This window comes from Hemicordylus capensis, chromosome 13 (assembly GCF_027244095.1).
Source record: "Hemicordylus capensis ecotype Gifberg chromosome 13, rHemCap1.1.pri, whole genome shotgun sequence".
NCBI classification, from domain to species: domain Eukaryota; kingdom Metazoa; phylum Chordata; class Lepidosauria; order Squamata; family Cordylidae; genus Hemicordylus; species Hemicordylus capensis.
In genome coordinates, this window is record NC_069669.1 from 620,573 (window position 1) to 861,145 (window position 240,573).

General features: G+C 54.3%; 3 protein-coding genes across 7 annotated transcripts; all 3 read right to left on the reverse strand.

Annotated features, from left to right (window-relative positions):
• Positions 1 to 4,169: 4,169 nt before the first annotated feature.
• On the reverse strand, positions 4,170 to 37,600 carry RBBP6 (RB binding protein 6, ubiquitin ligase). 3 transcript variants are annotated; one of them, XM_053276015.1, is made up of 18 exons: positions 37,435 to 37,600; positions 30,604 to 30,703; positions 26,167 to 26,205; positions 25,783 to 25,819; positions 20,550 to 20,594; positions 18,108 to 18,196; positions 17,881 to 17,977; positions 16,885 to 17,024; positions 16,581 to 16,753; positions 15,521 to 15,624; positions 14,885 to 15,201; positions 12,473 to 12,572; positions 12,311 to 12,389; positions 12,163 to 12,220; positions 10,886 to 11,257; positions 10,393 to 10,494; positions 7,535 to 9,289; positions 4,170 to 6,277 (listed from the first exon to the last, which is right to left on the reverse strand). In XM_053276015.1, the coding sequence occupies exons 1-18, from the start codon at positions 37,598 to 37,600 to the stop codon at positions 4,645 to 4,647; spliced, it is 5,406 nt and encodes a 1,801-aa protein (XP_053131990.1). In that variant the 3' UTR covers positions 4,170 to 4,644. The 3 variants fall into 3 exon arrangements, with proteins under 3 accessions (XP_053131990.1, XP_053131991.1, XP_053131992.1); XM_053276016.1 differs by lacking the exon at positions 26,167 to 26,205; XM_053276017.1 differs by lacking the exon at positions 10,886 to 11,257.
• A 19,601-nt stretch (positions 37,601 to 57,201) lies between these two features.
• CACNG3 (calcium voltage-gated channel auxiliary subunit gamma 3) lies at positions 57,202 to 86,479 on the reverse strand. 2 transcript variants are annotated; one of them, XM_053276768.1, is made up of 4 exons: positions 86,269 to 86,479; positions 60,443 to 60,526; positions 59,356 to 59,490; positions 57,202 to 58,691 (listed from the first exon to the last, which is right to left on the reverse strand). In XM_053276768.1, exons 1-4 carry the CDS (start codon positions 86,477 to 86,479, stop codon positions 58,177 to 58,179), a joined length of 945 nt encoding a protein of 314 aa, XP_053132743.1. In that variant the 3' UTR covers positions 57,202 to 58,176. The 2 variants fall into 2 exon arrangements, with proteins under 2 accessions (XP_053132743.1, XP_053132741.1); XM_053276766.1 differs by having other exon boundaries at positions 59,356 to 59,496.
• Positions 86,480 to 113,713: 27,234 nt separating this feature from the next.
• PRKCB (protein kinase C beta) lies at positions 113,714 to 239,835 on the reverse strand. Of its 2 annotated transcripts, XM_053276101.1 has the most exons (18): positions 239,717 to 239,835; positions 239,192 to 239,430; positions 237,358 to 237,389; positions 190,439 to 190,521; positions 176,105 to 176,216; positions 174,665 to 174,793; positions 164,406 to 164,562; positions 163,016 to 163,150; positions 158,901 to 158,997; positions 154,670 to 154,816; positions 151,476 to 151,649; positions 147,895 to 147,986; positions 147,596 to 147,658; positions 145,788 to 145,926; positions 140,240 to 140,320; positions 139,094 to 139,201; positions 132,847 to 132,987; positions 121,550 to 124,048 (listed from the first exon to the last, which is right to left on the reverse strand). In XM_053276101.1, the coding sequence occupies exons 2-18, from the start codon at positions 239,401 to 239,403 to the stop codon at positions 123,890 to 123,892; spliced, it is 2,061 nt and encodes a 686-aa protein (XP_053132076.1). In that variant the 5' UTR covers positions 239,404 to 239,430; positions 239,717 to 239,835; the 3' UTR covers positions 121,550 to 123,889. The 2 variants fall into 2 exon arrangements, with proteins under 2 accessions (XP_053132077.1, XP_053132076.1); XM_053276102.1 differs by lacking the exons at positions 121,550 to 124,048; positions 239,717 to 239,835 and adding an exon at positions 113,714 to 116,325 and having other exon boundaries at positions 239,192 to 239,710.
• Positions 239,836 to 240,573: the final 738 nt, after the last annotated feature.

Sequence of the window (240,573 nt, forward strand, 5' to 3'; positions counted from 1 at the left end):
AAGGCAGGAAACCTGATCGGCTCTAACAGCAGCTCCTGCACAGGAGGAGCAGCTGCCTGGTTCCGCGCCAGGCCGCTGGGGACGGGCTGTTCCGCACGGCCTTTCTGGCTGCGGATGACCTCCAACGTCTCCCCCGGCCTCTCTGCCCGGCCTCCTCCTCTTCACTGGAGATTCAAACCTGGGACCCTCTGCATGCAAAGCCCCTTCTCAAAGGAAGCCGTGGCTGTGTGAGGCATCAGTGGGGGGGGGGGGGGAGCTGGGAACTGGCCGGCTGCCTGTCAGCAAAGATGGGAGGGGTGCACCAAGCCCCCTCCCTCAGCCTCTTTTTCAGTCTTGTTGAAAAGCAGCGCATTAATCTCCATTGTATCTCTCCCCCCTCCCCTCAAAAAACACATTAACGGGCATGGTTTTTGCAGAGGAGCCCAGGAGAGGGTTGACTGCTGCCACTTTGAGGCAGACACTGAGCAAGGCAGGCTGGAAGGAAGAGAGAATCTACAACCGCCCCCCAGCCCAGAACGCACCAGAGCGGGCCATGACTGATTACGTGGAGTCCGGCGATGTGGGTTCCTGAAGCTGTCTGGCCTTTTTAAAAACCTGCGAGTTTTTGTTCTTCTGAGTGGCTGTTTGCCCCTTTGGGGGGACGGAAAAGTGGCTTATACATTTTGATGTAAGCATAAAAACCTTGCCTTGTCCAGCAGCTGCTGGGAAGCCAAACAATCCAACAGAGAGAGAGAGACTGGCCCTGACTTGACTGCAGGAGTGGCTGCCACGCAGCACCTTGCGGGTGACTCTGCTGCGTTGGGGTGTGGTGGTCTCTCTGCAGAGCCCTGAAGTCGTGTGGGCAAGGCGGCCCCCCCCACGTGAAGCTGGTGGTGGAAGGGAGTGGGTGTCTTTTCCAAGGCTCCCAAGCCAGCAGCAGTCTGGGAGCTCCTCACTGGCTGTGAAGAGATATGCCGGAGTCTGGGGAGGCAGCGGCCTCTTCTGGCTCCCGCTCAGCACCTTTTGCACGGAAAAGCGGGGGCCGGGGGCGGTAGTGGTGGGACGCTGCCCAGCGGGTTGCTGCATGCTCCAAGAGGAGGCGTGCTGGGCAACCCACAGGTAAGGACTGGGAAGATGCGCCTGCTTGGGGACTGAAAGCCTCGTGGTCAGTGGGGCCCCCAGTGGGTCAGGAAGAGGAGGCGGCTGCTTCCGACGGGCTCTGCTTGCTGGCCCCAGGAGGAGGAGCCAGATGTGTGCAGCTGCTGGATGCCGGCACAGTCCCAGGCAGCCCCCCCCCCGCTGGATCTCCAAGGGCTCCTGGGCTGGCGGCAGCAGGCACAGGGGCATCTGCCTAGCCGCGGAGACCTACCAGCTGGCGCCTTGGCCCGCACGGCAGCTTCCCTCCCTCTTCTCAGTCTCCTCCTGGGAGACTTGCCTGAGCTTTGCCCGCAGCCAAGGATGCCGGCACGCAGCTTCCCAGGCACTTTGCTACTATGTCCTTGAGACACAGACAGACAGTTGCCCGCTGGGCAAAATGCCACCGGCTGGCTCCCTGGAGACGGGGAAGTGGCACGCGGCAGCGGAGAGAGAAGAAGAACATGGCACGGCGACCAGCCACTATTCAGTGCACCCGCTGTGTGTCTCTGGAAAAGAGCGCGGGGCGGGGGGGGAGCGGCTTGAGCAGGGCGGGGGGGCACCCTGGCCGGGCTCCACAGTTCATGCTGGCAGTGGAGCTCAAGCTCCCCACAGAGCTATGCACACAGATCCAGAAAATGTGACCATGGGGCTTGGCTACTGGGAGCCAGAAGGCGGCGGCGGCGGCAGCGATTATGGGGACTGGGCCCGGGAGAGGAGCTGCTGCCCGACCCCCTGCTGCCATCAGCCCCCGCCCCACTCAGCCCATGCAGTCCAGACCCCCGAGAGCAAGCAAGCACTCTACAGCCCAGCTGCCTGCAAGGCTAACTGCTGAAGAGGCTCGTGCAGATGAGCCAAGCCCCCCCCCCACTGCAAAGGAAGGCAAAGACCACCTCCCCACTGAACTAACTGGTCAGGATGGTCCTCCACGAGCAGAGCTGGGCCACAAAGGAAGCCCCCCCTGGCCGGCTGGCTTGCCTGGAGCGGCCTCTTTCTGCAGCTCGCTGCTGCTGCTGCTGCCCAGCCTCCCTTCGGCTCTGTGCAGCTGCATCTCCTGGCTGGACCTTGCTCAGAAAGGCCAGGCCAGGCCAGGCCACACGCAGGCACAGGGGGTCTGGCTGCCAGCAGCTCCTCCCTGCAAAAGGGAGAGAGGGACAGCGGAGAAGGCCACTGGGGGCAGCTGAAGTTAGGGCCGGCGGCAGTGGCCGCACTGGGTCCCCAGCAGCCTGGTGGGATTCTGGCTAATGGATGAGGCACCCCCTTGCTGCAGAAGAAAAGCGCAGGCCGGAGAGCATTGCAGGCAGACAAGAAGGGGCCGGTGCAGCATATGGAAGCAACAGGCCGTTTGGTGGCCATCCTCTGGTCTTCGATACTTGGGGTCCAGCAGAGCAATCCAGCAAGGCCAGGCTGACATCGGGGCCCCTGAAGCCCGGCAGCTAAAGAGAACGTGTACCATGTGTGGGGCTGCATGAGGACAGGTCTTGCCGTGCCCTTCCTGTCCTGCAACCTGGGAGTTGCTGAGGCACACCACCGGCAGTTAGGATCCTGGCCTCGATGGAGCGTGGGTCTGATCCTGCAAGGCCATTCTTCCATTACAGCTTTATTGCTGGTGGATGCTTTCTGGGTGAACTCTCAAACACACAGTCCAGCTGCATCTTGCATTATTTATTTGTGCTGCACCCAGAAGTGGCCAGCATGCCTGCCTGCAGCTAGACCTTGGGCCAGAGCTCACCATCGAGCGACAGCGGGCATGTCTGAGCGCCCTCAGCAATCCAGAGAGCAGCTCCCCTGGCACCTGGACATCAGCCACGAGCCTCATCTCTGCACTCCAGAGACCCACCAGGACTCCAGTGCCTCGCCCTTGAGACCCAATCACTGCCTCCTCTCTCCAGCTCCATGACGAACTGTTCCAAGGCATGGAGGGCAGCTAGACGATCTGTTTCTGTTGCGACTTCGGCCCACATTTATCCTGTCTATGCAAGAGAGTTGATTGGTACAAGCTCTTAGTGACCACGTAAGATTCTCACTAGCACAATCTCACCCACACTACCAGCCTACACTCAAGAATATCTGCCACCTGTAGCCGTGGTGGGTTGGCTTGTTGCTGGCGGCCTGACTGGGGGACTGGAGCCCACACTCAGGTCTGAAACCACTTCTATTTCGATGGAGGCATGGATTTCCTGCATCTAGTAGTTAAGCGTACTTTCTGTGTCAATTTCTGACTGGCCAGCAAGCACAGGATGCACCTCTTGTCCCCGCTCTGAAACATGGAGTCTGCTCAGCAGAGAACCTGAGCTTCATCAGCACAGTATGGGTGGTGGCGAGGGGAAGCAACAAGTGTATCTTCGTCTCCAAGACTGCCAGGTACAGAACTATTCATGGCAGGTCTGTTTGGACTTGAAACCTCACACGTTCAAAATACAGCACAATTTCAAGATTTCACTTGATAGGTTTGAAGCATTACAAATTTGGCTTTGAAATTCAGTTTTGTAGGCTTTTAAATATTCAGGTTCTAACTCCCGGAGATGAATTCCAATGCAAGAAGACTTGCCAAATCCAAACCGTACACTACTTCTGTAAGTCTTAAATCCAACTGCACCCACAGGCAGAGAAAACTGCACCCACAAGAAGAAAAAAACCCTTCCTCCCAAATTGCACTCTCAAATAGCTGCTAGCCAAACCACGCCCCCCCCCCGGACAGATCCAACGTGGGCCAAGAATTCAATTCCAGCAGCTCTTGGCCCCCCAAATGGGTCCCCTCCAGAGTTCTGAGGATCACTGCTTTCACACACAGCATCCTGGGAGGAAGCAGTGACCTGTTTGCCTCTGAGATGTGAACACTCAAGTGTGCCTAGAAAGGTTTATGTCCACCCTCTCCAAAAACTGGGAGAGCCCACTCAGCTTTTCAGTAGCCACATTTAAAGAGAAGAATGCCCTCCTGTTTAACATGGTACATACTCAACCAATACTGCCTGTTTATTCCTCTGAAGCCCATTGCTCAGCACTCAGGGTGCCTTTTCCCTTCCCTGCTTTCATTAAAGCTAGTGTTGCAAATCTACCACATTGATTAAAGTTTATTGAAAATTTTTTTTATTATTGTAATCCAAAAGTAACAGAGCAGGGCTGCAATGCATTCTTTAAGTCCACTGGCTGATATTTTAGAACCGATACCAGCCATTTTCTCTTCTTTTTCGTGACAGGCAATTAAAAAAATTTAAATGTGAAAATTTTCACAGTACAGTAAACTCCACCCAAACTAATTTAATGGTGGTTAAAAATAAGATGCCCCAGCAAAATAAAATAAAATAAAATATTTAAAAAAGGACCCTCCACCCCGCTCCCTCCCTCCCCCATATTACATGGTCACAACTCACAAGTCTGTACAAAATGTTCACTTTATAAAGCTCTGATGTAAAAATCCAGTCAAGCAGCAATCGGGTAAGTGCAGCACAGGGCCTGGCGGGGCCTTATTTACAAGGCTCTCCTCGAGTACATTGGAACCAGAGTTCAGAAGGGCGACGCCAGTCCAGCCTAGACAGTCACAGCCTTGGCTTTTTGGTCCTCTCCTTTCTCCTTCTCCCGCTCCTTGTCTTTGCTCTTCTTCGACTTCTTCTTCTTGTGTTTGTGTTTTTGGCTCCGCTCCACTTCCGACTCCGTTGCGGCGGCGTGCTTCTTATGCTTCTTGTGTTTTTTGTGCTTCTTGTGCTTCTTCTTGTCCTTCTTCTTCTTCTTCTTCTTGCTGTCCTGGCTGTCTGCGGAGCTGGCGCTGCTGCTGCGGCTGCGGCCCTGGCTCTCCGAGGGGCTGGGGCTGAGGCTGGGGCTGCTCTGGCTCTGGCTCCGGCCAGGCTGGGCAGCAGACGGTGCTGCTGCAGCAGCCGCCGCCGCCACCACCACGGCAGTCTCCTTCGGCTTGTCAGCGGCCTTCTCCTTCTCCTTCCCCTCCCGGGCAGCTCTCCCTGAGGGGGAATCCTCCTCTTTTGCAGAGACGTTGCTGTCACTGTCACTTTCATTGTAGTCGGGGACAAAAGCAGCCTCATCTGTTTCTCGGGTCGGGTCAGAGGCGAGCCGGGAAGAGTGGCTGGGCTGAGGCTTTGGTTTGGCAGCGCCCCTGTCGTTCGGGACAGGCCCTTGTTCTCTGGCCTCTGGCGAGCAGTGCCTGTGCAAGGGCTTGCTCCCCGCCGGCACCCTCTCTTTGCCGCTCTTCGTCTCCGACGAGGGGCGCTTCTCTCTCTCTTTGCCGGAGCCTCTCTCCTGGGACTTGTGGTGTTCCGCGGAGGAATGCCGGGATTCGTAGGCCGCTTTGTGCTCACTCTGCCGCCGGTCTCTCGGAGGGCTGTAGCTGCTCCACCGGGAGTCCCCGGCTTCCCTTCTGGGTAGGTCCGCCCGCTCCTCTCGGGGCTTATTCTTCTGCCCAGAGGCAGCAGATTCCCGGCTCCGAGAAGGCGAGAGCTTCTTCCGGGCAAGTTCGCTCCTTTCGTCTCTTCGCTTGGAGCCTGAGTGGTCTCTGCTGCTGTCGTGGTCGGACTTTTTGTCCCTGTTTGGAGTGAAGTCCTTGGCAGAAGAACTGTGTGCCGAGTCGTGCTTTTCGGAAGACCGGCTCTCCTTGCACGAGGAGTGCGGAGGGCCGCTCTTCAGGCTGCTTTGCTCGGCACTGCGCTCCGAGCGCTCCTTCTCCAGCGGGGCTCCACTCCTCCTCTTCTCAGAGGAGTCTCTGTCGGAGGCAGCGTGATCCCGGTCTTTGGCTTTCCCTTTCTCATTGGACGTTGTGGCTTTGGAGCTTCTGGAGTCTGGCTGTGAACTCTCACGCCCAGATTCTTTTGTGGCTCTCTGGCTTTTCTCTAAAGGCTCGGGATCCTTCTCGTTGTGTTTAATGGGGTTAGATGGCTTTGTGCTGACGTTCTTGACAACGCTCGCAGGCTTCCCAATGGCGGAAGGAACCTGCCCAGATTTATTCTCTTCCTCCCCGGCCTTGTCTTCCTCCTCCTCGGAATCAAAGTCATCTTTGTCCCACTTGGACTGAGGGACCTGGACCATAATGATGACATCTTCAGGAGGAGCCGTGATGATGTCGTTGTTGTACTCCTCCATCGTCTTAATGACGGTTCGCTTTGTGTCTAGCTTGTCTTCCGACTTTCGCACGGGGCTGCCTCCAGCGGAACTTGTGCTAAGGAAGCAGAAGGAAAGAACAGCCTAGTCAGGAGGAAGAGAGGCAGAGTTGACACAGAAAGCCTTTGACTTGCTTCTCAGTTTGTTTCTGCAGAGCTAAATACCACTTTGTGACTTTTTTAAAAAGGGCATTTGTCAGATAGCCCCCAACAGCAACGAGCTGATGTAATATTCAGGGCTTCGTGTGAGGGCTGTTTGGAACCTCTCCCCTCATGGAAGATGCATCTTAGAGTCACAACGGCATTTTGCCACCACAGAAAAGCAAACCACAATCAGGCCTGAATTCCTCCATCTCCATCTCACACTGTACAACTATCCTGGAAAGCTTTATGTTCAGAATGCTGCCTTTCTAACAACCTGCATCTATTTGAAATATTTAACAGTGCTTTTCTTGCCAGTTCGAAGTGGTTTAGAAAAATAACCTAAAACTAGTAACAAACAATACAAAATAAGGAACAAAAATACAACAATCGTAGGTTATGCTGCCACTGGGGAAGAAAAGAACAGTTCAAAGACTGGATGACAGCGGGAAGCTTTCCTTCTCTGAACACTCAGCAGAGGAAGCACTCCTAACTGACCCCTTCAGGGAGGAGGTTCCATGGACTTAGAGCTAGAACGGAGATGGCGTGCCTCAAAGCCATTCCCATCCTCACCTGCCTGAAAGCTGCCTGACTAGGTTTCAACTGGCACACAGACTTATATGGGGAGAGGTCGTCTTGAGGACACAGGTGTCCTAGGAACATGGCCAGGCCCCCCCATGCTAAAACCAGCCCCTTGAATGGGGTCCAGAAGCAAGCTGGTAAAGCCCAGGTAAATGGCCGCTTCCCCTTGATGGAAAAATCCCGGCATTAGATTTACAAGGAACCAAGAGGCCATGTAACCCACCTCCCGGCCCCATGGCAAGAAACTCTGACCACTAGGCTCCACAATTCACAGGACAAGCCGAGTCACAGCAGGGGGGCTTGGGGAGCAAAGGGCTTCAGGTGACTTCAGCAACTGAGCTAAGCCTCATGCTGGAGAGGACAGCGAGAGGCCACAGCTCAACTGAGAAGGAGAGGAGAGCAGATCTAGATCATCAAGACCGACCCCTGCAGGACACAAGTCTCGGGCTCCAGTTCAGCTGGAAGCAGCTGTGCCTTTTCTGCCTCCAGAGGATTTACCACAGACCAAACTGGAGCCTGTTACAAAATGCACGTTTGTGGGCTGAACAGGACCGGGAGATGAACGGAAACTGATCATTCACCAAAAGGGGTACCTGGTATAATCCACCAGCATCGAGCCAGACCCATCCGCTGCAGCCACTTTTCTCCTCAGCTTTCCTTTGGTCTTTTCTTGCTTCACTTTGCTATTAGCTGGCTCAGGTTTCTCAGCAAGAGTGTCTTTAACGGGAGGGATGTTTTCGGTGCCGACAATCTTTTTGCCAGTTTCTCGGTTCAGCTTGATCTTTTTTGCCGGAGCCACTGGCGAAACCGTCTTCTCCTTCTCAGGAGTCTTCTCAGCTTTTTCTCCCTCTGGCTCAGTTTTCCCCTTTGGAGACGGTTTCAGCTCTGTCACTTCCTGCTTGGAAGTTTTCTGTGACGTGGTGTCATGATCCTTCTCCGCTTTTTCCTCGGCTTTCCTTTTCCTTTTTTCCGGCTTTGCATCCACAGGTTTGTTTTTGTCCACGGGCTTCTTCGACCGGTCCTCTTTGCTCGATGGCTTCTCCTGCTTGACCTCCTTGGGGTGCTCCTTCTTGGCTTTCTCCTCCTTGACTGACCGGGTGTCGGGATGCTCTTTGGTAGCTCGTGGGTGAACTTTCCGTGGGGTGCTAACGGGCTTCTCCTCTTTTTGAGAGGACGACGAGGACTTGGCAGGATCAGCCTTGGGCAGCTCCTCCTTGACTTTCTTCGTGGGAGGAGGCTCTGCCCGGTCGGCCTCGGCCTTCTCACGGTCGGCCTCAGCCTTCTCTTGGGGCGCTTTTGCGGGCTTTGCTGGCACGTCTTTCTTGGGAGCAGCAGTGCCTTCCACTTTCCTCTTCCCCTTTTCGGCTTTTGCCTTCGGCTTTTCTTTCCTCTCCTTGTCAGAAACAGGTTTGAAGGCAACCGAATCAGCTTCCATGGGCTCATCCCGGACAGGAGTGGCATCGTCCCTGCTTGGGGGCATGAAGAGTGGGTCGGGCTTGGGGTCTTCCCCAGCAGGAGGGTCTCTTGGCTTCCGCGAGCCTTCCAACGGGTCTGCACTTGGGAAGCTTTCGCCTTCTTCTCCCTTCCGTTTCTTCCGGTGCTTCTTATGTTTACTTCCTTTCCCATCTCCTGGTGGGTTTTCAATCTCCTTCTCTTTCAGTTTCGACATGTCTTTCATACTGTGGCCCTCTCGACCTGGCATCTTTTCAGAGTAGCTGCTCCCTACATTTCGGTTCCGATGGCCCAGGCCTCCAGGGTAATCATCTCTACGACCCCGAATATATGGGGAATTCTCTCGCCGAGGTCCAGGAGGACCGAATCGCTCTGGGGAGAAGTTCTCTCGGTTAATCAGAGGTCTTGGTTGGGTTCCAGCCGCATAGCCCTTGTAGAATTTCTCGTACCATTCTCTGTAGGTCTCCCACTCACGGTATCTCTCCTTTTCAAACGGATCTCTCATGTCCACAGTTCTGCCATAGTAGGCTTTCATGTCATAAGGCGGGACTTCTCGAAACCGACCAAAGTACTCCCTTTCCCCTTCCCCTTGAGGAACGGGGCGCTTACTTGGAGACTGGCCTCTGTAGACTGGCGATCTGGATCGAGAATGGTATCTTCTGTAGGGGGGTGACCTTGACCTTGACCGATGATATCCATGGGACCGGGACCTGGACCGGTAATTCCGACTTTTCCCCCTGCCCCTCCGTGGGTAGGGGGGTGACCTTGAGTAGGAGCGGGAATGGGAGCGGCTGAAAGACCTGGAGTATGAGCGAGAGCGAGATGAGCCAGATCTCGACTTTGAGTATGTATAGGAACTTCTTGAATACGATGAGGCGCTATATGGTGATTTGGACCTGAAGAAACAGTTTTTAAAAGTGAGGTGTGCAACTGCAGCCTCTTTGCTATTATGCAAATTATGTGAGAAGACAGAGACATGCAGAGGTGCCTCAGCATTCTTGGCCAATCAAACCATGATAAAAGGGCACAATCCAGAGCTTCTTTGGGCCTGCCTGAGGGTCTGTGTTGACTTCCTCCTCATGCTTCCCAAATATGCTGTATAACTATTTGCTTTTGGAACCCCCCCAATGTCAACTAGCGATTTAGCAAGTAACAATGATAATGGGAAAAACTCCTCAAGTTCTGCACAACTAGCTCCAGGGAACCAGCAGTTCTTTGGACTGTGATCGGACGTTAGGTTTGGTTTTAGAACTCTATATACCTGCTATGTAGAGAAAGTTGGCTAGCTTTCTGTGAATGTATTGCTTCTATCTTAGATTAGCCAATAACTATTCAGCCCCTCAACAAAGCAACATAATACTGCTTTCCTTAAAGAGTTTTGACCAATGAACCTAGATGATCTCATTCCTCAGAATACAGGAAAACACAAATGGAGTCCCACTGCTTGCAATCTGCTCCAAGATGGAGCTATTAGGCAGTGCCTAGGAAAGTTGGCATCTTCTATTAAGTCAGACCATAGAGGTCCATTTAGCCCGATGCCTTCTACTTCAGAGCAGCTCATCCTCATGAGCCAGAGGGTGTCAGAAGGAGGCACAGCTGCCTCTGCTTCCTGGCAGATCGGGTTGCTTGGCCCTACCTCTTCACACAGCTCTACTTGATGAATGGCCAGCCGGCAGGCAGCGTAGCTCTCAGACTGGGCGGAAGAGAGCGGAGCAACCAAGCTGCTGGAAGGGAGAGGCAGCCATACCTCCTTTGGCGCCCCCCTGGCTTGTGAAGACAAGCCGCTACTGCCTCCACTCCGGGTGGCAACTGCTCTCAGATACTTAGGTGCAGACGGTTTCCCCCCCATCCTTGCTACCAGAGGGTAGAAAAACACACACAAACAAATGAAATGCCAAGGACTCCGCTTGGGGGCTTCCAGAGGCAAACCACAAGCTCTGTCATGCAACTGCAGCCCCTCCTTTCTGCTCGTTTACAGACCCAGCATGGAAACACTTACCGGGAATAGGAACGCCTGCGCTCCTTCTGGATTTTTTTATATTCCATCAGTTCCTTAGCAAAATCATTTGTAAACTCATCAAGCTTGGACTTTTTCTTCTCTCTGTAAAAAATAAGAGAATTTCCATGATGTGGTGCAACTGGACATGGTCACAGAAGGCATTAAGAGAACCACACCAAACAAGGACATGGCATGCAAATGAGAAACTAACGTGCTACTATGCAAGCAAAAAGTGCCCCAAACAACAGCATCCAAACCCCCCAAAGCAGCAGTGTCTCTTAGGGATGTTTCGCAGTATTCTGTTAGAATTACAGTTTTCTGGGTTTTTAGATTTGATGGGTTATTCTTGTACTGGTAGTGGAAACCAACATTTGAAATCTCACGTTATATGTCATTTTTGCTTACGGCAGATGCATTTTTAGTTGCAGTCCAAAAGTCTACTGAAAGAGAAGAATGAAATATAACGGAACTTCATTCAGAGCCAAATACTTACTCCTCTTTAAGTCTCCGTTGTTCTCTGTAAAACTCCTCCCTAGATAGAGGAGGTGCTTGTGTCGTTGGGATGGCATTTGAGTGAGCCGTTGGTACTGGTGATGGTACCCAAGGTGTTGATATGTTTGCTGGAGCCGGGGGGTATCCCGGAGGGGGGACAGTGTAACCAGCAGGTGGAGGCTGACCCGGTGGAAACTGAGGAGGAAACTGTGGTGGAGGCACCCCCGGAGGAAGAGGAAGTGCGTGGGGAGGAGGAGGCGGAGGATACAGGGGAGGTGGAGGCACGGGCACAAAGACGGGTGTTGAGGCTGGCAGTGTTGGGGCCTGAGTCCTTTGTGTGCGGTCACTATGCGGGCGTCCTCGGTTTGAACTTCTAAAGAAACCCAAAAACACGGTGTCACTGAGTGCTCCACTTGCCCCTAGTTCGCAAGAGAGGAGAGTGAAACGGACCTGGCACCCCATCCTCAGCCTCAAGGCTCTTGCAGCCTAAATGGTCCCTTTGCTGCCCCTCGGCTCTGACAGATGCTCCCTCAGCTGTACCTGCAGGTTCCCCATCAGAACCCTCCCCATCAGACTCCAGACCCTGGCTTATAGCGCTTCTCCTTCTGCAAGCCTTTCAAAACCATTAGCTAATCTTCCACACGGCTGCTGATCAAAAGGACAAAGCGACTGGACTCTGAGCCTCAACTGCTTTTTCAGATTCATTGGCTTTGGAGTTTTAAAGATACCTGGCTCATGGGGCCAGTTACAAGAATGCCAGTCTCTGGTACCGATAGATACGCAAGGATTTGACTCTGCCTACGACTGGCATCTTAGAGTTTTGGTGCTGCCCCCAGAACATTCAATTCTGTAAGCCAGGGTTCAGAAATCTGTCTCCAGCCCTGCTCCTGACCGCAGGCTGCAAACAAATCAGGGCAACAGCTTCCTGACTGTTTTCGCCCAGTGACAAGATCAAGGTGGTGTTCACCTCCTGACCAGACTTCCACAATACATTTCACCTGATGCTTCCTTTAAATAAAAATGCAAACCTCCCTCTGCGTATGCAAACCACTGTTTAACACAGGGCTGCTCAACTTTGGCCCTCCTGAAGATGTTGGCCTACAATCCCCATAATCCCTGGCTATTGGCCACTGTGGCTGGGGATTATGGGTGTTATAGTCCAAAAACAGCTGAGGGGGTGGTTAAGTTGAGCAGGCCCAGTTTAACACAATGCTAGTCACATTCCAAATTTACTGGCTTAAGAATAAGAAAAGCAATGTGTTCTGGAGATATACTTACGGCTCCCAGCCCAACCGGTTGCCTGCAGACCGCATAGGGTTGCTTCTCATTGGCTGACCTAGGCGGAGAGAAAAAGGTTGCTTTCAGTCTGGATACAGGTGCCATTTTATAGACGCTCCCCAAGCAGGACCAAAGTAGTAAAACTTACCCATGGTGGGTATTGAGTGCCCGTGAGAGCCCAGCTGCCCTGGCAAGGCCGGCTGCCCGAGGACAGGAACCTGGTAGCCCTTCAGGGAGGAAAAGGGGGAGAGTCAGATGCTGCTGCCCTTGTGAAAGGTGCACATGAGACTGATCCCCAAACAAAGCTTACCTTCTCCTCCATCACAGTATTAATTGATAGCGAGGAAGGCGGCTTGGGGTGGTCTGAAGCAGCCACAATAGCAGCAGCCGGCCCCATCCCATCACTCTCACTGGAGGGAAACAGGCAGATTCAAGGTTAGCAATGGCTAGGAAAGGAACTGGAAGCACAAAGAGCCCATGATTCCCTTTTAGGAGAGAGCCATGTTTAGAAGAGGTTTTTTTTTTTAAATTTAAAAAAATACCAAAGGACAGAAAAGGAAGCAGAGAAGAACAATTTCCATGATTGAATAGCAGGAGCATTTTCCCTGTGAGGAACAGAGTAGGAGGCGAAAGAGAATTCCTTATTTATTTTTACAATTATATCCCGATCTTCCTCCAAGAAAGAGCTCACCTCTTGCCTGTGGGCTTCTCAGAGGCATCTGGTGGGCAACTTTGTGAAAATGGATGCTGGTATAGATAGGCCTTGGGCCTGATCCAGCAGGGCTCTTCTTATGTTCTTAAGGAGCTCAGGGAGGTATACATGGCTATGTTTATCCTCACATCATCCTGTGAGGTAGGTTAGGTTGGGAGATGAGTGACTAGCCCAGTCACCCAGTGAGTTCCATGGCTGAGTGGGGATTTGAAACTGGGTCTCCCCCATGCCAATCCACACATTCTAACCACTACACCATCCTCGTATTTGTAAGAAGTGTTAGGCTGTAGCCTACAATTCCTGTACCACCATTAATTCACCATGTGCAGACAGGGCTTGGCACATACCCACAGCTGCCAGAACTGCTGTCCCTCCAACACCAGTGGAACTGGCACAGATCTTCCAGAAAGGTGCAGAATATCAGGAGGGAGATCCACTGATCCACTCTGCTTTGAAACACGCATGACTGGCTTATACCACTTGCAAGAGCCACAAACAGTTTTGCTGAATTTCAGCCTGAATCAGGGGCTCCATTCAGATAACCCTGCAAACCACAAACTCTCACACTCCATCCCCTCCTGTCTTCTCTCTCCATTTTCTGCATAGTGCTAAAAAGTGTTTGCTGAGATGTCCGAACTGACAAAACTTGGTTAGCACTTGCCCTCCAAACCAGAACCCAGGGTGGACTGATTTAAATCAAGATTTAATCATGATTTAACACACCAAGAAATAAGATCATTCTAAATCAAGTTTCCCATTTTGAAAGTTATGTATGTATTTCCTGAGCTAGCATGCATTCTATTGCTTTAACAATTAGAGCATATACTGGTTTGCAATTCAATAGAGCTTGCACGTAATCTAACAGCATGATTCAAAAGCTTTGGCAATGCAGCACACATGCCTTTTGTACGGCCGAATTATGTCTGCTTACAGACAATGCCTGTAGAAATGCAAGGATGTCAAGCAAGATCACTTCCGCAAAGGCTAAACCTTCACTGATACCTGTCACTAAGTCTGATACCTGTCCCAGTGAAAGAAGTGGCACTTTTGAGTAAATGTGAGTGAGACTGAGCTGTGACCAGAACTTTTCGAGGAGAGAGATGGATGTTCTTGGGCAAACTCATGTTTCTCCATGCAATGGGAAATGACTATCCATGCTGTTAGGTTGGCGGAATCATAAATATTCCAAACTGTGTACAGATCAAACCTGTATGCATTACAGACCACAAGTAGCTGGACGTAAAATACAAGTACAAGATCAACCGTATGGGCTCCAGTGGATTAACTCACTCAGGGAGATACGGGATGACAGTGCTGGATTTCCAGTGCCTGCAATGACTAGTCCTTGGCCCCCAGTATCAAGCTTCAATGGAGGAATTACACAATGACCCAAGACATTTCCCCCAGCTCTTTCTTCACAAAGAAAAGCAACTTCTCAAATTCAGTTTTAAGAGACTGTGTGTTTGCATTAAATTCAGACAGCATCTCCAACCATGTTGTTTTTGACAGAAAAATATACTTAGTTGAAACTAATTTAAATTGAATTAAAACACTCACACACAAAAAAACCCATTAAAAATACATGTGCCAGAAACTCACCCCACCTCCCTCAATCATGGTTTGCAGCATTAGCCAAACTAAGCCAGAGCCTGCTGTGAACTATTTACTTGCCACTGGTTTAACCAGACAAGACCGTCTAAAGACCAGAGGGAGCGTGAGCCAGGACAGCTTTCTTGTGTTTACCTGGCACCAAAGGATGAACTTCTCAGACACACACCAGGATAAAATGGCTATTTAAAAACCCAGCTACGAAGCTCTTGGTGGCCCTTGAGCTACTCACTCTGCCCTTAATTCCCGATAGGAAGAACAGGATACAAGTCTACCAGATAAATTAATCCTTGGAGATTGTGTAACTCAGCTGCTGTTAACAAGTACGGGTGTGCACGGACCATTTGTGGTGGTTCGGTCCAAATTTGGACGGAACTGCTGCTCCACAAACTGGCGACTTACCGGAAAGGTCCTTCGGGCTTGTCAGGGTGATGTGCCATGGACAGGGGTGCAGAGACCTCGCCTGAGCAGCTGGCAGCGGACGACTGGCTTCCTGGCACCGTGGCTGATGCAGACATCGACTGGCCAGGAGGCAAGGTGAGGGATGCAGCCGCATGAGCAGGAGCAGACACTGCTGGCATCATGAGGGGATCCTGCTGCCTGGACCCCGTTGGCCTTGGTACGGAAGGCATATTCCGCTGGACGGCCTGCCTGGGAGGCTGAGCCTGTTTGCGAAGCCTCTTGGTGTAGCCAGTTTCATTTTTGAAATTGTTTACAGCCTGTGGTTGTAAAACCAGCAAGAAGGAGAAAGGGGTCAGAGGCCCAGGCACACTGCCATGCTTTGGGAGCAAACCCTAACCTGGTTATAACTGGGACAAGCTGATGGGTGCAGGGGCTGGAGACATCCCCAAAGGCACTGAAGCCTGAACACCCAGCCACTCTGGTTGTGGCTTGCAGTTCCGTGGCAGGGGGTGAGGGCAGTGGCAGGGCACAGAGGAGCTCACCTCCTAATTGCCCCTTTCCAGGCCAGCAAAGTGGTACACTCAGAAAGACAGGAAAGACACGTGGAACATAACAGAGAGGCAGAGCTCAAATTACCTGGCGCAAAAACTTGTTGGCAATTAAAGCATCAGGAGAAACATCTGTCTGGTGACAAGTTGGGCAGGTATGCTCCTCCGACTCTAGCAGTGATGTTCTGATACCTGTGGATAATGGAAGTGTGCCCTGTAAAACTTAGAGCATGTCCTTGAACTCTGAAAATTGGCGTCATATTAATTGTTATTATTATTATTATCTTAAGTAGTACAGCTATTGAGAGGTCTATCAGCAGTCAATGCCCTCAAGGTCTCCAAGTCCATTTAGTGAGAGATGTGCAACCTGGGGCTTTTCCAGTCCCTCACGCCCGCTGAAGCATCTAGGTGCCCTCCAGAACACCCGGGGCAAGGGGAACAGACTGGTAACTATGAGCAGGCACTTCCCTTAAATTCCAGCCTAAGACACTAGCATGGGCCACCCTAAAAAGATGCTCTTGCTTGGTGAAGTGCTTCGCTTCAGGACTTGGGAGGACCAGGCAAAGCAAGAATTCAAGGCAGGAGACAAAAATCCCGAGAAGCAGAAGCTTAAAACAATACTTTTTTAAAAATCCAATGAATTTAAGGCAAGAAAGGGACACATTTTGTATATCAAAAGGTAGAGAAAACAGTTTTGGGGTTCAACATCCAGTTTGGTCATTGCCTTTGAAATCGGCACTGAAGTTGTGCAGGAGGAAGCTAGCACACAACAGGAGGCAAGTAAAATTCAACCATGCAGGCAGGGCAGCACGTCATAGGAACATAGGTAGCTGCCATATACGGAGTCAGACCATTGGTCTATCTAGCTCAGTATTGTCTTCACAGACTGGCAGTGGCTTCTCCAAGGTTGCAGGCAGGAATCTCTTTCAGTTTTATCTTGGAACTTGAAACCTTCTGCTCTTCCCAGAGCAGCTCCATCCCTAAGGGGAATATCCTACAGTGTGCACACTTCTAGTCTCCCTTTCACATGCAACCAGGGTGGACCCTGCTTAGCTAAGGGGACAAGTCATGCTTGCTACCACAAGACCAGCTCTCCTCTTCTAGAGGAGCCCACAACGCATGCTTGAGGGTCAGAACACAATACTCACATTCATCACAGTAGCTGTTTCCACAGCAGGGAATGACGACAGCATCAGTCATGATATCTTTGCAGATCAGACACAACAGCTCGTCTGGAATAGGGTCATCTTCTTCTGAGGAGGAAGATGGCTCCTCTGGCAGGAAAGGGGGCTTCTCCTTCTTCCCTATGGCATAAGCCTCGCTGAAAGAGAGCAACCGTTCCAATGCATCTCATATTGTCTTCGAGCAGAATACAATAGGTCGAGCAGAAACTGCCCCCCCGCCAGAACATGGAAGATAATGGTACATTATGTAGTCATGTACTCGACTTACGCATCTATTGTTGGGATGGCATATTTCCCGGTGTTGGTGAGCATGGCACCCTTGGTGTTGGGGTCCTGCACCTCCATCATGAAGCTTCGGGGAATTCCTGTGCTCTTTTTAATCCTGGGAACAGACTCAAAGCTTTTGTCCTATGGAGGGAAGACACACAAATATCACAATTATCTCCATTGGCTAGGCAAAATAATGTTACAACTACTCTCCTGGAGCACTCCCCACCTACCGTTAGCCAAGTTTCTTTTGCAAGTTCAAAAGACTGCAAATTTCGGGGCCCATTTGGAGCACCCAACATTGCTCATGCACCTGGCTAGACTGACTGAGATTAGTTGTGAAGCTACAAAGGAATGCCAGCCAGCCATTTCTCATTTTACTTTGACAACAAATATTTATACACCACTTTTCAATAAAGTGGTTCTCAAAGCTTTTTTATTCTATGGAATAGTTTGTACTCTGTTTTACACTTGTTACTTTAAATTGTGTACACCACCTAGAGATACACATATCAGGTGGTATATAAATATGATAAATAAATCTTTAAAATGTGGTTTAGAGATCTAAGTTGGAAAGCACTATTTAGATGGTAACTGGAGAGACCAACAGTGAGCCAGCAATTTAAAAACACTTTTCATGGTCAGTAGCGCCCTATATTAAACATACGATATTAAACAAGTAACCCTCCTTCACGCCAACTTTCTTCCCAAGAATAAAAACCAGTGGTAGACAGAAAACAAATGCTGCCAAGTGGCTCCATTTATCTCTGTGCCAAATAAAACCACTTTGACTCAGAAGAGGAGACACCCCAAGTATTTAAGAACTTAACGGAAACCTGGCCAGAAACAATCCAAGGATGACTCCACTTAGCAAGATATCCCCTCTGGCCAACACAATAAGCCAAGGAACAGAATTCCCATTTCCTTGCCATAAGCTAGACACACAAATGGCTTGAACAGAAACAAAACAATGCCACAGTTCCACTGCAGCCCTTACCGCATTGGTTGGACACTGCTTTATATAATGGCCGGGTTTTAGGCAACGAAAGCAAGTATAGGTTGGAGGAGGTGGACCCAAGGGTTTCTTCATGTAACTAGAAAGGTGTAAGAAGAGAAGTGTGTGTGTTTGTAGATGGTTTTAAAGAATATGAAAGTACAGCTGAAAATTGTTCCAAAGTTAGCCATTTTTTGGTTGTTTTGATGGGTGACATGAAGGTGACTTACTTGATTGGATCATACTCGTGGCCAGACTGTGACATCATAGCTTTAATTTTATCTTCTTCGGAAGCATTGGCTTCAGCCAGATTGGCGGTCTGTTCAATAGGCAATCATGTGACACACACATTAGAAACACAGTTAAGTCCATCCAGTCAAAGACAAACACCACTCATCCAATCCTGTAAAGAGCAGCACAAAGCTAACTGAAGTTGCCTCAAAAAACCAGCTCTTTAATATAAGCTTGTCCTGAAGATGTTCCAGGGAGTCCTTATGCCATTACATGATGTTTGTGTGCCTGTCAACCTAAGTTGAAGAGGGGAAAAATAAGCCCTCCTTTCCTGGAGCATTCTAAACCTTAGGCTCTGTTTGTACCTTACATAAAAAGACTTGTGTAACTGCTCCAGTTTCCTGCAATATGTTTAAGTGATTCTGGAGTTAAGTGTTTTAGAAGATGCCCTCGGCAGTACCTTCTGGTTAAAAAGCCACTGAATTTTAAATTCTGTGCAGAAGTTAAGCTGTTCACTATTGTTTCCATTTGCAATATAGTGAGATGTATTATTTATGCTTCAAATATCAAAAGGACAACTGTCATCCTGAAAACTGAAGGTTCAGCAGCTCTGCTAGGTCATATTTTAAAATACCTAGGAAACTAGTTCCCCGGTTCCCTTTCAGGCATCTTTAAAAGGAAAATGCAGGAGGGAAACTGAATGTAACCAGAAACCTGCAACGTGACTCAGAAAAAGGATGGATTTTGCCCAACTGAATTCTGAGGCAGTGCAAAATGTTTTGAACCAGGAACTTTCAAGATGACAGTCCCTTTAAATGCAAGTCATAAGTGTGAACATCCCATGTGGTGCTAGCGATTTCAAAAATTGTTCAATTTTCAAGATGTTGGAGATGTTCAAGATGGCTCATTATACGTGTATGTAGATACAAGCAGGGTCTAAGGGACTGGTTACTAATTACTCAGATGTTCAAGCGCCTGACATTCAGATCAGCCACACATACTTTTTATACATTCATCCACAAAAGCAACCAGCTAGTTTCAACAGTTTATTAAACAGTTGATTAAAATACATAACTTTTCTTAACAATCCAGATTAACAACTATGAAATCTTGCACATTTTACAGAAGGCTATTTTACAAATACTTCGCTAATTTGTTTGAACCCAAACAGTTTTACAGAACACATCCAAGAGCACAAAACATTAGTAGGAATAGACCAAAATTCAAATATGGCATTTAATACACAATAAGAACAGAAAACTGTTAAGCACATTTCCTCCATGCAAAGACAGTCTGCACTGAAGAGGTTAAAGTAAGTAACAGTTTTGAGCTGCTTTATATTATGAAATATTCTGCATTTGCCAGAAATACTTCAGTTCTTCCTGAAACTTAAAAAATGTACATTCCCCCCCCCCCCCCCACATCTCAGAAAAATAAGCTTGACATGAGATTACAAAACCGTGGACAAATTTAAGGACAGCACTAATGGAAACCAAACCTCTATGTATCTTGTTTGACTAACATTTCATATTTGCAAATGGACATCAAATTCCAAACTTGTATGGAGAAACTGGGTTTTTCTTGGGGAATATTTTTACTCCAACCTTTATTTAGAAACACAAATGAAGGATTAAACAATGGTTTCTAATTATTTGAACTGTAAAGTGTAGCTATGTGCTCAGATGCCGAGTGTTATCACTAGTGCTTTCCCAGACCAAGTTACATATTCTTGAGCAGAAAAGGCAAGCAATTTCATAGCAAAACATGGCAGATACAACAGTTTCAGAAGGTCACATTTGCCAATATGCCACACATACACATTGGTATATTCCTATAAACAGTTAGATACATTTACACAGTCTGCGTTCAAACAAATTAGTTGCATACCTCTTGCCCACTACATGTACTACAAGTATACAACTTAGCAAAACTGTTTTAGGCAAATTATTGCTCTATCACTGACTTTGAGTGCAGAATCCAAAAATAATCATGTAAAGCGTCCATGTGATAGGGAAATACTTCTATTTTGGCTGTTGCACATAGAAATTCTAGGAGTCCATAAATAGCCAAAATATTAAAATTCTTCTTTAAAAGTGGGTTATTTTTCCAATGCAAAATTAATGGAACGTATGAAAGAAACGATAAAAGAGCTCCAGTAGTGCTTCTTCGTTGTGTCTTGAAGATGAATAAAACTGCAACATTATGTTGAGGCTGATAAGGTACTCCCCTTCTATCTTCCCATACTGGGAACTACTCTTTACAGGATAGTTAGCAATAAATATACACACATTTCCAATGCTTAGGCTCAGTAATTTTCACTAAAATGTTTTGCACCAACGACAGAAGTTAATCAGATATAGATCACAGCATAAAAACATTTAAAATACCAAGCAAGCAACAATTCATTTGGCTATATTTGGCAAGAATATATGTATATATACCTTTGTAAGCTGGGCCAGAGAAATAGATGCAGAAGAGTCATCAATCTGTTCATAAAAAATTAAACACACATTCAAGTTCCACAATCAAAATGCAGCAAAATATTTAGCCTCTACTGTGGTTTAAGACTCTAGCCTGGACTCGTGCCCCGCAGAGAGGCGCCCTGCAAGAGACAGCAACCTTTGGCCAGAGCGCAGCATTGCTTGTACAGTTTGTGCAGTCAGACAGACATAATACTCAGGCCTATAGGAGGAGATCTCAAGGACCAAATTAACTCAGTGGAATCAACTTTTCAGGACAGATGTCCAGTGGTTAAGCACTACCAAGTCTACATTCCCAACCTGCCCCCATGTTAAAGGAAATAGCTTATTCAAATATCTCCATTCTTTATGTCTAGCGTGCTGCTGTAGAAACAGATTTCACAAAATATTTACACAACACAAAGGAAAACGGCTTTTTCACAGCCAAATATTTTTCTTCAGTTTACAACAGATGTTTTAAAAATTTGGCAGATTCTACGCTTTGGAAAACAGTTAACGCTACACTCAAATGAAAAACCATTAAAGCAATGGGATATTGATTAAACACTGACAGCAAGAACAGAATACTAGAAAAAGTTGATACCAGACTTCAGAGCAGCACTTGGGCATTTTTTCAGATCTGCATTTGTAAAGGGAACCAACCAATGAAATCAAGACACACAGATATTTAAGACTTTTCTCATAGCCACCTAAACTCAAGTCATATCTAAACCAGAACTGAAAAGACACTGTGTCTTGCTAAGGGCCAGCACAATGTGCTTAGGAGCCCAAGGGCCTGGGATATTTTCCAGCCCTGAGCGAGGTAATAACCGATGTCACCGAGTTCAGGAGTGAGGTCCTGTCATGGTAAGACATCAAATTGCATTTCTGTGACAAATCTAGGGTTGCTGATTCGGAGAGGTACAGGACTTTCAGAAAGCTAGACTTCCTAGGATTTCTTTGGGGATGCCAGGAGCATTCATCTATGCAGTCCAGGGTTAATGCTTCTTACGTCCATTGGGACATCTTCTGCCTCCACATCGAGCCTTGCACAGCACAGGCAGACAGACCCTAACCGCAAGGACTACTAGCCCTCCTGGTGACACAGAAGGATAGAACTCCCATCCCTTGGCTCTGAAGCAAACCCACCAATGAAAGAAGGCATGGCTCCTCATAGTCACAGTGTCTGCACTGATGGGGCAAGAAGACTGACACCACGTGAGCCATATGCTGAGATGCTGGTGGCAGGAAGCAACTAGGTTCTTCAGGCCACAAGTATGTGGTGGTGCCTACACAGAATCTCACAATGAGAGCCAACACCACATGAGAAGATGGAAGCACTCTTATGGTTCTTTTGTGACTGCAACAACCTGGCCTCTGAAAGCCCAGGGGTGCTGCAGAGATGAAGGGGCAGGCAGCTTCTTAACAGGGCTATCTTTCCAAAGGAGACTGTAACCCTGCAATGCCAGAGGTTGCTCCTTTTTATGTGGCAAGAGGCAGGAAGGTAAACAGAGGGGGGGGGGGAGGCCTTCACAGCTCCTTTCCCCACTTTCATTTTTAAAAACCTCACTGAACAGAGAGTACAACCAAAGACCTAATTTCCCCCAACAGGATGAGATGGGACATTGTATCCTGCTCACTAGACAACCACACTTGAAGGCTCTGATGGTTCCCTGCCAGCTAATCTCTAGCCTCTGCTTGGCTTTAAGAAGCATCTACTTCCTGCTGAGATTCCTGCTGGACCCCCATCTCAGACTTTCTCATTACAGATGCTAGAATCACCTCTGCCTTTGTAAAGCGACAAGTCACCAATGTGCATGCCACAGCCATATCTGCGCCCTACAGCGAACCTTGGAGCTCCACAAAGTGTGAGAACTATTTTGGTGCCCAAGTCATTTCAGGTACCCAGCCTGTACATGCCCCTAGACACCAGCATTAATTGTGCCTAGAATCTGCTCAAGAGATCTTGATCGTGGGCACAAGCCTTATGTCAAGGATTCAGATTTCCATCGATAAAGCAGAGGGACATGTTCTTGCATCTGCAATAGCACCTGCACAAAAGTAGCATCCAACGCTAAACACACACCGTCCACAGAGACTTCGTAGTGGAAACTAGTTTCTGCTAGCCCAAGAAAGGGGATAGCAGAAAAAGGGAAGGAGTGGCAGGGAAGGAAAGAAAAGATGCAACAGGAATCCAGGATTGGCCAAGGGCACACCTACAACCAAATAATTTAACACCGCAGCACTTGGGAAACCCATTCAGACTCTGTTTCTGTCCCTGAACTATTATCTCTCTTCCATCTCACATCTTGCAACAAGGATCTGTTGAAGTTTAGTAACGTATTCCACACAGAAGACTCTCTGTGTGCTTGAACAAGAGAAGAGGAAAGGACACCAGACTGGGAGTGGGGGCAAGATAAGCCCAGCTCAGGGAGCCACAAAGCTGGGCGTGGCTCAACAGCAGCCACACTTTGCACCCGGCACCAACCTCTCTCCTCCCCTGCCCTAGAGTGCTTGGGTGAGATGAGGAGCAATGGTGTGTATCATGCTGTGCTGGCAGCATGAGTCACCCTTCCCACCTCTCTTTTATACAAGAGAGGAGAGGGGGAAGCTGAGTTCTGGAGCAGAGGGAAGCTGTCATCTGCTCCAAAGTTCAGTGCAATGCAAGAGACTTCCTGTGTTCTTGGTTGCCTGTTTGAGAACAGCCAACTTTCTCAGGTGGCCAGGGACATATGCCCCAACCAGTGGATCTGTGGCAGCCTAGACAAGCCCCACAAATATCTGTATTAGGTCCAGGAGACCCACACCAAAATAAATTGCTTGCTGGACACACAAGACGGAGGTGATGGTATCTCCAATCACAGCAGCACTAATGTCTTTAAACTACAGAAACTTAATTCAGATGCCAAACCCTAACCTCAGGCTTTGGACCTTGAATTACAGATTGCACGAGAGCACTGAAGTCTCTCCTGCTCACCACCAAGGTTCCCTTTAATTTTTTTCCAATCTATGCATGGAATGAGTTTTGTTCTGGGCAGCAGTATCAAGGCCAGGTGTGCACATGTGCATTGAGAATGTGGCATTCCTGATTCAGCCCGAGTAGGATCTAAAACTGAGCAGACACTGAAGAAAAAAAGACCTTGTGTACATGTACACACCTTAGAGGGAACACTACTCACAACCCAGACAAAACTCTCTGTTGCAGTGTGAGGCTTCTACAGAATACAGAGCTGGGAAGACCAAGCTCAGATACAGTTGTTTTCTAGTTCTAACCTGACAACACACTGGGGTGAATTAGCAAAATACAGGGAAGATTTTACTTTGCTCAGTGAACAACTTCTAACAAATTGGCCCATCCTAGCTTTAAAGCAGACTTGAAATAGTCACATCCCAAATGATCTAATATGTGCCTCCAGATGATCAACATGGAAGCTTTACAATAGCCCCCCCACCCCAGAGCACAAATCATTATTTTAGATGTGTGTGGACAAGCAAACCAGTAAATATCTGCAGGCTAGTCCCTTTTGTGGACTCATTTGCAAGCCTGCTTTAATATGTACTTTTAAAAACCAGTTGGTGCATCTACAACAGCGACTCAGATGTATAATAGACATGCCAGGGAACACACAATTCTAAATTAATGTTAAAACTTTATTTATGAACATGTAATCTGTGTTTATATACACAAGCTAGCAAATAAAAAAATAGGAAAATATTCACAAAGAGTAACTACTATGGTTATCGGGTCACTATAAATCAGAGGCAGTTTGGAACATGCATGACTAATGGCCAAATGCAGCCGATGGCCAGATTCAGATGTAACATAAAACCACAGTCTCTGTAGCTAAACTATGGTTAGTCTGGTCAGCTGAACAGTCAAACCAGAATTTGCTTGAGGCTGACAACAGAGTTCCAACATGAGGCTGCTAACCACACTTCACTTTGACTGTTTCTGTTCCATCCGAATCCAGACAGTAGTTTTTTTAAAAGCCATACTGAAAAGTTAACATTTTTACTTATTGATCACAACTTCACTGATAACTTCTCTGGTCACCAAAACATGTTACCCTATGAGACCCCATATTTCCACTCTAGCAAAACATAAACCAACACACTTTAAAAGGAAGCATAAGATGCTAAGTTGTAATACTGGTCACTAATTCAGATTACTTTGCAAAATTCTAAGTTAAATAAAATCATTCTAAGCAGAATATTAAAATATAGAGCAAATGTATTACTGGCTAAAACTGGTGAACTGAAATGGAAGGGAAAAAATGCTGCCCGTGTGACTATACATAAACAGGGAAGTGCATAGACAGGTCCCAACAAAAGAGGCTATCCAGTGGCAAACACAATTAAGAGATTAAGGGGAGAAGGAGAAAAAAAAGGGAGTTATCCTCAACCGGGTTCGTTTCTCAAAAGGCTGGTGCAACAAGCAGCTTGTTTTATCAAAACGTGTGTCATGTAGTTGGACTATATGACTAATTTAAATTTTGTGTTTGCTCGCAGAAAAAAATGGAAGCAAGTGCAAGACTTTTGGATATAGCTGTTCATTCTAGGAGAAGTTTTTCTGCTCATGAAAAGCAGTTTATGATCTAGGAGGTGTTCTGCTCATGGAAACCACGCAAATACATTTACGTATTCCAGTGTACAAGGAGGATTCATTTAGCCCTTAAAGTTTCAATGTGTTAGAAGATTCAAATTTTAATAATGTGGTTTTTGATAATGTTTTAAAAAACCATTAAGTACTAAAGCTAAGTGATACAATGTGATAGTGGCAAAAAAAAGGATACACTCCAAACATTTTTATTTCAACAAAAAGCACACAACAACCTATACAAACATACAGCTACTAACTAGAGACACACAGATGTAGAACAAGGTAATCATGTCTATTAGTGCAAACCTTAACTTACATGATCTGCAAATGATCATACATTATCTGTACAACACCAAGTCATACAGGAAATAATCTAGCATTCAATATGCAATACAGTATGTCACTTGGCACAAGTGTCAATGTTCACATTAAAACAGTCTGCATTGCTCATTTTACTATATGGAATCAGAATACATTGTATTTACAATATAAATGGTTTTCTGTAGGAAATTAATGTAAATTAATATTTAGAAAGATCAGTTATTGAAACATTACTGTTTAATTTTAAAACAGAATGTGTAGAAGAAAAAAGTGTGAGATTGTGTTTTTACATACTGCTTTTGAAGTTCCACTCACTGGATCAGCTCGACTTCTAAAAAGGGAAAACAGAGGTTGTCAGAAAAAACCCCAGCAACTACATATAGCACAATACAGAAAAAGCCACCACCAACAACGCATAAATATAAATATAGTATATGAATTCCCCAGAAATAGTTGCACCTGAAGAACTAAGGGAACCAGGGTGCTCATTCCTGCAGAGGCATCATGTTAAACTTCTGCAACTTGCAGCAATCAGTTTAAGGAGGCTGAACATGCACATGTTTACACACAATGGCCAAATTCCCAACACCGTGAACAAGCTGACCAGCTTAGCCAGGTAAGAATCCTACAGTCTAGGTTACATTGACCGAAAGTGGTGGTAGTAGTTCAAAACATCACCTGAGAGAAGTTTCTATGGTTCTGTATAACTTATGAGTTCTGCGATAAAGAAAAAAGGTCTTATTTACTCATGTTTATTTTAAACAAGTTGTGAACATTTAGAATTTTGTATCCTATATAAAATTGCTGGTCTATTGCACATGGGAGAATCTCATATCTCGGTGCTGAGTATGACAAACTTGCCAATAATGGGGGTGGTGGTAGAGGGCAGCATCTTGCAAAGTGAAAGATCCTGATTGGAGGTCCGGGTTAGGGGTGTACAAGTACTTACAATGCCATCAATCTGAATTCGGAGATCAACTGCAATAGATAAACCAGCCCTGTAAGCCCCAAGAGTCTGCCCCTCTGAAAGAAAAAGTTAACTCGCTTGCTTCAGGATGCTTTCCCTTGTTGGTGGCTTGCCTGGTTTGTCTTTAGAAGCTGCGTTTTCGCAGACAGCATGAGCTTCAATTGCTCCTGAAGCACTAATAATGTTGCCTGCAGCTGGCACCCCCCCCCCCCCCATTATGCTAGGAAGTTATGCTTCAATGAGGCACAGGACTCATTCTGGTGCATTCTAGAGACAGAGAGAAGACATCCAGCTGGAGCTGGCTGCCAACAGGATTATCAGTGCTTCAGGCATGGTGGAAGTCGCCACTACCTGCATAGGCGCAGCAGGAAAAGAAAGAAAGTTAAGGAAACCAGCCCTGCCACCGCTGCTTGCCCTGCCAAATTCTGGGGCATCAATGCCCTCCAGGCAAGAGTGTAAAGACAAGACTGACAAACAGCAGTTTCTTAAAAGCAACTTTAAAATTGCTTTAATTATCCCCAGCACCTGATATGTACACCAAAATAAAGAACTGCAGTTGACCAAGATCTCCTTCACTGAGCATGGAAGTTATTATTTATGGTCTCCAATAAAAGAATGCCCAAGATGATGTACAATCAAAACATGAATGTGAACCCCAGGACAAGTTCAAAACATTTAATTGCACTAGATGCCTTCCATATTTGCATTTTTTAAAATCTTGAATTTTCTGACATTTTATGATAAATCACTTTAGGGGCCGATGCTAAATCATAGTCTCTGCTTATTGCGGGGGAGCCCAACCAGCGGTCCCTCTAACAGGGATTCCCAGATGTTGTTGATTACTACTCCCATAATCCCCAAGCAAATGTCACTGCAGCTGGGGATTCTGGGAGTTGTAGTCAATAACATCTGGGATTCCCTGTTAGAGGGAACACTGAACCCAACAATAGTCTGGGTTCAGCCCTCCTTCAGCTGGACTACAACTCCCATCCAGGCCCAGAGGCCATATGAGAGGATCTATAGTCCAACATTTGCAGGAGGGCCAAAGTGTTGCAGTCCTGATTTATATTAAAATATTAAGCCAATGTTGCCCAACCTTCTTCCATTCTGAAGTGCACTTGCAATAAATTAAAAAAAAGGAGCACACGGCACCAGCACAAAGACTGCTACACAATATTGATCTTTGCTCCCTTCCTCCCCTTCATTCTTATTTTTAGCCATCCCACATGAAACTTGTCCCATAATGCACTGAGAAGGACATGCTCCTTTGAATGCACAAGCAAGCAAGTCAACTCCAAAAGCAAGGAGTTTAAACTCTCCGCTTTAGGACTGAACGCAGAGTAAGCTGGTGAGATGCAATGGCTGGTGTCTTGGGTTGCAACACACCATACAAAGCAAATTCTTGCTCTATTCATTGAATCTCTGCTGTCTGTAGCAGTACAGAAAAGAGGCCACAGGCTCATAAAGGCTGAGCCACAGATGGGGGTGGCACAGCACACACTGGCAAGCAGGTCCACTGTTATGGAAACACACTGATCAGGGAGTTGTGCTCTGGGCCATGTATATGTGTATACACACATGCGCGCATGGACCAGAACACGAACTACAAGAGAAACCCACTCCTTGGGATCTTTGCCAACTAGGATGGAATAATGCTTCTGCAGGGTGGAGTTTGAGGAGACTGTTCAGTCTTATCCCACACGGGTACAATGCCTTCACTGTAAAGATGGCAGAAGTGAATGCAGACCACCTCCACACTCACTTGGCTTTAGAGCAGCAAAGCAATCATTGTACCCAGAGCAAAATCGCCTCTAGTGCTACCATGGCACTTGTGGACAACAACCACTTGCAAGTGTGTGATCTAGTAAGTGACCAAGCACTCAAGACTTAGGGCACTCCCACCCCCAACAAATTACACTACCAGTGCTGGCGGCTGACTTGCTCTGAACTCCCACTGTAACCAATAAGGAAAGGGCCTGGACCAGAGTCCCCCTGGAAGAGGGAAAGAGCTTAAAGAATAACCCTAAGGGGCACAACCCACCAAACTCCTGCCCTGCCCAAGCTCCTCTGCTCTTGACTAATGTCAATGGCTTAATTTCGACAGCCCACCAGGAATCCATCCTATGTTCAACACCCAGTCAAGAGTAGTAACCCAGCCTCATAATTCACAGACAAAACCAGATTTTCATAGTCTATAACCAAGCCCATGAACTTATCTCTCCATCCTATCTCTGCACTTAGTAGAAATTGACTTTCTCCACTTCAGGTCACTGTGGTTAGACAGTTCTGGTTTATGTACATTTCTACATTGCCTAGTTCCAAGAAGGCTAACAGAGGTAAGAATGTATGATTGGGGCATACAAAATATCTATTAGAAGAACAAACAAGTGTGTTAAAAAGCGACCACTTTACAGATTACGCCTGATCTCAAAAAGCCAACTGAAACAGAGAGGAGTTATGATGTTTTCTACATATGTTCAAGGTTGAACCTAGTGATCAGCTGACTTTGGGGATCAGTTCTTACACAGACACACTCCGAATTTTAGTCCAAGTTGGAGCTGCTTGCCAAATTCCAGGATCATAGGAACACAAGTATTATCAAGCCAATGGAGAGGGGGGGAAAGAAAGTGGATTACTTAAAGCAAACCAGCTAGAAAACAGCACATAAATGACAGAAACAGGAAATCTGGATTAATTCTATTATTCATTTGCAAGAGGACTTGAAGGAAGAACCAGGCAGTGTCATCTGCAAGATGCATTCCAGAAACAGAGTAGTCTTCTTGATGCCTGTATTGTCCCAACAGATTTATCCAGATGCACCACACCCACTAGATGCACTAATGGCCAGGACCCGGAGGCTTCTAGTCCATTCCTGCTCGAGTGCAGCTTGATCAGGACTAGGGATGTGCATGAATCGCAATTTGAACAGCGATTCACAGCACAGCCCGGGAACCTTTTTAAAGGGAGGAGAGCAGTTCCAGACCTGCTCCTCTGCCTCTCACTGCAGCTTCCTACCTCAACGGCACACACCCAAGCTACCATCGCGCACCGGTGGTGCTCCCCCACCCCCATGCACAGGCAGCTGGTGTGTGTGTGTGTGTGTGTGCGCGCGCACCACTGAAACAGGAAACTGTGGTGGAGAAGCAGATATGGAACTGCTCTCCTCCTTTTTAAAGGTGCCCCGACTGTGCTGCAAACTGCTGTTCGAATTGCGAGTCGTGCACATCCCTAATCAGGACCAGAATGGAAAGTCTGTAGCTTACATCAGCCACGATCATGATATGGGTAAAAAGGAGTTTACACAATCACATCGTTGCACTATAGTCAGGGCTCAGGAAATCCACTAGTCTACTTGTCCATGACAAGTAGAAAATTATGCCCAATGAGTTTGCCTTTGCTCTTTTTCTTTGAAGGAACACTCTCCTTCAAGTGCTGCATCTTTTTAATCGCCTTCCTAAATGGCTCGGTATTGGCTGCAGGAGTGGCCGTTTCAGCAGGGGAAGCAGGTCCCTCACACTTGGGCAAAAAAGAGCGTGAAACTGTCAAGGGAGCGAAGGGCTTCAGGAGAAGATCCTTGCCCTTAGAGTTGAACGCTGGTCCCTTGGAGAGGGAGCCCACCAGCATAACGCCAACTTGAGACATCTCCATAAGTGGAGCAGCGAGAGATAACAATGAACTCAAAATCCACACACCCCTTTTAAAGGCTCAGCCGACTCCCTTGCCTCCTGGCACACAGAGAAACAAAAAGAAGTAAAAGAAAACCTGCAAGAGGAAGAAAGGAAAAACAAATAGAAGAGAAATTCTTTCCAAGTGCTGCCAGTCTGGAGCAAGACAGGACCAGAACTGGGGCAGGATTGACAGCTCCGTGGTCTACGGGAACCAGCCTGCTCAATTTTGACTGGCCCTGCCTTGGAGCATGCAGTGACTGACAACCCAGTGTTAAGGGGACGGCCTCCCTATATCGAAGAAATATTTCTGTCTAACCGGTGAAGAGAACCAACATTCTTTGACCCCTGACTGGAGTTTAAGTGCCTTGAAAATAAAGCTACTATTTCAGTACACATTCTAATGTTAAAATTACAAGGAGAACTTGTAAAATATATACTTTACTAAGTTAGAGGGAGATAACGGAAAAACGAGACACTTACATGACATAGGTTTTGCTTGTACATTTTACTCCACCAATAGGAATTCTTCGGACAATAACTGAAGAGTTCTTCGGAATCAGGGCATTATCATCTGTGTACTCTGGAGGGGGAGAGAAGAAACCTGGTAAGAATCCACATTAGAAAGGGAGCTGACACCGAATTTTCTTCAATGCTTAATAAAAGCCACTAAATTTTGCATTTTCTTCATTTATACAGCTGTGTGAGGCTGTTTACATACAATTAGGAGGATAAGTCATATCTCAGGCTACTTCCATAATGTTCACACATTTCTATAATATTTGCTAATGAACATCAAAATTACTAACACACCATATTACACATAACCTGCATAAAACATGAAGCACAGAATGAGAGCAGACAATTATTTAACATCTTAGGGATTTGGGAATCAGAAAACTGATCTCCCAAGTAAAGGCCAAATTACACATTACCTTAAGTTCACCGATGGGCTTAAAACATGAAGTGGTCCTTTTAAGCTTCCAAACAGCTCCCTGGGGTGGGGGCTCGATCCAGCCTGATAGTAGCGAACACTTCCCTTCCCCATCATTTTTGTGCAGATCACCACCTACCTGAAGCGGATCCTTGGGGAAAAAGTTGCTTTGGGATGGGGAAGATTTTCAGCATAAAAATGGCAGAGGGGTGTTAAGCCCTCATGCCATGGTCCCAGGCCAAATCACACCCACCACTGTTCCCTCTAAGGCATGCACACACACATTTTTTTGATGTCTGCTCACTTAATTTAATATCCCACTCAGGTTTAATCAGGAGGGTCCCACTATGGATGCATGTGCACAAACACTACCTTAATACTAACCAGAAAAAACTCATTCTGCACACAGATGAAAAAGATTAGAGTCAGTGAACCCTGACACCCACCCCAGTTCTTTGACCACTTCCTGCCATAAGATATTCTGTTGATGTTGGGTTTAAGGCAGTGGCAGGCAACCTGTTGCACTATTACACCCATCATCCCCAACCACCAGGGTAGATTGATTTGAAATCAAGAAAAAAAAATCAATTTAGACCTTTGATTTGAATCAAGCTTACCCACTGATACTTCAGTGGAGAGCTGCTCTTATGGTAGCAAGCATGGACTTGTTCCCTTAGCTAAGCAGGGTCCACCCTGGTTGAATATGAATGGGAGACTAGAATAGCACTGGAAGATATTCCCCTTAGTAGGGGATGGAGGCGCTCTGGGAAGAGAAGGTTCCAGGTTCCCTCCCTGGCAGCATCTCCAGATAGGGCTGAGAGAGACTCCTGCCTGCAACCTTGGAGAAGCCACTGCCAGTCTGTGAAGACAATACGGAACTAGATAGACCAATGGTCTGACTCAGTATATGGCAGCTTCCTATGTTCCTATATATGTTTTAAGCAGTGAAAATCTGATCAATAAAACATATTACTACTCAGAGAACTTACAACGTCTAGGAGGGTAAACCTCACATAATTGTTAAATGTTTTGTTTACTACTAATTTAGGAAAATAGTATAGAAAATTTGGTTTTCAATGCAATGGATAGCTTTACTCATGCCCTGTGCCCAGCATCTCTCTGTTGCACTGCTCACACCTGATACATTTTCCTTCTTACCCAGGGAAGGCATTTCTTCCCAAATCTTCTCAGATAGAGTGTCTTCTATAGGGCAGATTTTATTTGAATCAAATTGATTCAAATCATGATTTAAATGATTTCTCAGGAAGACTCCAGTGATTAAAACGTGATTTAAACCACTGGTCAGGAATATGCTATTTAATCATCATTTTCTAGTAAAATGAATTATTGTGGTCCGATATTATTTTATTATTTATTATTATTTATTCAATTTCTATACCACCCTTCCAAAAATGGCTCAGGGCAGTTTACACAGAGAAATAATAAATAAATAAATAAATAAGATGGATGCCTGTCCCCAAAGGGCTCACAATCTAAAAGAAACATGTAAGATATAAATTTAATACATATTCATCACTACTCAGAGACAAGGGTAGGTTTCATTTTTAGATGGCAGATACATGCTATACATTATAAAGCAATTACTCTGAATTTTTTTCCAGATTAGTTTCAATTTTAAAAATGGCATGATGATTTGGTCATCTTAGTACCAAAGCAGATTTGCCCTTGAATGTTCAAGCATGCTCCCCTTCAATATCTTCCAAGCAGGACACCTCTTGTTATACTGTTCCATTTGAGCAAGCAGGCCTCGCATTTCTTTGTTGCACCGTTGCATGCATGCCTGTTTCCCCACAGGCAGCGTTCCCTCTAACCGGGATTCTCAGGTGTTATTCACTACAACTCCGAGCATCCCCAGCTGCAATGGCCTTTGGCTGGGGATTATGGGAATTGCAGTCAAAATATCTGGGAATCCCTGTTAGAGGGAACACTGCCCACAGGTACAGGGACTTCATTAACATATTCCCCAAAGGAAGGTGGGAGAGACTTATGGCCTGTTGCCATGATAGGTGTTTCCCAATAATAAGTTTCCCCAGGTCTGCGTGAATACTATCTGCTCACTTTTTATCTCATTTTCTATGCTTCTTCCTTGTCCCTTACATTTCTATCCCAACCTCTTCTCCTTGCTCAGATCTACTCCATTCCCCACAAATCCTCAATTCATTGACCTTCTTTGCCTTTGTACTTTTAGAGAAAGGTAGGAGCTTGACTGTGTGTGCACATGCACGGACACCACCTGCTGAATAGGACGGATCAGGTCTGTTCTCTCTCATTTCCATATACTTTTTAACAAGTATGTTCATAAAATATAATCAGAAGTTATGATTATAACTCATGATTAAATATTTAACCTAGGTTAATTTTTAACATTGTTTTAAGAAAATTTTAATATCTGATTTTAAATTTTTAAAAAATCATTTAAAAACAAACAGATTTTTATGTACCCTGTCTCCTATGCCCAGAAGCTATGATGGCAGTTTTTTGGTAGCAAGGTGCAAGGCAATACAGGAAGCTGTGCACTGAATAATACCTTTACAAAATATATACCCCCACACCCCCTGCACTGCTACTCTATTTCTCTTTTCCTAAATTGTGTTTCTGCCTGAACTCCTAGGCCTTGGCCCAGCCACAGCACAACACTGCCCACTCCCAATCTTCATAAGAGCATAACAGCAGCCCTCCTGGATCAGGCCCAAGGCCCATCTAGTCCAGTATCGTGTTTCGCACAGTGGCCCACCAGATGCCGCTGGAAGCCACAGGCAGGAGTTGAGGGCATGCATTCATCCTGTCTTTGCTCATGAAAAACAGCTGTAGACACAGAAACTGAAAGCCCAGGCACTTCCAAAAGCAAGAGATGATGTGGTGGGTAACTCAGAGTGAGTGAGTGAGACAGAGAGAATCAGCAATCCATTTCTAGGAAACTGTAAGAGGAGGTGTAGCATTTTGTGATGAGATTTAATTTTAACCTTTATTGTTTACCTGAGAACTGGGAACTTGGTATTTTATTTACTTGGCTGGGGACAGTGTTCCCTCTAATAGGGACTCCCAGATTTTGTTGACTACAACTCCCAGAATCCCCAGTGAAAGGCCACTGCAGGTGTGGATGCTGGCAGTTGTAGTAAACATCTGGGAATCCCTGTTAGAGGGAACAGTGGCTGGGGATTATGGAGGCTGTAGTGCCCGATGTCGGCTAGTCCTAACAGTGCATAACATTCATTGCAGAACACGGTTTTCAGCACACAGTGACAGGAGCAAAGTTATTAGAATGGAAAATGTTCTACAAGTCATATTTAGAGCAAAGATATTTTATGGACAGAGCAGTCCCACATTTTGCACTTCATATGCATGAAGGTTATGCATATTCTGACGAACTCTGGTTTTGTAGCCAGAAATGGACCAAACTTTGGTCCATAAAGAGTGTCAAGGAAAGCAGATAGGGCAGAAAGGGAGTCAAGATTATTTTTGATTGCAATTTCACCAGTTCCCAATGTGCCATCTACAACTTTCACCTCCATTAGCCATAACCACACAACAAAAAGGTTTTTTCTCATGTGCGGTTTTGAAGAATGCATTGGGTGCATTTGCATATAGACAAGTTTGAGCTTTAAACACATGGAAGCTGAACAGTAAACAGCCAATGTAAGAGTTTAACGTTTTAATTTGTGTTTTATTGCAAACTGCGCAGAGACATGAGTCTGGGGCGGTATGTAAATATGCTAAATAAATAATAAATCAAACCCCGCCCCCTGTAATACTTGATCTTTCCTAAGTGGGCGCTTCAAAAAGCAGGCAACCCATAGTTGGAAAGTTGAAATCCAAGATACACCTTGCTGCGCTTCTTGTCGCACAATGTAATCACTTGTCCCAATTCCTGGAGAGCTTATAAATGTCAACTCCAAATAGCTGCCTGAATGGCTGAACTACAGAACTTTTAAATGCATTACAGAAAAATAATTATAGCCCAGCATGCAATCCTGTCAAGAAAATGCTTGGGTGGGGGTCCAAATTAACACATCACACCATTTCCATCATGCTATCCCAAATTGCATTTGTTCATTTTCTGTCCTCCTAGAACTGTTTATTCACTTCTCAAAAATTAATGGCAAATTTGCATAGCTGTACCCATACAAGAAGCTGAGGATGGGGACCTTGAAAGGGACTGAAAAATATCAAGTTCTCCCAGGAACATGGGAATGCTCTAGGATGCCTCAGCAGACAAAGTAATGCAACTCCACTGCCTAATAATCATTAATCCAATTGTCTAATCTCAGAGCTGAGCAAATCTAACCTACATTTAAGCTGCATTCTCTAGGTTGAGAGCCTGCCATTTTAAGTGCGTATTTACCTTAAGATTGAACCATCTGCCAGTAGTATGGTTTGGCATTTTTGAAACCCATTACCCTTCTAATGCCATTTTAACATCTTCCACCAGGTTTTTTCCTACAAGGCAAGGACTGTGAAATCAAGACCCACACATAGAATAATCTCAAGGGACATGCCTTAGTCACACAAGTCAAGTGGTTTCCTCTATACACAAGTCTGTTGTGTTTATGAGGCTTCTGGAGCAGTTTGCTTGCTCAGATTTCTGGTAGTGAACACCAAGATTTTTAAAATGCACCTATCCTCAGCAGCACCAAACTGCCTACAAAGCATTTCTATCGTGGAGTCATATCCAGAGCAGCAAAATCAGAATTAAATAGTAATCTACCCAAGAAAGTTCTACTCATGCAGAAATTCAGTAAGACAAACAGACATTAGCCATGACATTTTTAACTAGTTCCCATTTATATCTAGTTTCCACAAAAATTTTTGTCTACTCTAGATACAGACAGGTATGTTATGAGAGGTAAATCTGAGTGTAGAAGCAGAGACTGATTTTTATATTACTGGATTTATTTGATTAATCTGAAAGTGAGTTTTTCCTCATTTTCCTTCCCGTGAGTTACTGAGATTTAAGTTTTTAATGTAAATTTTGTAGAATTTACATTCATGGCTCTTTATGTGAATACATGTTTAACGTTGTCTTTTAAATGTATATGACATTAATAGTAATAATCATAAATTTGGCATGCATGATGTGACATCACTCCATGTGCCATGTCATCAGGCAATGAGGTTCTACACACAGTGAGAGAGAAACAGGGCTACCAACACCTAGTAGCCATTACATAATTGCTCCAGCAGTATATAAAAGCTTTGAAGGGCCAGGCATTGGGAGTGAACAGCTTGGGATGGCTCATGCTATAACTACTCTGTTTCCTGTGCACATCCTCCAACACATCTGTTATGGAGTATTGCTACACCAAAGAATGCAGGGCTAACCATTGAGCTGAGCCTGTTGAGCAAATCTTACTTTAGAGCCAGAATGCTGTGAAGGTCCCTGCTGATGGATTGAGCCACCTTATGCAACTATCCTCAGCCACACGACCCTTCTCCCCAACAAGAATTTTGTGTGTGTTCCAATTCACTCACTATGTTTTTCTCACACCAGGCCTAAAAGATATATTTTTTCTAAACACCAACCACATTCTCAGAGATGCAGAATGAGACCTTTTTTAGGTGGCAACCCAGAACGGTGATGAGAAAGGATTGAGTGCATTGATGACAGCAGCATTAGTTTTAATTTTGCCACTGCAAAGATCTGTAACGTGTATGGGTCCTGTCTTGTCTTAACCACTGTTTCCCTATTATCTGCCAAGCCCCTCTCTCTACCTCGGACTTTCCCACCAAGGAAATACTATTTTCCACTGTTCCCTCTCACAGGGATTCCCAGATGTTGTTGACTACAACTCCCAGCATCCCCAGCTGCAAGGGCCTTTGGCTGGGGATTCTGGGAGTTGTAGTCAACAACATCTGGGAATCCCTGTGAGAGGGAACTCTGCTATGGGCCTGCTTTGCACGGCTGTGGTAAAACCGACGGAAACAGGGAAGTGCTTTGAGCGAACCGGTGGCTCCTCCCGGCCACCGCCATCCGCGGGCCCTCTCTTCCGCCGACAGGGCTCTGGCATGCACCAGGGCCGGCGTGGCCAGGCGGAGGCAGCTCTCAGCTGTGGCTGGCCGGCCACTCTGCCCCTGAGCTAGGCGGGCTCCAGCTCTGACCTGGGAGGAGGCCTCGGCCCGCGTCAGAGCCGCCGCGCATCGGCCCGGGAAAGACGCTCCCCGGCCTGCTTCCCGTCAGGGCGGGCAATGCTGAGCCAGGGGGCGCAGCTCCCCCCACATCCCCGAGCGGGGCCCCGGACGCGGCTGGCTCCGACTCCCGCCATGCCCCGCGGCGAGGGCCTCCGGCGGCCCCGGGGATGCGCGGGGAGCGGGAGTGGCGGCTCCGGCCCTGCGGCGGCCCCCCCGCCCCGGGCGCCACTTGCCTTCCTTGGTCTGGGCGTTGGTGATCTGGAGGTCGCAGTCGGCGGCCTTGAGCTTCTCGCGGCCCATGATCTGGCGCTTGAGGTCGCAGAGCGAGATGTGGAGCCCGTCGAAGGTGACCGTGTCATAGTTGAGCTTGGAGGAGAACTTGTAGTGCACGCAGGACATGGCGGGCGGGCCCGGCGGGCAGCAGCAGCAGCAGCCGGCAGGGGGGGCGCCGCAGAGGCGGCGGGAGGGGCCCGGGGGGGGAGGGAGGGGCGGCGGCGGCTCCGGCTCCTCCTCCTCAGAGGAAGAAGGCCGAGGAGGAAGGCCCTCCGCGACCCGCCATGGCCCGCCGGCAGCGACAACGGCACAACAGAGGCGGCGGCGGCGGCGGCTCCTCTTCCCGTCAGGCCTCGCGCCCGGCCTCCGACATGATGGCGGCGGCGGCTCCTCTTCCGGCTCCCCTCAGGCCCGGCTCTGGCCTGCTCTTCCTCCTCTGGATGGCGGCGCGGCTCCGGCTCGCTCTCTCCCCTCCTTCGGCCCTGCCTGCCTGCCTGCCTGCCTGCCTGCCTGCCTGCGCTCCCGGGCGGCGTCGAGGCGGAGCGCGGCGGCTTCGCCTCAGCCCCCCACACGAAGACAGCGAGGCTGCGCGACACAGCCAGCCAGCCGCACTGCGCATGCGTCACAGTGCGCCGCCTTCGGCCTCACGTGACCCAGCGCATTATGACAAAGGGGAGGGGGCGGGGCCAGCGCTCGCGGCGGGGGGGGGCGGAGGCCCACGTGACCTGGCAGTCTGGCATGGCGCCCCTCCCCCCGTCCCCGCTGGAGGGAGGAGCCGCGGGGCGGGGCCAGAAGTCGCAGAAGCGGCCTTGGCCGTCCTGGAGGCGCGTTCCCGTCGCCTGGGCAGCCCTTCATCAGCACAGAGGCTCCTGGCCGCAGTACTCCTAGATGGGGGCGGGGGGGGGGCAGCTCTGTGCGTCTAGTAAGTATACAAGGTTTACTCACATTTAACAAGAAAAGCTCAGGTGAGTCAGGAAAGTTTGCATTTAAAGTTTGTTGCATCTTAGAGTGATCCCCCCCCCGAATTGTTGTGCTTTGCCACAAGTCCACCTCTCCTGATGACAGAACGTGCCCGCATGATGCTTACATTCCCAGCAATCTCGCGGGTAATTACTGTCCATCTTTCTAATGGTCGTGGGAGTAATGTGCCAGTGAAATACATTTTGTACCAGTTTTCTCTTAAAGTTCTATTTGCTGTAAATTTAATATTCACTTTCCATTGATGTTCCCATTGTTGAATATCGATTGTCCTGTTTAAATTTTGTATCCGTTTAATCATGCAGTCTGTTTCCGAATCATATTTCAACAGCAACTTGTATATCAGTCCCAATAAATGATCAGCATTTTTGGTTATTAATACTTCCAATTCCGTTAAATCTCTGCGCTTACCATCTTGTCTTTGTATTTCTTTCTGCAGTATAGAACTAATTTGTAAATACTGAAACCATAAAGGTTCCTTGGACGATTCTAAAGTAAAAGTTTGAATAGATTTAAGTTTTGCTTTCCCAGTAATTAAATTTTGCATACTATATGCCTTCTCTCTCCAAGGATCAAACTTATTGGATTTTTCTTCTTTATGGAAAAAAATATTTAAAATAGATGTCAAAGGTGATAGATCCAGACTGATCCTTTTCTTATACTTATCCCAGACACTTAACAGACTGTTTCTAATTGTGTGGGATTTTATGTCCTGATTGTTTCTTTTTATGTTAGTCCATAAAAACTTATGTAGCCCCTCCAAAAGTACTGGAACATAGGAACATAGGAAGCTGCCATATACTGAGTCAGACCATTGGTCTATCTAGCTCAGTATTGTCTTCACAGACTGGCAGCGGCTTCTCCAAGGTTGCAAGCAGGAATCTCTCTCAGCCCTATCTAAGCTAGGGAGGAAACTTGAAATCTTCCCAGAGCAGCTTCACCCCCTGAGGGGAATATCTTGCAGTGCTCACACATCAAGTCTCCCATTCATATGCAACCAGGGCAGACCCTGCTTAGCTATGGGGACAAGTCATGCTTGCTACCACAAGACCAGCTCTCCTCCCTCCATCTCCATAATCGGACCGTATGGTTCTCCTATCCAATTTGAGATCCCTGTCAAACAGCTGGCATGGTAGTATAGTTTCAAGTTAGAGACAGCCAATCCTCCCCGTTCTTTTGTATCTTGCATAATCCTAAACTTGATTCTTGGCTTCTTGTAAACCGAAATAAAGGAATTTATATGCCTGTGCCACGTATTCAGCGTCTTATCTTCAATCTTAACCGGAATAATTTGAAATTAAAAATTCATTCTTGGTAAGGTATTCATTTTGACTGATGCTATCGTTCCCAGCCAAGAAAGATTTCATTTTTTTCCAGCTATTTAAGTCTGCTAAAATAAGATTCCACACTGGCAGATAATTGTTCTTGAACAGATCTTTACTGTTCCCTGTTAAATAAATCCCCAAGTATTTTGCTGTCGTCTGAAACCCAGTCTTATCTTTCAAATACAAAAATTTTGTAGCCAGCAGGTTCCATGTGATGATCTGTGTTTTATTTTTGTTAATCTTATACCCCGAGATCCTGCTGTATTGGTTTATATGTTCCATTATTGCATCTAGAGAGTCCTTTGGTTAAGTAATTGTGAGAACCACATCATCTGCATACCATTTATTTTATGCTCTTGGTGCCTCTTCTTTCTTATACTTCCACAAATATAAGAGGCATTCTCTTTAAATAAAATCTGAATGTGCAGGGAGCATCCTGGAAGAAGTGGGGCAGTGCGGGCCCCCTGAGCAACAGCACTGATGCATACACTTCCTTTCCCCCCATTTTCCTTCATTGCTTCCAATATTTGAATATGGCTGCCAACTTTTTTTACCAGCCCCTGCTCCTGTGCCTTTCACAGTTGCTGCAATACCAGACGCCAGGGGATTATCCTTCTTATCCCCATGCTACTGTGAGAAGCCCCACCTGCCAATGTTCTCTCTAATTTATTTGTTCTCTGTGCAAAATGAGTTTGGTTCTGGGTGGCAGTTTTGAGGCAGTGTGTGTGCACCATGTGCATTCAGAGTGGAGCCTTCCTGGAGTCTGAAACCGGAGCCATCTAGAATTAGCTGAGTGGATATCAAAACGTGTGAGTGCACGCACACGTGCACGCCTTAGAAGGAGTACTGCCAATTTCTGCAGAGCAAGTTATTGGCGAAAGGACCGGAGCAGGTAGGAACTGTCTGTCTCTCTCTTCCGCTGAACAGTTCTACAGGTTTGATTCAAACAGAGATAGACAAATCTCACTTGCCCTGTGTGTGCTTTGTTTTACTTGGCTTTTTGGGGTTCCCAGTGGTCCTCCTGACTGCATGCCTTTCACTGCTGAATTCCAGAGGGGGCTTTTATTCCCACTGAACGGAGTCCCCCTCTTGCTCACAGAGCGGAGCGTTCCCATCGGGGGCCCCTCGCAGCTCTGCTTCTCCACTGCAGTTCAGTCCCTCATTCTCAGGGGTCTCCCACACCCATCCGATGTTGGACACGTCCCTGTCAGGGGAAGCGGGAGGAAGCGTTTTGTGGCCAGGGAGGGCGGAATCCAGGGTAACTGGAGCACTCTGTTTTCAAAAGAGATGTTTTATTGGTTTTAGTCCAGCAATCGTGGTGGCCATAGACATTTTTTAACCTGAAGCAAAAGTCGCACACACGCTCGTGCATGGCTTCCGAAGGGGTAGCAGCTGTTGGGATCTGTTGCAGGGATACAGCAAAGAGTTGGGTGGCATCTGCCATTGTAAACAAGTTGTTCTGGTAAGAACTAATCTGCCTACTTTCCTTTCACTATCCCTTCAGCCAGACTAGATTTGGTCCAGATCAGTTAGGCAGTTCACATGTTAGCCCACTTGTGCCTCAAACGTTCATGTGTCCACCATTGGGGTGGATGACATCACAAACGATGACACTGAGGTGTCCCTGTGTGACACTCACTACAACTGTGCCCAGTTTGGCTCAAATCGATTAGGGTTAAACGGTCCATAAGTTAGCCCACTTGTGTCTTAAATGCTCACATGTCCGCTCTCTAGAATTGAGGTGGACAATATCAAACGTTTATGCGTCTGCCATCTTGAATTGAGGTGGATGGCATCATCACAAACTACGCGGTTGAGGTGTCCCTAAGGCTGTACCCAGTTTGCTTCATATTGGTCCAGTCATCGCAAAGTTGATGGGCAGGACACACACACACACACACACAGTGCTTGCTGGGTGATCTCATAAGCTTACTTTCCTTAAGGAAAGGAGGCTGAAAATGTGCAAAAACCTTTGCTCTTCAGAGAGCCTTTTAGAGCCGTCAACCTGAGCACGGCCATGCTTTATGCTTTGGGTTAGGCTGGTGGCCTCCTTACTGCTGCTGTTGAATTGGTTGAACACCTGATGAAACTGCCTTGCAAGGAGTCAGAAATCCACCCCCCCCCGCCTAGCTCAGTGCTGTCTACTCCAGGCAGGGCTCCCAAGCCTGGTTCCCAAATGCTTTTGGCAACAACCCCCACCACTCACTCCCAGCCACAATGGCTGGGGATGATGGGAACTGTAGTCCCCCAACATTTAGGGATGCAAGCTTGGGGGAGTTTGCTAGGGGGCTGAACCTGGAACCTTGTACGTGCAAAGCCTCTGCTCTGCCACTGAGCGAAATTGTGTGTGTGCACGTGCGCACACACACTCACACACCACCCCTGACTGGTGACTGCCTTGGTTTCCATGTATGTTGTATTGCAGGATTTTCACGGCTGATTGTGTTGGATGAGTTATTCATTTCTGTAAACCACTGTGACGTTGTGGAGGGAGTGACATCCCAAAATATTTTCAAGCAGATCAAGGCACAAGAGGCACAAGTCAGTGAGCACCTGGCACAGGCAAGGTCACAGGGGGGTCCCCGAAGACTTGCTTGCTCCTGGCCCTCTGGAAATGTCTCAGTCCGGCACTCCCAGCAGAACGGGTGCAAGTGGCTTGTCCTCACTCTCGGCCTGCTGCTCCTCTCTCCCCCATGACCCTCCCGAGGGTCGAGGAGGGAGAGAGGGGCTGCCGGGACACAGAGGCAGCCGTGCCTCCTTTGCACACACACACACCCCGCCCCCCACTCGTTAGGACGAGCCTCTAATTGAGTCTGGATGGTGTGGGAAAGGCCTTGGTGCATTTCCCAGGCTGGCCAGGGGTGGGGGATAGAGAGCCATGCAAAATGCTGCCACTTTTCGGCTGCACAGGTATGCAGAAGGCACACAGGACCGATGGTCTGCCAATGGAGCCCTGCCTTGACCCTGCGCACGGATGCCTTTGAGCCCCCACCGGGCAAAGCCCGCCTCATACTTCCGGGCAAGATGCAGCCAAGAGGCTTGTGCTGCCTCAGACCAACTCAGTGGTTTCCGAGCTCCCCCAGCGTCGGCTCACCTTTCTGATATGGACCTAGACGGCTGCCTTGAACAGAATCAGACCGCACACTGGTCCGCCTAGGCAAGAGCTGTCTGCTGTGACTGGCAGCAGCCTCGCTCCAAGGTCTCGGGCAGAGAGAGGCCTGGCGTACTGCCTGCTGCTCCTTGAGCTCCGTTTAGCTGGAGAGGCTGCCAGGAAATAGAAGCTGGGGGCATCTTCTGCACCCCAAACATGCTCTTGCCTGCACAGAAATGGTGCCAGTGACGGCGACTCCTCTCTGGCCAGTGGCAGCACCCACCCAGGCCTCCTCCTCTGTGCGTCTGTCGTCCCCGGCCAGCTGGCAGCTGGAGGAGAGCTCTCTCTGCGGGGGGGGGGCCTCCCTGCAGCTGCTCCGTCCCTGGCCTTTCCCTTGTCACAGGGTTCTTCCCCGGAGGGGAGGGCTGCAAACTCCCAGGGGTCTGCTTGTTCCTCTGGCTTGTGGAGGGGGCTGGAGAGTCCTTCCCCTGCTTGGAAGAGAGCTGCCTTTTCCAAATGCGCACACAAGCATGCAAGGAGACCATGAGGCTGGAAGCAAGGCCGGGGGTGGGCAGCGGGTCCCAGACCCTGTTCAGACCAGACCTTCCGCTTTGTGTTTCTGATGTGCTGCTCAGGGGATGGAGCCGCTCTGGGAAGAGCATCCAGGTTCCCAGTCCCCTCCCCGGCAGCATCTCTAAGGACGTGCAGAGAGAGACTCCTGCCTGCAACCTGGGAGGAGCCGCTGCCAGTCTGGGTAGGCAATCCTGAGCTAGATGGGCCAAGGGTCTGACTCGCTATATGGCAGCTGCCTGTGTTCCTGATGTGTCTGTCATAACATTTGATCTCACTGGCACAATGGAAACGCCTTGTCGAGAAAGGCTGCTTCCAAAGAGAAATGGAACTTGGTTTGCCTTGAGGTCCAGCTACTTCTCCGGCCCCGAGTGAGCAGACCCCTCCTCTGGTCTCCTTGCCAGGACCCACTTCTGCGGGAGAAAGCAGCTTCTTGAAGCACAGCCAGGGGCGGGTAGAGTCTTGACCCCCAGTGGCACCAGGCTGCCGATGCCAGGCCAAGAGGCAGGAGAGAGGGAGGCCAAGCAGGGCTGGATTAGCACTTGGCAGAAGCGAGGGCAGCCTTGCCTTCTCCTGAGCTGCTGCTGCTGCCGCCGCCACCTTCCTCCGCCCGGGGTCCTCCTGGCCAGCACCCGTTGAATCCTCTTGCAGAGTCGAGTGGCAGCCAAGGCAGGTGCTTGGGCTTCCCAGGAGGAGATGCATCCTCCAGGCTCACCACTCGGGGGTTGTGGCGTGGGGGGTGGGGGTAGGGGGGGGTCTCCTCTCCTGGGAGAGGAGCAGTCGGGGCAGAGCAGCCAGAGTGGATCTCGGCAAGCAGCCGCCTCAGATCATATCAGGCTGCTCAAGTTATTTCATGGTATTCAAGCAGCAGCGGCTCATCCTCACAAGTCGGCGGCGGTGGCCGGGGGGGGGGGCGCCAAAAGAGGCGGCTTGGGTGGATCCTGTCTCCCTCACCACTCACCCCACCCACCCGAGAGCTGGGCGGCCTGCAGGTGGAGCTGCGTGGTTGGCCTTGCAGCTCTGCCTGTTGAATGGCCAGCCTGCAGGCAGTGTGGGGGGGGGGGAGAGGAGCCCCCCAAGCCTGCGCTGGGAAGCAGAGGCAGCTGCGCCTCCCGCTGCAGCTCCTTAGGAGGAGGACCAGCCGCTTCTGCCTTTTTTTGCCGCACTGTGACCTGGAGCTCCTCTTCTGCTTCTCTCCGTCAATTCGCATCCTCTAATAGGATTTTTAAAAGTTATTGACAGATGCACTTCAAAGCCAAGTGTGACCACGGCCCAGCCCTCCCCAACGTGGAGGAGATGGGGCGGTTATTCTCTCCACCTGGAATGCGGCTGGCTCCGCGTCAGACGCAGGCCTGGCTGCTGGAGACTGCCGCTCATTAAAACCACGGCCCAAGGCAGAAGCAGGACTAAGGCCGCCTGCCCGCCCGCCCGCCCGCCAGAGCTCCTTCACTGCTCCCGCCGTGTAGAGGCCGGCTCGGCGTGGCCTCGGGGCGGCTTTGTGCTGCGTCTGCCTTGGAGGGGCGATTCAGCAGAGAGAGCCAGCTGCGTTGGACAGAGTGTTGGGCGTAAACCGGGGGCTGGTTTCATGAGGACATAAGGGCAGCCCTGCTGGATCAGGCCCAAGGCTTTTCCCACAGGGAAGAAGAAGCCCACAGGCGAGAGATGGAGGCATGCCCCCTCTCCTGCCCTTGCTCTCCTTGCAGCTGGCATCCAGAGGCCTCCTGCCTCTGAGCCTGGTGCCAGTCTGTAGCTATCAAGACTAGTAGCCACTGATAGGCCTGTCCTCCATGAATTTGTCTAAGCCCTGCTTAAAGCCTTCCAAGCTAGTGGCTGTCACCATGTCCTGCGGCAGAGAGTTCCATAGGTTAATTATGCAACGTGTGAAAAAATACTTCCCTTTTTCGGTCCTCAGTTTCCTGGCAATCAGTTTCGTGGGATGGCAGAGGGAGAAAAAATATCTCTCTCCGCACCATGCATAGTTTTATAGACCTCTATCATGTCTCCCCTTCGCCACTTTTTTTCTAAACCAAAATGTCCCAGATGTTGTAGCCTTGCCTCCTAAGGAAAGTGCTCCAGGCCCCTGGTTCAAACCAACACTTGGCCACAAAGCTTACAGGGTAACCTTAGGCCGATCTCTCCCCCACCCACCACCCACCACAGGCTCACTGCAAGAATAATATGGGTCTGCCTCGACCCATGTTGCTCTGAGCTCCCTGGAGGAAGGGTGGCTTCAGATGGGATGGAATGATGATGAATCCAGCACAGCAGGGCTTCTCCAGATGTTGCTGGACTACAACTCCCATCACTCCCCGCCTTTGACCATTGTGGCTGAGGATGAGAGGAGCTGTCGTTCAACAACATCTGGGGACTCTGAGACCCGCTGCTTTGCAGAATGGCATCCCGTCCCCGCCAAAGAGTGGGTGGTGTGCCTGTCTCAGTTGGGCTCACTGCCCCTGCTATTTTTCAGGTAGAAGGCACACTGAGGGTTCCACAAACCTGGGCACCAATGGGGGCTTCCTCCCAGAGTAAATAGCAAGCACAGGGGCCTGATCCAAACCCAGACCCCCTGCAGATGCAAACCAGCCACATTTCAGCCACCAAGCTGCTGACCTTTGACTGGGCAGATCTTCTAAGATCACCCAGGTTCTGCTCAAAATGCCAGTCTTGCTTGGTGGCGCTGAGCCCTCCCCTGACCCAGCAGCAAGGAGAAGCCAGGCCCTCCTCCAAGCTCTTCTGGGCTTCAGGAGAAGCACTGGCTACTTGGTGCCCGTCTCTGGCGAGCACAGTCCGGTGAGCGGCAGGCAGGCGTTGTTGGCCCAGCTCTGCACGGGGAAGCAGTGTGGTGGGGAGAAGTCACACACAGGCAATTAACTTTCCTGAATGAAAAAGGGGGAGATGGGCGGGGAGAGCGCTCCAAGCTCATTTCCTCAGCTGCTGCAAGGGAGATATGGGAGAGGAGGGAGGATGGATGGATGGATGGATAAATGGGCTCCTCCTCAAGCAGGAGATGAGGAAGAGGGAATCCACTGGTTTGACAAGGCATAGCACTCCACACCTCTTTTCGACTCCAAGGCCCAGTCCCCAAACATGCAACGTACTAAAGAACAGACCACTTCTGGGCATGTGCAGAGTGCCTCTCCCTCATCCAGTAAAGGCAGCTGTCTCCCAAAAGAGAGTGCACTGCAAGTCCACTGCCCCTGCTGAGCGGCCCCTTCCTTGGTTCCGTCCACCCTAAGCTCTTCCGACCTGTTCAGCCTCCGCTCAACCCTGCTGAAGCCCCTTCAGCCACATCTTCTCTCCTGTGCTCTTCACCTGCCTGAAAGTGATGGCATATCTTTAGTCCGGCTAGCCATCAGGCAGGTCTGGGCACCATGCCAAACGACCGCTTCTTTGAACTAAGGTTTAATTAGCAAACCTGGATTGGTGCTGCAGGTGATCACCCAAACTTGGCTTGTTTCACCCCATTGTGGCTTGTTTGGGCCCCACGCCTCCTCCTTGGCCTTCCATGAGCCAGACTAGCCTCTCTCTCTGCAGGTGGGTGCAGCGCTACTGAAACAAACCAAGATTAAACCACATTTGTGGGTTCAGACTCCTGCAAGATCAAGGTTAGGAGAAACCAAATAACTTCAGATCTTGGGTTTGGATTGTGGTTTGATTGCCTAAAGTAAGCTGGGGTGGTTGCTGTCCTGTTCCAGGCAGAAGTTCTCTTGGTTCCAGCAGGGGAAGGGGGCCGGTTCAGGGTAGGAAACTGACCAAGGAACAGCACCAAGGCCAGCTCCCAGGGCAGGAGCAGCACTGTGCTACCTTTCCTATCAAGACATCAGGCAGCATATAATTTAACTGCATCACGCAAAATAAAAGCAACCTGGCAGCAAAACACTAACCAGCTACTGGCATCTGGAGACCAGGTGGGGATCCATCCTTACAGGCGAGAAGGTCTGCCTTATACCACGCCTGAGTCCCAATAGCTCTTCATTTCTAAAATTAAGATGGAAAAGTGCTGGAAACAGCAGGACACTCAAGGGACAGCAATTGCCTGTCTCTTTCGGGCTGCATTGCAAGCGTCCCCCACCCCCCCGGATTCACACCTGGCTAGGTAGGTTTCTCACTTCCCTGAAACACATTCCGCACCCCTCTGTTTTGTTTCTGGCTGGGGGGAAAGAGAGAGCCACCGACAGCTCCTCAGGGCCTAGCATCATCCCGCCCCCCCGCCCCGGACCCCCGCAGCTAAAAGCTCACCCAGAGCTGCAGTCTCCCTTCTCATGCTTTTGACCTCTTGTGAAGCCTCCCTCCCTCCCTCCTCTGGGATGGCTGACGTTTCGGCTCACATGGCCCAGACTGCAGAGGAAGCCGGGAACGCAGGGCGCCCCTTGGGCCGAGAGGGCCCTGAGCCTCTGGAGGGAGCCCTCCGAGGCCGGGCAAAACGGGCCGCTTGCTCCCTTTGCCCAGCCCTGACTTGCCTCAGCTGATCTCCAGTTCTTCACCTCTTCTAGCTGCTATTCCCATGAAAGCTTAACACTTATGTAACTTGTACTTTGTCTACCACCGGACGATACCTTGGAAAACTTGAAGCTTCATCACCAATTTTGTAATTGCAGCCGTATTTACATAACGTTAAGTATAAGCAGACGAAAAGCCCGTCAAGTTCTAATCCAAGAATTCTCAACCTTGGGTCCCCAGACGTAGTAGCTGGACTTCAATCCCCATCATCGCGATGATGATGGAAGATGTAGTCCAACAACATCTGGGGACCCAGATTTGCCCCAACTGGAAGCCCACGAGCAGGACTTGTAGGCCAGTCGCCTCCCTGTTGGCCCCCATTTGGCATTCAGAGGTAGACTGACTCTGTTTGGAGAGGTTCCATTTAGCTGCCCTGGCAAAGACCCCGGGCAACGTTAGCCTAGAATGCAAGCCATGAGCTGTTAGGATTTTGGACATCGTGGCTGCTGATACAGGCAGAAAGAGTCGCTTGGAGTCTCAGTTGGGACACCATCATCAAAGTGCCCCCAAAGTCTGGTTAGCAGACTTTCATGTATTTATTTATTTTGTACATGGTTATTCCGCTCCATATATAAATTTCTGGGGTGGGTGGGTTACAATTTCAAAGCATAAACACAATACTGACACAACAATGCCATTTTGCACTCAAGTGTTGAATGGGTTGTGGGGCTTCAGAATGAATCCACGTCCTGGCCTAGGACTCAATCCATAAGTGGCTTGTCCTAATGAGCCGGGGCGGGGGGGAGGGTAGGCGCCAAAGGAGGCACAGCTGCCTCTCCTCCCTTCCTGGAGCTCCGTTTGCTCCTCTCTCTCCTGCCCTGTGCATGGCCAGCCTGCTGGCACTGTGGCTCCTGTTGAGGCTGGGGTGGGGTGGGAGGGAGAGGAGCAAGTGGAGCTCTGGGAAGCAGAGGCAGCTGCACCTCCTTTGGCTCCCGCCGGCCTGTTCGTAGGCTGCACGGCTGCTGACCTCATCGGAGCCTTTCTTCCTCCCAGATGCAGGTGCGAGGGAGCCCCAGGAGGAGGGCCAAGGAGTGCTGTTGAAGCACCCTGCAGAGCTCATGCTTGGTTTGTGGGGGGGGGGAGGCGGGGGGGGGAAGGGGCCTTCCTAAAAATACAGCTGAAATGACAAATTAATTTTTGTCTCGATGAGAACACAGAGCGAGCGACTGCTAGGAGCTGGTAGGACAAAGCCGGTGATTAAAAGATAATAAGTGCTTTCGTGTTTATAAGTTATGCGCTCAGTCCTGGAGAGGCATATTTTTAGGCTTCCAAGAACCGAACCCACCAAGCCAAAGGCAGCCACCGCCGCCGCCTGCCAGATGCTCAGCAGTCCCCCTCCCCTCGCTGGGGTGGGCAGGCTCCGGCGGCAGCAAAAGCAGGGGGGGGCGGAGCTCCAGCCAGGCTCCCATTCTGGCGGAGGGGGGGGGGCTGGATTCAGACAAGAGATGCAGCTCTCCCCCCCCTCGCCCCGGGCCTCTTCTGCCTTGAGCCACCACTGGGCAAGTCCCAGCAAGAGCCACCTGCTCATCTGCCTCCCCCACCCCGAGGAGAGGCGGCCTCTCTTTTCTCCCTCTGGGGAGGTCTTCTCCAGAGTGGTCTTCTGCAGGCTTCAGATCACCACCCGCCCAGTCTCCAAGCAGAGGGCGGCAGCGGAATCGGTGGCATCTCCTCCTCCTCCTCCTCTCTTGCGCACCTGCCAGGGAAGGTCTGCTGCAGCCCCAGCCGCAGCACGTGGCCACGGAGGGCCCATGCAGGAGTGCAGCTGCAGCCAGAGCCTCCATTGCCTGCCCTGTGCTGGGACGAAGGGCCGAGCGGTAGTCGATACACCCAGCAAGGCAGGGGATGGACAGTCCATTGGACCCAGCACAGAGCAGGCAGAGAGGGGGGTCGTGGGCTCAGGCAGGCAGGCACCCCGGCAAGGAAACAAACAAGGGCGTTAGGAGCATGCTCTTCCAGTGTGCATCAGTGGCGTGTGGGAGGGTATGAGCATCTTGGCCTCAGAGCAGCTGGCTTTGCAGGATGAGTGCAGGGATGTGGGCAGCATAGGCCGGGCGGGCAGGCTTCCCCCTCTGGACGGATGCCCTCCTGGTGGGGCATCGCCTTCTGCGCCACGAGGCTGCGTGCCTCCCTCCGGCTGCCTCGCGGCTTCGTATTTTAGTGGGGTCCCTGCTTAGCCTGGTGCTCGCCTTCCCATGCAGGCACGCCCTCCTCCTGGGCAGCAGAGATGGCTCCAGCTGGGATGAGAAGTGATAAATTCCAAGAAGAAGAGGACAGAGCTCGGGTTGCCTGCAGGCAATATCCCAGAAAGCAGGTGGGATCCTGCAGAGGGCAGGGCGAACCCCACCCTCATCCATTTTCCAAAGGAAGGCAGAACAGCCGGTTGGCAAGGATTGCGGAATGCACTCCGGCAGTTAAGAAGTAAAGGCTGGGTTCACACAGTCACCAGGGTCCACCCCTGCTTTAAAAGTCTCTGTGACCAGTGGAGCGGATTCTGAGAACCCAGAATTTCAGGGCAACCCTGGTCGAGCTGCTCTGGTTCACCAGGCTTTAACCAGGATGGCTAACCAGGACCCAACCAGCCTCGAGTTTTCGTTGCTTGTGTGGATCCACCCCCCCCCGCCACTATTTTGCTCCTGCCTCCAGCTGCTGGACTTCAAGGTTCTGGGTGGGGGGACTAAATTGTTCCCACCAGCCTGAGGTCTGCCCTGCCGTGCTGGAAAGAGTCCCTCCAATGGCTGTATGAAGGCTGTTCGCAGATCCGTTTTGAGTCCCTACCCACCGAATCCCCACCACCTGAGGTGCATCCAGTGGATCTGTGCCATTTCAGAACCTTGTGAATGCTGCCGGGCGGGATAGAGTCCTCCCGGTACCAAATGTCAGCCTAGAAGCCGGGCCGGTTCAGTCTGTGCAGTGCTTGAAGCCGCACCTTAAATTGCAAATGAGACACCACCGCCCCCCCCCCGCCCACCGCAATTTGTATGCAGCAACATCCTGAGCCACTCACACAGCAGATTGTCTTGGAAACTAAGGCCGGTTTTATGAACTTGGGTTTCAAAAGGAGGATTTAGGAGCCGGCTGAAGAAGACAGACGTTTCCTGCCATTTGAAACAGACAATCAGGCCCCTGAGCAGCTGCAGCTTGAAGTGGGGTATTTTTTGGCAGCAACATCAAAATTAAGAAACTCTCCCTTTGAGGCGAAATTGTGCATTCATCTCCCTGCTTTTGAGAGAGAAAAAATGATTTGCAATTTAACTTTCCTCTAACGAGCTCCTGCGATTATGCGGATTCCATAATGGCTGGTTTGGCTGGAACAGATTGTTGGTGCAACCGGTTTACAAAACATTCTCCCATGCAAGCCCCACTTCCCCCCACCCCCACCCCTGTTTTAAATAGCAACAGCTGCGCAGCCTGATAATTATTGCATTTTGTCACAATAAACTTACCAACTTGCTGCTCTTCCCGCTGCAGTTTCCCAAGAGATCTGGCTGGATTAGGGGGTTGTTGTTGTTGTTGCTTAACCCCCTCCCTGCCATGCAAACTTGAATTATGTTCTGGAGAGGAAGAAACCCCCAGACGGAAATGCTCTGCAGGTTGTGCGGTTCCAGAGGGGAACCTCATGCCTGACACGGGAAGCAGCGACTGGGATGGAAAAGCCACTGCCAAGTGTTGGCAGTTCATAAGGCAATCACACAGGAGCGGGCGGGGCCCCCCAGGAGGCACAGGTGCCTCTCTTCCCTGGATGGCTCCTCTTCCTCCCATCCCGCTCTGCCCCAGCAGGGCTAAGTAGTGCTGCGCTGCCTGCAAGCTGGCTATTTGTCAGGTAGAACTGCGCAGTTAAGGGGTTAACTTCGCGGATTGCTCTTCTCTCTCCCACCCTGCCTGAGAGCCACACTGCTTGCAAGCTGGCCATTCATCAGGGGGAGCTGCCTGGAACCATGCAGCTCTACCTGACGAGTGGCCAGCCTGCAGGCAGCCTAGCTCTCCGGCGGGGTGGGAGGGAGAGAGAGGGGAGCCACCCGAGTTGCCTCCTTGGCGCCCCGCTGGCTGACCAGCCTCTGCTGGCTTCAGGTGGGTCTGGGCGCGGCGGGGCTTCTGTTCCTCCAGCTCACAGCCCCTCCAAGGAGGGTCCAGGTGTCATGTTAGTGGAGGCCAACATTGCTTGGTCCCCTTAGGGCGATGGGCAGCAGAGGGCTCCAGGCCTGTCCACTCCTCACCCGGGTGGAAGCAAGAGGAAAGGTCACAGATGGGGGGGGCAGTGCACATTTTGCTGACTGTCTGCCAGAATGCAACAGCAGCCGACCAATTCAAATGGCCGCAGCTCTGGGAACCAGGGTTGCCTCAGCAACAGCGACCAATTTGGATGCTGTTGGACAGATTAAAAAGGTCAAAGGCCCTTCAGCTCAACAGGCAAACACTGCTCTGACTGCTAAATAGGTAGCGACTGCAGTCTGTTGTGCTGGGACGAGCAAGGCTGATACGTCCGTCGGCAGGCGAGAGGTGCGTGCGGTGCAGCTGGACTTGGGAGCTTATGGCTGGGGTGGGGGTTCAGCCCCGGCCATTCTCTCTCGCTGGCCTGTAAACCCGCCCACCAATTGGCTGAACTCTGTGATGTCATGGAATGGGATCTTCAACTCATTGAAAGTCAAGTGCGATGGTTGGTTGGTTTACGTCCTGGAATGCCACTGAATTGGATCGGCAACATTTCTTTGTGGGGGCTTTTTTATTCCGCCTTTTTGTACTCTCCAGTTGATTAGTGCCTGAAAAGGTTTGGTCAGTTTGGCCACAGAGGAAGGGAAAAACAACAACACAAGAAAAATTTAAGCTACACAGACACATCCCCTGATGGGCTAAATAAGGGGCAACTCAGGGGCAATTCAGCACCTACCTGTCAGCTGTGCTGAACAGGGAAGCCATGAAATGGGCAGAACTTGTGAACAGGAAGCTTTTAATTAAAGGCTAGAAATTCCTGAGAAAAGGGTGGTGTGGAAGTTGTCCTTGTTCACTCAAAACTGGAGTGAAATTGGGAGAAATTGATCCAGCACTTAAGGCAAGAAGTGCTGGGGCTGAACTGGTGTGGGCATAATGCTGTCTGAGCTGGAACTTCACGTTGCTCCTCCATGTATGGGACCTGGTTGTGGTTGCGCAGGTGTGGCTGAGATCTCCTAGCAGGCCCCATCTAGCTCCTGTCAGCCCCTGCATTGGCACCAGCATCGGACTCCAGGCCTCCCCACTTAGGAAGCCCTCTGCAAGTGACCGTGTCCAGAACATCAAATGGTGCAAACGAGGAGTTTGTCAAGCAATATTTGCATCCGGAGAATCTGCTTGGGCAGCGCCCCCCCGCCGCCCGCCGCCCGCCGCCGGCTCAATTCTTTCCCAGCTTTGGGCAGCTTGCTCCACTGGGCCCACACGCCGTCTTGCCGTGGCTGGCAGGCTGCGTCTTCACTCCAAGCTGTTACTCCCACTCAGAGATGCCAGTGCCACACCACTTCATGCGGCATGCGCCGGGGAGAAATGCCTCCAAAGGGTTCCGCTATGAGCTGGCGTCCACCCCCACCATTGATCCATGGGCATGGCTCCTCCACAAAGCAGCTGGTGCTCTTGGGGAATCAAGCAGCAGCATCCCACTGCCAGCCACGTCAACACCCCCCTCCACCAGGCCCTCATTCCTGGCTCTGCCTCAGCGGCAAGTCTTTGGTTCTTCTCAACACCAAGCAGTAGGGGCTGGTCCTGACGAGCAGCGGGCGGGGGCGCCTAAGGAGGCGCTGCTGCCTCTGCTTCCCGGCAGCAGCAGCAGCAGCACGGATCCCACTCCGATCCTGCCCCTCCAATCCGTGCTGCCTGCAGCAGGCTGGCCATTCGCCAGGTAGAGCTGCGTAACCTCAGCAGGATGGGGAAGAGAGGAGCTAACGGAGCTCTGTGAAGGAGAGGCAGCCATGCCTCCTTTTCCTACCGCCCCACGGCTCATCGGGATGAGCTGCTCCTGGCCTTCCTGAAGGCATGAAACCTTTTGGGAAGTTCACAAAGAAAAGAATGCAAAACAGAAGAACCCCAAGTAAAAACTCTCAGTTCAAATACCTAAATAGCTTTGCTCATAAAGGGAAGGGAAGGGAAGGGAAGGGAAGTCAGTGTTGACTCCTGGCGACCACAGAGTCATGTGGTTTTCTTGGTAGGGTACAGGAGGGGGTTGACCATTGCCATCTCCTGCCCAGTGTGAGATGATGCCTTTCAGCGCTTCCCTAGATTGCTGCCGCCCGATAGAGGTGTTTCCCATAGTCTGGGAAACACACCAGCGGAGATTCGAACCAACAGCGTCCTGCTCTCTAGGCAGGTTGCTTCCCCGCTGTGCTCATAAGATACCTCAATTTAATCAAATATTTTGAAAATATCTCTTCATTAATATTGAAATACTGATCTCAGCTACTAGAAGTCTTATCAAAGGTTCACACGTCAAAAACATACATAAAAAGTATACATAAATATATAAACAAAGTCTCTAAAAAAGTCCAGAGATCATATTTTGGGTGTGCCCCAGTCCGTGCAATTGAAATCCACAGATGGAACTGGAGTCCTTCTGTGGATTGCAATGGCATGGGTTGGGAGAGTTTTTACTTGGGTGTGGGGGAGGTTCTTCTTTTTTGCTTCCATCAGGTGAACCAAGGAGACAGTTGGTTTTTGCTTATTTTATGGTTCACAGTCAGGAACGCGAACCTGCCTCTAGCAAAATTGCTGCATTTAATATTGATAAGTTTTGCATTTTAAATATTTCTCAAGGACATAGAAGACGGCTGGGGATGGGTGCTCTCAGCATGTGCACAGCCAGAAGAAATTCCAGGGACTCCAGGTATTACTCTGGTCATTTTACTTCCATCCTTCAGACAGCCTTGAACAAAAAAGTTAGCTCTTTGTTTTAGTATTTCCAGCTTTCTGAGCAGCCCTTCCCTGCAAAAGCTTCTTCCGGAATGGCACGAAACTCTCCCCTACTCTGTTCCCACCCCCGTGTGAAGCATCACCTCATGCCCAGAGAAGAGGAACCACATTGGAAGTAGGACCCCATGTTTTTTGGCCAGCCCGGGTAGCCACCCCCCGACTAGTGGTTGCCACCAGGACCTTGTCCCTGGGAGTGGGGCTGGCTCCTGCCCACCCTACCTTGGGGGCCCCTGCTTCTAAAGGGGAGCCCTGAGCCTCACCCAGGTTTGTCCCGGCCCTGACTCTGCAGCTCTGGGACTCAGCACTTGTTGCTGCGGCCAGGGATGGCGGACGGTTCCCGAGGCCACGCTGGGCTTCCAAGGCACTTGGGGCGTTGCTGAAGCACAGCACCAGCACCCCTTGCCCCCTCTCCAGCTCCAAGGTCAGGAGGAAGGGGCATCATGGGGCACTGGCTGTGGGGAGTGGAAATGTGGAGCCCAGTGAGTTTGGGCGGGGGGGGGGAGCTGGGAACCACCTTGCAAACCCAGACCGTGGAGACCCTCATGCCGTGGGTCTCTCTGTTTCTTCACTTTGGGGTGCAGCGCTAACTCAGCCGCAGCAGGGGAGGCTCCGGGTACTGCCCCAAACTTCCCGGCTCCTTCCAGCAACTCAGAACTCCGGCCCATCTAGTCCAGTGTGGCCTCCTCCAACTGGCAGCAGCTTGCCAGGGTCTCAGGCAGGAATCACACCCTTTCAGGTGGGGGTTCAGGGAACGGGCCCTGGGACTTTTGGCGTGCAGGGCATGTGCTCCATCAAGGGCCCGAGGCCATCGCTGCCAGCCGGTTTCTGCCTCAGCCACAGAACTGGACCTGCCCTCTGGGTTAACCGATGCTGCAGATGCCAGCTGAACATGTGATTAACAAAGTTGTGGCCTGAAATTCACACACACACACACACCCCAGTGCCATCTTATCCCTTACCCTGGGTGCAACACTGTGGCACATCTCCTAAGCAACCCTGGAAGAGATGCAACCTCCAACCTTTTCTGTGACGCTGGGGAATTTGCTTCCCAAGCCCATTCAAGGCACTGGCTTGAATCTCGAAACTCCCTGCACCCAGCAGTGGCTCGTCCTAAGGAGCCAGGGGGGTGTCAAAGGAGGCACAGCTGCCTCTGCTTGCTGGCTGCGGCTCGGGGGGCTGCTTCTTCTCCTGCCCCACCCAAGAGCTGCACTGCCTGCAGGCTGGCCATTTGTCAGGCGTGGTTAACCGTGCAGCTCTACCTGATGAATGGCCAGCCTGCAGGCGGCACAGGAGGGAGAGGAGTCGCCCGAGCTGCTTCCGGGAAGCAGAGGCAGTTGTGCCTCCTCGGCTGCCTGCTGGTTCATTAGGGCCAGTCACTACTGCCTACCATGGTTCCAAATTGTAATTCCATAATTCCATATCTATTCCACACACTGTGAAACAGCTCATTTCAGTTCCACAGTGAAACTTTTGCTTTGTTTTTGTAATTAGCATAAGTCTCCCACCCGATGATTAATGGCCCAGCTCCAGGCATGTTTACTCAGAATGGAGTCCCATTCTTTCGAAGTGTGCTGAGAACTGTAGCCCTTTTTGGTGGGGGTTCTAGTAAAATCCACCCTTTGAAAAGACCGGCTGATTCTGTAGCCATATTTGGAGAAGACTGGACCGGTCCGCTGGCCACGTCTTCGTTGGCCAGCCGACAAGTGCCACCACCAAGCCCTTGAAGAGAGTCGGTGGAAGGACCTCGGGGAGGCAGTTCGGCTCTGCGCTGCCTCCTCCTCCAAGCGGGGGGGGGGAGGGGGGCGTAGCTCGGGGCAGAGCTTCTGCTCTGGATGCAGATGGAGGGTCCCAGAGTCCGTCCCTGGTGGCAGCATCTCCAGGTCGGGCTGGGAATGACTCCTGCCTGCAGCAACCTTGAAGAAGCCGCTGTGAGTCCGTGTAAACAGTACCGGGCTAGATGGACCACTGGTCCCACTCGGTAGGTGGAAGCTTCCTCGTATGGTACCACCGACAAAGACTGGCCCTACTAGCAAACACCTTTTCATCGTTGTAGGCTCCTGGGAGACCCAGGGGAGCATGGCAGTGGGGGCCAGGCATGTTGGGGGTCCCGAGTTTTGCCTGGGCTGGAGACTCTCCCCCCGCCATAGTGATCAGCTGGCAGAAACCCCCACCCTGCCAGACAAAGAGATCAGGCAGCGGGCTGGGTTTTTTGAGAAGCCACAGGTGGGCATGTGCTGCCAACCGGGGGGTGGGGGCTGCCCTCCGGGGTCAGCCAGTGTGTGCTGTTCCTGCCCACGGCCTTCCCTTCGCAACAAAGGGCCACACAGCCACCACCATTCCTCTGGATGTGTTTTATTGGTATATTGGTTTTCCTTCAGCCACCCACACGTTCCAGGTCTCTCCCATTTGTGCAGGCTGTACCTTGAGTGCTGCACCTGACAGGCCAGGTGCAGATGGGATCCAGCACTGCCGTCTTCTTCGCGCTTCCAGACACTGACCTCGCCCCACGTGGCTTCGTTGCAGGGCCGTGGCTGATCCAAGCCGCGAGCGTCCGCCCTTTTGCCACAGACGTGAGAGCTGAATATGCCAGGAAACCCAGCGCCCTTCCGCAAGCCACCCGGAGGGCGAAGGGCCGTCCCTTCTGGTCCTGTGGGAGGAAACGGGATCCCAAGCTATGTAACGCATGCACACAATACAGAGAGCCCCCGCAAGCCCAGCAGCCTCAGAACGCCTGGGACAGAAGAAGGGACGAGCATCTCCGTTGCCTCATCAGCTCTCCGGCTCACTGCTTCGTGCTGGCAGATGTCCCACGGATGTTGCTTCTGGGTGCACACACAGCCCACGGTGGGGACAGCCAGCCGGGGTGGGCGCAGTGCCAGTGCTGCTTCCACCTCCCTGCAGGGGCTGGGGCCTGCGAGCCATCAGCATCTGGACCGCCCACTGGGTGCCCCTTCTTCCCCCAGGCATGGGGGCGAAGCTCAGTGTCCCTTCTTGGGCAGAGAACGAGAGACGCGGGATCCGGGGAGACCCGAACACAGTCACAGCCGAGCCGTTGGGCCACTTCGTGAATGGCAGCGCAGGACTCAGGAAACCAGGGCGCCCGTCACGGGGTATCTTCTTCAAGGACAAAGTTTCACAGGTTACACCATCGTCACTGGAGGCGGGGGCGGGGCGGGGCAGGGGCGGGGTGGGGGGGCGCGGGGGGTCACATCATGCAGTCTCTACAAGAAAGACACCTCTGTACACTGCCTGCCAGGCAGGGCCACTCTCCTTCCGCCAGAGCCCTTGGCCAGCCAGAGCGGCCTCTGGCCTCACACGGGGGTGGTCCGTCGGTTGGCGGGGTTGTTGTGCAGTGACTCCTTGAATTCCTTGGGGAGGGAGTTGTGGATCTGTAGAAACCCGTGATCCCTCTCTGAGTTGAGGAGCGTCCCGAGGGTCACCTTGGAAGGATCCCTGGAGAGGGTGAACATGGAAATGTCGGTGGAAGGGATGGTGTTGAAGCCCTTGCCGAGGGGGGACAAGTCCCGGGACCGGGGCTCCGTCGAGCGGGAGCTGGATCTCCGCCGGAAGCGGTAGCGGTAGGTGGGCAGGCGGGCAAAGGCGGACTTCTTCAGCAGGGCCACCGAGTGCGACCTGGCTCGGATCTGGCGGTGCCTCTCGATGTACATGTGGACCGCGACGACTCCCACCATTTCGGCGATGATGAAGGACAGGGCCCCGAAGTAGAAGGACCACCCGTAGGAGTAGCTCTTCTTGGAGTCGCTCTGCCCGGGGTCGCCGGCGTTGGCCGAGATGTACACTATAATCCCAATGATGTTGCTCAGTCCTGGAGGGGAGGAAGGGAAGGAGGTTACCGCGGGGGGCACCCCACTCTGCTCCCAGGGCGTTCCGGCAGCACGCAAGGCCCTCTCCCCCCTTGAGGGAGGCACAGGGGTGGCTTTTCCTAAGGACTCATCAGCGGGGGGCGGGGGGCGCAGCTCCCCCTCCCTCCCAGAGCTCTGTTTCCTCCTCTCTCTCCCACCCCACCCACTGCCTGCTGCCTGGCCATTCATCAGGTAGAGCTGTATGCAACCACACAGCTCTACCTGAAGAATGGCCAGCCAGGCAGCATAACTCTTGTTAATAACGGAGCAGGCTGGGATGGGAAAGGGAGGAGCAAGCGGGGCTCCAGGAAGGAGAGGCAGCCGGGCCTCCTGGGGCGCTACTCTAGCTGGTTGGGATGAGCTGCCCTCTTGCACCCTCAGGCGGAACGTCTTCAGGTTAGGCGCCCTGTGGTTTTAGGATGGTTTTAGGGCTGTCCTTGACGTTTTTAAAATTCCGCTGTGAACTGCTGTGAGCAGCCTCCTATAGAAAAGCCGGTGGCTCATTCTTGGAAGGAAGCAAAAGAAATGAAGCAGGCGGGTTTCAGACCGATTTCACACTTCTCCCAAATGGTGCACAGGCACAGCCTTGGTCCGGGCCACTGAGAAGCCGGGCCAGTTGGCGCTCACCTGCCGACACAAAAAAGATCCCTGCGCTGAGAATGACGTTGAGTTTGCTCTTGTAGAACTCGCTGGCTGCCACACAGAGGCCCCCAAAGAAGAGAAGGCCCACGCTCAGGATGGGGAAGATGCTGGATGCCCTCACTGCACCTGGAGAAGGAGGAGGAGGAGGAGGAGGAGGAGGAGGAAGAGGAGGAGGAGGAGGAGGAGGAGGAGGAAGAAGAGGAGGAAGAAGAGGAGGAAGAGGAGGTGGCAAAGCCCAGTCAAACAGCACTCAGCGGACCCGGAAACAGTGCCTGCTATGCACAGTCACGGCTTGTCCACATGAGCCGGCGGGGTGCCCAAGGAAGCAGAACTGCCTCTGCTTCCCCTGCCTGAGAGCTGTGCTGCCTGCAGGCTGGCCATTCGCCAGGGAGAGCTGTGCAGTTCTGCTTGATGAATGGCCGGCCTGCAGGCGGCGTGGCTCTTGGGCAGGGCAGGAGAGAGAGCGGCCGCCTGATCTGCCTCCTTGGGCGCTCCTCTGGCTCCTCTGGACCAGCCGCTCTGGCTTAGGCAGCCTCCTCCTGTTTGCATGCCGGAGGGACCACTGCATGCAAGCCACCGAGCAAGATGGGAACTGCCGGAGGGCCCTTAAGACCTGACCCACAGTTCCAAAGGGCCGGGAATAAGGCAGGAGAAGCCTCCGACCCAACCATTTCAGGTGCTGGCAGCTGCACGCCCTACTGGCCAGGAGGAGAATTCCACAAGCCAGGTAGGAGGAGGGGGAGATGCTCACCTGCTCAGGTGGGAGGCAGTGGGGCAGCCCAGAACCTGTATCCAGCTCCAGAGTGCGGGTGGAGGGGACATGGCCTCCCTGACGACGACGAGTGAACTTACTGTGTTGCCAAGTGGCCTGGATGCTCAGAGCAGATCCAGAGGGCCCTGCTGGTCAACAGGACCCCCCGCCCCCCCCGTACTCTGACCAGCAGCAGGCCCTCCTAGATTGGGCTCGTCATTCTCCTTTCTGTTCCCCACAGGGGTCTTCCCTCCAGCACACGTTTACTCTCCCCCCACCCCCCAGCACAGAACTGCAGGCCCCCAGGAGTTGTGAACTTACGCAGGAGGTATTCAGCGGCATCCTGGTCATAATCGACATCCTCAGGGAAATGGTTGATTTGCTTACAGACTCCTCGCCAGGACCCTGAGGAACCAAGAACACAGAGGCAGGGGAAGAATGTGGACCCTGAGACCTCCCGTGAGCAGAGGAAGAAGAGGCAGAGGAAAGCAACCCTTCGCCCTCCTCATGGCAAGGACTTAAGAACAGCCCCGCTGCTGGATCAGACCCCAAGAAGCCTCCCTAGTCCAGCATCCCGTTTCCCACAGTGGCCCACCGGTGACTTCTAAATGTGTCAGCAGGGCAGTGGCGGTAGTGAAGAAGCGAAGCCCCCCCCCCCCCCGCGAACACACGTTTAAAAATAATAAACTTTGTGGCCTCCAGCCACCAGGGGACATGCTTGCAAGGAAGCCACTGCTCTTGGGTGGGGCAGAATGGGAGAAGATTCCCCTGAGCTGCTGCTGGGAAGCAGAGGCAGCTGTGCCTCTTCTGGTGCCCCCCTGGCTTGTTAGGGGAAACCACGTCTGTCTGTCTTGTGATGCCCGCCCCACTGAACTGGGTGGATGCACCTTTGGGTGCCTGTGAGGAGGTGGCTCGAATTCCATGGTTCTTCCATGCAAAGAGCTCCTCACGGCTGCAGCTGGACTGGCAGGGACCCAAGATCTAGCACTGCCCTTTCCTCACAGCCCACTTGAGGGTCCGCCTCTGACTCTGCAACTAAAAACGTGTTAATTTATTGAGAGAAGTCAATACCGGCCATTCAGCTCAAAGCAGAGCCCCAGGAGGGCTCACAATGACCCCTAAGGGAAGAATGGGATGGCTTAAATGATAACCCAGCACTCAAAGCCACCCGAAAAGGAAAGGAGCGCAAGCCAGGCCGGCTTCTTGGAAGCAGGAGCTCCCCAAGGGGGCATCACCCCTTTCCTCGGGTACCACCAGCCTCACCCCAGAAGACCCCCCCCCCGAGAAGGGCTGGTTAGGGTTGATGATGATTAGGGTTAGGCCCTGGATGATGACCTCAGAAGGCAGGCAGGCAGGCAGGCTCAAGGCTGTCTTTCCTCAGTGGCTCAAGAGTAAATTGCCTGAATGTCGCAGAAATAATCAAATTAAGCAGAAACTCCCATCCATAATTCATATTTTGTTGCTGCGAAAGCACCGCTGAAGCACTTTAATGCTCTCCTTCTTCCCCCTGAAGCATTTCAGGAGAGTACGAGAAGCAGCAAAGATATTTATTTATTTCTACCATTTATGAATTGCCTCTCCACGAAGCGCTTGAGGTGATTTACAACACCGCCAAAACACTCACTAAAGATGGGTTTTTAAAAACAAAAATCATTAAAACCGTGCAACAATAAAGCCGTCACCGTCCACGTTGAAAACCTCGTTGTCAGCCGTAATGAAAGATGACATGGCTGGAGCTGCAATTTCACCTGCAGGGCTGGCGGGAGAGGGAGGCCCCTTCGTGAGCCTGAAGGAGCTGGCCAAGGGGGACTGGCGGAAGATCCGGGCGGGATTCAGCCTGCTCTGGTGGCCCTTGGGTTGGGGGGCCCTGGGCAAGAGCGTCACTGGGGGCCCCTTGAAGAGATGCATGGAAGTCAGGCCATTTAAAACCAACCAACCTGACTTCACTCTATACATGAAGCAGCAACGCAAGTATGGGTAACCTGTAAGAAAGAAAGCCTAAGCACTTTCTGTGAAGGGTAGTTAAAGCCCATGTGGTTATTAACGCTTCATCCATGACGCAATGTACAAGATTCGGGGGTGGCCCTCAACGGTGGGGCCCGGGGAGCTCGGGTGGCCCACCTGAGAGCGATGCTGCTTGCAGGCTGGCCATTCGTCAGGTAGAGCTGCACCGTGCACGGATGAACGGCCAGCCTGCAAGCAGTGCGGCTCTCCTTAGCGCTAGGGCGGGATGGGGAGAGTCAGAGGAGCCACCCCGAGAGCTGCTGCCGGGAAAGAGAGGGACCTGCACCTGCCTCCCCCCCCAACTCCGCTGCTGCCTGAGAGAGACACCATGCAGAGAGGAGTGTGCATGAAGGCGGAGCACGGGGGGGGGGCGCCTGGCACGGGGGGGGCGCCTGAGCTGTCAGGGGCACGGAGCCTCCCCCAGCTCTGCTGCCCACAGAAGCAGCAGCAGCCCTGGGATGCAGAGAGCAGCAGCGTCTCCCGCTCCCCCAAGACTGGCCTGGCTCAGCAGCCTGCCTTCTGGATCCAGCTCAGTTCCCTTGAATTCACATTGCTCACTCCTGGCCAGATCCCTCCTCCTGGCCTCGATTCTTCTGCCGCCTCTTTAACTCTTCCTGGCCCACCACAAACCTCCTCCTCCTCCACCCCCCCCCCAGGGATTGTGATAGAGCTCCTTCAGCCCCGCCCTGCCTGGGGCCTGGGGGGAGGCCCTGGTCTGGGGGAGCCTTACGTGTCAGGGTTGCCCACCATCCCTGGGGTCCCGGAAGTGGTGGTCAGTGGTGGTGGGGTCCTGCTTGGGGCAGAGGCAGAGCCGAGAGCGGCGGTGGCCAAGGCCATATCCCTGGATGCACCCGGGAGGGGTGTTGTTCCACAGGGAGCCGGCCCTTTGGGGTGGCGGCAGCCCATCTCGTCCAGCCTCCTGTTTCGCACCGGGGCCCACCAGATGCCGCTGGAAGCAATCAGTATGGACTAAGCCTGGGTGTCCCTCCCTGGCAGAACTGGGGGGGCATCGGGGAAACCTCAGTTGTCATTGCAACATCTGCCCGATCCCACCAGGTGCTCCAGGCCAGTCTCCATTTCATCGGAAACCTCGCAGTCTGTGATCCCCCATCGCAAACGCTGTCTCTTCAGCACGCAATCCTGGCGACACATCTAGGCAGAAGTCATCTGGCAGACGGCAGAAACGTGCAGCTTCTCTCTTGCCCCCAGCTTGTGCTCCTGCTGGGGGCGGGAGCGGTCAGCCACTGGGCAGCCTGCAGGTGGGGGAGGCGTCCCAGAGGGCCCAGGGAGAGGAGGGCCGCTGTGCTGAGCCACAGAGGCATGGGGCGGCGGGGGGTGGGGGGAGAAGGGGCCAAGCCCCAGTGCTGCCTTGAGGGCAGGGATGCCCTTCCTCCAGACGGACCCCAAGGCCACGCCTGTGGGAGAAGCTCACACCTTTCCTTCAAGAAGCTTCGAGGAACTGGTGTCAACTCCTTGCTGCTGCCGCCCACCTGGGGCTCCTCTCCTACGAGGGCATAAAATTAGCAGGGAACACTTGTTGCCAGCTCTGCCTGCTCTCTGGGGGTGGGGCTGGGGCTGGGGGGGAGCCCCTCTCTCTGGTGGCGGCACTTCCATCCTCTTCCTCTCCCCCTCCAGCCCTGGGGGCCGAGAGGCAGCCTGGCTCTTGCACTCTGCCCACCAGCCGGAAGGGTCTGAACCACTCGAAGGAGCCACGCCGGGCCCCCTTCCCAAAGGCAGGCAGGCAGGCCCCCCCCCCACTTTTGCCCTCCTACACCGAGCAGAGAGAAGACAGTCGAATCAGTCAAGTTCCTCCCACCCGCAGCGGAGCTTCAGCGAGAGAAGCGACTCCGTTCCCTAACGGGTGAGTTGCTTAGAAACCTGGGTGGTGGGTGCTCTTTTCGGCAAAGCAGGCGCCGGAGAGAGAGAGAAGCCAGGAGAGCTGCTGCCAAAAGAGGCCCCTCCTTGCCGAACCCGCCTCAGCCCTGTTCTTGGAGGACGTGACAGGACCCAGGCATTCTGCCGAGAGCCTGGCCGTCCCCACGGCCGCCCATCTCTGGGCCCGAGACTGCAGGCACCCGGTCCGAGCTGTGGTGGTTTCTCACGCCCAGGAGGGCCTGGCTCTCCCGGGTCTCCGTCAAGGAGGCCTCTCCCTTCCCTCTCGTCTGAGGGGCTGTGGGTCTAGCTCGGGGCCTCCCATGGGTGGTCCTGGGGCTCAAGGAGAAGGAGGCTGCTGCGACGAAACCATCGCCCCACCCTTGCAGGCAGTGGTGGCTCCTCCTCACGAGGGCGCCAAGGGAGGCACAGCGGCCTCTGCTTCCTGGCAGCAGTTCGGGGGTCTCTTCTCTGTCCCCCCCACCCCGCCCAAGAGGGATGGCCAGCCTGCGGGCCGTGCGGCGGGAGAGAGAGGAGCCACCCCAGCCGCAGCCGGGAAGCAGAGGCCGCCGCGCCTCCATGGGCCACGCCACCCCCCAGCGGGTGAGGAGGAGCCGCGTCCAGCCGTCTGCGGAGGAGAAGGCTCCGGCCTCCGAGCGGCAGTCCTGAGGGCGGCCTCTCCTCCCCGCCACTGCCCAAGCGCTCCTGCTCCGCCGGCTGCCTCCCCCTCTGGGTTGAAAAAGTCATAACAATAAGCCGACGGGGCTCCGCAGCCTCCTCCTCCTCCTCCTCCTCCAGGCATCGCTCTCCTCTCCCCAGCTCTGCGCTGGGAACTGGGCATCCGCCCGAAGCGGCTCTCCCCAGCCCACTACGGCCCGCTCCTCGGCTTGCCTGCCTCTGAAGGCGCCCAAGGAGACGGGCACAGTCCACCTAATGGGAACGGCGACAGAGGACTGCAAATATTTATATGCCGCTTTCCAACAGAGGTTTCCAAAGCGGTTGACACAGAGAGCTAATAAACAAACAAATAAGGCCTGAGCAATACACCTGCACACAGAGTGACTAGCCGTTCTTCTGCTTAAAGGCCTGCAGTGGACAGCCAAGTTTCCCGGCCTGTGCTCAAGTTCCAACAGGGCAGTGGCCTCTCCGGGCAGCTGGGCCCCAAGTGATGGTGCCAGTGCAGAGAAGGTCCCGCAAGCCGTGCCCAGCACAGGGCCTCCACTGCAGACCTCCTGTGGGTGGCGATGTGGGTGCACGAGCAGAGAAGCTCTCCGAAGCCTCCGACCCCAAAACCGCAACTGTGGCTTGGGCTTGGTGGCAGCTGCTAGGCAGGAGCGGAGCTTTCGTGAGGCACGGTGAGGCGGGAACCTCAGGGGGCAAAGGACTGGGGCCCCAGCCAAGGAAGTATGCGGAGGACTGCAGCCTTTCTTGGGCTGCTCTTTGGCAACCAACTGGACTTCCCGGGGATCTACAGAGTTGGCCCTATCTTCGGCCCATCCGTGCCCATAGAGACCCCCCCCCCGGGGCACCCTCCTGGGCACAGCCGATGGTCATGTCTGAGGATGACCAGCCCCTTTCACTCACTGGAGGGGATTCTTCTCTCCACAGCACCATCCGTGCAGGCAGCCCCGAGCAGAGCAGGTGGGCTTTGGTCCTGAAGAGTTGGCCCTCTCAGCACAAAGGGGGCAAGGGGAGGCGGAGGAGGCGGCGGCAGGGGCTGAGCCGGATCCTGCCACACACCCTGGAGAGCAAAGCCACCTCCTCGCGAGGGGTCCTTTGAAGCCCACCTCCAACTCTGTGTGTGATGGGTGGGGGTGGGGGCATGGGGGGCAGGGGGGGACCCACATCCCTGCCCGTTACTAAGTTCCACACCAGCGCCAATCTATTTTATCCTCTGACATTTATCTCGGATTTTTTTTTTAAAAAAACCTCCAATCTATTCATTAAAACCCTAAGACAGTTCCCATGGCAACCATCCAGTCATGTGACTCCCAGAAATATGCTCCGACTTTGGGGGAAACACCAGAAAATCGTGTTTGAGCCGAGAGAAAAGGATCTGGACCATTCCCGCTGACTTGGCGGGCAAGCCCCTCCATGGATCCCCATGGAGGGGCTTCGCCACCCCACCCCACCCCACCCCACCCTGGGCAGTGGCTAGCAGGCCTCTTCCTCCATCCCTCCCCACTGCCTTTCCTGGTCCTCTTGCAGAAGATGGGGGGTCAGCAACAGGCCCACGCGGAGACCTTGGCTGAGGTTGCACCCAGGGGTGGGAGGGGAGGCTCTGTTGCCTCCCCTTCCCAGAGCTCCATGCGCCCCTTTCTCTTTCAACGCCCCCCCCCCGGTGTTGATGACATCCCTGCTGCCTGCAGGATGGAGAGGCAGCTGTGCCTCCCTTCCCCCCCCCGCCCGCCCGGTCCTTAGGACGAGCCACTGCTGGATCCACTGTAGCCCCTTTCATCAACACTGGCCACATGCAGAAGGGGACAGGCGTGCTGAGAAGCCCCCACTCGAAGGCATCCTGCTGTTTCCCCAGGAGTCCTCCTCTCTCTGGCAGGATTTCTCTTCTGTCAGCCGCAAACGGAGCAAGCCCTTGACCTCTGAAGGACCCCCCCTGCTCCTGAGAGTCCACACATCAGTCCCAGGCGCACCCCTGCAGCCTTAGAGGACAATTCAGACTCCATGAGAGAGAGAGAGGCACATCGGCAGCTGCCATCGACTGAGTCAGGCCCTTGGTCCATCTAGCTCAGGACTGTCTACGCAGACTGGCAGCAGCTTCTCCAAGGTTGCAGGTGGCAGGAGTCTCTCAACTGCTTTGTATATAATTGTGCTTTGGCAACGTACTGTATGCTTTGGTAGTTTGTTGGTCCAATAAAAAAATCTTGCCCTATTTAAAAATAAAATTAAATCTTGTCTTATCTTGGAGATGCTGCTGCCAGGGAGGGAACTTGGGACCTTCTGCTCTTCCCAGAGCAGCTCCATACCCTGAGGGGAAGGTCTTACAGGGCTCACACTTCTAGTCTCCCTTTCATATGCAACCAGGGTGGACCCTGCTTAGCTAAGGGGACAAGTCCTGCTGGCTACCACCAGACCAGCTCTCTGTGTAGGCTGGCAGGAGTGGCTCATCCTGAGGAGCTGAGTTGACTCTCCTTCCCAGAGCTCTGAGAGCCTCTCGCTGCCTCTGGATGTATGGATCTGTTCACATCAATTCCACCCGAGACCAGTGAAATTGAGACAGACTATGTGGACGGGTCAATGTTTAGAATATCCCACCCTGAAATTTATGGTTGTGGTGCTATCTCGAAGCAACCACCCTCCCTCTGCCTTTCATTGCTGGAGATATCTCTCTCTCTCTCTCTCTCTCTCTCTCTCTCTCTCTCTCTCTCTCTCTCTCTCTCTCTCACACACACACACACACACACACACACACACACACACACACACACACACACACACCTCTACCCTCCATTTCTCTCCCCCCACACGTGTGGAATTCAGAGCGCATGTCCCTTGGATCTGCCAGTCAGCTCCTCTGTGGCAATTACGGTTTTGCTCCAGTGCACACATGCACCTTTTTCTTGGTCTCCTCTATTTCTGGTTTTTGCAGTGCCGTTGCTTCAAAGCAGTAGCATCTTGACAGGGATGCCGTCCCCCAGCCCCAGGGGCAGAGCAAGATGGGGCCACATTTGGGACGGCATAAGGCAATCCCGTTGGTAATGGGGGAAGAGGACAAGGCAGCAGTTGACCACGCAACTCTACCTGATGGATGGCCAGCCTGCAGGCAGTGCAGGAGAGAGAGGAGCCACCCGGGCTGTTTCTGGGAAGCAGAGGCAGCTGCGCCTTCTTTGACACTGCCTCCCCCACCCCCCCGCTCCTGAGGACCAGCTGCTACTGTTGGTAAGAAAGAGAGCAGAAGCACATCCCTTTGAAACCGCTCACGTTCTGTGGAAAGCGGAATTCTGCCATTGGCGTTAAGTCTTTGTGCAGATGACAACGCGTTCTGCAGGGCTTCGTGTGGATTCTGCTAATCATGGAGAAGGCAGAGGAACTCTCTGAGAGCCTGAAGTCCTCCTACTTGGGGGATGTTGTTCAGGCCTGCCGTGCCACTGCCCTAGCTTTTGAGAATGGTGCCCAGAGGGGTCTTTCTCTTGGCAAACAGCAGCCACTCTGTGTGTGTTGTGGTGTGTGGTGTTGTGGTGTGTGTGTGTGTGCGATGATCCAGAAGGGGTAGCGTTAGGGCTCTCCTGCTGCCTGCCGTGGTCCAGTTCTTCAGCTTGGCTGCTCTTTTGACAAGAAAGGTCAGACCCCTCAGCACCCATGTCAGGCAAGGCCAGCTCCAGCTTTTGGGGGCCCTGAGCCACCTGTCTTCACTGGGGCCCCTCTTCCTACCTGGAAGGGGAAGGGGGAAACGCAAAGGTGGTCTCAGGGGTCAGCAGGGGGCTCTTGGGAGCCCACCCCAAAGAGAAGCCCCCTCTTTTTCACATGTGCCCCTTCGCTGTAGGGATCTTGCCACTTCTCTTTCCTGCCGTCAACCTCTGACAGGTTTCCTCCAGCATCTGCAGCTCCTGAATCCTCAGCCAATGGCAGGAGAGGTGAGCTCTGGCCGCCCCAGGGAAAAGCTGCAAAAAGCCTCCTCCCCATATGGTTGGTTGCTGGGTGGGGGTGGGGGGCAGGGGTGCAACTGGGCATTCCCAGGGAGCAGAGGTGCATCTAGGTGATTTGGGAGCCTGGCGCTCAAGGCCTTGGGAGACACCCCCCCCCCAACGAAGCGTCATCATGCTGGACAAGGCAGCCACAACACTCGGGACAGACTAAAGAGGATTGGGGGGGGGGCCCGGAGGCTGTGGAGGCCCTGGACTTTGGCCCGAAGCCCAGAGGTAAGAGCGCCTCTGCCAGGGAGAAGGGTCGGTCCTGCCCCCCTCAGCTCAACTCCTGGTGCAGCAGCCTCCCCTCTCCAGCTTGCCTGTGCCCCATGGCGGGCTGGAGTGAGGACTGGCTGCCAGTGGCAGTGGAGGGGCAGGGGGGGCTTCTGCAGGAGGCAGGAGACCCCTGGCTCAGTCTCCAGCCTCTTCCTCTGTGCTGGAAAGACCTTTCTCCTGCTGCTGCCAGTCAGAGATGACAATTCCGAGCCAGACGAGTCAATAGCCGGACTCTGTATGGGGTAGCCGCCATGCATGTTCAAAGCAGGACAGCCAGCCCTGGATTCAGCTGGTGCAGCTGTGCAGAAGCTCTGGAGTGCGGGGAGCCCCCGCCCTCGTCTCTTGCACCAAGGGAGGCCTTGTGTGGCTCCACAGGCTGATGGGTTCATGGCGGCAAAAGAACGTCTTGTGGATTGGAGCCCATGGCTGCTGCTCTGCTGAGGCCGCGAAGCCACCCCAGGGATGTGACACTGGCCGTCAAGAGCTCTCGCTGTGATCAGATGAATTGGCTCGCAGATAACGGAGAGACACGGACGGCGGGGGGGAGCACCCGAAACCCTCCTTAGCATGCTTAATAATCCAGCCCTGAGAATGCCACGGTGCTCCTTAGCTTTTAGAGGAGTTTCCCAGCCCCCGGGAGGGGAAAAACCCCCAACCCTGGATAAAAAGCACAATGTGAATAAATATGTCATTTTGGAGATCCCCCAAATCCTTTTTGTCTTTAAACTGAGTGACACCGTCAGCTGGTGAGCTGAGCTGAGGTCTAAGGTGGCATCTGTACCTGAAACAACCACATATTCTCCCCCGCCTATCCTGTGCCTCCATTTCCCACTCTGCACTCTCTCCTTTGTCAGCATATGGATTTGTAAGCCCCTCAGGGCAGGGACCTGTCCATCTGTGCTTTGTAAAGCTGTGCGCATGCTCCAAATGTCCACCAAGAGAGGCAGAAGCATAACGTTCCCCTTGTTGATTTGGGGCTGGCCAGACACAGCAGAGGGTTGCCCCAGCCTGCCTCTCTGACCTCCAGGCTGTTGGGCAGCAAGCGTGTCGGAGGGAATGCTTTCTGCCCTGATATGCTCTCAAAGGAAGAAGCAAAGGGCGGGGGGGGGGGGGAGGTGAGAGGGAGAGCCTCCATTGCAGCTATGAATCAGGCTCCCATTCTGGAACCTGTGGGAGAATGACAACCTACACAAGGTCGTTGAGAACAATCAGAAAACAAGCTGGGATGCGGAGATTCAAACAAGAGAGAGCAAGAGACGGACCATTTCCAGCACTGGGTCTCAAGGTCTTTGGCTTCATTCCTTTTCACATGCAAGCAGCTGGGCCCACAAATCTAACTGCTCTCTGCAATGCGCCCCCGCCCCCCAGCTCTTCCACCCAGATCTCTCCCTCCAGTTCTTGTCTTTCAGCATCTGAATTTGAGTTAATGGGAAAAGTTATCTTAGGGAGCGCCTTCTTCTGCATGATCCCCACCACACATTAAGGTCATCTGAGGAGGTCTGTCTCCAGTTACCACCGGTGCGTCTGGTGGCAACTCAGAGGCAGGCCTTCTCTGTAGCTGCTCCTGGGCTGTGGAATGTGCTTCCGGCAGAAATCCGCAATTTGAGTTCATTATTGGCCTCCGGGAGAGCCTTAAAACCTATCTGTTTGGCCTGGCTTCCAGGGTTTTTAAATTGCTCTGTTTTAAATTGTTTTAAATGTTTGCCCTGGTTTTCCAGGGTTTTTGTTTGAATGTTTGATTGGTTTTATTCTGTTTTTATAGTTTTGATTTTAATTGTTAACTGGTTTTAATTGTTTTTATTCTGTTGTAAACTGCCCTGAGCCATTTTTGGAAGGGCGGTATAGAAATTGAATGAATGAATGAATAGATGAATGAATGAATGAATGAATAAAAAGTTGCACTGGGAAAGGTGAGGTCATGCATCGGGGATGGAGGCTCCTCATCTGAACAGCAGCCACTGAAACAACGCTTGAGTGTGTTCAAAGCACTGTACATACAAGGTGAAGCCAGCCTTGCAACGATCTTGTAAGGTAGGTCACCAGTCAAACTCTGTCCAGTGTTGAAATCAAATCATTGGGGGCCAAAGTTCTGGGAAGATTTTCACACGGGGCTTTTAAATCCCTTTAACTCGCATCTCCTCCAGAATGGAGGGGGCGCGTTCACATATTGGCCAGATTACCTCGAAGTCCCTGTGAGTTATTGGGGAGCAGTTCACTCGCAATTCGGGTTCTTCACTGTGCGTTAGAGTGCAACCTGACATATATCCGGGGACCGGGGTAAAAAAAATCCACTTTTTGCATTGTTTTTTTTGGGGGGGGGGGACAACTTTGGGTCCGCAGTAAAGCCTCCCAGTAAATTTGTGGTAAAGACTGTTGTGTGTCAAAGTCCCAGCTGAGTATTCAGAGAATATTTAAGCAGTCAGAGAGTTTGGGGGCTCTGGGAAAATATTCAACTGAAAATGACATAAAGGAGAAGTTGGGGAGTGCAGATTCTGTCTGAGGATAGCTTTTGGGTCCCTCCGCCAGCTTCATGCTCCGACTGGCATGATTCTGCCTGTAACTAGTCTAAGCTGATCTCACACACTGTTGCCTCCTGTGATGAAGCTCCTGTGCTTATATCCCTCCCCCCACCCCCTGCCTGTCACAAGACTGGAATTTGGATTTTGAGCTGCAAAATCTCACAGGCAAGTTTGACAACTGAGAGTTGCCAGTCTAGGAGAGGAGAGCTGGTCTGCTGGTAGCAAGCATGACTTGTCCCCTTAGCTAAGCAGGGTCCACCCTGGTTGCATATGAATGGGAGACTAGAAGTGTGTGACTCAGTATATGGCAGCTTCCTAGGTTCTTTAGCTTCCTGCTTATAGCACTCAGCATCCTGCCAGTTGCCTGGGAGTTGTGGGAAGGAGGCACCCGCTGGTCTCTGCCATTGGCCATTTTGGTCCTTGGCCAAATAGCCCTTGGAGGCCACACCCCCTCCCCCGCCCAGGAAAAGCATCTGGCCAAGGGAAGGATCAGGCCAGTCTCCTTTTGGTCAAAGGAGGAGCAGCCATTCTGCAGGGAGTTCGCTTTCCCACTCCCTGCTCTGCCCCAGATGCCAACAGCCTGGAGACTGCTGCAGACCTGGAGGGAAGCCCCCTCCGGCTTCTGCCACTGGCCAGAGGAGGGATGATGCACACATCAGAGGAGTCCCATCAGTGAGGCACGAGGGGAGGTTGCATGTTGGACGGTCCTAAGAAGCTTGGCATTGCCTTCTGTTTTGTATTTTAGAGGAGGCAATGTCTAACATATTCAGAAGAGAAAAGTAATAGATGCATTCTTCTGGAATGAGAAAGGGAGGAGATATGGTCTTGGAATAAATAACTGGATGGATTTACTGTAACGCAGTGATGGGTTGTTTCTATTAGGTTTGGCTAGGATGGAACTGCGTCCTGCTGGAAAAGGACACTTAGAAATGCTGGGTGTTGGCCGGCTGAGGACTTGAAGGGTTGTCGGTAATACAAATATAGATATGCATTTGAGGATATGATTTGTATGTTCATAAAATAAGGAAAACATTGTCGCCATAAACTGAAATCAGCCACCGCGAGGATCATTCCATCCAAGGGCAGTTCTACAATAAATAGGTGGAATATCCCCATCGGTGCCTCTGCCATGATCAACCCACAGTTGTCAGCAGCTCCTCCATGAGCAGCCTCAAGAGAGTTGACAAATGGACTTTAATACTATACTTGAAGAGCAGAAAAGCAAACCTTGTCAGCATTTCAAGCACCCAGACACTTAACAGAGATCAGCCGGGAAACTCACTCACGTCATCCAGCGCCACGACCAGATTCTGGACCCCAAGGGTAACTGGCCGCGGAAATCCAGAGTCGAGGTCTAGCGATCTGGAGACCAACGTGCAGCATTCAAAATGGAAGAATCTCAGGCAACATTTCTAGGACAGCAGCCGCTGTGTGGAAAGAGACGCACTCTGGTGCACCCAGTAGCAGTTCGTCCTCATGGGCCTGGGGGGCATCAGAGGAGGTGCAGCTGCCTCTGCTTCCCGGGAGCAGCTTGGGTGCCTCCCTTCTCTCCTGCCCTGCCTGAGAGCTGTGCTGTCTGCTCTCTGCACCTGATGAATGGCCAGCCTGCAGGCAGCGCGGCTCTCGGGCGGGGTGGGAGAGAGCGAGCATCCACTCAACCTGCCTCCTTGGGAGCCCCCTTGGCTCATTAGGACCAGCCACTACCGTGTGTTTCCCATCAGTTCCGAGTGAAACTCTTTCCCAAGGGGAAATGATGAGAAGCCGGGCAATTGGGAAAGGGCCGTCACGCCCTCTCCCCGCCAGAAACACACACTGGTGGGACATTTCCAAGAGCAGCAGCCAGGATCGAAACAGATGCCACACCATCAGCAGGAAAGCAGGAGCAGCTGTGCAGGAAAAGACAAGGCACACTTTTCATTCCCCACACATTTTCCGAGAAACTCTTTTTCAAAGGAAATCAACTTTACACACACACACACACACACACACACACACACACACACACACACACAGCTGTTAGCTCGGCTCAGTGTCTCAGTGCTGATGGCCAAGAAATACCTTCATGCTTCTGAAATGGTCTGTTTCAGCTACTCTCTCCTTTGAACATAAGAACAGCCCTGCTGGATCAGGCCCAAGGAAGCCCATCTAGTCCAGCATCCTGTTTCCCACAGTGGCCCACCAGATGCCACTGGAAGCCACAGGTAGGAGTTGAAAGGGGCCTGCCCTCTCTCCTGTGGTTACTCCCCTGCAACTGGGACTCAGAGGCATCCTGCCTCTGAGGCTGGAGGTAGCCTACAGCCCTCCGACTAGTAGCCAATGATAGACCTCTCCTCCATGAAGTCATCCAAACTCCTCTTAAAGCCACCCAGGTGGTTGGCTGTCCCCACATCTTGTGGCAGAGAATTCCACAAGTTGATGATGCATTGTGTGGAAAAGTACCTCCTTTTGCTGGTCCTAAACTTCCTGGCAATCGATTTCATGGGATGACTCTGCGCCACTTTTAATGTTGGTTTTAAATGATTTTAATGTTGAAACGATTTTAATGTTGAAATGATTTTAATGTTGAAATGATTTTAATTGTTTAATTGATTTAATGTTTTAAATGATTTTAATTGTAAACCACCCAGAGACACAAGTTTTGGGCAGTATAAAAATATGTCAATCAATCAATCAGTCAATCAATCAAACAAACAAACAACAGATGGATGAATAAATAGTAAGACAGTGAAACGAATCTGTTAAATGTATAACCTCAGGATCAAGAGCTATTTCAGTACTTGGTGTTGTTACATTGACACAGGATGCAGGGGCTGGCACAACTCCACAACACTATGCACAAGAGGGAACACAATGTTTGTGCAGATGCACAAGAGTGCTGTTGCGTGAGCACAAAAATCGCACAACTCTCTGTCATTTTTGTGCCTGCAACAACACTCTTGCACAACTGTGCAAATGTTACATTCCGCCATATGTGTAAGGTCATGCAGCATGTCAGAAGAAAGGGTGTGTGTGTGTGTGTGTGTGTAAGCTCAAGTGTGCCCTCGAGTCGATTTCAACTCCTGGTGCCCACAGAGCCCCGTGGTTGTCTTGGGTAGAATACCTTGGGAGGGGTTGACCATGGCCTCCTCCCATACAGCATGAGACGATGATGCCTTTCAGCACCTTCCTATATCGCTGCTGCCCGATAGAGGTGTTTCCTATAGCCTGGGCAACATACCAGCAGGGATTCAAACTGGCAACCTCTGGCTTGCTAGTCAAGTCATTTCCTGCTGCACCATGAGGTGGCTCTGTGTGCGAGTGTGTGTGTGTGTGTGTGTGTGTGTGTAGGGGATGTCAAATGAACATTCTGCCCCTTAAAAAGGCTCTGCTGGCAACAGACACTTCACCCATCCATCTTTCTGGCGGCCTTGCTGTCCCAGGAAGGGGTCTAAGCCCCACCTCCCTCCCACTGCTGGCCAAATACACCACACAGCTATCAACGTATATTTGGCCTTAAAAAAGAAAAGTAGTGCTGAGTGAGCAAAGGAAGTGTGGCTATCCAGGCGATAGGTGAGAAATAGCCCTGCCTTTGACCCCTTTTGGACCACTCTGGTTTGTGTGTGCATGCAGGACTCCTTGCCCCCGCCCCCCAAGGCAGTATCCTCTCCCTCCAGACTAAATGGGTCCAGCACAAGGTATTCCTTTCCGATACCTGGAGTATTCATTGCCTGCTGCAACGCTGTTCCCAGGGCAGCGAAAACAAATCTTTCCCCAAAGGAGCCCAACAAGGAACGAGGAGGGGCCGCTTTCTGTAACCGCCCCCCCCCCCCGCCCGCCCCTGAGAGGAGGCGAGATGCTTGAGGCTCCTGCGAGGCTCGGAGGCTGCCAAGAGGCACTTCAGGAAGTCCAGAGATGTGCTGCAAGGACCGTACAGGCAGCCCAGGAGGGAGGAGGACATTTGCAGTCTAGCTGCAGAGAGAGCTGTGACGCCAAGACGGAGGAGAGCAAGAGAGGGGGGGGAGCGCCCTGAGCCACCAGGCGTGCCTGGAGGGGGTGGGGGTGCGGTGAACGTGCCACCCCCCCTCGTGAAATGTGCCCCCACCTTCCCGGAAGTTGCCCACACTCCTTGCAAAGGGTGCGGAAGCATCCAGCAGGGCCAGCCAGTGGCTGCAGACGGAGGAAGCCCCCCCCCCGGTGGCCCCAGCTCCACAGCACCAGCCAAGGCCTGCTCAGGAGCCCAGCTGGGGCAGGAGGAGGAAGGGGCGCCTGCCCAGAGCTGGGCCTGAAGGGGCGTCTCTCCTCGAGGTGCATCCGCAGCACTGCTGGACTGTCCATGGGAGGAGGTCCGTCGGAGGACTCCCATCTGAGCAGGCCCCTTTCCTCCCGCCTCACCGAATTGGGCACTCTCTCTTCTGTACTCTGTCTTTTGAATTTGGTCTCAAAATACTTTCTGTAGAAAGTATTTATTCAGTTAAAAAATGCCCCCAAGCCCCCTTCCAGAGACCAAATGACCCGCTTCCTGGTGAGGAGGGAAGCTAAAGCAGGAAGTTCCCCACATGCCCAGAAGGGCTTAGGTGTGTGTGTGGGGGGAGGAAGAGCAGGGACCTCCATGGCCTGGTGTGAAGGCTTGTGTGCGGGTGTGTTGATCTGGAAAGTGTCCCTGCTTCTCTGCCCTGCCTTGGCATCCGGGCTTCCTCTCCTTCCTTTCCTCCACCTGAGCACAGACAAGCGATACTTTTGTTTCCCACCAAACTTCCACAAACAGACTTTGAAGAACTGAATCTTTTCAAGTGCAAAAGGCTGCAAACTTCAAATATTTAAACTATTAAGGAGCTGTGGCAGGAGCGAGGAGGAGAGGGGAGATGACGGGAGTTTGACAACTATTTGAAGTTCAATGCTTCTCAGGTGTGCCAGGCAGAAGGATCTTGGCCAGCCACGGGCCGCGAGGAGGTGGATGCTGTGCTCTGTAGAGATAGAGCATCATCTTCAGCAAGTATATTCCCTTCTCTCCTCCCCACGTTAACCCCTCTTCTCTACATGCAAAAGGGACTCCACGTGGCGGGGAGCTACCCACTCAGTGATGTGTGCAGTGGATTTTAATATGCAACAGACCCACATTACACTGAAGCATTTAGGGACCCTCAAGGTGCTATACAATGCAACATTTAAAAACAATCTGTTGAAAAAATGTACGCATCTAGAAAAGTCCAAGACAGCCATAAGAGGCCACTAAGAACAGCCAAGAGAACATTTCTAGGAGCAGGACGTCAAATCCATTCTGGCCAAAAGCTTCCTGGAAAAGCAAAGGTTCTGCTGCCAGATGGGCCTCCACGAGGAGGGCACGCCAGAGCCCAGGTTCCAGGTTCAGGTAGAGGTGTGTGTGTGTGGGGGGGCAGCACACTAGCCAAGAAGGCCTTCCTTGCCATCTGGAGGGCAGGTGCACACAAAGTGATCTCAGAGACATCCTGGACTCTGGTATCGTAGCAGCTCATCCTAGCAAGCCAGGGGGAGGCCAGAGGAGGCGCAACTGCTTCTGCTTCCTGGAGCTGCGTTTGCTCCTCTCTCTCCCACCCGGCTCCACCCGGCTGTTCAGGAGGAGGAAGGGAGCAGCTCTTCGCCCTCTGCAGCCCTCCTCGGGAGCAGGAAGCCCGAGCCCAGGAGCGAGGCCGTCCTGCCAGTTACCAGTTTGCCGGAGAAGCTGGGAAGAGGGAGGCTGCTCTCCAATGCCCCGTCCTGCTCTCTGCCCCTGCGAGCAGCCAGCCTGCTCTCCGGATCCCAGCCTGCCCCCAGGACCTTGACGGTCGCAAGCCAAGGCAAGCAAAGTGCTTTGCCCCACCCCCACCCCCCCTCTGCCCTCAGCTCCGCTTGCAGGACTGGCACAAGCTGCCACTTCTCATCCACATCCAAGTTGCTCCTATTAAATAAGAATAAACTTGGCAACGGTTTCCCCTCATAAAATCTAGGACAGTAGGTTACGCGAGATGCTTGCTCTTGAATGAGTGGCTGCAGTGCGAGAAGAAGCATCCTCATGGACGGTGCCGGGGTTCCTTGTGCCTCTCAGGTGGGACCAGAGACACCCATGGGGGTGGCCATGCACACGTGACCTTGGAAGGGTCAGATCGCCTGAAAGGAAGTCTGGAGGGACTGCCTTAAAAAATATATATTTTTTTAAAGGAATGAGTCTGGAGCTCAACCCAGCCTCAGTCATACTTTACATGGGGGAAACCCTGAACCCCCGCCCTGAACCCCGAGATGTTGGAGAGCACGGTGGCTTATCATCAAGAAATAAAGTGCACCCTGCAAAGGCTCAGAGACACTCTGTTTATTCTTGACACTTCTGTCCTGCCTTTCTAAAAAAACCCCACAACTTAACACATCAAAGAAAAGCATAACTTTAAAAAAAAATCATTTAAGGAACACAGCCCAAACTAGCAGTACATTATAACAACAACCGAACCATCAAAATAGATGCAGGGCTCAGCAGTGGCTCTTCTTCAGAGTCCCTGCACAGATGAGCCCGGGGGCTGGAGACCAGAGAGCCCCGTGTCCCAGGCCTCAGGACAACACGCAGGGGACTGAACCCCCAAGAAGAAGCCGAGTGTCCAGATCCCCAAGTGTCTTGCCCTGCGGCCATTCTGGCTATCATGCAGCCATGAAATCATTTCCTGAGCGAATAGCAAGCTTGTCAGGGCTGTCAGGGTAGGGTGGGATCTTTGTATGCTCTGGCTTCTTTCTTGTTCTCTCTCCAGGCCGTTACACAGGCCACTGCAAATCGGATTCAGTTCTCGAACCAGCCTTGCTGCAAATTCAAGGGAAACCCTTACATAAGAACACAAGAACAGCCCTGCTGGATCAGGCCCAAGGCAGCCCATCTAGTCCAGCATCCTGTTTCGCACAGTGGCCCACCAGATGCCGCTGGAAGCCTACAGGCAGGAGTTGAAGGCATGCCCTCTCTCCTGCTGTTACTCCGAGACATCCTGCCTCTGAGGCTGGAGGTGGCCTATAGCCCTCCGACTAGTAGCCGTTGATGGACCTCTCCTCCATGAAGTTATCCAAACCCCTCTTAAAGCCTTCCAGATTGTTGTCTGTCACCACATCTTGTGGCAGAGAGTTCCACAAGTTGATTATGCATTATGTGAAAAAAAAACCTTCCTTTTGCTGGTCCTAAATTTTACGGCAATCAATTTCATGGGATGACCCCTGGTTCTAGTGTGATGTGAGAGGGAGAAGAATTTCTCTCTATCCACTTTCTCCACTCTGTGCATGATTTTATAGACCTCTATCCTGTCTCCCCACAGTCGTCTTTTTTCTAAACTAAATAGCCCCAGGTGTTGTAGCCTTGCCTCATAAGGAAGGTGCTCTAGGCCCCTGGTCCTCTTGGTCACCCTCTTCTGCCTCTTTCCCAGTTCTCCAATCTCCTTCTTTAGGCATGGTGACCAGAATTGTATGCAGTACTTCAGGTGTGGCTGCACCATAGTTTTATATAAGGGCATTATAATATTAGCACTTTTATTTTCAATCCCCTTTTCCTAATTATCCCTAGTGTGGAACTGGCCTTTTTCACAGCCGCCACACAATGAGCTGCCCACTACAAAACTAAGATGAGAGGAGAGCTGGTCTTGTGGTAGCAAGCATGACTTGTCCCCTTAGCAAAGCAAGGTCTACCCTGGTTGCATATGAAAGGGAGACTAGAAGTGTGAGTGCTGGAAGAGATTCCCCTCAGGGGATGGAGCCGCTCTGGGAAGAGCATCCAGGTTCCAGGTTCCCTCCCTGGCAGCATCTCCGAGGCTGAGGGAGACTCCTGTCTGCCACCTTGGAGAATCTGCTGCCAGTCTGTGAAGACAATACTGAGCTAGAGAGACCAAGGGTCTGACTCAGTATATGGCAGCTTCCTAGGTTCCCATCAGCATATATGTGAAGTTGGGATTTTTTGCCCCAGTATACCTCACTTTACACTTGCCAACACTGAACCACATTTGCCTTACATAATGATCTTTCCAAGGCGGTTTTGTAGTATGTGGGGTGGGGTGGGGGGCAGGCTAGGAAGGCAGGCCTTCTGTGGCTGGTGATGCCATGGTGGCCTAATTTGCATTGTGCTTCTCTGAGCTGGGCAGAAGTCCCGGCTCTCCGAATCTTGGCCAAAAGAGGAAAGGCATCTTGGACTCTCTTGGTCAGAGCCCTTTGGTGACCCCAGCTTGCTCTACATGGCCAGGAGTCCTCTTGATGTTGATGTCCATCTGGAGACTGACTGATCCAATCTGCTTACTGCCGCTGTGCTCAGGCAAACGCAAGACTAAAGTAGCTGGGATCCTACGCGCTCCCGGCAGCAAAGCGGAGAGCCCCAGAATAGCTCAGAGACAACTTAGCAACGTGGACAGTGTCCCTGGCAACTCTTGTCAACACCCACCCGTCACGATGCTGCACACCGATGCTAGCCCCATGTTAGCCCTGCGTGGAAAGCACCCACCGGCATGTGCTGACTTTGCAAGGGCCTTGTTGGTGTCACCCTGCCCGGCTCACCCCCCAGCCGAGGGCGCCAGACGGCCGCCCGGAAGAGACCACAGTGCCTCCCCCACTGAAGCGACACCATCGCTGCGCTGGGGGGCATCTGGAGAGTCCCACACCAGGGCTTGTATGTGCTCTTGTGGCTGTAGGGGGAGGGGTGGGGCTAGTTGAGGGGACTGGTCATGGCCCAAGGCCAGCATCCCAAATGATGCAACCATACAAGACAATAGGAGAAAACAGTACAGAGACATCTATCTGTCTATCTATCTATCTATCTATCTATCTATCTATCTATCTATCTATCTATCTATCTATCTATCTATTCACCCGCTGCTAACTGAGCCCAGGCACCTTTTGAAAGTGGTGATCCTCTTGATTGAGCAGGGGGAGAGCAACGGGCCCTCTCCATCCCCAGCACAGCATCCCTCCAGTGGCTGTTGCTGGCGTCTACCTTGTGTTTCTTTTTTAGATTGTGAGCCCTTTGGCGACAGGGAGCCGTCTTATTTATGTATTATTTCTCTATGTAAACCGCTTTGAGAATTTGTTGAAGAGTGGTATATAAATATTTATCGTCGTCATAGTAGTAGTAGTATGTAAATACATATAAAATAATCTAAACAACTTAAACTCTAAGAATGCAACTGATCCAAGCGAATTAAATGATTTAACCAGCATATTTCTAGTAATGCAAGTCATAGCACAACATTTTGCAGCCTTAAATATTATATCATCATCAACATCTGAAAGAAAGAGGGAAACATAAAAATCATCAATCTTGCCTGGCATTCCAACAAAATCAGAGCAATAAACACAGAACGGATGTCTCTGTTGCACAGACAATACAAAAGGACACTTCCCACCATATCTACTGCACCCGTATGGGATGGGGTTGAGGCACACAGGCAATCTTCTGGTTGGGCCTCTCTACTGATTTCAATGGGTGTCTTCCGACTTACTCATTCATTCATTTATTTAATACATTTCTATGCTGCCCAAAATGCAAGTTCTCTGCTCCCTCTTCCATTCCTGACATCACGATGTGATGGCATCATTGCAAGAGTTGGGGTGGGGAGGGAACAGGCTGCAGAAGAGCACAGGATTCCTCCTTAGCCAGGCCCCTCCCCACTCCCACGCCCCCTCCCCCTCCCTTGCACGGTGGGTGGTGGTCAGTAAGTGTGCGTGAAGCCCCCCCACCCCCTTGGCCAACAGGCCGGGCCATTGCTAAACTGGCACGAAGCCAACATCCACACCATGCTGCTTCTCTTTGGGCTTCACTGGAGCAGGTAGAATTCTTCCCTGCCTGTCTAATTGGCATTTTATAGCAAACCGAGAGATGAGAACTCGAATTTAAAAATTCAGAGGGACTTTTCAAGCTAAGAGGGAATCAAAGGTGGTTTGAATGGCCAAGGGAGACTCAGCCTGCCTAGAAGGAGAAATGGCCTCACCGCTCATCATTGTGTTGGGATTTCAAACGCTGCAGTGAAGGCTCAGAGCTCCCTTGCCTTCTCAGGGACTCCAGGCATACAGCCTCCTCTTGACCCATGGCTGAGTTCTGTCAATATGCATGAGCAAAGGAAGAAGATGCTGGCGCGGCTCAGGCGGGCCCAGCAGGATGGCTCCGTCACCCAAGAAGGGAGCAGAGAGTTAAAAAACTAGATTCAATGTGAACTAGATATTCAGCGTATTCATAATGGGGATGTGAGTGCACGATCTATTGTGAAGTGTGTTTGTGTGTGTATATCAGGAGGGGCCCGTTTTAAAATCTTGTCTCTGGGCCCACTCCAACCTTGCTAGGCCCCTGATCATTTGGCTTGCCCTCTTCTGCCCCCTTTCTGGTCCTACAATATCCTTCTTAAGATACGGTGACCTCTCTGGTTGCCCCTTGGCCATTCCCTTGGCAAAGACCTTCTGCCTGAGGACAATTGTAAACTGCCCTGAGCCATTTTGGAAGGGCAGTATGAAAATCAAATAAATAAATAATAAATGTTAACGGCTTGCAATGGTTTGTTTGGATGGGTGATAGGAGGAAAGGAACCATTTCCAGTGCTAAGTTTGCTTTTTTTAAAATTTCCTCTACAAGGACAAAGAGGTGGGGCAAGGGTATGGGTGAAATAATCTGTGAATCTGAGCATGTACAGAGTGCCCTTTCCCACCATAACCACCACACCCTGGAGGGCCTCCGTCCCTTGGGCTCCAGCGTGTACAGCACTGTGTATTAGGCTCAGCCCATCCATAATACTGCTTAGTAACTCTTGGGTGCCTGCGAGCGTCCGAAGCCCTTCCCATGAATCATCTTGTAGCCCTCACAAGGACACAGCAAGTAAGACTCATCACCTCCACATTGCAATGGGCAGCAGCAGCTTGTCCTGACCGGGGGTGGGCACTCAAGGAGGCACAGCTGCCTCTGCTTCCTGGAGCAACATTTGCTCCCCCCTCCCCCTGTATGCTGCCAGCAGGCGTGAGGAGGCCTTCGGAGGTGCTGCAAGGGACAGCTCTGCTTTCAGCTGCAAGCTGGGGGCGTGATGCCCACGGGAAACACCTCTGGTGCTCCCTGCAGGTAAAAATGTTGCATGAGAGAGAGAGAGTGCCAGAACCTTTTCTCCTTGATGTGCTACATTTCTACTCGCAGAGAGTTTTTGTTACTTAGGAGACCCTTAACAAGCGGTTCTCCACGGACTGCAGCCAGCCACTTTGAAGCACCCTTTTTCATGGCAGCTGGTAACGAACTGGAGTGTCGGGCTGCCAAGTCACCAGGAAACAATGGCCAAGGACTGTGCTTGGGCCTTTAACCTCACTTGGATAGACAGGAGTCAGCCGTGAAGCTTCCCAAGTCTAGAAATCCCCCTGATCTCCTGCTAAAAGCAGAGGGGTGGGCCAGTCCGAAGGCACGGAGGCCACTGCCCCAGAGGGTTCAGGGGCATAAACGTGGCTGCATCTTTGGAGGGCCCCTGATGCTTGCTTTCTGCAGAATGAGAGGCAGAGACTTGGATATGGGCTCCTGGGACAAGGCTGTAGCCTCCAAGCTCCGCTTGCAGATGTCTGTGGGGCATGTCCCAAGGTCCCTCTTGGTGGCAAAGTGCTAGGTGAGGAAGACCTTCTGGTTGATCCAAGCAGGCAACCTGCACGCCCTTCCTACGGTGCCTGAGAAGCAAGCAGACCCTGCCAGCTTGGCCTCCCCCTCCCTGCCTCATTCAGTGTTATCGGCCAGATCCAGGCAGGGGCTGAGCCCCAAGGTGACAAAGCTCTGCCTGGCACACCTTAAGGTGCTGCCTTTTGCTTTCTGTCCTCAGCACCTACCCACCCATAGGCCTAAATAGCCAAGGCCCAGCATAATTCAGCAGCGCCATGATGACCTCCAAAATCCACCAAGGGCACAGAGAGGGGCTTTTCCCTCCCGCTGAGAAACCACAACCCCGGAGCAGCAAAGGAATCCTGCCGAGAGCATGCCTTGGGAGAGCCCGAGAGCCTCAGGACCACCTCGCCATTCAGAAACCAAACTCTGCACCACATCCTCCAGCCATTCCAGGAGCTCCCTGGAGTTCCCCCACACCTGTTGGAGTCCGGACGCCTTTTGCCCAGTCCCAAGAACGTCATAACCCACACTGGGTGCTGACCTCACAGTGCGAAGCAGCCTCCCCCCACCCCGCCCCCAGGCTGCACAGACTCATCTCAGTGACCCTTACGACAACAGCAACTCTGTAAGGCAGACCTCTCTGATGATCCCTGTACTGACGTGGGGTGGAGAGACCAAGGGGGACGACCTGCCCTGACCCTGCTGTGAGAGCAGAGGCCCAGTTACAGCTCACATGACACCATCTCTGGACATTTTCGCAGCGTGGACCATGAACTCCTTGGCGTCAGTCGCGAGGGCCTCAGGGCTAACCAGCCACTACACACACCCTGGGTGAGGCGGCGGCGGAGGAAAGGAGCACACCCCACCCCCAGGTTTCCCAGCCCTTCCGCAGACCCCTCCTCTTATTCCACTGCAAGAGAAGAAACCTTGCCGTTGCTCAACAGAGCCAGCCCGTTCCTCAAACACAAGGTAGCCAATGAATCTCTGGGCAGCCAGGAGCTGCTAGGCGTCTGTCCCTCCAGCGGCAACCGAAGAGCAACGGAGCTGCAGCAGTCCATAGAAAGTTGTCGCCCACCTGTCTGCCCGAGCCTCCCTGAAGCCCTCCAGCCCAAGCCACAGTTATGCCTCGCCATGATTGTCTGTCTCAAGCAAAATGAGACCCCAGTCAGTAATACACCTAGGACTGCCGTGTGGGCAACAGTGACATCATTAGGCATGCTCGGGAGATCTACAGATGCCAGATATCCAGCCCTGGAGGTGGCGGGTCGGAGAGTCAAGAGCTGCTCTCCGCTTTTCCTCTCCAGAGCATCTGGATGCAACACACATTCATTCGGCTTAGCTGGGCCCCCTTCTGAGGAGAGGAGAGAGACCAACGGATGTTTTCAGCATGATTATCTGCTGAGTTCTTTGCTGTGGACACATCTGGCTGGAGAAGATTGCTCCTGCCTGCACCTCAAAAGCTTGCTTCCGGCAATTTGGACATCTGTTGGCCCCATAAAAGGCATGACCTTATTTTTGTCTCCTGGGGCTGGAGTGGGGAAGCATCCTGGATCCAGCTCTTAGGACTCTGCAGTCCACTTCCCATGAGTGCTTCTACCTGGCGGCCTTCCCTCTCATATGTTGCCTTAGTCTGGCCACCTATGACCTTCCGACTGAGCCATTTTGCATGGACATCAGGTGCTCACCCCCATCACTGGGCCTCATCTCCCCATGCCCACCTGGAGCAAAGATCACTTGGAAAAGGTGAACTGAAGTTTCACGGGCAGGAGAAGAGGAAGCCGACTACAGCTAGAGATGAGCTGGATTGGGCTGCTCTTTGGGGGGGCAGCATGCAAGGGAGAAGGCACTGACAGGAGGGGATGAGCGCATCGCTCCAGCACATTGTTTCATGCTGCATTTCCCAAAGAGTGGGATCTTTGCATTCACCCACCTACACAAGATGGGGGGGGTGGATTTTAAAGACCAGTGGGCAGAGACATGGAGTGCCATCCTGGTGACTCACGGGAGCTTAAGAGGGAGATTATATATAATATCAGCACGATGGCTTCAGTGGCTCCAAAGAGGAGCAGGGAGGGCTCTGTCTTTGCAAGCTGGAGCGCCATCCCCTTACAAGAATGCAGCCCCCAACCTCCCTGTCCGTGACTTGAAAGAGGAATGGGATTCTCACCATTTTAAGATCAATTGGCTTATTTCTGAACCTGCATCCATGCAAGTCTAACTATTCACACTTGCGTAGGGGGAGGAGAAACGAGAGTGAAGCTCTTAGGGGTGTGTGTGTGTGTGTGTGTGTGTGTGTGGTTTAAATCAGTTTCTCTGGTAACATACAGATTCAGAGAGATGTTCTGAAAATAGAAGCATGCAATGCCTATGTGGAGGTGGGGGGGGCACCTGGGAAGGAAGGAAGGAAAAAGAATATGAAGAAGCTCCTGCCATATTGTAAATGCCCTCCCCCATAGCACCCCCCCCAGTGCCTCACCATGATCTTAATGAAGGTGACATTCAGTATCCTTGGGGTGGGGGACCCTAGATGAATGTGGAAGCGGAGTAGACCATCAGCACCCTTTGCATGCGGATATGATTTGCCTTCCCCGGCAAAGCTTCTTCAAGACTCCCCCCACCCGCCATCACCACAGCCAAGAGTTAAGGCAAAGCACACGGAGAAGAACTCTGCGGATCCAACTCCTAGCCTGTCCTTTGCTCCGGGAATCAATTTCACAAGTACCAACATCTTTCTTTCTTTCTTTTTTTTTAAAGGCACACACACAGCAACAGGTGGACCTGGCCTGTGGAGTCTAGTCTCCTCTTGTAGTTAAAGCAAATGTGATGATAATACTTTGGAGGGGAAAACCCCCATCAAGCATGAAAGAGTCAAGGGGGCAGGGGAGGCACCCCCCTCCCTCCCCTCCCCCCCAGCTTGCCTGTCTGGTGTGGAGCCTAAGGAGGACTCCTTCTAGGGATGGGGGGGGCACTGACCTGGAGGGTTCTTCTCACCCCCCACCATGGGCACGAAGGTGCTTAGCCCCAAGTAGGAGCTCAGAGCCGAGTCCGAAGCTCACAGTGCAGAAGTGCTGAGACGAAGGGGGGGGGGTCAGTGGGAGGGGCTGTGGGGGGAGGTCTCTCTGCCCCTCTCCGACAAACTTTCCCCAGGAAAGCAACCCGGCTTTCTCCTGCTCTGCCTCTGCTACATACAGGCCAGGCTGCGCCCCCCCGCCCGCGCACAGACTTGCCCCAGAAGGAAGAGGCTACTCGGGAGGAGGGCTGGGGGCGGGGGTTCGGTACCTTCCAGGCAGCAGGTTCTCCACAGGCCCGAGTGGGTCATGACCTCCTCGTTCTTCCTGCTGGTGTCGTTGTCGCTCGTGGACTTAGTCCTGCACACCCCCCTGGAGTACAGCCAATAGTCCGTGCCCACCGCGATGGTCATGAGGCTGAACGCTGCGAAGGCTCCCAGGGTGGTGATCAGCATCTGGATTCCTCGGTCACACATCCTCATAGTGATTCATGGCACCGCGGGCATCGAGCCAGAGGGAAGGCGAGGCGAGGACGTGCTGCTGCTGCTGCTGCCGCTGGAGGCATGGAGGGAAGGGGCGGCGGGCTACTCGAGCCCCGCTCTGCCCAGGAGGAGGGAGGGCGCTGGCCGGCTCCTCAGGCGCTCTCCGCCCCTGCCGGGGACCCCGGCCGCCGCGCCTCTCTCGGAGGGGCCATGCGGCTGCTGCTGCAACCCGGCGGCCAGGCGCCTGACGCTCATCCCCGAGCCCCGAGCAGGCTGCGCGCGGAAGACGTGCCGCTCCGCCCTGGCCGCTCAGCCGCGGAGAGCGAGCGGCCGCCTGTCACCGCCGCAGCCGCCCTGGCGACGCCGAGGCCAGGAGGACTCCCGAGACGAGCTGCCGGAGCGCAACGCCGCCTGTGCGTGTGTGCTGCGAGAGCCAGCCAGCCAGGAGAGGCAGCGGCAGCGGCGGGAGCGGCAGGAGGCGGGGGCTGCGGAGAGAGCGCCGCCGTCCTCAGCCGCCGAGTCGGGAGACGCCGCCGAGCGAGCAGCAGCGCGAGAAGCGGATTCCCGGGGCGGCGGTGGCGGCGTCGGGGCCCGCAGCAGGGAAGGCCGCTCGCGGGTGCCCCCCGGGGCTGAACCGCCCTGCCTGCGCCCGGTGCGGAGGGGAAAGCTCTGCGCAGGCGAGGATGGAGACGGCGCGGCGGGCTGGAGAGGGCCGCTCCCTTCCCGCCGCCCTGACGCGGACAGCGCCCGGCCCGCGCTCGCCGGCCCGGGGCGGTGGTGCTGAAGCGGACAGCTCCCCGCGAACTCCGCGTGCTGACGCGGACAGCTCCCCGCGAGGCTAGACTTCGGCGCCCGCCGATGCCAGGAGGCGTCTCCTCCCACGGGCCTTTGCCTGGGTCCGGCGGGGGTTCTGGCGGGACCTTTTGGCGGGGGAGGAGGAGGAGGAGGAGGAGGAGGAGGAGGAGGGGGCTTGCATCCCATCAGGAAAGGAGGCGCTGCTGCCCCCCGGCTTGCGGCGTCGCCTCCCGACTCCTGCTGGCCAGCAGCCGCCGCTCGCCACAGCTGCCCATCTCCCTGCTGCCGAAAGCTGGAAGCAGGCGGCGCAGAGACCCAGCAGCTGCCTGAGAGGGAGAGCTGAGCCCAGGAGAAGAAGGTGTGCAAGAGATGCTGCCGCGGATCACATGGGAAGTGGGGAGGGCTGGCTTCCGACGGCCCTCCCTCTCGGCACACCCAGGCACCCAGCACCTCAGTGATGAGACAATCTCGCTTAGACAGTGCCCACTCCCTCGCTCACTTGCTGGCACAAACTGCTCTCACAGACTCTCCACAAGCACACCACCACCACCACCACCACCACCACTAAGCCCAGCTGCTCTCGTGTGAGCCCCTCCCCATTGCTCTGCTGTCTTAGCTACCAAGCTATGCAAGCAGCCTGGATTTCTGGGTCCCCCAAGGCCGGAGATAGGGCGGCTTTCAGGCCCCAGGGATGCCAAGTGTCAGGCAGCTGGGCAGCAGTCCCTGGGGGCTCAGGTCCAAGGCCAGGACCGGGAGAGTCAGGAGGGAACCAGAAGTCACACCAGGCAGGCAGGCAGGCAGGCAGGCAGGCACCAGGAGGACGCAGGAGCACCCTGGAAACCAAGCCCAGCATCAGTCAAAACCAGAGGGCTGGAACAGGAGCCAGGAGCCAGAAACGGGTGCAAGGTCAAGCCACGCCAACACTCAGGAGACAGAGGGTCAAGCCAGAGGGTGGAAGAAGCCAGGGGGCACCCCCAGCAGGCAGGAGAGGCAGCAAGAGAGACACAGCAGAGCAAGGGAAGCTGGAGAACCTCTTATGCACCCTGCTGCATGGAAAGGCCAGTGAGTGGCCCCTGGGCAGGACTTCAGTGACCTAGGGACCTGCTGTCATCTAGTAGGCTGCTGGGGGGAGCATAAGACCCCCAGTAGTGACTCGTGGCTACCCAAGTTGAGGCATATTTGGAGGAGGTCCTGTCCAGGGACGACGAGTGAGGATGTGGGGGGAGCATAGCCGGATCAAAGGGGCAGGGGAGCCAAGGACAGGGAACTGGTGATCAGCCAGTGGAGGAGTCTGGAGAATTGGGACCCAGGTTCTGGGCACAGTCAAAGAGCTCCAAGTTTGCCAGAGGCCTGTGTCTGGAGCTGATCAGAGGCTGGCACTAAAGAGAGGCAGGGCCCTCTAGGTGGCCTCAGGTGAGGTTATTGTTATTATTTATTTTTACATTTATATCCCGTTCTTCCTCCAAGGAGCCCAGAGCAGCGCACTAGATACTTAAGTTTCTCCTCACAACAACCCTGTGAAGTAGGTTAGGCTGAGAGAGAGAAGTGACTGGCCCAGGCAGAGTCACCCAGCAAGTCTCATGGCTGAATGGGGATTTGAACTCGGGTCTCCCCGGTCCTAGTCCAGCACTCTAGCCACTACACCACACTGGCCCTCTTGTTGCATTTTGGAATGGAGAAATGCCAGAAAAATCTGTCCCTGACAGGTTTCCCTCATCATCAGCAGCTGCTGTGCAAATCGGCACCTGGCAAGACACACACACACACACACACACACGTACTCAGTTTTTAAAGTGAAACATGTCAGGGCTGCTCCATATCATGCCCCCTGGCCTGGAACGGCTTCTTCTTGAGTGTGTGTGTGTGTGTGTCCATTAAGAACAAAGGGCTCCCTCGGCCATGTCCAGCAGGACTATTCATTCCTCCTTCGCAGCGCATGAATGAGCACCCGGAACCGGAGAGCGGGAGTGGGTCCCTGCTGGGTCTGCTGCTCTTCTCAGGGGCGCTCCGTGCCATCAGCCACGATACCCTTCTCGGTCACCTTGCTGGGATGAGGACCAGGGACTCCTCCGCCCTGACTTGCAGGCATTTCAACCCTCCCCGGAGGACAGGTCCCAGAAGACAGTGCTGGGGGGGCTCCTGCTCATAGCTGTGGCCTCCGAATTAAAGAATGCTGCAAGGTTCAGTCCTGACCCCCCCACCCCGCCCCATGCGGCTCAAGATCTACATGCTGGGATCTGCCAGGGGCGGAGGGGAGGCTTTGGGAAAGGAGGGAGGGAGGGACTCCGTGCCAACCATCAAGACTGCCACTCTGTGTCCACCTGTTCCAATTTGCCAGATGAATGGTGGCATTATGGCTACTGGCCAATCTTCCCTTTGTTACACAGATTGCTGGTTAACAGTCCAGAAGAGTTTGCTGATTGCTCCTCAGTGGGAACTAATGGCGAGGAGAGGGTCTCCCAAGAAGGTCTTTGCATTTTTAAATGAGATACCTCCCATAAGCTCTGATGGGTCACACACCCCAGCAAAAAGAAAGGGGCAGATGGTGGGGGGGGAGGGAGAGGGAGAGAGAGTGAGAACGAGAGCAAGAGTGGGGGGGGAGAGGGAGAGGGGGAGAGAGGGCGCACAGTTTGCAGTGTTGGAAGAAGCATAGAGCATTCTGTGAGTTGATTGAAGACACCTTGGGGGACCTGATGTGAGATCATCTGGGGGGTGCGGAGCAGCTCCGTTGTAGAGCATCTGCTTTGCATGCAGAAGGTTCCCAGTCCCCTCCCTGGCAGCATCTCCAAGATCGGGCTGAGAGAAATTCCTGCCTGCAACCTTGGAGAAGCTGCTGCCAGTCTGTGTAGGCAATACTGAGCTAGATGGACCGGTGGTCTGACTCCGTATGAGGCAGCTCCCTATGTCCCTATGTACATGGGACAGAATGAGAACAGGTCTGCCTCGGTTAGGCTGTTTAGTAAGAGTGCCTGCGAAAGAGTGCAAAGAGGAAACAAGAGGATGTTTTTAGTGGATGTATAGGGGCAGTTCTGCCTCTCCCGTCTAAATGCAAGCAAATCCAGGGAAGTGTGTGTGTGTGTGTGTGTACATAAGGCCCAAGGGATTGAAGGGAGATGTTGGCAGAGCTTGGGAACTGGTTTCATGTGCATCCCACTCCAGTTGGGCCATCTGTTGACAAGCAACCCCTCCCCTCCACCACACCCGACAAACACACACTGTATGGAGTCCAGCCCGTTGTGTGCTTCATGGACAACCAAGCAACTGTGCAAGCATCCGTTGCATTCTATCAACTCTTGGATCCTGCTGAATGCAAGTGACTTCCCCACCCCCCTCCTTTCCGGAATCTGCATCTCATTTGTGTGCATTGGCCAGATGCTTTCTCCTTGGAGGAGGTCATAGTAAGAGGACAACATTCACCAAGAAGGAAAATGGTTCTTGGAAAGACCAAGAAATGCAGCTGGGCGGGATGAGAGGCTGAGATCAAGGCAGCCTCCTGACTGCCCCTTCTGAGGGGGTCTTCTCGGAACCAGGCACACAAGGGCCTTGCCTTTCTCTTCCGTCCCTCCTCCTTGGCTCCCCCAGCTGAGTCATATGGCCTCCCCCAGACAATATCGCAAAGCTCCAGCCCTTCCTCCAGGTTCCTTTGGCTTGAGCTATGACTCTGGCTTAGGCTCCGGCTGCTTCCTTCTCTTCTGGTCACATTGGCCCAAGTCCCTTCTCAGATCCCCCACTGGCTTCCCTTCCCATTCCATCAGTAGAGGAACCAGGCTCTGGCTCCTGGCCGTTCACATCACTCCTCCCAACCCACGCCACCCTAGCATTAAAGAAAGCTGTACTGCCTGCAGTGCAGGCTGACCATTCATCTGGTAGAGCTCTATGTGCATGCAGGCAGTAAGGCCCTCTCATAAGAACATCCCTGTTGGATCGGGCCCAAGGAGGCCCATCTAGTCCAGTGTCCTGTTTCACGCCCACCAGATGTCACTGGAAGCCAACAGGCAGGAGTTGAAGGGAGGAGTGATGTGAACGGCCAGGAGCCAGAGGCAACTGTGCCCCCTTTGGCACCCCCCCCCCCCACGGCTCTTTAGAACAAGCCTCTACTGATGGAATGGGAAGGGAAGCCAGTGGGGGGATCTGAGAAGGGACTTGGATAGAATTTCTCTCTCTCCACTTTCTCCATGCATGATTTGATAGACCTCTATCATGTCTCTCCGCAGTCGTCTTTTTCCAAACTAAATAGTCCCAGGATTGTAGCCTTGCCTCAGATGGAAGGTGTTCCAGGCCCTTTGTTTGCCTCTTCCACACTCCCTCCCTCCCCTGTTTCTTCTTTCTCCTCCACTGCCAAGATTTAGACTGTAAGCTCCTCAGGGCAGAGAGCTGCATCGTTCTTGCTCTCCGGGGGGCGACTCCTGAAAAATGAGCAGTTGCTTGGATTTCCCTCCTCCTCCTGAGCAACAACTGATGCCACTTTCAGGGGCCCCCTTGACTGCGAGGAGTTGCAGCACCTGAGCAGGGTAAGTGGCAGCCTCTCCCCAGCCGCGGCTGATCCTGCGGCTGCCTGTGCATTTCTTAAACTTCCCTTCACTGCCAACTGGATAGGATTATGACTCACGTAACCTTTTGAAGTGCATCTCTGCCAAAACCAGCTCTAGAATTAAAGGTTTATTTTAAACTCGTGTGTGATAGGGAAGCAAATTATTGACCAGGACATGGCCTGGGTGGTGAAAACACACAGACACGCAGACCAGCAGTCGGGCTCTCCAGCTCCGTTGGCCTCGTGGCAACCCAGTGAGTCTCTAGCATCCCTCTTTGAAAGGTCCCCCATGATGAAGCCCAGCAGCAGCAGCAGCAGCAGCAGCAGCTGGGCTTAGCTGGGAATTCAGGCTTGAGATGGATGAGTCCTGCCCTCCCATTCTGGGCAGCAGCTCCTTTCAGGGCAGTGTGTGTGTGTGTGTGTGGTGGCTTCCCCCAAGGCCTCCTTCTTTGAATCAGCCTACTGGGGAGGGGGGAGCACCAGAACACAAAGCCGCTTATACAAAAAAACAGACCAGCACCCAATAAGCGGCATCCCACCCCCAAGGCAGGAGGGCTAACCCTAACCCTAACCCTAACCCTAACCCTAACCGGCAAAGCCGCCCCAGGACCCCTCCCAGAAGCCCAACGTTCAGCCACAAGAAGAGCCACCCAGGCCTCGGCTTTGCATCTGGAGAAGCACCGGGGTGGGGTGGGGGGCGGGCAAGAGAAAGCCTGCAATGGGAGGGAGGGAGGGAGCTCAGCCCCCCCCCCGCGCAGCATTGGGGCACACGCCCAGCCCCTGTGTGAGGGAGGGAGGCTCAGCTATAAGGGGAGGGGGCTGCCAGCACCAGCCCTCCCCGCGGAGAGGAGCCCCTGCCGCCGCCGCCGCCGCCACCTCCCTCCCTCCCAGCGGCATCTTCTGCTGGCAAAGGCTTGCCGCAGCCTCCGCCAGCCCCGCTGCTGCTCCCCCGCGGGTGTGTTTTGCCTCCTCGGAGGCAAGCGGCGAGGGGCTAAACGGACGGGAGTGTCCTGCCGAGGAGCCGCCGCCGGAGCCTCCCGAGGGCGAGGAGAAGGTTTGGGAAGGTCACTCGCCAGCTCGCCTCCGCCTCGGGGCCGGCCTTGCTGGCGTCTTGTTTGCGCGCGGACTAATGAGTGAGGGGAGCGGGGAGGGCAGGGCAGGCTGGCTGGCTGCAGCTGGCAGGAGCCCTGCGCCTCCGCCCCCCCCCTGCCCGAAGGGCCTTTGGCCGGATCACTCGCGCCCCTCCTGGGCCCTCCCAGCTGCCCCCTCCCCTGTCTGCGCGGGGGGCCCCTCTCAGCCCGAGAGAGGCCGCCACCTTCTCCCCCAGGCCTGGAAGCTGAGATCCCATCTCTGCCTTGCACCTGCTGAGGACGGAGGCCTGCTGGCCCGGCCTGGGGCCTCACTCTGCATGGAGAAAACGCAGCGGATGCCCCTTCCCCATAGGATGGCAGCACCAGGGGCATACTGGGGGGGGGGGCACATATGAACAGCCCTGCTGCTGGATCAGGCCCAAGGAGGCCCATCTAGTCCAGCATCCTGTTTCGCACACTGGCCCACCAGATGCCGCTGGAAGCCACAGGCAGGAGTTGAGGGCATGCCATCGATCCTGCTGTTACTCCGAGACATCCTGCCTCTGAGGCTGGAGGTGGCCTATAGCCCTCCGACTAGTAGCCGTTGATGGACCTCTCCTCCATGAAGTTATCCAAACCCCTCTTAAAGCCTTCCAGATTGTTGTCTGTCACCACATCTTGTGGCAGAGAGTTCCACAAGTTGATTATGCATTATGTGAAAAAAAAACCTTCCTTTTGCTGGTCCTAAATTTTACGGCAATCAATTTCATGGGATGACCCCTGGTTCTAGTGTGATGTGAGAGGGAGAAGAATTTCTCTCTATCCACTTTCTCCACTCTGTGCATGATTTTATAGACCTCTATCCTGTCTCCCCACAGTCGTCTTTTTTCTAAACTAAATAGCCCCAGGTGTTGTAGCCTTGCCTCATAAGGAAGGTGCTCTAGGCCCCTGGTCCTCTTGGTCACCCTCTTCTGCCTCTTTCCCAGTTCTCCAATCTCCTTCTTTAGGCATGGTGACCAGAATTGTATGCAGTACTTCAGGTGTGGCTGCACCATAGTTTTATATAAGGGCATTATAATATTAGCACTTTTATTTTCAATCCCCTTTTCCTAATTATCCCTAGTGTGGAACTGGCCTTTTTCACAGCCGCCACACAATGAGCTGCCCACTACAAAACTAAGATGAGAGGAGAGCTGGTCTTGTGGTAGCAAGCATGACTTGTCCCCTTAGCAAAGCAAGGTCTACCCTGGTTGCATATGAAAGGGAGTCTAGAAGTGTGAGTGCTGGAAGAGATTCCCCTCAGAGGATGGAGCCACTCTGGGAAGAGCATCCAGGTTCCAGGTTCCCTCCCTGGCAGCATCTCCAAGAGAGGGCTGAGAGGGATTCCTGCCTGCCACCTTGGAGAAGCTGCTGCCAGTCTGTGAAGACGATACTGAGCTAGATAGACCAAGGGTCTGACTCAGTATATGGCAGCTTCCTCGGTTCCCATCAGCATATATGTGAAGTTGGGATTTTTTGCCCCAGTATACCTCACTTTACACTTGCCAACACTGAACCACATTTGCCTTACATAATGATCTTTCCAAGGCGGTTTTGTAGTATGTGGGGTGGGGTGGGGGGCAGGCTAGGAAGGCAGGCCTTCTGTGGCTGGTGATGCCATGGTGGCCTAATTTGCATTGTGCTTCTCTGAGCTGGGCAGAAGTCCCGGCTCTCCGAATCTTGGCCAAAAGAGGAAAGGCATCTTGGACTCTCTTGGTCAGAGCCCTTTGGTGACCCCAGCTTGCTCTACATGGCCAGGAGTCCTCTTGATGTTGATGTCCATCTGGAGACTGACTGATCCAATCTGCTTACTGCCGCTGTGCTCAGGCAAACGCAAGACTAAAGTAGCTGGGATCCTACGCGCTCCCGGCAGCAAAGCGGAGAGCCCCAGAATAGCTCAGAGACAACTTAGCAACGTGGACAGTGTCCCTGGCAACTCTTGTCAACACCCACCCGTCACGATGCTGCACACCGATGCTAGCCCCATGTTAGCCCTGCGTGGAAAGCACCCACCGGCATGTGCTGACTTTGCAAGGGCCTTGTTGGTGTCACCCTGCCCGGCTCACCCCCCAGCCGAGGGCGCCAGACGGCCGCCCGGAAGAGACCACAGTGCCTCCCCCACTGAAGCGACACCATCGCTGCGCTGGGGGGCATCTGGAGAGTCCCACACCAGGGCTTGTATGTGCTCTTGTGGCTGTAGGGGGAGGGGTGGGGCTAGTTGAGGGGACTGGTCATGGCCCAAGGCCAGCATCCCAAATGATGCAACCATACAAGACAATAGGAGAAAACAGTACAGAGACATCTATCTGTCTATCTATCTATCTATCTATCTATCTATCTATCTATCTATCTATCTATCTATCTATCTATCTATCTATTCACCCGCTGCTAACTGAGCCCAGGCACCTTTTGAAAGTGGTGATCCTCTTGATTGAGCAGGGGGAGAGCAACGGGCCCTCTCCATCCCCAGCACAGCATCCCTCCAGTGGCTGTTGCTGGCGTCTACCTTGTGTTTCTTTTTTAGATTGTGAGCCCTTTGGCGACAGGGAGCCGTCTTATTTATGTATTATTTCTCTATGTAAACCGCTTTGAGAATTTGTTGAAGAGTGGTATATAAATATTTATCGTCGTCATAGTAGTAGTAGTATGTAAATACATATAAAATAATCTAAACAACTTAAACTCTAAGAATGCAACTGATCCAAGCGAATTAAATGATTTAACCAGCATATTTCTAGTAATGCAAGTCATAGCACAACATTTTGCAGCCTTAAATATTATATCATCATCAACATCTGAAAGAAAGAGGGAAACATAAAAATCATCAATCTTGCCTGGCATTCCAACAAAATCAGAGCAATAAACACAGAACGGATGTCTCTGTTGCACAGACAATACAAAAGGACACTTCCCACCATATCTACTGCACCCGTATGGGATGGGGTTGAGGCACACAGGCAATCTTCTGGTTGGGCCTCTCTACTGATTTCAATGGGTGTCTTCCGACTTACTCATTCATTCATTTATTTAATACATTTCTATGCTGCCCAAAATGCAAGTTCTCTGCTCCCTCTTCCATTCCTGACATCACGATGTGATGGCATCATTGCAAGAGTTGGGGTGGGGAGGGAACAGGCTGCAGAAGAGCACAGGATTCCTCCTTAGCCAGGCCCCTCCCCACTCCCACGCCCCCTCCCCCTCCCTTGCACGGTGGGTGGTGGTCAGTAAGTGTGCGTGAAGCCCCCCCACCCCCTTGGCCAACAGGCCGGGCCATTGCTAAACTGGCACGAAGCCAACATCCACACCATGCTGCTTCTCTTTGGGCTTCACTGGAGCAGGTAGAATTCTTCCCTGCCTGTCTAATTGGCATTTTATAGCAAACCGAGAGATGAGAACTCGAATTTAAAAATTCAGAGGGACTTTTCAAGCTAAGAGGGAATCAAAGGTGGTTTGAATGGCCAAGGGAGACTCAGCCTGCCTAGAAGGAGAAATGGCCTCACCGCTCATCATTGTGTTGGGATTTCAAACGCTGCAGTGAAGGCTCAGAGCTCCCTTGCCTTCTCAGGGACTCCAGGCATACAGCCTCCTCTTGACCCATGGCTGAGTTCTGTCAATATGCATGAGCAAAGGAAGAAGATGCTGGCGCGGCTCAGGCGGGCCCAGCAGGATGGCTCCGTCACCCAAGAAGGGAGCAGAGAGTTAAAAAACTAGATTCAATGTGAACTAGATATTCAGCGTATTCATAATGGGGATGTGAGTGCACGATCTATTGTGAAGTGTGTTTGTGTGTGTATATCAGGAGGGGCCCGTTTTAAAATCTTGTCTCTGGGCCCACTCCAACCTTGCTAGGCCCCTGATCATTTGGCTTGCCCTCTTCTGCCCCCTTTCTGGTCCTACAATATCCTTCTTAAGATACGGTGACCTCTCTGGTTGCCCCTTGGCCATTCCCTTGGCAAAGACCTTCTGCCTGAGGACAATTGTAAACTGCCCTGAGCCATTTTGGAAGGGCAGTATGAAAATCAAATAAATAAATAATAAATGTTAACGGCTTGCAATGGTTTGTTTGGATGGGTGATAGGAGGAAAGGAACCATTTCCAGTGCTAAGTTTGCTTTTTTTAAAATTTCCTCTACAAGGACAAAGAGGTGGGGCAAGGGTATGGGTGAAATAATCTGTGAATCTGAGCATGTACAGAGTGCCCTTTCCCACCATAACCACCACACCCTGGAGGGCCTCCGTCCCTTGGGCTCCAGCGTGTACAGCACTGTGTATTAGGCTCAGCCCATCCATAATACTGCTTAGTAACTCTTGGGTGCCTGCGAGCGTCCGAAGCCCTTCCCATGAATCATCTTGTAGCCCTCACAAGGACACAGCAAGTAAGACTCATCACCTCCACATTGCAATGGGCAGCAGCAGCTTGTCCTGACCGGGGGTGGGCACTCAAGGAGGCACAGCTGCCTCTGCTTCCTGGAGCAACATTTGCTCCCCCCTCCCCCTGTATGCTGCCAGCAGGCGTGAGGAGGCCTTCGGAGGTGCTGCAAGGGACAGCTCTGCTTTCAGCTGCAAGCTGGGGGCGTGATGCCCACGGGAAACACCTCTGGTGCTCCCTGCAGGTAAAAATGTTGCATGAGAGAGAGAGAGTGCCAGAACCTTTTCTCCTTGATGTGCTACATTTCTACTCGCAGAGAGTTTTTGTTACTTAGGAGACCCTTAACAAGCGGTTCTCCACGGACTGCAGCCAGCCACTTTGAAGCACCCTTTTTCATGGCAGCTGGTAACGAACTGGAGTGTCGGGCTGCCAAGTCACCAGGAAACAATGGCCAAGGACTGTGCTTGGGCCTTTAACCTCACTTGGATAGACAGGAGTCAGCCGTGAAGCTTCCCAAGTCTAGAAATCCCCCTGATCTCCTGCTAAAAGCAGAGGGGTGGGCCAGTCCGAAGGCACGGAGGCCACTGCCCCAGAGGGTTCAGGGGCATAAACGTGGCTGCATCTTTGGAGGGCCCCTGATGCTTGCTTTCTGCAGAATGAGAGGCAGAGACTTGGATATGGGCTCCTGGGACAAGGCTGTAGCCTCCAAGCTCCGCTTGCAGATGTCTGTGGGGCATGTCCCAAGGTCCCTCTTGGTGGCAAAGTGCTAGGTGAGGAAGACCTTCTGGTTGATCCAAGCAGGCAACCTGCACGCCCTTCCTACGGTGCCTGAGAAGCAAGCAGACCCTGCCAGCTTGGCCTCCCCCTCCCTGCCTCATTCAGTGTTATCGGCCAGATCCAGGCAGGGGCTGAGCCCCAAGGTGACAAAGCTCTGCCTGGCACACCTTAAGGTGCTGCCTTTTGCTTTCTGTCCTCAGCACCTACCCACCCATAGGCCTAAATAGCCAAGGCCCAGCATAATTCAGCAGCGCCATGATGACCTCCAAAATCCACCAAGGGCACAGAGAGGGGCTTTTCCCTCCCGCTGAGAAACCACAACCCCGGAGCAGCAAAGGAATCCTGCCGAGAGCATGCCTTGGGAGAGCCCGAGAGCCTCAGGACCACCTCGCCATTCAGAAACCAAACTCTGCACCACATCCTCCAGCCATTCCAGGAGCTCCCTGGAGTTCCCCCACACCTGTTGGAGTCCGGACGCCTTTTGCCCAGTCCCAAGAACGTCATAACCCACACTGGGTGCTGACCTCACAGTGCGAAGCAGCCTCCCCCCACCCCGCCCCCAGGCTGCACAGACTCATCTCAGTGACCCTTACGACAACAGCAACTCTGTAAGGCAGACCTCTCTGATGATCCCTGTACTGACGTGGGGTGGAGAGACCAAGGGGGACGACCTGCCCTGACCCTGCTGTGAGAGCAGAGGCCCAGTTACAGCTCACATGACACCATCTCTGGACATTTTCGCAGCGTGGACCATGAACTCCTTGGCGTCAGTCGCGAGGGCCTCAGGGCTAACCAGCCACTACACACACCCTGGGTGAGGCGGCGGCGGAGGAAAGGAGCACACCCCACCCCCAGGTTTCCCAGCCCTTCCGCAGACCCCTCCTCTTATTCCACTGCAAGAGAAGAAACCTTGCCGTTGCTCAACAGAGCCAGCCCGTTCCTCAAACACAAGGTAGCCAATGAATCTCTGGGCAGCCAGGAGCTGCTAGGCGTCTGTCCCTCCAGCGGCAACCGAAGAGCAACGGAGCTGCAGCAGTCCATAGAAAGTTGTCGCCCACCTGTCTGCCCGAGCCTCCCTGAAGCCCTCCAGCCCAAGCCACAGTTATGCCTCGCCATGATTGTCTGTCTCAAGCAAAATGAGACCCCAGTCAGTAATACACCTAGGACTGCCGTGTGGGCAACAGTGACATCATTAGGCATGCTCGGGAGATCTACAGATGCCAGATATCCAGCCCTGGAGGTGGCGGGTCGGAGAGTCAAGAGCTGCTCTCCGCTTTTCCTCTCCAGAGCATCTGGATGCAACACACATTCATTCGGCTTAGCTGGGCCCCCTTCTGAGGAGAGGAGAGAGACCAACGGATGTTTTCAGCATGATTATCTGCTGAGTTCTTTGCTGTGGACACATCTGGCTGGAGAAGATTGCTCCTGCCTGCACCTCAAAAGCTTGCTTCCGGCAATTTGGACATCTGTTGGCCCCATAAAAGGCATGACCTTATTTTTGTCTCCTGGGGCTGGAGTGGGGAAGCATCCTGGATCCAGCTCTTAGGACTCTGCAGTCCACTTCCCATGAGTGCTTCTACCTGGCGGCCTTCCCTCTCATATGTTGCCTTAGTCTGGCCACCTATGACCTTCCGACTGAGCCATTTTGCATGGACATCAGGTGCTCACCCCCATCACTGGGCCTCATCTCCCCATGCCCACCTGGAGCAAAGATCACTTGGAAAAGGTGAACTGAAGTTTCACGGGCAGGAGAAGAGGAAGCCGACTACAGCTAGAGATGAGCTGGATTGGGCTGCTCTTTGGGGGGGCAGCATGCAAGGGAGAAGGCACTGACAGGAGGGGATGAGCGCATCGCTCCAGCACATTGTTTCATGCTGCATTTCCCAAAGAGTGGGATCTTTGCATTCACCCACCTACACAAGATGGGGGGGGTGGATTTTAAAGACCAGTGGGCAGAGACATGGAGTGCCATCCTGGTGACTCACGGGAGCTTAAGAGGGAGATTATATATAATATCAGCACGATGGCTTCAGTGGCTCCAAAGAGGAGCAGGGAGGGCTCTGTCTTTGCAAGCTGGAGCGCCATCCCCTTACAAGAATGCAGCCCCCAACCTCCCTGTCCGTGACTTGAAAGAGGAATGGGATTCTCACCATTTTAAGATCAATTGGCTTATTTCTGAACCTGCATCCATGCAAGTCTAACTATTCACACTTGCGTAGGGGGAGGAGAAACGAGAGTGAAGCTCTTAGGGGTGTGTGTGTGTGTGTGTGTGTGTGTGTGGTTTAAATCAGTTTCTCTGGTAACATACAGATTCAGAGAGATGTTCTGAAAATAGAAGCATGCAATGCCTATGTGGAGGTGGGGGGGGCACCTGGGAAGGAAGGAAGGAAAAAGAATATGAAGAAGCTCCTGCCATATTGTAAATGCCCTCCCCCATAGCACCCCCCCCAGTGCCTCACCATGATCTTAATGAAGGTGACATTCAGTATCCTTGGGGTGGGGGACCCTAGATGAATGTGGAAGCGGAGTAGACCATCAGCACCCTTTGCATGCGGATATGATTTGCCTTCCCCGGCAAAGCTTCTTCAAGACTCCCCCCACCCGCCATCACCACAGCCAAGAGTTAAGGCAAAGCACACGGAGAAGAACTCTGCGGATCCAACTCCTAGCCTGTCCTTTGCTCCGGGAATCAATTTCACAAGTACCAACATCTTTCTTTCTTTCTTTTTTTTTAAAGGCACACACACAGCAACAGGTGGACCTGGCCTGTGGAGTCTAGTCTCCTCTTGTAGTTAAAGCAAATGTGATGATAATACTTTGGAGGGGAAAACCCCCATCAAGCATGAAAGAGTCAAGGGGGCAGGGGAGGCACCCCCCTCCCTCCCCTCCCCCCCAGCTTGCCTGTCTGGTGTGGAGCCTAAGGAGGACTCCTTCTAGGGATGGGGGGGGCACTGACCTGGAGGGTTCTTCTCACCCCCCACCATGGGCACGAAGGTGCTTAGCCCCAAGTAGGAGCTCAGAGCCGAGTCCGAAGCTCACAGTGCAGAAGTGCTGAGACGAAGGGGGGGGGGTCAGTGGGAGGGGCTGTGGGGGGAGGTCTCTCTGCCCCTCTCCGACAAACTTTCCCCAGGAAAGCAACCCGGCTTTCTCCTGCTCTGCCTCTGCTACATACAGGCCAGGCTGCGCCCCCCCGCCCGCGCACAGACTTGCCCCAGAAGGAAGAGGCTACTCGGGAGGAGGGCTGGGGGCGGGGGTTCGGTACCTTCCAGGCAGCAGGTTCTCCACAGGCCCGAGTGGGTCATGACCTCCTCGTTCTTCCTGCTGGTGTCGTTGTCGCTCGTGGACTTAGTCCTGCACACCCCCCTGGAGTACAGCCAATAGTCCGTGCCCACCGCGATGGTCATGAGGCTGAACGCTGCGAAGGCTCCCAGGGTGGTGATCAGCATCTGGATTCCTCGGTCACACATCCTCATAGTGATTCATGGCACCGCGGGCATCGAGCCAGAGGGAAGGCGAGGCGAGGACGTGCTGCTGCTGCTGCTGCCGCTGGAGGCATGGAGGGAAGGGGCGGCGGGCTACTCGAGCCCCGCTCTGCCCAGGAGGAGGGAGGGCGCTGGCCGGCTCCTCAGGCGCTCTCCGCCCCTGCCGGGGACCCCGGCCGCCGCGCCTCTCTCGGAGGGGCCATGCGGCTGCTGCTGCAACCCGGCGGCCAGGCGCCTGACGCTCATCCCCGAGCCCCGAGCAGGCTGCGCGCGGAAGACGTGCCGCTCCGCCCTGGCCGCTCAGCCGCGGAGAGCGAGCGGCCGCCTGTCACCGCCGCAGCCGCCCTGGCGACGCCGAGGCCAGGAGGACTCCCGAGACGAGCTGCCGGAGCGCAACGCCGCCTGTGCGTGTGTGCTGCGAGAGCCAGCCAGCCAGGAGAGGCAGCGGCAGCGGCGGGAGCGGCAGGAGGCGGGGGCTGCGGAGAGAGCGCCGCCGTCCTCAGCCGCCGAGTCGGGAGACGCCGCCGAGCGAGCAGCAGCGCGAGAAGCGGATTCCCGGGGCGGCGGTGGCGGCGTCGGGGCCCGCAGCAGGGAAGGCCGCTCGCGGGTGCCCCCCGGGGCTGAACCGCCCTGCCTGCGCCCGGTGCGGAGGGGAAAGCTCTGCGCAGGCGAGGATGGAGACGGCGCGGCGGGCTGGAGAGGGCCGCTCCCTTCCCGCCGCCCTGACGCGGACAGCGCCCGGCCCGCGCTCGCCGGCCCGGGGCGGTGGTGCTGAAGCGGACAGCTCCCCGCGAACTCCGCGTGCTGACGCGGACAGCTCCCCGCGAGGCTAGACTTCGGCGCCCGCCGATGCCAGGAGGCGTCTCCTCCCACGGGCCTTTGCCTGGGTCCGGCGGGGGTTCTGGCGGGACCTTTTGGCGGGGGAGGAGGAGGAGGAGGAGGAGGAGGAGGAGGAGGGGGCTTGCATCCCATCAGGAAAGGAGGCGCTGCTGCCCCCCGGCTTGCGGCGTCGCCTCCCGACTCCTGCTGGCCAGCAGCCGCCGCTCGCCACAGCTGCCCATCTCCCTGCTGCCGAAAGCTGGAAGCAGGCGGCGCAGAGACCCAGCAGCTGCCTGAGAGGGAGAGCTGAGCCCAGGAGAAGAAGGTGTGCAAGAGATGCTGCCGCGGATCACATGGGAAGTGGGGAGGGCTGGCTTCCGACGGCCCTCCCTCTCGGCACACCCAGGCACCCAGCACCTCAGTGATGAGACAATCTCGCTTAGACAGTGCCCACTCCCTCGCTCACTTGCTGGCACAAACTGCTCTCACAGACTCTCCACAAGCACACCACCACCACCACCACCACCACCACTAAGCCCAGCTGCTCTCGTGTGAGCCCCTCCCCATTGCTCTGCTGTCTTAGCTACCAAGCTATGCAAGCAGCCTGGATTTCTGGGTCCCCCAAGGCCGGAGATAGGGCGGCTTTCAGGCCCCAGGGATGCCAAGTGTCAGGCAGCTGGGCAGCAGTCCCTGGGGGCTCAGGTCCAAGGCCAGGACCGGGAGAGTCAGGAGGGAACCAGAAGTCACACCAGGCAGGCAGGCAGGCAGGCAGGCAGGCACCAGGAGGACGCAGGAGCACCCTGGAAACCAAGCCCAGCATCAGTCAAAACCAGAGGGCTGGAACAGGAGCCAGGAGCCAGAAACGGGTGCAAGGTCAAGCCACGCCAACACTCAGGAGACAGAGGGTCAAGCCAGAGGGTGGAAGAAGCCAGGGGGCACCCCCAGCAGGCAGGAGAGGCAGCAAGAGAGACACAGCAGAGCAAGGGAAGCTGGAGAACCTCTTATGCACCCTGCTGCATGGAAAGGCCAGTGAGTGGCCCCTGGGCAGGACTTCAGTGACCTAGGGACCTGCTGTCATCTAGTAGGCTGCTGGGGGGAGCATAAGACCCCCAGTAGTGACTCGTGGCTACCCAAGTTGAGGCATATTTGGAGGAGGTCCTGTCCAGGGACGACGAGTGAGGATGTGGGGGGAGCATAGCCGGATCAAAGGGGCAGGGGAGCCAAGGACAGGGAACTGGTGATCAGCCAGTGGAGGAGTCTGGAGAATTGGGACCCAGGTTCTGGGCACAGTCAAAGAGCTCCAAGTTTGCCAGAGGCCTGTGTCTGGAGCTGATCAGAGGCTGGCACTAAAGAGAGGCAGGGCCCTCTAGGTGGCCTCAGGTGAGGTTATTGTTATTATTTATTTTTACATTTATATCCCGTTCTTCCTCCAAGGAGCCCAGAGCAGCGCACTAGATACTTAAGTTTCTCCTCACAACAACCCTGTGAAGTAGGTTAGGCTGAGAGAGAGAAGTGACTGGCCCAGGCAGAGTCACCCAGCAAGTCTCATGGCTGAATGGGGATTTGAACTCGGGTCTCCCCGGTCCTAGTCCAGCACTCTAGCCACTACACCACACTGGCCCTCTTGTTGCATTTTGGAATGGAGAAATGCCAGAAAAATCTGTCCCTGACAGGTTTCCCTCATCATCAGCAGCTGCTGTGCAAATCGGCACCTGGCAAGACACACACACACACACACACACACGTACTCAGTTTTTAAAGTGAAACATGTCAGGGCTGCTCCATATCATGCCCCCTGGCCTGGAACGGCTTCTTCTTGAGTGTGTGTGTGTGTGTGTCCATTAAGAACAAAGGGCTCCCTCGGCCATGTCCAGCAGGACTATTCATTCCTCCTTCGCAGCGCATGAATGAGCACCCGGAACCGGAGAGCGGGAGTGGGTCCCTGCTGGGTCTGCTGCTCTTCTCAGGGGCGCTCCGTGCCATCAGCCACGATACCCTTCTCGGTCACCTTGCTGGGATGAGGACCAGGGACTCCTCCGCCCTGACTTGCAGGCATTTCAACCCTCCCCGGAGGACAGGTCCCAGAAGACAGTGCTGGGGGGGCTCCTGCTCATAGCTGTGGCCTCCGAATTAAAGAATGCTGCAAGGTTCAGTCCTGACCCCCCCACCCCGCCCCATGCGGCTCAAGATCTACATGCTGGGATCTGCCAGGGGCGGAGGGGAGGCTTTGGGAAAGGAGGGAGGGAGGGACTCCGTGCCAACCATCAAGACTGCCACTCTGTGTCCACCTGTTCCAATTTGCCAGATGAATGGTGGCATTATGGCTACTGGCCAATCTTCCCTTTGTTACACAGATTGCTGGTTAACAGTCCAGAAGAGTTTGCTGATTGCTCCTCAGTGGGAACTAATGGCGAGGAGAGGGTCTCCCAAGAAGGTCTTTGCATTTTTAAATGAGATACCTCCCATAAGCTCTGATGGGTCACACACCCCAGCAAAAAGAAAGGGGCAGATGGTGGGGGGGGAGGGAGAGGGAGAGAGAGTGAGAACGAGAGCAAGAGTGGGGGGGGAGAGGGAGAGGGGGAGAGAGGGCGCACAGTTTGCAGTGTTGGAAGAAGCATAGAGCATTCTGTGAGTTGATTGAAGACACCTTGGGGGACCTGATGTGAGATCATCTGGGGGGTGCGGAGCAGCTCCGTTGTAGAGCATCTGCTTTGCATGCAGAAGGTTCCCAGTCCCCTCCCTGGCAGCATCTCCAAGATCGGGCTGAGAGAAATTCCTGCCTGCAACCTTGGAGAAGCTGCTGCCAGTCTGTGTAGGCAATACTGAGCTAGATGGACCGGTGGTCTGACTCCGTATGAGGCAGCTCCCTATGTCCCTATGTACATGGGACAGAATGAGAACAGGTCTGCCTCGGTTAGGCTGTTTAGTAAGAGTGCCTGCGAAAGAGTGCAAAGAGGAAACAAGAGGATGTTTTTAGTGGATGTATAGGGGCAGTTCTGCCTCTCCCGTCTAAATGCAAGCAAATCCAGGGAAGTGTGTGTGTGTGTGTGTGTACATAAGGCCCAAGGGATTGAAGGGAGATGTTGGCAGAGCTTGGGAACTGGTTTCATGTGCATCCCACTCCAGTTGGGCCATCTGTTGACAAGCAACCCCTCCCCTCCACCACACCCGACAAACACACACTGTATGGAGTCCAGCCCGTTGTGTGCTTCATGGACAACCAAGCAACTGTGCAAGCATCCGTTGCATTCTATCAACTCTTGGATCCTGCTGAATGCAAGTGACTTCCCCACCCCCCTCCTTTCCGGAATCTGCATCTCATTTGTGTGCATTGGCCAGATGCTTTCTCCTTGGAGGAGGTCATAGTAAGAGGACAACATTCACCAAGAAGGAAAATGGTTCTTGGAAAGACCAAGAAATGCAGCTGGGCGGGATGAGAGGCTGAGATCAAGGCAGCCTCCTGACTGCCCCTTCTGAGGGGGTCTTCTCGGAACCAGGCACACAAGGGCCTTGCCTTTCTCTTCCGTCCCTCCTCCTTGGCTCCCCCAGCTGAGTCATATGGCCTCCCCCAGACAATATCGCAAAGCTCCAGCCCTTCCTCCAGGTTCCTTTGGCTTGAGCTATGACTCTGGCTTAGGCTCCGGCTGCTTCCTTCTCTTCTGGTCACATTGGCCCAAGTCCCTTCTCAGATCCCCCACTGGCTTCCCTTCCCATTCCATCAGTAGAGGAACCAGGCTCTGGCTCCTGGCCGTTCACATCACTCCTCCCAACCCACGCCACCCTAGCATTAAAGAAAGCTGTACTGCCTGCAGTGCAGGCTGACCATTCATCTGGTAGAGCTCTATGTGCATGCAGGCAGTAAGGCCCTCTCATAAGAACATCCCTGTTGGATCGGGCCCAAGGAGGCCCATCTAGTCCAGTGTCCTGTTTCACGCCCACCAGATGTCACTGGAAGCCAACAGGCAGGAGTTGAAGGGAGGAGTGATGTGAACGGCCAGGAGCCAGAGGCAACTGTGCCCCCTTTGGCACCCCCCCCCCCCACGGCTCTTTAGAACAAGCCTCTACTGATGGAATGGGAAGGGAAGCCAGTGGGGGGATCTGAGAAGGGACTTGGATAGAATTTCTCTCTCTCCACTTTCTCCATGCATGATTTGATAGACCTCTATCATGTCTCTCCGCAGTCGTCTTTTTCCAAACTAAATAGTCCCAGGATTGTAGCCTTGCCTCAGATGGAAGGTGTTCCAGGCCCTTTGTTTGCCTCTTCCACACTCCCTCCCTCCCCTGTTTCTTCTTTCTCCTCCACTGCCAAGATTTAGACTGTAAGCTCCTCAGGGCAGAGAGCTGCATCGTTCTTGCTCTCCGGGGGGCGACTCCTGAAAAATGAGCAGTTGCTTGGATTTCCCTCCTCCTCCTGAGCAACAACTGATGCCACTTTCAGGGGCCCCCTTGACTGCGAGGAGTTGCAGCACCTGAGCAGGGTAAGTGGCAGCCTCTCCCCAGCCGCGGCTGATCCTGCGGCTGCCTGTGCATTTCTTAAACTTCCCTTCACTGCCAACTGGATAGGATTATGACTCACGTAACCTTTTGAAGTGCATCTCTGCCAAAACCAGCTCTAGAATTAAAGGTTTATTTTAAACTCGTGTGTGATAGGGAAGCAAATTATTGACCAGGACATGGCCTGGGTGGTGAAAACACACAGACACGCAGACCAGCAGTCGGGCTCTCCAGCTCCGTTGGCCTCGTGGCAACCCAGTGAGTCTCTAGCATCCCTCTTTGAAAGGTCCCCCATGATGAAGCCCAGCAGCAGCAGCAGCAGCAGCAGCAGCTGGGCTTAGCTGGGAATTCAGGCTTGAGATGGATGAGTCCTGCCCTCCCATTCTGGGCAGCAGCTCCTTTCAGGGCAGTGTGTGTGTGTGTGTGTGGTGGCTTCCCCCAAGGCCTCCTTCTTTGAATCAGCCTACTGGGGAGGGGGGAGCACCAGAACACAAAGCCGCTTATACAAAAAAACAGACCAGCACCCAATAAGCGGCATCCCACCCCCAAGGCAGGAGGGCTAACCCTAACCCTAACCCTAACCCTAACCCTAACCGGCAAAGCCGCCCCAGGACCCCTCCCAGAAGCCCAACGTTCAGCCACAAGAAGAGCCACCCAGGCCTCGGCTTTGCATCTGGAGAAGCACCGGGGTGGGGTGGGGGGCGGGCAAGAGAAAGCCTGCAATGGGAGGGAGGGAGGGAGCTCAGCCCCCCCCCCGCGCAGCATTGGGGCACACGCCCAGCCCCTGTGTGAGGGAGGGAGGCTCAGCTATAAGGGGAGGGGGCTGCCAGCACCAGCCCTCCCCGCGGAGAGGAGCCCCTGCCGCCGCCGCCGCCGCCACCTCCCTCCCTCCCAGCGGCATCTTCTGCTGGCAAAGGCTTGCCGCAGCCTCCGCCAGCCCCGCTGCTGCTCCCCCGCGGGTGTGTTTTGCCTCCTCGGAGGCAAGCGGCGAGGGGCTAAACGGACGGGAGTGTCCTGCCGAGGAGCCGCCGCCGGAGCCTCCCGAGGGCGAGGAGAAGGTTTGGGAAGGTCACTCGCCAGCTCGCCTCCGCCTCGGGGCCGGCCTTGCTGGCGTCTTGTTTGCGCGCGGACTAATGAGTGAGGGGAGCGGGGAGGGCAGGGCAGGCTGGCTGGCTGCAGCTGGCAGGAGCCCTGCGCCTCCGCCCCCCCCCTGCCCGAAGGGCCTTTGGCCGGATCACTCGCGCCCCTCCTGGGCCCTCCCAGCTGCCCCCTCCCCTGTCTGCGCGGGGGGCCCCTCTCAGCCCGAGAGAGGCCGCCACCTTCTCCCCCAGGCCTGGAAGCTGAGATCCCATCTCTGCCTTGCACCTGCTGAGGACGGAGGCCTGCTGGCCCGGCCTGGGGCCTCACTCTGCATGGAGAAAACGCAGCGGATGCCCCTTCCCCATAGGATGGCAGCACCAGGGGCATACTGGGGGGGGGGCACATATGAACAGCCCTGCTGCTGGATCAGGCCCAAGGAGGCCCATCTAGTCCAGCATCCTGTTTCGCACACTGGCCCACCAGATGCCGCTGGAAGCCACAGGCAGGAGTTGAGGGCATGCCATCGATCCTGCTGTTACTCCTCTGCAACTGGTACTCAGAGGCATCCTGCCTTGGAGGCTGGAGGTGGCCTGTATCCCTCCGACTAGTAGCCATTGGTAGACCTCTCCTCCATGAAGTTATCCAAAACCCTCTTAAAGCCATCCAGATTGTTGGCTGGCACCACATCTTGTGGCAGAGGATTCCACAAGTTAATTATGCGTTCTGTGAAAAAATACTTCCGTTTGCTGCTCCTAGATTTCCTGGCAATCAATTTCATGGGATGACCCCTGGTTCTAGAGTTATGTCAGAGGGAGAATAATTTCTATCCACCTTCTCCACTCCATGCATGATTTTATAGACCTCTATCATCTCTCCCCGCAGTCATTTCCCCGCCCCAAATGAAATAGCCCCAGGTGTTGTAGCCTTGCCTCATCAGGAAGGTGCTCCAGGCCCCTGATCATCGGGGTTGCCCTCTTCTGCACCTTTCCCAGTTCTACAATACACGCCCCCCCCCCTTTAAACACAGTAGGGGCAGAGGGCATGTCTGGGTAGGCAAACTGTTGGGCCCCACAGGTTTGATTTCTGAGGCAGAATTGAGTGGGGGGGCCATTTCTCCAAGGAGGCACTTGCTCCCCCCTGGAGCCCCCCCCCGGAGCCCCCCCCCCATAGAGCAAAAGAAGTTGCTGTTGCCACTCCCAGAGCCGGGTTTGAATGCAGCCTCCTTCCTTCTGGCATTTTATACGGCACGTTCTGGGTCCTGCTGTTGTCTTTTCATCTGGTCCTCCTTATGGAGCTCCGCTGGCGTTCTAGGGCAAGGTGGGCTGTGCATTTTAAAAAACAAGCACAACATGATGACGTGGCCTCCAGGTGTGTCAGGTCTGCACCAGAGGGATTCCCCGCCTGGCATCTCCCCAGGACGCTGCTGCTCCCACCACCGGCCCCGGCCGCCACCCGGACTGAAGGCCACGACGCCCATTGCTGGGAGCTGCAAGGCAGGGCACTCCTGGCTGCCGGTGCCAACTGGCCGTGACTCCCCAGAGCTCAGGCAGAGAAAGCTCCTGCTCCCTGAGGTCTTGTGCATGGACCCGGCCCCTCAGATAGGGGCCCGCCACCAGACCAAGGGCCAACCCAGCTGGGGATGCTGTGGCACTTACTTTCCCTGGGGAGGGAGTTGGACTAGCAGGACACGGATGTTCCCCCCAACTCAAACATCCTCGGAGTCTCCGAGTTCTCCTCCTGCAACCCCCACCAGCTGTCAATATAAACCAAGGTGTTGGGGGCCCTCTGCAGCAACCTGCCCCAGAGGCGCTCTGCCCCCTGGACTTCTGGGCCCAAGTCCAGGGCCTCCACACCCCCTGGCCCTGGGCCCCCCAAATCCTCTTTATTCTGTCCTGGGGTATGCCTTTGGCCCACCTTGTGCCGAGTCACTGGGTGCCAGCATGGGGAATGAAAAATGGGGTGTGTGTATATGTTAAGTTGCAGTTGAAATGTTTCTGATCATGCATGTTTGCATAAATATACCTATTTTATATCCTTACATGCTTGTGAGTTTGGTTGCTGTTTGTGCCCTCAAGAACCCACATGTTCAAAATACTGTGTGTGTGTCACAGTGTGTGTGTGGGGGGAGGGGGGCATGATGCTTACTTAACTTGTAGTGGGGGGGGGCAAAGGCCTTTAGGTCTGGACTCCAAAATTACCTAGGTGCACCTCTGACTTGCCCCTTCCTTTCTGCACCCCCTTTATATATATAGATAAACCTGCCTTAGACAGAGTCAGGCCATCATCGGGGCCAGCATTGCCTCTGTCAGCAGCTGCTGCTCAGCGTCCCAGGAAGGAAGGCCTCAGGTGCACCCTCCAGTCAGAGGATCTCAGGAGGCACCTGTCTTTCCAGCACCTGCTACCTGAGATCCTTTGAATGGGGAGTGGACCCAGGTCCCAGTCTGCAAGCAAAGCAGGTGTTCTGCCACGGAGTGATCGCTCTCCCCGCTTCCCGCTCGCCCGCCTGCATGGCATGACACTGTTGTTCCCTGTTTCATTCCCACGCAAGCGGATACCTCCGTAAGGCTGCTTGGGAGCTCACGGCAGAGAGGAGCTGGCTTCAGGACTCGTTAGCTTCACCACTGAAACCGCTGAGTCATGTGTCAGAATGGTTTTGTCATCCCTTGCCATAATTAAGGGACGTGTCACAAAAGCCAAACCTGTCAGCAGCGGAAGTTCCAGTGGGCAGATGGTTCTGAGGGCGGTGGTCTTAGGGGCTGAAGGCTGCTGCTGCTGCTGCGTCCAGTTCCAGGCACCGGCACACGGACCGAACCTGCTCCCACACCTTCACTCGACTGCGGGCCTTGCACGCTTCTGGGATGGCCAAGCTTCCAGCTCACGTCGCTTGCAATCATGTCACTGCCCTGAGCACCACCTTGGCCAAAGTGGACATCGCTGGTGAGTCACCTCAGCCTGGCCACACTCTGCTAGGGAGGGTGTGGGCAGAACTGGAGAATGTTGAGCGGGGTGGGAAGTTCCTGGGAAGCAAAGGGATCCTTCACCCCATGTCGCCAAAGGCCAAACTGGCTCTTGGGTGAGGTGGAATTGTATGGCAGCGAGATTATAAAGTGTGTTGTCAAGTCGATTTCAACTCCTGGCGCCCACAGAGCCCCCTGTGGTTTTCTTTTGGTAGAATACGGGGGGGGAGGGGTTTGACCATGGCCTCCTCCTGTGCAGTACGAAATGATGGCCTTTCAGCATCTTCTTATATAGTTACTGCTCGATATAGTACCAGCGGGGATTCGAACCGGCAACCTTCTGCTTGTTAGTCAGGCATTTCCCGGCTGCGCCACTTAAGGTGACCCTAGCAAGATTATACTGGTGTGAAATGAGTGAGGCCATACAAAGGAGAGGTGAGAAGGACTTAGGCACCAATCAACAGAAAATGCTTGCATATCTGATCTCATCCTGACCCACGTACATAGGAAGGTGCCATATACAGAGTCAGAGGCTTGGTCCATCTAGTCTACACAAACTTGTAGCATCCCACCAAGGTTGCAGGCAGGAGTCTCTCTCAGCCCCATCTAGAAATGCCCGGGAGGGAACTTGGAACCTTCTGCATGCAAGTAGGCAGGTGTCCTTCTCAGAGTGGCCATATTCCCTAAGGGGAATATCTCACAGTGTTCACACATGTGGTCTCCCATTCAGATGCATACCAGGGCAGACCCTGCTTAGCAAAGGGGACAGGTCATGCTAGCCGCCTCTGAATACCAGTGGCAGGGGAGCAACAGCAGGATAGAGGGCATGCCCTCAGCTCTTGCCTTTGGGCTTTGCAGAGGCATCTGATGGGCCACTGTATGAAACAGGATGCTAGACTAGATAGACCCTCTTGGACCTGATCCAGCAGGTCTGTTCTTATGTTCTTAAGACCGGCTCTCCTCCCTAAATGGAGGAGCAAAATCAAAAGAGGCCTGCAGGGCCTGCAATGAAGACACGTCCCTTTGAAATGGGGCTGTGTGATGGGTCAGGATGCAAAATGGGTTCCTGGCCAAGAAAATAGATTTTGTGTTGCTCTGAGACGTTGCTTTCCTTGCCAACGGGGTGGACCCCTTCCTGCTTCCTTTGCTTCCCTGACTTCAGCAGAAGAGGGGAGCCTCTCCCAAGTTCACAGCTGATTGGCTCATTTCTCCCAGGAAGCACCTCAGGCAGGTGTTGCAAGAAAAGCAGCAAGATTGGTTTACTAATGGGCTGAGGGGGCAATCCAGAATCGATCTGGAGAGAGAGGGGGAGGGAGGGAGGGAGAAAGGTTGTCTAGCAAAATAGCTGCCGATCTTCATGGGTGGTTAGCGTGTCATTCAGTGGCTGCCGTGGCCCCCTTTACCTGATGATTGAGGTTTCAGTCGATACCATAGGCACTGCAGTGTGATGACAAGGCTGGTGGCTGTTGGGGATGAGGGGCCCCATATATCTGGGGACCCCTGCCCCCCCCAGCTTTGGGAGCTGTGTGTGCCCCTGATTTTTGGTCACGTGCAAGTAAAAAGCAAGGTAGGAAGTGTGCTAAGCGCCAGCTGGGGAGGCTGAGCGTGCCCTGCCCAGATCCCATCCCCAGCTTTAGAAAGAAGTGGGAGGGGAAACTGCCCTGCCCGTTAGCAGATGAGGACCACACTCCCTGCCCCACCTCTGCCTTGCTTTTCACTCACACACTATGGGGAACTGGGAGCCTCCACAGCTCCCAAGGCGGCGGGGGGGGGGAGGCTTGTCCTCCCCACTTAACTGCCATGTGAACAAGCCTTTTGTCTCGCAAAAGCGGCTGCACAGAATGGCTCTAGAAAAAGCAGGGAACTGATGCCTTCTGTGATGACACAGCAGCTCAGATAATGGCAAAGTGAGGCTCCTGGACATGAGGCAGGCAGAAGCTCCACCACGGAGATCTTAGCCACATGAGGCTGTTGGTATCATATTTTTCCGAATCCAAGATGAGGTTTCTCTCCCCCAGTTCTTCCTTGTTGAATATGGTGGGTGGTGGGGGGGAAGGGCCATCTTGAATTCAGAGTCTTCTTTCCTTTGAGTAAATGCAGGTATAACCTATATTTAACCTCTGCCTTTGAAAGCATCATCTCCGCCTTCTATTTGGGTAAATATGGTATATAGGAAAATAAGAAGTGCGAGTGGATACCCAAGTCCCACCAAGGCAAATGCTGCAGGAATGGATAGCTGGATAAATCCAAATGCATGAAAGGCCATTTCAAACGATGGGAGGGTTCTGCTTCCCAAGAGGGGTTGGTGGCTGGCAGACCCAACTCAGGGCCATGATCCTATGAAGCTCAGTTTTATCCAGCTCAGGAGAGCACAAGGCTTGGCAGAATGGAAACCAGGATGCCCTCAGAGCTGTCACCTGAGCTCTGTGTGCGCGTGTGTGTGCGCGCGTGCTACTGAAGCCTTCTGGGCACAGTCCAGGAAATGAGAGCCCAACCCTGATGCAAAAGGCCAGGTTTGCACTGGCCACTCTCTGAACTGAATCCTGGGTCCCTATGCCACCACCAGACCTGCACTGGTGTTCAAAGCTGGTCTCAAGAAACTTGGTGCAGTCAAGGAGGATCTGTGCAGCCCTTGATCCTCTTCTAGTCCAGCAACCTGGTTGAAAAGGAGGCTGATTGCCACTGACCAGGGGGCTGAACCACAGAGGAGCCTTGAAGGGGCATCTCCAAGGCCAGGAAGCCGGCTCTGGGCTTCAGAGGGTGGACATTTGCATGTGAAAGCAAGCACAGACAGGAAAGAGTCACTTGGCTGCACAGCCGTCTTAACTCCATAGCAATATATTTGAAAGAAAGGTACATGCTTGGAAACTCAATGACGTGTCCACAGAAGGGTTTAAGGCGGCCTTGGGCAGAAACACTGGAGTCATAGAAAATAACATCATGTCACTGAAATGACAGCAGAACCTACCCCAATCTTAGCCCAATGCAAAACTTCTCATAATAGCAACTCTCTTTTCAGCTGGTACAATTTGCAGTTTTATTTCTCTCCTTCTACAGCACTTGCTCAGGAGTACAGAAGAAGAGGAGGAAAGCAGACCTGTCCGTGCCAGTCCTGATGGGGAGACCCTGTCTGGTCCAGGGTTGGCCTTCAGCTGTTGTTGGACCACAACTCCCATCCTCCCTAGCCACAACAAATTGTGGCTGAGGATGATGGGTGTTGTAGTCCAACAGCTCAGAGTGCTTCAGCTTGGCCAACTCTGGTCTAGCCTGAAGAGCAAGGAAGTGGGTCAGAGACCTCAAAGAAGCCGGCATTCGCTTCTTTCCATCTTCTATATGGAGGTGTGGGGGAGTCTCACTCGTGAATCGGACGCTTCCCTCCAGGACGGATCGCTTGAAAAGATGCCCTGGAAACCAAGGGCTGAATTGTATGCTCTGTGAAGAAGTGTGGCGTTCATGATAGCAGATGTGCTTGTTGTTGTTGTTGTTTTAAATCAGAGTTATGGTGTGTGTGTGTGTGTGAGAGAGAGAGAGAGAGAGAGGGAGAGGGAGGCTTCAACAGCATGCCCCTGCCCCCAGTTGCAAACCAGCTGCCCCCCCACCCCCTGGGCCCCAAGGGGGGGAAACAGCAGCCAAGGGCGGTCTCTGATACAGATCAGGGCTATAGCAGGGACAAAGGATCAGGGCCCCATCCCACATGCTGATGTGCTAACCGACACCTGTCCCCCAGCGCTTATTTAGAAAAAAGCACACCCGTCCTAATCTCCTGTCCTTTGTACCTATCTGCCTGCCTGTCTTTCTGTCTGCCTGTCTATTTGTCTATCGATCCATCCATCTATCCATCTGATTTTAGATCCCTTTGCAGATTGGAAGCCCAGTCCAGAAAAACAGCTGGCAAGTGTAATCGGGGACACTCCGTGCTTGCACACAGGCTGCAACTCATGAAGAACCCACCCCCACCCCCAGCACCTCCTGCCCCCAACCCTAACCGGCTTCATCCCCAATGAAAGTCCATCTCTCCTGGCTCTGCTCTCCCAGTCGGCACCCTCTCTCTTCCAGCCATGAGGAGGATGCTGAAACTGTTGATTAAAAATACCAGCAGAATTTTTAAAATAACATTCTGTGTTCTTAAAAAAATTATACACATGGTTTTGTATTACTAATTGAGAAAAGAGCAAGGCCTGGAAACAGGAAGCCAAAATGCTGGGAGAAATCAATCACATTAATATCCAGATCATAACAGAGGAGAAGTCCCACCCATCAGAAGCAAGCCTCTCCAGGATTTCCTTCCTCTTGTGGGCACAGCTGCCATTTCTAAACCATACACCAATCTCACCTGGGCGGCTGTGCCTTGGCTGAATGCTAGCAGTTCCTCCAGAACCTATCACTTCCAAGAGTTTGTTTAAAAAATGGAATTCCTCAAACAGCACCATTAAAACTGCAAACTGTCCCAGTGATTTAAAAATGCTGCCTCATTATTATTATTGTTATTATCTCTTGCTTTGCTTACAAAAATTTGCTTCAAATTACAAGAACTGGAACAGAAACCCCTTACTGAAGTCCTCTGCCTGTATACGGATGATTGTTCTAAAATGCGTTCACAGTAAACTAGAGGGGAAGACAGATTCACTGCAGATTTCAAGAGAGGCGAGTCTAGGAAGCAATTCTTCACACCAACGGGTTGACTTGGTCTAGTCCAGACTTGAACAGAGAAAGAATGTTCTTTTAAGACAAGATCACAGTCGTTGAGAAGCTGCGGCACAACCGTTGAGAATATCGACCATGCTTAGCATTCCAAGAAGACAAGAAACATCTGCATCTCCGTTTCAGAGAAATTTGAAAATTACAAAGACTGTAGTCAATTTGGCATTTTGAGACAATACTCGGACATGTTTCAAAACTCTATTGGGAGCCACTGGTTGGTTGGAGGGTCTAGCAATGCTACCTCTTGGCTGATGACTCCAAGAACAAACTCAATACATATATGTGTGTGAATGAATATATATATATATATATATATATATATATATATATATATATATATATATATATATATATCGCACACACACACACACACACACAACGGATGTATGGATCAAGCTAGCCATTTGTACACACACAGGAACAACCACCTAAGACAAGAGGGCACCTCTTTTCCTATGAGGGCATGTGGATGTATGAATAGATGCACCATTAACCCCGGAAGACTAGTGTCAAGACTATATACAAGGCAATCTGGAGTTCAGACCTGTAAAGACAAAGGCGGGAACATTTGCCATGTTGCCTAGACATGAATGACAAACTCAGGGTTAGTGTAGGAGAATCCCGCAAACTCATTCTGGTCCAAGTTCATGATGAAGAGTTTGTCTGTGGGTGTGAGTTCCACTGGCTGCCTCGTGAACTCTTTATCGAAGTTGGAAGTATCACGTTTGTCTTTCTGTTGGACGGAAAGCACAAAATTAAACACAGAAGGGATAAGCCAATGAAATCCCAGCCAGGCAGCTGCTTGAATCACACCAGCCTCAAAAGCCTCCAAGTAGCCAACATCATGCCCACAGACTGCCATGAATCCCTGGGATAGAGTGGACTCTCCCTCCCTCCCCCACCCCACAAGACATGGACCCCTCAGCATCCTAGCCAAGAGTCATGATCCAGGTGCACACACCACAGTGCAACCACCGAGGGGTTCTCTCAGTGCCTTGTTCAGCAGCAGCAGCAGTCACTGCTGGACCCTGAAAAGATCTTTTACAGCCCACCCCCGGAGTTAGTGCTTTTCACAGCCCAAGCCGCTGCAATTTTATTGATGCCCAGTTCAAACATTACATTGTATGTGTGCATACAGGTGTCTGCAGACATGTATGAGACCCCTATAGACATGCATAACAACCATTGTATTGCATTATTTATATTATTAAAAGATAATGCGTTAATAAAACCAAAAGAGTTTGGCACCCTGAGAACCACTGAAAGCCAAGCTCAAGCTAATGTCTGTGTGCAGACAAACTTTCTGTCTGGCTCAAGGCCTAAGAGGTTTCTGACTTTCCAAAGTTCTTGGGCAGGAGCTGGCATTAAAGGAGACACATTCAGGTAGTGGCAGCATTTATCCCGGGAGTATATTTGCGGGACAGCAAAGTGACAGAGAGCAGCACAGAGGAAGGACATGTGTCCACCTGGAATGCTACTGAATGCCCGGAGAAAGCTGCTACCTAGAGGGGTCAGAAAGGTTACAAACCAAAAGTCTCTTGCATCTAGTACCGTTAATGTTGCAAATCAGATCAAGACATAAATGTGGAGTATCATGCAAGAGCTTCACCAAGACACAGATTTGTAATACAAAGTTAGGAAATGCCTCTGGGCAAACATCTCCTAAAGCACCACCAAGAGGGTGGGATGGAAATGCCTTCTGCCAAGGCAGGCCACAGGTGCACGTAGCCCAGGGCTGTCTCTTCTGGCCAGCTCTCAAGCAGAAAGTGGGCTATCCTGTCACCTGCTAGTCTCTCTGGCCTCCTTGTAGCTGGAGGTGCCAGGGCTCCGTCTTCGGGCGAAGCATTGCTCTACCCCAGAGCTATGGTTCCCCCTGGAAGGTTCAGAACACCTCCTTGGAGCGGAGGCAAATGGCACCATCTGCATTCCAAAGGGGCTTTGGGCAGAGCTTGTTGGACACAGAAGGGCTCTTGTGTGGCTCCCTTTCACTGCAGTGGGATGGGGGCAGGAGAAAGGCCTGGTGCCTTGACTGCCGGCTAAGCTTCAGTGTGCCAAGCAGCACAGGGGATTTCACCTCACTGAGACAGCAAACCGGTCTCTCCTGGGAAAGGTATGGAGTTTCACCTTTTGGAGGGGGCGGGGGAGAGGCTTCCTTCCAATTCAAGACGTGCAACAAATGTCAGGCCTCCAGCTAAGGAGGGTCCAAACCGCTGTTTCTATGGGAGGCTGACGATCTCCAAAGGAGGCTCAGCTGCCTCTGCTTCCCAGCAGCAGCAGCTCGGGGTGGGGTCCTCTCCCACTTCCTGCCCCACCCAAGAGCTCTGCTGCCTGCAGGTGGTTAACTGTGCTGCTCTATCTGATGAATGGCCAGCCTGCAGGCCGTGCAGCCAGGAGAGGAGCCACCTGGGCTGCTACCAGGAAGCCACCTGGGCAGCTTTGGCACACGCACACACACACACGCTTGCCTAGTGTGGAGGAGAGCAGAAGCTGGGAAGGGTGGGGGTGGAAGCAGAGCTTCACGCGCGCCTGCCAAGAGCCTCCTGCCTCCCATCTCCGTCTCCATGATGATGGATGCCTCCTCCTCCTCCTCCTCCTCCGACAGCTCCATGGTGCCTTGGAGTGAGGATGCAGCCGGTCTGCTTGCTGTGCGTGGGGAGGCCAGAGAGCCGCTCAGCCGCCAGGCCCCCCTCCCAGGCAGCACAGCCCCACCTGCCTCTTTACGGAGGAGAGGCTACCAGGAGGCCACCCCTGAAGTCGTGGGCAGAGAGGGGGCCTCGAGGATCCGCAGCGGGCCCTTGGGAGGGCCTTTGGCAGCCACTCTGCGACACCCACTCTGGAGGCTGACCTTGCTGCTGGCCTCCCCAGACGTCCAGTGTGGCCCAGAAGATGGAGGGCTGGCTTGGATCTGGGAGACTCCCCTCCACCCAGTGCAGGTCCGAGAAGCTGGTGGTGAGCTCTCCAGCTTCCCTATCCCAGCAGATGCCTGACTCGGGGAGAAGCAAGGAGGGCATCCCACGAGAGAAGCTCCACGAGCGCATGCAGCCAACGGCCACGGCTGCAGGAGGTAAAAGCGCCCTTTGTTTCCGGATGAGGCCCACCGGAGGCCTCCTTCACACACCAAGGGCAAGGTCTCTTCTCCGACAGCACTTGCCTTCTGCCGTCCTTACGATGATTTAAAGCCATTTAATATCTGCAGCTCCTTCAAAACCATCGACGTGCCTCCATGGACTAATCTAACCAGCTAATCGACGCCATGCGGCTGTGCAATTATCTCCCTTTGCTTGTTGAGCAGCGAGCAGGGACATTTGGGCCACCAGCAGACGCCACGGCAGAGACAGGACGCTCTTCCCACGGACACCTGCGTGGAGGGTGGCTTCTCAGCCAGGCTGGCCGGCTTGGGGTCTTCTAGGCCCCCTCCCCTGCCTTGTTCTCTCACAGCAGCAGCTGCTTCTGTACGACATGGTAGCGTGCTCCGTATTTTGCCTAGCTTTTCCTGCCTGCATTTGCCTTTATCATAAGCTGCTGTGTGCTTCTTTTACTTGGGGAAGGCCAGGTGGACACGAGGAATCTAACACAGCTATGCAGCAATCAGTAGCAGCTCACCCGGAGGAGCTGGGGCACGCCAAAGGAGACCCAGCCGCCTCGGTTTCCCAAGGAGGGTCTGGGCGGCTCCCCGCTCCCCCATGCTGCCTGCCTGCAGGCTGGCCATTCATCCGGCAGAGCTGCATGGTGAAGCGCACAGCTCTCCCTGACACACAGCCAGCCTGCAGGCAGCGCAGCTCTGGGAGGGGGCGGGGAGGGGGGGCACCTGAGCTGTTGCTGGGAAGCAGAGGCCGCTGCGCCTCCTCGGTGCTCCCCTGGCTCTCAAGGAAGAGCTGCTGCTGGCAACAACTGAAGACCCCTCCTGGGCAACTGGGCCGCCCTTAAGAAACAGGCAAAGCCAGGGGGACAAGCTATATCCAAACCCCAAAAGCCAGCTGTGGGTCCCAAACAGTGGTCCCTCTATCAGGGATCCCCAGATGTCGGTGACTACAACTCCCAGCTGCAATAGCCCTTGCTTGGGGATTCTGGGAGTTGTAGTCCACAACATCTGGGAATCCCTCTTGGAGGGAACCCTGCCTGGCCCCAAACTTCAGGCTGCAACGAAAAGGATGCCAAGAGACTGCTCAGGGAACCCAGTGGCCCAGGGACTGCTCCTGAAGGAAGGGAGGGGGGGGCTCCTGGGCCACCCCTCTCCATGAATGGCCCTGAGGAGGCCGCCTCCTGCATAGGGTCCCCCCCACCCCACTCCGCACCCTCTTCCCATTCATCCTACAGAAGCAGGCCTCCAAACGAACTCTTTTCCGGAATCTGGAGGCGCCGCCGTGAGATTAATTGCGCCGAAGCGTCTCTCTCCCTCACAAAAGCTGCCAATTGCTCCCAGTGCCAGATGCCCCCAGAGGGAAGCCGTGGGTTGCTGGTGACTCACGCACCCAGTGGCCACATGCTGCCTGACGCAGAGGCGCTTGGGGGGGTGGGCAGCCAAAGAAGCCTCTCCCAGAAAACCCCGCGGAGGGCTTGGAAGAGCCCACCGAGAAAGGCTGCTTGCTTTGCTTTGCTGCAGGAGGAGGAGGAGGAGGAGGAGGAGGAGGCAGCCACTCAGTGGCGACAGGCCCCTGGACTGGGTAAATGGGCCCCCCAGCTGCCTGCTCTCGTCCTCTGCACATTCCTGAAGATTTGGCGGCAGAAGGATGTGCCTCCGTCTTCTGCTGCTGGATGCCTCCGTCTTGGTTCAGACACTTACAGAGCAGGAATGTGGAATCCATCGGTTCCACAAAGGACAATGCTTATTGGACCACCCAGATTTCCACAGCTTGCCTAACTAGTGTTGACTGTGAAGCCCATTGTGTGAATCCAGTCCAGTTGACTGTCAACTCAGAATTGCTGCACAGGTCAACGCGGGTTGGGGGCGCGGGAGTGAGGAGAGAAGGTCCACCTGGATCCATCCCAAAGTGGTCAAAACGTTATGATGATGTGGGCTGATGTACCCCAAGGGCAGGGATTGCAGCCAGGTAGGTTCCACACATCGCTTGTAGCGTGCCTGTTTCGCATACAGCACCTTTGGGTCAATTCGGTTCTCTAAGAAGCTGCTCATGAGTCCAGAGCCCTAAAGGAATCTCTGCCTTTCAGGTTTCCAGCCCATTTCATTAGGGACTGATTGTGCAAGAAGAAGAAGGTGGCTTTGCTCATTAAGTAGTTGGTTGGTCCTTCCACTCAGAGCTTCCCAGAAACTTGGCTGAAATTTTCCACAAGTGTGAAATTCAGCAACATTTCTGGTTCTGAAACCTGGATCTGAAAGCTGAAATTTCAGTTTGGGGGCTTTTCAGATATTATACTTGAAATCTGGTGTCGCCATGCATTTCTATACAAAATAATCTTAAGGTCTTGTTGATACATTTTCAAATTCACCAAGTTCAGGATTTCACTTGCCAGGTTCAATAGATTAGAGCCTGCATTTCTACAACAATTACACATTTAAGAGAATTCATACATAGCAATGTCTTCAGATTTGAACTATATAAAACTTTGCAAGCACATCTGAGTTGAGATTTTGGCTTGAGAATTAACTCCCCCCTCCAAATTATTTCCTTCAGTCATCCCCGAACCAGCAGCAGCTCAGCTGAACAAGCAGTACTTTGGGTTGGTCCTCTTTCTCCCATGCTGCCCTCAGGCTGCCATTCGTCAGGTAGAGCTGCGTGGTTAACAGAGCCGTTCTACCAGACAAACGGCCCAGCCTGCAGGCAGCACATCTCTTGGGCAGGGCGGGAGAGAGAGGAGCCCCCCCCCCGCGAGAAGCAGAGGCAGCCGTGCCTCCTTGGGTGCCCCCTGGCTCGTTAGGACCAGCCGCTACTGCCCACAACACATCACTTGGGTGTTCCCTCGGTCCTCTTTGCAAATAAACTGAGGTTTCCTCAAAGCAAGATTTCTTACTTTTTATTTTATAATTGTATCTGGGGGGGAAATTGGCACATTAACAACTCAAAGCAAACTGGTAGGTGAACAGCCCCAAAACATGAGGTGGAGGAGAGTACAAAGGGAGAGACGGATGGACGGGCAGGGTCTCAAAAGGGCCCCCCCTTCTTTTGATGGGTGGACGGCTGCCAGAAATACAGAAAACTTAAAAATTCCAGCGGCAATTCTCTGTTATTCTCAGAAGAAGGTTAGTCGAGACAAAAATACTTTACAGTTTCAGTCAAGTTACACAAATACTGTTTGGACTTTAAATATCAGCTTAATTTTTAGTAAAATACTCAGTTTTTGACACACTTAAAGCGCAGTGGAACAGAAGGAATTTGTCATTTTGGCAACTGGACAAACAACTCCCCCCCCGCCCCCCCGCCACCAAATTTTAAGGAAAGAAGTCCACAAAAGTTTGTTAAGAAAATAACATAGAAGCCATGACATGGGTGATAGAGACTAGGATGACCATGGGCTTCAAAGCATCCCCAGGAACCCCCATCACCTCCTCTGCTTGCAAGCCACATCCGCAGTGTGGAGAGCCTGCAGGACTCCTGTGGGGAGAACGGACTTGAGCTGCTCTCCCCGCAGACAGGCACGGAGCCCACCCTGGGGGCTGGATCCACCACCCACACGGTGACCGGCTCTGTCACGGAGCCGGTAGGGGCGGTGGGGATGGGTTGCCTGGCCCCTGGAACTGTGCCAGGGCACCCTGCGTGATTGCGTGGGGCATTCTGGGGAGAACCCTGAGGCCGGGAGGCTTCCTGCAGCCTCCTGGTTGGGGGTCTACTCGTGAGTCATCACGGTGCAGAATATCTGGGAATCTAATAGGGATTCCCAGATGTTGATGACTACAACTCCCAGCATCCCCAGCTGCAATCCAGATCCAAGACTCCCACAGCTGGGGATGAGGAGGAACATAGGAAGCTGCTGAAAAGAGAGTCTGACCATTGGTCCATCTAGCTCAGTATTGTCTACACAGACCGGCAGCAGCCTCTCCAAGGTTGCAGGCAGGAGTCTCTCTCAGCCCTATCTTGGAGATGCTGCCAGGGAGGGAACTGGGAACCTTCGGCATGCAAGCAGGCAGGTGCTCTTCCCAGAGCGGCCCCATCCGCTCAGGGGAAGATCTCACAACGCTCACACATGGAGTCTCCCATTCAAATGCAAACCTGGGTGGACCCTGCTGAGCAAAGGGGTCCATTCATGCTTACTGCCACAATATCTAATCCGTCTAATCCACAGTGGTCTATTCTGACTGATCTGACTTGATCTCTCCAGGACCTCAAGCAGAGCAGAGGGGCTTGCTTCCCCTCACCGGCTCCTGGAGGCGCCAGAGACCAGCCCGCTTCTGCCTCCATGAGTGGATGAAGAAGAGGCCCTCTTCTCTGCCGTGAGTGGTGGCCATTCTCCCTGCTCCAGCCTGTATTCTGCCTCCTGAGCCTCACCGGCTCCAGTGGGCTTTATGAGCTGATCCACACCAAGTTGGCTCCAGGCCACCTGGAGAAACTCCAGCCTGCACTAGGCTGCCCATCAAGAGCATCTGTGGCAACGGGTGGGACTGTGAGTTTTTTGGCTGCCGCAGAAACAGCTATGGGCCGTCCTTGTGTTCAGCCTGGATTTGCACGAGGCTGCAGGAAAAATACAGCACCTTTATTTGCTTGAATAAATAAAAAGCAAATATCTTTTTAAAAATTTCATCTGTAGATTATATCATTAACCTGACGTCCACATGTGTGGAAGAGCCCACAGTCTGCCCTAGCCCTTTGGGGGCAGCAACTGTGGACAGAAAGAGAGTCTCAATGCGTGCCAGGAAGCAAAAGCTTCACCGTGCACCGTGCCAAGGCAACCACGTCCAGTCCTTGTGCGCTCTTGGCCGAGAGGGTGGGTGGAGGAGGGAGCTTGCAGGACCCGGACGAGGCATGCAGCGAAGCCACAAGGCCAGGAGCCCCCGGGGGGCGTCCTCAGCCGGCTTTTGCGAGAAAGGGCTCTCTGCCAGCCCCGTGAGCCACCCAGACCACTGGAGGCCACCAGCTCGAAGCGACCTTGGACCCCTGGGCACGACACGGCCACAGCTCTCACCCACGTGCCTGAGGAGGGAGGGAAGGAAGGGCCGAGAGATTCCTGCTGCACAGGGCTTTGAAGCATGGTCATTCTAGTGTCACCCCAAAAGAAACTCAAAGCATGACGGCCAACGCTTGCAATGGAGGATGTCACAACAGCAGCCAGGACTGGATGGTAAGGGGGACGTGAGGAGGCAGAGGAGGAGGAGGAGGAGGAGGAGGATGGTCTACAGTGGCTACTTAGCTCTTGACTTCAGGCTTAAAAAACTCAGAGTTAACAAAGGAAAATCCTTCGAATTCTGATTGGTCAATGTTCCTGATGACTTCCTGGTCAGGTGGTGTTAAGACAGGTGGGTGGCGGGTGAAAAACCGGTCGAAGTTTTCAGCATTCCGTCCACACTATGAGAGGGGAAGAAAAGAACTCATGGTAGGTGGCAAAATGAAAAAAAGAGAAAGCCCCCAATGCAGAAGTCGGAATGCGGCTGGCTGCGCCCCCCGCCCCCCGCCTTGGTCAGGCAAAGTTTCCCAGAATGAGCAGCAAGATGAGAGAAAGCAAAAAGAAACGATGCAAAATACTTCTGATTCCTTTGGCAGAAGGCTGACCCTGATGGCAGCCGCTGAGGGTTGGGTCATGGAGGGGCGGGCAGCAGGGTGGGGGGCGCGTGGCAGAGAAGCTGTCAGCTGGCCGCTTGGCAAGTAATTGGGGGAGGAGGATGGGATGAGCAGGGAATTACTTGTGGAGCTGCTCTGCCAGCTGCATGCAATACCGTACCTGTCCAGAATGAGCCACATGCATGGGGCGGGGGGAGGATGGCGTCGCTCGGAGTTTGGAAAACAAAATCACACTGGTTTACTGAGAAGGCGTCTCCAACAGGCTCCTCCCACCACGATCAGGCTCCGCCCCCGCTCCGGCTGCACCCAGCCCCCTCCCACTGGCTGGCAATAGCAGCTCGGCCTACGGGGCTGGCCGGGGAGGCGGCAAAGGAGGCACAGGAGGGAGGGCCTCTGGTTTCCGGCAGCAGCTCAGGTGGGTGGCCATTCCTTAGGCGGAGCGGAGTGCAGACTGACCACTCGTCAGGTAGAGCCAGCCTGCAGGCAGGGCGGGAGGAAGAGAAGCTACCCGAGGCTGCCAGGAAGCAGAGGCAGCTGCACCTCCTTTGCTGCTCCTTAGGACGATTTGCTACCCCCAGCTGGTTCAATGTCAGGGACAAAAGCGAGGACTCTGCCTGGCGACACCTGCGTGCACTGAGCACCGGCCCCCTCCCCTGGTGGTCCCATCACGCTTCCTGCAGGTTACAGCCAGAGGAGGGGGATCTGGGCAGGAAGCTCTCTCTCGGGTGGTCCTCGCCCACCAGCTGCCTGTGGGAAGCCCGAGGGCCTTGGAGGGGGGACAGACACAAGCCCACCCCACGGTGACACGTTGCCTGCTCCGCGCGGACAGTTTGCACTCAGCGGGCCCCGTCAAGAGCCCTCCTCTCGCTGATCATCGTTTGCCCAGAGCAGGATCGGAAGGGCTGGGTTCCCTCCTGGGCCACCGGGCTCCTCCTGCCATGGCCCTCGGCAGCCACCTGGCCCAACCTGCCAGCTTGGTCGCCTGGAGAGTGCCCAGATGCCAGACCGTACCTCGGAAGCCGAGGCAGGGAGCTATTAATAGCACACAAACATCTCAGACGGTGTTTGACTCTGCCGACCAAAGGCCCTGTCTGCTCCAGGAGGAATCAAAATTAGCGGCTTTCCTTGAGTGGCGAGTGAGCGGCTCTTCTTATCAAAGCGGCCACAGAAGCAGCGGGTGCTGGGCGTGGCTCCCTCGGAAGGGCTGAGCATCATGTTTGTGCCTCTCTTTCCAAACTGGGCTCTGCAGAGAGAGCGCTCATCCCAGGCGGGAGGGGGCCGCCGCGGTATTTAACTTTCATTGGCAAAGAAACACAGATTTGCATTTTTAATCAACTTAACAGCAAGCTTTAAAAAATATATTAATTATTCAAGAAGGCAAACACTTGCAGATTGTCAGACCTCTTCAGTCCCCCATGATTGTCAGCTGGGAGCCTGGAGGGGCAGGCTAGGATTGGAAGGGGCTCAGGCAGCCCCTCTTCTGCACCTCCCCCAGTTCCAGAATCCCCGTCTCGAGCGATGGGGGCCAGCACTGTACACCCAGCAGTCCTCCAAAAGTGGCTGCACCACTGATTTGCAAAAGGACACAGCGACAGTGCAGCAGTTTCATTCCCAAACCTCTTCCCAGAGATCCCTGACATGGAGCGTGTCCTTTCCCCAGCTGCTGAGCGGACCTTTCCAGTGAGTTGTCCACCACAAGCCCAAGATTCCAATCCTGGTCAGTCACCGACAGCTCCAACCTGGGGGGTTTGGGGTTTGGGTTGCCCAAATGTGCATCCCTTTGCGCTTACTTACCCCGAGCAGCATTTGCCATTTTGTTGCCCACTCGCTCAGGTTGGAGAGCTCAGCCTCCACCCTGGAGCAGAAATGGGACCGGAGGCCAGGGCAGGCGGAGCGGGCAGCCAGCATTTCAACAAAACATGCACAAATTGCACCTCAGAGTCTCATTCGTGTTACTGTAAAGCTGGGCAACTGGCATGTGGGGGGGGGCACCCTGAGCTCTTCCAAGAGCTCCTCCCAGCATCTTCCTTGGGAACCAGGACGCGGGGATGCTGCAGCCACTTGCTTTGCGTGTCACCCAAATATCCAGAAGAGAGTCTCAAAGACGCTCGTCTCCTCTCACCGAATCTGACAGCAGCATGTCTCACAGAGGACAGCAGGCGCCCCCTGTGCCTTCTCCCCCAGCAGGCGCCCAGGCGGGCATCACCCCCCATCACAGTCCCTAAGACAAGACACCATCTGGGTGCCGGGCAGGAACATCCAGGGCGAGCCGAGAGGGGTTCCCAGTGGCTGCTCAGCACTGGTGGAGTCTCCCTCCTCCCCCCGCCCCTGGAGGTTTGTCAGGGAGCAGAACTGGGCTGGACAGGCTTCCTTCGTGGCAAAGTCAGTGCTCTCTAGCTGGGCAGGGAGCTGAAGGCTGCATTGGGTCTGTGTGTGGAGGGGAGGCATTTCAGAGCACACACAGTTCTTCCTTTTGCTCTGGGCTAGGCCACCTTACGTGGCGCAGCAGCGGGGAAATGCTTGGCTCACACGCAGAAGGTTGCCAGTTCAAATCCCCGCTGGTACTATATTGGGCAGCAGCAATATAGGAAGATGCTGAAAGGCATCCTCTCATACCGCGCAGGAGGAGGCAATGGTCAACCCCTCCTGTAGTCTACCAAAGACAACCACAGGGCTCTGTGTGGGCACCAGGAGTCAAAATCGACTTGATGGCACACTTTACCTTACCTTATCATAGGAGCCACTTTAGAGTCACAGTGGCTGGATGTTGGGAGCTGAAGCCCACCAACATCTGGAGAGCCAATGCTGGGGAGCCTTGCCCCAAAGGGACGTGCCCATCACATAGGGACACAGGGACATAGGAAGCTGCCATATGCTGAGTCAGACCCTTGGTCCATCTAGCTCAGTATTGTCTGCCCAGACTGGCAGCGGCTTCTCCCAGGTTGCAGGCAGGAATCTCTCTCTCAGCCCTATCTTGGAGATGCTGCCAGGGAGGGAACCTGCAACCTTCTGCTCTCCCCAGAGTGGCTCCATCCCCTAATAAGGGGAATATCTTACAGTGCTCATGCATCAAGTCTCCCATACATATGCAAACCAGGGTGGACCCTGCTTAGCTAAGGGGACAAGTCCTGCTTGCTCCTACAAGACCAGCTCTCCTCTCCTGGACCTCACCCTGGACCCAAACACCCTGACTACGTAAAACCTATTTGTTTACTCTGGCCTTTCAGGCTTTTAAAAACATTGTTTAATGGTTTTTAACTGTCTATTTGGCTTTGTAGTGATTGTTTTTACACGATCGAGTCGCAGGTTTTGTGCACCGCCTCGAGCCTTTTGGAGGGGGCAGAATACAAATGTAATAAAAATACTAGGCAGGGAACAGGATACTTGCCTGGGATCCCCTCAGAAAGGGAGACCTCATCTTAGTTGGCTTGACTGGGCTCAGAAGTGTCTGCAGGTGCCTGTGTGTGTGTGGAGCCCTGCCAGTGGGGAATGATCGGGGAGGGGAGCCCCACAGCGGGAGCGGCTCCTCCTCATGAGGGGGGCACCCAAAGGGGCACGGCTGCCTCTCCTCCTCCCGCCAGCGCCCCACTCTGCTGCAGCACGAATGAGAGCCCACACGCAGCTCTACCTGCTGGATGGGCAGCCCGCAGGCAGCAGCGTGGCCCTCAGGCGGGGTCGGGAAGAGAGAGGGGAGTCACTCGAGCTGTTGCCAGGGAGCAGAGGTGGCTACGCCTCCTTGGGTGCCCCCCCCCACCGCTCGTTAGGATGAGCCGCTGCTGGGACAGCCCCACAGGAAGCCTTGGAGGGCTCCCAGGAGGCAGGCGGTCCCTGTGCCATTCCTTGAAATGACCTTGACAGATGCTGCAGTGCACATTTGATCACCACGCCACGGTGCCTCCAGGGTCCGTGTTCTTGGCAAAATGTAATTCAGCTCCTGTCCGTTGTGTGAACGAGGAGTGACAATTGCTCCTTGTTCCTTGAAAGGTTGCGAGGCTCCTATCAGCACCAGCCACTTTGGCGCCCCAGCTGCACTCAACACAAACTCCTCTTTTCTTAATTGATGCAGCAGGCAGCCCTCCTCTCTCCAAAGGGGGTGATTCTCTCCCCCCCCCCCCCCGCCGCCGCCCTGCAAACACACGCACAAAACCCCTGAGCCAACAAGAGCTTTTTAGCAGGTTTTGCTTGTAAAGACAACGGACTCCCTGGCCTCTGCAAGCAGCCCTTCCAGTCTCTCTGAAGGGGCTCTCTCCAATCGGCCCCCTTTGAGGCTGGAGGGCATGCCTGAGAGAGAGAGAGAGAGAGAGAGAGAGAGAGAGAGAGAGAGAGAGAGAGATCTTATGGGCATTTCTGCAATTAACAAGAGCATTGGTGGTGGTGGTGGGGATCTGCCCATTTTAGTGCCACATTAATGTCCACCCAGAGCTCTCAAAATGGCCCTAAGGAGGTGGGGATTTATTCCACACAGGTTGCTAAAGAGACCTCTCTGATATTTATAGCCCGGGGCAAATTGGCCTTCTCCCCCTTTTTACTGTTGCTGATATAAAGCTGTCAGCTCAGAAAATAGCCTTTTTATTTTGCCAATACCAGTGCTCGCTTTCAAAGAGGCACAACACTCCTGGCCCACCCAAAGACCCCGTAAAACATTTCTCATCGATCCTGGCCGTATGACGGAAAAAACCAGGCTGGAACCTGAAGGGCGCTGGCTGCCTTCATTCCTGGAAGTGGCAGCTCCGAGCACTCCTCAGACAGACTTGCATCCCTCTGCCCTTCCCTCTCCCCACTTCCAGTGAGACCAGCAAGCCTGGCTTGGACGGCACGTCCCCCTTCTCCCCCGCCCCCCCGGAAGAATGCCCCAAGTGCTGGCTCGTCTGAAAAGGTCAGCAAGGCTGGCTGAAAAGGGCACATGGCGAGGTGCAGAGGGTCCTGGCCCCCAAGAGGGAAGCTGTCAGCTCCGGCGGTGGCAGCAGCAGCAGCAGCGTGCCAGGGCCTCGGGCAGAGAGAAGCGTCTTCCCACGAGTCAGATCCTTCTAGCTAGGGAAAGCAGCAGGGCCCCGAGGACAGGGCCACAGCACAGCAGGAGAGCCCCAGCCTAGCCCCCTGGCAGCATCTCCTGGGAGGGCTGGGAGAGACCCCCTGTCGGTGGCGGACACTGCCAGTCCGTGATGCCAATATCCAGCGAGATGAAGCAGCAGGAGGCAGTGTCCTGTGCAGGGCCTTCTCTGTGCGTGTGCTCAGTCACAGAGCTCTGGATTAATGGCAGAGGCCAAGGCGGTGGTGGGGATGGGGAAGCCTGCACTTCCCAACATTGCACAGCTCTGGAGCTGGGTCTGTGGTGTCAGGGCTTTAATCAACGTCTTCATAATCCAAAGTGGCCACATGGCTCCCAGGCAGGGTGAGACTGAGAGGAGCCACCCGCCAAGCTGTTTCTGGGAAGCAGAGGCAGCTGCGCCTCCTTTGGCAACCCCACCCCGCCCCGGGCTTCTTAGGACAGGCTGCTACGGCTTTACAATGGTATGTCAGCCTGCAGATCCGGGCACCTGTCAGTTTGGGGACTGGGAGCATGAAGAGCCTTTCCAAGAACAGTAATCACAGCACACTCTGGCCGCGTTCGCACATAACACGAAACTGGAGTTTGCCGAACCCGTGGTTAATATTTGAAACCCTGAATCGCCTCGCAGACTTTTGTCCAACTGCATCCCGGCAACCTCTGGTTTCAGGGCAGGGGAGCCCCTCCCTCTCCCTTGCGTCCCAGCAAGCTCTGTAGTTCTCACGTCGCCAGACTGTGGGCAAGGCATCAGCACAGCTGCAGGGTGGCAGCCATTGGCCACAATCTTCAAGGGACCGTGCCAGGCGCAATCGTCCCTTTCCAGCATGAATGGAACACCCGGCCTTGGCAGGGAAAGGGCATCTAAATCCCTTTAAATGGCATGCAAGCCCTTCTCCTGAGAGCAATTGCAACACCACCCTCCTAAGAACCTCGGACTGAAAGCCTCTCACAAGCCCAATTGCTGGCAGGGGTGGGATACTGCCGAGGGGCACTGTTTTTCGGTTACTCTGGGAAGGGATCATGAGGACTTCCTAGGAGGGAAGATGCCTATGAGGGAGGGCACAGCATCTTAGGGTCTGGTCCACTGGGACCAAGGATGCTCTTGTGATGGCAGACCCCGGCCAAGCAGTCCAGGGACACCAAACCAAACTTGCCACCATGGCATGAGAGGAGGACCAGAGCCTCAAGACCTCTGGTCCTCCAGCAGGCTGTGCTCTCATGAGGCAGGCCATCCAAATAAAGGGGGCCTCTCTCAGGTCAATAGTAGAACATTTACACAGAGACCCCCTCTTCTCCTGCTAAGGGGACAAGTCATGCTGTCTACCACCAGACCAGCTTTCCTCTCTAAGGCATCTCCAAGTCAGAGCATTCTTCCTCTGCAAGCCCAGCCTAACTTGGGCATCTCCCAATGGTTGCCTTGGGGGGGGGGAGGGGGCGGCAGCCAAAATTCCTCCTCCAGAACTCTCACTTCATACCTTCTTTGGCTCTCAGCCCCACCAATTAAAACCCAACAAGATTTGTTGTAATTGTGCCCCACTGAAACCAATGGCACAAGCCCCATGTGGGACTGAAGCTGCAAAATCCGCTGCACATATATTTGAGACGAAGCCTCAATGAACCCAGTGGGACGGATATCTGAGTAATGCACAGAATTGCACTGTTTGGGGTGCAACAGAATTTGGTTGGATCAAGGGATCCACTGAAGCTGGACAGCCAGACAGTTCAAAGGTGCCTGTTTATGCTGCCTGGTAAACATGCTTCCTCGCAAGGGACCTTTGGCAGTTGCCGTGGTGGAAGTGTCCTGTGCCTCTCTGCTGGAAGGGCTCCCAGATTACATACAGGTCCCAGAATACTTTGCAAGGAAGCCACGTAGGAGAGGCTTCTCCTAATGAGCCAGGCAGTTGCCCAAGGAGGCACAGCTGCCTCTGCTTCCCGGCAGCAGTTCAGGGGGGCTCTTGTCTCCCCCCATCCCACCTGAGAGCTGTTCTGCCTGACCACACAGCTCTACCTGATGAATGGCCAGCCTGCAGGCAGTGCAGCTCTCAGGTGGGATGGGGAAAGAGAAGAGCCACCCAAGCTGTGGTCAGGAAGCTGGGCAGCTGCATCTCCTCTGGTGCCCCCCCACCCCCCCACCCCCCCCGCTCATTAGGATGAGCTGCTACTGAAGCCACGACAGTCTGACCAGTTTGAGCTTGTGGCACAGACCAGTTCTGGACACGCAAGGCTGTGTGGTGCGAGTGAACTTCTGCTTCTTTGCCCCCTGGGGAAAAAAACCCCTCATGATGGTGGGGGCTGGGGGAGGAAGTGCAGAGGGGTGAGAAGAAACCCAAATCCTCCCCGCCACCAGAAGCTTTTGGCCTGTGCTCCTAAACTCTTCAGGCCAAGCCTGTTTGCCTTAATACCTGCTGAATGAATTGCCACCTCATTAATGATTCAGGCAGACGGTAGGTTGCTGAGCTAGATGCAAAGACTCAGTTTCAATGAAACGAAGAGGACAATCCCCCCCCCCAAAGGAAGAGGGAATCTGGACATGGAAAGACCCGCTTTGCTTCGGACATTCAGTAGTTCAGTAGTCTGGGCTGGGTGCTGTAACCACACAAGCATGATGAGAAAAGGCAGCCCCGCTTTGCCCTGGCCCACCCTTTGTGCTCAGCAGGAAGCCAGCCCCCACCCCACCTCCATTGTCTTCCCCAGCAGCCATCAGTGGGGCCGCTCACGCCCCTCAGACTTGGGCCAGCCAGAAGCCGGGAAGTGCTTCCTGTGGGTCAGGGCACCCCTACCTGCCAGAAGACCCTGGAGCGTCCCCTGGGGGTCTGCAGGAGCACCAGGCCTAATGCAAGGAATGGGCACACCTCTCTCGGAGAACATGCACACGCCAGGCATCCTCCTAGAGGTGTGTGCAGGGAGGGGCCACAGCTCGTGTTGGAAACCAAGACTCAAGAGTTGCTTCCCACATGATAACTCTTGGATGCAGCGGGCGCCACAGTGATCTGCATGCGTCTAGCCTTCTGCAGTCAGCCTGGGCTTCCTTCTCCCAAACAGCAGAGGAGCTGGCCAGCCGGCATTGGGGCTGTGCAACTTCAGGCAGCAGCAGGGGGCTCATGTGACCAGATGCTCTTCCATGAAAAGACACCAACTCCCTCATATACAACCCAGGGAAGACGACTAAGCTAGGAATCTCCCCTCCGTTGAGCTCGCTTTCCACGCACAGTGTTGCCGCTGCTGGTTCGTTTGTTTTTTTGTTTAAGGAAAAGCAACAGCCAACATGCAAACCTGCTCTGGAGCCTAAACACAGGTTGACATCTGCTGCTGGAGAGAACTGTTCCATGGAAAATCGGCTTTTAATACAGGACAAAATGACACCAAAATATCCACTGGCTGAGAAAATATTCCTATAGGATTGTGTGTCAATCTAGTGCATAGCTGAGGGCCTGTTGGAATAAGACACAGAGAGAAAGGAAGGAGAGAGAGAGAGAGAAAGAGAGAGAAAGAGAGAGAGAGAGAGAGAGAGAGAGAGAGAGAGAGAGCGCCAACTTACAGCCTTTGGCTTGAAAGGAGGTTGGATCTCCTTCCGTTCAAGTTTGTCCCAGTCGATGTAGCGGAAAAAGGCGTGCTCCTTGATGTCCCGCTCTCCTTCGGGGCCACACCCCAAGCGCTTTGCCGGATGCTTGGTCATAAGCTTGAAGAGGGGAGAAGAAGAAACATCCATGGATTCCATTACAGAGTGGTACACATTTGAGTACAAGGCTTACATAGGAAGCTGCCATATACTGAGTCAGACCATTGGTCTATCAAGCTCAGTATTGTCTTCACAGACTGGCAGAGGCTTCTCCAAGGTTGCAGGCAGGAGTCTCTCTCAGACCTCTCTTGGAGAAGCCAGAGAGGGAACTTGAAACTTTCTGCTCTTCCCAGAGTGGCTCCATCCCCTGAGGGGAATCTCTTCCAGTGCTCACACTTCTAGTCTCCCATTCATAAGCAACTCGGGCAGACGCTGCTTAGCTAAGGGGACAAGTCATGCTTGCTACCACAAGAACAGCTCTCTTCTTCAATTCTTCATTAAATCACCACCACCATCACCACCACATTCCTATAAAATGGCCCCGAGGCTAATTGCAGGAGCTTGAGAAAAGCCAAATGAGAGAAACAGGGAGAAAAAGACGCCCTCTAAGCTACGAACATGGTATGCATCTCAAATTAAGACATGCCCAATGACCACAAAGGTTTTACTCATATGACCACCCTATCTTGTGGAGTTTGGTGAATTTGAGAATAGTGATTACCCATCAGCTGATGGATTGTGACCCATGTAAGTGCTCACCTCTTAGCAAGATCCGACCCACATGGCTGTTTACATGGCTCACAGGCCAGCCAGTCCAAAGAGAGAAGTCATGGCCATTCCAAAGAGTTGGGACCCACAACTGGGTGGGACCCCAACCAAAGATGGGTTGTTCCAGAGGCCCCGGCACCATTTTGAGGTGGCGAAAGCCAGACACAGATGTGTAGGCTTGCTCAGCCGAGGGCCGGGTTGAAGCCACTGAAACCAGTTCTCCCTGCTCCCACCCACAGCATATAGGAAACGTAGGGCATGAGGGCACGACAGCCTGTATTACCCCACAGCCAGTAATGTGATGCAGGAGTGAGGAGAGGGTCAGCCTGGCGACATCATGAAGTGAAATCCTTTAGCAACCTATGATGGGTGATGGAGGGAGAACCTCACATGAGCTTGGTGCTGCTTTGGGCAGCATCCTAGTGATGGGTTCGGGCCGAAGAGGTGGCAAAAGAGAAGGCATGGAGCAGGCCCCATCCTACAGGTAGCGGGGGTCTTGAGTGGGTCCCCGTCAGAAAAGCCTGAAGGCGGCCGGCTGCTCCTTGCCCACCCCCAGGGACCGAGGAGGAAGAGAGGCAGCTTGGGACTTGGAGGGGAATCTCTGCCAACGTGACAACATAAAAGCAATTAAGTGCAAAGGCCACCGCACGGTTGAGAGGCGAGCCATCACCACTCCGAATCTCTTTTTCATTAACACCAAGAACAGGGAGGGAATTGGCAGCTTCCGGCCCAGAAAGCCTGGCTTAATGAAACGGCACATTCCAGGGGAGACGAGCGAGACGTGAATTATTGCTGTTTATCATCGGAACGTGTCCTTCGCCCAGGCCCTCTGCAGCAAGCCGGGAGGAAAACGTGCGTCCAGGGCTGCTGTGGAAACATTCATATCCTGGCGCAGGGGTTTGGCTCGACTTCCAAGACACGGAGCCGATAACGAGGGGTGCAAAGGGGAGATAAGCCCCAGGAGGGATATGAACGAGCCCTTCCGGCCGGCCAGAGGGGACCCACTCCGGCAGCCTTCGGGCTGGGCCCAGGACGAGCTGGCTTTGTGCAAGCCCAACAAGGGGGATGCGCACCAGGAAGGCCCCAGCTCTAACCTCATCTCTGCCCCCCAGGACTCCCACTCACTCTCAGTCTCTGCATGGGCCCTCAACCTGTAAGTAGGGCCCATGGGCTGCTGTTCTGCCCCCCAAGAAAAGACACTGCAGCATATAACCGTTGTCTTTTAAACTAAAGGGTTTTCGTGGATTTTTCTTGTCAAGCGCACACACACACACACACACACACACACACACACACACACACACACACACACACACACACACTTAGTTTGCTGTGGAGCAGGGCTCCTGTCAAAGAGCTCAGTGGGCAGGCAGAGTCTGGGGAGAAGCAAAGAAGCCCTTTAGATATGGGGATCAGGCTGATCTCTCTCACAGGACTGTTGCCAGGAGAACGGAAATAGCAAGCACCTGGCTGTTCCAAAGTTCAGTATCCCAAGAGTGGAGAGCTGGTCTGGTGGTAGCCAGCATGACTGGTCCCCTTAGCTAAGCAGGGTCTGTCCTGGTTGCATATGAATGGGAGACTAGAAGTGTGAGCACAGCAAGAGATTCCACTGAGGGCATAATGGGGCCACTCTGGGAAGAGCATCGAGGTTCCAAGTTCCCTCCCCGGCAGCATCTCCAAGACAGGGCTGGGAGAGAGATTCCTGCCTGCAACCTTGGAGAAGCTGCTGCCAGTCTGTGTAGACAATACTGTACTAGAAGGACCAAGGGTCTGACTCAGTATATGGCAGCTTCCTATGTTCCTAAGAAGCACACTTATTTTTGTGCACTATCAATATATAGAGGCCATGAAAATGAGAAAGACCCTTGCAGCAGCTTGGGAGAGGCAAGGAGCCTAGGGGCAGGGCCGGCTTGTCCAAATGAGCCAGCAGGGTGCCAAAGGAGGCCGCTTGGGTTGCCACTGCACAGCTCTACCTGACGAGTGGCCAGCCTGCAGGCAGTACAGCTCTCGGGCAGGGTGGGACCGGCTAACTGTGCAGCTCTACCTGATGAATGGCCAGCCTGCAGGCAGTGTGGCTCTCGGGTGGGGCAGGAGAGAGAGAGGAGAAACCTGAGCTGCCTGGCTCATCAGGAGAAGTCGGAGAGGGATGGACTCAGCCTGGACTGCTGCCTGCCGATGCCCTGCTTTGCTGGGCAGAGGAGCATAGGAAGCTGCCATATATCAAGACCTTTTGTCCATCTAGCTCAGTCTTGTCTTCACAGACTGGCAGCGGCTTCTCCCAGGTTGCAGGCAGGAATCTCTCTCAGCCCTGTCTTGGAGATGCTGCCAGGGAGGGAACTTGGAACCTTCTGCTCTTCCCGGAGCGGCTCCATCTCCTGAGGGGAATCTCTTGCAGTGCTCACACATAATGTCTCCCATCCATATACAACCAGGGTGGACCCTGCTTAGCTAAGGGGACAACTCATGCCCAACACTTCCTCCAAGAAAGAATGAAACAGGATTGTGTTCAATATGGCTGCTTTCATCAAAATGTATTTGCTGCCTTTTTTTTTTTAAGCAGGAATTTATCTATTTGGTGCTTTTTAAATCGCCAACTTCAGAGCTCCGCAGATGGTCTCCCGTGGCCATGGCAGAATTCGTTCAGTTTCCAGCCAGTCCTGACATCTTGACAGACACACAGAGTGCAGAGCGCTTCGCATCTGGGGCAGCCCCATGGCCACAGGGCATCTGAGGGATTCCTCCGGCTCATGGAAGCAGCTACCCCACAGCCTGCTGAAGGCCTAAACCGGTGGCAGTTTCCTCGGGTCCCCGCAGCCGCCCGCAAAGACCACAGAACGAATGACAGAAGCCTGCCCCGTGTCGCCTCCAGTACCGAGAGGCACCTTCTCTGCGCCTGCAATCTGTTCAGCTGGAAACAGGGCGTGGTCCAGAGCTGGTGCGAAAATCCGCGCCGGGTGGGGAAGGAAAGCCCGGCTGCCTCTGCTTGGTCCCCGCTGAAAAAAGAGGTTTCCGGGCGATCCAGAAAGACTGAGCGACTCCTCAAGCCCTTGAGCAGAGATCACGGCCTGCTCTCTCAGGGCTGGCTCCATGCACTACTGGCGCAGTGTGGGAACCCCTTTCGTCCGGCATGCTCGCCTCGCCGCCCTGCTAAGCTCAGTACGAAGGAGTTGTGTGGCTTGGCCAGGAAACGTGGCTTCTCCTGTGTCACAGGCCCCAGGCACCCTCTGGAAGAGCTACTGGTCAGGCGGGATTCTTTGCCCGGAGCCCCACGGGCCAAGCCAGCCGCGACATTCACTGAAACACACAACCGTCTCCTCGTGGGGGTGGCCCTTCCTCTCCGTCCCTCCAGTAGCAGCGCCCCTCTCCGAGTGCCGCTGGGAGGAGATGCAGCCGCCCAGCAGAACAAGCCCCTCCAGGGCTGCACGCCCAAGTCCTTGCACAGCGCGCCCTCTCACCGGCCAATGCCTCATTCTCATTCCCATCTGCGCTTCGGCTGGTGAACCGTCAGGCCAGCGGGGAAAAGTGCGCCTTGCCCACACAAATGAGGCAGTTGGGAGGCTCATTCACAGAAGGATCTCTGCCCTTTTCTGTCACGGAGAAAGATGCTGTCGCTGACACCGTTTGGAACATGGCAGCCAGAGCTTTCAGAAGTAAGGAAAGGCCACTTGCCTGCCCCATGTTTGTTTCTGGAGGGAGGGTGTGTGTGTGTGTGTGTGTGTGTGCGCATGATTTTTCAGTCGTATGACAGCATGAGATGGGCAACAGTGCGTTGCATCCAGGAGCAGCTCATAGCAACGATTCGAGGGTGCAGAGGCAAAGGAGGCACCGTGGCCTCTCTTCCCCGGAGCTCCATTTTCTCCTTTCTCTCCCACCCTGCAGGCTGCCTGCAGGCTGGCCATTCAGCAGGTAGAGCTGCACAGTTAACCTCACAGCTCTACCTGATGAATGGCATGAGAGAGAGAGAGAGAGGAGCACACGGAGCTCTGGGAAGGAGAGGCAGCTGTATCTCCTTTGCGCCCCCCCCCCAGCTTAGGAGGAGCCACTCCTGGTTCTTCTGCACCAAATGAGGACAGCGTGGGGACGTGGCAGGGGATTCACAGAGCAGCCTGCTCCTCTCGCTCCCTGCTCCAGCCACTTTCCATTTGGCCTTGCAATTTGCCAGGAGTGAGAAAAGCCATTACGGAGAAGCCTAGCAGATGTTTTAATCAGTCCTGTCCTTTGCCAATTTGCAGCATCCTGCCTGGGACTGCTGGGAAAGGAGATAAAACCGACCGTGAGTTTATCACTGTCCCCATCTCGAATCACTTGCCACGATTGTGCCGAGGGACCGAGAGGGAAGATTGATGCTTGGCTCAGCTTCCCACAGTGGTGACAGCAGCTCTGGCCATGGGCGGACTGCAGCCCTTTTCAGACAGTACGCGGCCCCTGCATGATATGTGCACACGGTTTTGTGCAAAGGACTGTACCCGGGATCAATGAAAAAGGGACAGTGGGTACAGGCCCCTGAAATACAGGATGGAGACAGGAAGGGGGCGGCTGTCCCTGTGTCCCGAACAACATGCGGACAACTGTATCTGCCTGCAGATCAGCTGTACGAGTGTCGGACGCAACTCGCTCGCCCTCAAGATTCACATAATGCCCAGCTCTCTCCATAACGCAGCTGTGTTTTTGTTGTAGCAGTTTGTTTTTATTGAAGTTGTACTACTGTTTCTGTCTTGATCTGAACTGCCCTGGGGTCTTTGGACGAAGACAGGCGGTATAAAAATATAACTAACAAACAGACAAACCAGTGATTTGGGCTTCTAGCATTATGGGAGGGGGGGGGACCTTCTCTCTCGCTCTCTCCACACCAGCCTTAATGTGACACACTTCCACTCTGACCGCCCCTCGGTTGTCTTTATGCTCCAGGGGCATTTGACTTGCCTCGGCAGGGGCTCCCCCCACCCTGCTTTTCAAGTCCAGCCTGGAGGCTGTGGGACCCCATTGTGAACGGGGGTGAGCCGTTTCGGAACCTTGCTGGGAACGGTCTTGGGTCACGGGGCAGGAGCTGCTGAGATGGTTTCCAGATGATGAGGGTGAAGGCAAGGCCTGCCTGCTGCCAGACCCCAGACAGGTGGGGGTGGAAATCCAGAAGCCTTCCCCCGCCCCCACTTGCGCCCCCTATTCTGAACTGCAAGTTTCTCAAGCCTTCGTTTTCATGACAAAGCCGGTGCACTGCGGAGGAAGCGATTGTGGGCTGCTAGTCTGCTTCCTCCTGCCCTCCCCTCTAGAAGGTGATGGGGTGGCATGGAATTAGGGCAGGCCAGCAGTGTGGCTTGAGGATTGCACGAAGGGCTCACCTGCCCGCCCCTCCCTCATTTGAGGACTGCCCTGGACACCCACTGTGCATCTGTGTGCCCACAAGGAGAGGAGCCAGAGACAGCCGGCCTCTGCCAGGCCACCCCAAGTGGGCTCTTACCCCTTTGCAGATGGCCACGGCCTCCTTGGACATGGACTTGGGATAGGCCACGTTGTGCTCCATGATGGACTGGAAGAGCTCGTCTTCGTCTTCTCCTTCAAACGGGGCCTGCAGAATTGAGAAGCAGGAGAGGGTGGGGTTTTAGCAGCCCCCCAGGCAGGTCTGTGGCTGCTGCTGTGGCTGTTTCCTGTGCCAAGGCTAGAGGGAGGTGCCCACAGGTCCGGGGAGGACAAGCAGGGCACGAGGTGCAGACAGAGGAGAGCCCGTGCTTTGCACACACATGTCCTCCAGCTCCTGGCCTCCTTCCTCCTTGTCCATCTCTTTCCCCTTCCAGAATGAGCCGTGTCTACTTAGAGCATAGCTCTGCAGGCGTTCTTCTCTCTTTGCAAAGGGCTCCGAAAGAGGGCGTACAACAGCACGGCACCCAAGAGAGGCCACCCAACAGCCAAGCGAGCTCCTTACACACCCATCATTGCTCAAGAGGCTGTAGGCCTCACATCGGGAGGATTCAAAGCCCCGGCAGCCCCCGGGAGGTGTCGTTTCCCCAAGGACTCTTGACGTGGCATTACATTCCCCAGGGGCGACCAGGTCTGCAGGTGGGCACGAGAGAGAGAGAGAGGGAGTGAGGAGAAGCCCCCGCTCTCTGCAGCGGCTGGCTGTCCCTGGAGTGCTCCTGCCAGCCAGGCTGGGCTACGTGCTCCCTGTACAGACTTGGTCTGTCGCGATCCGTTGTACAGATTCTGTGGCCAGCTAAGTGCAGTTTAAAGGGGGGGAGTGGCTGGGAGAGTGGGGCTGGGCATGAAGGAACGGGGCTGGCCCAGGAGTTCTTCTCTGGCCTGGATTTCCATCTAACTGGGGGGAAGCGGCCAATATTAGCCTCTCCTTGGAAGCAAGCATTGTGAGGCCCTGCCTCTCACACCCAGCAGCAGGCAGGCAGAGTCCCGCCAGCCTCCTCATCTCACTCCGAAATGGCAGCAGAGGTGACTTGCAGGCCTCGATTTTCAGCGCGGGGTGTGGCGGGGCCCCCCTCCGCCCCCCTCCACATGCACACGCTCTTTGCTGCTGACAAAACAAATAACTCACTCCCAAATCACTCGACTGCCCCCCCACGAAAACCCCACAGAAAATCCATTCAAATCCAATTACCTGCCCAGCCAACATTTCGTACAGCAGGACTCCAAAGGCCCACCAGTCAACGGATTTCCCATAGGGCTGATAAGCAATTATCTGCAAGACACACAATATCATCGTCGTCGTGATCAGAGCAGCAGGCGTAAGCACACACCCTCTTTGGCCCCCGGCCCCCAGGCAGGGCTGCTCCAACTGGAAGCCCAAGCCGCTGGGACCAGCAGGCGGCCGCGGCACTGCCCAGCTGTTGCCAGCACCAGGCCCAGGCGCCTCCATGCGCCAGGAGCTCACCTGGAGGCTCCAGCCCCCTTTGCCGCTCCCCTTGGCCCCAGAGCAGTCGCCCGCTGGCAGCCCACCCTCACAGCACCGTGGCACTTTTTATGACTCAAACTTGGAAGGGCACCGAGAAAGACTCGCAGCAGAGACACACACACCCCTCCCTTGGCACAACGGAGAATGCCACTCCTAAGAGGGAGCGGCTGTGATGAGCCTGGACTGGAAGCCTCTGGGGCTAATGGGCTCCTGCTCCCTGGGGTGGGGACTCAGCAGAGGAAGGGGTGGCACCCCTTAGCAGTAGGAGTTGGCCGGCCTTTTGCTCTTGCCTGTGGGCTGACTGAGCCAAGAGGCGCCGTTTGAGAGGGGCGATTCTCTTCTATTTAGCAGGGGGAGAGCAACTGGCCCTCTCCATCCCCAGCACAGCATCCCTCCAGTGGCTGTTGCAGGGAGCTATCTTGTGTTTCTTTTTTTTAGATTGGGAGCTCTTTGGGGACAGGGAGCCATTTTATTGATTGCTATCTATGCAAAACGCTTTGTGGACTTCTGTGTAAAAGCAGCAGGCCAATATTCCTTGTAGAGTCCTTCATTGCAGGGCTCCCCAGAGGCATCTGGTGGGCCACTTTGTGAAGCAGGATGCTGGCCAGATGGGCCTTGGGCCTAATCCAGCAGGGCTGTTCTTACCTCCTCCCATATCAAGTGACCTGTGGGTTCCTCCTGACCTGGCCACAAATGCTTCCAGGTCAGGCTAGCACAAAAGCCAGACTTTGGAGACGTGTGTGGCTCTCCAGCCTTGCCCCAGCCTGCCCACCTCCCACGTAACGGCACCAAGGGGATTGACCCAGGGAATCCGGCAGCAGGGTCCAGGCACCTTACCCTCCAAGTCACTGGGACCGAGAGGAGCTACGAGCCGGGCCTTTGCGGCACTGCAGCACCACCGCAGTCATGGCCAGAGAGGGTACTGCAGCCAGCCAGGTGGTCTGGGGAACCAGCAGAGGTCTGGCTGGCCCTAGAGAGCTGAGCGGCGGTCTGAGCAACATCCCCCGTTAAAGCAGCAGCACAGACCTCCCTCACCACCCTCGTGTCATCCTCTTCTCAGCAGATTTCTGGGAAACGTACCTGGTGGCCACAAGCAGGAGGAGCCCGGGGGCAGGCAAGACGCCCCTTCCCCACCCTCGCTGGCTGGAATTTGCCAGAACCCCCTCGCCATTTTTGTCATTTGCAGCTGGGCCTATTTCAGAAGCCACTTGGGCTAGAATCCGGATTCCTTGGGGCTGTGTGGGGCTGCCCTTTATGGTGAATCACAAACGGGAGTGCCAACCTTGTGCACGTGTGAACAACCCCGGACAGCAGAAGCAGGAGGAGCCCCTGGACAGCAGCGTGTGGGGCCTTGGCCACTTTGGAGTGCCAGGTGCCGGGAGGGGGGGTGGATTTTGTGGACCACAATAATACAGAGGAGGACTCAGCAAGCAGCCCAGAACGTTTTCCCTCAAAAAGCTCCCCATAAAGGGCCCAAAGTGGGCCAGGAGAGGAGACGAGCCCGTGCTTGGAAGGGATTTTTCCGTCCCTGTTTGTTGCCTCGTTTCAACGCGTGGAGTTTGACAAGCCCGAGGCGTTGCCATCTGTTACTTAATGCAAAGCCATTACGCAGTTTATTCATCCTAATTACAGATTTCTATTCCGAAAAGATTCATATATTCAAACATAAATGCAAATCACATGGTAATGGCAGTGAAATATACACAGACGCGCTCCAGCCCAGAGAGGTTGCCTCCGTGGGGGCCTCTCTGGCCCCATCCAGCCCCAGAGCTCAGGGGAGAGCTCTGGGGGTCTCCCATCCAGGCTGGCAGGGCCCAGGAGGGGCGCGGGGACAGGAGGCACCCGTGCCCTTGCTTGGACGAGGGGTGGGGTCCTTCCCAAGGGTGCAGGGGGTGGGTGTTCTTGGCTCGCCTGACGCCACAGCACCCCAGGCACGCAATGCGGCAGAGGCAGGCGATGGGGAGGGGGCTCCTCCTCTGCCCCGAAGAGGGGACCTTCCACGCCAAGCATGCCAGCCTACAGAGGCGCCTCCCCGGCCCTCGCCTGCCTTGCCCCATCTGCTTGCAGTCGTCTTTCCTCACAGATTTGCATGGCATTGATAGCCGGCAGCCAAACATGCAGCCTTATGTAACAGGCATCGGCTTCCGAGGGTTCCGATGCGCAAGAGGGCAAACTTTTTGGAAGGAAGGCTCTCGCTCGGCCTTCTTCGCCACTTGCAGCGGATCCAGGGAGGCTGCGGTGGCAGGCAGGCGATCCAAGCAACGGAGGAGCCAGGATGGAGCAAGGAAGAACCACTCTGGGTGCACGCCTGGGAGTCCTGCAGTGGGGCAGGAGAAGCAAGGCCAACGCTGGAGTGGGGCAAGTAGCCGTCGGGAGAGGGGGGCCTCTGGCACTGCCCCCCACCCCAGCCTCAATCCAGCGGCACACTGGAGCTACAGAGGGCTGGTTGCGGGCTTCCCGGAGGCTTCTGGTGGTTCACTGCGGGAGGCAGGGGGCGGCGCTAGACGGACCTAGCTTGGTCAGACCCAGCGGCCGGGCGCTTCCCACACTCCATATAAGAAACCCCACACAGGCTCATTTACACAGGCGGGGTCCACAAGAGAGATGCAGTTCCTTGGATCATGGCCTGTGGCCCAGGCGGGAGGGAGGTTCTCAGGGATGCTCCCAGCCAAGTCCAGACACCTGAAGAGAGCCTGATGCCCAGAAAGAGCTAGCATGGAGGGAGATGGTGGTGGGCCCCCCACTGTCCGCTCTCCCTCTCCCACCCTCTTGTCCCCTCCTTTTGCTTCCCTCATCTCTGCCTCTGGACTGCTCTTGCATCCGGGTTTGCTCCGCGGGGCCTTGGGAACTCCCCCCGCCCCCGCAAGGCCCTTCTCTTTCCGATCTGCAGCACCCACAGCAATGGAGTCAAGGTCGCCTCTGCAGCTCCTCAGCTTGAACAAAGCTTTTGCCTCTGCCGGGCTGCTGCAGGCCTCAGGGGATGCAGGTGCCAGTTTGCCCACTTCACAAAGTGCATTCCAAGTGCCACCGATCTTTGCAAGCACTTGTAGTGCTCTTTGCCTGCAGGTGGGGTGTGAAGCTTGAATCCTTCACAGTGGACGGGATAAAAGCTTAACAGGCTTGCTGTACTCTCGACAGCCATTAACACCCAAGAGAAGCATTCTGGCCCCAAGGAGAGAGTCTGCAAGGGAAGCCAAAGCAAGGCAAGGCAAGGCATGGCAGCATCGGAGGTGCAAAGCGCTCTCCTTGGTTGGGAAGGGTGGTTCTGATGGACACGCCTCCCTCTGGGCTTCTGAGGGGCAGCAGTTCAGTTCTCCTTCCAGGTCCCAATCAGGATTCCCCACACAAATTAATGAGGGGGTACAGCGAAGGCACAGAGAACAGAGGAGGACGCCGTCTGGAAAGCCCTGGATGGGAACAGAGCTTGGCTCCCAGGGCAAGAAGGGGGCTTCTAGACTGCAGCCCTCTTTTGCCCCCCCTCCAAGAGAAGGCACAGTCCTCCTTGCATGATGGTCATCCCCCCCCCACCACCACAGACTCCCTGGGCTCAAATGCAGTCACCCTTTGGGCTGAATTCTGACAGAGATCCCTCCAGCTTCAAGGGGCCTTTTGGAATGTAATAGAACACGACCAAGGGTGACAAGGACCTGTCATTCCTAGAACCGTGCAGGGTTTCATATTCATTTATTTCAAATATCTCTATCCCAACATTCCCACATTGCTTGAAGTGACTGACAATAATTTTGTTATATATTTTGCCGTGTGCGGATTTGTCTCTAGTTCTTTTGAATTTTTTTAAAGCAATTAAAATGAAAATGGGAGGAAAAGCATTCATAGAGGGTGTCCAGTTGCCTACCCAGGGAAAAGGGTCATTTGTGCTCCTACGAAAGAGCATCAGTCATGGGCAGCCACTCAGGCACATGTTGGCAGGACTCCCAAATTAATCTTGGCAGAACAAGGGGAAACCGCGCACATGAAGGCCAGTAATTAAATGTCTCCCTGGGAAGGACGGAGACACAAAATGGTTTCGCATTTCAGGGCATCTCTCAAAAGTGTACAAGGCGTGCCACTATTCCTGACAGACTGCCAGCCAGAGATGGTGATGGTTCAATGCCGAAAATATTCAGAAGGTGCCCAGAGCTGGGTTTATGCAGGGACAGCTCTCATCTGCTGGGAGACAGATGCCAGGGACAAAACGAGGTCATTCACACAACCTTCCGCTGGGCCAGGGAAGGGGAAGTCAGGAGAGCACCTACCTTCCCCTCAGATGATCCAGCAGCAATCCCAGCTGGGCGGCCTGCACACCCACACGACTGATGCTGCTGTGAGCCATGCAACATTGTGGAGGCCAGGAAAATGCATCCCAGCCTCCAGACATCCCACAATGCACTGCACAACAAGTGCACTCCCCCAAGAGTTGGGCACTCTAGCCCAGCACTCTGCTCTGCTCTGCCATAATTCCTACCACCACCACCCCCCGCTCTGGCTTTTGGAAAGATCCAAGGTGGGGGCAGAGGAGAAAGCACTAGGGTCCGTGCCCCCACTGAGTAAGAGCAGGGGGAGTAGGCAAGGGAGCTTCTGGATCACACAAAGGGATTTGTGCTCCTACAGCTAAACAGAGGCATTTTCAGTTGGTTTACACAAGATTTTGAGCAGTATCAATGCATAAACATGTACAATATGTGAAATCACGAGTGAACTAAATTCCCAGCAATTTATACATCTATCAGATACTGGTAAAGGGGCAATCATCTTTATTATCTTGGAAAGGGCTTGTTAATGTGCTAAGAAATAAAGCAAGCACGTTCTTTTCCCTTCAGAGCTTTTGCATTTTTCTGATTGCAAAGCCATGCAAATTTAACTGATTAATTGCCTACGAATGTTGTTAATTGAGTGAGAGCCCTAGCTTTTAAACCAGGCTCTAATCACATAATTAATATACATGAAACACCTGAATGTTTCATTGTTGAGCACCCACATTCCATTTTACTCAATAAATTATAACCAGCGAAAGGCATGTAGCATCTCCATGGAGATTTGGCCCTTTCCTTTCTAATCTTTAATAAGAAGACGCCAATTGTCTCCACACCTATTCATTGTATTCCTTCCTTGAAATTCACACAGGCCTTCTTTAAATTTTTTTTTTTAATCTGCCTAGAGCAGAGATTTGGACAGCCGAGTGGCTTCTCGTAACTCAAACTGTCAGCTGGGAAGCAGAAGCAAGAAGCGGGGGAGGACCCAGTTCATCTCTCACCTCGGGCGCGATGTAGTCTGGAGTGCCACAGAAGGTCTTGGTGGTGACCCCGTCCCAGATATTCTCTTTGCACATGCCAAAATCAGCAATCTTGATGTGCCCCTCCGAGTCCAGCATCACGTTGTCAAGTTTCAGGTCTCTGCAGCGTTCAAAACAAGACGGTTATTCCTGTAGCTGGGCCTGGGAGCCAGCAGGGAGCCAAGAAAGGCGCTGCAGAATCTGGGTCTGATGCCCCACTCAGCAGCACCCCAGCCAGCCGTCAGGCCTGGAACCGTCCCTGAGCTCCTTTCAAAGGCAGCACCATGGACAGCGCACCAGAGCAGCCGGGCTCACCAGAATCATCCAGAAACCTTCACTGTCCCCGAAATCAATGATGGGCACACCCCATCAGACTCTTCTGCTCGGAGGACAAGAATGCTCCAGGTTCTCACTGGGGGCAGGGGGAAGAGGCAGCAGCATTCGGATGGAAGAGGGACCCACCCCTGAAGCATCTGGGGGTTCGAAAGCCAGTTCTCTGCAAGAGCCGGTGGGAAAAGGAAATGGCGGTGCCGTGCACCCTCTTCTCAGACACTTGTCCCCATTTTGCCTGGTCAACACTGCATTAATTGCCAGAGCCACACCCCTTCTGCTCTCCCCCTGACTATCGCAACTCACAATCTGGGCATGAGGGACGGCTACATCTGGGGTTCTAGAGAAAGAATGTGAAGGCTCACGAAGTAGCACGGAAATCCACGGAGCAGGCAAGCCAGTTATGTGTACACTCAAATCTCATTCATCCCGGTGGGACTTTGTCAGGATCCACTGTCCTCCTTGGGCACAGCCCCTGCCTCTCATGCACGGAAACCCACATGCACGGACATCAGAGCACCATGCGGTGTGCACAACGCAGCTGCTGGAGCCTGTTTTGATAATCTACTGTAGGATAATTATATATTTCCAGCATGTCTTTAAGCAGAAGCAAAATGCCCCGTTTAGCTTTTAAGTTAGCAGAAGACAGGCTGCTGCAGAGAAACAGCTGGCAGAAGGCAGAGCAAAGCCCTCACCAATGTAGACTCATGGGGGAGGGGCGCATTGCTACCCAAACGGGGGTGTTACAAGAGCACCCCAATTTTCATGGGAAAGGCTGGAGGGCAGATGGCATCCTTCCCCTCCTGCTTTTGCTAGGAAGTTTCGTGGCTGTTGCCCATGCCAAGGGAAGCTTTCTGGGAGGGAGTAGAGGGTGCATGACATTCTCCGCCTGGGCTGCTCTGCTCGGGTGTTAGGCTCCGGGGCTCCTATGGCATGGAGAAGCATCAGGACAGGGGCCGGTTTCAGCAGAGACGGCCTCGAGGCACCCTGGGCAAGCCGAGTTCCATCCAAGCCACACTGCGGGATGTTGCAGCTGAGCAGCCACAGAGAGGGCTCATCCCACAGGATTCTTCGGGGGCTCCCTTGAAGTCTCCGTGCTGAGCCAGCCCTCTCCTGTCACCCAAGCAGGCTGCCAGCTGCAACTTGTCAAGCAGAGAGACATTTAAGGCCGTGAGGAAAGGGAAGCCTCCGCGGCACACCATGAGCCGGCTTCCCTATGAAAAGCAGGAGACTGCAAAAAACCTTGGCTCACAAACGGCTGCCTTTCTGAAGCCTCCGGCTCTGATTGCTGCCAACAGAGTCAGCGGAGAGGGGCCAGAACTTCACCCGCTGGGCACTGGTGATGTGTGGAAGGGCAGGACCAGCAGCCCAGAGCCAGCAGGGAGGGGCCGCGAATCCCCCAGCCGCCACGGCTGGTGCCGCTCTGCTGGAAACTGGAGAGAGAAAACGTGGCCACCTACCGGTAAACGATCCCTTTGGTGTGGAGGAAGAAGAGCCCAAAGGCAATTTCGGCAGCATAGAACCTGCAATTACAGAGGGGGGAGAGAGAGGCAGGCCAAGCGTGACGGGAGAGGAATTGGGATGGAAAGCCCGGCCCTCTCGTGACATGGGGTGGGAGGCCCGGGGACCCCCCCCCCGCTGAGAATGGCAAAGGGTCACCCCTGCCCGCCTGCCAGCCCCCCTGCTCCAAAGCAGCTGCCAACCCTCAGTCTGGCTCTCAGCCTGCTGGGCATGCACTAGGGGTCCTCCGGGGACTTACACGGCATGTGGCTCCTTAAACCTCCCGACCTGTTGAATCTGGTACATGAGGTCACCCCCGTTCACATATTCCATGACAAAATACAAGCGGTCCTGCAAAGAGAGGGAAGTCGAGAATGCAGCAGCAGAAGCACTCTGAGCACCTGGAGGTGCGCAGGCGGCGGGGGGCGGGGGGAGGTGTTGCGGCAGCGGCAGCAGCAGATTCCCTCTTGGACCCGGATTTCCTCCCGACTCTGACTACACACTTGCTCCCAGCCGCTCTGACCCTTGCTTCCCTGCTCTGGAACCCGAATCCAGTCTCTTGCCAACCTGGACGGCACACTCCTTCTGGGTCTCAAGCCAGACCCTGACTTGGGGAGGGTCTGTAGCTCAGCGGCAGAACGCCCCCCCTCTGCATGCAGAAGCTTCCCAGTTCAGTTCCTAGCAGCGTCTCCAACTAGGGCTGAAGGAAGGCCCTCCCTCTGCCTCAAAACCTGGAGAGCTGCTGCCAGCCAGTGCAGACAATCCAAAACCAGATGGACCAAGGGCCTGACTCAGCATAAGGCAGTCTCCTCCTACACTCAAACGACTTCTTCTCCAGCTTGGTCACCCCGAGGACAACTGTTCCGGCTTCATTGTGCTTTGCAACCCACGGCATTTTCCTGCATTCTCACCACGTGGGAAGATGCTGGGCAAGAATCTCTGTTACAATTCAACCGTCACTTTTGTTCGGCACAGGTGCTGGCGGCGGGGGGGGGGGCATCTCTGGCTTCCGTTTTGGACTTGCCAAGAGTTGCCCACTGGAGAGACAGACAAGGTTCCTGCAGTGCTGGAGGCTTGAGCAGCTCATCCCAGAAAGGAGGCAGAAATGGGAGAGGCTGGCGCAAGGGCAGAGTCAGTGGTCAGAGGCAACCCCCAGGCTTGGCATGCTGACCCCTGGCATCCGTGGGGGGCGCAGAGGTCTCCGGGGGCAAGGGGCCTCTCTATGGCCAAGGGCTGCGCCACGAGGTGAGGTGGAGAGAGGGGATCAGTCTCCTGTGGTGCTGCGAATGGCTAAACGGCAGCCATCCGGATGGGGCGGGACGGGGTGCTTACTCTCTCCCCTGCAGCAGCTGCCTAGTCGGAATCACCTATTCAGCTTGGACCGGCCTTGGCGGCAAGGGGGGGGAGGCACCCAAGGAGGCAGCCGCTGCGGTGGCCCCTCTCTCCCCCACCCTGCAGGCTGGCCATTTGTCAGGTAGAGCTGTGTGGGGAAACCATGGTTGCCTGCACAGTTCTACAAATGGCCAGCCTGCAGGCCTTGTTACTCTTGGGTGGGGCGAGAGTATGTAGCACCTCCTCCTCCCCCCCCGCTCATGAGGATGAGCCGCTACTGCAGAGCCCGAGAAAGAGGCGCCCAGACCCATGTAGCCATTTCTAGGCAATGCTCTGGGGAGCTTCTTGCGATGTGGAAAGACAGAAGCGTCCTCCTCCCTTTGGATCAACGCCACTGACTGCTGAGGCTCCGACTGGCTTTGAAAAAAGACAACGGGCGCACCCTTAATCCACTCCGCTTCATCCGGGATCGGGGTCCGCCCAGAGGAGAGCTCCTCGGGAGCAGGCAGGAGGCAAACCGCAAGGCCCTGGAATACCTGGGCAAAATGTTAATTCTCCCTCTTTGGAGATGAAGACCCGAGATTTCCGTCCAAGCCAGTAAAGGGAAAGAGCTGCCTCGCCTGAGCTGCCTCGCGCTTCTCCCAATCAAAGCCCTTTGTACTCGGCGCCTGATAATACTCTCGGCTACACATTTTGATTACGTTACCAATATGATTACTGCTAAGCTACAGGCAGGTCTTCAAGCACTAATCCTCTGTCGACACACACTTCAGCTGTCGGGCGGAGGCTGTGCAAAAGAGCTTCGCCACACGCCAGAGTTTCATCAGCCCGCCCCAAGAATGAAACAGCCCTGCAAGCCCTAAATGCAGCCAAGGTGCTTTTGCGAAATCAAATTGCTGGGCTGCCACTGCAGGGAGTCTAAAAGGGCCGTGCCCATCTCTGGGCCTTTACGAGTCGCAGGGGAGAGGGTCAGGGAGTGGGAGCTTCCTTTCTCCTTTATCAGCTGTGAAGCCAGGATAAAGGAGGCCAAACGGGTCTTCCTTCTCCCATGTCAAGCCAGATATTCTTGGATGGGCATGACATCTTTCCTTGCTGCAGGGCCAGAGTTTCAGAGGGGTTTCCGGGAAAACCTGGGGCACCTCCGAAGCTTCTTGGGGGTGTCCCAGTCAGTGATGTGAACAGGAATGGGGACAACGGGCCCATCCAACCGCTTGCTTGCCCTGAACACCATTTCCCCTGGAAGGTGCAGCTGTGGGGGCAGCGTTCCAAGAGGCACTTAAAATTCACATGGGAGAACAGGGAGGCCCAGGTGTCCTGGTCAGGGCTTCCCAGGAACTGAGCACACATCCCAGCATCCCCTGGAACATGGAGGGCAGCCAAGGTTTGGGGGAGTCCTTGGCACACAAGAGGACCCTTGCTTCTGGGCAGAACTACTGGAAACTGCTGGTCGAGAGACCTGCAAGCAACCAATTGCATCTGGCTGGTCCTTCCAAGCTTGAGAGGACATTCCGCCCCTCAAACCCCAGCAAGAAGCTTGGTCTCTCTGCTGCCTCTCCTCCTTTGCCCCCTAGCTCTAGCCCCATGCAGCTCTACCTGATGAATGCCCAGTCTGCTGGCAGTGCAGCTCTCGGGCAGGGTGGGAGAGAGAGGCACCATCTGAGCTGCTGCTGGGAAGCAGAGGCAGTTGTGCTTATCTATCTATCGATCTATCATATTTTTATACCACCTGACATGTAAATCTCTAGGCGGCGTACAAATCCCAACATTAAAATCACAGGTTAAATCACATAAAACACGATAAAAACAATATAAAACACATTATTAAAATTCTAATGAAAAGCTTGCGAGAACAAGAAAGTCTTTAGGTTCTTCCTGAAAACAAATAGAGAAGGAGATGCTCTTATTTCAGCAGGGAGCATATTCCAAAGCCCCAGGGCAGCCACAGAGAAAGCCCGGTCCTGAGTCGCCACCAGACGAGCCAGTGGCAACCGCAACCAGACCTCTCTATAAAAGGTGGGCAGGTGCAGGACAGAGGAAGTGCTCTCTTCGCCTGGACCCAAGCCGTGAAGGGCTTTATAGGAGGCAGCAGCAGGTCAGCCTTCTACCAGGTGAGCCTGAAGGTCAAGGCTCAGACAGAGATCCCTGTTTGGAGGACAGGAATGTGGAGAGCATATCATGGTTGCCGTCTGGGGAACACTGGGGGGGATCTGCTTCTGCCCCGTGTCTTATTTCCTTCCACCTCTGCTTCTCAGCCCCGCTCTCCCCATCCTTCTCCCAGCCTGCCCCCCCTTGCCCCCCCCATCTTCTGGGCCCCCTGCACCCCAGCCTGCCTCCCTCCTCGGCTTCCATCAACTCATCCAGCCAAGAGCATCCGCTTCTCCCACAGGAGGCTTCTCCGTGTGACTGTGTGGTCTGACTCTACTGTATGGGTCAAGAAGGGGTTCCCAGCCCCAGCTTCGAGACGGCTCCAGGACGTGGGGCGAAGGTGCCGGCTGGGGGCCAGCGTACCATGGTCTGGAAGCAAGAGTGGAGCTGCGTGAGGAAGGGGGGCTTCCCGGCCAGAGCAAGCACGCGCTTCTCCACCATGGTGCACTCCACGTCGTCGTCTTGGATGACCACGTCTTTCTTCAGAATCTTCACCGCGTAGAGCTCATCCGTGCCTTTCCTTTCCGAGAGCATCACCTGGGGAAGGAGAAGGGAGGCGACAGGAGACGCCGAGAGTTAGGAGAACGCTTGGACCACTGCTGGAAGGTGGGTACTCCTGAAGAGCAAAGCAACAGGCAAGGTCACAGCAAAGGGTGGAAGGAAGCATGCTGGCCGAGACCAAAGAGAGAGCTCCATCGTGGGTGCCTCAGTGAAGCGTGCAGGTGATGGGCGAGCAGAAGAGAGCAGCGAGGCTTGAAGCGGCACCGGTGAAGCTCCGAGGAGTGCAATGCAGCCTCCGGCCCCACCGGTTTGCAGTCAGGGCAGGGGCCAGAGGGCGACCCGGGAGTGGAGGCGAGTCTGAGCCACTCTCTGCAGGCCAGGAGCGGGGCGGGGGGGCGGGAGTCCCTCCACCTTCATGGCCTGCCTGTGAGCCACACAAGGGCCTGGGGCTGGACCGCGTGGCGGGAAGCAGCGGCTCCAGCAGCGTCATTCGCAGGCTGCCTCGCCCCTGGGGGCAACCATGGCCGGAGCCTCAAGCCAACCGCCACTTCCTCTTGGGTAGAACACAACGCGCTTCCCCGTATCTTTTGAGCCAGTTGTGGCAACCTGCAGATTTATTTATTATAATAAGCTCAAGCTGCAAAGCTTCCTGCCAGCATAATTTTCCGTCATTAATCAAATCAAGCCGAAGGAAGGCTCCTGAACAACACCGACGACGCCCTGCCAATTATGAAGATGCATGGCTCCAATTTGCTTCTGGAAGAAACACCCCCGCCCTGCCACCCGCCCGCCCGCTCACTCATGGTGCTAGAAGCGACACATTCCCTGGAAAGGGATGATTCCACACGGCTAAGAATCGTGGCCTTGGGAGGGACCTCGAGGCGCATCAAGGCTGCCCCCCGGCCGAGAGCCCCCTGCGGCAGCAAACCCAAGAGATTCCGCTGGAGGGGGTCTTCCAGGGCCCACGCTGACCCTGCCCAACCATTTGTTTCCTTGGGTCTGGGAGGGCTATACATGCCACCCAGCCTTGGCTTTTAGCTGAACATCACCGTGCAGTTGAGGATGGCCTGAATTGGACCCCGTAGTAGCATTGCTGCCCTCTTTTCAGAGGGGAGGGTGCAGGCATTTGGGCCGTTTTCCAGGGAGCAAAATGGCAGTGCTCACAGCATCTGCAACAGCAGCAGCCAGGTGCGGAGCACGTGATTTCACGCACATGGGGGCGTGGCTCAAGCTCCGGAGATCCCGAGCGAGCTCTCCCCCGGTCATTTCAGGCAGTGCTTGCTGCCTGAGACAGCATGTATTGCCCTTTCTCTCCCTCCAGTAAGGGAGAGAAAGGAAAATACATGCTGCCAGGCAGAAAGCGCTGCCTGAAAAGCACAGGGAAGAGCTCACTTGGGGCTCTCTGGACCCCGGGCATGAGTGGGGGGGGGCGTTTGTTTGGGGCTCTTCCGGAGCCTGAGCCATGCCCCCCCTGCAGGCTTTGTCAGCCCTTTTCATTGGTGGCCTGGGTGGTTAGTTTCCACAAGACGGCTCCCCGCTGCAGTTTATATTTCAAATACGACTTGCCCGAACGGAGGCATTTTGCTGCTGTTGAGCAGCTAGCCTGGAAAGCACCCTGGCTGCGATTCACACCATAAAACTATGTGGGAGGAGAAGGGATGCAGCCGGGCCCTTTGCAGGACTGACAAGAGAGTTCTTCCAAGGAAGGAGCCAGATGCAGCACTGCAGACTCTTCCCTGGAGTGCCAGCCACAAAATTAAAATTGATTGCATATCCAGACAAAGCCGTCTCTGGAGAGCACGCTCGGGGAACCATGAGTCATTCTTTTCTGGTCTCTCCACCCCCCGCCCCCACCCCCACCCCGCACTTAGGTGATCGAATCTGGCCCCTCCCGGGCCAGCATCTCCCCGCAGATTGTCAGACGCTGCCCAGGGCTTGTCTGGGCGCCACTCCCCAGCCCAGCAGGAGACGTGTCTGCCGCCACCCGGCTGCTTCGGGAGCCTCTGCAGCGGAGGGAGCGGCAGCCATTTCCCGGCGTGCCGAATGAAATGGGGGAGGTGCTCGAGGGCTGGGGAGGGGGCTGGGGATGTGGCGCAGGGCTGCCCTTGTGCCGCTTGACAACGTGGGGAATTGTGAGCCGCCAGGCAAGCTGCCAGCCGAGGCCTTCCACGTGGCTGCAATGCAAGAGACGGAGGAGAAGGGGAGACCTGGGCACTGCAGCCGAGGCTGGCGCACTGCACGGCTTACTTGCGAGAAGGCACAGCCAGGGCAAGAAGCCGCAGGGCCTGATTCGGCACATGCTGATGCCAGCCTCTTGGAGGGCCCGAATCCCAGCCGCAGCCGCTTTAGGGGAGCTGCCGGTGTCTGACCGGCACATCAGAGCTGCCCTGGAGTCCAGGCCACACAGCTTGAGGCCAAGAAAGCCAAATCTCGATACTCTGGCCACCCAGCAGAGCCACTGCCGGAGAAACCGCCCCCCTCCCCGCTCCCTGCCCCCCCCCGCCCAATGCAGGCAGCAGCAGCAACTCCCTAAGTCAGGGGTTCTCAGAGCTCGGTCCCCAGATGCCGTGGACTACAACTCCTAAGGCCTTTGGATATCGCCACTGGGGATGATGGGAGTCGTAGTCCAACAGCCACTCTCTTTGACCCTAACCTAGGAGGAGAAAATGGGGGGAGAGAACTTGAGCTCCTGGGAGGAGAGCTGGGCTGGTGGTCGCAGGCATGAATGGTCCCCTGTGCTAAGCAGGGTCCACCCTGGTTTGCATTTGGGTGGGAGACTACGTGTGTGTGAGCACTCCCAAGATACTCCCCTTAAGAGATGGGGCCACTTTGGGAAGGGCATTTGCATGCTTGCATGCAGAAGGCTCCAAGTTCCCTCCCTGGCAGCATCTCCAAGACAGAGCTGAGAGAGATTCCTGCCTGCAGCCTTGGAGAAGCCGCTGCCAGCCTCTGTAGACGACTGAGCTAGATGGTGCTAAACCGCTTTGGGAGTCAATCTGGGCTGGAAAATGGAATATAAATATACTTAGGCAGGCCTGGCCCTGCTCCAAGCACACCTTTCCAAAGCTGCCTTTCCCCAACACCATCAGGAAGTTGAAGTCCGAGAGTTTCATGCGGTCACGGCTCCCGTTGTTGTCGAATTTGGAGATGGCGTTCAACGTCCTCTCCTCCATCGCTTTGGATCCTGGGCCAATCCTGGCTCTCTGGAAAGGGAAGGATTAAATGAAGGCAGTGAAACTATAAGCAACAGTCATTTGGAGAAAAAGAGAGTTTTAACTCATGTTTCCATTCAATGCACGGTTTTAAATACACAACAAGAACACCATTCCAACTGCAAACGAGATGGGTGAAAGCGCAACTGAAGGAACTCATGACCCTTCTTGACTGCCTCCCTGTGTCTTCACCCTGGGAGATTGTTCCTCCTGATGCCGTGTGGGCTTCCCCATTGCTCCTGTCAAAGGTTATTGATCCTTCTCTTCCTGCACATACCTTGATGAAAACAGTTAATTCACACATGATCACAACATCCCGTCTTATCTTGCAGCAACTGAACGTTTTAGAACCTTTGAGAAAAGCTTCTGCGCAGAGCAAAGCTCAATGGCCTCTCCCAGCCGGTCCTGCCTCCCCAACAAGAGGGCTCTCCCAGGTACGAATTCAGTGCCAAATTCTAGTAACGGCTCACCCTAATGAGCCACCCACCCCGCCAAGAGCTGCACTGCCCGCAGTCTGGCTATTCATCAGGTAGAGCTGGGGGGTTGCCCATGTGGTTCTACCTGACAAATGGCCAGCCTGCAGGTGGTGGAGTGGGAAGAGACGAGTCACCTGAGCTGCTGCTGGGAAGCAGAGGCAGCTGTGCCTCCTTTGCCCCCCACCCCGCCCTTAGGACAAGCCACAACTGCCCCAAATTTGGATGACGGCAACTCAGAAAACACATTTTGCAAAAGGGTTCGGTCATGCGTCACTTCCCCCTGGAATGTCCAGTCACCACGGACTGTTTTTGAGCTTTGCAAAAGAGTGGCAAATTGTCCCATTGCCTGTGCAAGGCTTTTCTTACTGGTCTAGTGGCCCTCCCAACTTAGTGGCTCGCAGTTTGTTAAGCAACACACACACACACACACACACACACACACACACACACACACACACACACACAGCTCTCTCACAATTGATTCCTTTTAATTTCTGAAAAATATGTCACATTGCAGGAGCCTGCCCAGAGCTCAGTCTAGCATGAAATTCCATTAAGCGGATTCTAGCGGTTCAATTGGGACCGCGGTTCATAGCTCAGAAGAGGCAGCTCATGAGGAAGCCGCAGATGCCCGGCTGGGGCCAACCGGCTAGCAAGAGGCTGTCCCTGCTGCGAGTGCTGCCTTCCAGGGTCCTGGCACCCTCCAAGGCATCCTGGCCACTGTCCTGCTATCCTGCTTGTGGCATGGCACCGAGGGGGGCCCCAGTCAGACCCCTCTCCACGCCGCCCCCACTTGGTGTTCAGGCAACTGTCAAGGCGGCCCACCTGAGACCCTCCAGCTCTTGTGGGAGCCCAACTCCCACCATTCTCAGCCACAGTTGCCAAAGGCCACTGCGGCTGAGGGTGGAGTCCCGCAACATCTGGGGACCCAAAATTAGGAGCAGTGGCAGCTGCCTTTGACCGAGTCAGCCCCTTGCTCCATCTAGCTCAGTGCTGTCTACACCAGGGATTCTCAATATTGGGTCCCCAGATGTTATTGGACTGCAACTCCCATAATCCCCAGCCCCAGTGAACTTTGGTTGGGGATTATGGGAGTTGCAGTCCAAAAACAGCTGTGGGCTCAGGGCCCAAGTTGAGCAGGCCTGGTCTGCGCAGACTGGCAGCAGCTTCTCCTGGGTCGCAGGCAGGAGTCTCTCTCTCTCTCTCTCTCTCTCTCTCTCTCTCTCTCTCAGCCTTCTCTTGGAGATGCCGCCAGGGAGGGGACCTGGGGCCTTCTGCGTGCCAAGCAGTCGCTCTCCCACTGAGCTGCAGCCCTAGCTTCAAAAAAATGGGAATGCTTCCATTGCTGAAATAGTTTGAGAAACTGATAGGAACACAGGAGGCGGGCGTGCGAGATGGAGTCAGAGCTTTGGCCCGTCTAGCTCAGTACTGGCTACTCTGCACTGCCTGGCAGCGGCTTCTCCAGGGTCTCAGGCTCAGGGGTCTCTCCCAGCCCTCCCTGGAGATGCTGCCGCCACCAGGGACTGAACCGGGGACCTTCCGCCTGCCAGTCAGATGCTCTGCCGCTCCCCCTCCCTAACAGGAACTGAAGTTCCTACAGAGGGAACTTCCCAGCTGATTGGCTGGGTGAGGGAGGCTTCTTGACTCCGGTGGAATATGATTTACACCAACTTCAAGTTCCTGTTTAGTGACCAAAGAAGACACTCACACATGCACACCCACCCAACATCCAGATCCTCATGGGGCGACTTTCGCGGGAGTGTCTACACAGGCTTCTCCCACAGCTGGACTTGCAAGGCTTTCCCCCCTACCCCCCAAAAGGTGTCCCCAGCAGTGTTCCCTCTAAAAGGGACCCCAAGATGTTGTGGACTACAGCTCCCAGAATCCCCAGCTATAATGGCTTTTGTTTGGGGATTCTGGGAGGTGTAGTCCACAACATCTGGGCATCCCTGTGAGAGGCAACGCTGCTCCCTAGACACCCCCCCCAGGTCCAGGGCTGAGTTTTCTATCCTTGCTGCTTGCTGGCTGTGAGATGAAATGTGTTCAGAAGAACATCACAGGATCCCTTCCCAAGCCTGGTTTCCTTTCCAATTATATCAATATCGTGCCCCTATCTTTGTTAATTATATTAATTTATAGCCTCATGTGATGCAGATAAAACAGATTAACAAATCCCATTATGCTGGGCTTACACATGCGGATGCAACTGAAATGCCAAAGAGCCCTTTGTTCTAACATCAAGGGTGTCTGCTGGGCCATGGGGGGGGGGCTCTCCCACACGCCCCGCTCATGACGTTCGCTCTGATTCCCTTTCCCCAAAAGCTGCATCATTTTAATGTCATTCCTGGAGCTCCTGCACCAGCCCCATTCCTGACACACACACACAGCACAAGGAGGAGGCGGTGAGACCCTCACGAGAGCCCCGTCCGTCCAGACCAGCCAGCAGGAGGAAGCTGGGCTCGGGCTGGGCAGCATCCTCGGGCATCCAGCCTGGGCTCTGCAGCAGGCCGCCCCAACACTTTGCGGGACAGTCCAGTCGGAAGCTCTCCTGCACAGGCCCCGGGGCTGAACGGAAGAGGAGCTGTGCAAGAACACGACTGCAGGAGGGGGAGGCGCTTGTGCGGGAGAACCTCCCTCTGTCCTTGCAGAGATGGGAGAGATGCCCACGAGGGGGTGTCCTGGGTGAAACTGGAGACACGAGGCCTCCTCCTGGGCCTTCTTCATGCTTCCATACGGACTCACCCCTTCGCTGTTCTTTTGAGCAACCAAAAAAGGCAGCCTGAGGTGCACCGAGGTCATTTCGGAGCCCGGACCTCAAGGCCTTTGGAGCCCCCCCCCCAGCCCTGCCAATTAAGCATCCTCATGCTTGGCTGGATGACCACACCGCCTGGGACAGACTAAAGAGGACTGGGGGCCCCCAGGGGAATAATTGGCCCGAGGCATAAGGGTGCCTCTGAAGGCAGCACCCCACAAAGGATGCCCCCCCCGCCCCCGGCCATTCAATCACTCCTCCTCGTATAGCTCTGTTGAGGGCCCTCTGGAAGCAGTTTGCAGGGTTTAATTAAAGGCTGGTGCACAAGAGCTGGGTGGCCAAGTGAGATGCAGCAAGGGAGAAGAATCCATGTTGCACAGCTGTGCTCAGTCGGAGAGCAGGACTCCTTCGCAAGGCGGGTCAGGAGTGGCTTGTCCTAACGCGCCGGCACAGGGCGGAGAAGGGGCGCCGAAGGAGGCACAGCTGCCTCTCCTTCCTGGAGCTCAGTTTGCTCCTCTCCGTCGCATCCCATGTGCTGCCTGCAGGCTGACTCTTCATCAGGTAGAGCCGTGCAGTTAACAGCATAGCTCTACCCGATGAATGGTCAGCAGGGCGCTCATTAACGGTGGTCAGGATGAGAGAGAGCGGAGCACTCAGAGCTCTGGGAAGGAGGGGAAGCATGCCTCCTTTGGCACCCCCCCCCACGGCTCCTAACGAGCCGCTCCGGAATAAGGCAGCAGGGACCGGAAGATGGGAGCTGAGCACCCAAGCCCTGTTTTCGCTGTCACTGGGCTGCAACGGACGGAGGGGTCACTCCCGTTTTCAGGGCAACTTGGGATTTGCTCACCTCAAACTTCTGCCTGAGCTCCTCATTGCCCTCCTCGCCTTCGGGGGGAACGGGGACGTTGAAGTATTCGCCCTCTTCTTGGCTCAGCAGCTTAAACCTGGACAGAGGGAAGCAAGGAACCCAAACTGACCCAGAGCGGAAGGCGTCTCTAATGGGACAGCAAAAGTGGATTTGCATGTGTGCGGCTGAGCGGCATCAAGACCCCCTTTGGCCCCTTGGCCTCTGAGATGTCCTGACACCTGGCCCGACTCGGAGGCTGCAGCGGGGCCAAGGATGCCTCTTCCTCACCTGCCCTTGCTAGCCGCAGTGTGTGGAAAGGGCTACTGGGATGTGGGGCTGGAACAGGCCGTGAGCAGCAGCCAGAGGGAGCGGCCTCCATGCAGTCTGGGTCCCAAGCCCACCCGCCAGGCTCAGCCCGGCCCTGTAACGGCTGCCCTACAGACCCCCCATGAGGAAAGGGGCAGCACCAAACATATCCCAGACTCCAAGCCGGAAGGGTCACAGGGAAGCAGTCCGTGGCGCTTTCTGGAGCTGCCAGCTTGGATGGAGAAAGCAAAGATTCTCCCCAACGAAAGGGGAGGAGAACCACACACACACACACAAAATTAAACAGCAATTCCTGGGCATCATGAGCTTGTCATTCAGACTGGAGGGAGTTGCTGTGTCCCCCCCCCGGCCACCCCCGCCTTCCGTCAAGGAGAACCCTTCCGCAGAGAGGAATGGCTTGTCAGGCAGGCGGGCGGACCCTGCCAGGGCCCCGTGAATGAAGACAGCGGGATTTGCACAAGGCAGGGCTGGGCCCCTCTCTGCAGCTCCCTGCAACATTAACTACGGCTCTTTAGAGAGGGGAAATGCACCAGAGCCCTCCTCCTCTCAGAGTTTATTTTAGCCAAACACGGCGACAAGGAAAACTACTTAGGTCTCCACTTACTGATTCTTTAAAATGCAGCAAAGGAGCTGCTTCTCACATGCCACCTGCTCTTTAATGCGCTCCCACGTCCCTGGTGGAGCTGCGTTGGTGAGCACCCCACAAGGGGCCGTACATTACAAGCTGAAAGGAAACTGGCAGTTGGTTTCCTTTCCGAGGGCAGACGGGGGAGGACACGGCTTGTGGCACATGCCAGAGACGGCGGGCTGCGGCCATCTCTCAACCCAGCAGCCCAGGAGTGCCCAGCCGGATAGATAGATTGCAGCTCCCAACATCCCCAGCCATGGGAGGTGTCGTCCAGCGACAGGTGAGGGACCTCAGCATGGCCCCCCCCCCCGGCCTCTGCACCATTCCCATCACAGCCAGTGCAGAAAATCCTGAGCACTGGCGGAATAACCATCTCCAAAAATGACGACTCAACCTTGAACCCTGGACATTTGGCCTCCTCTTCCTGAGGATCACAGGGAAAATGACACAAAAGCAAGGGGGTCGTTGACCCCACTGGAAGCAACATCCAGCCCTAAATATAAAGGTGCGTTTTGTTTTTAAACAAAATGATTCCCATCTATATATTTATTTCTCCTAGGAGTATCCGTCGCTAATCCCATGCGTGGCAGCTCTTGCGAGAGTTTGTGAGCAGCTGCTGATTAGCGACGGGATGGGGGAGAAAACCGGGCTGCAGCCGCTGGCAGGCTGGCCACCGGGCGCAGGTGAGCGGGAGGGAGGAGGTGGCGGCGGGGCGGCTCTCTGGGTGGGCGAAGAAGCGGCCGGCGGGACCAGGTGGCAGCGGGAGCAGGTAGTGGCGGGCCGGGCTGGCCATCGGGAGCAACCGGCTGGGAAGCAGGGCGGGGGGAGAGCAGCGGTTCTTCGTACAAGCGGATTCTGCTCTGTGCTCATACAGGAGACCACCTCCATTCCCCTCTATCACCACCTATTAAGCTGGAGTGTTTCGTTCTCAACGGGCTTCCCCCTTGAGACTGGAAACCATTTTCATTCGACACGTCCCTCCTGAACACTGTAACCAGCTTCCCTAATCTTTGTTTTTTGTAAGGCTTATGTTGTTGCTGTCCCAGATGCTTCCCGAACGGGCCGTGTGCTTGGAAATGGGAAGATCATATCACAGACTCTTTTAAAATACAAGGGATGTGTTTGCAAAACCACCAAAAGGAAAAGATTTGTAAACACAGGTTGCCATCAGCAACTGGAAAGCTCAGGATTCTGCAGGCAACTTAGGGCGTCCTGAGCCATGATGGCCCTCTCACTAACCGGAACCAAGCCACAGAAGTTTTTCATAGGAACAGAGGAAGCTGCCATCTACTGAGTCAGACCCTTGGTCCATCTGTCTCAGTATTGTCTACCCAGACTGGCAGCGGCTTCTCCCAGGTTGCGGGCAGGAGTCTCTCGCAGCCCTCTCTTGGAGATGCTGCCAGGAGGGGACTTGGAACCTTCTGCAGGCAAGCAGGTAGATGTGCTCTCCCCAGAGTGGCCTCCACAGCTTCACAAAATCATGGAAGATTTCCCCAAATGGAGGCATTCGGCTCAACATCAAAAGAAGAGCCCAAACACATGGTGTGTGTGTGTGTGTGTGTGTGTGTCCCTGCGGGGGGTGGGGGGGACTAGTGCTCAGCCTATGTGAGTCACGCTTTGTTTGCTAAGATAGCTCAGCTCTTAGGGATGGGGAGGGAAAGGATGGAAATTAAAAGAGTGTTTCCTGCTGAGGGGGATAAAAGGGAAACAAATAGTCCCTATTCAGCGGGGAGTTTGTAGGCCCACGGCTGGCAGTAATTCTACGCTCTGGACAGGATTTCGTTTGACGGGAAGCAAGCGTCATCCAATCATCTCATGCTTCTCATTCACAGACTAAGCCTTCAGGCGGTGGGGGGGGGGAGGGGGCCCAGGATTTTCTTGCTTTCCTGTTAAATCCTGGCTGGATTCTCTGCCACAAGTTCACAGGACTCCTGGCGCCAAAGCAAAGTGAAAAGGCTGAGAAGCAGACCCGTCTTCGGAGAGGCCGCCCCAGTTTCTCTTCCTCACAACCAGGCGTGTCCTTGGCAGCCCCAGGTCTGAGGCCGGGCTGTGCAGGTTTGGCTCTCGGGTCATCCACACTCTAAACCAGGCAGCTCAAAGGCTGCAAGAAGAAAAGCTGCTTCTTGCAGCCTTACAAATTGATCCATCTCAATCTGCATCATTTATCCAGCAATTATTATTTTTTTAACCTTGCAGGCTGACATTCAGACTAAGTTATTTATAAGTAGTCCCATTGAAATGGATGAGAGTTAGTCATCACTGGGCACTCTCCTACTAATTTCAGTGAGACTACTCATGAGTAACTTGGTCTGGCTGTCAGCTGCCACTCTCCACCCCCAGTTCTGCTGTTCATGGGAAAGATCAAGTTCAGAGCTCTGAAGCTTCACCCTCTGGCAACTGGAGACATTACTAAGCAATTTCTCTGGCTTCTGAGATTTCATCTTGAGGACTAGAAACCTGTGGTTCCAAAAAGTGTAATACACTTGCAGCCCTAATTTCAGGGATCACTAATTAGGTGTGCTAATTTCTCAGCTTCACAAGTTGCATCTAGATGGACGGAGCAGAACAATGTTCAGAAACGTAAGAGGAAAACTAATTTTTGGAAGACACTCAGAGCATGCCACGTTCTGGCACAGAGGGGCCCACTGCAGAAACAGGCATGACCCTGGACATGATGACCCCTCTGGCCGAGTGAGGGGCTTGACAAGCTCACTGGCCCTACATGGTGCTGGGGGGAAGTTCCTGCCATGCCTCAGGGATGTCTGCAGATGGGGCTAGTCCTCTCTGTGCACATGCAAAGCAGATTTGATTCTGCCATTTGGGAGAGTGAATGAAACAGTCTCAGTTTGTAGTTATGCATTACAATATCTCTTTCAGGCCGGCCTCACCCTTCCTCACAAAATCTCAGAGCACGATACAGGGGAGCAACCACAGGAGAGAGGGGGGGGCCTGCACATCCCTCTTGCCTGGGGGCTCCCCAGAGGCATCTGGTGGGCCACTGTGTGGAACAAGATGCTGGACTAGATGGGCCCCCTTGGGCCTGATCCAGCAGCAGGGCTGTTCTTGTGTTATGGACCTCCATTTTAGCCACATTTCCACTTAGAGGGGGGCGCTATCTAGGGCCCCACCCCAGGCGCCTTCAGAGTTAGGTGCACCTTACCAGCCATCTACACCGGCTTTCTGCAGCTCCGAGATGCCAAAAGACAGTGACCCCATGAAATCATTCCTGCTGGTCAGATCCCAATCCCAGATCTCCACAGACAATCTTCTGTCCTTGTCAGACTCTTTCAGCTGACTGCAAACATGAAAAGAAAAGAAAAAATGAAGCAGGAAAACGTTAAAAGGCACATTTCTCTAGAGGGAGCTATCTGCTGGCTTCCATGCGGTTCACACGGGCATCGCATCAATGCATGGCTACAGAATGAAGGACAATATGGCTCGCTAATGCTTAATTTCCTGACAGCATCCCCTTCAAGGAAGACTTGCGGTTGAAATGCAAGGCTTTGATCAGCGCCAATTGTGAATGTGACGGCAGCTCTGAGCTCCAGGATGGGGAGGAGGCCAGCGCAGTGCCTTTAAACCTGCTTAGCATTTCCAAATGACTGAAGCGCAGGGAAATCTTCACACCGCATTAATTCTAGGGAAGCACTGATCCTGCAGGGGGACGGCAGGGTCAGGATCCGGCCCCGGCAGGACAGGAACTGAGTATCAGTGTGGGGGGGGGGAGTAGAAGGGCTGGGAAACCTCCACCTGGACAGGAGCCAAGCAAGACAGCGGGGAAGGGGTGCAAGGGAGAGAGCAAAGCATCCCCCAGCAGCACAGGCAAAGGAGCCCAGTTGCTCCGGCCAGAACTGGGGAGTGAGGGCCTTGGGGATGGCCTGGGAGCGCCTGATGGAGCAGCAGCAGCAGCCTTGGTGACGCTCCGGCAGGTGCTGCCCTGTTGCAGGCTGGCCAGGTGCAGCAAAGGTCGTCAGGAGCAGAGCCAGCAATGGCTGCTTTCCGAGGGGCGCTCTCTCCTCCCCCCACTCTCTCTCCTGGGATGGCTTCGGAGTCCAGCCCCCTCCATCCTTCATGCCACTGGACCGTCCCTCTGGATGGGGGCAGACCAGAGTCCCAGGCCCAGTTCCTGGGGAAGAGACCATGGACAGCTCCAGGAACCATGAAGGGTTGGCAACCAGAAGCAAAGGGGTAGGGCCACTCCTCCTCCTCCTCCTGCTTCTTCACGGGGTGGCTCCTTCCTGCCTGACCAAGAGCACTTCCAAAGCTCTGGCCCCCCTCATGCCCATGTTCCCTGCTTTCCAGTGGGGTGTGATACTGGCCTGGGGGGAGACCACAGCCCCCTCCCATGGAGCCTGGGGCTGCTGACAAGGGAGCAACTCCCGCCCAAACAAGGAGCCCACGGGAAAAGGCCAGAGAGCAGGTCTTTGCAAATGGGAGCGGGGTGGTGGGTGGGCTGACCTAATCCGCCCCCTCCCTGGCTTCCTGCTTCAAGACAAAAGATCGGCTGGGGCAGAGAGGACCAGCCAAGAGTCGCCAAGAGCTGTACTCACAACTTAAAGGTCTCATTCCACTCGGGGTTCAAAGAGCATTTGATGGTTTTTGTCTTCTGCTTGCTCTCACTTTTCGGGTCGGGGATGAGCTTGAGCTTCACATAAGGGTCTGACAAGCCATTGGGGTCCATGGGAACCAGATTCCTCGCGTCACGTACTGCAGGGAAGAGGAAACGGTCAGCAGCCAGCAGCACCAGAGTGCCAACATCCGGGCACGGACATCCTGGTGGGCATGATGCACGCCAAGCACACCCTGGGCAAGCTCTGGGCATATGCAGGCAGGGCCTGGGTTAGAAGAGGGGTGCCCATTTCCACGGAGCCTGCACATGAGGAGGTGACCCCAAACATCTGTTGAAGCACAAAGGACATCCTTGGGGCTCAAGCCCTCCAGGAGCAACTGCTCTGCAATCTCCATGATCGGCCAGCTGCAGGGCTTATTTATTTATTATTGATTTATTTGTTACATTTCTACCCACCCCATCCAGTGGCTCTGGGTGGTTTACAAACTAAAACAAAATGTCATCAGCTGGTATCGTGGCGATGAAATATGCATGATGACACTCAAAGCAAATCTCCTTTGTAGACCTTCTTTTCATTGTGTGTAAAAGAAAATTAATCCGACAAAATTCTGTAAGGAAAAGCAAACGTTTCAACGTAAAATGTCATGATCGATGCTTGATATTCAATAGTGTTTGAACTGGCATTCTGATATAGCCAAAGCTGACAATCTCCCACCCACCTGAAGTTAATAAGAAACACGGGGGAGAGAGACAAGAGTACTTTCCCGGAGCTCAGCACCAACAAGGAGGGGGAGGGAAAGGAGCACGCTAAACTGTGCACCATTGAAAGGCCAAAATATCTCAGAATGTCTTTAAGTTCCTCTTTGCCGTTAATCCTTGGGCTCAGTAAATCAATCTGCAGTGCTTCTCTGGTTTTTCTTTTAAGGGTGCAACGTTCTATCTCCAGAATACACACTTGGAGTGCCATTGCTATTCCTTTATGTGTCTCTCTCATGTGTATTGACCAAGTATCTAACATATTTATTGCGTCTGCCAGATGTTCTTTAAACCTAGCCAGTATGGCCTTCCAGTCCCCACCCCCCCTAACATTCGCCACAGTCTACACAAGTGCTCTTGTAAACAACACCTTTCCCTTTGCAGGTGCTTTCCCTCTCTTCACACACTAGGCAAGCTTTAGCTTCACATCTTTTATCATACAGCCTTGATCTCACCAAATGTTGCCTTAAGCTCTTAGCTGTTTGGCAGACAGAGCTGGACTGCAGCCTCCGGCCAGAGCTCTCTCACCTCGCTGCTCCCCACAGTGGCGAGCCAGATGCTTCCAGGAAGTCAGTAGGGATGTGCAAAACGTTTTGACTCAAAACAGGCCATTTTAAGTGTTTCGAGCTTGAAACAAAATGCCCTTTAAATCAACAGCCTGTTTCAAGCTCGGAACAAAACAACTCCATTTTGATTTGAAATATTTTGATGCTCTGAGCGCCATTTTGGAGGCCTGTTTCCCCCTGGCTGATTGGTTTTCTGGCACTGGCTTCCAGTTGGCTTGCAATCTCCTTGCTTCTTGGTTGGCTTGTTATCACACAAGTTAAGTGTTGCCATGGGCAACTATGCTCCCATTGGCTGGGCGAAGGGACGCGGGAGCCCAAAAGGAGGGAGTTTCAAAATGTATTCAAAGGGACTGGAAAGCAGAGAGAGCCGTTATAGTGTGCCTCTCTTGAAGAGGATACATCAGGAGAGGAAGGAAGGTAGGTCTGATTTTGTGGTTTTCTCAGAACCGAGTATTATATGCTGTGCTATTGCTGCTGTCTGGTTTTTCTGGATCTCAGACTGACAAAGGAAAAACTTGGGGGCCTGTCTTCTTTGAGTTGTGGTTCGTTTTGCTTGTGAGATTGTGTTGTGGTGAGAAATGGACAGTGGGAGCTGTCTGTGTTGTGTTTGTGTGTGTGTAATATTTCTTGGTGACTGCTGTGATGAGCTCCATGTCTGGCCTTGAGATTAAGTTGTGCTTCACTCAGTGCTCTGGACTTCTCTGCAATCTGCATTGCAAGGGGTTGTACTCAGTCAAAATGTGGCTGAAGTTGATCTAGCTGAGCTTATGGCTAATGCCGCATCTCGTTGGGTCCCAAACGGCACAGACAATGGGAGAACTCGAGTCCCGAGCTGGGGTTGGGTCTCCGTTTTTCATCTCACTCTCTCCCCTCCCCGCACCCTGCATTCCGCTTCATGGGGGAGAGAAGATGTACAGCACGCAAGCAGCCCTTCCTGGCCGCAGCGCCTCAGCCTCTGTGGAACCGCAGCCCCCAAAGAAACTGAACCAATTGTTGGAACGAATCAAATTCCACGTCCAATTGGATTCAGAAGGCGAGATACTCATCTTAGGCAGGGCCTTGCGAGACGGGGATGAAGATCGTTTTAATGGCATTCAGAGTGCAGCATTATCATTAGGAGGCAAGGGATATGGGGCAGGAAATGGGGCGAGAAACCAGAGGGGATTCCAGTGGGGTGGCAGCTGGGCTGGCACCCCACTGCAGCAAACGAGGGGCCTCGGATCAGAGAGCAGGGGCTTGTCTCCATCACCCGAGGAGCGGACGAGATCCCTGCAGCTGAGAAGACCATTCACCAATATGCAGCATTTGCCATTGGGGTGTAAAATGTGAGCACGCCATTTGAAAGTGGAGTGTTCCAGACTCACAGGCATGCCCCCCCGCCCCCCGCCCTTTATTCTTTGGGGCTGCAGAGGGCCCCAATTGAAACTAGGGCTGCAGTGCAGAGAGGAAAGGGAGTTAGCCCTGTGGAGGAGAGCTGGTCTTGTAGTAAGGTAAAGTGTGCCGTCAAGTTGATTTCGACTCCTGGCGCCCACAGAGCCCTGTGGTTGTCTTTGACAGAATACAAGAGGGGTTGACCATGGCAGTAGGAGATGATGCCTTTCAGCATCTTCCTAGCAAACCTGAATTGTCCCCTTTACTAGGTTCCTTCCTGGTTTGCATTTGAATAGGAGACTACACTTGTAAGCTCTGCAAGATATTCCCCTCAGGGGATGGAGCCGCTCTGGGAAGAGCAGAAGTTCCCTCCCTGGCAGCATCTCCAAGGTAGGGCTGAGAGAGATTCCTGCCTGCACCCTTGGAGAAGCTGCTGCCAGTCTGTGAAGACAATCCTGAGCTAGCCAGACCAATGGTCTGACTCGGTATATGGCAGCTTCCTAGGTTCCTATGTTCCACCTTGAGCCACACAGGGTGGGTGGAGTGGGTGGAGCTAGCTAATGAAAGATAAACACACACATGGCTAGACGTCGTGTTTGAATTCATTTCTAGTTTGACCCACAAAACAGCAGTGGTCAAGTACGACCATCCAGTACTACCAAATATTGATCGACAGATGTCAGATACGGTTATCAAAGACGTGTCCAGATCATCTAGAGCCAAAGGAGCAGCCGCCACCCCCGCTCCCCGCTGGGCCTAACCCTAACCCTAACCCTCCGTGAGGGTTTGGAGCCCAGCCCAGACTGGTTTCCTCCCAGACCTGCCCCGGCAATCCAAGGCCACCCAGATGCCCCCTCCCTCGGGCTCCCCCTCCACCTCCTCCTGCCGCACCATGGACTTGCAGGCAGCCAGGCTCCAGCGGCCTCCTCCTCCTCCTCGCGCCAGGCTGCGCGATCCTCACTGCTCTCCCCAAAGAGCCCCCCTCACCTTCCCAGCCTGTCTTTTCTGGCTCCCTGAAATGAAATTCGGCAAGGCCAGCCCACCATATTGGTCCAACATGTCACCCGCGACCGAAAGGCAAGGAGAGCCGTGCCAGCCTGGAGCAGACGCCACCCCAGCCTTCTCACTTCCTCGGGGCCACGATTCCCAAGCTGTGGGGCTTGTTGACAAGCTGTGGGACTTGGGGCTGTTGACTACAACTCCCACCAGCCCCAGCCAAAGGCCACTGCAGCTGTGGATGATGGGAGTTGTGGTGAACAACATCTGGAGATCCTGATTACCGGCAACCCTGCATAGGGGAATGGTGTTCCAAGCAGGAACAGGATCCTGAAGCAGGGGGTGTCTCTTCCCGCGCCCCCACCAAAGGCTTAGGGGATGCAGCCCCTCCCTTTGCCTGCATAGACTGAAGGCAGGACTGCGTTTAACAAGGCTAAATCTTCCCCCCACCCCCCAACACACACACACACACACACACTCACACAGACACACCACAGTCCCAGACTGGATTGCCACCCCCACCCCATGGCTGCTATTTAACAAGCGGATCCTGCAGAAAGAGGGCAGAGAAGCCAGTCAGCTCATGGCCCCCTCCCCTCCCCCCCAGCGCCATGGTCAGAGGAGAAAGGCTCCATCTGGGGGTCTGAGAGTGACTGAATTCTAGGAAGCATGTCGAGGTCCAGGGTGGCCCCACTCTGCCCTAAAAGAGCTCCTTAATACACAGCAGAAGAATAAATTTGCACCTACGTTGATAATGGAAAATGCCCAGCCCTCCTCACAGCAGCCTTTTCCTGGGCTGCTGCACATTAATTAATGCATTTCCAGCTTGTTTATCTAATTGCCGCATCACTCGTTCCCGTTGGGGCCAACGCCTGGCTTCATGAGTTCATTCAGATGAGCAAGGACCAAGTCTGCCGAGCAAGAACCAGCCCCACCTGGGAGGGAGGGAGGGAGACAGGCCCACCTTCAGGCTGCCCTTGGGAGGGTTCTTGGCCACCAAACGGCCAGCAGCCCAGAAGCACTGGCCAGACAAAGAGTCCCGTGCGTTGCTCCGTGTGACCGGCCCTGGAGTCCGTCTCCCAGGCCCCCTCCCAGCCTTGGAAAACATGCAGACACAAGCAGCAGGCCAGGGCCAGGTTGGTGCCACACTTGGGTGGACTAGGGACGCTTTCCACCCTGGATCCCTACAGTGAAGCTTGGAACCATGCGGGTTCCAGCGGAGGGGCTCAGCCAGGGAGGAGCATTTCCCAAGAGTAGATTTCCTCGCAGTTTTGTAGTATACCGTCTCTGCCACACGGCGCCTCCTGCATGGCAGGAGGGAGCGGATATATTCTCCATGCCCCTCAAAACAGATTTCCAACCCTTCAGAAGAAGCAAAGGAGGCTCTCTTCGCGCCACGTCACGTACTCGGCCAAAGCAGCCATCTCTTGCTCCCAAGCAGAGCATTGGCCTCTCTCAGTTTCCCAAGCAAGGGGAGAGGGAAAGGCGATCATGGAGGCAGGAAGGGACAGAGGGCAGCCACTGTTGCTGTCCAGGGTGCTGAAGAGCCGGACTCTCTGCTCTCCAGGCCCGTCACCATGACACGCTGCAGGGAGGACCGCAGGAGTCTTGTGGCCCCTGAAGCCAAGCAGACTGGGAAGCTCTGGCCACCGCAGGCCCTTAAGGCACCCCAAGGTTCTTGTTGGCTGCCCTGCTGATTCAAACTCTGCTCACTCGGGGGGGACAGGGCGGGGCCAGTAGCAGCTTGTCCTAACAGCCCAAGGTGGGCACCAAAGGAGGCGCAGCTGCCTCTGCCTCCCGCCAGCAGCTCAGGTGGCTTCTCTCTCTCTCCTGAGCTGCCTGCAGGCTGGCCATTTGTCAGGTGGAGCTGCACGGCTGACCATGCAGCTCTGCCTGATGAGTTGCCAGCCTGCAGACAGAGTGGCTCTCGGGTGGGGCGGGAGAGAGAGGAGCCACCTGAGCTGCTGCCGGGAAGCAGAGGCAGCTGCGCCTCTGTTGGTGCCCCCCACCTGCTCATTAGGATGAGCTGCTGAGGTGGGCAGATGGTGGCTGATGATCTTGGGTCACCGAGGGAAGCTCCCCGCCAATCCCAGAGAGGAGAGGTGGCCATTATTCCCACAGCCTGCAGACAGAGCCTGGATTCCCATTTCAACCCTGTGTCTACTTAGAGACCCAACTCCAGAGACCAGCAAAAAGCTATCCAAACCACAGAAGACTCTGGAAGGCAAACACTGCCATCTACAGGACATCAGGGTGATTGCACTGGAGAGTGAGATGTCATCTCTTCACAATAAATGGGGGACGTTCAAGGTCACCCCTAATTAAGTAGGTAGGATTAATTAAGTGACTAGTCAAGGATTATACATTTCTTAATACACTTTAGCTGTCATAAGGCTGGCTAAAGGATGCAGAAAGCTGCTCTCATTCTTACTTTCAGGGCAGAGTGAGGAATTTATTCTACAGTAGGAATTATGGAGGGTGAAACCAGGGGACTGCCTGTATAATTCCAGAGCAATTAAATGTGTGCCCTGTGACCTGATCTTGCATTTAACAGCACCGGGAAAACATAATTTGAGCAAAAAGTGGTTTTCCTACAAAATCACGTTCCCCTATCCCTTGCAATTTATTTCCTGATCAACGTTTTTTGAATAACAAGGTTAAATGACAACTGACATAAAAATCACAGAGATACGATTTGCTTTGAACAATCATATGCCTCTCTTTCCAATAAATGCTTTTGTCTATTGATTTGATACACCCTTAAACAAACAAACAAACACACACAAACACACACAGCTCTCAAGTTCTGATCTCCCACAGTTAGTATCTCCGTCTTTTTTAGATTCAATTTCAGTTTGTTATCCCTCATCCAGCCCATTACCACCTCCAGGCAGGCATTTAGGGAAGTTATGCCATTACTTGATGAAGTGGATATGGAGAAATAGATATTTCTGCTATCATTCCTGCTATCCACACATGATGAACCCTCACAAGAGCTACTCATAGATGTCTATGCCTAGAGCAGCAGACCACACCCAATGCCACTTTAGCCTCATGACTGACCGCCTGCACTCCATGGCCACGCAGCCAGAACACCTTCGGTAGAACTCTGCCCGATAACATGACATGCCATCCATACCTGCAGGTCCCATCCACACCTGCCTCCGCAACTCCGCCAACTCCTCTTAAAGGGATACCAACCCCAGCCCCAGTGCAGCCTAGGCAGACGCAAACACGTGCACAGCTCCTAGGAAGTCTCATAGGTGGCAGCATCCCACATCTGCTCTTCACTCCTGACAGGACCCCAACACACAAAGATGGGGCCAGATCACAGATCTGCAAGTGGAGGAAGGACTGTACTTCACCTAGAAATACCCCCTGCCCCAGGGCCCGGGTACCAGCACCCAGCAGCATGCTTTAAAGGGGGCTTAAACAAATCCATGGAGAACAGGTCTAGCAATGGCTACTAGTCTGGTGGCTACAGGCCACCTCCAGCCTCAGAGGCAGGATGCCTCTCAATACCATTTGCAGCAGAGGAGCAACAGCAGGAGGGAGGGCATGCCCAGACCTCTTGCCTGTGGGCTTCTTGAAGGCATCCGGTGGGCCACTGTGGGAAACAGGATGCTGGACTAGATGGGCCTCCTTGGGGCTGACCCAGCAGCAGGGCTGTCCTGATGTCCAGTGCTAGAGCATCTGCTTTGTGTGCAGAACGTGGCTACCAATGCTGGCTAACCCTTGGGGCCAGAAAAGCAGTTGTGTAAAGGCAGCCATGAGATTGGAATCTGGGTAACAGGAAGCATCATCCAGTTGCACTTCCCGTCCTCTGCCATGTGCAAGACCAACCAGAGACGGACGGGTCAAAGGCGAACCCCGAGCCTCCTAACACTCAGGCAGTAGAGGCCCATCCTCACAAGCCAGTGAAGCTCCAAGGGAGGCCCAGCTGCCTCTGCTTCCCAGCAGCAGCTCAGGTGGCTCCTGAGAGCCATGCAGCCTGCAGGCTGGCCATTCATCAGGTAGAGCTGCACAGTTACCCTGACGAATGGCTAGTCTGCAGAGAGCGTGGTTCTTGGATGGAGTGGGAGAGAGAGAGTGTGTGTGTGTTTTTGTGGGGAAGAAGGCATGATGGCCCTCTCCTCATTGCCTGGCTTCTCACCATTTTCCCTTGGAAAAAGAGATTTACTTGAAACTGATGGGAAACACACCGTAGAGGCTCATCCTAATAAGTGGGGGTGGGGTGGGGAGACCAAGGGAGGCAGTTTGGCGGGGGGGGGGCTCCTCTCTCTCCCACCCTGCCTGAGAGCTGAGCTGCCTGCAGGCTGGCCATTCAGCAGGTAGGGATGCACAGTCAACCACACACCACTACCTGGTGAACGGCCAGCCTGCAGACAGTGCAGAAGAGAGAGGAACCACCAAAGCTGACGTCAGGAAGCAGAGGCATCTGTGCCACCTTGGGCAACGGCACCCCCCCACCCGGCTGGTGAGATCAAGCTGCTACTGCTCTCAGAGGCTTCTTGCTCTGCCTGAAGCTTCCTTGTGGACTCAGACATACCTGCAAAGTCACGAGGCCAGGTGCTGCAGCTGGCTGCTTGCAGACAGCATCTGCCCACTTCATGACTTTCCTGGATGTGACATGCTGCGCTGTGCTTTGGATGCCACAAGGGGGCACTGAAGCTGCATCTCCAGAGAGCCCCGGTGAGAAGATAAGCACAACCCTGCAGGATCAGGCCCTTCAAGGAGGCTCATCTAGTCCAGCCTCCTGTTTCCCACAGTGGCCCACCAGATGCCTCCGGGGAGCCCACAAGCAAGAGCTGAGGGCATGCCCACTCTCCTGCTGTGGCTCCCCTACAACTGCCATTGAGAGGTATCGTGCCTCTGAGGCTGGAGATGGCCCACAGCCACCAACTAGTAGCCATTGATAGCCCTGTCCTCCATGACTCTGTCTAAGCCCCTTTTAAAGCCATCCAAGCTGGTGGCCATCACCACATCCCGTGGCAAAGCATTCCACAGATTAATTATGTGCTGTGTGAAAAGGTACTTCCTCTTGTTGGTCCTAAATTTCCCAACATCCAGTTTCATGGGGTGACCCCTGGTTCTAGTGTTGTGAGAGGGGGAGAAAAATGTCTCTCTGTCCACCCTCTCCACTCCATGCATAATTTTATACACCTTGATCACGTCTCCCCTTAGTCGCCTCTTCTCCAAGGTAAAGAGCCCCAGACGCTGTGTTCTACCCTCATAAGGAAGGCGCTCCAGGCCCCTGGTCATCTTGGTTGCCCTCTTCTGCCCCCTTTCCAGTTCTACAATATCTTTCTTAAGATACGGTGACCAAAGCTGTACGCAATACTCCAGATGGGGCTGCACCACAGATTTGTATCAGGGCATTATAATATTAGAATTTTTATTTTCAATCCCCTTCCTAATTATCCCTAGCACAGAATTTGCCTTTTTCACAGCCGCCACGCACTGGATCGACACTTCCAACAAGCTGTCCACCAAGACCCCAAGATCACAGCTCAGATCCCATCAGTGTATACTTGGAGTTGGAGTTTTTCGTCCCAATGTGCATCACTTCACACTTGCCAACACTGAACTGCATTTGCCATTTTGTCACCCACTTCCCCAGTTTGGAGAGATCCTTTTGGAGCTCCTCAAAATCTGTTTTGGATTTCACTACCCAAAAGAGTTTGGTGTCATCTGCAAATCTGGCCACCTTGCTGCTTACTCCTGCTTCTAGATCATTTATGAACAAGTTAAAGAGCACTGGTCCCAGTACCAATCACTGGGGGACCCCACTTCCTACTTCCCTCCATTGTGAAAACTCTGGAGCTGGTGGGCAGCATGAAGAAATTTTGCTGGGTGTCCCCCTCTATGGTGAAACAAAGGGGGCTGTGGGGGTTGTTACAAGAATCCAGCCAAAGAGGTTCCAGACTGGAGATGCTGTTTCTCAGAATGGACTCAGAAGAGTCGGCCGGCTGGCTTCCCTCTGCTCAGCAACCGGCAACACTTTTTGAAACTGCTTTTTAATGCCAGCCAAGTGCTTGGCAACCTTCCTGCTTTGGGCCTGCCCTATAGATCCACCCACATGACCCACAGTTCTTCACAGACATCTTTGGCAATGCCAGAAGATGCCTCCCTCTTCAGTGACCGTTCAGCACTCCACGCAAACAAGTTTGTCCCTTAGTGTCACCACTGCCTTCACTTGCTCTCCGTACATCAGAAGAGACCTCCTGGATCAGACCACAAACCTCAGACATGAGGACACCACCGTGCAGTTCAACACCATATGCCCCATGCCACACAGAACTTGGGGAGAACAGGAGTGGAGAGGCCGCTCTGCAAGAGATTCTGTGACCAAGTATCTGCAACACGCTCTCCAGGACCCGAGGCCACAGACAGGCGGCAGAGAAAGCCTTCCACCTGGAGGACGCCACCTTTCCAAAGCAGCTGCTCCTCCAACCCATAACCAAGGAGGTGAGACATCTGGCATCTTAACTTTCCCTTGAGGACCTCCTCTCCAACACACAGACACACACACACACACACACACACTCACCTACAACGGTGAGGACCTCGCTTACGATGTCCGCCTTGATGTGTATCCGGCCCCGGCGCTCGGTGTGGTCCGTCCCACAAAGACTTGGTACGTTCATGACGCAGCGTTTGTGGACATTCATCATGCAGGCTGGTTGGGGTGGGAGGGAGGAAAGAGAGTTCTCAGCCCCTTCCAGAGGTGCACCTACGTCATTCTGGAGCCTGGACCTCAAGGCCTTTGAAGCCCACCCCCCACCTGCCGGCTCCACATTACGCATCATTTTTTAACACGTAGGTCTCGAGGGCACCAACCACACCACCCAGGAGAGACTAAAGAGGATTGGGGGGCTCCTAGGGGGTGTGGAGGCCCTGGACTCCGGCCCCAAAGCCTTGGGGTCAGAGCGCCTCTCAGCCCAGGGTCAGGCGGCTGGGCCGTGCATTTCTCCTGCCACCAGGCCTGCTTCAGATGCTCAGAGGAGCAGAGACATCCAGCCTCATGAGCAAGGCCACGTAGGGTGAAGGCGTCATTTCCGAGCACACGCTAGATTTCTCTCCTGGTGATGTTTGGGGTGTCCTTGGGGGGGCGTCTCCTTGCCTGGACAGCCTGCCTCTCCCAACTCTCCCCAGCGGTGGTGGGGTGTGTTACAAAGGCTCCAGGGGAACAATGATGGAAAACGCCAGTTCCCCCAGCCGGAGGCGCTACCCTCATGGCAGAGGCGTCTGACGGAAGCCTCACCCCTTGTTGACACGTGCCACAAGGGTGCGTCACGGGACCTCTCTGCATCCAGTCACGGTCTGCTTGAAACTAGCTGCAGGAAGCAGGAACCGACTTCAGCTAACTGCATTGTGTGTCTGGGGCGGTGCGACTGTCTAGGGCCACAGGTTGTCATGGCCCCTTTTCACTGGCAAACCTTCACCTTGTGCTGCTGCGGACGCCAAGCGATGCACCTGCGCGCACGAACCAGCCCCCGAGGGAAAGATGATCACCATCCCAAGGTGCCGGTGCCTGGAAAGGAGGCGACCACTAGGTGGCTCCCTAAGCCAGCAGGTGAGGAAGGCAGAGCCCACGGTCTAGGCTGCGGCGGCTGCAGCTTCCTCAGCACGTCAAGGGGCCTCCCCACAGCCCTGCGGCTGTGGAAGCATGCCTAGGAGGAACCCCAGCCCTCAGGCTAGCAAGAGGACCCTTTCTCAGTCTTCTGTTAACTGCAGAGTGCAGAAACTGAAGTGGAAACTCCCCTTAGAGGCCTCGACGTGAGTGGCGGCCATGGCATTGCTACGCCTGGCGGCAGCCAATTCTGCCAGTGGGAATGATGCCCCTGCCGGCTTCCCCCTCTGCTGCCCTCCCCCAATATCCAACCCCCCGCCCCGCCCCACCCATTGCTGCGTCTCCTGGTGTGCTGCCCCAGCAAGGTCCCCCCCCACACACACACAACCCTCCCAACTCCAGGGGCAGCCAACTCACTGTCACATTTCATCCCCTGGTGGATGAGCCCATACAGCAAGGAGCCACAGTGGTCGCAGAAGGTTGGGCTGGAGTACGTGTGGATCTTAAACTTGTGTTTGCTCCGGGGGTCCTGGAGAGGAAAGACACACAAAGGAAGGGCAGGTTACCGATCTTGCAGTACACAGCTGCCCAGAACAGGCCTCCTGGCCTTGGCCGGGCAAGAGGAGTGTGATGGGCCTTTGACGCACTTCACAGCACATTTCTTCTTATTGCCACACTTCTTCCCAGAAGCTTTGGGCTCTCTCATTTGATCCTCACAACCACCCTGCAAGGTAGGCTGGACTGAGTCAGAGCCATGTGGCTGAGGCCACCCCAGGAAGCTTCCTTGTGGCCAAGTGAGGATTTGAGCCCGGGTCTCAAATCCCTATGCACCAGTCACAACACCCCATGGGTTTCCAGGCAAAAAATGCTCCCCTCCGACGGATACTTCATCAGCACGTTGAAGGCCAGACCCATTCAGACCAAGTTCCTCTGTAAGCTCTTAGGAACATAGGAAGCTGCCATATACTGTCAGCCATCTCACTCAGGATTGTCTACACAAACTGGCAGAGGCTTCTCCCAGGTTGCAGGCAGGAGTCTCTCTCAGCCTTGTCTTGGAGATGCTGCCAGGGAGGGAACCTGGGACCTTCGGCTCTTCCCAGGGTGCCTCCATCCCCTGAGGGGAATTTTTTACAGTGCTCACACCTCTAGTCTCCCATCCATATGCAACCAGGGCAGACCCTGCTTAGCTAAGGGGACAAGTCCTGCTGGCTACCACCAGACCAGCTCTCCTCTCTTCTTGGATTATAAATGGGGCACTGAGGCTAGGAGCCAACAAGGTGCCCAAGGTCATTCCGCAAGGCCATGGCTGAGCAAGGAATCTGAACCCAGGGCCAGGCAGAGGCTACGGGCAACCGCTCCAGCTCCAGACCCGGAGGGAGTGCTCTCAGCCCAAGGGTCCTGCAGGCTGAACAGGCACCAATGACTCTTTCTCCCAGCCTAAACTACCTGACAAGTTTGTTGTGAGGATAAAATGGGAGGGGTGTGTGTGGGGGGGAGAAAACCATGCCCATTGCCCTGAGATCCTTGAGAAAAGGATTGGAATATTTTTTTTTAACTTTTTAAAAGGGTGTATTTATTTAAATAATGTTTTGTGGGGAAAGTGGGTTTTCCACAGAGGGTCTTGAAGGAAGACAGAAAGGCAGCTAGCAGAGTCCCCCAAAGCCACTGGGTGGGCTTCTTTGCTTATCAGCCTTGGCCTGCATTGATCCACAGGAAGCCCCTGCACCCCTCAGGATGGGGAGGAATGGAACGTCACTTTGTCACTTCATTCAATCGGCTTCCGGGCTGCATATCAGGCACCGGCTTTGGCAAAGTTAATTGTGGTGGAAAATAAAGGGGCTTCACCCTGACCTCTTTGCAATTAATAAATGCACAGAAAGAAGCTCCCTTGAAGGGCTGGGCTGGCAGCTGGGTAATGATCAGCCTGAGAAGACCGGGGTGAGCAGCAATTAACCTGCCTCCCGTGAACCACCAGATCTCAAAAGCGCATGCACGAAGCCACACTGCACGGTGGGAAAGGCTTCTGGGCTTGCAAGAGAGAGATCGGAAATCTCTCTAGAAGAACTTCAGGGCGACAAGTTACATGTTTGCACCCCAGTTTTAGAGTCTGGTCGAAAGACTGTGGGCCCAATTCTGGCCGATCACCTGGCACCTGCCAGAGCTGGGACCCTCACAAAGAATGCTGGACAAGGTGGAGTGGGGCCTGATCCAGCAAAATGCTTCTTATGTCCTAAAGAACTTAGGATTTCTTAACGCAGATCCATTCTGCCTCTTGACCCTGAGTAAACATTCTTCCTTTGCAAATTTGCAACTTCTAAAACAGGTGGTTTCTTGGGTTCCTTTCCCCAACGGACGCCTCCTTGGACCTGGACTCCTGTCTGGCTTGGGCCATCTGCTTCTGGCCCCTGTGTGCTTTCTTGGCTGCTTCGGTACCTGACCCCAATCTGTTCTGAGACCAGGCACTTCTCCACCCAGCAGGCTTTACCGAGAATTTACTGGGAGGCTTTACTCAAAGTGAACTCAAAGTTGTCCCAAAAAACTGACGCAAAGAGTGGATCTTTTTCTTTTTACCCTGGATATAAATCGGGTTGCACTCTAACGAGCAGTGAAAAACCCGAATTGTGTGTGAACTGCTCCCCGATAACTCGCAGGGACTTCAGAGTAAATCCAGCCGATATGTGAACGCACCCTCTTCATTCCAGAGGAGATGCGAGTTAAAGGGCTTTAAAGCCCTGTGTGAAAAACTTCCAGGGGCCCAATAACCCGGGGTGGGGGGCTTCCCTCCTGGCATGGTGAGCCCAGCCTGGATTCCTCCGAAGCACCCCCACCCCAACGCTTCCTCCGTCCTCCTCCCACGGCTCTTTTGCTCGCTGGCTCTCTCCCTTGAGGCTGACTGGCGCTTGCTGGCATTTGCCCTGATTTGCCACGATGCTTCCCATCACAGCATTTCACGTCTGCTGCAGCAGCACTGAGTTATTTATCTCCTTGGCAGCCGGGACGGAGGGAGAGCCCGGAGGAGGAGACGCGGCTGAAGATGACAGACGTGACCCCCGCTCCACCCCCCCCCACCCGCCAGCCATTCCCCTTCACTCATCCGTCACCAGGCTGGGATCCCTCGCTCCCCCTCCCTCCCTGCAAGGCTGCGGCTGCATCCAGGCCCCAGACTGGGCTTCAGAGTGCTGGGGGGCGTGGGGGGCGTGAGGAGGGCTCACCAAGGAGAGCATCTCTGACCATCAGCAGGGGACTGGCGGGCAGTCATGTGGGAGCAGACGGGGCTCTCCGTGGGGCTGGCACTGGAGGAAGAGCCTGCGATGCTGCTGGTGCTCCGTCCCAAGCTCCCTGTCCTTGCCTGGCGCGTGGCTTGGCCCCACCACCTTTGAAGCCCAACACCGCTGGGGACCAGGGGACTCGAGGGGCGGTCTCTCCCCACATGGCTTGACCAAACCCTCGGGTCACCAGAGGAGGCTCTTCTGCTTGTCCCAGCACCATCAGGGTGGGTGGACACCCATCCCATGACTGGTGGGAATGCAGGACCTTGTGTACTGCCCCCCAGGGCCCCCCAAGCGGTGGGACTCTCTGCCCCAAGAGATCTGGCAGTTCTTCTCCCTGGCAGCATCCGGCCATTGCACAAAAACATTTCGACTCTGGCATATCTAGGGACTGAGCCCCTCCTGTGCGTGACCGCAGCCCACCCAGGCTACTGATCTGCTGCGGGGTCCCTGCATTTCAAGTCCACTGCATTCTTGCAGTGCTTTAGCTGGCAACTGGCCACCCTGGAATCTCTTTGGGTTTTGGAAAGGAGGAGCGTAAATATTTTAAATCAGCAAACAACACAGCACAGGGAGCCATCTGGACAAGCTGCCCGTGATTTCCCTTAGGAGCATGGGGAGCTGCCTTCTACAGAGTCAGACCCTTGGTCCATCTAGCTCAGTATTGTCTACACAGACTGGCAGCGGCTGTGCCAAGGTTGCAGGCTGGAGTCTCTCTCAGCCTGATCTTGGAGATGCTGCCAGACAGGGAACACGGACCCTTCTGCATGCAGATGCTCTTCCCAGAGCAGACCCATCCCCTCAGGGGCATATCTTACAGGGCTCACACATGTAGTCTCCCACTCAAGTGCAAACCAAGGCAGACTCTGCTTAGCAAAGGGGACAGTTCATGCTTGCAACCACCAGACCAGCTCTCCTCCCCTTCCTTGTGCCCCAGGAAGGGCAAGGGCAGCGCAGGGTGTGTGTGTGTGTCCTGCACCCACTCCCCCCCCCCATCCAAATCCTGCACCAAGAAAACCCCAAACTCTGGAGCATGCGAGTTTGGGGAAATGGGTGTTGCCCCATCCGGCTGGGGCTTAGGCTGCCAATTTGGCTGCCTCTTTGAAGAGAGAAGCAGGAGGCCCATTAACGCAGAGCAATTGCTAATCAGATTAAAAATGTGGCATGCTGGCACCGTCCCTGTTACAATGTGTCCCCATCCTGGAGAAAGCAGTAAAGCAAGATTATTTTCTCTCCTTCGGAGGCCCAGATAAACGTCCGCAGCATGACCACGCGGGAGCAAAACCTTCCCTGTCATAATGTGCTCTGCAACGGAAGCTTTTTAAAAGGAAAGAGCTGAAAAGAGACTTGGGCAGGAGAGGCGTTTTCCAGGGTGGAGAGTGCAGGGAATATTATACAGCCACCTGGGAGAACATCAACAGCCTCATGGTAATTGTCTTCATGGCCAGCACCCCCCCACCCCAAAATATCAGCCCCACGCATTCAATCCGCAGACTATTCCGAATTCAGGAACTCAGCCACATTTTGGAGCATGCACAGTTGCTATGCCAGTGCAATCTGACTCCCCAGACAAGCATCTCAAGCAACGGGGCCAGGGGAAAAGAGGGCGTAAGGCATGGGGAGGAGCTCACATCAGGCCCAGACCCCTCACTCCCTGGGCCACTTGGGTCCCCCACAGGCTGGATCAGCGGGCAACCTTTTCTGTGCTGCACTACAGCACCACCCAAGTGATGGCCACAGAGGGTACTGCAACTCCTCCACCCAGAGAGAGGACAGGGGTCCCGAGGAACCAAGAGGGGCCGGGCAGGTCCTCTATAATAGCAACAGCAGATGTCCTGGAGGCCCAGGCCCATCTGACCTCCATCCCAAGGGCTCACGGGAGATGCCCAGCACAAGAGCTTGCCAGGAGCGCAGGGCTCATATCCCAGAGGAAACCCTGAATGCCCCCCAAGGCTTTGCAGATGCAAATAGAGACATGCCTATCTTGCACACTCTTCACACCCTGCTCCACTCTCACCTATGGCTGCCAGCTTTTCACCCCCTAGCTGTACTCTGCAACACCCTTGTTCTAGCACCATTGCTCTTCTGCTCAGAGATGTAAGGACGACCCGGCTGGATCAGGCCCAAGGAAGCCTATTGAGCCCAGCACCCTGTTTCCCACAGTGGCTCACCAGATGCCTCTGGGGAGCAGCTCACAGGCAAGAGATATCTGCATGCCCTCTCGTCTCCTGCGGTTGCTCCCCTGCAACTGGGATCGAGAGGCATCTTGCCTCTGAGGCTGGAGGTGGCCTATAGCCATCAAGACTAGAAGCCACTGATAGACCCCTCTCCTCCATGAATTTATCTAAGCCCTTCTTAAAGCCACCCAGCCTGGTGGCTGTCACCACATCTTGTGGCAGAGAATTCCATAGGGTAATCACGGGTCGTATGAAAAAGGACTCCCAGCTTGCACTCATGCCACTTCACTCAGGGCCAGGGCAGGGAGCAGGGGCCATCCTTGGTGTGCGGGACGGGGCGCTGCAAGCAGATGGAAGAGAGGCTCGGCTTCCCCACCAGGCTTCCTGCCTGTGTGGCTGCCAGGAAGGGGCCAGCTGCCCTCTGGACATTCCCTTGAGGGATTTCCATCCTCCACCCCCCCACTCAGGCATGGAGGGGGGGGGCCAGCAGACCTCCCCAACCGGCAGCTCAGACCCGGCTGAGTTAAGCCTCCCTCCAGAGCAACCCCCCAGCCACCTTGGTCTAGGAGCACAAGAGCAGCTCCCTCCTGCCCGGCTCGGACTTCCCGGCCATCTGCCAACCACCGGTGGCCGCCTCAGGGCTCGCCTTGGCCCTGGGATGCCCAGCCCCGCGGCGGGCAGCAGCCTCCCAGGCCAGCCTCTGTCCAGCGGGGGAGCCTTCCGGGCCGGCCTTCCTCTTGCTGGCCACGCGCCGGCAGAGCGACTTGGGCGCCCAGGAGTCGGGGAAGCATTTCGCCCAGGTCTGGAAGCCACAGGCCGTCCACGCCAGCCGGCTTTCCAAGGGCTCCCGGGCACTGCCTGGAGGTGAGGGGCTCGAGGACTCTTCCAGGGAGGGAGGCAGAGACGCTGACCTCGCAGCCCAGCTCGTCCTGGAGAGGCTCTCCCAGAGGCCAGGAGGCCCCCCCCCCGCATGCAGCTCAGCCGGAGAGGATGCTCCTGCCAACCTCACGGGGCCATCAAGGGCCACCCAGAGCTCGGCTCACGATCCAGAGGGCCAGTGGCCCAGAACAGCAGCCCCATCAGAGGGAGCCGCCAGCAGGGCCGCCGAGGACAGGTGCGGCCCCCAGTGATTCCCCCCCCCAAGCCCCCTCCACGAGGCTCCCTTCTTGCTGCTGCCGCCACCAGCCCCCTTCTGCCAGGCCCCCCTGCTGCCGCCACAAGGCCAAACTGCTGATCTGAAAAATAATCCTAGCACCCATGTGTGCGGCCGGGGGGGGGGATAAATAAGTTGAGCACCCTCCTGTGGCGGCAGAGGCGGGGTGGGTGCAGGGTGGTGGCAGGAGGCAAGACAAAAACACACGCAACATAGTCGAGCCCCAGGGCCCCTTCTGGACCGCCACCGGGCCCCTGTAATTGGAACTGGCTTCCCCCTGCCCCCACTCTTGGGCCCTGGCTGCCATCTACTGAGTCAGACCCTTGGCCCGTCTAGCTCAGTATTGCCTGCACAGACATGGCAGCGGCTTCTCCCAGGTTGCAGGCAGGAGTCTCTCTCCGCCCTATTTTGGAGATGCTGCCAGGGAGGGAACTGGGAGTCTCGATGCTCTTCCCAGAGCGGCTCCATCCCCTGACTGAGGGGAATCTCTTCCAGGGCTCACACTCCTAGTCCTCCATTCAAATGCACACCAGGGTGGACCCTGCTTAGCTAAGGGGACCAGTCCTGCTCGCTGCCACCAGACCGGCTTCCCCTGGTCCATCTAGCCCAGGATTGTCTACCAGACTGGCAGACTCCAAGGCTGCAGGCAAGAGTCTCTCTCAGCCTTATCTGCAGATCCGGCCAGGGAGGGAACTGAGAACCTTCTGCACTGAGCTATGGCCCCCCTCCCCTCCGGAGAATACCTTACAGTGGTCCCACCTGTAGCAATAGCAATAGCAATAGCAATAGCAATAGCAATAGCAATAGCAATAGCAATAGCAATAGCAATAGCAATAGCAATAGCAATAGCACTTACATTTATGTACCGCTTTATAGCCGGAGCTCTCTAAGCGGTTTACAATGATTTAGCATATTGCCCCCAACATTCTGGGTACTCATTTTACCGACCTCGGAAGGATGGAAGTCTCCCATTCAAATGTGAACCAGGGTGGAGCCTGCTTAGCCAAGGGCACCATTCTGGCTTGCTACCACCAAGCTCTCCCCTCAGCCTGCAACACACCACCAGGGGCTGCATCACCGCCGGGAGTTCTTAACAGGGCTCCCTGCCATTTGAGGGATGCAAACTAATTTTGACTTAAAGAGCCCGTGCCAAGTCCGCCTAATTATTCTTTATCTCCTCAATAAAGGAGACGTGCCGAGGCCCATTCTCCCGAAGGAGCGGGACACAAAGCAGAGCAGTCAGACCCAAAGAGAGCAGAGGGCCGAGGAAGCCGGGGTTTAATTTCTTTGAAAGATAATTGGGAACGGCTCCATTGTGCTCTTCCTCAGTGATTCTCCTTAATGCTCTGAAAGGCTTAATTGCCAGCCTGCTGCCCTCTCTGAAGGGGAAGCGCTCCTAGACGGCAGGAGCAAGGCGTCTTTCCGGCACGGTGTCTTCACCCCCTTCTGAAGAGCCTCAAGCTGGAGATGGACGTCCTGCCCCTGACCTCCAAGTCCCCCAACCCGCTTCAGACATCACACGGAACCAGCGCAAGGAAGCTTAACGGTGCTTTGGTGCACACCTGGATCCCAACTGGATCCTGACAAGCCCAAGGCTGGTTCGGACAGAACCGAGAGCCACAGCTCAGCCTGGTCCCAGGCACCTTCCGAGAGAGCTCTGCGCCTGTCCAGACAACACATTCCTGCACTCATGATTTTGCCTCCGGTGATGCAACTGCCCACTCCAAGAGGCCTGCCTGGAGCCCTCGCGGATGAAGACTGCCTAACATGTGCTTGTTTCGCTAGAAATCTGGGCCGGGTGATGATTTTTCTCCTCCTTGTTGGCTTTTATATCTACACAGTTGCTTTTAGCTACTTGCTTTTAGCTTTAATTGTTATTTCTTGTTATTGTTAATTTGTTGCATTTTAAGGATTGGCTTTTTAATTGATTGCAAGGCTCTTCTATGAGCTGAAAGGCAGGATATCAATACGTAAAATAAAAGAATAAATAAGCATCCCCCAAATGAAGATATTCGATTCTATTAATGGCGAAAAAAGGATTTTATTTGGTTAGTTTCTAAATCCTGAGGAAAGCATTTCTTGTTCAGCTTCCTAGCAAGGGTAACTTATTAAGCGTTTATTAAGAACGTCAGCTGAACCCAAAGGCAACCTTTGATCAGAACTACCCCAAGACTCAAACTGACCAAAGGCCTAATTTATGAGTGACATGGGGCTCTTGAAAAAAGAAAGAAAGAAAGAAAACCACTCAAACCTCCCTGTGCAGAAGTCCACATGACAGCTAGCAGGGTGTAGCGGTTAGAGCGCTGGACTAGGACAGGGGAGACCTGAGTTCAAATTCCCTTCCAGCCATGAAATTCACTGAGTGACTCTAAGCCAGTTACAGATCTCTCAGCCTAACCTACCACACAGGGCTGTTGTGAGGATAAACATAACCATGTCTGCTGGAGGAAGAGCAAGATAGAAATGTTAAAATAAATAAAAAGAAATATATTTAAGCCAGGTTGCTAGGCTCCAAATGCCTTCAATGTTAGCATGCTGGATATCTGGTCCATGCATTTTGACATGCTCAGGGTGCATGCATGCACCTGTCCTCCTGCATACGTGCGTTTTGTATGCACCCTGAAGTCAAATATAAAACCAGGCCGAAGTGACCTTCATTCACTTGCACTCAAGCTGCAGAGGGTGTGGAGGAGCTGAGCCAGGTCTGGCAGGGCTGGCTAGTCAGTAGGCCCTTCCAGCCCCAATCCAGAGCACCTCCAGGCCTGGTTCCTCTCGACACAGATTGCATTTCTCCAGCTCTCCCCAGGGCCTCAGAGCAGCTCCTGCACCACCAACCTGAAGCGCTCCCCGTCCCTAGATGAATGCCCTCAGACACGTCTTGCTGTGCTGAGCAGGAGCTGCTGGAGGGGGCTGTGGGAGCTAATTCCAGCTGAAGGGCAGCATCGCAAGCAGCTGTTTCCTTCCACTGCCCAGGCTGTTTGCTCTGGCAGGCAGCCCAGCACTTTCCTGGGGTGACCTGTCTTGGTCACGATTCTCTCCTGCTTCTTGGAGGCCACACACACACACACACACACACACACACACACACACACACACAGAGTCCTTGACCCATGAGGGCTAGCAGCTTTAGTTTCCAAGGACACCTCGAGATTTCCCAGAACCCTGTGCAAAAAACACGCAGCCCTGCCTTTTCAAGCACAAAGCACTAAGCCACTGGCTGGCTGATGGGGAAAAGACACACACTAAATGTGACAAGCCAGGCAGCACCGGCGTCTTCACATGCAGTTCGGTCCCCATTTCTGAATCACCTGAGCAAATCCTGCCTCTCCACCACAGGAGCCCTCATCAGAGTATCACCAAGGATGAAGCCATTCGAGCTCATTTCTCGATGACCACGTTCCTTCTCCCTCTTCTGCCCTTCCCTTCTCCTCCCCTTCTTCCCCTCACCTTTGGCTATATGGTCGGTTTCGTTTTCACCTAAACAAGGTGCTTACATACCAAACGTTGTTTGGGGGCTTATCCCATTGCAACAACTGAAACCAGGCCAAGAACTCATCCCTCAACCCGTCTTCTTTTACAATATCATGGATTACAGACCTCCAAAGCTGGCTGTTGATCTGATGTTTGCAGCAAGATTTCTCAAGGACGGTTAATTTAACTAATCCTGCAACTTCCCTGACTTTCCATAAGATTTTCCTTGCTTGCTTTTAGGTTCTGGCCTCTCTTTCCAAAGGCTTCCCATAAACAAGTCTGACTGCGTTAACAAGGATAAAATGAGATCACTGTGTGTCCTCTGCTGATCTCACCTGTTCTACATAATTTAAAGGAATGACTGTTGGATATAGAAGCTCCCAAGTCTCTGTCTCCATGGTGCCACCGGCCAGCGGTCTGGCTTTCTGTTATCATCTCCTCCTGGGCAGGAATCCAGGGGCTGCTGCTGGACCCACAGATCTCCTCCTTCCTCCCCCAACATTCTCCAGAGGTGGGCAGGTGCCGGGCTTACAGGATCTCCTTGGTTTCTCACTAACCTTCTCAGGGGCCACCAGCCAGATGCAGGTGCCACAGAGTGGCCCAGGTGGTGGGGCTGGCCAGAATGAAGGACAAGGAGGCCTCTAGGCACATAATGAGCACAGAAGTGCATTTTCCGTGTCAAAATCCACGCCTTGTTTCCCCCAAGCTTTTTTCATCCCAGCAGCCTCATTGAGGGTGCGGGGGACCCTGCTTTGTTGCTTCTGGGAGCCAGAGACTCCAGCTCAGCACAGTCGCCAGCGGCTGGCAGCCGCTCACCAGGGTTTCGGGCAGAGAAGGGTCTTTCCCAGCCCTACCTGGAGATGCCACCGGCCAGAGACTGGACTTCAGACCTCCAGCGTGCAAGGAGGCAGCTGCTTTAACTCTGAGCTCCAGCCCCTCCTGAACGGAGCACATGCCGAGGCTGGGCTGATGGAAACTGAGTCCCCGAGGAACTCCAGCCCAGCACCCCATATCTGAGCCGCTGCTTCTGCCAGCCAGAATCTCACACCAGCCTAGTTTGCCCGCAAGCTCCAGACTTAGCCGTTTGCTCTCTTCTGCCCACTGTTCAAGTCACCCAAAATTCAGGTGGGGATGGTGTGACACAAGGTTCCAGAGCCTCCCAAGTAGCTTCCAGCCATCAAAGACCATTTTATTTATTTATTTATTTATTTAAAACATTTCTATACCCCCCAAAACTCAAGTCTCTGGACGGTTTACAACAAAACAAAGATTCAAACATTACAATTAAAATTTAAAATGTCAAAACTATTAAAAACACAATTAAAACAATGTCTAATTAAAAGCCTGAGTGAACAAATGCGTCTTGACTGCCCTTTAAAAAGTTGTCGGAGATGGGGAGGCTCTTATTTCAGCAGGAAGTGTGTTCCAAAGCCTCGGGGCAGCAATGGAGAAGGCCCGTCCCTGAGTAGCCACCAGATGAGCCGGTGGCAACTGCAGACGGACCTCTCCAGATGATCTCTATGGGCAGTGTGGCAATTGATTGTCTGCCACCAAATAGCAGGCTTTATGAAGCCCAAGACAGGAGGTGATCACACAGAATCAAGGAATGGGTTTGGGACAACATCATTAGCTACCTCCCACCTGCAGGAAGCCGAAGGGCTATAGGCTGGGAGAAATAAAGCCCATTAAACATGTCTCTTCTTGCCTCTATAGAACTTGGGTGTAATCTGTAAATTTGCAGGCATGGAGGTTAGCAATGCAACAGAATGAGGCCAAGCAAAGGACAATTCAAGCTGACACTTTAAGGCAGACTGCTGCTCATCACACCAGAGAGACAGCAGCTCTGTGACTGCTGGTTGTTTCAGGGCAGACCATGCCTGGGAGGGAGGCACACACAGTGGCCGACCTCTGAAGGTCTTGTCCAAACTCCACTGACCCCCTGACAGCCCTTCCTCCGCGTTCTCGCTCTGCCCAGCTGTTTTGCTAGACAGTTTTGAGGCGAAGGCGCTAAACTCTAAACATTGTTTGGCACCGTCTCCTGTTGCTCCGGGTGTCGTCTTTGCCCTTATTTCTAAGCCCTTATTTCTCCAAGGCGCTGGACCTGTCCCAGCCTTGGAGAGGCCCTGCCGGCGTCCGCTGAGAGGGCAGCCAAGTGCAACAGATCCACTGGAGTCATGCATGGCTATAATTACTGCTTAATCCACATCCAAATCTCTCAATACCGATACGCACCAGAAAGCACCTTCTCCTGGAAATGAAAGAGGCCCTGGTCAAATGCACTCAAACATAATACCCAGAGGTGTCAGGTGCTCAGAAAACAACTCCCCCCTCCCCCAATACTACTAGAAGGAGGGAGGGACGAAAGGCCCTGCTTCAGGATACCATCAATATCAAACAGCCACCGACAAAGTTCCAGTGCAACCTCAGTGCAACCCAGAGATCCAGAAACCATTCAAACCCCCCTGCAACACCCTCCCGCACAAAGCAAAGGTTCTTTCAAGCAGCCTAAGAAGCAGGGGTGCAGTGACTCCTCCTTGCTTTCCCTGGAAATGAAGCAGGCATTTCTAGTGCTCCAGAGAACCACCAACGTCTTCCTCAGCCTTGCTGTCACAGCCCTGCATTGAGCTGCGATGGGTCTCATGTAGCGCAAAGCTGGAGCATAGAGTGGGGCTTGACTGCAGCAGCGTAACCAGTATGGGGCTCATGGTGGGAGCGGTGATCTCTAAAGGTCAAAGCACACATTCGCAGGGACATGTGGAACTTCCAACCGGAAGTGCCTCTTTTAACCTCAAAATAGCCATGCATGGGGGGGGCGCGGCAATTTCAGCACAGGGGGGCAGTTTAACACTTTCACACCTTGGAAACTGCCCCCAGAGTAGTGATTTCTTCTCAAAATGGCTATTTTGCTTCAGGGGCAAATCAGTGCTTTAGAGGAACAATTAGGGGACGGGGGACCATAAGAGGGGAAGGCATTAATGTCCCCTTCCCAAAAGCCAAGATCTCAGCCAGGATTCTATCTTGCCTGCCCAGAGCTCTCTGAAGATTCAGCCGAGACCGACCGGCCCTCTGCTGAAGCACCAGCCAGCCTCCCATTCTCGGGAGGATGCTTCCCTGCACACAGCCCTAGGAGCTCTCCAAGTGCTGATCCTGCCCTGGGAGCTGGCCGTGGTCCTGATCCCCTGTCCGCTCCCTACCGAGGGCCGGTCCTCTTCCAAGGCTGACCTCCTGGAACCCAGCAAGCTCCTGCCTGGAGCAGGACGCAGGACACACAAGGAGCTGGGTGCAAAGGCAACCACCTCTTCCCTTTTCGTGCAGCTGACCTCTGCACACACACGCCCTAGCCAAGGCCTACAATGCTACCTGATAATTAATTCCTGTTTTAAGGGAATTCATGATTTACTACCCATGTCAAGTCAGAGATAAACTTCAGAGAGAGGGGTTGGGGGAGGAAGGAAAGAAACACAGATGCCAGACTGTCAATTTGCCAGACTCCTGAAAAAAGCAAGGATGATAACCAACATGTATATTTTGGTCCACTCATCACTGGGAAGCCTAAAAATAGCAGCTGCGGGAGCAAGGAGGTTCAGCTGCGTCTCCAAATCAATCACCCGGCAGGGCTTGAAATTAGCCCGTCTCCATAGCAAAGGCAATTTGCCAGGCAGGCCCACGGCAAATTGGCCAAGAAGCAGCACAGGCGAGTGCTGGTGCTCTGGTCCACGGAGTTTGGATTTCCCAAGGAATTTAACACATCAGGGGGGCAGGGACAGTTTGATATCTGTAACATAGTTTGACGGCATTTTTGTCAGCACTTAATGCATTTCCAGAGAGGCATTCCAGCTACTTCGGCCCTTGTGGCAGGGGAAGATGAGAGCTGTAGTCCAACAACCTCTGGGAGCCCAAGTCGGAGAACCTCTGAGTAACTGAGTTTAGGTGTGAGATACAGAAGTATGACATTGGATGTGTGCATCACACCAGCATGGTTGCCCTCAAAATTTGTCCACAAGACTTACAGTGTCACTTCCAATTCCCTCCCACAAAAGTTCCAAAATTCCAATTCTTATTTTGAAAACACCAACACATGAACTGCAGCTCAAACGGGCACCTTGACAGCTCAAGGGATGAGCTGCCTCAGAAAGGAGAGCAAGGTCCCCTGAGTCCAAGATGGCCTGGCAGTTCACAAGCAAGGCACAAAAGGGATGGCCCTCCTCCTCACTCACGCTTATCACGACTCAGATAGAACAGATCTGAGCATGGAGGTTTCATTAAGAAGTCACCACTGCTAACAGCTGTGGCTCACTGGTCTCCTGGAGATAGGCCAGTTGACATGTCTCGGCCTGTTCCGCACTCAGTCATACCCAAATATTTGTAAACAGATGTGTGCATTTTAAAAATTTAAAACCCCCGCACACACACACACAGTTTGAAATTTCACATACACACACACACACACTGACCCTTCAGCTTTTTCATAAGCGGAAGGGTCAATGCGTACAAAATGACAAAAGTGTGATGCCATTGCCGAAACACACTGAACTGGTTTTCCAGAGTTTGCCAGAGAAGAGAAAGAGAGAGGTTGGTGCCCCCAAAGTGGTGAGTGCGCTTCCAAAACAGACCCCTCTTTTCTTAGAAAGTGACATCTCTCTTCACCCCAAGACCGAGTTCAGCTGAGGAGCTTACTTACATCTGAGGCAGGGCCCTTATCTGCACCCGGGCAGGAGAAGGTAACGAATTCATGGCACCTCTTGTGGACGACAAAGCAACACACTGCAAGGAGAAAGCAGGAAAAGTGCTAGTTAATTCAGAAGGCATTAAGGGGGGCGGCGGCTTTAATTAATTGTGGAAAAGAGGCCACTAAGGGGAGACAGGATTGAGGTGTACAAAATTATGCATGGAGTGGAGAAAGTGGACAGAGCGCAATTTCTCTCTTACACACACAACGCTAGAACCAGGGGTCACCCCATGAAACTGAAGGTTGGGAAATTTAGGACCAGCAAGAGGAAGTACTTTTTTACACAGCACATAATTATTCTATGGAATTCTCTGCCATGGGATATGGTGATGGCCACCAGCTTCAATAGCTTTAAAAGGGTCTTAGACAAATTCATGGAGGACAGGTCTATCAGTGGCTACTAGGCTGGTGGCTGTGGGCCACCTCCAGCCTCAGAGGCACGAAGCCTCCCAGTTGCAGGGGAGCCACAGCAGGAGAGGGGGCATGCCCTCAGCTCTTGACTGTGGGCTTCTCCAGAGGCATCTGGGGGACCACTGTGTGAAACAGGATGCGGGACTAGATGGGCCTCCTTGGGCCTGATCCAGCAGGGCTGTTCTTATGTCCTTAATCCAGGCTCAGCCCGCCAACCTGGGGGTTTCCCTGGAGCCAGGTCATGATTTTTAATTGCATGTGCCTTTGGAAGATTTGTTTCCTTTTCCACAATAAGAAAAGCGCTTGTACTTTTAAGCAATGGGTGTTAAGGAGCCTCTTCATCAAGTGCTTTGTGAGCAATCAGGCGAACGGTCAATTGTTTGTTAACAAAGGTTCAGCAAAGTCACCTGGAAGCCACAAATCAGTGAGAGTTAAGGCCTAGGAAACGTTACTCAGTGCTCTGACCCTCGAGGGATCAGACGGCAGGAGCAGAAACTGGTCCAACCCGAAAACTGGCTGGCAAAACCGGGCCCAGTCTTAGAACCAGAGGATGTGAGAGCTGGAAGGGAACGTGGAGGAAGTTCTTCCCCACGTCTAGCCGAAACCTGCTTCCTTGTCATTTCAGCCCAGGCTGTCTTGACACACCTGAACCTGCAACGAGCGAAGTGGAAGGAGGGGACTGTCCAACCCAGTGGCCACAGCTCGGGATGTTCCCCGTTGCCCAGGCAGTGACAACGAGGAAGAGGCCAATACTAGCCAGGGGAATAGAGCCGCGATCAAGACGGCTACCAGAACCCAACCCAGCCCCTGTTGAGAATTCAGCCTCTCCTGGCCCTGTGTTTGGGATTCTGTTTCAAAGCTTAATTATTCAGCAAGCCATGAAATATAGATGCATCACACAGCTCGCCCTTTGCGGCCTTTCTGGAGCACCCTGGGCTGCTGCTCTCCTTGGCCAGGCAGAGAAATAATTAGGCGTCCAACTTGCAGACACCCTAGAGTGTGGCGCCCCCGCCCTCTGCCTCCTGCAGGGCTGAAAGAGCAGCCCTGACAGCCTCGGAAGGAGGGGCCCAGCCCTCAGCCTAGTGGCCGGCCTAGCCAGCCAGCCAGCCAGCGGGCCACTTCTGCAAGTGAGCAGCCCATGCGGCCGGTGGGGGGGAGGGGCGCTCCTCCTCCTCCTCGCATGGATTGGTGGCGCTTGGCTTTCCCAGCAGATCAATAGGGACACAGATTGTTCCATCCATAACATGGATTGTTGGGAGCAGAAGTCATTTCATTTACAAATGAGATCCAATTGACAAGGGTGAGCTTTGGCCCCTGGCCTGCTGCCGGAGGGAGGGAGGGAGGGAGGGGACCCACGCAGACCACTCCCCTTGCCTTCTAACTCCCTGGCCGGGGGGGGGGGGGGCAGAGAGGCGAAAGAAGGCACAGCTGCCTCTCCCTGCACTCCCCCACCCCGCCCGGCCCCAGTGAAGGAAAGCCCTGCTGCTTCCGGGCGGGCCGTTCACATTGCTCTCCCTGAGGCAGCCAGCCAGCCAGTGTGGGCGGGAGAGAGAGAGGAGCAAACCGCGCCCTGGGAAGGAGAGACCGCCGAGCCTCCTTTGGCAACCCCCCCTGCCCTGGCCCGGCTTGTCCTTGCCCTGGTGCCTTCTTCTCCAGCAGTCTGTGACACCAAGACGCACAAATACAAAACCAAAGAGCTTCAATCCACCTCGAGGGAGCATTTCACCCACCGCCGCGGACCCTTCCTTGGCCACCTCGAATGGGCAAAGTGTTCCACAAGCCTTACTGGGGTCGCCCTGGGGGCAGGCCTCCTTGCTTTGGGGACGGGGCCAAAGGCTTCATGGAGAAGGGGAGAGCTCAGGGGCTCTCCGGCTCGGGGCCCGGCTGCTTCCAGAGCACTGCTCCCAGCAGCGGCGGCGCCCCACGGTGGAGCAGCCACGGCTGAGCCTGGGCTGCAAGCTAAGCCCCCTGGGCATCCTCAGGCTTGGAGCTGCCAGCAGTGAAGAGAAGAGGAGGCTGGACGCATGGATTTCTCTTCAAGCCGCTCTGCTTGCAGGGAGTGATCTTTTGCTCTGAACATCACACCACCACCACGACAACAAAATGTTCCAGCTAGAGACAGTTACAGAGCGGAGCAGCAATATTTAATTTTGGTGGGGTGGGGGGAGGGAATGCCAAACAGAACGGTGTCCCCCCCCCCCCCCCCCGGAGCCTTTTGTCTTCAGACAATGCCACGTCTGTGCTGGAAGCATTCGCCAGCACTTGCCTGCGCTCAACAGCTTCTGTGTCAAGGGCCTCAATTATCATTTTTATTCCCTTAATAAGTGGAAGACGACTCCTTTTGTTTTTAATTCTTTGTTCCCCACAGTCGCCCCCCCCCCCCCGCACAATGGTGTTTCTATGTCTTCCTTCATCTTGCTTGATGCCTCCCTACGGCATCTGGGCTTCCCTTCCTCTCAGGTCTTCCAACGGGCCACTGCCTTTTCCTGCCCCAAAGTTAGTCTTCCCCAGTAGCAGAGCATCCGGGGTGGGGTGAGAGAGAGAGAGAGAGAGAGAGCCCACCCCACCCTGAGCTGCTGCCGGGAAGCAGAGGCGGCTGTGCCTCCTTGGGTGCCTCCTTTGGATGAGCCACCCGCTCCTGGCCTTCCCTTTCCAGGGGGCAGATCTGGCCTATGCAATCTCTTGCAAACAACTCTTTGCCTTCTACCAAGTCAGACCCTGGGTCCATCTAGCTCAGGATGGTCTACACAGACTGGCAGCGGCTTCTCCAAAGTTGCAGGCGGGAGTCTCTCCTGGCCCTCTCTTGAAGATGCTGCCAGGGAGGGAACCTGGGGCCCCAGCTGCTCTTCTCAGAGTGGCCCCCGTCTCTTAAAGAGGAATATCTTACAGTGCTTGCACAAGGAGTCTCCCACTGAAATGCAACCAGGGGGGACCCGGATTAGCCAAGGGGCCTGCTATTCATGCCCGCTGCCACAAGACCAGATCTCTTTGAGCCTGACTGCACGGGGCCATTTTGGCAGTGCCATGGTGGCCACCAAAGTCCTCCACCAAAGCCTCAAAGAGTGGCTCTCCCTGGATCCCCCTTGGAAGTCATGCCCGAGTGCGAGGCCAGCGCCATGCTTTGGGCATATGCGACGGCATGCGCAGCGCTCACGTGTGCGCCCAGAAGGCCACTTCCAGCCCCCAAGAGTCGCGTGGCTCCCCGGCTGGACATCTTGAGGAAGACGCAGCTCTGAGTGGGCCCAATCCACACACCGCTGACGGAAGCGGCTGCGATGCTGCCATCTCCCCAGTCACAGATCCCCCAGCTTTGAAGCAGAGCTGAGCACCCTCAGGGCAGAGCCCTGCTGCCACTCGCCCTCGCAAAGCGGCTCAGGGCTGCGTGCTCGGCAGCCCTTGATCTGGGCCAAGGCCGGGTCTGGCAGCAGCGAGCCCAGCGGCCCCCAGGGCTGCCCACACAGGCACAGGCAGCCCTTCCCGAGGAGGCCCCTTGACCGAAGAGGAGTCTGTGAGCAGCAGCAGCAGCTGAGGAGGAAGGTGGAGAGAAGCGGGGTGGCGGTGGGGACACAGGACGGGCAGCTCAGCCACGGCCAAGTTCCACCGGTGGGGGGGGGCTCCCCAGGCCAGCTCTCAGAGCAATCTCCAGCCAGCACAGCCCTGGAACTGGTCAGGCAAAGCCCTGGCCTTTCTAGCCCTCGCCTGCTTAGCTAAGCTAAGCCATCGAGCAGATTTTGATATCGCCCAAGAGAAACATCTCTGGGCGGTTTGCAGACTTCCTGAAACCAATGGCCATGGCGCTCCTGCGCTAAGGGACGGGGTGGGTGGGTGCACGCCACGCCACCTCCCAGAAGACAGCGGCTCAACCCACCACCACCACCAGCACGCTTTTCGGAGCTTCGAGCCTCTCTCTTTGAAGTGCCACCATCCTGCAGCCTGCATCGTAATGAATCGCTCCCTGCAGGATTCCCCACAATATTTCAAGGACTCAGCAGGACCCCACAGCTCGTGTCCCACTTGGGACCCACCAACTGCTCCTGAGCCACGTGGGAAACATTGATTGCACTTGGAGATGCCACAAGCCACTTTCTAGCTCCTCCACACACGGTGCAAAAGTTTGCTCTCCCCATGGAGGCGCCCTTGAGAATGCAGCCGCAGCACTGACGGTCTTCACACATCGCTCTGGGTGGGCAGAGAGGAGATCCTGGAGGGGGAAGAGTCCTCCCTGCTAGTCCTTCTAGGGCAGAGACTCTCAACTTTGGGTCCCTTGGTGTTGTTGGACTACAACTCCCATCATCCACAACTGGGGATGGTGGGAGCTGTAGCCCAACATCATCTGGGGAACCAAAGTTGAGAAACTGTGTCCAAGAGTATTACAGCTAAGTGATAAGACTTCAGGCCAGCGGGGCCTCATGCTATATTTTATTTCCTTATTACTTTTTTAAAAAATCATCTGAAGCAGCCTTCTGCTCAGTTGCAATCACAGCTGGAGATGATGGGAGTTGTAGTCCAAAGCAGCTGGAAGGCCTCGAGCTGCCAACCCCTTCCGTAAAGGGGTGCCCGCAATGGCAGTGGACGTAGAGAAAAGGAATCACAATAAACCGGCACTAAAGAACCTCCTTGCCGACACACACAGACACACACCCTGACGACGACAAAGAAGAAGAAAATACAGACATGCAGCAGTTTGGCAGGAACGCTGCATGGATTCTCTACAATGCACGAGTCCCTGGTGTCCGTAACGAAGCCTTTCCCCAGCAGCCCAGCTGGGAGTCCCCAACCGGAGAGGGGGCCTTTTCAGTGGAAGCACCCCAGCTTGGAGTGCTCATGCCAGGGAGGTTTGCCTGGGGCAGAGAGTGGACTCTTCTCAGCACCTTCCTAAGCTCTTGCTGATTTCAACTCTACTCTTTCATGTTTATTGTCACCTTAAGTGGCGCAGCAGGGAAATGCTTGACTAACAAGCAGAGGTTGCCAGTTCGAATCCCTGCTGGTAACTATACTGGGCAGCAGTGATATAGGAAGGTGCTGAAAAGGCCTCATCTCCTACTTCACGGGAGATGGCCATGGTCAACCCCTCCTGGATTCTACCAAAGACAACCACAGGGCTCTGTGGGCGCCAGGAGTCGGAATCGACTTGACGGCACACTTTACCTTGCCTTCATGCTTGCTGTGTTTTTACATCGCTCTTGCCTGATTATTTTATTGATCTTATGATTATAATGTTTATTCGAAGCCACTCTGAGGAGAATTGGATAGACGGGCAGGGTAGACATCCTGAACATGAACCACGCCACAACCCAGCACAGGAAATGCCGCCCAGGAGGACTCTCCCCACTAGACCAGCGCAGGAGAGACGGTTGGCTCACCACTTGGGGATCCCAGCGCCTCCGTCGGTGGGCTGAGTCCACCTGCGCTTTCTCCACGGCTCTGTCAGCTTCAGCCACCCGCTGCTAACAAGCCCACTGCCAACAAGCCAGCTGCCTTTGTTTGTGTTTTTGTTTTAGTCACTAATCCCAAGATGAAAGAGGCTGGTCAAGAGTCCATGACTGATGCCAGACGCTGTGGATTTTCAGCACACTCCAACCTCCACCTCACCCCTTGGAAGGTGCTAACAGATCGGAGTTGGAAGGAAATCCAGAGACTGTTAGCCCAGGAAACTTCCTCTCAATTTTGGGGAGTTCACGGTGACCAAAAGGAAGAGGCGCCCATGTGACAGATGATGCTCCAAAGAAGCCTGCTTGGAAGACCAAGTGCTTTCTCACGTCAGGTTCAGTTTAGCACCCTGAAGGCCAATGAGCCGCCTAATTTCAAGCTGCCAGTTGGCCATCAAAAGGTCTGACCTGTTGGCATCCATTTCCCATCATGTGAACTGCAGTAGCAGCTGGTCCTAATGAGCTGGGGGGGGGCAAGGAGGCATAGCTGCCTCTGCTCCCTGGTAGCAACATGGGGGGGCTCCTTTCTCACCCGTCCTGCTTGAGAGCCAGTTAACTGCGCAGCTCCACCTGATGAATGGCCAGCCTGCAGACAATCCGGCGGCAGCCGCAGGCCCGAGGCAGCCAGCAGGGGAGGGAGAAAGGGCAGAGTCACTGGAGGTAGCCGGAGGCTGAAGGGGCCGCTGATATTGGGTCACAGGCCGGCAGGGATGCTGTGAGCACTTGCCAAGGGGAGGACCACAGTGCAGTTTCTAAGGGAAAACAAAATATCCCTGCCTACTAGACCAAGCTTGACCTTCCAGAATGAAAGCCAAGTTTCCCTCTAGCCAGGATTCTAAGCTCTTCCCTGATCAAATTCCGAACACTCCTTGCCTCAAATGCCAGCTCCCAGCTGGTCCATCACGAGGAGGAAAGGAAGAAAAGCCGCTGCCTGAAATGAGGCCACGTTCCAAAACCGATGTCCTTGCACCAGTCCACGGCACCACGTGCAAAACACCAGCGAGCACTTGGACTTACTCGACACGGAGCCTTCAAACAGTGACGCCAAAGACTCCTGGCATGAGCAGACCTCAGGGCTGCGATGGCATTCAGAAGAGCTGATGGGAGAGGTCTCGGCTATTGCCCTCAGGGTTCCCTGGCCCCCTGCCCTGGAACACATCCCCTTTGAGTCCAGCTGCTGCAATGTCCAGGAGATCTGCAGGACAGAGGGATGCAAAGTGGACTGGCTTCTCTTGGCAAGGAGGGGCCTCCACTCAGGCTGTCCCAGACCTCACTAGATCCCCCTGATGGCTTCACAAAAGGACGCCACATACACCTCAGGCCCATCTTTTTGGTGCCAGAGCTGGAAAAGGCACATGACACACCCCGCCCCACATCTCCGGCTAATTAACGTGGGACACAAACCAGGGGGAAGTTCTCTTGCATAAGACACCACAGTGTTCTTGCACTGGTCCCATTCCCTTCAGTGGGGCTTGCTCCCTGCCTACCCGCCATTTGGCACCCCAAATCCAGTGCCTGGGCCTTAAGCCTCACCCTGCTCCTGCAAAGGGCCAAAAGCACAACCTTCAACTCCACCAGAGGGGCATGTCTATACTTCTAAAATACGGACCTACATCAGTTTAGCTTCTTTGCTGCTATGCAAGGAACCCCGGACCCTGGAGTTCTCCAAGAAAGGGAGAAGTCTCCAGCAGAGACATTTCAGGAAGGGCACAAATGCAAAATTCCAAAGGACACCCAGGAATTCCCTGGCAGTTCAACACGTGTGAAATTCCATTTGAAGTGAATGAATCCTCAGACCGTGAAGCTGGGAGCTGGCCGGGTTTGACTGCCACTCTGATCACGAGGCAGGCAGACTCTGAATAAGGAAGTCCTTTAGGCAGCATGATGATTGATTAGGGTTGCCACATTTATTAGGGTGCCTCACGCTGACTAAGGCATTGCAGAAGAGGAGAACGAAGAGGTCGAGACAAAGGTTTCAAGGGGGGCAGGGTTGAAGGGAAGTCTTGAAGGAGAGCTCGGCTGACCAACTGAGTGAGGAGAGCTGGTCTGGTGGGAGCAAGCATGGACTTGTCCCCATGGGAAGAGCATCTAGGTTCCAAGTTCCCTCCCTGGCGGCATCTCCAAGACAGGGCTGAGAGAGACTCCTGCCTGCAACCTTGGAGAAGCCGCTGCCAGTCTGTGTAGACAATAGTGAGCTAGATGGACCAAGGGCCTGACTCCGTAGATGGCAGCTTCCTAGGTTCCTATGAACAGGTCCTCTTCCACCTTGTGGAAAGGGGCCTCCAAGGGGCCCCTGCTGCTCTCTGCAGTGACATGGGTGGCTTCTCTAAGCCAGACCGGGCAGGCGGGGTCGGCCTGGGGGCAAGGTGGCTCCCCATTAACCAGGTGCCAGGACTCGCTGTTTAAGAGCCAATCCAGACCTTCCCTTTCAGGAGCGCTCAGATGTCCGGATGCGGCTACTGAAGCAGAGGGTTGGGCTTGTACAGATTTGGGTGGATTGGACAACGTTATTTTGAGTGGCCCTGGGAGGCCCTGTTGGGATGGCGAGTGGAGGACGGGGGTCAGGAAAACAAAGAAGGCGGCTGCCTTGATTCGGTGCTCTGCGAACCGCTTCCTCTTGCCCGACCCCAGCAGAGCATCTCGAGCGGCTCGCTTCGGAAAAAGGATCCCCCAGAGACCGGCAGGTGTTTCCTTGGGCCTCTCCTTCCACTGCAAGCACAAGCTCCGAGGACGGCGCTGGGCTGGCAGTCGCGGGGGGCGGGGAGGGGGCAGCCGGCAACACTGCTGCCGCCCTGAGAAACGGGTCCTTCCGGGGAAAGAGGATCCCGCGGCCAAGTGGCCGGCCACGCTGGAGCTCCGGGGACCTGGGAGGTTTCCCAGGGCACCAGCAAAGCCCACCCTTAGCCCCGTTCCTGGAAGGCTACAAGGGGACACACAGGTTGGCGGAAGCTGGGGCTCATCCAGGGGTGAGGCTCGCGGGCTCCATTCAAGTCCCCCACAAGGCCAGCTCTGCTGGCAGCACATCCACTCCCCCCGCCTCTTCCGGGCACCCAGCAGTGCCAGAACGCTCACTCGAGAGCCGCTCCAGGGAGTTCCCGTCCCCTGGACACTCCTGCTGCAGCTGCAGTGTAAAGCCTAATCGGGGATTCAGCAGCAAAACAGGTGTTTTTCTGCAGGCAGCCTGAAGCAATTCAGCCTTGCCAAAGTGGGGAGAGAGAGAGAGAAAGGAAGAAAGGAAGACATGCAATATAGCCACTGACAGTTCCCATCACTGACCAATTAGCAGAGAGTACTTGCCAGCGCATTTCCAAGAAGGACAGTCCCTTGGGGCCCCCTCCACCTGTGAGAAAGGCGGGCAGCAGGCACAGGGCAAGGCTCGGGGGGGGGGGGGACCGCAAGAGACATGCAAACAACAAGCAGGCAGCCGAGGGAGCTGCAAGGCAGTGTGGGCCAGTGGAGGGAGCCTGGGCTTTGGGAGCCAAGTCTCACTTCTGCCCCAAAATTAGGGGGTGGCCTTGGGCACCCACTGACAGGCTCCCATTTCTCCACTGTACCAACGGGGATATTAGCAACAGACCTTGCTGCCGTAACAATACCAGAATCACACAAAGGCCTAGCCAAAGGCAACCAACTAAAACTCCTGTTCCAGAGGGAAGGAACACGGAAGGTGAGAGTGGAGCCAGCTGGGGTAGTCAGAAAGATCTGGGGGGATGAAAGCTCATGGTGGGTTTTGGCAAGGGCGATATCCCGTGCGATGGGAAAGAGGAGGTTGCACTGCAAGTCTTGCCACTTCGAGGGTGTTGTCCTGCTTTTATCTTATCAGGCCTGCAATGGCCACCTTTGCAATGGGGTTTTAAATTGTTTTTTAAAGTTTCTAAAAGACAAAAACTACCATAGAATTGACCAGTGTTGTCAGAGGAATGGAAATGAAAATTGGCAGGAATGTCCTCCAACAATTACTCCACAGAGGGAGCACAATAATTTGTTCCGTTGCCCTAACCCTGACCCTAAACCTTTGTGCACAAATGGCTGCAATTCCACCTGAAACATTTGGGGGTAGGGATAAAGGAGGGGCGATGACCCACAGAAAGCTGGAAGGGCAACAATGCGATCACCTCTTTTCCATCTCTAGCAGGGTGGACACTGGCAAAAATCATGGTGAGCACCCACAGAGGCAGGATTTCCAGACCAATTTTGCACAACTGCAGGGTGAAAAATCACGCTGTGTCCCCTTCAGAGGGAGAGGGTTGCATATTTCAGCCACTTTGGAAGTCCCAGACAGGGGCTGCGATATTGTCCAGTGCTTCACATGGGGGGCGGGGGCAGAGGGAAGGAGGACATCTTTAGACACCACAAATTAGCACATTTGCCTTGTCGCACTATCATCTCACTCCCACAATGCATTGGGTTTTCAGAATTTCAGAATTCAGCTGACAGAAGCAGAGTAGTCAAAGCAAGTTTCTGACTGCAGCTTCTCCCTCCTCTGCTGGGTGAAGTTTCAGCCACCAACATCCCCTCTTCTGCACAACGAGAGATCCAGGTGTGTCACCATCCCTCTCTGCATCTAGGCTCCCTAAAGGAGAGGACTGAAAGCTAAGCTGCTCTGTCATAAAACTAGGGAGGAGAGAAGAGCAGAGATAAAGAATTCTTTTTAAAACAAACAAACAAACAAATTTGACTGATACAATCACATCACCAGAAGCTAAGTTTTCAAAATATGGCGCTAATTTCAAAGAAAAGAAAAGAAAGAATACTTATTTTTTCAAAAAAGAAACGCCGGTTTTCACATGTGAAAGGACACGAAAAATGTCTCAGGCAATTACACTTGGGAAGGGGGTTCTGCAGCTGACAGTGCTCTTAAAATACAAATAAAATACTGTTGCTATAGCAATCAAAGCCCCTCTTTTCTTGGTAGAAAAGGATCTGCAAGAAGAGCCAGCAACTCCCTGACAGGGAGAGTGTGTCTATGCACCACATACTGGGAAGGAGAAATTCTGTATTATTAATCTTTGAAAAAATCTCCGAAGTAGCAAGAGGGAGATTAATAGTTGAAGGAGACTTTAATGAGGTCCTGCCTACCAGTTTGGGCCGTTCCTCTTATCAACAGGTGAATCCTTCCAAAGACAGTTATAAAAACTTTTGGGACATTCCATCTAATAGATTATTTTATGTTTTCACATCCATTTAATCAAGATTATACTTTTTTTCCTGTCCACATCAATCATATTTACGTACTGACTTTTGAAATTTATTTTGTCCCTGCCAATTCCATTCCTCGGATTAAAACAGCATCAGTTGAGACCATGATTTACACGATTCACGCTGCATAACTCTTCAGTGGACAGCTGGGGATCGCTCTGCCTATTCAGTACTGCAAAAACCTCTCTTCCACCAGGAATGGGGTAACTGTTGAGTTATGATCATCTTGATCCCAAAGGATCTTTAGCGTTGTCTTGTTTCGACTGCTCTGATATGGCTTTATTGTATTTATTTCATCCTGTTTTCAAACTTTATTTTTAAAAAACCCTTTCCTACATCACTTTACATAACAAATGGTAGAAGTGGTAGGTATCCCTTGCTAACTGGGCAAAGAGGCACCTTTTACGTGGTGATTCTCTTTATTCAGCAGGGGGAGAGGAACTGGCCCTCTCCACCCCCAACACAGCATCCCTCCAGTGACTGTTGCTGGCGTCTGTCTTATGTTTCTTTTAGATTGTGAGCCCTTTGGGGACAGGGAGCCATCTTATTTATTTATTATTTCTCTGTGTAAACCACCCTGAGCCATTTCTGGAAGGGCGGTATAGAAATCAAACTAACAACAACAACAACAACAACAACAACAACAGAGTGGTCTTAAAATATAAATAGGCAAACACTGCACCTAAACAATGTTTTACTGCCTAATAAAGAGATCGGCAACTTAATCAACATCTGGAAAAATAAATCCAGTTACATGACATTGGATACCAAAAAAGTCTCATCCTTTTATATGGAGCACAGCTAAAGATACAATAGAAATTCCTATTTTAAAAACTTCAGAAATTAAAACAGAAAAAGGTCAACAGGAGCATCAATCATTGGAGAGAATGTATGGTTTAAAATACCGGCATAAATCCATATAAGATGATCAAATAAAAGATGGGTTGGATTATTTAAAAGCTCAGCTTGAATTTTCAAGAGCACATAAACTGGGAAGATAATTAACCTTTCTTAAACAATAGAAATTTGAATTCCAATTGGAATGAATGCAATCCTTTCTTCTTCTTCTCACGACTGTGTGGCTGTCCATTTGTTAATATTAGATGTGTGGCAAAAACTGATATTAGCGTTTACATGGGCTAATAACCCTCCAAGAATGTCCTTGTGTGTGTGTCCTGTAACAACACACACACACACACACACACACACACACACACACACACACAGGTGATCTTTCAATACCAAGCATGACTACAGCATCTTATCAAGCGGCAAAATCAGCATCCTTGGGCATTTGGTTTCTCCCAGATGAGGTGGTTTTGGCAGAACAAGAAGTGATTTGTCCAGATTTCAGAGTGGAGATTTGGCTCCCAAAATGGTTGAAAAATTCTAATGTCACTTTATCATCTGGAAAAGCTCTTCTTGATGTGCAGTTTAAGACACATTTATCTCTCTAGGGCTATCCTCATTATCCTTAATCTTCTCTAATGATCATGAGGCTGCAGAAGGGAAAGAAAAAGTTTGCTTGTTTGCTTGTTTTTGACCAGGGAAATGTGTCCAAAAGTAGAACATCCAATCTTACAACGAGATTGGGCGTTTGAACCCTTTCAAATGAGACATGACATTTCACCACTGCTTGAGGTCATGGCTCTCTGTACAATGAATGCTTGAGTTCCCCCTGCCCCTCCCCAAAGTAATAACTGTCTAGAGTACAGTATACACACACACATATATCTGTTAAATTTAGATGCGCCATCATTTACATTTCAAACAAAATGGGGAAAGTTGTTTCCACCACTCTCCTTTCAGAGGGTTGGGCATAGATTTTCCAAACAGTGCTACCTAAATTCACTTCACGTGGAGTGCAATCTATTTACCCTCGTGCATCAGATTCATGTTGGAGATGGCTGGATGCTAAAGCAGATTGTATGCAGGTTTTTTTTTTAATGCCCTACTCTGCAGAGTCACCAGAAACAAGTAATTTCAGAAATGCAAGGTATGACTCTAGACCCCCCAAAACATTTTATGTCATGTCTGTTGAAATGTCATGTACATCAGATGGATTTGAAATAATTGGTAAATCTGTTCCCCACTGCAAAAATATCTATAGCAAAGGGGGAAAAATCTTGACATATTTGGGAAATTCCACAGGTTTTCAAAATAACTTTAAGGACTTTTTAACTTCCACAAAAATCATTTAGAAAAGCCGTCCTTCTGTGTAAGTTTTTGAAATGGCATTTCAAGACAGCATGTCTCCCTAGGAGTTTTTAAAAACGTTGTCAGTGCTACTGCTTCAACTAGCTGCTGCTCTCCAAGGACTTGGGCAGAAAAGGGTCTCACCCAACCCCGCTCTCCTTTACAGGGAGCTGTTGCGGGGGGGGGGGGCCTTGGGGCCCAGAGCCTGCTCCAGAGGGTAGCATTTGCAGGGCCCCAAGCAGAGCAGGGGACACGCCGTCAGGGCAGCATGAGGGAGATCTCGGGGTCTTAAGTACAGGCTCCTGCCTCCCGAGAAGGGCTCCAAGTTCCCAGGAGGCAACTGGGTAGAAATTCAAATCAAGTAAGATTTCCAGCCCTCTGTTTAGCTCTGCTCACAGGCACACACAGCCTTTCCCAGCTCCTAAAAAACGGCAAACCACACGCTGTCAAATCCAGGCTTTGATACAAACATCTAGGAGAGGCCGCCCATGGCCGCATTTTGCAAGCTCTTGGTTTGTCTTTTTGCAGACAGATGTCAAGGAAAGCTGCAAAGGACAAGCAAGGAGAGATCTGGGACGTTACTGTCTGCATGCACAACACCCAACTCGAGGGCAGAAGCTGACCAGCAGAGGCCATTCCTCAGGTTCGTGGTGTAATTTAAAGGGCCTGGGTCCAGCCTCACAAATAATCCGCCCGGATGGGGCTGTTTAACTCCGGAAATGGCTCGGAGGTTGTGTTGAACGGATGAGCTGGTTGCAGGCAGGTACTGCACAGATCTCCTCACCCTGCGAGGATGTGGAGGCGGAACCGGGAGGGGGAGGTGATGAATCAGAATTTTCCAGGACTCTCGCCTGGCTCTGAATGCAGGTCATAAGCTCTGGAATACATCCAGCCTCTTCGTAAAGGCAAAATGGCTTTATTCATGCAGCATCATGAATGGGCTCTTAGCAGAGCAGCCCACGCAAGAAATACAGGTCCCTGCCCACAACAAGCTTACAGTCCAAAGCTGAGGAGCAGGGAGTGAATGGAGGGCTGGGGAGAGGAGGAGGAAAGAGGGGCGTGTGTGCCTGCAGCCCCTCTTTGCTTGGGAGACCTATTCCCTGGTACATGCCCCAGACCCACCATGGTCCTGGCTTTTGCCTTATTTTTGTGTCTTTGCAGGGGGTGGGGCATGTCTGGGGATCTGCTGCTGGCATGCGTTCCTTGAGCTGTCACTCTGAGCCCTAAATGGCTGAGGAACAGGGGACCTGGAGCACTGCTACCTCCTCCCTTACAAACCAGCCCATTCCCCGAGATCGTCTGGAGAGCCCTGCTGGGTCACCTGCCCATTTCTGGGGCTCACTGGGCAGGGATGTGAGACAAGCCCTTCTCTGCTGCCATGTCCTAAGAGCTTGGGAATGCCTTGCCCTGGGAGATTTGTCTAGCCCCCGCCCCACTGGACAATCGCATCATAGGAACCGAGGAAGCTGCCATATACTGAGTCAGACCCTTGATCCGTCTAGCTCAGGATTGTCTACACAGACTGGCAGCAGCTTCTCCGGGCTTGCAGGCAGGAATCTCTCTCAGCCCTCTCTTGGAGATGCTGCCAGAGAGGGAACTTGGAGCCTAGAGGCTCTTCCCAGAGCAGCTCCATCCCTGAGGGGAAGATCTTGCACTGCTCACACATATAGTCTCCCATTCAAATGCAACCAGGGCAGACCCTGCTTAGCAAAGGGGACAATTGATGCACCTTAAGTGTTACAGTGGGGAAAGTCTGGACTAACAAGCAGGAGGTTGCCGGTTCAAATGCCCGCTGCTGCTATATCGGGCAGCAGCGATAGAGGAAGATGCTGAAAAAGGCATCATCTCATACTGCATCGGAGGAGGCAATGGTCAACCCCCCCTGTATTCTACCAAGGAAAACCACAGAGCTTTGTGGGTGCCAGGAATTGAAATCAACTTGATAGCACACTTTACCTTACCACACCACACCACACCACCAGACCAACTCTCCTCCCCTCAATATTTCCCTTAATAAAGCCCCCAACTGGAATTGGGAAGTGCTTGATTAGACCTGCCGGCAGATGCTTCTGTGAACATCTCTTGTCATCCACACATGGCATTCCTCCTGCGGAAGAGGCACTATATCAGGCAGCAGCGATAGAGGAAGGTGCTGAAAAAGGCATCATCATCTCCTAGTGCGCGGGAGGAAGCAATGGTCAACCCCTCCTGTATTCTACCCAAGACCACCACAGGGCTTTGCAGGCACCAGGAGTCGACATCGACTTGACAGCACACTTTACCTTTATCTTACACTTGAGGTAAAGCGCAGTGAAAAACTCCAATTGTGAGTGAACTGCTCCCCAATAACTCACAGGGACTTCGGGGTCAATCTGTGGACGCGCCCCTTCCATTCTGGAGGAGATGCAAGTTAAAGGGCTTTAAAGGCTCCACTACAACACAGGAAGTATGGAGCAACTTGGCAGATCCGTGGTGACGCTGTGGTAGGGGTTAATCTGGGAGCGTCCACGGAAAGCAGAGAATCTCTTTCAGGTCTGCAGTGCAGATCGGGGACCAGGACTACATATGAATTTGCCCAGCCTGAACTTGAGCACCACCTTCTGTGCTGTTTACAGATGCAATGCCTTTGCTAGTCAAAGACTTCTAAGGAGGAAGCAGCACTGGTGCAGATGTGCAAAAAACGGTGATGCACCATCCAAGCAGAGGATGCTGAAGATGGTCTTCAGGTGCCCCCATTCACCACTCAGCAGTGAGCAGAGGCTAGCCCTGGAGCAGAGTTCTCCACTGTACATACTCACTGGGAGGAGGAGGAGGAGGAGGAGACAATGCGTGACTCATCTCTCATCGACTCTGCAGCGTCAAAGCCACTGAATGACGGGATTCGGTTCTGCTCTTGCTATTCCCCAGCAACTCCTAAGTAGCAGAATTCCCTTCCTGCTTGTTTTGGACTATGCCTCTCTGCCTCTGGCCCACTTGGCTGACAGTAGCCCTGACAGTCATCCCAAACCCTGGAGGCTTGATGGGTGTCCACAGGACTTTTTCCAAGGTGGGCCAAGCCTACCTACACTACCTCAGCAAAAGGACCGGAACATGTAAAGGAGGAGATGATGCATGCACACAGAGGGACGGATCTGGTGAGTCAAGAGGCCTTTGCTTTCATCCCTATTCCTGACTGTCTGTGCAAGACACCGGGGGTCTCTCACTGGCAGGAGAGCCCCGAGGACACCAGCATGGCAACACCAGCATGGCAACATAAGTCCTGCTGGATCAGGCTCCAGGCCCCTCTTGTCCAGCACCCTGTTCCACACAGTGGCCCACCCTGTGCCTTCAAGAAGCCCACCGACAGGGGGTGAGGGCTTGCCCCCTCTCCCACGGTGGCTCCCCTGCCACGGCATCCTCCCTCTGAGGCTGGAGGGGGCCCATAGCCATCCTGACTAGAAGCCACTGATAGACGTGTCCTCCAGCGCCAAGGAAAGCTCCCCCTGCTTGAGAGGGAGGACAGCTGGGACACAGAAGTCCCTTTTTCCGGCAGAGGCAGCAGCCGGACAAGCAGCGAGGAAGGCTGAAGTTCTTCCCAGGAGCAGCCTCAGCTACGGCAGCCGAATAAAGAGCCGCCCTCTTTCCCTGGGGAAAAAGGGACTTGGCTCTCCGTCATGTCGGGCTCTTTGCCCTTTCCTCTGCAGCTGCAACCTCACGCAGCGCAAGCCGCCATTCCAAGCACCGCCCCCCCGGGCACACCTCACACCAAGGGGGGGGGCCCTCAGCCCACCCACCGAAATGCTCTTCCAAGCTCTGCCGAGCCAGGGAGGAGGAGCAGCAGGCCCTGGGGAGGCCACGCAGGTGTCACAACAAGCAGCGGCTTCAGCTAGCAGCCCCTAATCGAGGCTGGCAGAAGGAAGGAGGCTGCTCCTTGGAGCCAGCAGGGCCTGGAAAGAGTGACTCGGACCACGGCGGCTCCAGAGTCTCTGCAGCACAGAGGTGGCAGAGCAGCAAAGGCCCAGGCGGGCAGGGCTGAGAAGAGAGGGAGGCTTCGGTCACATCCAGGGAGGAGGAGGAAGAGGGGGGGGGCAGTCGCCAGAAGTTGCTCATGATAGCTCAGTGGAACCTCCAGGTAGAGAGGCAGCGTATCCCTCACAATACCAAACCCTGGGAGGAAGTCACCAGGAGGCACTCTCAGCGCCAAGCCCAGAGACGCACTTCTCTCCATAGCAAGGGTCGCTGCCGGGACTGCGCCCTGCCCCACTGGGCCCACACGCCACTGTTAGGCATTGCCGAAAACTTCACTCCATTGGCTGGGAGGGGCCGCCACTCAACAGGAGAAGAGCTGCTAGGTGTGCCAAAGGCTGCAGGTTCAGCCCCAAGCAGGGTCGCCATCTAGGGCTGGCCAAGACCCTGAAAAGCTGCTGCCTCTCAGTGGAGGCAGTCCTGAGCCAGACGGACCAAGAGCCTGACTTGGGCAGGCAGCAGCTTCCTGTGTTCAGCGGGAACGTCCACAAGCTCCTGCACTGAAGCATCCCGGCCGTCTCCAGGCAGCATTGCTGGGAAGGACCCATCGGGACCCCTGGAAGTTGACTCTAAAAGCCCTTCCGCTTGCCTCAGCTCCAGAACGGAGGGGGTGTGTTCACATATTGTGGGGCCAGATTTACCCCAAAGTCCCTGTGAGTTATCGGGGAGCACTTCACACACAATTCGGAGTTTTCACTGTGCCTTAGAGTGCAGCCCAATTTATACGCAGGCTGCAAAAATCCACTTTTGGGGGGGATAACTTTGAGTTTGCCTGGCCTTCCAAGGCTTGTAAAGTGTTGTTGTTTTTTAAAAGTATCTTAATTGTTTTTGAATTGTTTTTGAATTGTTTTTATATTGTTTTTAGCACTGTGCGTTTTTATGTCTTTAAAAAAGTTGTAGTACACCGCCCAGAGCCTCTGGATGGGGTGAATATAAATGAAATAAATAAATAAATAAAGCCTCACAGAAAACCCGTGGTCAAGCTTGCTGTGTGGAGAACTTCTGGGCTCCGCCAGCCAGTGGAGACAATATGGAGCCAGATTGATACAGATGTGGATTTAAACTGGCGTCAGGCAGCATCACGGGGTCTGCAAGAGCCTGTCCTCCACCGAGGTCGTGGGAGTCCTTTGGGGCACCTGCCAGGGTGTGCGGGGGGCGCTTTGTGTTCAGGCACAAGCATTTCCCCGCATGGGCACTAGAGCAGGGATGCATCTTGAGCGAGGAGGATGCTGGAGCCCGAGGAGGAAGTGCACGTGAGCGGAAGAGGAGTGAAAACAGACGCCAGAGAAAGGAAACGCTGCCAGTGAAATGGAGCACGGCAAGGCAGCCCGGCTGCACTCACTGAGCCTCACTAAGCACTCGCCAAGGGTGGGGGGCGAGACACAGATTTGCCCGGAGCCACCTGCAGACTTCCTGACTGAGGCGAGGTCTCGAGCTCTGAGCCCAGGGCTCCGGCATCAGCCGCGGGCAGGGGGCCAGGGGGAGAAAGGCGGCCCGGCTGCGGCCTCCGGGTTCTGGCGGCTCTGCTCGCCCCCTCCTCTCCATTCCCCGCATCCGAGCATTAGCGAGAGCCGGGCTGCCTGCAGACTGGTAGAGCTGTGTGCGTGGGCAGGTGGCAGGCAGAGGGGCTCTCGCTAACCCTGGGGCGGGGTGGAGGGGTGAGAGGAGCAACCCGAGAGAGGAGCAGCTGCCCCCTCCCCTGCTGCCCCCACCAGCCCGTTAGGACCAGCCGCTACTCTCTCTCTCTCGCATCTGTCCACACCGGAAGCTGCTGACCCCCACCCAGCCGGCACCACTCGGAGGGTCCCACGACGACGCAGCCAGTCTGGGCATCTCTGCTCCTTTGAGAAGGGGCGACTTGGCTGGAACGTGGCCGTTGAGCCGGCTGCTGCAGAAGTTCCCATGTCCAAGTCGGCCGTCCTGTCGGCCTCACTCCCAGAGAGGTCTCTGAACCCAGCAGCCTGGCTCCCTCCCCTGCAGCAGCCGCCCGGCCCTTCCAAACCAAGGCGCTCCCCCCTCCCCTCATGCGTGTGCCCCCCAGCTCCTGCCCCTCCATTTGCCAGCTCTGTGCAGATTCCCCCTCCCCGCGCCCCCCGCCTTTCGCATAAAGAGGCGCGTGGGGTGGACACAACAGAGACTCGGCTCTCTTGAGTTGCGCTCTTGTAACAGCCACCAAAGGAGCGTGTGGGGAGCGGGGGGGGGGGGAGAGAGCGGGTTTGGTGCCCACTTTCCGCTCTCCCAGCGAGGCTGTTTTGTTGCTCTTTCAAAAACAACTCCATGCACTTGAAGAGGCAGGTCGCCACAGGGAAGGAGCCTGCAGAAGGCACACCTGTGGGAGACCCGGCCCCCCCTCACACATTTTCCATCCTCATTAGCCGGGAGGGAGGGAGGGGGGAGGGGAGCGTCTTGGTGGTGGGGGTGGGGGGTGCAGCAGCAACCATGGCCTGCAGCTGCACCTGCTGGACAGCCTTCCCCTGATGCAACCTTTTGCTTGTGGACGGCCGCTCTGCACTGCAGGCAAGGCGGGGCTGGCCCTTCTGCCGGATCCACCTCCCACCTCCCCAGCACCCCCCACAGCTCCCCAGAAGCCTTCGCTCTTTTGCAACACTCTCCCTCTGCATAATACAACTTCTGTTGTGCTCCTTTGCCTGCGGCTTGCAGGGGGGCTGCAATTATACCTGTTCTGGAAGAACAACCAGAGCTGCTTTCAAACCGGATGCAAAGAGAAGGCGGAGGAAATGCCAAAGTGGCCCTTGGGAGGGGGGCCGGGGAAAGGGGGAACAAATGCTCTCCCAGCGGGAGGCCAGCAAGAAGGGGAGAGTGACGCCGGGACCCACCGGCTGTGGCAGCTTTGCCAAGTCTCAGAACCTGCCCAGCAGCGGTGTGGGAGGAGGGCTGGCAAGAGCAGCAGCAGGGCCAGTAGCCCCAGGGGAGGGAAAGCCTTTGGCAGGTTGGTGGGTCGGCGCTGCTGTTACCAAGGAGGCGGCAGCGGCAGGAGAGGATGTGGGGCTGGGAGGAGGCTGGAAGCTCAGATCCAGAAATGGGGACGGAAAACGCTCCCCCTGGACTCAGTGAGGCCAGGGGGAAACCACGCCCCACTAACCACGGACGGGTGCGGTGGGGGCGCTCAGAACCTGCCCCCCTCCAGAGGGTCCCAAACCCACAGCATGTCTGGGCCCCCCTTCCCCTCCCCCCCTGCATTTGCAGATATGGCCAGACTGCAAAGAGGTCAGGAATGAAAGGTCTGAGGGAAGCCTCAACTCCGGGGACGGACGAGTCGCCGCGGCCTCTGCAGCAAGCATGACGGGGGCCAGACAGACCACTGCCACTCAGCCCCTCCCCGATGGAAACCCTCCGCATCTTCCTTGTGTCTCTCTCTGGCGAGGGGGATGCTTTCCAGCCTCCCCAGCCCAACCCCTACAACTGCAACCTCAATGCACAAAGATGCTGGAGTGGGGAGGGGGGGGAGCGTCAGCTCTAGCCAGCCAGGCCCCATGAAATGCCCCTCCTGGTGGAGGGAACCAGCAGGAGGGAGGCTGCAGAGAGCGCCCCCCTCCACGCAGGGCCGCAGCCGTGTTTGGGCAGAAGAGCTTTGCCACACGGACGGACGGGGCCGACTGTCCAGAGGCCACCCTCTTCTGCCCTACTGGAGTTTCCAAGCTCGGTCCAGGGCCAACTCCAGAAGTCTGTGATGCAAACTGACGCTCCGCTCGTCGTGTCTGCAGAGCCACTTGGTTCTCTTTTCTCACTGACACCAACAACGTGAGAAGTTTGAGGTCCTTGAAAGGAAGTTCCTCTAAAACGCTATCAACGGCTATTTTAATCTACAGGGTTTCCAATTCCTTTGCTGCAAAGTCTATCAGTCTCCCCTGCAAGGGGGAAGAGACGCAAAAGAGAACCCTCTTCCCTGAAGGGGATGCAAAGCAGGTCCGGGTTCTTCAGGTCAGGGTGCACGAAGGCACCCGCGGGAGGCTCAAGGAAGAGGCTGCTGACCCACACCGCCTTCCACCCTCCTGCGCCATCGGAGCACACACAGCATTGCATGCACAACCACCTGACTTCTAGGCCCACTTCCATCACTGCACCACCTCAGGCCATCTTTGCACGTAACATGAAACCGTGGTGGGGCCCACAGACGCCCAGTTTCCACCCACCCCCCACGCACTTCCAAGCCCATTAAACTCTGCGTCCAGGAGCCTGCAGAGAGGAGGCGGCTGCAGGGGCTTCCTTCAGGCAGGAAGAGAAGGCGAGAGGGAGGAGCTCCCTGCCTTCCACTCCCGCTGCCTTCAGTCCAGCCTTCGGAAGACAAGCTGCCGCCTTCAAACCTCAGGGATGAGCAGCAAAACGTGCTACAAAACCAAAGGTTGAAATTGGAGCTTCGGGATGGAAACCTCGGGCCGCTTTTGAGATGGAACCGCAGTCACACACACGCGGACGACCACGAAATCCAACCTCTGCCCCAGTTTCGTGTTACGTGTGAAGGCGGCCCCAACGCTAAAGATCCAGTCTTGCGAACGTGCGGACTCCTGCTTTCCTCCTTCCTTCTGCCCTCTGCCTCACAACAGACCCACGTGTTCAGCACAAAGCTGGAGAGAGAACTGCTAGACTTTATATCTTCCAAAAAAATGGTGGGGGGGGACGACACGCACCACATTTCTAGCCACCCCACCCCCAGCACTGGGAAGCTAGTGCGGCTGCATCCAGGAGCCTTGCTGCTCTCCCTCTTCGGGGCTTTCCCCTCCTGCTCCGCTTTCTCTCCCCGCTACACTCTTCTGCTTCAAAAGCCAGCCTGATGAGAAGTTCTGGGGGATTCAAACGCTTGTGCACAATTTGGTGACTTCCACATGTAACACATGCTACTGGGGGTGGGGGTGGGGTAATCTGGGAGATCTCTGGGATTTACAGTGGATGGCAGATCCACAAGGGTTCCCAGTTCCCAGCCATTCATCAACAGAAAGGAAAACCGCAAGTCAAGGCACTCAGTGGGCCACGGCTGGCCCTGTGTGGGTGGCTTGTTTCTCAGACAGAGTCCCTCTCCTGAAAAGAGAAGCCCCATTCCCTTCAGGGGGCCACCCAAACACTTCAGAGGACCCCCTGATTCAATTAAACAGAGGGGTGGGGTGGGAGGTGTCCCGATTGGCTACTGCCCGGTTCCAAGGGGTTGTTTCTGCAGCAGCCCAAGAAAAGACTACAATTCCTAGATCGCCTGCACCCTTCCCAGGGCTTCCGGGGAAGAGGCCCAGCAATTCCTGCCAGGAGTCATTTTAAAAAGCACTCCCACCAATGCCGCCAGGAGCTCAGCCTGCCCCGTCTCCTCTCTCCTGCACAGTAAGTCAACTGGGGCTGAGGGAAGTGCTGGGGAGAACCAAAGCAGGCCAGATCAGGCCCACTTTGATCCCATCTGTCCCCAGTCATCCACCGCTTCCATTCCAGTTGCACTGGGTCAAAGCAACCTCCTTCAATTCACCCCTTGTTTGTCCACGGGAGCTTCATGCAGCCCAAAACGCCATCGGTGGCCTTTGGCCAGGTCTTTCTCTCCTCTGTGGGAGGAGAGCTGGTCTGGTGGTAGCAAACATGACTTGGTCCCCTTTGCTAAGCAGGGTCCACCCTGGTTGCATTTGACTCCATGTGTGAGCACTGGAAGAGATTGCCCTTCTTAGGGGATGGAGCTGCTCTGGGAAGAACTCCTTGCCTGCAACCTTGGAGCAGTCTGGGTAGACAATACTGAGCTCGATGGACCAAAGATCTGACTCATCAGAAGGCAGCTTCCTGTGTTCTGCGTGCAGGTCTGCTGGTCAGCATTCAAATCCCTGATATGTGGTAACTCAGAGGCAGGCTTGTGCGTGCAGGTCAACACCCCGGCCTGGTTCACACAATCATTCAAATCTAGGTTGGATGTGGGTTATTTGCATTAGCGTGATGGTGTGAATCACCGCTCAGGTGGCTTATGGCCCGGGATGAATCTGAGGTGCCTGCCTAGCACCCTTCTTCACCCGAGACTTGAGCCACTGCGTGAAGCAGGCCAGCGTCTGGCTCCTGTGGGGAAGGAGGGAGCCAGCCATTCTTTTGCACCTGGCTGCGGAGGGCTCTGAATAGATCCTGGTTGCAAGCCTGAAATGTGCCTGCGCTCAGCTGCGGCTCCTTCCGATAAAAGCTGCAGACAATTACCTGGGTGGGATATTCGTGTGCAAACGAAAGTGACTAAGAGGTTGGGTGCCTGGCTTGAGTGAGCCTGCAGCCCCACGGCTTCCTCCCCAAATGCTGCACACTCCCTCCAAGTCCTGGCAGTCACTCTCCCCCCCATTCCCCGCCCCACCCGCGCTCTGCAATCCCACCCGGGGCTCACGGCTTTCACAGCTCCCACTCGCCTGGCAATGCTGCATCGTGCGGCTTAATCGCCCATATTTAAATCTGTTCTTCCAAGCTTCACCTCTCCCTTTGAAACGGCATTAAACTGCTCCATTAGCATCGGGGAGGGGGGAGAGCAGAGCTCAACACCCCACTCTGTTCGCTGAGCAAAACCCTCCCCTCAAATACCGCCTCCCCCGACAGCAGCAGCAGCAGCAGCACCTGACACTGTCTGCCCGTTGGCAACACAGGCGCATTCTGAGCGGTGACAGGCGAGAGGACCGTCCTCCCTGCCCCCCCGCTCCCCAGCCCACCCTCTTCCTCCTAAATGATTCCTGCTATTAGGAGTTCTTTTAGTCACAGGGCTCACTCCGGCTTTGACAATGGGGAGAACCTGATTTAGAAACAGGCGACAGCATCAAAGTCAAGCGAGAGAAAGAGCGCGGCGGCGCAGGAGGGGAGAGGCACTTGTCAGATCCAGCCCCCCCCCCAACACACCCCCAGTCCCTGGCCTCTGCTGCAGAGGCAGATTCGGGGAGGGGGGGAGGCCTGACCCATGCGGGGCACAACCCACCCGGACATTTGCCCGCATAGCTGGCTGGTGGCCACAGAAGGGGATTCAGCACAAGACGCCGGAGGAGAGGAGGCAAAAGGGCTGCGCAGAACCTCCATGTCTATGGGAGGGCGCAGAGGAGGGGGGCCGCGGCCTCCCTGCCCGGCTTGTGGGCTTCCAGAAGCAACTGCTTGGCCCTTGTGGGAAGGAGGGTGCTGCCGGCCCAGTCCGGAAGGCAACCTCTTCTTCTTCTTCTTCTTCTTCTTCTTCTTCTTCTTCTTCTTCTTTGTGGGTGTTCATGCCCCAAACTCATTTCCTCCAGGTCTCAGCAAGAGACTTCAGACTAGACGGGTGTGCTGGGATTTCCTGCCTTGCGTGTTTTTACTGGATGTTTTAACGCTATGTTGTGCGCTGCCCAGAGAGTAAGTTGTTATTGCGGCCAACAAATAAAGATTATTTTGGATTATTACGACGAATAAGAATATGATAAATATTTATATGCCGCTTCCAACAAAAGTTCCCAACGCGCTTTACGTGGATATAAATACAAAAATAAGAGGGCTCCCTGTCCCCCAAAGGGCTCACAGTCTAAAAAAGAAACACAAGACAGACACCAGCAACAGCCACTGTGCTGGGGACGGAGAGGGCCAGTTGCTCTCCCCCTGCTCAGCACAAAGAATCACCACTTTTAAAAAGGTGCCTCTTTGCTCAGGCAGAAGGCGATTAGACTGTGTGCACCCTGTTAATCAGGAGGAATGAGGGCCCAGCCAGAACTTAGCTGTGAGCCCAGCGTCCAGGACAGCCGCTGGTTGGGAGGGGGAGTGTGGAGAGAGGAGAGAGAGAAATGGCCACACGTTTTGCTTAATTTTATTTGTGCTATTTATAAGTCACTTTTCCACAAGGTACTAAAGGGGGGGGGAGGAAAACAGTACACATCTAACACTCAAAAAATAAAAAGCAAAAAGAGTATTACCAGTGCAATCCTCGGCACGCTTACTCAGAAGCAAGGGCGCGTTTCACTAGAGCAGTAAAATGCTAGAACCCTGAAATGAGGCGGGGCGGGGGGGGGGGAGTTGAGAAAAGAAAAAAGTCTGCTGCTCAGTTTCACTTTGGCTAGAAAATTCGCAAGCAGGCCTGTCCATTTGAACCAAGCTGGTCAATTACAGTTCTGCTCCTGAGTCATCTAAACCAGCAAAACAAACACACGTGCACATAAATGATATTTTAAGTGTATCCATTTCTCTGGACTGGGTTGCCTTTTAATCAATCACTTCCCACAGTCATTTCCTCTGAAAGAACCTTTCCCTCCAATGACTTGGTGGCAATCTTATGCCCGCTTTCCTGGGAGTAAGCTCCACTGAACTTAGGGAGACTGACTTCCAGGTAAACATGTACAGTTTCCTCCTCACTTTGAGGCTTGAGTTTAGGCTATTTAAGGCAAAGAATTATGGAGTGCATACCCAGTATTGTGCAAGAACAGCTAGATACATATTTGTTTAAAAAACTGCAAGAGAATGAAAAGACACTACGGGATAGAAAACCAGAGGAGTGTGTGCCAAGGATATGAGGTGTGCCCAGATGCAGAAGCAAGGGGGCGTGTGGGGCATTCGCCACCAGAGTCAAACCTCTCCTGCATCTCCATGGCACAGACACCATCTCCATCACTTGCACGGCAGTTTATCCACACACTGCTCCTCCAATGCCCTGTGCATTCATGTTAGCAAAAATTAAAAAAGGAGTCTTGGGAAAGTACAGCTCTCACAGTCTGGACAGCTAACTGTGGACAAAAAACCCCCAGGAAATGGTGAACATCGCCTGGCCACCCAGCAACATTGCCTGTAGGAATCAGTGAAGACAAGACAATAATTTCTATCTGGCAATCCTCCAAGTCCCACTGCCTTGAATGGAGCCAGTATATTGTAGGGATGTGCAAGCAGGTTCGACATTGAACCAGTTCGGTTCAACAGTTTGGGGTCAAACTGAACCACCCTCTGTTCAGTCCAAGACCTGACTGAAAATGTGCACACCCAGCCATTTGGGAGGTTTGCAAGTAATTTTTTTAAATTTAGTACTTACTCCCTCTGGGGATCTTCTCTGAGGCTGCGGGGGGGGGCGTCCGTGGAGGCCCCCCTTCCCGCACTGGCCCTCCCCCTCCCCTTTTCATGGCTTGAAAAGGGGCTTAGACAGATTCATGGAGGGCAGGACTATCAATGGCTACTAGTCTGGGGGCTGGGGGCCATCTCCAGCCTCAGAAGCACGATACCAGTTGCAAGGGAGCAAGAGCAGGAGAGAGGGCATGCACATCCCTCTTGCCTGTGGGCTTCTCAGAGGCATCTGGTGGGCCACTGTGTGGAACAGGATGCTGGACTAGATGGGCCTCCTTGGGCCTGACCCAGCAGCAGGGCTGTCCTTATGTCCACATGCTTCCCTGCAGCTGCCAGACCCTGCCGCGATATCTACACAGCACCCACGGTGCCTGCTCAGCCTAAGAGCGACACAGATGTCCCTGCTTGTCTCTGCCTTGTCGAGTTCTGTTAAAGGGCATAAGCGGCTTATCAGGAGGGCTGCGCACCTCGTGGTGGCTACAGAGCCAGAAGGGAGTGAGCCAAAAGGCAGTGCTTCCAGCAGCATGCCCCCCCCCGCTCAGCTGCCTTGTGCTGTCACTCAGCAGGATGGCCTCTTGACATGCAGCGGGTGCAGGGATCGGGGGGGGGGGGAAGCTCTGCAGGGAGAAGAGCAGTTCAGCCAGCAAAGCAAGGTCACTAGAAGGGAAGCAGGGAGGAGATCCTGGGGGCAAAGGGGGACAGGAGAGGCTGGCTTGCAAGATTTGGCCAGGTAAACCCAGTTACCAACAGCTGCATTAAATCAAAATGGTGCCTCCTGGGGAAGGGGAACAAAGGCAACCCCACGAGGGACCCAGCAGGGGATCACCTTCCTCCCCCATCCCTGAAGTTGGCCATTAGGCAGCCTGCAGGCAGCGCAGCTCTTGGACAAGCAAGGGGGGGCCGAGGGGCCACCTGCATTTCTGCCAGGAAGCAGAGGCAGCTGTGCCTCCTTTGGCATCCCCCTGGGGTGGGAGGACCAGCCACTACTGGGACCAGCCGCCGCCTAGCAATGCCGCCCCACCAGCCAGCAGCTCAAGGCTGCTCCTTTTGAGCTACCCGTCCCGCCAAGAGCTGTTCAGGCGGCTTCACATTCGGGCATCTTCCAAGGAAGCAGGGACCCCTTTCCCCAGGGTCGCGAGCGGCACAGCCAGTTCCTCCCTCCAGGCCCTTTAATAATGGCTTTGTCCCTGGCAGGGTGACGGGCTGGAGCCTTTAATAATGCAGCCGCAGTTAAAAACCTTTCATTGCGCTTTGACAATTGCAGCAGCTCTAGGAGGAGGCAGCTCGTAAAGTCCAGCCGTAACCGTTTTATCTCCTGGGCAGAGACAGCAAGATGGCCCACGCTCTCTGGGGAGGCAGAGAGGAGCCCATGGAAAAAGCTGCCTGGAAAGCCGCATGGGAGAGGAAGGCGCACCAGCGCACCATGCGCCAGGCCTTTGGGCCAATGAAGCCACCCCCGCCCCCGACTCTGCTGTGAAATGTTTCCAGTGGGCCGCAACGCAGGGTCAGCGTGTGCTGGACCAAGTGCCAACTTCGTCTGAATGAGCCAAGAACTCCGCACACAGCCCTCCCCTTCTCCTGAGAGGCCCCGCTGAACTGAAGAGTGCCTCATTCCTGACGTCGCCCTTTCCCACCATGCCCAAGCTGAGGCGCTGCGGTGGACAAGCCAGGACTTCCTGCCACAGTTTGAGTCGTCGGAAGAGTTCATGCGCTCCAAATGCCTCCTCTGGGGAAAACAGGAACCAGTTCAGCAGCCCCCCTGCCTTTGCTGTGGCATCATCACAGGAACCTAGGCAGCTGCCATATACCAAGTCAGGCGATTCATCCATCTTGCTCAGGATTGTCTACCCAAACTGGCAGCAGCCTCTCCAAGGTTGCAGGCAGGAATCTCTCTCAGCCCTGTCTTGGAGATGCTGCTGTCAGGGAGGGAACTGGGAACCTTCTGCTCTTCCCAGAGCAACTCCATCCCCTACTAAGGGGAATCTCTTGCATTGCTCACACTTCTAGTCTCCCTTTCATATGCAACCAGGGCGGACCCTGCTTAGCAAAGGGGACCAGTCCTGCTTGCTGCCACCAGACCAGCTCTCCTCAGCACCTGCTATCCCAGCCAAGAAAGGCAGTCACCCGGCACCTCTTCACTACTCTGCCACAAGCCCTGGAGAGCAGATGGCCGGCATCTCAAGAAGCCCCCCCGCCCCCCCCCCGAGCATCTCTGGGATAAACATTAAGACGGCCAAGGAAGAGTCCTGCCAGTCTTGGCCTCTCCAAATGGAAATGGGGCCCACCGACTGATTCAAAGCAGCCCTGGGCCGGATGGGGTGGGGCCGGGAGCGACGGCTGAGACCCAGAGCCCGGCTGCACAGCGATGATGCCGCTGCTGCCAATTCAGACGGGCTGGAGCTCTCCAGGACGGCCCCCCAAGAGGCAGAGAAGTGCCAGCGCTCCGGTTGCTCCTCTCCCCCACCACGCAGCCTGCAGCCTGGCTGTGCAGCTCTACCGGACGGGTGGCGAGGCTGCAGGCAGTGTGGCTCCCGGCTGGGGAGAGAGCAGCCACCTGAGCGGCCTCCTTTGGGGCCCCTTGGCTTGTCAGGGCCAGCCGCAGCCTCCAGCACAGGCTGCGAGCTCAACAGGGATCTTCTCTGTGGCCAAGGGGAAGCCCGGTCCAGCCGCCCCTCTGGCTTCGGAGAGCTGGCTGACCGTGCGGGCAGAGTTCAAGGCTGCCACTTCCACGCAGCAGTCACGACTCCTTGCCACCCCGGGCAGGTGGGGGGATGTCTTGTCTCTCTGACGAGACCCTGACTCCGTCCAGGGAGCAGAGGCTGAACAGGCCTGGCCTGGGGCGTCAGCAGAGCCCCCTCCCAGCACCCACGGCAGCGGCACAGAGAAGAGCCGCGCGGCCGGGGGAGGCGGAACCGAAGAGCGACGTCCATGTTAGGCTCTCCTCCATATCCTGGCAAAACCTCCCAGGAGGGTTGTGCAACTGCTCGGTGGCGAGGGCCGCCTCATTACAAAGTTTAATATTTAATCTCCCCCTCTTCGTGGCTTTTTAATCCCCCCCCCGCTCTAATGCAGCTCTGAGGCTTGTCAAACAGGAATCACTTTCACCCCCAACTCTTCCCCAGATATATGCAGGCACGTCAGAAGGCAGGCCGCCCCCCGCCTCCTCCAAATCCCAGCAGAGGGAACAGCACCTACATGTGCGCTCGCTCTCTATCACTCACACACACCCCTCCCTCTTCAGGGGCAAGGAAAAGGAGGGGACCCCAACCCACAGTGTCCCCCATAGCTTCAGCCCCAGTGCAGACAGAAAAGAGTGGGGTGAGTTACTGCAAGAAATGCTAGGTACAAACTCCCAACTCACTCTCGACACAGTTATGGAAGTGCACATCTAAAAGGCCCCCCCCCCGTCTCTCTCCCCCTTGCTCCTCCTCCGGCAGCACAACGAATCAGCTCCGTCCAGATGTGTGCATCTGGAAAGGAGACACCCAGCCACACCCTGTTGTTTTTGCCACTCGTCATGGCCGGCCCTCCCTGCTTCCAACATGCAGCCCAGAAATACCTGGCTCTGTTACTCAACAATTCTCCTGCTCCCCCCGACTGCAGGTATTGAAAATTGCCGTCGCTATTTCACGAGGAAGCCAGTGGCAGCGTCAACTGCAGACACCCATTTAGACATTGGAAACTGCTGATTAGGATGAAATAATATTGGATCTCTGTATATATTGCTATTATATCATTTGTGTATTGTTATGTATGCTTTAGATTTGACAGTAAATAAACATGACATTGACACTGACATGATGCACCCAGCAGTCACAGGAACTCCCGAGTATCTTGCCAGGGCTTTAAGAGAGAGGCAGCAAAAGGCTCTACCAGCTTCTCAAGGGCTCCTCAGGGATCCAGCTCATCCACTCGGATGGACTATAAAGGCAGGTTTCTGCCATCAACCCACCCACCCGAACCCATGCTAAAGCCTACAGGGAGAAAGGATATGGGAAGAGGAGAGAGAAAAGCAAGTTGATTTCTGCTAAGTAGACCTGGCCCCTCCCACGCTGTGCCTAAAATCTCTTGCAGTATAGAGAACATTCTGTTCCACATGCCAGTCAGAATGTTCCACACTACTGAACTTGCCATGTGCTTGACAATCCTTTGCATTTCCCCTGCCCCACAACCCTGTGAGGTAGGCTGCTCTTGTTCCAATTGTGTGGCTGTGACAGACGCGGAGACAGACAGGACAAGGTGCAGGGAATGGAAGAGAAACTGAAGCTCCTTCGCTGCGGCATCGCCAAAGAGGAAAAAGATCGCCCAAGTGTGTTTCCACTCTTGCATTATTGAAGACACGCTGCCCCATTCCAATGTCAAGCCAGTCTAATGCGACCGGAAGCCACCTGGCAGCGGAGAGGAGCAAATCCCTGCGTGAAAAGTGCTACCAGAAGACAAGCCGTCACACCCTCGGGGTGGGGGGGTTGCAAATTCATGCACTCAGCTGTACGCCATGTTCACTATTCAGTTTGAACAAAACAGGCCCTGCAAAAACAGAAGGCCAATTTCTGCAGTCTGGTTCCTGAAGGCCCCACGACAGACTGGGTGGGCATCACGTAGAGGGTGTCCCAAGTTCGGTTTCTGGCATCTGTGGGGAAGATCCCTGCCAGGTGGTGGAACCAGGCCAGAACTGCCCACCTGAGGAGGCTCTCCAGCGGACGTGAGGCTGTCAATCCCATCACCCCCAGCCACAATGAATTGTAGCCAGGGATGATGAGGGTTGTAGTCCAGGAGCAGGAGAGCACGAAGTTGGCTACCCCCTGCTTTATTGGAAGGATCACCTGCTCCGGCATCAGCCTTCCTGCAGTCTACCCGGTTCCTCTGCTCTCCTTTTTGCCTCCTGCAGCTTCCCAGCTGCATTTGGCGGCTCTTGCTTTTCCTTCTCTGTAGGACCAGAAGCCACCAGCCTTTCTGGCGATGGCTCCTTGGATGAAGACGGCTTCCGCCCGATGGACTGAACAGACACGGTTCTCCGCAAACCAACCCCGGGTTCTGTTTGTGAAGTGCCGCGTTGCTGGGTGCAGCGCCTGCCTTTCCAAGAAAGAGGCAGCGTCTGGTGCCCTGAAGTTGCTCCTTCCAGAAGACACAATTCTTGATCAGCATCCAAGAATGCCTGCCAGATTGTGACAAGCAGCCCCAAGTCCTTACAGAAGGTAAGCGCGATGGCAAGAGGAAAAGCCAGCAGAGCAGAAAGAAAGATCCGGAAGGTCCAGAAGTACCCCAGGCACATGCGTGCATGTTGGGCATGCGCCGACATACACATGCGTGCAGGGGACTTCTGGTCACGGAGGGAACGGGCGGCAGGGAGGTACACAGCCACTCCACCAGACCAGTATTTAAGAGAGCGCCGGTGCAGGAAATGTGTGTGTGGGGAGGGGAGGTAAGTGCACCCTCCCCTGCCCTTAAAAGTGTCCAAACTGGCCCCCGCCGGTTCCGTGCACATCCCTAACCTGGAGGTGCTGCCAGAGATTCCACTGAGCGATGGCCCCAGCCCCCCAAACCCTCACGTGTCATCTCCCATCCAAATGCAAACCAAAGCGGAGCTTGTTTAGCAAAGGGGACCATTCCTGCTCGCTACCACCAGACCAGCTGCCACTCCAGGCACTGCGCCAGCAAGGCCTCTTCTGGACCTGGCCATTTCATCCACAGCTCTGTAAGCAAGAGGAAGGCCCGCTGCCTCCCGGCTTTCCAGCCACAGGAGGACAGGCTATTGCAGAGGAAGGAGACACAGCACACCTCTCTCAGCCCTACCTTGGAGAAGCTGCCAGGGAGGGAACTTGGAGCCTAGTTGCTCTTCCCAGAGCGGCTCCATCATCCCTTAAGGGGAAAAGCTCCCAGTGCTCACACATCAAGTCTCCCATTCATATGCAACCAGGGTGGACCCTGCTTAGCTAAGGCAACCAGTCCTGCTTGCTCCCACCAGGCCAGCAATCCTCTCCATTTAGCTTCACAGAAATCGCCTGAAGATAAACTCCAGTTCTCTCCAGAAACTGGTTTGATATGAAGGTCATGTGTGGGGTGGAGGGCGAGGGAGAGAATCAAGGTGCTATTTTTAAAATGTCCTCCCTGCAGGAGAACACAAAGCCAGTCTTTTGAGCAGGCAGAATTTTCACTGTGCTGCAAAGAGGCGACAGACCGGTAGGTCAAAGATATCACCTTCCTGGGAAGGTGCTTGACAAACTCCGCCCAGGCAGGAAAGATTTGCCATCCTGGACTCACGGCTGCAGAATCCAGCAGGAGGGTCCAAGGCCCACCACAGCCCCAGTGCCTCTTCTGCAGGAGGAATGCCATGTGTGGATGACAGAGATGTTCACAGAAGCATCTGCCGGCAGGTCTAATCAAGCACTTCCCAATTCCAGTTGGGGGCTTTATTAAGGGAAATATTGAGGGCAGGAGAGTTGGTCTGGTGGTGTGGGGTGGTGTGGTAAGGTAAAGTGTGCTATCAAGTTGATTTCAATTCCTGGCACCCACAAAGCTCTGTGGTTTTCCTTGGTAGAATACGGGGGGGGGGGGTGTTGACCATTGCCTCCTCCGATGCAGTATGAGATGATGCCCTTTTCAGCATCTTCCTAGATCGCTGCTGCCCGATATAGCAGCAGCGGGCATCTGAACCGGCAACCTCCTGCTTGTTAGTCCAGACTTTCCCCAACTGTAACACTTAAGGTGCATCAATTGTCCCCTTTGCTAAGCAGGGTCCGCCCTGGTTGCATTTGAATGGGAGACTACATGTCTGAGCAGTGCAAGATCTTCCCCTTAGGGGATGGGGCTGTGTAGCTCAGCGGAAGAGCCCCTGCCTGCTTGCCGGCAGAAGGTCCCAAGTCCCCTCCCTGGCAGCAGCATCTCCAAGAGAGAGACTCCTGCCTGCAACCCGGGAGAAGCCGCTGCCGGTCTGAGCAGAGACAATCCTGATCTGGAGAGACCAAGGGCCTGACTCAGTCGGAGGCCGCTTCCTCCCTTCCGAGGGGCTGAGCAGTCTTGGGCCCAGAGAGACCAGAAACGGGAGACAGCCCCCGGGCCAGCGGCACCTGCCCTCCTGGCAAAAGGGCAGGCCTGGAGTTGCAGCTGCTCTCCACAGGAAGGCCCCACGTGGAGGGAGGGCAGCTGGCGCCGGCTGGCAGTGGTGGGAGCACAATTGCACTCCGCGGCGTGAGGAAGTGGCGGTGCTTTCTTCACATGCAAATGCAGCAGCAGCAGCAGCTGCTGGGAGAGCCAGCTCCTAAATGATGAAGAGCCGGCAGTTCACATGGTGCAGCAGCGCAGGGGCCCAACGGAACACAAGCCGGGGTGGGGTGGGGGCTGGAAGAGACCGGCGGCTGCTCTCTTTTCCAAGCGGACAAGCCACCGAAAAGGCCCCCGGCTACTGCAGCAAGCCCAGCGGCTGCTTCCAGGCGACAGGTTTCCAGTCTCCACGGGGTGGGCCACCAGGAAGACACCCTGGAGCCACAGGCTGGCTCCTCTTCCCCACCTCTCCTCGGCTTCCATAAGCCCGCGTGGGATGCAGGACGGGCGTGGTCCAAGCACACCATCCTGGCCGGCGCACAGCGGGGAAAGGGTGGCCGGAAGCAGCCGGGCGACAGCTGGGGGAGGCCAGCCAAGGGAGGCGCAAAGCACCGTTGCCCAGTCTGGGCCTCGCTTGCATGCCTGGCTGGCGGGCGGGGGGGGGGGGGCTCCCACCAGACACCGGCGAGAGGCCGTGCCAGAGTCGGCACCTACGAAGCGAGGCAAGGCCCCTTGGAAGGACAGAGAAGGGGCTGCGTGTGCGTGGCGGGGTGGACCACCCAACTTGGGTGGCCAGGGCTGCGAAAACCTTCAGTCTGCTCCAAACCTGGAGCAACCTCCTCCACCCGACGCTGCTGGACCCCGTGCCTGCCCCCCTTGCCTGCCTGAAGAGATCCACAGTCCGACCCTCGGCTCCCTGTCTGGGCTCCCCCAGAACTCTCGGAGGCCTGGATCCAAATGTCCTGCAGCCTCCAGATGCCGGCCCCGGACCCCCGCCTGCGGCTGGACAGAGCCTGATCCACCGAGGCCTGGCCCCTTCCACTCCACCCCAGTCCTGAAGGACACCGCTCATCTCCCTCACAAGCAGGCCAGTTTCGTGGCCACGGCTCCCTCACAGCATCCTGGAGATTGCCATTTGATGGAGGGCGCTAAGAATCTGCCCACCAGCCATCTCCGGCCCTCTGAATGGAGCCAGGCAAGAGGGGCTCGTCCAAAGGAGCCGGGGGGTGCCGCCCAAGGAGGCACGGCTGCCTCTGCTCCCTGGCAGCTTGGGATCTTCCCCCCACACACACACACTGCCTGCAGGCTGGCCATTCATCAGGGAGAGCGGTGCAGTTCGCTGCATGGATTGCTCCTCTCTTTCCCATCCCACCCAAGAGCTGCGCTGCCTGCAGGCTGACCATCTGTCAGGTAGAGCTACACAGTTAATTGCACAGCTCTACCTGACAAACGGCCAACCAGCAGGCAGCCCAGCTCTTGGAGCAGCAGGGGGGCGAGAAGTCACCTGAGCTGCCACCGGAAGCAGAGGCAGCCGTGCCTCCTTTGGCAGTGCTCACCTAGCTCCTTCGGGTGTTATGCTACTGGGATCAGGGGGTCCTGGGGAGGACTATGGGACCAGTTTCCAGGCTGCCATGCAGCCCTGCCCACAAGCGGAGCAGGATCTGTGAAGCTGCTGCACCCACAAGGCTGGTTTCCCACAGCAAGCAGAGCTAAGCGAAAGCTTTCTAACCAAAGGTGGCAGGTTTCCGAAAGACACCCTTTCCTGCCACCCCCACCTGCAGCCTCCCAGGCAGGCAGGGAGGGAGGGGAAGCCAAACACCATTTGAATCTCTTCTGAAGTTATCGGCAGGGCTGACGTTTCACAGGCCGCCAGGTGGTCACGGGACCACCGCCGACACCACAAGTATCGATTCCTTACAGAAGAAATGCAAAGCCTGGAGTCCTAGACGCCAAGGGGGACCTGATGCAGAGGGAAGGCAAGAACCAGTGGCGGGAAGGAGAACGGAGGCCACAGCTGCTGCTTCATGGCTACCAGACCTACCCGGAGGCGGCCAGAAGCTGCTTGGCCTCCAATCGAGGCTAGCTGTTGAATCAGCAGGGACAGGGAGGCTCAGCAAACAGGGACACGTGAACGAAGGCGCAAAACCAGAGGGTGTGGGGTAGGCAGTACTGAGAGGGGAGCTGGTCTTGTGGCAGCAAGCATGGACTTGTCCCCTTAGCTAAGCAGGGTCTGCCCTGCTTGCAGATGAATGGGAGACTAGAAGTGTGAGCACTGGAAGAGATTCCCCTCAGGGGATAATGGAGCCACTCTGGGAGGAGCAGAAGGTTCCCAGTTCCCTCCCTGGCAGCATCTCCAAGAGAGGGCTGAGAGAGATTCCTGCCTGCAACCCTGGAGAAGCTGCTGCCAGTCTGTGAAGACAATACTGAGCAAGATGGACCAAGGGTCTGACTCAGCATATGGCAGCTTCCTAGGTTCCCATGTACTGCTACTGTCACCGACAATTCAGAGGACCCAGAGGGGCTCAATCTTGGGTCTCCAGATGTTCTTGGACTACAGCTCCCATCCCTCCTCCAGCAACTCCGAGGGCCCTGTGCCACGGGGCCTGCAGGGCAGACACCCAGGCCTGCTGCCCTCGTGCTGGGCGGGTTCCTCCGGAGCACGGCAAAAGGCAAGCAAGCGGCGGCAGCCCTCCGCCCTGCGGCCATCCAAGCCCAGCAGGCCAGCCGGCCCCAAGAGGGTGGGCAACTGCCCTTCCTCCGATGGGGGGCTGGGCGCAAGGCAGCATTTCCAAAGCCCTGCCTGGGCTGCTGCCCCAGGCCTCCGAGGAAGAGCCGCTGGACTTGCCCACCCCACTCACAGAGCCGGGAGGGAGGCAGCAGCCTGCCCAGAGTGCGCCAGAGGACCCAGGCAGGCGGCTGCAATGCGGGCCCCGCCCAGCTGGCCCCAGACCCTCCAGCCCTCCGTCCACGGCACTGCCTGGGGGGCCGCTCCGCCTGCCAGCCGCCCCCCTCCCCGCTACTGCTCAGGCAGCTGGAAGGGGCTGGAAATAGAAAGAAGGAAGCTGCTGCTGCTGCTGCCGGCCACGGGGAGACTCTCCCAGATGGCTGGCCTCCGCTTCTGCAGAATCAAGCGCTTTCTGCTATCTTGGTCAGGAAAGCAGAAGATGCCCCCTCCGGCCTCACCAGCGTCAGGCGGCCTTATCTCTCCGGAGGGCTGCTTCAAGCAGGAAGTCATGGGGGGAAGAGAAGAGACAGCACCGGGGCGGGGGGGCACGGGGCGGAGGAGCAGGCCGTCTCGGGGCCCCTCGCCTTGCCCCCGCAGTCTCCAACCCCGCTGCTTCCAGGGAGCGTTGCAACCCACACCCCTCTTGGGATGAGCTCGCAGGTGGGACCTGGCTCTGCTGTTGGCCTGCCCCGCCAGAGCGGCTTCCTGCCCCCCCCCCGATCAGAGCCAGTGGAGGAAGCCCCTTCCAGCTCCCCAGGGAAACAGGGGCAGGGGATTTCCCCACAGCAACTGCATTCCAGCGGGGCAGAGCCTCCCTGTCTCTTCCCAACCGGCCCCCTGGAGAAGCAGCAGCAGCAGCTGGTCAGAAGGCCTTCTCAAGGGGCTGCACACTTGCCAACACTGTGCAGGCTAAAATCTGGGAGGGGCTCCCTGAGGCCCCCAGCCTGCCCCCCCCACACACACACTGCCGAAGGCTTTTTGCCACTGGACTGTATGCTGCATTCATGCACCCAGCGACAGCCATGACAGGCCACAAGGCGGCGGGGGGTGGGGGAGGCGAGCTTCAAATCAGTCTGTCCGTGTACTAGAAAAGCAGCTGCTGCCTAAGCCAGGGGTTCCCCAAGTGTGGTCAGACTACAACTCCCATCATCCACAACGACAACAGCCTTGGGAACTCCTGGCATAAGAGGTCTGTGCAGGAGCCTGGCTCACAGGCACTCCTCCTTCGGGTCTCAAGGCTACAGGAATCAGAAGGCCCCGTCGGCCTGGAAATGCAGCCGCCCTCTCCCCGCCTGCCATGAGGACTGGTGCTGGGTGCGGAGAGGCTGGCTTCTGGCGAGCAGGCGGCTGCCATCCTGCCAGAAGGGACCTGCTTGCCTGTGTGTTTCCCTCCCTCCCTCCCCCTCGAAAAACCGGCTGAATCAGAAAGTGGAAGTGTGGCGTCTCCGCACAGCCACGGCCCAAGATGTGGGCTGGGAGCTCCAGCGCCGGGCATGTGCCCCAGTTGCCCAAGGACGGGCAGAAGGCAAGAGCAGCCGGGGAGCCTCCCCGGCCGGCCGGCCACAATGCTCAGCCGGGATCTCTTTCCGCTGCACGTCGGCAGCCATGGGGCGGTGGGGGGGCACCTATCCACTGAGGCTTTAGAAGAGGGAGGAACGAGGCTGGCTGGAAGAGCGGAAACGCAGGGCCCGGCTGCTGGGCTGCAAGTCTGGCCTGTGCCCCCTCTGCGGGGGAGACCCTCGAGGCTGCCGAGCGGAGAGAAAAGAAGCAGCCCTGTCCTCCTGGGTCTCCGCACCACTCCGTCTCCCCCACGGGTCCCTACCCACCTGGGCCGCCACCTCCCAAGACTTCCAGGCCAGGCCTGGGCTCCAGCCAAGACCCAGCCGTGCTGGTGGGGCTCCCCAGCCAGGATCCGGTCCAGTGCTGACCCAAGCATTTTGCTGCACCTCCTGGCTGCCCTTGTGCAACTCCTGCCTTCTTTCAAACCTCTTTCACTTCCAGCAGCAGCTCATCCTAATGAGCTGGAGGCCCAGCTGCCTCTCCATCCCACAGCTCTACCTGATGAATGCTCAGCCTGCAGGCAGCACGGCTCTCATGCAGGGTGAGGTGGGGGGGGAGCCCCCAGAGCTGCTGTCGGGAAGCAGAGGCAGCTGTGCCTCCTTTAGCGCCCCCCCCCCCCGGCTTGTGAGGACTGCCTGGGAATCCCAAGAGGATGAGCCACTCCAGTCTGCTTCCCTGCGGGGCACTGGAAAGGGAATTGGGGGGCCGGCAAGGGCCTTCCCCCCCCCCTTCCTGCCTCTGCAGCCCATTTGGAAGGAAGCTGCCCTGGGAAGTGGCTGGGAGGTGCTGGCCCCCATCCTGTGGCCGGTCCCGGCTCCCCCGCCAAAGACTCCTTGGGAAGGCCGAGCGCTGGGCCGTCCAGAGAGTTCTCTTCGAGAGATCCGCAGCTGAAGGGCTTGAACTCGTGTGTGCCTGCCGGGCAGACCTGCCCTCGTCTCCTCTTCACTGTTCTCGAAGGGCAGCCCTCCTCCCTCTGAGGACGAGTGGATACACGGAAGGGCCACAGGAGGTGCTGTGCGGGGTCCTGGGTGCTTGACCGTTCAGACATAAAGAGCAGGTCACCTCCGGATCAGAACCGCCGCATTGGGGGCAGGGGCTGAAACCCTTCTGTGGCCACGTTCCCTCCCTGGAGAAAGGGAGCCCCCATTTACTCTCTGGGTTAAGCAACAGCTACAGCCCTCTCCAAGTTGAATCGGGGCCTATTCCACATCTGAATAGAATGCAGAATAGCACCACCCGAGTCTACATCATGATTTCGATCCAGAGCCAGCCCTTTGGCAGCTCTCTGGAGACTGCGCAGGGGAAAGGCACAGAGAGTCCATCCCAGCCAGGCTTCCAATTACTTCCAATCCAGCCCAACGTGCTGCAAGATTTAATAGAGAGATTTTAAACAGGTACTTTGAACTAATTAACAGCCTAATTATTGACAAGGATGCCCTAGAAAAGCAAAGCTGGGAAGGAAAGATCTCATCAGGACAGGGTCAGGCAGCCAGAGCGGCATCTTCTTCAGCCTGGAGGGGTGGAGATGCAGGAAGCAGCAGGGCCCCTTGAAGCACGGTGGGGGGCAGGAGATATGGGCCCCCGTTGACCAGGCAGGGCAGCAGGCTCCTACTTTATGCCGGGGGGGGGGCTTCATAGTGCCTGCCCGTCACTGAGGCTGCAGACTTCTCAGAGCAGTCCTGCTGGATCACAGTTAGAACCTCCGGCTCAATTTGAGGTGGGGAGAAAAATATGTTTGGGGGAAGAGAAGCACAGTTTCACCAAGAGCGGGGCAGGGAGGGAGAGCAAAAGGTCCAGGAAAAGGAGGCCGTTTGAAGTTCCGCACCTAAACGGGAAAACTGGCTGCTCGCTTGGTTCTTTGGAGCAGGCTGGTCAGTGTAGTCCCACGTGTGTAGTACATGGGGGGGGGGTCAACAGTGGGGGGTGGGGCGGGGCAGGTAGGGCACTTCTAAGTCTGTGTGACATTTTCGCCAAAGCCAAAACACACACACACACACCCCATTTTGATGGAAAGACACACACACACTCCCCGCCACGCTCCAGGGTTTCAAGCAAGAGCCTTCCCAGCCCTACCTGGAGATGATTCAAAGGGCTGAACTTGGGGCCTTCTTCACGCCAAGTGAAATGAGGAACAACAGAGCCCCAAGGGACGCCTTGGATTGCCATAACGTCTCCAGGCAACCCTCGGTCATGCAAGCAACACCCAGCAAGAGACAGAGCAAAAAAGGAAGATAAACACACATGCACCCCATTGTGATGGACCTATATCAGGCTGGGGCGGGGGGGGGGTGTTACTTTGCCTTGTGCTTTTTTGGTCTGGACAATGTGACCAGATAAGAACAGCCAAGGCCTATCTAGTCCAGCATCCTGTTTCCCACAGTGGCCCACCAGATGCCTCTGAGAAGCCCCCAGGCAAAAGGTCTGTGCATGCCCTCTCTCCTGCAACTGGGACTGAGAGGCAACCTCTGAGGCTGGAGCTGGCCCACAACCATCAGACTAGTACCAATTGATAGACCTGCCCACCATGAATCTGCCTAAGCCCCTCCTAAAGCCACCCAGGCTGGTGGCTGTCACCAGATCCTGTGGCAGAGAATTCCACATATTAATTCTGCACTGCGTGAAAAAGCACTTCCTCTTCTTGGTCCTAAATTTACCAGCCTTCAGTTTCATGGGATGACCTGGTTCTAGGGTTGGGAGAGAGGGAGAAAATTTTCTCTGTCTGCTCTCTCTAAGGTAAAGGTAAAGTGTGCCATCAAGTCAATTTCGACTCCTGGCGCCCACAGAGCCCTGTGGTTGTCTTTGTGGAATACAGGAGGGGTTGACCATGGCCTCCTCCCGCGCAGTATTCTACCAAAGACAACCACAGGGCTCTGTGGGCACCAGGAGTTGTAATCGACTTCACGGCACACTTCACGGCATACAAGACCAGCTCTCCTCCTGATCCGGGCTGTCACAATCCTGGCTACGAATTGCAGGCCTTTAAAAAAATATCTGCACCTCATTCTGCCACATACAGAATTTGAACTCAGGGTCATCTGACTAGCCAGGCAGGCCTCTGCAAGGATTCTGCCACTTTCTAGCCAGGACCTGTTTTGCATGCCAAGGAGCCACGGAGGTGGTGTTTCTGCCGGTTTCTGCATGCCAGCCAGTCTCCGGGTCCCTGGACTCTGCCTCCGTCAGCAGAACAGTCCCTCGACTCCAGAGGCCCCACTCTGCACTACCAGAACCCCAACACAGGTTTTCAACTGGGCCTGTTTCAGCAAGCTTTGAGGCCACTTTAGACAGCATACAAACGCAGAGGTTAAACCTCAAAGCAAGCATGCATTCTTTTGCTGGGAACGCTGCAGGCTTAATGACTCCAAAATGATCATCTAAAAGCATTGAAATGTTCTTGAGGCCAGACCCCCACAGCTGAGAGAGAAGGCAGAGCATTAGTCACTGCAAGGACTACAAACCGATATTACGACCCACCCCTCCCTAGTAAGCAAAGGGCCTCTTTCCATGATAAAATCTGTCTTTTTATAACATGTGGTGTCAGAGGAAGCGCTACACAACCGAGCTCCAAATATTGACCAAATAGCTTGGGAGTGGGAACTGATTAATACAGCTCTCTAGGGGATCAGTGGGCTGACTGGTGTGAGGTCATGGAATGTTCACAGACAGTCTCTTCAGGGACTGTAGCTGTCAGAGTCACCATGGCTGCAAACAGTCCAGCTTTCTGTGAGGGAAGTGAAAAGTGGGTTTGGCTGGGCTGGGATTAAGCCTCACAGCAGGGAGATGCAACCGGAAGTTGCGTAGGGAGAATTCCCAGGCAGCAGGGAAGCTAAGGGCAGGCTGTGACATGACTGCAGGAAGGGGGCAGAGTCAGCAGAAACGGCAGCCTGAATGGAGTTGGGTGGCAAAGAAGGTCTGAAGGAAAGGAAGACAGAGAAGACCTCGAGTTGCGTCAAGGAACAGCCAGAAGCGGCTCATCCTCAGGAGCCGGGGAGAGGGTGCCCAAGGAGGGACGGCTGCCTCTCCTTCCTGGAGCTCTGTTTGCTCCTCTCCAAACCCCAAACCCCTCACACAATGCCTGCAGGCTGGCCGTTAGTCAGGTAGAGCTGCGCAGTTAACCATGCAGCTCTACCTGGGCGCTTTCCAGATTACACACCACAACAGGGGTAAAATGCTTCAGCTTGGCAGGATCGTATTGCAAAGTATCCCCAGAATCTCAAACTCCTACAATGGGAAAATACAACTATTTTTTTTCTGCAATGGACTTGCAACGTTGTAGCACTACAACACAAAGATAAAATCCAAAATAAGGCATCGGAAATATGGACGGCATCTTGCTGTCATAGGAACCTAGGAAGCTGCCATCTACTGAGTCAGAACCTTGGTCCATCTAGCTCAGGATTGTCTTCACAGACTGGCAGTGGCTTCTCCAAGGTTGCAGGCAGGAATCTCTCTCAGCCCTGTCTGGAGATTCTGCCAGGAGATTCCTTTCTTTTTTCTCTCAAGAGCCTCCTTCAAACACCCTCGCTCAGCCTGGCTGATCCCAACTGACCCTCCCGGCTTCTTTCCTTTCCCTTCCTTCCTAATGTGTCTGATCCTTAGTCCTAGATGGGAAGCAGGCAAGCAACAGCCGATAACCCAGTGCTTAATTCATTAAAAGGGGGGGAATGCATCGGCAGAGAAGCTGACACCCCAGGATTTCCACTTTAATCCAGAAGCAGCTTGTCCAAATGAGCCGGGAGGGGAGCGAGGCACAGGCGCCTCTGCTTCTCCCCAGTCCTTTCTCTCCCGTCCCGCACGCTGCCTGCAGGCTGGCCACTGAGCCGGTGGAGCAGCACAGTCAACCACGCAGCTCTACCTGACAAATGGCCAGCCTGCAGGCAGCATCGGGCAGGAGAGAGGAGCAAATGAAGCTCCAGGAAGGAGAGGCAGCTGTGCCTCCTCGGCGCTTTATGCCTTGATGTAAACCACCCTGAGCCATTTTTGGAAGGGCAGTATATGAATCAAATGAATGGATGAATGAAACAACAGACCATTCACAGCTGCAGGCAAGCACTCCAGCCCTGCGCTGCACAACCACTGGGTGAAGGTGTTGAAGAGACAGTGTGAAGGCCCTGGAGTGGCCAGATTTCCACACAGCTGACTCCGGGGACCATTCATGTTATCCCAAAGAGTTGGAGGGAAGGGAGTTCTTGGCTCTGCAGTCCGCAGGAACAATTACAGCCGGAAGCCAAACACGGCTCGAAAGAGACCTGGGATGGGGCCCAAGAGCCGTGCAGTCTGCCCTGGTCCTTGACCCATTCACTGGACCGATATAGGGCAGGGGCAGCACTGTGGGGGCAGTGCCCAGGAGGACCAGCCCCAAAGCCTGCAAAGAACTTATTTATATTTCAATATGCTGAATGAAAATATTTGTATGCTGCCTTTCCAGTGCTCAAAACAGTTTACGTAGCGACAAATACTAACTCAACACACAAATACTATCAGGAACAAACATCATATAAATCTAAACAGCCTCAAAACAGGGCTCCAGGTTTGTTTTTTTAAAAACTAACACTGCCTTCTCCCAGAAGTCTTACGCAGCCCTTTGCAAAGACTACAGAGTGGCCAAGCAGCAGATCCAGGCTAGACATCCGGCCTGCAAAAGCGGTTGGCCACTGGAACCACATGCCTCATGCAGTGGTGGGCTCTCCTTCACCGCAGGCTTTCAAGCAGAGGCTGGGTGGCTGTCTGTCTGGGCGGCTATAGCAGCTGCCCCCACTGAGCAGGGAGGTGGGCAAGGAGAGCTCCAAGGTGCCCTCCAGATCCAACACTCGAAGTAGTTGTCCTGATCTCTGTGGGAGGGAGGTCCACAGCTGCCCACCAGCCGCTGAACCAGCCCTGCTCAGAGCGGTTGTCCAAGAGACAGCCACACTGCTGACTGGCCCTCAGAGGCGAGTGGGCTCACACAGCAAGGGAGAGAGAGAGAGAGAGATACTGTCGTTTGCTCACCATCTTACACAGGTGAGTCATTGCCAGCTGCTCCGTGCTGGGAGGCGTCACTTAAGGCTGCAGAGGTGGGGAAGAAAATCTCTCCCAAAGACAAGCATGGCAGGAGCCAGGCAGTGCAGGCAATGCTGAGCAACACGGCCTAGTTCCGAACAAGGCAGCTTCCTATGGTTGCTGGAAAGGGATGGATCCGACAGACTCTCAAACTCTCCTCCAGGGGAAAAAGGTAAAAGTCAAGTGTGCCGTTGAGTTGGCGTCAACTCCTGGTGCCCACAGAGCCCTGAGGTTGTCTTTGGTAGAATACAGGAGGGGTTGACCATTGCCTCCTCCCGCGCAGTATGAGATGAGGCCTTTCAGCATCTCCCTATATCGCTGCTGCCCGAAAGAGGTGTTTCCCATAGTCTGGGAAACATACCAGTGGGGATTTGAACCGGCAACCTCTGGCTTGCTAGTCAAGTCATTTCCCCGCTGTTCCAATAGGTACACGGAGCCAAAGGAGAACGCCAAACCCATGGTGCAGAACTGGAACCCAAAGTGGGAGGATGATCAAATAAAGCCACTTTTCCCTAGTAAGGAGGGCATGTTGCAAATCCAAGAACACATGAACCTCCTCGAGAAGACACAAGTTCCATCACTGAGATTACAGGAATTCTTTTATTTTTAAGCATCATCAGGACTTAATTTGCAGAAACTCAATAAATACCTTAAGGACTGCACGGAGATAAAAGATATATAAAGGACCATATCTAGCTACTGAGCCACAGAGAGTCTTAAGCGAAATTCAATTTTGTACACACATCTCTTAAGTGCTTCGGCTGCCTTCATTTAGCCCTAGTAATAAAATCTGGGAGCTCATCCGTTTCGAGAGCCCTGTCCGATCTCTTAAATACCTGCCGGGGGCAGGGTGGGGCGGGAAGCAATTTGCGGTCAGCGCAGCATGCTGCTGCTCACGGTCTTGTAGAAACCCCCCCAGCTGCAAGCTAAGCCCCCCCCCACTCTGCTGCAAAGAAAAGCAGATTACAACATGGTCGGGGGCGGGGGGGGAGGCTTTATCCAAGCGATTCTGAACATGCAGATGTAAGAATGAACCCACGCCCTCTTTAGGCTAGGACCCTGCCTCCCGTTGTAGTCAGCCAAATGCCTCCTGGAAGCCCACAAGCAGGGCAGGGAGGGAAACAGCCCTCCCCTACAGCTCCCCCACAACTGTCTTCAAAGATAGACTGCTCCTACATATGGAGGGGCAGTCCACTTAGCTATCGTGGCCAGGAGCCGATGGATGGGCCTCTCCCTCGTGGATTGGTCTGTTTGCCTTTTAAGCTCTCCTGGCCCAGGCCTGTCATCAGATCATGCTGTGGTAGCTCCGGATCGGTCTGGCCGGTAAATAATCTTGTGCATGGAGAGGGGAAAAGAAAAGAAGTTTCAGCCATGAAGGATGATGGGAGCGAATCCAGTGCATCCCATGAACTGAAGGGGGCCTCCTCGTCTGGAGGAAGCCAGGATCGCTATTGTCTCCTCCTCCTGCTAAGCAGCTTCATAGGGCAACCCGAGTTCCAGCATGAAAGGAGAGAGAACACACACACCCCTCTCGCCACACCAAGCATCATTTTATAAGCTTCTGTCACGTCCCGCTCTTCGCTGCCTTTCTGCTCAGCTAGGATTCTCAAACCTGGGCCCCCAGATGCTGTTGGACTCCGGCCCCCCTAAACCGAAGGCCAGAATGGCCGAGGGTGATGAGAGTTCAAGTGCAACGACATTTGGGGACCCTGGTTTGAGAGGCTCCATACCAAGCAACGGAGCCCCCAATTTTAGCCTTTCCTGTTCTGGGTTGCTTTTTTCTGAGGCTTGCGCATCGAGGAATATCTCCTTCAAAGGGGCAGTTGAATGGCAGCCAGCCGAGGAATAACCACACAGACCAGTCGGCATTCTTGGGCTTCTTGTGTTTTGGTCCATTTTGCTCCCACAGTCCTTGATGGCTAAAACTTCTTTTCCCCCCTCTACATGCACAAGATTATTTACAGGCCAGAGTGATCCAGAACGACCACAACATGATCCTGTACTTCTGAACTTCTACACCGATTTGGATCCACACAACACCCATTAACATACATTAGGGAAACCCGCACACACACACACACACACTTTGTATATGTCTTTCTGCAGCATGGGCCCTGCTTCCCAGCTGAATCACTTTCAAAGCCGCTCAGCACATAGAAAACCACCACATGATAGTTGTGGAAAGTGACAAAGCAAAAACAGCCAGAACCCGGAATAAAAGACGCCTCATCCCGACTGCAAGAACCACCAGCATTCGAAGACGCACGTCGAAGAGATGGCCCCGAGGGCAGCATGAACTTCTGCAACACGAGCGCCTGAGGGGGCCATTCTGGGCTACACGCTGGGGGAAGGGGCTGTCCGTGTCCTCAGGGTTGCCCCAAATTCTTCCAGGGCACTCTGGATACGACCAGAAGCCCACACAAAACCAAGGTGGCCCAGAGAGGCTGGCCAGGACATGCCGCCATCCCAGTTTCTCTCCAAGGCCCGCTTCACTCTTCCTCAGGAGCGGAAGGCGGGCAGCCCACACCCGGCAGCCAGCCTCCCCTTTCGGCATGACCGGCAGGGGGGAAGAAGGAAGCCCCACAGGCGGCCTGTGACTTCCACACCACGGCAGCACCGACTTCCCCCTTCAGGCTCGCCAACCACCAACGCCCACATCCTGGCTTGTGTCGCGGCAGCAGCAGCAGCAAGAGGCGCAGCAAAAGGGGGCGGGCGACCTTCTGGCTTTGGGTGGCTGCGCAGGAGAGCGCAACAGGGCGGGGGTGGGGCGCAGGTGGGGCTGGGGCCGCTCCATCGCCTGGAACCGGAGAAGCCCCCCTCCCCCCTCCGCCCATCCCAGCGGTGGGGGAGAGAGAAAGGCGGCCAAGGCCCAACCAGCTGGTGCTGGGACCAGGCCCCAAAGCCAAGAAACAAGGTGGGGGGGGCACCTTGTTGCCTGGCACACGAGCCAACCAGGACATGGTGTGTGGGGGGTGTCTTAAGCCAGCCCTTCAGGACGCAGCACCCCCAGAGAGAGGTCTCCCCCGCTTGCCCACAGCAAGGGCTGAACTAGCCTGCTCAGCCATAGGGCAGCAATGGAGAGACACCCCCCTCCCCCCTCAGCAAACTCATCCAAGCCCCTCGGATGCCCCAAGGGGGCTGCAGGTGTCCCGTGGCTGCTTCCTCTCCCCCAGGCAGGCCTGAGCTGAAGCACTGCAGACGGACTCTGTGGCCTCCCAGGGACCCAGAAGCCAAGACCCACACGCAGAGAGAGCACCACTCACCTTGACACTGGAAGCCTTGCTTGCCGAAGCCCCTGCAAATGGGAAAGACACCCCATTAGAGCCGACACAGCACGCTCCTCTCCCCTATCAGCCCCGGAGGGCGATTGGCCCACATGGCCTCCACCCCACACATCTGCCGTGGGACACAGAAGTCACTGGCGAGGGGGGGGGAGAGACCCCAGGGAGCTGGGCGGGGATGTCCTCATAAGGGGTCCCAAGATGGGGTTCACACGCTCCCAGTTGGAGGAGGGCGCCAGGCAGGCTGAATGCCTCAGGAAGGGACACGCAGCAGGACTCTGCTTTGTTGCTAGGGGAGAGATGGTCCTGGGGTTGAAGCCTGGGCAGTAGGGTGTGGGGGTGAGAGTCACAGTGGGGAGAGACATGTGCAAATCCTCTCTCAGCCATAGAGCTTCCTGAGCGACTTGGGACCAGTCCGTCTCAGCCAAGCCCACCTCACAGGGTCGTCGTGAGGATGACAGTGAGAAGGGAGGAAATACAATGTATTGCCCTGAACTCCAAAGAGGAGGGTGGGTTACTCATGCAAGAAAGGCACAGAATAGTTGAAAGCGACACCCTCCCCTCTAGAAGGGGGGTCCCCAACCCTGGCCCCCCAGACGCCCTTGGACTACAACTCCCATCAAGCTGCAGTCTAACACCCTCTGGGAAACCCTGCCATCCCTAGAGCAGGGATGGGCCAAAGGCAGACTACAGTCCCCCAGTGGGGCCCCATAAGTTGGGTGATGGACCCCCTGTGGGCTGCCAAGACTCTTGAGCATCTCCGGAGTTCATGGCCCAGGTGAGACCTTGGAAGCTCTTTTCCAGGGTCCCCGGCATGATGGAGAGAGGCTGGAAGTGTGTGGGATGTGGACCCTGCCCAGTTTCAAGTAGGCCAGTGCGGGGGGGGGAGGGTTTCAAACTTGGACACAACTCCCATCTTCCACGGCCACAATGGCCAAGGCACCCCCAGTCATTGTTTTGAGGGGCCATGATTTGGCTAGGGCTGGGGAGGGCCTTCTGGGTCTCATTAATGACCCCCCCACACACACACACTTTCCCACTGTAGTTTCAGCCAGTTCTCAGTGGCATCAGCTGTCCGCTGGGGGTCTCACAGCAGAGCAGGGTGGGGGTGCCGAGCAAATAGGGGGGGCTCCTCTCACCAGAGGCAGAGGGGCTGACCCTGTGGGTGAAGACAGGACTCAGCACCCATTCTTTGGGGGTCACAGAGGCAGCTCTGCCAGGGCGGATGCTATCCATTCAACTGAAAGAGGGGTACCTCTGGGGGGGCCATGCACCAGGGGGGCACCCAACCATGCCCCCCATGCCTGAAGAAGTGCAGGGGAATGCAAGCAGGCAGGCAGGGCCTGGTACACAGATGCCCATTTGTGGGGAGCATGAGGGGCAGGGGCCCATCCTGGGGTGCCTGGTGGGAAAGGGATGGAGCCCCCTTGAAGCCGGGGGAGGGGGAGGGGAATCTCCTTAGGGCTGGCAGGAGAGAGTGCCCGGAGCCTGCAAAGGGGGTCTGCAGGCAGCTGTCTCCGGCACTGGAGTGGGGCACCTGGAGAGAAACTGGCCGTCGTGCCACCCTGAAGGAGGCAGGGGGAGCAGCTCAAATGGGGTGGCGGGGGGGGGCGGGACAGCGTGCCTTCACTGCAGGGGCGCTGCTCTGGGCAAGGTGGCAAAAGGAGTGGGCGGGGGGGGCGGCCTTCCAGGCTGGAGAAAGCGAAAGAGGCAGCCCTGGGCAGGGGGAGGGGAAAGGCTGGGGGGGGTGTTCATGGGTGGGGGGGAGCCCGCGACCCGTCCCGCCCCCGCCCCGGCCAGGCGTGCGGGCGCTCACCAGATGAAGTCGGTGCAGTGGCTGCAGAAGGTGGGCTGCTTGAAGAAGCGGGCGGTGAACTTGTGGTTCTTCACCTCGTGCACGTTCTTCTGGCGGAGCGCGCCTTTGCGGGCGAAGCGCAGCACCGGGCCCTCCTCGCCCTCCGGGCCGGGGTCGGCTGGGGGAACCGGAGCCGCGGCCGGAGCCTCCACCGTCGCCGGGTCGTCGGCCATGGCTGCGCCCGCCCGCCGCCCAGCCTGCTGCAGGGAGAAGGAGGAGGAGGAGGAGGAGGAGGAAGGGGAGGATGGCGCTCTCGCCGCCGCCTGCTGATGCTGATGCTGCTCAGCTGTGGCGCTCGAGCCCGACTCGCTGCTGCTGAGGCGCGCGCCGCTGCTGCTGGCCACAGCTGGGCAGAGGCGGGGCGGGCGGAGCCTCTCCCGGCCCCGCCCCCTCCTCAAGCCCCGCCCCCCGCTCTTCCGCGGCAGGCAGGCACCTCCTCGGCGCCCCCGCCTCGGCTCCGAGAGGCCACGCCCACCCCGCGCTAACCTCCTCGGCGGTGGCCTCGTTGCGCCGTGCCGCGCGTTCGTCGGTGGAACTCGCGGCCACGCGATGGGCGCGGCGGGAGGCTCTGGTCGGGCAGGGTGGGTAGTTAACTTGAGGCACCCTGCCTGGTTGTGATGGGACGACAGCCCCCGCTATGCCCAGCTGCAGTGAGCTGCGGCTGGGAGTGACGGGGCTGGGGAGGCTCAGCGTGCCGCCAGGTTCAGATGAGCAGGTGCAGGAGGGGGCCGTTGCCTGGGACAGCTGGTGGGCGGCCCCTTCAGCTGACCCAGCGGGACTCTGGTTTCATTCTGTCTGCAAGCGCCACCTCCCGGGCTCCAGTTCTGCGGCGCTGGCCGTTAAATAAAGGCGAGCGTGTGGGAAGGAGGAAGGGCCTCTTCGGCCCCGCGCGGGCTCCTCCCGTGTTTCTGAGCCCCGGAATCTCCCTCGCCGCTCTCCGAAATCCAGCCCGGCTCGGCTGCTGGCTTCGCTCTCTGCGGGCTCGAGCTGTTTGCAGACGGCCGGGCTGACTGTGAGCCTCCCTGAGCCGACGACACGCATTCGAGAAAGGTGGCGGAGAGGTTTCCCCAGCAACCGGCACAGCAGGCTGGTCCTTCTCCACAGGAGGAGCCGAGGAGCCACACGGGCCAGCCCGGAGGAAGCCGCCGCCTTGCCGAGGGACAGAGGCAGCCGCCGCCGCCGCCGCCGCGCGCTCCTCGCCCTCTCTCTGTGCTGCGCTCTGCAGAGTCCTGCGCTTGCCGCCGCCGGCCGGGCGGGCGGGGTGGGGGGGGGGGCCTTCAATCAAGAGAGATGGGGCCGGCAGCCGCCCCCCTCCTAAAAGCTCTGTGGGGGGAGCCCTGGGA

Excerpts from the sequence above, each read along its gene's own strand:
- RBBP6 (XM_053276015.1), bottom strand. The coding sequence starts at position 37,600 with ATGTCCTGCGTGCACTACAAGTTCTCCTCCAAGCTCAACTATGACACG. Across the intron at positions 12,221-12,310 it reads GCACTCAATACCCACCATGG|GTCAGCCAATGAGAAGCAAC; the intron begins GTAAGTTTTACT and ends CTCTCCGCCTAG. Across the intron at positions 6,278-7,534 it reads ATGCTGGTGGATTATACCAG|CACAAGTTCCGCTGGAGGCA; the intron begins GTACCCCTTTTG and ends CTGCTTCCTTAG.
- CACNG3 (XM_053276766.1), bottom strand. The coding sequence starts at position 86,479 with ATGAGGATGTGTGACCGAGGAATCCAGATGCTGATCACCACCCTGGGA. Across the intron at positions 59,497-60,442 it reads TGCCGCTGAATACCTCCTGC|GTGCAGTGAGGGCATCCAGC; the intron begins GTAAGTTCACAA and ends CTCCTTCTCCAG. Across the intron at positions 58,692-59,355 it reads GATCTTTTTTGTGTCGGCAG|GACTGAGCAACATCATTGGG; the intron begins GTGAGCGCCAAC and ends CCTCCCCTCCAG.
- PRKCB (XM_053276101.1), bottom strand. The coding sequence starts at position 239,403 with ATGGCCGACGACCCGGCGACGGTGGAGGCTCCGGCCGCGGCTCCGGTT. Across the intron at positions 174,794-176,104 it reads CCAGGGGATGAAATGTGACA|CCTGCATGATGAATGTCCAC; the intron begins GTGAGTTGGCTG and ends CACCCCAACCAG. Across the intron at positions 154,817-158,900 it reads AGCTCAGGCAGAAGTTTGAG|AGAGCCAGGATTGGCCCAGG; the intron begins GTGAGCAAATCC and ends TTCCCTTTCCAG.